The sequence below is a fragment of the Malaclemys terrapin genome, chromosome 3 (assembly GCF_027887155.1).
Source record: "Malaclemys terrapin pileata isolate rMalTer1 chromosome 3, rMalTer1.hap1, whole genome shotgun sequence".
Classification (NCBI taxonomy): domain Eukaryota; kingdom Metazoa; phylum Chordata; order Testudines; family Emydidae; genus Malaclemys; species Malaclemys terrapin.
In genome coordinates, this window is record NC_071507.1 from 62467105 (window position 1) to 62682359 (window position 215255).

At 55.9% G+C, this 215255-nt stretch overlaps 6 protein-coding genes and 1 long non-coding RNA gene across 20 annotated transcripts; 3 read left to right on the forward strand and 4 right to left on the reverse strand.

Annotated features, from left to right (window-relative positions):
• The first annotated feature begins 1556 nt into the window (after window positions 1–1556).
• NFKBIE (NFKB inhibitor epsilon) lies at window positions 1557–19060 on the forward strand. Its single transcript, XM_054022411.1, has 6 exons — window positions 1557–2239; window positions 14782–14884; window positions 15436–15658; window positions 15861–15949; window positions 16374–16622; window positions 16996–19060. The coding sequence occupies exons 1-6, from the start codon at window positions 1884–1886 to the stop codon at window positions 17059–17061; spliced, it is 1086 nt and encodes a 361-aa protein (XP_053878386.1). The 5' UTR covers window positions 1557–1883; the 3' UTR covers window positions 17062–19060.
• Window positions 19061–22451: 3391 nt separating this feature from the next.
• SLC35B2 (solute carrier family 35 member B2) lies at window positions 22452–33917 on the forward strand. Of its 3 annotated transcripts, none has more exons than XM_054022832.1 (4): window positions 22452–22567; window positions 27938–28131; window positions 28701–28861; window positions 31664–33917. In XM_054022832.1, the coding sequence occupies exons 1-4, from the start codon at window positions 22506–22508 to the stop codon at window positions 32600–32602; spliced, it is 1356 nt and encodes a 451-aa protein (XP_053878807.1). In that variant the 5' UTR covers window positions 22452–22505; the 3' UTR covers window positions 32603–33917. The 3 variants fall into 3 exon arrangements, with proteins under 3 accessions (XP_053878807.1, XP_053878809.1, XP_053878808.1); XM_054022834.1 differs by lacking the exon at window positions 22452–22567 and adding an exon at window positions 22591–22751; XM_054022833.1 differs by lacking the exon at window positions 22452–22567 and adding an exon at window positions 23524–24592.
• Window positions 33918–37974: 4057 nt separating this feature from the next.
• On the reverse strand, window positions 37975–47084 carry HSP90AB1 (heat shock protein 90 alpha family class B member 1). The gene is made up of 12 exons (XM_054022831.1): window positions 46999–47084; window positions 46398–46544; window positions 45461–45667; window positions 44947–45106; window positions 44198–44331; window positions 43203–43520; window positions 42385–42550; window positions 41896–42086; window positions 41362–41509; window positions 40543–40811; window positions 39661–39994; window positions 37975–38566 (listed from the first exon to the last, which is right to left on the reverse strand). The coding sequence occupies exons 2-12, from the start codon at window positions 46542–46544 to the stop codon at window positions 38457–38459; spliced, it is 2184 nt and encodes a 727-aa protein (XP_053878806.1). The 5' UTR covers window positions 46999–47084; the 3' UTR covers window positions 37975–38456.
• An 11415-nt stretch (window positions 47085–58499) lies between these two features.
• On the reverse strand, window positions 58500–116291 carry SLC29A1 (solute carrier family 29 member 1 (Augustine blood group)). 9 transcript variants are annotated; one of them, XM_054022949.1, is made up of 16 exons: window positions 114743–114836; window positions 100572–100733; window positions 96907–97320; window positions 95166–95264; window positions 71121–71221; window positions 68607–68688; window positions 68240–68430; window positions 67847–67986; window positions 67286–67420; window positions 66783–66880; window positions 66443–66539; window positions 66085–66176; window positions 65860–65968; window positions 65309–65394; window positions 61633–61832; window positions 58500–59743 (listed from the first exon to the last, which is right to left on the reverse strand). In XM_054022949.1, the coding sequence occupies exons 5-16, from the start codon at window positions 71147–71149 to the stop codon at window positions 59632–59634; spliced, it is 1371 nt and encodes a 456-aa protein (XP_053878924.1). In that variant the 5' UTR covers window positions 71150–71221; window positions 95166–95264; window positions 96907–97320; window positions 100572–100733; window positions 114743–114836; the 3' UTR covers window positions 58500–59631. The 9 variants fall into 9 exon arrangements, with proteins under 9 accessions (XP_053878924.1, XP_053878928.1, XP_053878926.1 ...); XM_054022953.1 differs by lacking the exon at window positions 95166–95264; XM_054022951.1 differs by lacking the exons at window positions 95166–95264; window positions 96907–97320; window positions 114743–114836 and adding an exon at window positions 116198–116291.
• On the forward strand, window positions 96276–98004 carry LOC128834329 (uncharacterized). The gene is made up of 2 exons (XR_008444401.1): window positions 96276–96358; window positions 97742–98004. It is a non-coding gene; the product is annotated as an uncharacterized LOC128834329 (long non-coding RNA).
• Window positions 116292–119130: 2839 nt separating the features above from the next.
• LOC128834496 (uncharacterized) lies at window positions 119131–167308 on the reverse strand. Of its 3 annotated transcripts, XM_054023293.1 has the most exons (35): window positions 167203–167308; window positions 166560–166628; window positions 163490–164885; window positions 158902–159009; window positions 153261–153422; window positions 152097–152228; window positions 151657–151848; window positions 150992–151075; window positions 148911–149029; window positions 148637–148751; window positions 147657–147743; window positions 147051–147166; window positions 145910–146057; window positions 143913–144022; window positions 143426–143516; window positions 143128–143277; window positions 142621–142758; window positions 141708–141964; window positions 141166–141289; window positions 140442–140636; window positions 139863–140018; window positions 138558–138778; window positions 137431–137608; window positions 136793–136951; window positions 135640–136053; window positions 135021–135140; window positions 130936–132792; window positions 129551–129631; window positions 127680–127766; window positions 126348–126439; window positions 125892–125977; window positions 123109–123175; window positions 122454–122626; window positions 120820–120969; window positions 119131–119793 (listed from the first exon to the last, which is right to left on the reverse strand). In XM_054023293.1, exons 3-35 carry the CDS (start codon window positions 163910–163912, stop codon window positions 119576–119578), a joined length of 6810 nt encoding a protein of 2269 aa, XP_053879268.1. In that variant the 5' UTR covers window positions 163913–164885; window positions 166560–166628; window positions 167203–167308; the 3' UTR covers window positions 119131–119575. The 3 variants fall into 3 exon arrangements, with proteins under 3 accessions (XP_053879268.1, XP_053879270.1, XP_053879271.1); XM_054023295.1 differs by lacking the exon at window positions 158902–159009; XM_054023296.1 differs by lacking the exon at window positions 135021–135140.
• A 15386-nt stretch (window positions 167309–182694) lies between these two features.
• Window positions 182695–212312, reverse strand: CAPN11 (calpain 11). Of its 2 annotated transcripts, none has more exons than XM_054021862.1 (22): window positions 212126–212312; window positions 201598–201889; window positions 200825–200894; window positions 196734–196852; window positions 196365–196498; window positions 195997–196165; window positions 194379–194462; window positions 194210–194295; window positions 193885–193959; window positions 192763–192923; window positions 191730–191899; window positions 191518–191529; window positions 190270–190481; window positions 189699–189738; window positions 189276–189341; window positions 188370–188427; window positions 188222–188286; window positions 187015–187083; window positions 186830–186908; window positions 186140–186256; window positions 185508–185566; window positions 182695–184896 (listed from the first exon to the last, which is right to left on the reverse strand). In XM_054021862.1, exons 2-22 carry the CDS (start codon window positions 201841–201843, stop codon window positions 184870–184872), a joined length of 2118 nt encoding a protein of 705 aa, XP_053877837.1. In that variant the 5' UTR covers window positions 201844–201889; window positions 212126–212312; the 3' UTR covers window positions 182695–184869. The 2 variants fall into 2 exon arrangements, with proteins under 2 accessions (XP_053877837.1, XP_053877838.1); XM_054021863.1 differs by lacking the exon at window positions 212126–212312 and adding an exon at window positions 211938–212083.
• Between the last annotated feature and the right edge of the window lie 2943 nt (window positions 212313–215255).

Sequence of the window (215255 nt, forward strand, 5' to 3'; positions counted from 1 at the left end):
CAGGATCTGGGCCCAAGTGCTTCCCAGGTAAATTAGACTGGCATAAAGATCTCCCTACTGGATTTCCTGTGTCATCAGTTTTCCCCCCTTCTGTGGTAGGACACGTCTTCCTCTTGGAATTAACTACCTCTGGGCATCAGAGACGTGTAAACCCTCAGGAGGGAAAGAGATGCATTGTGGTCTCCAAGACAGAAGATCTAGAAGTTATGGATGCAACTGAGAAAAGCAAAACAGGCTGAACCTCCAACTCTCTTCCAAGGAAAGGGGTGGAAGCCCCATTGCTTGAAGCCCTGAAAATGTAACTGGACAAAGTCTGGGCAAATCCATGGTAGGGAACAATCCTGTAATGGCTGTGGTGAGGGGGATGGCCTAGTTTGGACCTTAGAGATTTCCTCCATACCTAAGCTGATGTGCAGCATTGAGAGACACTGTTATACAGTGGTTATAGCTCTGGTCTAGACAGTCACAAGTCTGGAAGCCAGGACTCCCAGTTCTATTTCCAGTGCTGTCACTAATGTGCGACTTTGGGTTAACCACTTCACCTCTCTGTGCTTTAGCCTCTGTATCTGTAGACTAGGATAATTTTATAGAGCTAGACAGAGATTACAGGCACCAACTATGTGTAATGTTGGCTGACACATCCCATTACATAGGCGGCCTAGATCCTATAGGGCTAAATTGGTTAAAACATGCATGTCTGTAAAGCAAATCTGGTTTGCTCCTACCAGTGTCATTGATAAACGGCTTTTTCAGTATAATTTCCTGCACACACTTTCGTATGCCAGCCTTGTCACCCACACAGCCTAGTCAGCTCCCTGCTCACGTCTACCGCAGACGGGTCTGTTATTTAAGGAGTCCGAAATCATCACCAGAGGGAGGAGACAGGCCCAGAACAGCTTAACAAATGCAACCCACAGCTGGGAATTGGCTGGGTAAACATCTCGGGCCCACAGAGCATCTCTTTCACACTCACACGGATTTTCTCTCACCCATAGCCGCACACACACAAACTTAGGCAGCCCTGGAGGGAGGACGCAAGACGAAGCTTTCTTTAAAAAAAAAACCCAACGAGGAGTCCTTGTGGCACCCTAGAGACTTTCTAAGTGTTGTTTGTTTTGCCCTTCCCATTAAGGGGCTGCGTGCTAAGCTGTGCTGCCTATGGAGCCAGCCATGTCCCAAGCCGGGGACGGAAACTGGCCCAGATTCACAAAGGATGCCCCCCTCCCAGTGTTAATCTTCGCATGGAAACAGCCCTTCAAGGTGGAGGGGGCGAAGGATATTAGCAGCTTGGCTCCTCGCAGTGGGGGTGGGGGCAGCGCAGGGAGATCTAAGGGGGGAGATCCCGCTGGCTCTGGGAGGGGGTGCCCAGCGCCGGGGCTGGCGTCAGCAGCCGGGAGGTGCTGGCAGGACAGGAGGGAGCGTGACAGGCTGCCAGGGGGCGTGCCGGTGGCGGGGGAATCCCGGCAGCTGCCGAGGCCAGCGAGGCGTGGCGCAAGCTGACAATGGCTCGAGAGGGAAGCGCCTTCCGGGTTAGGGGAGGCGGGGCTCTGGGCTCACACTGAGGTAGGTTTGCGCTCGGCAGGGCAGGCTCCATTCGGCTCCGGCTCGCTCGCCGGGCATGAGACCGCCGCGACCCCCGCTTGCCTTCCGGCCAAGGACCCTGCCCCGGCCAGGCCGCTAAGCGCCCCCTTCCTGGTCCCTCTTCCCCTTCAAGCCCGCTGCAGATTCCCCCCTTTGCACCCCCTGCCCAGCCCGGCTTCCCCCCGCTCCTGCTGAGATCCAGATCCCCCCCCCCCCGGCCTCCCTTTGACGCAGACTCTTGCCCCCTCCGCCGGGTGCTTGGGGGGTGAGTGACCCCACTGCGCGCCCGCTGTCCTCGCACCATGGCTGGGACGCGGGGCTCGGAGAGGAAGGAGAGCTCGGAGCTGGAAGAAGGGCAATGTGACTCGGGCATCTACTCGATCCCCTCCATCCGCTCCTTGCCCGGCCCGCCGGAGGAAGGGGAGCACCCCCCGGTCCTGGGGAACACGCTGCGGGAGAAGGACTCCGGCCCCCTGGGCAAAGAGGGAGCAGACGCCCTGGAAGCGGAGGAGAGGATCGATTCTACCTATGGCTCGGCCTCCCTAACCGAGCCCCTGGCCGCGCTGGGGCAACTCCCCGAGGAGGAAGCAGAAGCCCTGGAGGGGCTCAGCCAGCAGCAGCTGGAGGCACTCACCTACATCTCGGAGGATGGCGACACGTGAGTGACCTTGTGGCTAGTGCTGTTCGCCCCCAGGCCCGGGAGGGACACCACAGGGAGGGGAGACTAGTTTCTGTGGCCCTGTCTGTCCTTGGCCTCTGAGAGCAGGAGAGCCAGTTAGTCCTGCTTGTGGTGGTGGCTGTGATGTGGACACTTGTCCCTTGGGACCTGAGCAGCTCATCTCACACAGGGCCACCAAACAGCCATTAAATGCAAATGACTTCTAGGCACTGCTGTTCTACAGTCTCATTGACACCCGTGCCTCAGAGGTGAGCGGTTCTGCGTCCCATTCCCTACCCTGTCTCCCCTCACCGCTTGCAACTGCTTGAGTCTGACACCAACCACAAAGATAAAATCTAGGTCTCTAGAGATCACCAGTGCCCCCAAAACTTCAAAGTCAGATTGTAACTGGGGGACTGTCAGTAGAAGACTCCATGCCCCATCTCCCAGAGCTATCCTTTTCTTCTTTTTCAGAGTCACATGTAGGCTCTCCGCCCCAATGAAATGTGCTGGGTATTTAACAATTAATCTAAGACTGGGCCAGATGAAATGGAACAAGTGGAGAGAAAAAAGAAATTGCACAAATCCATTTACTGCTCAGGTCTGAGCTGTGGGACATGCAGACAGAGTTAGGGGTCTGGATGGGCTGTGTGGTCGGAATGACACAGAAATCCATGTGCCAGTGAGAAGCTGAGTTTCTTCTTGTTTTGTGGCTGCCAGGAAAATGGGAGGCAGGTTCCATGTACAAAAATCTGCTCTTTTCACCTGTGAAAACTCAAAAGCCCAAAACTCTGGCAGCAAGGGAGATGACTCACCTGCTTTAGGTTGTAGCCACATGACCAAATCCGCTATGTTGGAGAAGACCTGATTATGAAACACTTTAGTTCCCTCTATGCAGCTGGATTGAACTATGTTGGGGGTATATGGGTAAGCTGGCTACAGCATAACATGTGGCTCATATTCCTGGACCTAAAATGCCTTTGCAGATTCTGTGGCTGAAGCTGATTCAGTTCGTAAGGGATTTTTGTGCACTTAAAGAGGTAGTGGCCTAACCCTGTATCTCTTCTACTCCTCTGTTACAGCTTTAGGTGCTATTAGCCTCTCTAAGGCCTAGTTTACACTTACAAATCAGATTGACATGTCGTGCAGGGCTGTGAAAATTTCCATGCCCTGAGCACTGTAGTTAGTTTGACCTAATCTTGGGTGTAGACAGTGCTAGGTTGATGGAAGATTTCCTCATCTAGACAAGCCCTAAGTGCTGTGACTTTGGTGTGTGCCGGGGATCACTGTTTTCCATTCCCCACCGTGTCTAGGAGATGGAGTCCGTTGGAGAGGCTTCTGCTGATTTATCTGGTTCCATCTTGTAAGGTGCCTGAACCTGTTGCTTTTCATACTGGCATCAGACCCTATCATCAGCCTTCCGCTAACCGGAGAAGCCATTAACCAGTGGTGGCACTTTTCGCTCCCTCCCGACAGGAGGCAGCTTTCCAGAGTTCTGCAAATGGCTGCAGTTGCGCTAGTGCATGTGCTCTCGCTCTCTCCTTTACAGTGCAATTTAAAACAGGAAATCTTCAAAGAGTGAGAGGGGAAAATGTCTGCTACTTATGGAGAGGCCTTTGTGAGTTAGTGCTTAGAGAGGTGGAACAGAGTCTGAGCTCCTGGGATATATCCCTGGACCCTAACTCTGGGTGGGAGTGTGTTGTAGTGCTTAGAGCAGTGAGGCTGGACTCCTGCAGGCTATTCCTGACAGACCTGGGCCGAGATATTTTCAGACGCGCTGAGCACTCACAATTCCAGTTGAACTCAGTAGGGGTACAAGTACTCAGCACCTCCCTTGTGTTCTCAGTTTTTCTGTGTGTAAAATGAGGCTAATAATGAATGAAAGGGGCCAGAGGGGGCCCAGAGTTACTTTTTGTTGTTCTAGGGAGGCAGAGAAGATGACCCAATAGGCCTCTTCTATTTCTGGTTGTAGATTGCCCAGGAGCAGCAAGAGGAGAATTGCAGTTGTCCCATCACGTGCCTTGCTTGAATTCATCCTGTGAGGCAGAGCCTGGGCTAGCATTAGAACCTCCAGCTGATGATTTCTCAGAAGGTTCATTGAGCAATAGCACTTCCTTGTAACCATTCTAATTATGAACACAAAAGTCCAGGGCTTAGAGCTAGTAGTTCCTGTTTCTTCAGCTGTCTGTGTTGATTCAGTCCCTGATCCTGAGTGGGTGAACCATCCATGAGCTGGTGGGGGTAGAATGTGCTGTGGTGCCCCGTGTCTTTCCTGCGATGCACTTTCCTATGTGTCACCGGGAGCTCTGTCGTCAGTCTGACACTTGTGATGAAAGTTCATCAGTGGAGACAGAGATGAGCTTGTTGAAATCCTATCAGGAGCCTCTCATGGAAACGTGCTTCAAAGGAGTGGGTATAATTGATGTAGATTGGGGCAAAACTGTGCCTGCAGAACTGAACCAGCTCTGCTCTGAAAACAAGAAGGAGCTCTGATGAGGCAGGAGGGGTTAACGTATTAGCCAGTCTGCCCTAGAGAAATGGGTCTGATCACAAGTGAAATGAGTTAGGCCTCTGCCTAATCCTTGGTGAACATTTGATTGAGTTACAAAATCTACTGCATAATTGGTAGTTTCTGGTTTGGAGAAGCCAGGACTAGAATAGCAGGGGGGCTGCAGGTCACGATTGAGGTACATTGGCAGAGCTGGAATAGTAGGAATGCTGCAGGTCAGGAGTGAGGGATCAGCGAAGTTGTGGGGTGGGAGTATTCAGGGACTGGACTAGCAAGAAGTACTGCAGTCAGGAATGAGGAATGCCAAGGAGGATTGTGGGTCAGGATTGAGATGTGTCGGCAGAACTGGGTGGGTGAGATTGAGTCTAACCTCTGGAATAGCAGGGGGCTACAAGCCAGGACAGAGAGATGTTGGTTGAGCTCTAGCTGGGGGTTGTTTGACATGGCAGGAGACATGCTCAAATGGTGGGCTGCTCCCAGGCATGCCAGCATTATCCTCTGCCTGGTAATGTCCGGCTTTGCCTCTTGAACTGACAGTTTGTCTCTGCTAAATTGGATCCCAGGGGACTGACTCTCTGTGGAAGTTGGAGAGGGGTTTTCCAGCCTGGGAAAGGTCTGGCTGGCTCTGGGCAGGCCAGAAAGTAATGCTTTATTTGTGTCCTGGGCTCCTAATGAACTCACCCTCTCTTTAGGGAGTGACTTGGAAAAACTCCCTGCCTCTCGCCCTCACCAGGGAGCTGCAGAAAGGGAGTGGAGCAGGCTGCCTGTTGTTGCTTTTAATGGGAGATGGGATAGGATTTTCATTCACATTCCTGCTCTGGGCAACCCCTGCACCACCACTAATAAAGTGCTGCTGACTGCTTCCCCCACCCCGTAGAGATGAAGTGGATCCACTGGCATGGAGGTTATGCCTCAGTTTCCCCCATGTGTTCCAAGTCAAAAGTATTTCCTCTTCCTGTTCTCACCCTCTTGGGCTAATACTCCGGGGCAGCCAAAACATGGCCCCTGGAGTTCCACCAGGCCAAGGCCTATGCCTCCAACACCAATGGGTTTATTGGAAATCTCCAACTACATTTGGATGAGTAGACTACATGTCCCAGCCTGCAATGCTCCATCTTGCCCTGCATAACCAAGCCCTATTGCATGATGGGAGCCCTGGTTCTCACAGGGTTGACCTCCATATGCAAGAGCAGGTTGCAGCCACTGTCTTCAAAGTAGGGGTATGGTGTCTGCAGCCCCCTCATTTGGGCAAAGCTTGGGGGTCCCCAGCTCAGCCCGCTGCCTGGGAAACAGTCTCGGTGGTTCCTTCATATGGAAATGGGGCCAGAGCTATTTTGGTAGCACCGAGGTCTGTCTGTGGTGTCTCAGAGGAGGAGGGGAAGCCTCACTTCCTCCCCTGAAGTGCAGTTAGTGTCGTGCCTGCTGATGGGAAATCACGTGCTGGTGACTGAGGGTTGATAACAAGGGATCAAGGTGGGTTCACGAGTTAATCCAGGTCCCGGCCCCGGTCCCAGTCCCAGAGGCGATGCAGTTCTAGTCTTCTCTCTGAGTGGTGGTGGCTAAAGGTGATGGGCATTTTTCTTGCTTTGCCTGGGATGTTTGGCTCTGGGCTGCTTGCAACTGTTCAGTAATCACTGTGTGCCCTATGCCCCCCCGCTGAGTGTCTCAGAGATGCAGGCAAGGTCAGCAGCTCCCCACAGTGACTGAAGGCAAGAGACCAGCTGCCAGCACCTGACCTATTGTGCTGTCCTGAAGCAGTGTTCTTGCAGCAGCATGGCCGAGATTGTGCACGTTCAGAGTCACTGCTCCTACACTAATGCTCGCTCATCCCCTCTGGGAGGGCGTTCATAGTGCTGATTATGCCATTCAGTTTCACACCACAGTATGTGCAAAAGAGGGAAAAGAATCACTGGCCCTAGGAGAACCCTGGGCAAGCTAGTTGGAGTTCAAAGAAGGGCAAGTAAAGAAGGGTCAGGCAGTCTAAGTTATGGGGAAAGATTTAAAAAGCCTGGCTATGGGATGACTGGGGGAAGATGTGTGAATTTGCCATTCTCTGCAGGACATTGCTGCCCAGGAGGGGATGGGTTGGAATTAAGCAAATGGAGATTTAAGCTGAATCTCAGAAAAGCTTCCAGACACTGAAAGCTTTTCAGGCTGAGCTCGGTTCCCAAGGGACGGTTTAGAAGCCCCAGTAGCTCAAAGTCAAACTGTAATAAATGAATATTAGAGACCAATCCTTCCCTGGCCCCTGCAGGACTGGATGGTCAAACAGGGCTTTCCACCTCTACCGTCTATGCTTCTAACCACTGACTCTTCGGCTGGTCAGACAGAACACGGAATATCTCCTTCAGGTGGGGTTTGGCGTTGTGAACGTAACTTTCTCTCGTTTCGAGCAGTCTGGAACCAGAGGTGCCAGTGTCTTTATATGAGGCCGATCATATGTCCAACTAACTAACTCGTTCACCTAGGAAATCACTAGACTGCACATTCCACTGCTGTGTCATGTGTTCTGGGCTGCACGTGTAGGGGATTCAAGAGGCCAGCTGCCCTTGTTTAGAAGGGACACTCCCAGCTCTAGGCTTACCTAGGCTTAAAACCAAACAAAAGGTTAGTAAATCTGCAACAGGGAACAATCCTGGATGGGATCTAATGGGGCTTCCCTGGGCCAGATTCTGCCACCTTTATGTTGGGTAGTATCTCACGCTTGAGTCATCCTGTTGTTTTCACTGGGGCTGCCCACAGAGTAGGGTACCATTCAGTATGAGGAAGGTTAGCCCGGTCTGAACTTGTGGTGCTTGTACATCCATTTTTCACTCCTTTTCTCCTCCATTATTCTGGGGTGCTCCCTCCTCCCATTGATTGTAGTGGCCTTAAAAAGTCTGTCCCTCTGTGAGGTTTGGGATGGTAGAAGGGAGGGATCCTATTCCCCATAAGAAGGCCATAAAGAGGCCTCCTGCTTCCTTTTCCCTAGCTGACTCTCTTTCTCCTCCTTCCTGGAATGTACCAAGTTGGAGATGCTCTTCCCAACGGCAGGCCAAAAGGCTACAGGGGAGGGTGGCTTGGGGTACATGCTCACACAGCCCCAGGCCTGGAAAAATATGCCCTGGACTAAGCCTATGAGCCAGGCTGAAATACATTGGTGCCCTGAGCCATAGCTCCTCCTGCCTGATCTCCTAGTGGTCGGGTACCCCAACTATTTTGGGGACCAAAGATGCCGGTCTCTGGACTCTGCACCACCATCAAATCAGTCAAGCCATGCTAGGCCATCCTTCCAGAAAACAATTGCTGCCACCTCCCACTACACACACAATAGATGAGTTATTGGTTGTCTCACTAAATCGATTTATGCTGGCTCCAGAAACGGAGCCGTCTGCCGGGATGGCATGCGAGATGGGGGCTGAGTTTCCTGTTCTCCTGAATCAGATCGTTGCCTGCCTGAAAACAGTGAGCAGAGGACTCTGGAATGCGTGGCCTTTCTTACAGGACTCACTCATACACAAAGAGCCTTATGCTGTGATGGTTTGGCCTGCAGGTGCCAGCCAGGGTGGCAATGCCCCTTCCCCCAACACCGGCAGCAGCATTGGCGCTGTCTCTCTTCAGATGTTATTGCATCGGTCACATGTCACAGACGTAAAAGCTGGAGATGTGGGGTTTTTTTAGTGGTAGCTCAGACTGTGCAGAGATTGAAGCACTCGCCCAGGAGAGATTCCCACTTTCCTGGGTGAGTGGATTTTTCATGCCTGGCCCCTGCCTCTAGCAGGGAACTTTCCATTCGTCTTTATCCCATGCTTGTCTTCTCCCTCACCCCAAACCATCTCCTGCTGTTGAAACTGGAGGATAGTGATTGAAGGACATTGGCAGAAATGTGTGTGGGGAGCCCAGGGCTGGATTAGTGGGGAGGGCAGAGGCTGTGGGTCAGAAGTGAGGTGGGCCATCAGAGCTGTGGGTGGGGAGCCCAGGACTGCAATAGCAGCGATGCCGTAGATCAGGTGTGAGATGCATTGGCCCAGTTGTGTGGTAAAGGTTCCTACTGGGTAGTTTCAGTTCTCTGAGGAAGGGGTTAGCAGGGCAGGTTAAAAGGGAGAACAGGATAACTGGAATTCCCCGGCTGCTCTCCTCAGGAATGTGTGCTCTGTTTTCCAAATCTTCCTGCTGCTGGCTCTGTTTCCTCCCATGAACAATCAAGTGTTTACTGCAAACACTGATATTTGCATGATTTCCTATGCCTCTGCTGGGAGAGAGGGAGAAGAGTGTGAATTCTAACGTGTGGGCAGGAAGCGGGGGTGGGGATGGCAGTTATATAAAACAAATAATGTCAGCTGTTTGATCCCTTGTTCTGGATACTTGTAGGCTGAGTGGATGGATGGGACTGCAGGGCACTGCCACCTGACTAGGGATCTCAAAGCCCTTTACGAATGGGAATAAATTAAGATTCCCAGCCCCTCCCAGATCGGGATCTGTATTACCAACCCCATTTCTTGGGGGGGAGAGACTGAGGCACAAACCCTAAGTGTTTCCCCGAGGTCTGATAGCAAGTCAATGGCAGAAGTGGGAATAGAGCCCAGGATCCTAGTCCCTTACTCTAACCGCAATGAATCTGTGGGGATGCTAAAGCTTTTCTTGCCATGTGATTGGGATTGCCCCCCCAAGCGTAGAAGCCATAGTTTTCGAGTCATCCTCTCCTCTGCTTTTTCCCTCTTTCAGGTCCATGAGCTGCTTGGAGCAGGGCGTAGAACCCTCCAAAGCTCTGTGTAAAGTCAGGCTGTGTTGTAATTAATCCAGGACCATCCACGATGTCACAGCAGTGGCTGTGCTGTATGCTGAGCCCCCTGGAAGATTTTCAGGAATAGAACTCTGACCCTCCTGCTCCAACTGGGTCTCTCCCAGTTAAGCTAAAAAATAATCTCCATTACCTTCTCATGGGTTCAAATCCCCATGAGGGAGCAGTACAGATGCTATGACCCACAGCTGAGTGCTCTGGATTCCCTGCAGCAGAGGGTGGGGATGAATGTATGTTTGCATCTGCCTTCTCTCTTTGCCTGTCTGACTAGTTCATTACAATATTATTATTTCTGCTACAATAGAACCTAGAGGCCCCAGCTGAGATTGTGCTTAACACAAGTGGGCCCCAGGACAAACACGGAGCTGGCAATTTCAATAGACCAGGGAAACAAATGGTGTGAGAGGAAATGGAGGCTGAGGAAGGGGAAGGGTCCCCTTGCCCGAGATCACCTAGCAGACTGGTGGCAGGTCTGAATGACCTATCTACAGGGCCACACTACCATCGCCCTTTGCAGTTCCATCAGCCCCCTTAACTGCCCTCCTGCACACATCCCTTTCCCAACACAACAGCTTATTACATCAGTCGTCCACAACTGCTAGCGTTGGGGGGGAAATGAGCTGGTGGAAGGGTGAAAGAGGGGCAGAGTTAAGGATGCGGTGTGTGGTTGGTGGTGTATGGTAGCTGTGGGAAGGCACATGCCTGCAGGTGAAGGAGTAGAGGGTATATTTTGCTTGGTGGCTTGCCTGCCCATTTCCTTGCTTTTGGGGTTTGTGTTAAGTGTGGCGGGGGGGTGGCAACCTCAACTGCTTGGCAACAAAGTCATCTTTATGTTAATAATTATGGTGGTAGTCATGTCGGTCCCAGGGTATTAGAGAGACAAGGTGGGTGAGGAAATATCTTTATTGGAGCGAGACAATTTATTGTTAGGGAGCGAGACAAGCTTTCCAGCTACATCGAGTTCTTCCTCAGGTGTGAGTTTGGGTGTTGTCCTTTTGGCTGTGGGGTGAGGCAGCTGGCCAGGCCAGTGGTATTCTTGGAGCTGTACGGTCATCATTGGCAATATTGAGGTCTAGGAAAGAGTAAACAAGGCTGAGGCCTCTGTGCCTCATGCTTAGCAGGGCCAGGGGGTTTCCACTTTGGCACAAGATAATCCTGACCCCTCGCTTGCATCATCATGACGCCTCTTTCTGTAACAGGGCCGAGGCACCAACCTCTCATGCCACTGGCTCATCCCTCAGCTCTGGCTCTGCACGCGGAGGACTTGAGACAGTTGGGATCTCTATGCCTGTTTCAGGAAGTCAAGGACTGCCACGTGATGAAGGGGGGAAAAAAGGAAGAAATGAGACTCTGGGAGACAGAGTGCAGGGGGAGGAGAAATACTCCCAACTAGGCATGTCCTGGATGGCACCAACTTCCCGGTGAAAGTCCCAGGCACTGATTCAGCAAGACTAGCAACCCACTGCATGTCCCTAGTGCCTTTACATGGCAGACCTCAAAGAACTCTACAGGGCTTTAAAGGTGGGGCAGTCGTATTCCCTCCGTTTTACAGGCAGGGAAGGTGAGTCCCCTCATTTGGCCAGGGTCACGCAGCGCAGTCGCCTTAAACCCAAACCGTTCTACTGAGAGCTGGGGGTGGATCGACAGACTTGGGTTTTCAGCCTTAAGCGTGTGACTGGCCCACCTTTCCCCAGCTACCAGTTCTGGGTATGACGTGGTGCATGTGTTTTGGGGAGGTGGGGGATTCCTGTGGGTGGGGACTGGTTGGCAGGAATTGCAGAGGGTTCCATGTACTTTCACGCCAGGCCTGGCCTCAGTCCCCTGGGAGTTGTTTGGCTCCGAAAAGTGAAAGCAGCAGAAGTTTAAAGTTCAGTCAGAATTGCCCTGGAAAGTCCCATGTCCCGTCTGCTGAGACTTCTTATCTAGTGCCTAGGAGCTGAGGAGCAAGGCCACGCCTATAGCCCTGCTGCAGGCAGGGGGACTGGGAGGGACGCAGTGGGAGCTGGCTTATAGAAACAGGGGCTGTCCCTGATAAATGGAGAGGGAGGCCCAGCTGCAGGAGCCACCAAGGACCTTGTCTACACTGAGGTTGCCTGGTAGTCTCCCAGTGCCTTTTCCCTGGTGTTAGTAATGGTGCAGTTGCTAGGTAAATGGGGCCCAGATGCTTTCACTGCCATGCCTGCTGAGCTACACACAGCTCTGCAAATGCCCCTCTGTCCTGACCAGCAGCCCCCACAGCCCCCATTCCCCCAGTGCCATCCAGTGGAAATCTTGTTTCTCTCTTTTCTCCCCACCCCCCGGACAACCAGAAGCTGGTTCCAGAAGGTATTTTCCTTGCTGAATGCCCCACATGCACAGCTGTCAGTTGCTCTTCCCCCTACGCTGGGAGCTCTAGCTGTGCAGGGGGCCCCCTCCCCCATCCCCATTTGTTGCTCAAACAGTGGGTGGCCACTCCCTCCAGTGCAGCAGGGGAATTCCCCATGCCCATGTGATCTGGGGTTTCCCCCGGGGCAATGCAGTAAGGCACAGACGCTTGGCTTGGCTCTTCCTGCTGCTCCTTCTGCCTGAAGGGGACCAGCTTGGGGTCCCCTGGATCCTGGCTGCTGACAGACCCGAACTTCTGTCCCTGCTCAGCAATGAGGTCGGGATAAGCTTCCAGCAGTGCCCAGAAGAAGGCACCAAAGTTGCCCCCTGTAGAACTCCTCCAAACCAAATTAATCCCTCCCTCCATCCCTACCAGTCACGTCGGCCACCAGGCCCAGTGTGTCATCCAGGACACCAGTCCCTCCACCTTCCATGCGCTCCCCTGGGGGCGCCCCAGCACTCCAGCCTTTACCCTGCAGTAGTCCCCTTAGAGGAGCTGCTGAGACCAGACGGGTTGAGATGCCCCCAGTAAATGAGCAGCACCCCTTATCTTACTCGCGAACAGCAGCTTCTCCATGCCTGGCCCGTGGTGGCACCTGGACAGGGAGCAGCTGGTGAAAGCTGAGCCCAGGTGTGACGGAGCACTGCTGGCACCTCCTCTATAACTTCCCCCTGCGGCTTTGGGACTCCTCAGTGCTTTAGTGCCCCAGTGGCTTCCCCCTTGCTCCCATCTGCAACCAGCCAGAAGATTGTGTCCTTTCCAGTGAGACCCCCAAGCTGGCCACGCTGCCTCGCTCGTTCCCAGCTCCCGTTACTGCAACACACTGTGAAGCCACCTGCCCTGAGAGCAGTGTGCTAACGGGCCCCTAACAAAGCCACCATCCCCACCATTGCATCAGCCTGGTGCTCTGCTCTGCTGGGAATGCCGAGTCCAGTTCAAGGACCCTGTGGTGGTATGTGCAGAGCCTCCCGTGAGGTTGGACCTAGCTCTCCTGGCAATCAGCTTTCCCCGCACCACTGGGCCGTCCTGCACCATGTGGGAGCCAGAGCTCTGGCAGGAGCTGGCCTTAGGCTGGAACTGCCTCCCACAGGAGATCAGAGACCTCACTGTGATCAGAACGAAATGCAAAACTTGCCTCTGACTTAGCCTGTAGCACACATGCAACCACCCCCTCATTCTCACCCCTCCTGCGTTGTACATGCTAACCCAGCTCTCTGTCCCGCAGCCTGGGAGTGGGGCCTTGAAGCCAGAGTGGAGTTACTGTTTCTATCTTTAAATGCTTTGGAGGTGCTCAGAAGCCAGGGGGATGGGGGCCAGGTCTGGCTAGCGAGGGAGCTTGGGGGGGGTTCATGGTTCTGCTTGGGGGTGGCTTTTGGCGCTGAAGTAATGACAGGCCTTCTGTGCGGGGCTGGAAATTCCCTTCAAGTTTCTCACTCTTGTTCTGACTGCTCAGGGTGCGACAAGGACCGGTGTGAAACTCGCACAAGTGCGGCTCGTGGGACCTCACACGTGTCTCTTGGTGTCTGGCGCCCTGGGCTCCAGTCTTCTGCGCAGGTTTCTGTGGGGGCTGAGAGTTGGGCCCAGGTGGGGCTGCCGGCTTTAGCAGACAGTGGCGGGTGCTGAGTCCTGGTAGATATAGTTCCATCTGGTCAGCCGTGCCCCCTAACCCAGCACTGGTGCTCCGATTCGGGGTGGGGGGGCTGGGAATCCAGTTCTGGTTTTTCTCTCTCCTCCTGTGGACCCTGGCCCAGTTCATTCCCAGACCAGTCAGAGCTGGGGCAAATCACTCTGGCTCAGTGGATGAGGGTATTTGAAGAATCCAGCTCTGGCTGCTGTCCTAGCACTGGGACTCCAGAGAATGGCAGGTGGTCTTTGGCTAATCTCCTGGATCCCTCCCCGCGCTGTGTCCCACGCCCCTGCTGCCTGCCCTTGAGCCAGGAAAGCAGAAGTGTTGTGGCTGCAGGGAGGGGGAGGGAGTGGAATTCCCCTACCAGCTGCTGGCCAGCATTAGGTTGTGGTTCCGTTGCTGCAGTATCTCCCTGGGTCTGGGGGATGTATTCCAGGCTCCCTAAGCCCTTGGGTTTGTGTCCCAGCAGGAACGACTCTACCCTTCCTGCTTCCGAGAGTCTGTATGGGTTACTGGGTCTGGGTCTCAGACAGGAGCTGGAGGGCTAAGCTCTCATGGGCTCTGCAGGGGCATAAGGATCCCCTCACTCTGCTAATAGGACTTGGGATTCACTCTGGCCTCCTTAGCTACCTCTCTGTTGGCTGCTGAGCTGGCAAGGGGTGGGGGGACCTCTATTGTCTGTGAGGATCTTTGGACTCCTAGGATGAATGGGGTCCCTTCTGCCCACGATCTGTCCCAGGCTGCCTCTCTGTGGGCCCCAATCTGCTTGCCCATCTAGAGTATCCGCATGGGACACCCGGGCTGGCTGCAGTGGGGGCGACTGTCCTGAGCTCTGGTGGGGAATGCTTGGAAGCAGCAAAGAGTGAGTGTCACCTGGTAACACCCCTGCAAATAGGCCATAGAACCATCCCTCTCTGGATGTGGGCCCACCCTGCCTGTGCTGGGGAGAGTCTGTGTGGAGAGTGGGTGTAGGCCGGTGAACCCACCATCACTGAACCTGTTTCTCTAAGCGGCCCATGTTGGCAGGGAGCTGCTCCATTCCCTTCTGCCCGACACCAGGAATTGGGCAACTTGGGGATCCGCTCCCCTGGTTGGGTGGGTATGTCTGTGCCAGGCTGATGTGGCATGGGCATTGAGGGGTTCCTCTCCCAGCTCCAGAGCTGGGGGCATGGAAGTGTTTCTCTCTGTGGGGTAATAGTGTGGGAGTGACAGGCTGGCGCCATGTGGGAACCACAGCACTGACCCATCTCCTCCTCTGCAGGCTGCTGCACCTGGCAATCATCCATAGCTTCCCGGCACTGGCATTCTTCTGCATCACCCACCTGCCCACGGAGGTGCTCGAGATCCAGAACGACTTGTTCCAGGTGTGTGCGTGTGCTTCAATCCGGGTCATCCCCCGCCAGCCCTCAGGAATGGCCTGGCAGGTGGACCTGTCCAGATTAGCCATTCCCCACACCCCCCAGTGCCTAGGCCCCCCGGGTTCTGTGATGCTCTCACCCCCAGGGTCAGCACTGTAGGTATTTGGGGTGCCTTGGTTGAAGCAAGTCATGCAGAAAGCTGCCTTTGGCTGGTGTGTGGGGTACCCAGATAGGACCCTGCAAATGCAGACACTCAGGCTGGCACTGTATGCAGCCCCATAGTTCTCAGAGGCTCCAAGCCAACATGAGCACCCCTGCGGGTGGAGCTGCCCGGATCTCCCCCCAACCCTCCCTCAGAGTGAAGTCTGCAGTGTTCCCACTTCCCCCACCTAGGGGAGGCTGTGGGGTTGGTAGCTTCTACTATTCCCATGGGCCCTGCCGGGATTGGTCCACTGCATGATGGCCTTGCTGTCATCCCCTGCCAACTGCCCCAACCTGTGGGGTCCCTGTGTCCTCCCCATGCCGCCCCTGACCCCTTACTGTCTTGCTTCCCACAGACCCCACTTCACCTGGCCGTGTACCTTGAGCAGCCCAACGTGGTGAGGGCACTGATCCACAATGGGGTGAACCTGGCCCTGCAGGACCGCAACGGCAACACCCCTCTGCATGTGGCCTGTGAGCAGCAGAACCTACAGTGCGCCAAGCTGCTGCTGCAGGAGCCAGGGGAGAGCACAGAGCCTCGAAGGAGCCTGCAGGACCTGCAGCTCCAGAACTGGCAAGGTGAGGAGCAAGGCAGGGGTGCCAGAGGCAGTGCCCATCTCTGTAGCTGCAGGGTAGGCGTGTGATGGGTGCAGAAACCGTCTTTTTGTTCGGTGTTTGTGCTAGGCACTAGTTAATGGGGCCCTGGTCTGCAACTGGGGCTCCTCAGTGCTACAGGAATACAGTACAATAATAGCTGCCTCTGGGTCTCTCTCCTCCCCAGGCTTAGCCTGTCTGCACATCAGCACCTTGAAGGGGAACCTGCAGCTGATGAAACTGCTGCTGCGGAGTGGAGCTGACATTAACGTCCAGGTAGTACACAGGCTGGTGGGTGAGGGCAGCTGGCCTTGGCACTGCCAGCTATATTGCTCTGTGCACCTTCCCCAGATCAGTATCCTGAGGAGTCCCTCTAGCCTCCCAGTTTCTGGAAGCTGGTTCCCCAGGTGGCAGCAAGTTTGATGGGGCATGGGCCCTGGTGGGCACCAGACTCCCAAGTGGAGGTTCCCAGCTCCATGCCACTGCTCTCCTGAGCAGAGAGAAGTCTCCAGATCTGCCTGGTGGCAGGCAGGGGGCAGGGCCAGCAGGTCCCCTTCAGGCTGGTGGCAGGTGCCCATTGTGATGCAGCCTGTGTGCCCCATCGGGGTTCCATTCCCTCTCCCTGTGCCCTACGCTGGCGGCTGCGGGGGCGGGACAAAGCAGGGCCAATTCTAACGCCCTGGGCACTTGCTGGTTGCAGGACGGCACAAGTGGGAAGACGCCCCTGCACTTGGCAGTGGAGAGCCGTGACCGCGAGGCAGTTCAGTACCTGCTCAGCAAGGGGGCCCACGTGGATGCCCTGATGTACAACGGCTGCACCCCGCTACACCTGGCTGTGGGCAGGAAGGACGCCGCCATGGCAGCCATACTGTACCATTCGGGGGCTGACACCCTGTTGAGGAACATGGAAGACGAGACCGCCCAGGACCTGGCCGACGGCAATGACGACGTGAGTCTGTCCATGCGCTCTCCTGCGAGGAAACACGTGGTGGGGTGTCCAGGGAGGAGGCCGTGGCCCTGGGACAGGAGTGCTGGAGATGGTGGGCGCTCCAGTGCAGCAGGAGGCGCTGTAGGGCTCAGGGCAGGAGTGGCAGCTGTAGGGGAGCTTGCAGTTGCCCTGTCTGTCCCCACCCCGCTCAGAGCGGCATGGCGATGGGCTGTGTACTCTCATCAGCACTAACCCACCATTAGCTGTGCACTTCCCCTGGGGTGCCTGGGCTGTGTTGGCCCCGGCTTGAGATGCATTCAGTTCCCAGGGAGCATGCTCTCCCCTGGCTTCTCCAGCACTAACCCTGATCTCTCCATGCCCTTTGCCTTGACAGCTCCTCGCCCTCCTGCCTTTCGATGACCTGAAGATCTCGGGAAAGCTGGTGGTGTGCTCTGACTGAGCAACCAGACTCTGACTTAGGGGGCCGCCCCTGGTTCCCCACGCCCGATGGGACCCCACTCACCCAGCCATGGCACTACAGCTGGCAGGAGCAGAGCCGGCTCGGGAAATCTTTCTCCTTGTAGCAGCCTCCGTGGCCCCCGGCTCTCCACCCGAACCCCCTTCCCTGAGCAGTTGGAAGTTGGGGGAAGTTGCATGCGCTGCATGAGACCCTTGGATGGTGCCTTTGGGGTGGCTGCTGCTGCGCTTTCCCCTGCCTGCAATGGGAGCCGCCAGCAGGGGGCTCCGGTCTCAGACTGCATGGAGGAGCAGCTGGGAGGGGGTGTTCCCTGGTCCCAGACTGTGCAGTGGGGAGTGCTTTTCCCCCCACACCTCCTGACACTGCTGGAGCAGTTGCAGGGGCTCCCACCGCCCTTCCCCAGGAGACACAGACTCTCATAAACCCTTCTTCTCTACTGCTAAGATCTGGACCCCATGATTCCCTCAGTGACTACCAGGGGCTGCACGTTCTGACTTCTTGCCGCTTGAAGGCTTCAGCACCCCCATGAGCAGAATTGCCCTGTACCCCAGCCAGTCCCTCCCCAGCCAGGAGGGAGCTGGGCCAGACGGGACATGAAGATGAGCAGGAGGGATCCCTCCTCCTGTGGGCGGAGCTGGGTGGGGAGGTACAGGTCTCCTTCTGGGGCAGGGCACAGAACCTGGGGCAGGGGCCCATCTGCCTCTTCCCAAGGAAATCACATCCCCTGCTCCCTGAGATTCCCTGTCTGTTTCCCTATGTAAGCCCAGCTTAGCTAATGGTGCTCCCTGCTTGGGCAGTTCCATCCGGCCAACTTACACTCCCAACTGGAGTCGTAGCTGGACTCACAGAGGAAGGAGGGGCTGGGAGACCTGGTGTTTTATCCCCAGCTCTGCTACTGGGTTGCTGCATCACCCTGGACAAAGTGCCTGTCCCTTCCTTGTGCCTCAGTTTCTCCCTCTGAAAGGGTATAACACCACCAACCCACCCTGCAGGGCAGTGCACACATGCTTATGTGTGAGGAGCTTAGTCCATTGACAACAGTAAAGGACCTGGAGATTCTCCAGTGGAAGAGGCTGGAGAGGGGCTCAGGGTTCTTCCCTGATGATTAGTCAGTTCCCCTCTTGGGGCTGCCATGTGTCTCCCCACCCCACCCCTGGCATGGCTGCCTCTCTGTGGCAGGTGTGTAGCTAGTGAGTGTAGCATTTGAGAACCAGTGGGGGAAGCCATGGTGCCTGTGACCTCATCTGAACTGGCGACAGTCTCAGCTCGCTGCTTTGGAATGGCTGTTACTGGCTGGGGGCAAGTCCTGGATGGCGCAATCGCCTGGGATGCTCCAAAGAGCCTGCCCCTTTCTCCCCAATTCTTGGAAGGGCAGCTGCAATAGTGTTTTGCCACGAAAAGCTGCAAAACCTCTTAGCAAGCACTTTGTGAGCCTAGGTGCAGCCTCTGCGGCCCCTCTGGGCATCTCAAATCATTGGCTGCTTCTCTCCCTTCCCCTCCCCCCCGCATTTTAGCACTTACACCCTCCTGTGGTCACAAATAAGTTGAGTTTACTGGCCTCAGCTAAAATCTAGTGGCAATGGCTCTGGGGCTGCTCAAACTAGCTCCATCTTCATTTTGATGTGATTGGCGGGGTCTGCCCAGGACTAGACCAGTGTAGGGGGGGATGTGAGAGAAGAGCTAGAGGGAAATTATTTTTCAAAGGTGGAGCTTTTTAAAATAATCATCTCAGGAAAAAACACAATCTGTTCTGTGCTGCCCCCTTGTGGCTGTTGATGGCATTGCGGCACCTCCCCTACGTTGCTAGGTCTCAGTGCTGAGCCCCCGGCAAGGTGTGGCTTGTTGAATGCTCTGGTGCCTGTGCCTGGTGAGCTCCAGTGTCATGCTAGGGAAGCACTGATGGCCTGAGCTGTTGCCGGTGGTTAGGGAGGGGGCATTCAAAATGTTATTTAAAGAATAAAAGACTCAGTCCTCTAGCAAATGATCTCTGTGTTGATACCACTCTCCTCCCCCTCCCTCATGGCTCTGTGCAGAGGAAGCAGCGAGCCCATAGCGGCTGCCACTGCTCAGCCCCCAAAGGAAGCGCTCTGGGAGCTGGGGTGAAGTTGCACCATCCTGCTGCCAGTGTTGGAGCTGTGGTTCCGGAAGTACATGTGCCCAGAGGTGGTGGAGGCTGACCGCCAGTGTGCTGGGGCGGTGCCTAGAGAATTCTGGGTGCCAGGCTGGAGCGCTGCCCACTCGGTTCTTGTCCCAAAGGCAAACAAATAAACTGGGCCTTCGTTGGCTAAGCTGCACTTGGATTATCCCAAACAGCTCTCTGCAGCAGCCTGTGTGGCTCAGAGGACCGAAGTGGTGAGAGCAGGGGCCTGGCAGTCAACACTTCTGGGTTCTCTCAACTGCGCGGGGGCGGGGGGGAGTGTGGTCTGGTGTCTCACAAAACTGAGTGACTGGGCAACAAAACTGCAGATGAAATTCAGTGTTGCTAAATGCACCTTGGAAAACATAATTCCAACTATACATACAAAATGATGGGGTCTAAATGAGCTGCTACCACTTAAGAAAGAGATTGTAGAGTCACTGTGGATAGTTCTCTGAAAACATCTGCTCAATGTGCAGCAGCTATCAAAAAAGGTAACGATGTTAGGAACCATTTGGAAAGGGATAAATTAGAAAATATCATGCCACAAGGGTGGTATACCACCCTTGAATACTGTGTGCAGTTCTGGTTGTCCCATCTCAAATAGGATATATTAGAAATGGAAAAGGTACAGAGAAGGACAACAAAAATAATTAAGGGTATGGAACAGCTTCCATAGGAGGAGAGATTAAAAAGACTACAACTTTTCAGCTTAGAAAAGAGATGCCTAAGGGGGATATGATAAAGGTCTATAAAATCATTAATGGTGTGGAGAAAATGAATAAGGAAGTGTTATTTACCCAATGAAATGAATAGGCACCATGTTTAAAACAAAAGGATGTACTCACAATGCGCGCAGTCACCCTGTGGAACTTGTTGAGGGCATGTTGTGAAAGCTAATGCTATAATAAGATTTTTAAAAGAATTTGATAAGTTCATGGGAGGCTAGGTCCATCACTGGCTGTTAGCTAAGGTGGTCATGGACACAACCCCATGTTCTGGATGGCCCTAGCCTCGGCCTCTGACTGCCAGAAGCTGGGACTGGTTTTATCGCTTGATAGTTGCCTCCTTCTGTTCGTTCCCTTTGAAGCAGCTGGCACCAGCCACCATTGGAAGACCAGATACTCTGCTAGATGGACCATTACCCAGAATGGCCATTCTGGTGGCTAGAGGAGGAGACTGGCAGCCAGGGCTTCAGGCCTCTATCCCTCAGTTATCTCTGCAACCACTTTACTATGATCCTAGGTGAGTAAATTCCTCCTCGGTGCCTCAGCATCCTACTCTATACAATGGGGAGTGGGTAAAGCACCCTGAAATCCTGTGATTGGGCTAGGAAAGGGCAACGGCTCTTTCTTCTGTGGAGCATTTCATCTCTAGGCCACGGGTCTGAAGCCAGAGTAGGATCTGGTGCTGCTTTGGTGGCCTATGTGAAATTAGTTTGGGAAGGGCAGGGAGAGTCCTATTCCCTGAGGTTCCCATCCCCAGGGGCACTGATTGGCTCCCAGTTTGTCAGCAGTGAGGCCAGGAACTGAGTGGCTCATAAAGGCTGATTTCCCCTCTTTCCCATGGGGCAGGGCTTGGTGGGTAGGTGACACCAAGCTGCACTGGCTACAGCAGTGTGTGGATGTGGGACTCTGCCCTGGGAGGAGGAGGGAGCAAGTGATGGTTACAACCTCCTGGAAGCCCTGCTTTGTCTCCTAACAGACTGAGACTACCCTTCAGGGAGCATTCCCAGTGGGCTGTGGAGGGAGCCAAGTGCCTTTCTAAAGCAAATCCACATCAGCGTGTGCCCTTACCCCAGTTGAGCTGTTGGCCCTGGGCCACTGCCCCAGGCTGCTGGGCCAAGGTTGGGCGCAAGCTATGCTGTTCCTAGGGTGGGGTTCCATGTGCCTGCTGAGGCAGCCCCGGCTTGAGGAAGAGGGAGACAGCATTGCCTGCAGCCCAGCTCTCTGGCGAAAGGTGTGTGACTGAACTGAGAGGCGCTCCCTGCCCCAGGCATGATTCCTCATTGCAAGAGACCCCAGGTCTGCCTCCTCCTAGAGCCATAGTGAGCACTGAATCCCAGTGCAGGGTGGTGTAGGAGGCACTGGACTGAACTTTACCCCCATGTTGCCCGCATATCTCAGTACTGCCTGGAGGCAGTCTCTGCCCCTGAGGGGATCCCTCTGGCTGCAAGCGTGCTACAGCTAGTGAATGGTGGGGGTGGGCAATCTTTTGGCCTGACTGTGGCTGCTTCTGATTCATGAGCTTGTTGGCGCTGGCAAGCCCCAAGCAGCTCGTGCTAGGGGCCTGAAGGAGTCACTCCTGGAGCAGGGAGGCAGCAGGAGGCTGTTCCTGCTCCTGAAGCCTGTACCCAGCAACTGTGTAAGCTGTGTTATGCAGTGATGGATTAACGCATGGGACCACGTGGTCTGTGCCCAGGGGCCCTGGCCAATGGGGGGCCCTGGATGTGGGGGGCCAAAATATTTGGTGTCCAGGGCCCCAATAAAATTAAATCTGCTTCTACTCAGCACCCTGATACCTCACTTTGCTTCCCCCCCCCCCACTGATCATGCCCTCAAATCCCACCCACAGCCCCCTGCTGCCCTGCTCTGCACCCCCACACTCAACCCCCCCACAGTCCCCTGCTGCTCCACTCTACCCCCCCACATGCCCCACAACCCCCCCACAGTCCCCTGCTGCTCCACTCTACCCCCCCACGTGCCCCACAACCCCCCCCCCCACAGTCCCCCGCTGCTCCACTTTACCCCCCCACATGCCCCACAACCCCCCCACAGTCCCCTGCTGCTCCACTCTACCCCCCCACATGCCCCACAACCCCCCCACAGTCCCCTGCTGCTCCACTCTACCCCCCCACGTGCCCCACAACCCCCCCCCCACAGTCCCCTGCTGCTCCACTCTACCCCCCCACGTGCCCCACAACCCCCCCCACAGTCCCCTGCTGCTCCACTCTACCCCCCCACGTGCCCCACAACCCCCCCACAGTCCCCTGCTGCTCCACTCTACCCCCCCACGTGCCCCACAACCCCCCCACAGTCCCCTGCTGCTCCGCTCTACCCCCCCCACATGCCCCTCAACCCCACCCAGAGCCCGCTGCTGCCCCGCCGTTTCCCCTTCGCCGGGTCACGGGGTCGGTCGCTCCCCGCAGGCTCCTGCCCTCGGGGCCCCTCCCGGCCGCCGGGCGGCGCTGTGGGGAGCGGCGCGGCTGCGCTCTCGGCCGAGCTGCGCGGTTCCCGTCTCTGCCGCCGCCGCCGCCCGCCGAACTGGACGGAGCCGCCGCGGGGAGCTCATGGGCGCGCGGGGCGGCAGCGGAGCCGCGCGCACCGGCCCGGCCGGCAGCATGGGCCGCAGGTGGGGGCGAGGGCTCCGGGGGGAGTTGGATCCCGCCGGCCGTAGCGCTGGCTCCGTGCCCGGGCCCCTGTAGGGGAGCGGCCGGCCCGGCCCGAGCCCCACTTGCACAGCAGGTTTGGGAAGGGCTGTGGGGCAGCCGCCTCCTGCAGCGGGGCTCAGCCCGGGGTCGGGGGCAGGCTCCCCGGTGAGTGCCCCCGATCGGCTGCTGTGGGAGGCGGGATCGGGCTGGGCTCTGCTGCAGGGCTGTGCGGCTCCAGGGTGCTGGGCAGAGCCAAGCCCCTCCTGGAGCGGGGCGATCAGCCTGGATCTGGGTTCCCGGCTGTCACCCTCCCAGCACGTCCCAGTACAGCAGCCCCTGGGGTGGGAGCGGGAGCGGGACCGGGACCCTAGCGCTGCTTCCTGCCCCGGACACAAATAGGTGGTTGGGAAGCTGCCCGAGGCAGGGCTGGCATTTGCCTGGAGTGACCGGTGAATAGATTAGCCCATGCGGGCCCTTTCCCTGAGCCACGTCTTGGCCCAACCCTGAATTGGGGAAGTGGGCAGCACGGACTTGCTTGGGAACAGCGCAGGGCATCTGCCTCTGGCCTGCAGGGTCCTTGTGGCCGGGTGTGCCGAGGATGAGATCTTTATTAGAAACAATCCCTAAGCAGCGCCCTGGCTTTGAGGTAGAGCCCCCCAGAGGCAGGTGGCATTGAGCCAGTGAAGAGGTTTCTCACTGGAAGTTGCCTATGGTCACTGGTGTGTGTGGTGTAGGTACTATGCTTTCTAAGGGAGCTTGGTGTCTGCATGGCCTGCAGGGTCTGGGTCTCACTGGGCAAATTGGCTATGTTCATCCACCCAGTGGGAGTTCCCATCCCACCCAACGGACGAGCCATAGCCCCTGGATTTCTACAGCAGACTGACCTTGACAGAGCCTGATCTGCCAGCAGCATGGAGCCTGGAGGGGGACGCAATTGGGAGGCAGCGAGCAGGTTTCAGGGAGTCTGCCAAGCATGGCTGGTATTAGACTCATTAGGACCCACGGCAGAAAGCCCCACTGTGCAGGACTGCAGCGCCAGGGCCCCAAGCCCCACCACCCGGGGCTAACGCCGAAGCCTGAGCAACTTAGCTTCGCGATGCCCCCTGTGGCATGGGGCCCTGGGCAGTCGCCCTGCTTGCTATCCCCTAATGCTGGTCTTAGCAGAAAACCAGTTGTTGTGGCACAGGTGGGCCGTGGAGTTTGTATAGCATGTTGGGGGTCCTCAGAAAGGAAAAGGTTGAGAACCCCTGTGCTGAAGGAAGGAGTAATTCAAGGGATCCTCCTAAGAATGGCTCCTCTGGTGGTATATAACACCTAGATCAGGACTGGCTGGAGCTAGATTTCCCTGGGCTCAGCCGTCATTCAGACTTTAGTCTCCAAGCTTTTCCCTCCTCCTAGGGTATTCTCCAGGGTCCCCATGGCCTGGCTAGGACTCTCCCAGGCCTGATCACTGCAAAGGGGCAGCTTTTTTCAAAAGAGCTCAGCATGCTCATTTGTGGCCAGATGGTCAAGTGCTCAGCTCCCACTGAGGAACCAGAGTCCGGAGCATATTTTCTGTAGCACTCCATTCCCACTGTGATGCTTATGGCCTGATTTTCTATAAGGCACTGAGCCCTTTTGGAAAATCTGGCCCTAATAGACAAATAAAAAAAGACCGAATGCTGGTAACTTGGCACCACCTGTTAGTTCGGGGGTGGAGGAGCCTAACCCTCCCCACCCCCCAACCTTTGAAGCAAGAAATGTTCCCCACCAGATCAGAGTGCCCCCTCACATGCCAGAGAAGCCCAAGGCCTCCTGGAGCCAGGCCCTTCCCTTGTTGACTGAGTGATGTTGACACCCTCTGTTCCACCACCGCAGGAGTGTCCTGCTGGTAATACTCTGCACAGGGAGCTAGATAAAGTCTGCCAAGTTCACCGTGGCCCTGAAGGCTGCTGAGGGAGAGACTTGTTGCAGCCCATGCGTCCCCCTCCAGGCTCCATGCTGCTGGCAGATCAGGCTCTGTCAAGGTCAGTCTGCTGTAGAAATCCAGGGGCTATGGCTCGTCCGTTGGGTGGGATGGGAACTCCCACTGGGTGGATGAACATAGCCGGTCATGTGATCTCCCAGTCCCCCAAAGAATTGAAGAAAAGTTGCTGCAATGGCACTGACATCTGGTTTGGCCTCTTTAAATAGGCACCAACAGTGGTGTCAGGAGTGAGGGGCATGGGTGGAGCTGCATGTGGGGAGCCCAGCGTGAGGATAGCAGGAGGCTGTGGGTCAGGATTATGGGGCACTGGCTGAGCTGGGGGTGGGGGGAACCAGGGCTGGAACAGCAGGGTGGGGACTGCAGGTTGTGACCGAGGAACTGTGTGAGGAGCCCACGGGGCAGGGGATTTGTTTGTTCTAAGGGTTCCTCTCTCCCCTTCCCTGTAGTCTTAGAGTTGAGCTAGGTTAGGTGGGTTTTACTCTGCACAGAAGGGTCTTTCCCGACTCCTAGTCCAGGGCCCAAGTGCTGAGGTGCCTGAAAGGCTAAGTTAGAAACTCCAGGGGAAGGGGAGGGTCAGGGGCTCTGTCCCGCCCTGGCTTTGGGATTGTGCGTCAGAAAGCTGCCCCTTCTCTGGGAAGGGGAACAGTAGCTGGGTTTGTCCTCCCAATTTCCTGGCCGCTCTGTGGGCCTGAGCCTATGAAAGCTCCTTTCATGCCTGGTGAGTGCTGCCGAGCTCTGGCTCTGTGGTGCTACCTGTAACACTAGCCACCCTGTTGGAGAGGGGAGGGACCTGGTGCGTGGAACTGTCTGGCGGGACCTGCTAGCTAAAGGGATAGAGCGAGCCATTGTCCTGCTGCAACCTCCCCTTCACTTTGGGCCTGGGATACCAGAGCTGTTACTCCTCCCACGGGGGCTTGGAGGGGGCCAGGGAGGTATCATCAGACACCACCCAACTACCAAACCGTTTATCACTCACCCTCTCTGAAATCTTCCCAGCCCTAGGGATTATCAGTGGTGGAGGCTGGCCTTAGCTCTCTCCCTGGCTGACCCCTCCTGCTATCCTCAGCACAGGTGCTGGTCCAAGTATCAGGTGGGAGGGATATACCCTGTCTGCTAGCCCCGACCCCACTCCTGCAGTTCAATGTAGTTTAAATCTGACCTCAGTGAAGCAGGGGGCACTTCTCTGCTGGCCCCACCCCAGTGCCCAAGGTACCATGGCCACTGTGATCAATGAGGATTTAATTCAGAATGAGGACAATTCAGACAAGTTAGGTGTGGGGGGGTGTATGTAGTTTCACCCCAGATGCTTACGGTTGGGCCAAGGGGTTAACGTACAAGAACCCCGTGTGTGTGTCCCTTGCTGCAGGAGATGCTAATGAGGGGAGCAGAGGTGGGATTTCTGTGGGATGGTGCTAAGTCAGTGATGCCCTCAATGTCGCTAGCAAGAACCTAGCCTGCACAGAAATGTTCTCAGGCCCCTCTTCCTTAGGGACACCAGGGTTATCGAACTGTTTCCCTGCTATGTCAGCACCCAGCATGTGATAATGTGAACCAGACAGCCCCAGAGAGGAGCAGCAGTTTGAACTTCTCTGGGCTGAGAGTTTCTGTATTGTTAGTCACATGAGGGAGGGAATTTTCTGCTCAGATTGCGGTGTCTGTCTTGACAAGGTCCTTAGAGTTTGGGTGTCCCTTTCTCAAGGCTGTTTGGGGAAGGGAAATGCCCCCCAGGCCTTTCCCTGAGAGGGAAAGGAGAGGTTGTAGGTGGTGGGATGTCAAAGGCAACTTTCTTTCCTGTCTTTAAGGCCCTGTTACTGATATAGACTCTAGGCTGCTATGGGTTAAATTTATATCCATGATCCCCATAGCCCTGATACTGAGGGTCCTCAATGGAGGCTCCCTAGAGGACCCATCAATGCATCTTTGTTATAATGAACACTTTACTCTTCTCTGGCCACTTCCATGAGAGGACCCCGCAGCTCTTGACATTAATTCAGCCTCACAGCCCCTATCATCATTCCTGTTTTACAACCAGGGAAACGGAGGCGTAAGCCGGGGAAGGGACTTGCCCAAGGCCACAGATTAAATCAGTAGTTGCCAGGAATAGAACCCAGGAGTCCTGACCCCCCCAGTGCCCTGATCTAACTTAATAGGCGGCTCTGACCCAGTCTAATTGCTGTGGGCAGGTGTGTGTATAGGAAGTCATCATTTGGGGGATGCAGTGACTCCAGCATCCGCTGACCCAGATCTCCACCTTGCATGCAGGCCTTGTTCCTGTTCTTGTAATGTAACGCTGTCCCAGGAGATGAGGTGGAGGTGAGGGCGATGCTGGGCCTATCCCATGTGGGGGAGAACCCCAGTTGGTCCCTGTGGACCCCTACTGTGTTAATGGTGGCAGATTGGTGACTAAGCCGGTGTGGTGTGAATGCTGGATACTCCCAAGGAGGGTGGTATTAAAATCCCCACCTCATATGCCTATGGGAAAGTTCCTGAGCCCAGATGCTCTCTCTGGCATTGAGGATGAGCCTTGGAGATTGGAGAGCCTCTCAGCTCTAGCGAATGGCCTTGCACATTCTAAGCTCTGTGTGTCCCGTCAGCACCTTCCCCACCTCCCCCTGCTGCAGCAGGATGTGAGGGGGAGCTCCCAGCTGGGCCCTCCCCTGAGCCACTGCAGTTGTTTGCTTTACAGGAAGGTGCTGAAACAGGAGCTGCAGAGCGGGAGCTGCTGCTTCCATTTCGTGGCTCCCCCCTCCCCCCCCAGTAAAAGTGCAGCTGAAGGTGAAACACCTGCCAGTGATAGCCCCAAAGAGGAAAAGCATTTGGAGCTGGTGTGTGTGTAAAGCCGTGTCACTAGCACCATCCAAGACACTCCGAGAGCCTGAACATTCAGAGCTGCAAACGCCCTGGCTCCTAAAACCCGAGCAAACAACATTCCTTTCTCTTGTGCCCTTGACCTCCAAGCGCCCTGCACACTGGAGTTGCTTTACCCGCCCCCAAAACGTAGCCACCTCTGGGGGTGGACGCAACAACTGTTTGACAGTCTCACACCAACACCCGACGAGAAGGGAGGAAGACTCCTGTACCCAATTGAAACTGGGGAGGCGTTTAGGGAGGCTGAATGGAATTTAGCTGGGACGCACTTCAAACCACTGAGAAGTTTTCCCCTGTTCCCTGGTGACTTACACCAATGTTCCATTTGGGCTGAACTTTGATCACAGTGTCGCGTGTTGAAGGTGCACTTGGGTAACTCCCAAAGCAGGGGGAGGGGACCTTACACTCCCAGCTTGCCTCTGACTTGGTGACTGGGAAGGTGGAAGGAATCCTGGTATTGCTGGCTGGGCCACTGGCCCCCCTGCAGCTCACCGCCTGGATTGCCTTCTCTTGGCAGGTTGTGCCTGGCTGTCGTGCTGGCCGCTCTCCCCACCATGGCTGCCAATGAAGTGGTATCGGCCGCCTTACAGGACTCCTGGGGGGACTTCTGGCTCTTCCGTTTCTTCCTTAATGCTGCGGGCTATGCGAGCATCATGGTGCCAGGGTTTCTGCTCATCCAGTACTTCAAGAGAAAGAATTACCTGGAGACAGGTAAGAGGGGACCAATGCACCTCAATTCCAACTCCGTCTCCCTGGGCTCACCTCAGACCTCTGCCAATGCACCTCAGTTCCAACCCCCAGCTCCTCTACCTCTCTGCTGTTCCAGCCCCTTGCAGAGCTCTCTCGTTGCTTCAGTGACAGCTAGGAGCTACCCGGAGACAGCCAAATTCATCTAGCTCATCTCCACGGCTTTATCTCAACAGTGACCACTGTGGCTGTTTCCTGTTAGATATTCTGGAATCTGTTAGAGCAAACGGTATAGGGCACTGTGGGTAATGCGCAGAGCCCCTCAGATCTGCAAACGGGTGAGCTCTCAGCTCTGGGCGCCTGCCTACTGTCTGTTCTCAGCTGGGAAGGGCCCTGTTGGCAAAGAGGGATTGGAGGTGTGAGTGAGCCAATTGAAGGTGCTTTACAGATACAGGCCACAGAAGGCCCCAGACTCTACCTTGGCACAGCCCAGACAGGTTGGTGGGTGGGTTAGCACTGGCAGGGGGGTTTGGGAGGGAAGAAAGCTTCCCTCCTGAGTTAACGTGACCTCCCTGGTTCTCTCAACCCTCCAGGCCGTGGCATTTGCTTCCCCGTCATCAAGTCGTGTGTCTTTGGCAGCGAGGCCAAGTCCGCACACCCAGATGACATCTCCCTGGCGGCCCGGAATGAGACCATGGAGTCCTCGACGGCCCAGCAGATCCTCAAGCTGCTCTTCTGTGCTGCTGGCCTTCAGGTAGAGCCCTGACATGTTCATGGCCATCCTGCCGTGGGGCGGAGATGGAGCAATGACCTGGCACAAGTTGCCAGTTGGTGGCCTCAAGAGACTGAGTCCCAGCATCCAGTGTTCTCATGGAGTTTTGCTTGGCAGCATTGCATGGTGGGACACGTAGTCTCTGTGGGGCACTCCTTTTTTGTGTGCTCCAGGCTGCTTGCCAGGGTGGCCCTTTGAGGGTCTTGGAGAGCCATTCAGACAATGTCTGGTGGGCTGGAAGCTATTGTCTGTCTGCTCTGTGCTCTCCGCACACCTGAATGGGTGAGTTACTGCCATTTAGAACTGGTTTTTGAATTTCGTTCTGGCCCTCCCACAGTGTTTCATGCATCAGAGCACTATACAGTTTAACCCGTGTTCTCACCTCTGGGGCTGGAATGTCCTAAACTCAGGCTCTGCCCCAGGTAGATTTTATTAGGAAACTGAAAAAAATCTCTCCAGTGTTTGAGTTCAGCTGAGATGAATAGGAAACTGTGATCCTGCTTCTTTGAGTCATAGCTACAGGAAAAATGCCCGAAATGCTGCCTGAACAATGAGGGGAGGGACTGCCTCGTGATGGAGGCACTGGATGAGGACTCAGGAGATCAGCGTTCAGTTCCTGGTTCTGTCACAGACTCACTGTGTGATTTAGGGCAAGTCACTTTCTCTCTCTGTATGTCAGTTTCCCAGCAGTACAGTGGGAGGTAGGAGAATAACTCCATTTTGTCTGTGAGGAGCTCCAATACTGTGGCAGCAGGGCCATATAAGTACCTTGATGGACAGATGATAGTCCTCACAGAGGGCAGTTTCCTCTGCTGGGTTTGCAATTAGAATTGGTTTTGATTTAAGAAACGACCTAGGAAACCAAAGGCAAAAACCTGTGTTAATGCACCATCAAGGCTGCGGAGTTAAAGAGCAGGAACTGCAGTGTGAAGGTTCCACCGGAAGGATCGTGGGCACATCTTTGCCATGTTGTCTATTCCTGTTTTTCTGGTTGAACGGGCAGCTTAATACAGAACTGTTTATCTTGTGAAGTGTATCCCATAAAGTGTACTAGGGTGGAGTTAATGCGACTGCTGGGACACTTGCTTTGCCATTTCCTCATAGACTCATAGACTTTGAGGTCAGAAGGGACCATTATGATCATCTGGTCTGACCCCCTGCATGCTGCAGGCCATAAAACCGTCCCTACCCCTTCCCTGGACTCTGCTGTTGAAGTCCCCAATCCTGTTTTTAGTGACTTCAATCGGCAGAGACCCTCCTGCTAGAGATCCCTGCCCCATGCTGCGGAGGAAGGCGAAAAACCTCCAGAGGCTCAGCCAATCTGCCCTGGAGGAAAATTCCTTCCCGACCCCAAATATGGCGATCAGTAAGACCCCGAGCATGTAGGCAAGAGTCTCTAGCCTGACCCTTGTTGGCCATTATACTATTTACCTACCATTGCTTGGTTTTCCTTGGCTACTATGTTTTACCATTAAACCATTCCCTCCATAAACTTATCTAACTTAATCTTAAAACCAGACAGGTCCTTCGCCCCCACCGTTTCCCTCGGAAGGCCGTTCCAATATTTCACCCCTCTGACGGTCAGAAACCTACGTCTAATTTCAAGCCTGAACTTCCCCACGGCCAGTTTATATCCATTCGTTCTCGTGTCCACATTAGTACTAAGCTGGAATAATTCTTCTCCCTCCCTTGTATTAATCCCTCTAATATATTTAAAGATAGCAATCATATCCCCCCTCAGCCTTCGCTTTGTCAGACTAAACAACCCAAGCTCCTCTAGTCTCCTTTCATACGACAGGTTTTCCATTCCTCTGATCATCCTAGTGGCCCTTCTCTGCACCCGTTCCAGTTTGAGTTCATCCTTTTTAAACATGGGAGACCAGAACTGCACACAGTACTCCAAATGAGGTCTCACCAGCGCCTTGTACAACGGAAGCAGGACCTCCTTATCCCTACTAGATATACCTCGCCTAATGCATCCCAAGACAGCATTGGCTTTTTTCACCGCCACGTCACATTGTCGACTCATAGTCATCCTGCGGTCTACAAGGACCCCTAGGTCCTTCTCCTCTTCCGTTACTTCTAACCAATGCATCCCCATCTTGTATCTAAAATTGTTATTAGTCATCCCCAAATGCATCACCTTGCACTTTTCACTATTAAATTTCATCCTATTTCTGATACTCCAATTCACAAGCTCATTCAAGTCTCCCTGCAGGATATCCCTGTCCTCCTCCGAATTTACAATGCCTCCCACCTTCGTATCATCCGCAAACTTTATCAGCCCACTCCTGCAATCGGTTCCGAGGTCAGTTATAAATAGATTAAATAAAATGGGTCCCAAAACCTGTGTTGTTTGAGATTGTGGCTATGCACTCGAGAGCCGGAACAGGTTTTTCATTGGGTATTTACAGCCTTAACTGTAGGGGGAGCTGCCCTTGGGTGGAGAGTGCTCTCCAGATCTGTGCGTAATGAAATGCTGCCCATTGATCCCTCTGCACACAGCGGGGCAGGAGCCAGGCTGATTTCTCCCCTGGCTCTCTGGTGGGGGCAGTAGGAGTGAGGATGAAGTGGCTGGGCAGGCCGGTTCACTGCTCCCCAGCTGGATGTGGTGGTGGCAGGCACCATCTCTTTGCTGGGTGCATTGGGTATGCAGGAGTGGGGCCTGGTCCCTGCTGGGTGCAAATGGAGAGATGCTCAGACAGGACTGTTCCTCCTTGCGTGCGGTGGCTGCTGGCTGCCATCCCTACTCCTCACTCGCCCTCTGCTCTTTGTGCCTTGCAGGCTTCCTACCTGACGTGGGGCGTCCTCCAGGAGCGGGTCATGACCCGAACATATGGGGCCACCGAGACAGATCCTGGTGAGAAGTTCAAAGATTCCCAATTCCTCGTCTTCATGAACCGGATCCTGGCCTTCACCGTAGCCGGCCTGTACTGTGCCCTGACCAAGCAGCCGCGCCACGGCGCCCCCATGTACAAGTATTCCTTTGCCTCACTCTCCAACATCCTCAGCAGCTGGTGCCAATATGAGGCACTCAAGTACATCAGCTTCCCTACCCAGGTGCTGGCCAAGGCCTCCAAGGTGATCCCGGTCATGCTGATGGGCAAGCTGGTGTCGCGCAAGAGCTACGAGTACTGGGAGTACCTGACGGCGGTGCTTATCTCGGTGGGGGTCAGCATGTTCCTGCTCTCCAGCGCCCCCACCAAGCACCTCTCCACCGTCACCACCTTCTCAGGGGTGGTCCTCCTGGCCGGCTACATCGTCTTCGACAGCTTCACCTCCAACTGGCAGGACGCCCTCTTCACCTACAAGATGTCCCCGGTGCAGATGATGTTTGGGGTGAACGTCTTCTCCTGCCTCTTCACAATGGGCTCGCTTCTGGAGCAGGGCGCCCTGCTGGAGTCGGCCCGCTTCATGGCCCGCCACTCCGAGTTCGCGGCCCATGCCATGCTGCTGTCCATCTGCTCCGCCTTTGGCCAGCTCTTCATCTTCTACACCATCAATCAGTTTGGGGCGGCCGTCTTCACCATCATCATGACGCTGCGCCAGGCTTTTGCCATCCTGCTCTCCTGCCTCATCTACGGGCACGCCATCACCGTGGTGGGCGGGCTGGGTGTGGCCGTGGTCTTTATGGCTCTCTTCCTGCGCGTCTATGCCCGCAGCCGCATGAAGAAGCGTAGCAAGAAGCTGCCCGCCGGCGAGGTCCCAGTGCAGAAGGTTTAGGGGCCATGGGACAGACCATGCCCTCCTCCCCTCTCCCACTGCAGGGCACTTGCTTTATTTCTCTTCTCTTCGTGAACCTATTGAGGAGAGGAGGAGAAACAATGACTCCCTTTGCCAACTGCTTTTCCTGGACAAGGAGCTGGAGAGGGCTTGGAGGAAGCGAGGTGCTTTCTGGGCCTCCACCACACCTTTCTCCTGTTGCCTTAATAGGTCTGAGTATTTCACTTCCCTGAGATCACCCCAGGAACAGAGCAGGGGGCAGGTCTAGTTCCCAGGAGTGCAGCGGGGTTAACTCCTGCCCTAGCTCCATCTGGTACTCGGGGCTTCTCTTGAAGATTATTTATGAACAAGGGAGCTTTATTCCCTGGCACTTTCTTGTCTCCAGCTTCACTCCCCATTTCTTTCCTCACTACAGAGCCGATAGTAAGAGAACGGCAAGAAAACACTATCATTTTTCTTTACAAATACGTATGATTGAGAGAGAAGCTCCAGTCTCAGCCTGCCCCAGCAGCAGGTGGTGTAGGGAGCAGGGCAGGAGTGCTGGCTGGACCGGGGGGCAGCTCTCAGCTACATCAGTCCCTGCCTTTCCCAGCAGGAGGCGTTGTAGGGAACGGGGCAGGAGCATGGGGCCTCCCTAGCTACATTGCTACACAGCAGCTCTTTTACCAGCCCTGGTATGCAGTCTGGATTTGTGGCAGGTGCCTCTTGAAGAGTAGCCTTGTCCTTGCTGGCTTGGCAGGTCATGCACTACGCTGCCCCTGCTGGGAGCCTTCTCCATTTCTGTCTCCTGGCCTGGCCCTTCTGCTCCATTCTGTTCGCGTTTTGTGCTGCTTTTCCTTTCTTGTTTACGTTTACTCTTGTCATAGGTTTGAACTAGAACTCCCAGGATCCCCTAAGGGCGCTTTCTGCTCTCTGGCTTCGGGGATTTATAATTGGCTCCTGCCCTTCAGAAAAGCACAAAGATCCCCTTCCTGGGATATCCCTCCTCGTTTCTCCTTTTTCCTGCCAGCAGGAGGTGCCAGCACCAGCCCACTCAGCAGCCTAGCTAGGGCTTTGTGGTACGCAGCGGTCCCGGAGACAGGACAAAGCCCAGCCCAGCTCAGGTTCCTTTTCCCTGCACATGGCTGTTCTCAATCCTGGATGCAGGGAGCCACTTGCCCTGGCTCCACCTCGGGAACCTGGGTTTGACCCAGTAACGGTTTTGTTTCCAAACAGACCAGGCCCCCCCATCTGCTAGGGGAATGGTTTGGGTACTTTTAAAATGCAACTTGGTCTCTTTTTATTTTATTAAATTAAAAAGCTGCTGCAAACAGTGCCCCGGGGTGGACTGTTGGGGTCTGAATGCTCTTGGGGGCGGTGGGAAGGCACTGCTCCCGGGAGCTCTCTGGCTAGGGACTTTGATGCAGTTGTGGCTGAAGGGTGCACACTGACTTTCTCACCCCCCTCCCCCTGGGGAGGCAGGGTAGCATTATTAGCCCCAGCCTACAGATGGGGGAACAGGCCCAGGGTGTTGCCTGGATGGACCCTGGTATTGAACCCAGCTCTCCTGAGTTCTAGTCCAGGGCAGAGCCAGGTTCTGGGGGTTGGGCTCACACTGTGTCCCAACCTGAGCCCTCTGCACATGCCGGCTGCTCACTGTCCCTGTTTGTGTGGCTGGGAGGGCAGCTGTTAGCTCTCTGTGCCCTGAGTCTGGCTGCATAAATGTCTTGTTCTTGGGCAGTACGCTCTGGTCAGCCTGCCTGTAGGTTCAGCCATGGCCTCTTCTAGCTCTACCTTCCACTGGTGAGTAGGCGCCACTCTATGCCCTGCTGAGCGCCTGCCACCCAGCGTCTCCATTGCTGTAACAGGCCGTAAGGGAGTAAAGCCTTCATGGAGCTGTGTGCTGTGCCAAACCCCAGCTTCAGACCCTCCACCCTAGAGGAGGAAGGTGTGGGGAGCATGGTCCCTCCTCCCGCTGTGGGGAGCAGTTAGTCAAGAGTCAGCAGGATGGGAAGCTGTTTGAAGGAGAGCCAGGGACTAGCCTCCCTGCTAGGCTAACGCTGTTCCATAAAAGTGCTCAGATGACTGTTCACTTGTGGTCACCTGCTCTCAGAAAGGATTGAGCAGCGAGCGAGGGGGTCAGAGCTGGGTGACAAGAATACTCAGCAACTGGGAGAGCTGAAAAGCGAGGATATGAGTGGTCTATAAAAGGTAGGTTGGCCATTGCTCTTCAACCTTTGTCATAACATCAGAGCCAGGAGCTACTCTGACAGGTGCTAAATTCAAAATGGATGAAAGGAGACACTCAGGTAGTGACTGTTAGTCTGTGGAACTCACTGCCACAATATTCTACAGTGGCGAAGAGCATAGCAGAATTCAGAAAAGGAGCAGGCATTTGTATGGCTAATGAGAACTGCCCCATTCAGACTGCCGGTTAAAAATAGAAAGGAGATAAACCCCTCTGCTTCAGAGCATATGCCAGCCACTGCCTGGTGGTATGTAGGGAGAGACTGCCCCTGTGGGCATGTTATCCTTTCTGTGTGTTTTTGTTTTTTTTTAAATCTTTTCCACTGAAGCATCTGGCACTGCCCATTGTCAGAGACAAGAATCCAGTGTGAGAACACCTGTTTGCTAAGGTACAACTTCCACTGCTTTCTCCCTCAGCCACCTCTGCCATGGTGCAGTTGTGCAAACTAGAGCAGGTCCCTTGCAGTTGGTAGTAATAAATAGCCTGTCTGCCATACCATGCACTGCCAGGGCGAGAGCAGCTACTTTAGAAACGACACCTCTCAGAGGGGGACACTACCAACCTGTCCCCAGCTCAGTGCCCCTTCCTAGATGTTGGGAAACTGCAGGGCAGTAACAGAATGGTGGAGGGCAGCCTGGGATGGTGGGTTGCCCAGAACAAATGCTGTAGAACAGGGGAGGGATTAGGTATAGGGGTGGTTTTGCCCACCTTGGTTGACCCCCTCCACTTTGCCCCTGAAAAAAAAAAAAGGGGGGGGGGGAGGTGAGTGGGTACCAGTTCAAGTTTTGTTGAAAGGGGGAGGTGATTGTTTTTGGAATGGGTCCTTTTTTTTCACATGCAAAAATATTTTTTGTTTGAAGAACATTGGCCTGCTCGTCCACATGACTGCCGGGCCAGGGATGCTGTTCAGCACAAGCCCCAGAATGTCTGGATGTGCCCCACAGCTGCTAGCCTTTAATGTAATAGTGGGGGGACTACAACTCCCAGCATGCAAGGCAGCCCACAAGCCCCAGGGCCATACTCTGGGGCACAGCCCCTGTTGCATGCTGGGAGCTGTAGGCTCTGCCCCTTTGTGTTGAAGATGGAGATTGCTCCATTTTGTGCAAATATCACCCAGGCTGTGGCTCCTGCCAAGTAACCAACAAAGCACTTGGCTCAAGTGCCCTCTCTCCCAGCCTTGTGGACAGAGTTACTGGGGGCTGCAGCTGGGGTAGGTATAAGTGCACTGGGCACTAATGCCCTCTTAGGACAAAAACTTGCAAAACTCCTGTTAAGCCCCCACAAACCTGCAGGCAGCTGTGGCCAACCCCTCTCCCAACTATGCACCCAGCCTCCATATAACTTCCAGACCTGACAGAAGAACAGGAGTACTTTTTGCGGATACAGACTAACACAGCTGCTACTCTGAGACCTGACAGAGTTCTTCTCCCGCCTGTGACCTGGTCACTGCTCCCCCACTTCCATCCTGGTAGCTAGGAGCAGGAGACGGGTGTCTATAGCCCTGCTATATCCACAGCCCAGAAGCAAATGGTGGGAAGGACCTGCTGAGCAGAGGCAGGTTCTGGAGTTGCAGCATGTGGGGCCTGGTTGGGAAGCTGGGCCAGCTGTATGGTAGGATGTAGAGACCAACCAAGCACAGAAATGGGAGGGGAGGTAACCACCAGCCCCCTACTGCTAAAGCTCCTGCCCCTCCCATTGAGGGCAAGGCTGGACTTTTCCCACAACTTCTCCCTTTACACACCAAGCAACAATCAGATCAATTAGCCCATCACAGCTGCCCTCTGACCACCAGCAGCCCTGATGATTGTGAGGTAGTGCAACAGGGGAGGCCAGAGCCTAGCAAGGTCCAGCAGCTGCCAGCACCCTCCCATAAGCTGGCTCTGCTCCTGAAGGCACATCCATCTGAGTTGGGTCCTGGCTCATTCTATCCCCCAGGGAGGAAGGGGCAGCCTGAGAATGCTCTGGCAGCTGTGATTGTACAGCAAGCAAGGGCAGGGTTTACAGGGAGAGAATTGACCCGCAGGAGCTACATCTCTCCAGAGTGCACTGGCTCCAATACTGGGCCTTGGCAGGAGGAGGGTGCCAATCTGTGGCAAGGTTGGAGTCCTACACCTCTTCCACCCCCTTGGAGAGAAGCACAGGGACCCTCCCTGCCCAGGAGCAGCTCTCCAGGCTGCCAGGTGGCCATGGGCTCCATTAGGCCTCCTGCTGAAGACAGCAAGTCAAGTCAGATCTGGTGCTTCCTCTGCACATGTGTTCCAGGACCAAGATCACCAGAGCTGAGGGAGCCTAGGAGAACACAGAAGCTCTTCCACAGTGTAGTTTTTAGACTACCCAGGCAGGGAAAGCAGCTGCTAGCTCAGCCATCACCTCAGAGGGTCCAGGTCAGCCCAGAGCACAACAGGAAGAAAGCCCCTGAACTCCAGCTCCATTAAGGACATTGCTACTTGTGCACTGGATTAGGGGTGTGCAAATTGGAATGGGATCTAAGAAAGTTCCTGGGGAGAGTAGGCTGAGGGCACAGGTTGCTGCCCAAAGACTTAGGGTAGTGTAGACTAGCTCCATTGTTGAGACAAGACTTGCGCAAATCTCAGCAGAGGCAGGACTCCTGATTCTGCCTTGGCCTTCCATAGCATTTGCACATGTGCAGCTGCCCCCTACCCATTGCTGAAAAAGGCAGAGGTGAGCTTACCCAGCTCCTCAGGAAGCCACTGTCAAAGTGAGGTAGGTGCCCTCCACATGGGAAGCTGGAGGGTAAGCAAGAGAGCAGGACTCGAAGTGGCTAAGAGCAGCCAAGACAAAGGAAAGGAACTGCCTTCCCTTTCAAGGACATGCCCAGTTCCCTGCACTTGGCACACAGCCTGAAGTTTAGCAGGTGCTACTCTAGCAGCCAGATATACATGCCAAGCAGGGGCAACAGCATTGCACGCCCCAGCCTCAGCTCCTGCTCCAGGGCAGGGGCTATTAGTGCTTGAGGCTGCAACTGCTCTGAGCAGTTCTCTTTGAGAGAGAGCAGGGCCTTGAATGCAGCACTCAGCTGCCACCAAGCACTGCTCTCCCCAACTGGTCCCAGTCTCCCCCACACCTGCCATCACTCCCTTTGGGTGCTGCAGGGACTCCCAACATAACCCAGACAAGGCAGCCGCTGTGTAAACCGCATTCTCTATTTGATACTTTAATTAAATTTCAATAGAACAAAAAAACCAAACGGCCGACAAAATACAACATCCTACCCTAGGATGCAGGCAGCAACCAGGGGGTGGGGATTGGGCTCCCTGCTGTGCTTGGGGTGAGGGGGCAGGGACGCTCAAGCTCAGTGTTCACCCCAGCTGGGGCAGGGTGGGTGCTTAGTGCCCAGGAGCAGCACAAGACCCCCCATGGGGGAAAATCAGAACCCATCAGCACAACCCACCCCTCCAAGCAGCTGGTTCAACACAAGCAGAAAGACAGATGGACCAGACAGGGCTAGGACCCTGCAACCCCACCCACTACTGACAGTGGGAAACAAGTGGGGAAAAACACAACACTAGGGGAGCGAGGAGTCAGTAGCAGTTGCAGAGGCCAGGCCCTGCCCCTTCCAAGCAGAGATGATGCAGGGAGCTAAGATGGGAGGGGGAATGGCCCCCTTTAGTCCACCTCCTCCATGCGGGATGCATCTTCCTCCCCCTCTAGTGGGGGGATCTCATCAGGGACCGCAACACTGGGCTCCTCTGCAATCACCTCATCCTCATCGATACCTGGGGAGGAAGGGAGATGTGCAGGCCGGTTACTTTGAGGGCCACTCCCAGGATATATCACACACAGAGACATTGTGAGTGTGGCTAGGCCGAGGCCCTCTCCTGGAGGGCTGGGCAATGCATTTCCAGCCAATTTAGTCACAGCAGAAAAACAGCTTTCCATCAATGCTCTTTTGTGCATGCCAAAGCACGTCTGCTTTCCCTGGAAAATGCACACTGCCTGTCAACAAGCCATGGCCTGAAAACCACCTTTCAGTTCAGAAATGCTGCCTCCTGCCCCCATTCTCCTCCATGGGCCAAACTCACCAAGCGATTACATTCCCCATGATGCAGATGCACTACATGAGCTAATGGGAGAGTGGTGCATTGTGGGAGATTTAGTGAGGCCCACAGAGACAAATGGGAGCATGAGGCACAGAAACTACAAACCCCACAAGGCCTGGTGGCAGCATTGCTGAATCAGAAGTTACAATGGAACGTTTTGGGTTTTCAATTTCTCACTGAAGGTCAGTTTTCCACTAGGAAAAAAAAGACCATTTTCAAACTAGTTCTCCTCCCATTTGCTGCCAACACCTGCCACCAGCCTTCCACACGCTGGCTAATGCACAGGCTCTACTATGCAGATTAGGTTACACACCACTCTAGCTTGCACAGGATAAAGTACATTTTAAACCCTCCTGTCATGGCATAATAGGATCTGCTTCATGCCAGGAGACAGCCCCTCCCGCAGGCCCTTCCCTCCACTGCACTTCCTGCTGTGAGCTAGGTGAGGAAAGCTCGCCTTGGGACCACTCCTTCCATGAACTGAGGAAAGTATAAGCCAGGATTGAGGGGTCAGAGCTCCTTCTAGTGGCCAGCATGAGTGACCTTGGAGTGGGATGAATTATTACCATTCCTTCCCAAGGAGGCCTGCTCTGTGCTGAAGCCAAAGACCAGCTCAACTGGCTAACATGCCCGACTTCTAGATTTCAGGGGAAGCCACCATGACCAGGATCTCTGGATCCCTGACATCGAAGGGCTGGAAAAAGCTCCTTCCCCAGTGTCTACCATCAAATGCCAACTCTTTGCGGCTCCCCGTCACCTGGGGCACTTACCCAACCCGAGCTTGATCATCCTGTAGATGCGGTTGGAGTGGGTCTGGGGATCTTCCAGGGAGAAGCCAGAGGAGAGCAGGGCTGTCTCAAAGAGCAGCACCACCAGGTCCTTGACAGCCTTATCGTTCTTATCAGCCTCGGCCTTCTGGCGCAGGGTCTCCACGATGGGGTGGTCGGGGTTGATCTCCAGGTGCTTCTTGGCCATCATGTATCCCATGGTGGAGTTGTCCCGCAGCGCTTGGGCCTTCATGATACGCTCCATGTTGGCCGTCCAGCCATAGGTGCTGGTGACAATGCAGCACGGTGATGAGACCAACCGATTTGAGATGGTGACCTGTGGAGGCCAGGCAAAAACAGCAGGGTCTAGTGCCTCTGACTGGGTCTGGTCACAACAGAAGCAGGGACCCCAGCCCTTATGTCAGGCTCAGCCGTAGAGCCACAGGCAGTGGAGACCTGGCTGTAGGGAAGGGCACGGACGCCCTCAACAGCATCTCCCCTCTGGCTTGGCCACGTCACCACCACATCCCAAGGACAGACAGCCCTGAAGGAATCTCCCAGCCAGCTTCAGGAACACTGCCTGGGACAGCACCGGCAGCTCAGCCAACCCCTTGGTACCCAGGGCACATTCCCACAGCACTACCCCTACCATCGTTTGGGTCAGTGCCCCTCACCTGCAGCCCAGCTGCTTAGAGCAAGATGCTGCAGTGCATGCTGGGACCTGCAGTCTCCTTCAGCTGATCCTCTGCTGGAGACAAGAAAGACCAGAGGCCATGCACTGAGCCAGGGTCCAACCCTTGTCTGCATTCAGTGGGGCCCTGCTCTCCTTCCCCACCGAGCCAGGACTTGGCCCTGGGCTGGGATTCGCATCCCACCCCATCTTACCTTCTCAACCTTCTTATCCAGGATTTCTTTCATGAGCTTGCAGAGGTTCTCAAACTTCGCCTTGCTTTCCTCCATCTTCTTCTTCTCGTCCTCATCCTCTGGCAGCTCCAGCCCCTCCTTGGTGACTGACACCAGGCTCTTGCCATCAAACTCCTTGAGCTGCTGCACGCAGTACTCATCGATGGGCTCCGTCATGTACACAACCTCGAAGCCGCGCTTCCGCACACGCTCCACAAAGGCGGAGTTAGCCACTTGCTCCTTGCTCTCACCTGTGCTGGGGGAAACAAGAGGTCACCAGGGCTCGGAGCTGGCTACACTCTGGGGTTTCCAGCAGTCCCCTGGCAGGGACCGGCTAGAATTCAACACCACCCTCATTGGGGCCATGTTTCAGCCGAAGTCCTATTACAAGGGTCTACTGGCCTGGCCATTCCCTTAGAGAAATGAGGCCACAAAACTTGCATACCCACCTCCCAGACAAGGATTCCAAAGCACCTGATTAACAAGAGCCTCTCTCTAGGAAGTAGAAATTCTGGGGAGGAGGCTCATACAAGCCCACCTGCCGGGGGAACTCTGTCACACCAGCGACCAGAGGAGCCAAGCAGTAACTAGGCAGAAGAGTCCCATTCTGGGGTGACGGGAGGGGTCCCCACGGGAATCTAACTCTCTTGGTGTTGCATTAGCTACATCAAAACCCAGCATGCAGAGGAGATCCCCATTCTGAGGGACAGCCTATTCCCCCCAGCGGAGTGGGGGAGGCAGGCAACATGCCCAGGTGATGGGGTAGGAGGGAGGTTTGGCCCCCCGGCCAGCAGCCCGCACCTGTGATGTAGTAGATGCTTTTCTGAGTCTCCTTCATGCGGGACACATACTCAGAGAGCGAGGCCACCTCGTCACCCGACTGCGATGTGTGGTAGCGCAGCAGCTCCGACAGGCGCTTCCGGTTGGTTGAGTCCTCATGGATCCCAAGCTGGGGTCAGAGAAGGTTGATTTATACGCATGCTCCAGGAAGTGGCTCACTAATGCTCTCCTGCTCTCAAGAGCTGGGAAATCTAGCCCCTCCCTGCAAACACCCCACCCACACCCAAGGGCTGAGGTTGGGGGCAGATGCAGTGAGGGAGGCATTCCCATTCAAGCACCCTGGGGCACACTTGCTAAGATGACAGATTGTTTGGCCTCTCCGCTCCAGAGCTCTGCCAGGAAGAGCAGGTTTGAGCCATGAGCCTGGCCCAGAGAAGTCACCATCTTGGAACAGATCAGAGAACAATTCTGGCTCCTCAAGTGCCTGCCTGTGGAGCATGTCAAGGCACAGCAGCGTCCCCTTTGCCCCCAGGTGGTGGGCTGGCTGGCTCTCACCTTGAGGTTCTTGGAGAAGGCCTCATAGAATTTCTTGTAGCTCTCCTTGTCCTCGGTCAGCTCTGAGAAGAGCTCTAGGCACTTCTTGACGATGTTCTTGCGGATCACTTTGAGGATTTTGCTCTGCTGCAGCATCTCCCGGGAGATGTTCAAAGGCAGGTCCTCAGAGTCCACCACACCCCGGATGAAATCTGAGGGGAGGAAAGAAGCCAAGGCCCAAGGAGGGTGATCAGAACAGCCAGGCTAACTCCATACACCCATCCCCCATGCACGAGAGCAGAAGTGCCAAGCAGGAAGCCCAAGCTCCAGGCTGCATCAGGAGACCTGACCCTCTGCATCCCTCCCAGCAGTGCAAGGAGGCTGTATGATGTACGGGGGTGGTGCAATGGTGAGGGAGCAGCTAACATAGCTGGAAAATACCACAAGCCAGGGAGCGGTTTAGAGAGGGAGCTCTGCACAAGGGCAGAGTGTTACACAGGAGGCTCTTACTCAGGTACTCTGGGATGAGCTCGTCACAGCTGTCCATGATGAAGACACGCCTCACGTACAGCTTGATGTTGTTCTTCTTCTTCTTGTTCTCAAAGAGGTCAAAGGGGGCGCGACGTGGGATGAAGAGCAGAGCTCGGAACTCCAGCTGCCCCTCCACAGAAAAGTGCTGCAGGTTGCGGGAGACAGGGGTGAGATGAACAAAACTCCCATGACTTCGTTCCTTTAACCCTCCCCTGGGGAGAGCCCTTCCCTTTGGTCCAGCTGCAGGAGCACCCAAAGGGCCTTGAGTACGGGGACTGAATGGCTATCTTGGAGCAAACTGCACAATGCATCAGACAGGCAGGTGGGACAGCAAGCCTCCTAGTGCTCCCCTTCTTCCCCACTGTGCCAACATCTCCTCCTCCGGTGACTGCTGGGCAGGATCTAAGGCCCCCAAAGCAGCAGCTCCTACCCCCATTTGCTCATGCCAGAGTGGCAGCCAGGGCCTCAGAACCCTGCACACCTGGATGAAGCAGGTGATTGGGAGTGAGGGTCACTCGGATCAAAGGGCCAGCAAACCTGCACCACACCCAGGTGGGAGGCCCCATGCCCAGCAGGGATATGTCAAACAGGCTCAGCCGGGTGATTGGCTTCCCACGGTAGGAGAACTAGCTTTTGTTCATGGGCATCTCATTGGGTTTAAAGGAGTATTTTGGGGCCCCCTTTTCTATACTAGAGCCCACCCCTATGACAAAAAAATGTTGCCCTGTGCACTAATCCATCCTGCTTTGTGAGGTAAAGGGAACCTTGGCCTCTACCAGCCCAGCCCCTGCACCCACCTTGACAGCCAGGTGGTCCTCCCAGTCGTTGGTGAGGCTCTTGTAGAACTCTCCATATTCCTCCTGGGTGATGTCATCAGGATTGCGGGTCCAGATGGGCTTGGTCTTGTTCAGCTCCTCCTGGTCGATGTATTTCTCCTTGATCTTCTTGGTCTTCTTCTTCTTGCCCTTACCACCCTCCTCTTCCTCCTCATCTGAGCCCACGTCCTCGATCTTGGGCTTCTCCTCATCCTTGGGGGCTGTGTCCTCATCCTCCTTCTCCCCCTTCTCTTCCTCTGCCTCATCGTCACTGATTTCCTTTTCCCGCTCCTTCTCTAGCTGTAAGGAGAAGTGCAAGAGGATTATGGCCAAGGCACCTACCTTACTCAGGGCCTATGTGCATGGGAGCCAGACAGGCAAGCAGATCAGAGCAGTGACAGAGACTCCGTTGCCCCAAGGGAGATGGGAGTTTCAGTCTGATGGGAACCATGCAAAGGCTAAACATTGCAGTGATGCACTGCAGGTAAAGCACTGGTTCAAATTTCGCACATGGTGCCTTCCAGTGGCTGGGCTGACAAAGAGGATAAAAGATCTATAGCTACCACCAGCTGGTGAGACCTCCCATAGCTCATGCAATAGAGGCCCATGTAGGTGAAGTTCCAGCCCCAGTCCCTCGCCTGGTAGTTTAGGCAATGGCCCAAGGTGCCTGTCCAGATTTTAGGGATGCGAGTCTGACTATGCAGTACACCCTTTCGGTGATCTCCACCCCCTAGCAGCAGTGAACTAGTTCCCACCCTTGTACCATTCTGCTGGCCAACTCCTGAAGCAGCAGAATGAGTGCACAGCCCTTGCCTCCAGAGCCTGGTAAAGCCCATCACTGTCTCTTACATGCACACCCATGTGCAGATGGGAAGGCTCAAGGTGGAATGTACCATCCTTTCCCCATTCTCAGCTTGGGCCTCCCCCTATGCTCCATCTGGTCTTCCCATGGGTCCCACCATCTCTCACATACGTACATAAAGGGTGATGGGGTAGCCGATGAACTGGGAGTGCTTCTTCACCACCTCCTTGACCCGCCGCTCCTCAAGGTACTCTGTCTGATCCTCCTTCAAGTACAGGATCACCTTGGTGCCGCGCCCGATGGGCTCGCCTGTGACATCAGGAGAGAGGCAGTGGCATTACTGGCCACAGGCACTGGACAGAGCTCACTCTGCAGATCTCATGCCAATGCCAGGTACAGCCCACAGCTAAACTAAAGGGAGGATCATCACAGTGTTTCTAACGAGAACCAAGGTCAGAAAACGCATCCATGAGCAGGGAGGGCAGACCCACAGCTACCACTGGCCCAGCACCAGGCTTAGACCATGGCTTTGGGTAGCACTGAGGGGCACTTCCTCCCCCAGCTCCTACAGCTTAGGCCTGGGACCTAATCCAAGCTGACAAGTCACTTAAGCTCCACATATGATCCCATGAGCCTGGACCCTCTCCCCCTAGCTTCCCCATCAAGTGACAGCTACAGACTACAACACCTCATCCCTCCATACCATCTTGTCACCAGCCACCTCAAACCACTCTGGGGGCCCCATGACAGACCGGGTGGGAGGGACATGGCTGGTTCCCCACAGACCCCTCTCTGGGATTTGTGGCCGACAGGGTGGGAGGGGGATGACTAACTCTACACGGACCCCTCTCTCTGGGACCCCTTGGCAGACAGAGGGGAAAGGGATGGCTGATTCCCTGCAGACCCTATCGCCACAGTCCATACCATGATCGGATTTGACAGTGAAGGAGCCCCCTGCCGATGACTCCCAGGCATACTGCTCGTCGTCATTGTGTTTGGAAATGACTACAACCTTTTCGGCCACCAGGTAGGCGGAGTAGAAGCCCACACCAAACTGCCCAATCATAGAGATATCAGCGCCAGCCTGCAAGAGGAAGGAGAATGGGTGAGAAGAGCAAGAGACAGGTGATGTCTGTGATACAGCCAGGTGTGTCCCAATAGCAGAGAGCTGGGCCAAGCGCCAACACACAGAGATAAGGCCACAAATACAGACAGGGACAAGGCAGGGCAGCATCACCTCCTCTCTGTGCAGGAACACATGGACAAACCAAAAGCACTGCGGGCTGCTCCTGAGAGAACACAGGCCCAGAAAGGGGTCATCTCTTAGCCAACTACTGAGTGTTGAAGTCACAAGGCCCTGTGGAGGACATGAGCCCACTAGATGCCCAGGCCCACAAGGGGTCCAAGCGCTCTAGTGCACAGGCTGAAGGTCACTCACCTGCAGGGCTTCCATGAAGGCTTTAGTACCAGATTTGGCAATGGTGCCCAGGTTGTTGATGAGGTCAGCCTTTGTCATGCCGATACCTGTGTCCACCAAGGTAAGGGTGCGGTCCCGGGGGTTTGGGATGATGTCAATTTTTAGCTCCTTGCCACTGTCCAGCTTTGAGGGATCTGTCAGGCTCTCATAACGGATCTTGTCCAGGGCCTAGGGGAGGACAGAGACAGTTAGCAATGCTCACCCATCATTCAGCCGCTCCATGGATCCTGTACGCTCCCTGCTTTGGGCAGTGAAGCCCATGGACTTTCGCGATAGCATCATCATGGCACAGATCTGCCACAAAAGCTCTGGCTTCACTCAAACCCTTCCAGAGGGCAAAACAAGAGGCCCTACTTGAGAGACGCACCACGGCTACCCCCTCAGAACAGCATGCAGGGCAGAGAGAATGCCTAGAAACAAACAGGTGACACCAAATGCCAGCTCCTCCAAGGGCAGCAGAAACGAAACTAGGGGATAGGGGCCACTGCCAGCAGGGCTGCATCTTCTGCTCCTGCCAGGAGCTATGGGAATACTGATCTACTACTCCATTGAGAGCGTGCAGGGGGCAGGAGAGAAGAGAGGGATTATTTGGGGCTCTCCAACCCTTTCCTAAGGGCAGGTGACCACCAGCACATCTGGCATTAACAAGCCCCCTCGCTGGCAATCTTAGGACAAAGGCAGGGAGACAGAACCCCCCCTAAGGATGGGTCATCTAGGGCAGGGCCAAAGCACCATACAGGGCCCTTTCGTCACTAGCTGTGCATCATTAAGGGCCTCAGCAGGTAGGGGAAATCAATGGTTGCCCTAGTAACAGGAGCGGGCAGTGCCCGCTGTACCCAGCCGCAGCACTGCAGAGCCCCGCACTCCCGCTGGGGGCGGGCAGGCCCCCCATGCTCACATCAGAGGCGTTGGAGATGATCTCCCGCAGGAAGATCTCCTTGTTGGAGTAGAAGGTGTTGATGATCAGGGACATGAGCTGGGCGATCTCTGCCTGGAAGGCGAAGGTCTCCACTTCCTCCTCCCCATGCTGCACTCCTTCAGGCATCTGAAAAACAAGGCCGGGCTCAGAGCACCTGCCTGGCGCCCCATCCCCCTCGCTGGCCTGCTCCCCCCCGGGGCGGCAGTGGAGCCGCGGGGGCGCCGCCCGCCCGAGGCCCGCGCTGGGGACGGGGAGGCCGGGGCTGCGGCCTCCCACCGGGTTCAGTGGCGGGCCGGCACCTGCTGAGCGACCAGGGCCCCACTCCCCACCCCAGGCCGCGTCCCCGGATCCAAGGCCCGGCCCGGCGCAGGCTCCAGCCTTAGAGGCGGGGGCCGGGCGCTCCCGCAGCCGAACCCGCCGGGCCCCCGCCCCGAGGGGCCCCGCTCAACATGGCAGCGCCCAGCGGAGCCACGTGCGCCCCCCACCCCGGCGCCCCCCGTGCGGGCCGCAGCGCCCCCCACCCCTGCCGGGACCGAGCCCGAGCCCGCCCGCGCCGGGCCAGGCCCCCGGCCACCCTTACCGTGACGGGTAGCGGGAGATCGGGCAGGAGCGGGCTCGGTCCCTGGTGCGGGGACTGCGGCGCGGCCGGGAGAGAGAGAAAACGGGGCCGCCTCCGCCCGCCCTATATAGGGGCTGAGCCCGGCCCGGCCCCCGTCTCCCTCCGCCTTAAAAGGGCCGGGCTGGCTTTGCAGGGCCGGAGATTGCTGCGGCTCCTGGTATTTTGTCTCCCTGCAGCCCTTTCCCCACCAGGCACAGATGCCCCAGTTCTCCCTCTCACCCCAATACCCGGGAAGCTCCTTATATCCCCAGGTACCCTGACACCCCACTACTTGTAAGTTCCCATGCTAGTCCAACTCTTGACACCCCAATTCCACACTCACCCCACTATCCAGGAATTCCTGTGCCCTATCCCTGATGCCTCAAATCTCTCAAGGATTTTTCCTGGTACCCCACCCCGCCTCCTCAATTCTTGGGGGCCCCACTAGTAGCCAATTCCCTTGTAACTCAAAATCCTAGGGACTCCTTAACACCTCAGCAACTTTATTCCAAGTACCATCCCCTGTGTTTCCCTTCCACCATCTCTTCTCCTCATACCCCTGCATTCCCTCTTCTGCTTCCACCCCTGGTCCCAATCTCCCTTACCTGTAATTTTCAAGAAGACTTGAAAAAAGTTGATTGCCAACATTTAAGAAGGGTAAACTGAATGACCGGGGAAGCTATAAGCTGGTTAACCTGACAGCAATCTTAGGCAAAACATGGAAAGACTGATATGGGGTGCAGTCAGTAAAGACCTAAAAGATGGTCATGTAAGCAATGCCAAACAACATGGTTTTATGAAAAATAGATCTTGTCAAAGAAACTTGGTATAATTGGATAAGATCACACGTTTGGTTGACAAAGGTAACTGTGTTGAGATAACAGGTTTCTGCAAGGCATATTTAACTTAGGGCACGTCTTCACTACCAACGTTAAAGCGCTGCCATGGAAGCGCTTTAACATGGCTGTGTAGTCGTGGCACCAGCGCTGTAAAAAAAAACCCACCCCCATGAGGGGAGTGGCTCCCAGCACTGGTGCACTGTCTACCCTGCCTCTGTACAGCACTGAAACTTGCATTCCTTGGGGGAGTGTTTTTTCACACCCCTGAGCGAGCCAGTTTCAGCGCTGTACAGTAGCAGGGTAGACAAGGCCTCAGTCCCACGTGACATTTTGATTAAAAAAATGTAGCACTATACAAAAATCAACGTGACCCATATTAAATGGATTAAAAAAATGATTAACTAATGGCTTGCAAAGAGTAATTGTAAATGGAGAAGGATGTTTACAAATTGGAAAGCATTCAGTAGAAAGCAACAAGAATGATTCAAGGTCTTGAAAGCTTGCCTGATAGTGAGAGAACTTCATCACAGTCCACATTCAAGTACCTACATGGGAAGAGATTTCTGATAGTAGCTGCCTCTCTAATCTCGCAGGAAAAGTCATAACAAGATCCACTGGTTGGAGCTGAAGCTCAATGAAGTCAAATTCAGACTAGAAATAAGGTGCAGATTTTGAACAGTGAGGGTAATAAACCATTGGGAGGAAAAAATGTACCTAGGAATGTGGAGGATTGTCCATCACTTGCGGTCTTTACAGGTAGACTGTCTGTCTGTCTAGAAGATATATTCTAGCTCAACCAGAAGTGAGGGGCTTGCTGCAGGAATCAGTGGGTGAGGTTCTATGGCCTGTGTTACCAAGGAGGTCAGAAGAGGTGATCACAGTGGTCCTTTCTGGCCTTAAAATCTATGAAGCTTTGGAGGTGCCTACTGCGCTTGCTCCATGGTCTCCCACCTGGCACCTGGAAATCCTGGAGCAATTGTCCCCAAAGAGTTTGGATGGACCCCACTAGAAGAATGTCCCATGTTCTCTCCCTCCCCTGCCCTTTGCAGCTCTCAGGGTGAGTTTCACTACATAATGAGTTCCATGGGGCAGAGAAAGCCACAGAGTTACTCCACGGATCAAATTGCCCCATCATGTTTTGAAGTGGAAGCCGGCACTGTCCCTGCTTGTGTTGAGGGGTAGTATTTAGGTCTCTGTGCTGTTTTTTACACTTGCGGTAATTGTATTGATATAGAAACCAACAGAGTTAAATCAGTGCAACCCTGCTAGTGTGGACACGGTTATAACAGTAGAAGCAGCATAACAAGCCTTCTTGGGGTGCAAATGCCCTTGGCTGCTTCACTGAAGGGCCTTATGGTAGGTTTGCAAGCTCACAGTTGTGTGTGGAAAGCAGGTATTACCTTCTTGCTCCCTTGGCGAGAAACAGTTTAATTATCCAGCAGGGGCTGGGGCAGATTTCAAATGGGGGAAGCCCTGGGAAATGCCTATTGCTCTCAGCACCCCAGGTCCTAGACGCTGCCTTAGGGACGGTCTACACATGGGCTTTTTGCACCGGTGTAACTAACTACATCAATGTAGCTACACCAGGGCAAACCCCTCATGTAGAAGCTTTTAAACCACTGTAATTCATGCTCAAACTGGGGCCTGGTCTACACTAAAACGTGAGGTTGACCCATGTACATTGCTTAGGAGGGTGAAAAATCCATCTCCCTGAGCGACTTAGTTAAGCCGACCTAACCCCCAGTGTAGACAGGCCTAGAATTCTTCCGTCGCCCTAGCTACCGCCTCTTGGGGACATGGATTTCCCATACCGATGGGAGAACCCCGCTCTAGCGTTTCAAGGATAGATGAGCCCTGGTTCACTCTAATCTGATAATTTACCATGTCAGACAAAACTGGTTTAAATGCATCTACGTTAGGGGTTTGGATTGTAGTGACTAAATCATTTTTAGTTGAACTGTGGGCTGGTCTACTCTCTATTTTTGCACCAATTTAACTAAATCAGCAGAAAGATCTTTATACCAGTAAAACGTTTATATTGGAATAAATAGTATCTTCACAAGGGTATCTAGAGGGTTATAGCAATTTAACTACACTGGATTTTCTTCTGGAGGTGTCAGCTCAGATAGACGTTCGTGTGCTAACTTTGACCAGTCTAATGCTCTAACAATGGAAGCACAGCCCCAGTGGCACAGATGGTGGGACGAGGTAGCTGCCCCAAGTACAATCCTGTCCAGGATTCCTGGTACTTAACTCAGGGGGCTAACTCATCCCACTGCCCATGCCAGAGAGCAGTTCTGTTTTTAGCATGCTAGCTTCATCAAAGCTAGAGCACGTACGGCCCCGAGCTAGAAATTACACCCCCAGTTCAAAGTGTAGACGTACCCCTAGTTAAATTGGTATAAAAAATGAGTTTCAGTGGAGCCCTGGGACAAGTTTGCTAACAAAGGCAAGCCCCTAGCTTCACTCAGTAGGAGCGGATTACAGAAAGCCCAACAGTTGAGGGTTAGTTTATAAAACAGGAGCACCCACCATTTTACTAAAGCCTCAGAAATCCCACAAGCATCTGCAGTTCGCTTTGTGTGTTAATTTTATTTTAAATATACTTTTGGTTCTGGAACCAGTGTTTGGACTTAACAGGATTAACTTTTTTCTTGTTGGTGAACAATGATTTTCTGATGCTCTCTGCTTAATTCAACAATTTGTAGAATAGCCTCTGCTATTCCAGCCCTGTCCCCCTCCCCAAACTCTGTCAATGCCCCTCACCCCTGACCTGCACACCCCCTCCTGCTATCCCAGCCCTGGGCTCCCCACCCCACACACAGCTCTGCCAGGGCCCCTCACCCTTGACCAACAGCCTCCCTGCTATCCCAGCCTGGGGTTCCCCACTCCCAACTCTGCCGATACCCCTCACTCCTAACTCTCAGGCTGGGTCTACACTACCTGCCTGAATCGGCGGGTAAAAATTGACCTCTCGGGGATCGATTTATTGCGTCCCGTCAGGACGCGACAATCGATCCCCGAATTGACGCTCTTACTCCACCAGCGGAGGTGGGAGTAAGCGCCGTCGACGGGAAGCCGCAGAGGTCGATTTTGCCACCGTCCCTACAGCGGGGTAAGTCGGCTGCGATACATCGAATTCAGCTACGCTATTCGTGTAGCTGAATTTGCGTATCTTAAATCGACCCCCCCCCCCCATAGTGCAGATGTAGCCTCAGCTGCCATGATGTTCCAGTTCTGCTCCTCCTAAAACAAGACTACCAGTTAAATTCAAAATCATGTGGGCCAAGGGAAAAGCAGGTATAAAACCACCACCAGGCTAGAATGGGAGCATTTTACACCACTCTGAGACTGCCCCCGTGTAAATGAGGAGGAGGATGCAGAGTTAGGCCGTTCATTAGCATGATAAAGTATTTAGGGGCTGCTGAGGGGTAAACGAAGCACAGAACCCTGTAGTGTTGGTCAGGGATAAATACACCCACCAGCGTGGGGCTGTGCAATATGCTTGGCCTCAAATACACAGTTGGGGCTGGGTGCTCGGGGCTGGACCCCCGCGTCCATTTGTCACTCCTGTCCCATTCAGGTGGCAAGTTGCTTTGCAGCACAGCGCCATCTCTGCTGCCCCTGGGTGAGGGACAATCCCTCCCCCTTGCCTTCCTGCTGAATCCTGGGCGGGATATTTCCTGTTGGGGACAGATGCTCCCTGGGACTCCGACCTCATCCCCTACTGTAGCCCGCAGTGTGGGGCCCACACGTGTTTCTCACTTAATTCAAGAGGAAATGTGCAGACGCAGGCGGTGAAGGCCACTACCTGTATCTTTGCAGCCTCGGGCCTCCCGCTGGGGCTGCTCCCCAGAGGCGCGCGCCCGTTCGGGGGGGCCCCTAGGGCTGGCACCCGGGGGGACCAGAGATCCCTGATCCGGGAAATCTGATCCCCGCGAGCGGACGGTGCCCGGGACCCTTTCTCCGGGCGAGCCCCCGGGGGCTCCTCAGCCACCGCCCAGCGGCGCACATGGAACCCGGGGGCGGTAGCTGCAGGCGGGGGTGGGGAAATCGAGGCACGGAGCGGGGACCCCGCTTGCCAGGAACAGAACCCAGGCGTCCCGACTCTCCGCGCTCCCCCCCCCCTGCGGCTCGCTGGGCGCCCTTCCCGCTGCGGGCTGGGATTTGCACAGTCACCGCGCTGTGTGTCACCCGGGGGAGGAGCAGCCGCTCCGCGTGTCTGAGTGGAGGAGAGGGCGGGACTATTTCCTGAGCTGCTGTGAGAGGCGGCGGCGGCGGCGGAGGGATACCGGTGGCTTGGCTGGGCTGTGCTGCAACTTTCTTCCAGTAGTTTCCATGCTAGGCCTCCCCCTCCCGCTGCACCCCATCTCCCCGGGGAACCCGCAGCAGCCCAGTGCCCGCCACTGCAGCACCGCAAGGGGGAGCCCTGGCGCAGGGGGAGCCTAGCTGGGGAGGGGCCCCCCTTGCTGCCCACTCCTCTTCCCAGTTACCCCCAAGCCTCCAAAGCTGCTCTGCAGCCAGATGACCACGGGGGGGGGAGCTGTGGCTACTCTCTTAGCACCTATTGAGCCCCCCAACCTCCTGCCAGCTCGGGGGAGGGGATGCCCCCCAGGAGCTGGGACGCTGCAACGGGGGGGGGACAGATGGGGGGGGGAAATGCCCCCCAGATTTACCCCATGTCCTAGCTATACTGGCACTTTACAGACTCATAATGAGATCAGCTCCCTGCTGCGGGAAGCCAGGCAGGCCGAGGTCTCAGAAGGGAGGACAGTATGGTCTAGTGATTAGAGCCAAGGGACAGGACTCCTGGCTCTGTCACCCATTCACGGTGTGACCTGGGGGCACCTCCCCACCCCCGGAACTCAGAGTCCCGCTCTGTAAAATGTTCCTGCTTGTAAAGCACTGAAAGGCCTGGGCTGCACGGTTTTTGCACTGATTTAATTATCTCCATCTTGATGCAACACCCTGGAGTGGCCTTAAATTGGTTTAAGCGTGTCCCTGCTAGGGAGCTGCCCTGATTTAATGACCTTGGTTTAATCGGTGAAAAAAAACAAGCCCCTCCAACAGAACATGCTAGATAAGGACAAACTATTGGAATAGAACCCAGGAGTCCTGACTCCCAGCCACCCCTGCTCTAACCACTAGACATCACTCCATTTGTCCAGACCGCGGCTTGTTTCCACACTTGCCTGTCTCTTTCCCTCCCTCGCTCCCGCTTTGGGTTTGTTTGCAAACACTCATTAACGTTAAGCTCCTGTTTCCAAAACAAACAAGAGAAAGGAGGGGAACAAGAGGAGGGTGATGTCTGTCAGCTACCTGAGTCAGTAACTGCTGTCCTCCTTGGTGAACCAGTTTGGGCCTCAAAATGGGGTGGAAGGGGTTGTCTCTGGGTCATAACTTCCTCCCCACCCCCGAGGCTGGTAGTGCAGGGATCTCCCTCAGACACAGGATCTACCTATCCTTTGGCAACACCTGAATAGTTTGTCATGTCAATTAAGTCTCATTGAATGGAATTGCCTGCAGCTCTGGACCCCTCCCCATGGCACCACCTAGTGCCCAATCTCCAGTATGACAAGTATTTGCATTGCTGTGTTGCCAGCAGGGACCCGGCAGAAACACAACCGATGGGCCTGCAACAGGGAGGGACTGCGAACCTGGGACCCATGTAGTTGCCCTGGGGATCTCTGGGCTTCTCAGCCCCTCTTAACAGTGTGAATTGAGTAAAGGCGTCTCCACTGTGACTGGAGCACATTCCTCCCTGGTGGGGCCTGGCCACTGCAGATGGGGCGGGTGTAACCATGATCAATCCATCATGGCAGGGATTGATGCTGTGACCCAGTTTGGGTCCCATCCACACTGGCTGGGCCACATCAGGGGGGAGCCACTTCAGTCACAATGCAGCCTCCACTGTAACAAACCTGACTGAGCAGGGGTTGCTCTGTGGCACCCCTCAAACCCCGTGCTGGGAAGTGGGGACGGGACTTAGAGCCTTCTGCTCCGTAAGGTCCAACCACAAAGAGAATCTCTGTTGCCAGATATCAGAGGGGTAGCCGTGTTAGTCTGAATCTGTAAAAAGCAACAGAGGGTCCTGTGGCACCTTTGAGACTAACAGAAGTACTGGGAGCATAAGCTTTCGTGGGTAAGAACCTCACTTCTTCAGATGCAAGTGTTAGTCTCAAAGGTGCCACAGGACCCTCTGTTGCCAGAAGTATTGGGCCTCTGACCCTTGGGAGCAATTCCAACGCCATCCCATCGGGGGCAGCTCAGGGAAAGTGGGGACCAAGACTTATAGGAAGGGAAGGAAGTGCTTCCCGTTAGGGATGAGAGCACCCAGCAGACGTGACGAACTGGAGAGCCTCACCTCTGGATTGAGGCAAATGTCACCATTGGGGTGATGATGGCTTTTCCAGAAACCCAAAGGAGAGCTGAGAACAGGGGTCAGCTGAGGAGACCCCGTGCACCACACTTCCGGTCTCTCCCAATGGACTTCTCCTGCTTTTCTTGCAAGTTTCCAGTCTGCAGCTGGGCAGGTGCTACTCTGGAGAGACCCTGCTTCCCGAACAGGCAACAGGTAAGGGGGTACTGGAGCACCAGTCAGCTTCATTTGGACCAAACCCTTTGGAATCAGACAGCAAATGCCTATGAGGAGGCCAGAGTCCCCCACTGTTGGGGGTTTCCCCAGTTCCTCCCCCCCCCCGAGCATGTCCAGGGGGAGCCCTAGGCTGGAAGTGACCTTGTTAGTCTGGGATGGACACTCCTGGGGACCTAGGACAGGAGTATGTGTCCTCTGGCCTCCTCCTCACCGAGAGTGGAACTGATCTGAACCCTGCTGAGATGCCAGCACAACCCTGCCATGCCATCTCCACCCTGGATACATCCTGTCCTGTGGGAGGTTCCTCTGCCAGCTCAGCTGTCCCATCTCCAGACGTAATGCATGGTTACAGTGTCGGTAACCCTGGGACAGGTGGGTGGGGAGAGGTAGGAATGAGATGCCAGGGCAGGAAGGGAAACACAGGGGAATGGCTGGGACCTGGGGTTGGATGTCTGGTGTGTGTGTCCCCACCCTGGCTCCTCTCACACACAGGGCCCTTGTTTTCTGGCTTTAGGGAGACAGCAGCTCTTCTAGGGCTCAGGGCCATGGGTGGAATGACTGGATAACGTGACTGTTGTTACAAACCTGGCCTGACTTTCCGGAGGCCATGGGCATGAGCTCTGTGCTGAGCCAGATGCAAACTGGGATATGCAGACCTCCAGGGACCCAGCACTGGAATAGTGTGTGGGGAGGGGGGATGGACTATAGGTCAGAGGTGAGGGGCATGGGCAAAGCTGTGTGAGGGGAGCCCAGGGCTGGGATAGCAGAGGGGCTGCAGGTCAGGGGTGAGGGGCACTGGCAGAGCTGTGTGAGGGGAGCCCAGGGCTGGGATAGCCGGGGGGCTGCAGGTCAGGGATGAGGGGCACTGGCAGAGCTGTGTGAGGGGAACCCAGAGAGATATCAGGGGGGCTGCAGGTGAGGGGCACTGGCAGAGCTGTGTGAGGGGAGCCCAGGGCTGGGTTAGCAGGGGGGCTGCAGGTCAGGGGTGAGGGGAGCCCAGGGCTGGGATAGGAGGGGGGCTGCAGGTCAGGGGTGAGGGGCACTGGCAGAGCTATGTGAGGGGAGCCCAGGGCTGGGATAGCAGGGGGGCTGCAGGTCAGGGGTGAGGGGCACTGGCAGAGCTGTGTGTGGGGAGCCCAGGCTGGGATAGCAGGGGGGCTGCAGGTCAGGGGTGAGGGGCACTGGCAGAGCTGTGTGAGGGGAGCCCAGGGCTGGGATAGCAGGGGGGCTGCAGGCAGGGCCGGCTCCAGGCACCAGCCCACCAAGCTTGTGCTTGGGGCGGCACCTGGAGGGGGGTGGCGCGGTGCTCCGACTCCGGCCGCCGGGGAGAGCGGAGCCCCGGCTGGGCTCTCCGGCACCCCCCGGCGCTCTGGCCGCCACTCCGCCCTCCCCCCGGCACTCTGGCCACCGGGGAGAGCGGAGCCACGGCGGGCTCGCCGCCCTCCCTCCGGCACTCTGGCCGCCGGGGAGAGCGGAGCTGCGGCGGGCTCACCGCCCTCCTCCCGGCGCCCTGGCCTCCGGGGAGAGTGGAGCCGCGGCGGGCTCTCCGCCCTCCTCCCGGCGCTCTGGCCGCCACTCCGCCCTCCCCCCGGCGCTCTGGCCACCGGGGAGAGCGGAGCCGTGGCGGGCTCTCCGCCCCCCCCCCGGCACTCTGGCCGCCGGGGAGAGCGGAGCCGCGGCGGGCTCTCCGCCCTCCCTCCGGCACTCTGGCCGCCGGGGAGAGTGGAGCCGCGGCGGGCTCGCCGCCCTCTTCCCGGCGCTCTGGCCGCCGGGGAGAGTGGAGCCCCGGCCGGGCTCTCCGCCCTCCTCCCGGGGCTCCGGCCGCCAGCGGAGCCGCGGCAGGCTCGCCGCCCTCCCACCGGCACTCTGGCCGGTCGGGGAGAGCGGCCTGCGACCGGGCTCAGTGCCCTCCCCTGCCGTGCTGGGGGCGGGGGGCGGCGGGAGGCTTTTTTGCCTGGGGCGGCAAAAAAGCCAAAGCCGGCCCTGGCTGCAGGTCAGGGGTGAGGGGCCCGGGCAGAGCTGTGTGAGGGGAGCCCAGAGGGATAGCCGGGGGGGCTGCAGGTGAGGGGCACGGGCAGCGCTGTGTGGGAAGAATAGCAACTCAGGTCAGTGTTGAGTGTATGTCACTCCTATTGTTCAGCTGGTTGGTGACCCCTGTGAATCATGTGTTCAGGGTGTGTACAGCACTAGGCAGACAAAAGCAGCCTTCACAAACCCCTATTGTAATGAGCCTCTCCTCAGCCCACCTCCCCCCCCAACCCCCGCTCCCAACAGTAAGGCCAAGGAGTGTGCCACAAAGCCTGCGGTCCCTCCAGCACAGGGCTGATGTATGGTGGGGTGTGAGTGGGGGTGGTCTTCAGGGCTGATGAGATGAACTATTGGGCCTTCGCTAGCAGGCAGCTGGGGCAGAGGCGGTGTCACCAGGGCTTACTCATCTGAAGGGAGGAAAGATCAGTGGCATAACCATCCCATGGGCCATTCACCCCCTCCATGGCTGTGATGGGTGTTTTGGGGACAGACCCAGACGCCTGCAGTACAGGGTATGGGCTTATCTACACTCGATTTTTCACACCCAAGCAAGATAGCTGGGTCAACATTACTTCTGAGTGCAGACCTGGCCTGCGGCTACATTAGTGGTTGTGATCCTGCTTTAACTGGAGGTCATTGCTAATGAATGCACAGCACCGAACACAACTGTGTGTACTAAGCTAGACATTCCAGGAATGTTTTGTCCAAGACACAAACAATTGTGGTTCACCCTAGGCTGGGACGATGGCACTCAATTAACTTGAGGTAACACAAATTCCCAAGGCTACGTCTACACTGCAATAGGAGGTGTGACTGCAGCTCGGCATGTGCCCCAGCCAGTTTGAATTTAGCGTGGCTAAGAAGAGCAGGTAGCAGCAGCAGCCTGGGTTTCAGCACAGCCTGCACCTGGGATATAGTCCCATCCAGAGCCTGCATCTGTGCGGCTGTGACTTCACTGCTAGGTTTGGTTGTGCTAGCTCACGTGAGTATGCCTCCGCGAGCTGCAATCCCACCTTCATTGGCTATACACGTACCTCAGGGGAGAATCAAAGAGCAAACGCTGGGGGTTCTGCACAACTAGGTCTGGTGCCAGGGATAGTTGCTATCCTGGACATGGGTTACAGGCGGTGTAGATGGGGGGCATCAGTGGGCTATGCTAGTGTGAAGCTGGCATGTGTATGTGTGTGCCAGGGGCAGGTAGTCCTGGTGTTCAGAGGAACCATCGCTGTCCCTAGGAGCTGGGAGAATGTTTCTGGGGAAACTGCTTCCAGGAGAGGCAAAGGTGCAGGGATGCTGAGACAGGACAGAACGCTGCAGTTCACTATTGTGGTCACTAGGTGGCGCAACAGCTCAGCCAATGCACCTGCCCGGGCAAGTTTTGCAGAATGGATTAGCTTAGCACCCCCCCAGCACCTCTCAGGGCATCAGACCCCAGCACCCCCACTCTGCCAGTACCGGCCCAGACCGCCGCCCCCCTAGCCTGCTCTCAGCACTCAAAGTACTGGCCATGTGTTCACATGCTGGGGATATGGTTGGGCAGGGCTGGCTCCAGGGTTTTGGCTGCCCCAAGCAGCCAAAACAAAAAAACAAAACAAAAAAAAAGCCGCAATCGTGATCGCGATCTGCGGCGGCAATTCGGCGGGAGGTCCTTCACTCCCAGGTGGAGTGAGGGACCATCCACCGAATTGCCGCCGAATACCTGGACGTGCCGCCCCTCTCCGGAGCGGCCACCCCAAGCACCTGCTTGAGAAGCTGGTGCCTGGAGCCGGCCCTGTGGTTGGGACCCCCTACCCCCTTACTGCCCATGGAGCCCCCACCCCCAGATGGGAACCCAGAGTGGGAGTGAGCTGAGTAGGGGTTGAGGAAGGAGACACCAAGATGTCTCCACACCAGCCCCCGGCCACGCTCAGCCCTGGGGGCCCGGCTCTGCTGGGGCCGACGCCTGTGGCTGAGGCCTGCGTGGTGCTCGTGCTCCCCTCCCCCAGTGGCGGTGTGGGAGTCAGTGGCAGACACACGAGGAGGCATGTTCACTCTTTGTATAGAAAATGGCAACTGTACAGATACATTTACAGAGACAAATGGGCCGGGCCCCCGCCCGCACCAAGGGGCACTCAGCCAGGCAAGGCCTCGCGGAGCATGGGGTGGCTCATGGCAGTGCTGTCCTGCATTGGCCTTCTCACTCTCTGGGCGCCCCCCACTGCTAGCGTGCCTGCTCCACTCCTGTACCACCTCCTGCTGGGGAAGGCAGGGACTGCCGCAGGGGGCAGATCAAAGTCTGGGGCAGTGCAAGCAGCTGGGGTGAATGGCACCTGGAGGGAGGTCAGGAGCAGGGGAAAGGCCAGGGCAGGAAAAGAGGAAGGAGGTGCTGTAATTGAGGTATCTGACAGGCACTCCAGCCACCTGGGCTCTATCTCCAGCCCTGCCCCAGTTCCCCATCTGGAGTCTGGGGTTATGACATTCCCTAGCTCGCGGGAGGGAGTGGGAAGGAATAAAGCCACAAATGTCTGAGAGGATCAGCAGCTATAGGGATGGGCAGCACACACGTATATAGGGGGGAGGGGTGCAGTCTGCAAGGCTCCCCTTCCCTCAGCCAGGCCTGGGGGTTAGTTCATTTCCCTTGCTGGGGGCAGGGGGAGAGAAACTGGACAAGGGTGAACTCTCCAGGGACCCCTTGAGAGGAGGCCGGGATGGGGAGAGCAAGTCACAAGCAGCCCCCAAGGGAGCAGTGACCTCAGGCACTCTCTTCTCTTCTGAGCCAAAGACCCCACACTTGGCGGGTGTGATATGAATTCGAGACAGGATCCTGACATCTGTGTGTGGGGAGAAAGTCACACAACACTGGGCAGGGGGAGATCTGTGTGTGCATGGGATCCAGCGGTCACACACAGTACGGGGGCACATGATGGCACACAAGTCCTGGAGCCATCACACAAGCCGGGGGTAGGGCAAAGTGACCCAGCCCTAGGAGCCCCAAGCCATCCTCAGGGTAGGTGGAGGTCACCCCCCAGGTCACAGGACATAAGGTCTGCTAAGGCAGTGAGAGTTCATAGCAGTGCACAAGAGACGTCCCCCCCAGCACCGTAGCCTCTATGTGCTGGCCAGGGGATGAGAAGCTGAGCCAAGCACGGCCTCAGTGTCCATGCTGCTGCCCCACTAGATCACCACCCGGAAGAGGAAGGAGAACATGGCTCCCAGCGCCAGGCCCAGCGAGAGGAAAAAGGCCATGATGGCTCCGGCCGTCTCAGCTTCGTGGTTGAGCACCTTCCTGGGGGAGGAGAGAAGCGTCAGCCCAGCGGCACTATGCATCAGCCCCCACCCTTGGTGGCTCCTGTCCTAAGCCCTTCTGCAGGAATCGGTGCCCTGCAGCTTCCCCACATCTCCCCCTCCATTCTCAGGGCTGAGGGGAAAGGGAAGGAGGACCTGGAATGAACTAGGAGTTGTCCTTGGGGAATGATCCTGCGCTACCCCCGTCAGAAGGACTAGGAGGAACCTAAAGGGCTTCTCAATGCTCACTTCAGCAGAACAAGGTGGGAACTAGAGCAGGCAGGCTGCCCCCCCATCTCTTCCCACCCTGCCCCCTGCTGTCCCAGCTCTAGGCTCCCCACACAGATGGGGAGACCAAGGCACAGAGCAGTTAAGATATTTCTGCTGGATGCCCCACCCCTTGTAGCAGAGATGGGTTGAGAACCCAGGTCTCCTGCCTCCCAGATCCGTGCTTTAAACCCTGCTTGTAGGTCCGAGTGAGGGGTTGGGGGATCCTGGGGCACACATAGGCTCTTCTCCCCGCCCTGTGGCCAGGGGAGCCAGGGCCCTTTAGAGACCAATTGTTCTATCGTCAGAAAGAAGCCTCAGGTGCCAGACAGAGAACAGTTTAGTCCAGTTTGCAAGGCCCCCCCAGGGCTGGGGTACGGACACTGTAGGGAAGGAGGGGACAGGATGGCATGTAAGGGGGAGCAGCCTGCAAAGGGCCACCAATGGTGGCAGGCAGGAGGCCTGGGCTCCTTTCGCTCCACTGGGAATGCGCTCGGGGAGCGAGTTCATTGAACTGCCCAGCTGTTAGGTGTTGGAAAAGCACTGGCAGAGTGTATGTAGGCCTGGCCCAAGCAGTCGGTGGTGCTCTCATGCTCCCTCTGCTGGAACATGGCAGGAAGAGCAAAAGTCTGCGCTGAGGGTGGTGCTCAAACCAGGAGCACGTTCGTTTCAGGCTGCGTGAGGAATGGTGGGGCTGGGCTGGGGTGTCACACGGGATTGAAGCGGAGTCTGGGGTTGAGCTCGCGCTGTATGTGCAGCAGGGGGGCGGGGTTAGGAACCAGGCCAGCCAGGCTAGGAGCAGGGAGGAGCGCTGGAATGGCTGCCACTTGATAATCACACACACTGGTGATGGGGAGAGGGAAAGGGGGGCAGGAAGGGCACCTGCTTCTGGAAGGGAAGGGGGCCGAGGGGCTAGCCACAGTGAAGGGCAGGGAGGGTGCTGACTGCTTCCCGTCAGGGCTTCTCCACAGCAGTAATCCCATCCGCACACCCTGCTGGGATGAGTGCCCAGCTCTGAGTTATGGGCTCATAAAAAGAACGCGCCTGCGAAGTGTCAGGCAAAGCGCCACACTGCAGCTCCCGGCGCCAGCATCCCCCCTGCCTTGACAGACTACAGGCCACCCGGCTGAGCCCAGCAGCTCCCTGCGCTGGGGACGAGGCCGTGTCCCTGGCTGAGTGCTCTGCAGGGCCAGTCGCCTTTGGCTGCCTAGCTCTGGAAGCAGCTCTCCCCGCCCCCCACCCAGGGATCAGCCCTGGCCCCTGTCGCTTTTACTCCTCTCTTAGGAGGCACAAGTCTGAGCTCAGCTCTGGGCTGTGGAGGAAGGAGAAGACTTGTGGCTGAAGCACAGGACTGGGAGCCAGGACACCTGGGTGGCCTGGGGCGAATCCCCCCCCCCATTTCTCCCTCTGTAACATGGGGATAGTGATCCTAACCCACTGCACCAAGGCACTGGAGAAGCACCCATTAGATAGGGGAACCTCCAGTCCCTTCAGGCACGGCCTGGATAAGGGGCTGTGCCCAGAGGCAGAATTGCCACCAGCCAGTACCCAGTGCAGCAGCATGGGCTGTTGCGTGGTAAGAGGTCCCTTGGGTCCCTTCCCCCCGCCTCAGGTCACACTCACTTGGGCCCAAAGCACATGCAGAGGCTGGCCAGGTAGCCATTGGAGACGGAGAAGAGGATGATGAAGCTGATGTACCAGGCGTCATGGTGGAAGAAAACGGGCATGTGGCTGCGGGGCTGCACGTTGCACAGCATGAAGAGGGGGATGAAGACTATGCGGGCAGCCACCATGAAGGGCAGGAGCCGGCTGTCTTTCCCGGGCTGGGAGAGAGAGAGAGAGAAAAACCCAGACCTATGAGTGGGTAGTGTGCCACAGGGCACCAGGGAACCAGGCAGGCGAGGGGTGTCTCCCCATGGCACCCGCAGGGCACTAAGGTGCATCCGACAGCAAGAGGTGAGGGTGGAGGGGGGAGCCACACTGGTAAGGGCTAGGAAGGAGCCTGTTGAGGGAGCTTCCCATTGTCCTACTCAACTCTAGGCCCCCCCTTCTAACCCAGGCAGCTCAGTGCGGTGCCTACCCACTCAAAGGGGGTGCTGATGAGTGACACGGGCTCCCTCTCTCTGCCCTGCAATGCCCTTTGCACTGCCTGCACCCCCGATCGATGCGAATGTGGCTGGGGAGGACTGGAGTCACTGAGCTCCTGCGCTGGAGCTGCTGGCTTAGGCCCCAGGGAGAATAGCGGGGTCAGCAGGCAGGTCACTGGGACGCAGTCCCTGGCTCTTGCAACCCCTTCAGGCCCATTCCCTAGGACTGGGCTGGGACTCTTCCAGCCTGCTGACTCGTGCTGCTGGAGCGCTGGGCGGCGGCAGGAGCCAGAATGCTGAGCCAGGGTTCTGCAGAGTCAATAACTAACAGATGGAAAACAACAGGCTGATGGCAGCTGTGAAAGCCCTGCACGCATGCAGCCCCACGCCCTCTCCTGAGGGGACAGCCATCCATGGGAAATGCCCGTACTTCGGGTCAGCTTTCACCAGCTCCCTGAACTCCCCTGCCCCATGCTCTCTGACCCCTGCCCCAGCTAGTGGCGGAGGCACTGGCTTGGCCAGTTTCTGGTCAGTCTCCCTTCTCCTGCCTGCTGAGTATGCAGGGGTGAGCCCTCCCAAGGGAACACTTCGGTTCTGGCTGGTACCTGCCCTGCTCAGTTCCTTCCCTTTGGCAGGTTCAGCGTAGAGTGGGACGCCCATCTTTGTCTTTCTCCAGCTGGGTGTGACAACGTGCCCCATGGACATGATGCTGGGACATCCCAGCTGCTCCTCTCAGTTCCACCTAGGCCTCTCCAGAGTGGTTGCAATGGGGTCACCCTAAGGTCCCTGAGCCAGGTTTCGCTGCCTGCGTCTGACACGAGCCTTCATTGTCCCCTCAGCTCGGGACCCTGCAGGGCACATTGGGCTGGGCTGGCACGGCGGTGGGGCAGTCGTGGGCACAAAGTATGCTGCGGGATTGGGGCGGGCCAGTCGGCGGGTTTGTGGGCACAGCCAAAACCAGCGTCCTGTTGACTGAGCGGCCCCACCCCGGGAAAGGAGGGCCTCCGGCGGATCAGCCAGGCCAAACCACATGCAGCCACATCCGAGTTCCATAGAGCTGTTTTGGAACCATCTCCTGCCAGCCGGGATGTGGCCTGGCGAGGTAGCTCGGGGGCGAGGGCGAGGGCAGTCAGACGATCTGACCCCACTGCCGGGAGGGAGGTTCAGAGAGGCAGCTCCCAGCAGCAGGGGATCCTAGCTTGGCCAGGCCGGCTGGCTCAGACCGGACAGGCTCCCTGTTGTCTCATGCTGTCAAGAGTTTATTCAAACAAAACAGCCTGAACAGTAATGGGGGAAGCATTGTATGGGGCGTGGAGGAGGCAGGAAGGGCCAGAGAGACATACTGGCTACAGGGGGTGTTTAGCCCTGCTCCTGCATTCTCAGTTCCCTGCTGCTGGCCGTGCCTGGAGGATGGCAGGTGGCAATTCCAGGGCACAGTGGGTACAGGGCCAGACCCCAAAGCAAATGCCATAGAACTCCAGAGCTTCAATAGCACCATATGGGGCAGGCCCGAGGGGGCAAGAGAAAGAGACAGAGAGGGGCCAGGGAAGGGGCAGCCTTGGGCACTGCTGCCATGGAGGGGACTGTAGCCCATTTGGTGCCCTTTGTGAGCCCAGCCCTAGACTGCCTGCGAGCAGTGCAGCCCTCCCCGCTGCTCCTCCTCTGACCCAGCCAGCTGTTTGTGTAGCAGCAGTCTGGGTTTGTTTACAAGGAGGCTGCAATTGAGGAGATGGGTTTCCTCCAAGCCACACTGCCGGGAAAACAGCACCAAGGGAACGTCTAATTGGAACTGCACAGGATCCCGCCCCCGCTCCCATTCACCAGATCCCCTCTCGGACCTCCCCAGCACCTACCCATCTCTGAAGGGGAAACCTCCTTCCCAGCTGGAGACCCCTCAGCTCCATCCTCTCCCACCTCCTCCACACCCCAGCAGTGAACTGCTCTTCCCTTGGACCTAGCTCCCACTCAGACTTTAAGCCAGAAAGGACCAGCATGATCATCCAGTCTGACCTCCTGCACGTCGCCGGCCACAGAACCTCGCCCATCCACTCCTGTGACAGGCCCCTAACCGCTGGCTGAGCTATTGATGTCCTCCAATCCTCATTTAAAGATTTCAAGTTACAGAGAACCCACTATTGACTCTAGATCAAACCCACAAATGATCCGTGCCCCAAGCTGCTGAGGAAGGAGAAATTCCCCAGGGTCTCTGCCAATCTGACCTGGGGGAAAATTCCTTCCCGACCCCAAATATGATGATCAGTTAGACCTTGAGCATGTGGGTGGGACCCACCAGCCAGACACCTGGGAAAGAATTCTCTGTAGTAACTCAGAGCCCCAGCTAGTGTCCCATGTCTGCCACTGGAGATATTTGCCAGCTGCCATCCCCACCCCTCCTGCCCTGTCACACACACACCCAGAGCAGCCCATCTGCTTCTGCTCCCTGGGCTCCTCCCTCCCAAGTAGCTGCTGCCCTCTGCACTCTCCACAAGGCAGCTGATGGCTTTCTGCCAGTACCACCTATGGGTCCCTTCTATGCCCTTGGCACCCTGCACCTCGCTTTTCTCTGGGCTCTCCACTTCTCTCCCTGCAGTACTTTGCTGCCCCCAGCTGCTGGTGTCCCTCAGGGCACCATCCCCTTGCTTGCTAGCTCTCTCTGGGGTGCCCGTTACAGCCATTTCCCAGGGAGTTGGGAAAAGCGTGTCAGACTCAGCTGGGAAAACAGCCCAAATTCACAGTGCATTTAGCTTCCCCAGCCAAAAGAGACAGGACAGGATTCCAGGAGGACGGGCTCCCTACATCTCCATGACAGTCACCCCTGGCCCTTCCCTCGCATGTACACACAATTGTACTTGAGCCCCAGTCCACTGGGAGGTAGGGGTCAGCAGCAGGATCCCTATTGTACAGGTGGAGAAACTGAGGCAGGGCGCAGGGAAATGACTCACACAAGGGCATGGCATGAGGCGGTAAGAGCCAGGGACAGAAACCAGGAGTCTGGACTCCCAGCACCCTGCTGTAACCCAACAGTCCTCGCCAGGAGCAGAATTCAATGCAGAGCCCCTTGTGCTAATTTGCCAGCACCCACTTCCTTGTGTCCTGCATGGGGAGCTGGGCTGTCAGGACACAGGGCAGCCCCGAGAGGTGAACTCTGATTGGCTGACGGGTCAGGGCCCAGCTGCCAGGCCCTTGCCTCCTCCGCTCTGCCCCATACTTACCCACAAGCAGATGGCCGTGAGGCTCCGTCCCAGCCAGTCAAAGACATTAAACATCAGGAAACAGGAGACAGGGATGAAGTACATCTCTGGAGAGAGAGGAAGGGTGAGTGACAGGTGACAGGACACCCCACCCCCTCCTGTCTGCTGCGTGAGGTGGCCCCCACAGTGCAGAGGGGACAGGGGGAAATCAGGCCTTACCCAACAACATGGCCCCTCCCAGGGGCACAGGCTCGCACCCTCCCCCTTCCTCCAACACGACTCTCCACATCTCCTCCGGAGCCAGGACGGGGCCTGGGCCCAGCCCACACCGTTGCCCATGGATCCTGCCCAAGCCTGGGACGGAAAATTGGCACCCAGTCTGTCAGAGGGCACAGCGGGCCTGTCCAGCTCTCAGGTTGCCAACAGATGTCACTGGGGCCTCTCCCCTGTAGCTCCTTCCACACCCGAGCCCCACTTTCCTCCAGCACTGACCCTGGGGGTCTGCTCGCTTCTAGCCCGCCCCGTCCCTAGTCTCCCCAGCGATGAATGATAGGAAGTCTGCTGTCACTCACCCCACTTGCTGCTCCCAGCGATCGTGGACTTCACCTCAGCGGTGACGGCCGGGAAGACCCCAATGGTGACAGTGAAGACCAAGCAGACGGACAGAGCCATGACCCAGATCTGGAGGGTGAAAACAGAGCCAGGACCCGTTACCCAAATATGCAGGGAGGTAGAGATGTGGCCCAGGGACCCATAACCCAGGCACGAGGGGTAGGGGTTGTCACCGACTCATGTACCTTCTTAAAGATGCTGAAGACGGAGGGCTTCTGGCCGGGAACTTGGGGGGCCGTGTTGCTCGGGTAACTCTGTTCCACCCCATTGGGCTCATCTGTAGGGAGAGACAGGAAGGGTAAGGGGAGGTCCCAAGGTGGTGGGTGACCCCAGGTGTGGCCAGTAGCTCCATGCCGGAGCCCAGTCCCAGAGCCAGCACAGCTCACGCCTGCTGCTTCCCCCTCCCCTGGGATTCTGGGCCGGGCCGCATGCAGAGAGGCTGCAGGCTTCCCCAGAGCCAGTAGCCTTCCCAGGTCCAGCTCCAGTCCCCAGCTCCCCCTCCAGCCCACCTGTCAATATTCCGCTCCCCCTGGCGTGCCTCACCTTTCTTGATCAGGTCGATCTTGGTCTCCAGCTCAGCATGCCTCTCGTGGACCCGATACTCGGTCTTGTCCTTCATTGAGTGGTAACGGAAGAAATCCTGCAGAGAGACCACCCAGAGAGCTCACATGTGCGTGTGTGTGGGGTGGACCTCTCTGCCCCCAGGGATGTGGGCTGTCCACGGCCAGGACTGGAGTGTCACTGGGGAAACCTGCAGGCACAGGAATGAGGCTGGCTTCCCCTTGCACTATGGCTCCTGTGGAGCACAGCGCCCCCCTGCCACACTCCCCTCTGCTGGCTGGGTGGTCCCCACCCCCCCTCCCCAAGAAGGGCGAGTCCTTACCAGGCGGGGCAGCAGGATGTAGGAGCCGATGGCCAGCAGGACCACCACGCAGGCTGTGATGAAGTAGCCAAAGGCGCTGTCTGCCAGCAATGAGCCACCTGGGAGCACAGAGAGGAGAGAGGCCAGAGGTGAGGGAAGGGCAGAGGAGGTTGCTGGGGAAAAAAACAATAGGGGAGAGACTTGCCCCCCCCTCGATCTGCCAGAGGACACCCCTCTCCTAGGACAGGATGTTTGCAGAAGCCTGTGGAGACCCCCTGCAGTGATCACCTCCCCAAAAATTGGATTTTAGTGCCCCCCCAGAGTGACCCCCAAGTGTGCCCTTCCCTAGAGGTTCCCTGGCAGCTGGCTCTGAACTGTGGTGGATCAGGGGAAGGGCAACCTGCACCGCCTCTGTACCGAGCAGGCCCTCCTGCAGCTCCTGGGCACAGGCGGTTTTGCAGCAGATCCCACTGGAAGGTGGGCGACTGGAGGGCTGTAGATGGGTCCGCATGGGAGTTACTCACTGGCGATAGCGCAGATCATGGCCAGAGCTGCGAAGGTCCCTGCCATGCCCTGTCCGCTCATGATGGGGGCTGTGTAGCTGACAGGCAGCAGCCCAGCCAATCCAAAGAGGCTGCCTTGGAGGATGGCACCAAAGGCTGCAAGGACAAAGACAGGTAATAATGAGGATCGGCAAATAGGGGTGACACAGAACAGTGCCCTTCTCCCACCCGTGCTGCAAGACGAACTGCGGATCCACACTACACCATGGCCAGTGCCCCTGCCCGGCTCCCTACAGCACCTCCTGCTGGGGGAGGCTGGGTCCAGGATGGCTGGGAGCTTCCCCCACAGCCATGCCCCTGCCCTGCTCCCTACAGCGCCTCCTGCTGGGGGAGGTGTAGCCATACACTTCAGCGCCAGGAGATCAGACCCAGACACAAGACCCTGTAGCAGCAGAGTGGGTTGCCACTGCCAGGGGTAACAATGAAGGGAGAGGTGGAACGGGGCCCGTGCCTCTTTCCACCCCTCTGGGGCCAGCTTCCCCGATCCCAGTGGTATCCAGGATTGCCCAAGGCCCCACTCACAATTGATGAGGATGATCTTGACCATGGTGACAATGAAGAAGGAGAGCGGCTCCAGGGGGACCTTTACCAAGGCAGCTGTCATCATGAAGACCAGAAGGATGGCAACCAGGCTGCCCAGGATACGGACTTTCTGGGGGATCCTGCAGGGTGGCAAGAGAGAGCCCCTCAGTGAGAAGAGACCCCACCAGCAGGACCATGGGGGGCTGCGGGAGGCACCCACTTCGGCAGGCCTGCCTCAAAGGGGAATTGGGTCACAAAGGCCAGGCTGTGTTGAGTGGGGATTGGTCCAGCTGGGCTCTGGGGGTGAAGGGGACCCAGCGGGAGGCTGAGTTCCCCGCTTGGCCAGAGGGGATGGAGATGAGGGATTGGGCCAGGGCAGAGGCCCAGACTCACCTCTGGTGGAGGAAGGAGTTGAGGCAGGTGAAGATGAGCAGGGGTAGCATGGCGCAGAGCGTCATGAAGTTGTTGAACCTGGCCTGCAGGTAGGTGGGGGGAAGCTCCCGGCCCTCATACGTGCGGTTCAGCCCAGGGAGGCGTTCCAAGGAGGAAGTGTTCTGGGGATCCCCGAGGCGGTTGGTGAAATACTGAAACGGAGAGAGCGAAATGAACGCACCCGCCTCCGACACACCCAGACTGCACTACCCATGCCTCACGCACGTCCCTCCTGGTGCACACCAGTTCCCACGCCAACACGAGCATGGGCCGCACACGCCACACACACTTAATCCCTCCCAGACACACGGGGCACAGAGCTCCTTACCCTGGTGGCTGTCATGAAAAAATTCCATGGCAGCAGCGTCCCCAGGCCGAGGGTGAAGAAGATCAGCCAGACGGCTTTATACCTGTGCGAGAGATGGGCAGAGTCAGAGGGTCTCTGAGCAGGCTGCTGCTGGGACAGGACAGGCGGGAGGAGGATACGTGGATATTGCCCCCCATCTCCTGACCATCCCTGGCCCAGAACGGGGGAGAGAGGAAGGAGGCACCGAATCATGAATTAGCTTAGGTTCAGTGTTCATAAAGGGAGGGCAGAGGAGAGATTTTCTCGGAGAAGGCAGGGGCCTGGACTACCTGCCACTCCCACAGCTCTTCCCATCCCTATCGCTGCTGACCTGCAGCCCCCCTGCTATCCCAGCCCTGGGCTTCCCGCACACAGCTCTTCCCATCCCTATCACTGACCTGCAGCCCCCGGCTGTTCCAGCTCTAGGCTCCCTTAAGCAGACATTAATTATACTTCCTGGACCTTAGGACAGTGTAGGCTGGTGCTGCTCAATCTCCCTCACACAACACAACACAGACACACACACTAGCCTTTGGGGCACCCCTGCTGAATTCTGCAGCACCCTTACAAGCACTAATGTCACCTGCCAGTTCCCAGATTCAGAGATTCCCAGGACAGAAGGGACCATGGTGATCATCTAGTCTGACCCCCACATATAACACAAGCCAGAGAACTGCCCCAGAATAATTCCCAGAGCAGATCTTTTAGAAAAACATCCAATCTTGGTTTAAACACTGCCAGTGCTGGAGTATCCACCACGACCCTTGGTAAATTGATCCAGTGCTTAATTACCCTCCCTAGTAAAACTCTGTCTTATTTCCAGTCTGAACTTGCCTCGCTTTGACTTCCAGCCACTGGATTGTGTTGTACCTTTCTCTGGTAGCTCGAAGAGCCCATTATTAACTATTTGTTCCCCATATAGATACTTATAGACTGGAATCAAGTCACCCCTTAACCTTCTCTTTGTTAAGCTAAATTGATTGAGCGCCTTGAGTCTATCACTATAAGGCCTGTTTTCTAATTTTTTAATCATTCTTGTGGTTCTTCTCTGAACCTCTTCCCAATTTATCAACCTCCTTCTTGACTGGTCTGTGGGCACCAGAACTGGGCACAGTGTGCCAGCAGCAGTCACACCAGTGCCAAATAAACAGTAAATGAACCTCTCCACTCCTACTCGAGATTCCCCTGTTTATACATCCCTGGATCGCTTTAGCACTTTTGCCTCCAGCATAGCACTGAGAGCACATGGTCAGCTGATTAGCCACCAGGACACCCAAGCCTTTGTCAGAGGGTTCTCCATTCAGTGGGGTGCTGCGCCGTTGTGCCTGTTTTTACAGAGGTGCTCCCACTGGCTTCACCTGGAGTGGGGAGTGCTCAGCCCCTCTGAGAATCAGGCCCTAGACATCCAACATGGAACACTCAAAGCCAATAGCTGCTTTTGTGGACCTAGGCCTTAATGCAGTCAAATGAGCATGCGGAGTCCTGACTGCCCCCTAGTGGCAGCTCTAATCATAGTGCTGCTTAGTACAGCACCCGCCTGTTGGACCCAGAATCCCCTAATGGGAGGTTGGATGTGTTTGGAGAAATAAGGCCAAGTGGGTTGTTAGCTGCGAACACCAGGGGCTCCCACTTCCTTACCCGCTGCGTGTGCCTTCCCAGAGAAGAGACTGGGTGCCCCCAACGAGGTGTAACCGGGGGGGGGGGAGCTACCTCTGACACATCCATACGGCATTGATGCGAAGGCAGGAGAATGGATCTCTATTGTAGGAGAGGGGCAGTGGGGAGAAGGGGGTCTGCTTGGCCCAGGAGGGGTTGTGTGGAGCCCTGCGAGTGCTGAGAGAGTCCCCTCCTCCCACTGACCTTAAGCAAGAGTGCTACCCTGGGACCTGGGGATTTCCAAGCTGTTATGAAAGAGGGAGGGAGCGAGGGTGTTGGCTGCTCACAGGCCCGTGGCAGCCAGATGTGTGCTGGCAGATGTGGGAGGGGGCCAAGTCTCTTAGTATTCATCTTCCTCCTTGCAGTGCAGAATGTTTGCAGCCCATGAGCTATGGGAAAACTGACAAGGAGAGCCTCCAAGGGAGGAGAGTGCCACAGACCTGATTCTGCTGCTTTAGTCACGTCAGGTGCTACAGACTGGGCTCCACCATAGAGCTACATATAGCACAGCACTGGCTGCTGCTCCCCCAGCCCTCAGCTGCAGGGCCAGGGCAGAAGGCAGGGCAGCAGGGTTTCTGGGTTTGGGGACAACAATAGCTCCCCACCATTCCACCTCCAAGTTCCAGGGACATTGGATTTGCCAAGATCATGGCACCTGTGGACTCATCCTTGGGCTCTTCTGGAGATCCTGTCACTTGGTGAGCCTGCCAGGCTGCAGGGAGAGGATCCTGTAAACACCACTGCAGCTGTGGTTCTGTCAGGAGGGGCTGGTTGGGGACCAGCGCGGGAGGCGATGTTTCCAGGGGACGCGTGTGCATGCACACTGAGGCCTGGCCATACCTGTCTGAGGGACCACTGCTCGTCGTCATGGTGCCTGGTGGTGGTCAGCGATGTTTGGTAGCTCCCAGCAACTCTCACTCCTTCACTGTGCTGCTGGCCTCCTGCAAATCCAAACCAAACAGAGAGCGCTTAGTGGGGAGCTGGAATCCCGGGAGCAAGGGGCACTGTGCTGGTTTTAGTGCCGGGGGCATCCTGGGTGAGCTCCCAAAGGGCGGGGATCAGCAACACTCTGAAAGGGAATGGTACCCGCACAGATCTGCCTCTCCTATGCAGAGCCGCCACTCTGAGCTCGTTGAAACGGGAAGGTGACTTGCTCAGGACAGGCTGGGACACAGGGCAGTGGGGTTGGAGGCCTGAAGCCCCTTCCTCCTGCAGGGAAGCCAGGCCCTGACATTGGCCCTTTCTCCCCTGGGTGAGCTGAGCTGGCATTTTTCCCAGCTTCCCAGTCCCCTCTGCCTCAGCCAGGCATATCTGTTCCCCTTCAGTTACATATCCACCCAGGAGGCCTGGCTCCTCCATTCCAGGCTATGTGGAGTTGCCAGCCCAGCAGCGACTCCAGGAGGGGCAAATACCCCATCTCCAGAGAAGGGGAGTGTCCGGCTCTGGCATGCTCTAAGCTGGTGCATATCCCTCACCCCCTTTTCTCTGCCACGTACTCTGGAGCAAGTCCTCCTCCCAACCCCTTTGGTACCAAGTGACAAGAACTTTTAGGCACCTGCTCCAGCCACGTCTGTGTCCTGCAGAGACCCGGCCCTGCTTTATCCCCTTACACCAATGGCTCTTCAGCCCTGAGGACGGATCCATGAGTCTGGGGGAATCAAGGGCCAGCTGGAGGGTCTGAGCACAGGCCAATCCCCTCCTCCCACAGAGGCTGCAGGATTTGCTGCCCCATCAGCAGGAGCAGCCTTAGCCTGGCCCTTGCCAGTTTGGCCTGTTACTACATTGGGCACCTCCTCTCCACACGCAGTGGGCATGCTCTGTGCACCCTTGTCTAGCTCACTCCCCTCTGCAGATCGCACGACTCCCCCTCTGGACAGGGCAGAAGTGCGATCCCTTTTGTCGGTTATGGGGCACAGCGTAGTTACCCAGTACATCTCACCCACTTCCTCCTGCCAGGGGCCGCCTCCCAGACAGCCAGCGCCCAGCCACAGCTGGGACTGCTCCTCAAGGCTCCAGCATCAGTCTAAGGGAGCCCCAAAATAATGGAGAGCAAACGGGAAAGCCACTGTGTCTGGTGGGAAAAACCCCACTCCAGGCGAGTTCAGCTCAGGGGGCACGCGAGTGCGGGAAGGAACTTGGGAAGACCGCTACAAAGGTGGAAGCGGCTGCACCAGAAGAGACCAGTGGGCCCATGTGCCAAGCATCCTCTGTCCTCGCTGAGCTGGATCAGATCAATGGGCCCATCTAATCTGATGCCCCCCTCATGTCCCCTGCTGCACTGGCTGGTCCCACTTGATGGCGCAGAGAAAGTTTAAAAAAATCCCCATCATGCACCTGGCCAGGTGTGCAACCCTTTCCCTAGCCAGCTGACACTGTGAAGCGTGACCTCCAGTTGCCCTCAGGTCAGTGTGCAGAGAGCTGCAAGTGTTCCTGCTGCACATCCTGCTCCCCAGCCAGATCCATCCTGCCTCTGCCGGGAGGGGAGTCCACCCCCCCCCCCCCCGCACTGCACAAGGGGCCCAGGGCAACCGGATCCCTCCTGTCGGGACAGTTCCAATGGGGCTGAGCAGAACCTGGATCCCAATACGCTGCCTGATAAACTCCCTGACGGAGAGACACGCCCCTGCTCCCCCACCACACCAGAGAGGGGCTGATGGAGAGGCCGAGCCCATGCACACACCCGGGGCTGACAGAGCCAATGGAGGCTCTGGCAGCCCCGTGCCCACTGACTGGGAAGGCGTGTCTGAAGGCAGCCGGACGGTGTTTCGCCTCCCACGGGGGTGAGTGCTGAGCCCCTCCTGGTCACGGGGGCTGCGTTGGAGCAGATGAGTTGGTGTCAGCTGGCATCAGGTCAGGTCACACGGAGCCAAGGGAAGTGAGGAAATGGAGGATTTCGTGGAGGGGATAGCATGTGAGCAGTACCATAGGCTGCCATCTTCAGGATCCCAGAGGAACGATGGAGCAGGGCAGCACGGCCCAGGAGCTGGGGAGTTTGCTGGGGTGGGAACGGCTCTCCCTGACGGCAGTGCAGCTGCGGTGGGCCCGCTTGCAGCAGCCTCGGCAAGCCTATCTGTCCCACTCGCATCACACTCCTGGTTTAGTCCTGCTGCCCTAAGCTGGTGGGTCCCCACACACACCTCTCCCAGGACCCCTCTCTCTGCCCCAAGGGGGCCACTCATTCCTGTTTCCCTGCTGACCGTGAGCCCATGTCACTCTGGGAAGGATGAGGGGGCTTCCTAAGGGAAGGTGCCAGAGCTGCCTAATCCCATGATCTCATTTTGCTAAGTGCCTCCATTTCTTTCCACAGAGTGCCGGCTTATTGCCAACACTCACAGCCCAGTGCTCATTACTCCCAAATACCTGTAATGCAGCCAACCCTTACAAGGAACCCTACAATAACAAACCAGAGCGAGTGACTCAGCCTGTGCCGCCTTGGGCAACCCAGCAACAGTGCCCTACAACCAACCAGCGTATGTAGCCCGGCCTTCACAAGCAACCCTGCGAGAATGCACAGCTGGGCTAAGAACGCCTGCAAGAGACAGCTGCTGGGCCTGCACTCCCCCTCAGAGGATACATACGCCTTCATGGATCGTGAGATCCCCCGCACATCAGGGAGAGGAAAGATTTATTTCAAGGTCATGGCAGAACAGCTTTGTGACAGTGCTGCGGAGCTTAGAAATGAAATCTCCCTGCAGGGGAGGGATGTGGGAGCCCTTGTAACAAGCCATGCTGCTGCTCCCTCTTGTGAATCCACTGCAGGGCTACCTCTGACAAACTGCATGGCCCTTTCAGGGCTCCAGGACAAATGGGACGGCATGAGCATTCCACAGTCAGTACTTTGACCCCAGCACCCGCTGATAATGGCTGTCAAGGACATTATTCCCATAAAATGATCAGGACAGGACAGGCCTGGATGCCTTTCCTGCCCTTATCTACAGATATTCTTCAGAGAGTCAAAAGTCTTTCCCGATGTCCCAGTGCAGGGGCTGACTTGAAGGGACTCCATCTGAGTTCACGCCGCCCTTAGGGGAGTGCCCACGTACGCTTTTGATACGGATACGGTGTATATATGGCAGTTGTACATTGAACGCAAAATCTCACTGATGCTGCACTATGGTATATCTGAGATTTGACACTCCCACCTGGTTCCCATATGGACCCTAACCTGGCCGCTATTTAAGCTAACGGGCAATTGGGCACAAGAACATATGGGCATCAACTGACCATGAACACATTTAGGATGGCAATTAGAAGAAGGTTTCTAACCCTCAGACAGGTGGGGATCTGGAACAGCCCCCAATAGGAGTTGCAGGGGCAAACAACTATCTAGTTTTAAGAGCGAGCTGGACAAATGTATGCGTGTGATTGTATGATGGGGTTGCTTGTGATCGAAAGGTCAGGGCTCAGCAGCCTTGGGACTCCCTTCCTAAAAGCTCTTGTTTCAGGGTTCCAGCCGGCCACCCGCAGGGTCAGGAAGGGACTCCCCCCTTCCTACCAACGTATTCTGGGAGGGTTTTGTTTTTTAAAATCTTCTTCCTCTGAAGCATCAGGGATGGCCATGGCCAGAGATGGTTCATTGCGTGGGGAGGGTCAGAGCTCTGAGGTGGCACCAAGCGCTCTCGCTCTGGTACTTGCCCACATGCTCACGGTCTAACCAATCGCCATATGTGGGATTAGGAAGGAATTTCCCCCCCCCGCAGGGATTGGGGGAAACCCTTGGGTTTTTTTTTTTTTTTTTTGTGCCTTCCTCTGCAGCATGTGGGTCACTTGCAGGATGATCTGGGTATATTGCACTTAATAATTTCCCTGTCATTGCAGGGGAACTCGGGCACTGGTGCACCTCGGTCCCTCCTATCCTCTGCCTGTGGCACATAACAGTCTAGTTTCCTATGGGCTGTAATACTTCGGTCTCATTTCGGTTGCTGGGTGGTGCTCTTGGTCTGAGATATACAGGAGGTCAGACTATTATGACCTGGTGGTACCAGTTTGGCCTTCAACTCTAGAACTAATGAGGCTGTGGGCACACTAATTTGGAACCGTCTGGCCTGGTGAGGGTCAGGTCCCTCATAAATGCAGGTTTTTACAGTTAGCCTCTTGTATTTCTACACCGCAGGCAGAGGCTGTGTGCACAGAGAGCTGTATGTGTGTGCGCGCAGGGGCCTGCCTGCATACGTTTGCACCCAGGGGATGGTGTGTCTCATACTATTCCCAGAATTATGACAAACCCTTTGTTTCAACAGTCACCATCAGAGAGCTGATAAGGAAACAGCCACAGTTTCCAGTCATCATCTCCCCTCCTTCCTGAGTCCCGTTTTCAGACATCCTCTTCCACTGCTCACTCGAGCCCAGAACCCTGGGAACCCCACAGCCACTTCCCACAGGCTTCCAAGCCTGAGACTCTGACCCTCCCTGGGAAGAGACAGCAGGATCAGGGCAGTCTCTGAAGGGCCAGTGCCTAGAGTCTCTGCTCCATTGTTACAGAGGCTCTGTATGCTGGGGCCAATAAGAGAGCAGAGGCAGTTGGACACCAGGCTCCCCCATCCTGCTTGGGTGTCTCTAATGGGGGCAGTAATGCCTGCTCTCTCGCCCCGGCAAAGTTGCTGACAGTCCCACGACTCTCATTGCAGACACGTACCCCCTTCCTCCAGGTCAGGGACCTTGCAGCAGCTCCTAGCATTGTCCACAGCCATGACCCTGTCCTGTCCTGCTCCATTCTCACTCCCCCATCTCTTTGGCAGGGAGTGTGAAATCAGCCAGCCCTGAAGGGGAGTCATAATCCCAGCACTTGGAGTGAGAGGGTGACCCGAGCCCAGCCCCTCTCAGCCACCCCATCTGCAGAGCCTCAGGTGGGAACTCTGCAGCCAGTGGGAACTCCCCGAGGAACATCACTCTCTCTCTCTGTTTGTGTGTACATATAATTACACACACCTCTACCCGGATATAACGCGACTTGATATAACACTAATTCGGATATAATGCGGTAAAGCAGCGCTCGGGAGGGGGGAGGGTGGGGCTGCGCACTCTAGTGAATCAAAGCAAGTTCAATATAATGTGGTTTCACCTATAACACGGTAAGATTTTTTGGCTCCCGAGGACAGCGTTATATCGAGGTAGAGGTGTGTGTGTGTGTGTGTATATATATATATATATATATATACATACATACACACACACACCCTATCTCTCTATATAGAAATATAAACAAGGTGTTTTATATCTTTCTTTGCACCCAGCTCCTTATCTCAGCTGCCCAGAAGTCTGGAGGGGAGTGGGAAGGGAGTGTTTCAGGGCTGGGATATGCCTTGAGTTACATACTACAGCCCACTGCACCAGCCACTTCCAAAGCTAATGAGCGCAGCTCCTGACACTATGCGGGACCTGAGCTAACCTACCCGGTCAGTGCACTCCACACTACTTGAGGAGCCAAATGTAGCCAGCTCCCCAGGAATCTCTGACCCAGTTTGACTCACCCAGCCTGGACCTCACTGGAATCCCTCCTGATTTACACTCGTGTGAGAGGAGAAACAGACCTTCCAGGGAGAATCCAGAGTTGCAGTACCAATGATCACAAACAGCTGTAAGTGGGTGCCTGGAGTAAAGTCATGCTACTGACACTGATCTGGCAGCAGGCGAGTGTGGAGAAAGAGTGTAACACACATGCTGAGGGACTCGGTTGGTTGCAGCAACTAATGGATGGGCACAGAGTAAACTGAAGAGCTGCTTTATCTTAAACCCACCTGTTAGTTACTTCTCCTGCCACACACTCCCCACTTAGTGCACAAGACAAACTCCTTTCAACCCCCAACCCCAATGCCAGATCAGTCCCAGTCACACAGTTTTACCAGAGCATTCGCTCCCACCTGCTTCCCGACCATTCCACACAGTTCTGCTAGAAGTGGCCCTTGGGCTCAGAGTCTGATCTGAGTTGTACAGTAAATCCAGTATTGCTGCCTGGAGTGACTTCAGATGTACCCTGCTGTAGCTGACAGCACAATCAGACTGTGTGTTTACACCAGACTAAAGAGTTTTCCTGTGAAAAAGAGAGAGCTGGCCCATTGAGTTTGGGGTAAGTTTTCCCTGCAGATTGGACTTCTAGGATCCCTGCCTGCAACCCCTTACTAAGTGCCCCCATCCTGCCAGCCAGGTGCTCCCCATAGCTCCTTCATGCTCTCTGTGCCCTAGGCACTGAGCATGCACCCAGTTCCCCCAGAATTACACACATTTTGGAACAATTCCTAAGAGACTAACATATAAAAGAGACCATTAGAGAGACTCCCACAAACACAATTCCAGCCACTTAAATAACAGCAAAAACAATGCTGTGTTCTCACAACAGGGGGAGGACTCAGCCCCCATGCTCCCGGCTCCCTTCAGCTGCAGCAATCTCCCAACCCCCCTGCAGTATGTGACAGAATGGAAACTGACCTGTTGTCTAAACCCAGCTGCAGACCTTAGATCCTGCAGCTGGGAACAACTGGCTGGTTCGAGGTGAGGATCCCCCTTGCCCCAGCCGGTAAATCTCTCTTTGTTGTCAAGAGGGCAGGTGGGTCTCCGTCAGTCAGGTCGCTCCAGACCCTTCAGGCTGCACTGGGCAGAGACTCCATGGAGCAGCGGCTCAGGGAGGTGCCCTAAAGGCCCTGCGGCTGGTATCTGTCCCAAAGGGGGAGGGGCAGATAAAAAGAACTGACCCAGGGCCTCTTTCTGAGAAAAGATGAAGAACTCTCCCCTGACAACCTGCTATGTCAGAGGAGCGGAGATAGGCATGTGCTTGGCATCCACACTGAGAATAGCTTGTCTCCCCACTGAGACGTCACACAGGGACCCCAATTACTTATGCCGCTAGAGATTCCCAATCACTTCTGGTGATGCAGGGTGTTAGGTCCTGTGTCCTGGCCTCAGCCCAACTCTAGCAAGTCCATTCAGTTCCCCTCACTCTCCCTTGCCGTTTCAAAGAGATACTGAATTCCCACATCGCTTCCTGGCTTAAAAAATTGTGCCATGTCACTGTGCACTGTTAAAAGGCTGCCACGCTCCACCCCAACAGTGGCTGCACTGGAGCAATCGGAGAAACGATCTGTGTGTGTGAAGGAGAGTGTTGAACGGAGGTGAAGCTAGTGAATGGGGTGGGGGGCACTTTTTTTTACACAGGCAGTAAATCTGTGTGCATTCTGGGTGTCCAGAAGTCAAAGGTCTGGCCACTTGAGTGTAACGCAGTAGGGATACAGACAGGTTGGAGGGAGGGACCTGGGCCCCAGGGCCGGAGCAGAACTCTGGCTAACTATCTCCACAGAGTTAGCCACACACAGGTTGTCTCTGCTCTGCTCCAGACTCACTCAGGGAGTCAAAGGGCTGGGGTGTGCTAACTGCTAGCCTGCAGAAGGAAAGATCTACACACATTTGAACAAATTTGCTGACTGGACCAGTTTTCTCCCCTAGAACCTACTGTGATGGTTCTCGGGATACCCAGAACTTGGCACCCCCTGCCTCCAGAGCAAAGGAGTCTTGCCTGTGGTAGCTAGGTATTAGCTCCCTGATACCACCAGCCTTCCTAGTTAGTACAGTAGGTTTTCCCCTAAGTTCAGTCAGTTGCAGAGTGGGCTGACTTCAGAGGAACCAGGATCCAATCTTTTATGAAACACGCTCGCTTGACAAGATGTGTTCTCGGTGAAGGAATGCAGAGGATCTTTCTCCACGCTGTGATAGAATGAATCAGAATTTTGTTTTCATTCACAGACAGGGTGACCCCGTCTGTTGTATTCTTCCTTTTTACCTCCAAGTGGTTTCAGTGTTTATAGTTTGTCTTTGATGGTTTTCCAATGACTGTTCTCAGCTGCTGCAATCGTAGAAAATTGAGAAATATGTGACAATCAGCTAGGCAGAGAGCGGGAGGAATGCTCCCTTCCACTTCAATGGGCCATCACCAAGATGCATGATTTCCTGCGGACTCATTTTTACTCCAAGACCATAAGGCACAGCTTTCAATGTAGTTACATTATTCCTTAAACATTACCCGGACACACAATGGTTATAAGTATTAATAAATTACAAGCATTCAATAGAGACATCACATGCTACCCTTCATGGATAAACACCCAGAAAATGGTGTCTGAGGTGGAGTGAGTTTGTCAGGTATGAGACAGGAGTTGTTTGTAGAGAACAGTGAGCCCTGTGTCACAACAACCAATTCCTACCCAAACCCTAAGATCACCAGAACTAGAACCCTGGAAGGTGAGAATAGGCTTCGGAGAAATTAAAAGTGGTTACCACAGCAGTAACCAAGGAAGAGCCAAGAACAGCTGATTGTAAAATCCCCAGGAAGGGAGGGAAGGTGGTTGGCCCTGCTCAGAGAAGCAGATGCCACTGAAGTGTCCTAGGAGATGCAAGCCAGGTCACTGCGGGTTTACAGAAGGAGGCTCTGCCATGGAGTTAATACTGGTCTATTAAATATCCAGTGCCCGCCGAGCATCCAGAACTGTACCCAGTGCTTAAGTGTTCAGCCCTGTGTCCCATGGTCCTGCTTCCAAGACAGCACCATGCTAGGCAGCAGTCAGTCCCAGGCCTTACTTGGCATTCTCCAGAATCCTAACCAACCTCCTCCTGATGAGCTGTCACAGGCTGACACTGCCCCTTTGGGGCAGAGCGGGGCCAGTGCACCTGAGCCTCATCAGCTCATTCCAATTAAAAGGGTAGGGCAGCACTGGGTGCTATCAAAGATCCGGAAGAGACCCTGAGAGAAATATCTGGTGAGTCAGGGCTGCCTGGCAGCACCGACTAGAGGAACAAGGGAAGAGGCAAGTTAGCGCTACCAGAGCCTGTATGTTTGGAACCTGGGAGAGGGCTGAAGGCGGGAGAGCAGCAAGAGAAGGTTGCTGGCTGATGTCCCCAAGCCAAAGAGCCAGGGCTGGAGATGCAGCAGCAGCATCGGGAGCTGCCTGTTGGCTCCAGCTGGAGCTGGGGACAAGGGAGGCTGGAAGGCAGAGGAGCAATGGAGGGGCCTACCCACTGCCACCTCCAGGGCTCGAAAGCTCGTGCCAGAGGAACTGTGAGAGGGCCAGGGAGAGTGAGGGATGCTTCCCTGGCAAGGATGCTGCCAGCAGAGAGGCTGGGGGGTTCCTGCTGTGAAGAACAGGGGTTACACCACAGGAGGAAGGGCTGGGCTGGCTGTCCTGGCAGAGAGACAGGAGGAGTGACAGAATCTGGGTGTGGCGGGTGATGCCAGGATATGGTATGTGTTACATCCATGGCTGAAAGGATGTGTGATTTTCAGGACAGCTTGCACTAGGGTGATAAATGGACTATGGTTTGGGACTTTTGATAATAAACTTGCCCCAAGGAAGGGCATTATTGTAGCAAGAGAACCTGCATTGGAGCTCTTGGGTGACCTGAGAGGGGGATGCTAAGGGCAGGCCACACATGTCATACCATGGCTTGCCAGCCGGGGGTGCTGCAGACAGGGCTGCCTTCTGATACTGGCCATCAGTGGGAAGGGAAAGGTGGTACTGTATAGCGGAACCTCAGAGTTAGAAACACCAAAGTTATGAACTGACCGGTCAGCCATGCACCTCATTTGGATCTGGAAGTACGCAATCAGGCAGCAGCAGTGAGCATACACACAAATACTGTACAGCACTGTACTATGTTCAACATAAACTACTAAAGAAATAAAGGGAAAGTTTAAAAAAATAAAATAAAAGACTTGACAAGGCAAGGAAATGGTGATTGTTTCATTTAAATTAAGATGGTTAAAAGCAGCATTTGTCTTCTGCCTAGTAAAGCTTCAAAGCTGTATGAAGTCAGTGTTCAGTTGTAAACATTTGAAAGAACCACCATAACGTTTTGTTCAGAGTTACAAACTCACTCCACCCCAGCTGTCAGTATCTCGGAGGGTCTACTGGAAGTGCTGAACGGGGGAGCTGGAAAAACTTGTTCAGCAGTAGTGCTGGGAGAGCCTTCATCCATCATAGTGGTGGCAGAGGGGAATTCCACACTCCTGCTTCCATAATGCACCCTGATCTTCACCCCGTCACAGATCTTCTTCCTCTTTCCCCATGCCCCAAGAATCCCTGCGCGCACACATTCCTTGCTCTCCTCCCTGCCCTCCCACACCCTTGCTCTCCCCACTGACCCCTGCCCCAGGGCCTAGCTCTTTGCTGCCGGTGTGTTTCAAACTAGTGTTGACCCCCCCCCCCCCATTTCCACACACCCTTGCTCCTGCAGAGTCCTGAGTTGCTCACTATCCCCCAGTTCACCAGCCTGGGCAGTGATGGGGGGGGGGAGAGTAGTAAATTCCCCTTCCAGGGGCAGTGTGCATAGGAGGCGAGAGATCCCTGGGAGTGCTGGGAGGGAGTGGGATTGAGGGGGTGGATTCAAACCTTGTTGCTTCACTCTTGGCACCAGGGTCTAGGCTCAGGACAGAGTCAAATCAGGGAAAGAAACTAGGGGCAGATGGGAAGCTAGTGTGGATTGGCAGAGCAACCGAGAGGGTGCCTGGGGAGATTAGAACCTCCTGCTCCTTGGGAACTGGGCCTGTTCTGCATAGCTACTATTCAGTGGGTCGGGCCTCGCCTCTGCTGATGTTCAGAGCAGCCTGGGCCTTCTTTGCCTTCAAAGGACAGGGGTGGCTGGTTCCAACTTGACAATTTCTAAGCAGCCTGGTGCTAGCTTTCTTCAGGTGCCCATCTCCTGTGTTTGTGTGGCTGTTGCTGCGGCTCAGGGAGAGGTGGACTGCGATTGCTCTGGGGATTTCGGGGGGGCGGGCAGCGTTAAAGGTGCTTATATTCTCCCCAGGGGAAGTACCCGGGAGCTCTCAGAGCCAAACACACCCTGACAAGGAATCTTTCTGCCCCCCCGTGAATAAGTCACATTTCTATGGCTCCTTTCATAGAGACAGGAATCACTCACCCATCACTGAGACACACCGCTCCAGAGGTGGCTGCATTTATGGATTTGTTCCCTCTCGCTTAGAGTGGCCATGTTTGCTGGGCCCACTTCTCCCTGAGCATCATCCCCCGGTGGAACTACAGTGCTAGGGGCAGCCCGGTGGTGTTGGAACAGCCGGGAACAGCTGTGCTGAGCTGGCTGTAGGCTGGGAATTGCATCCCCCTCCCCCAGGTTAAGTTGCTAAGAGCTGCCCTGAGCTGGGCTCGGGCTAGCTGCTGCCATTCTGTGGCTCTTAAGATAACATTCAGAAGCCTAGGGCAGCCAGCAGCCTCTCCCTGGTGCTCCCCTTTTGTGCTCCCCAACTTTGGCCTGTTGCTGGTTTAGGCCTGTAATTCACTCCCAAGCCTTAGCTGCCCACAGCAGGTTCGAGCCCAGTTCCCTGGGGAAATACGGAGTCAGGGTTGCCCTGACGGCAAGGGGCCACTTGCAGAGCTGGGGGCTGCTGCACTTACACAGTTCCTCTCCCCCTCTTTGGTGAAGGTGTAGCTCCCACTGGGCTATTTCTACTCCCCAGCTGCTCCTCCTTAGCTATTTATAGGAGGCCGCTGGACGGGGGGCTCACGTGAGACTTGCAGCTGGTTCCAATTTAGTGGTGGAGGGGGAAATGCAGCCAAACCAGCACAAAATGTTCTGTGGGCTGACCATTACCATTTCCCCAAGTTGCAAAGATTTGGAGGGGGTGGGGCTGTGGGGCTCTTCCTAGGAGCTAGGCTCCCTGCTCAGCTCAACCAGCTGTTCCCAGCGGGGTGTCAGGTGGCAATGAGGCTGGGATTTTCTGCCCTTTCCACCAGTCACGGCCAGTTCTTAGCATGGGTGTGACAGAAATGCAGCAACTATTTTGGGCCCCAGCCCCCAGAGACCAACTGGCCCCTCCCTCTCTACCAGACAGGGACAGAGCCTGGTGCTCTGGGAGGGAAAGGGACATACCTGTGTTGTCCCCATATTGGGAAGCAGGGCAGGGAGAGAGGTAGCTAGCTCGGCTTCATCAGGTGGGCAGGGGCATGAGACTTCAGTGCCAGGGAAGGGATGGGTAGGTGCTACATGGACTAGCCCTCGAGCTCTGCTGGTGCCCCTCAAATCTGAACTGCGCTCTCCCACCATTCTACTTTCACTCCTGCTCTCCAGAGCGACTATTATGTCACTCTGACTAGTGAGAAGGGCAGGTGGATGGGGGAAGAATAGGCTGAGCACTGCAAAGTCATCTCACATGTGACCCGAGTCAGAAGTTAAATCCAGCTCTGCAGAGATGGAAGGCCAGTGTACTAACTCATCACCCCAACTTCCCAACCCTCTCCCCTCAGCTCTCCACCTTGCACCCTGACTTACATCCCCCAAACTCTGCGACAGGCTAATCAGGAGTTTCTCTGCACTGGACTTTGGGGTAACAGCCTGATGCTAAGGGGCCATTCGCTCCCCATTCTCTGGGACTGATCATAAGTCTACTGATCTGAGATGGCAGGAGAGGTGTGTGTCACATGACTGGAGCAGGGGTGTCCCTGGCACAGGCATGGTCCCAAGAAGCATATGGTGAGTGGGAGTGACCCTGTGGCCAGTCTCCTCACCCCAGCCACACAGCTGGAATTAGGAGGGGAGGCTTTCCTGATAACATGCCCTCCCCAAAACAGCGCCCGCCTTCCCCCACCAGCTGAGGGGGATCCCTGGCTTTGCAGGCCACATCCTCCCATGCTGCAGACACCTCACAATGATGGGGCAGAGCCCTGTCCCCAGCCACAAGGACTGGGTAGTCCCAGGAGATGCTGATCTTCAAACCCCATGGCAGAGAGAGCTCACATGCAATGCAGCCAAGTACCACTGCTATGGGGCACTGCCCACAGCCAGGGGGCTGGCTGGAATGCTAGCTCCACCCCTTCAACACAATCACACCCACGGCCAACTCCCAGGGGGTCTCCCCGCACCCTTAGGGGCATGGGGCGAGATGGGACAAGCACAAGGACCAGCAGGGTCACCGTGAGCAGTCAGAGGTGGTAGGGTGTGTCCCTGTGTTTAGCACAGTGAGGCCCTGACCATGAGTGGGGCCATGGATAGCTCTGCAATACAAATATTGAGATGCCTGTTGCTTGGCCAGGGCAAAGCAGGTAACCTGTCCCCCTGTAGCTAGATACCCTCATGCAGTCCCCCCTCCCCCCACTACTGGCTGTCAGTCAAGGACCAGCTGGGACAGCACATGTCCCTAAGTTCTGGGTTCCCAACCTGGGACAGCTGGGGATGGATCGTCCAGGGTGCTGTGCACCCACAGCTCCCAAGTGCTTTAACTGGAGCTGTAGGTGCTCAGCTCTTCTGAAAATCAGGCCCTAGCCCTTGTCTCAGGAGGGACACCCACAGCTCAGTGAGGACATCTGAATACCGTGGCACTATTTGCTTATAAGCTCTTTAGGGTGGGGACTCTGTCTCCTCCCGCATCTCCCACAGGAGGGAGGCACTACTAGCCAGACGCACAGCTGCAAGGCCATGAGCCCCTCCCTTCTGAGGAGGGGGCCTGAGCAGGCCAGTTCCTCCCTGGGCACAGGCTGACCCACCCGGAGATTGCTCAGAGTCTCACTAGAGCCTGTTCCAGAGTCTTTACTGTCTATACGTGTTGGAATGCTTGTGGACTGGGAAGACTGATAAAAGGCCCACTGGCAGAAACCTGCCTAATGAATAGCTTTCTGGCACACGCGCCCGTGGGAGTCACCAGGGGATTATTGTCTTTGTTTAGACAGCAAAGTGATTTAGTGGGGCTGGAGTTTATCTCTGTTGAAAGTTCCTTTCAGCCCCAGACACAGGGTTTACAGTGGAGAGTAACTGACAGGAGGGGATGGGGCCCAGCCTCCCCCAGCTCTGGGAGAATCAGAAATGGCTCAGCTCAGTCCCCACTTCAGGTCCGGCCTTTGCCCAAAGATCATTATTGCTCCAAAAGCCAGTGCGGAATCCTGCTGTCTACTGCATCAGGGCAGCCCTCCTGGTGTGACAAGAGGTGCCGGGAATAACAGAGGGTGGCCACGCCAATGAGATCATCATGCGTTTCAGCTGGCTGGCCCTGGAAGAGCGCCAAGAAATGATCCCCCTCCAGCATGCACCGAAGCCATGTTAGGGTGGGCTACACTTCCTACAAAGATCCCACAGGGGCCTTGACTCCAGCCTAGAAAGGAAACTGGCTCACACGGGTATTGGCCAGCGTCTGTCTAGATGGGGCTGGGGTGAGGAGATGCCTCAGTGGAGTGGCCTGGATTGTACTTTATGGGAGAAGAGAAGGAACAAAGACTGTACTAGAGCCACAGAGGGAGAAGGTGCCAGAGCCAGGCTAAAGGATCAGCAGCTCCTGGATCTACTTCCTGTGCTCTGCTCTCTCACAGTCTTAGAGCACTCCAATTCTTTGGAAGTCAGGTCCTGGAGGATGTACCCAACACAGGGAGTTGCAGGGCTTGCTTGGTGTCAGCAGCTCCTAGCGGAAGCTACATTCGGCACCAGGCTGCAGCTCCAGCTCCATCAGCATCAGAGGGACCCCATCCAATGGAATTGATAGTGAGGCCCTAGCACTGGGGTTGGCCATCCCCTCACAACCCAGACAGAGCCCCTCTCTGGGCTCGCAATTCAAAAAGGAGAAATCTCTCTCTGCCCTTCAGACCCAGCAGCCCCACAGAAAGGAGCGGGACGGTTGGCCAGAGAGCAGGGCGCTCAGTGGAAAGTCTGCATCAGTTGAGGCTGAGCAAGCCCAGAGGTAGGGCCTGGTGAAAGAGCAAGGGGGAGCAATCTGTGCCCTGCAGCCTCCCCTCCCTCTGCCCAGGAAGAGACACCAGCCCAACTAGCCACCACCCTGGGCAGGCTTCAGAGATACATCGCTCCCTCTACCCAGCTGGAATAACAGCGGCATCCATTCCCAACCAGCTTTGCCAGCAGTGCATCCAGCAACCACCTCCTTTCCTGCCACCACTGGGGACAGGGGGATCGGGCGGTGTTTAAGAACACACAGCACAACAGGCAGTGAAGGAGAGTCCCACTTACAACCAGAACTGGAAGGGAGACTTTCGAGAGACCAAGTCGAATTGCCTGAATTTCAGTCTGGGCAAAACAGCAGGGTTAATAATGCTCCTCTTCTTGACGGAAATGCCTTGAGATCTTTAATAAGCACAAATGGTCAGGGCCCTCGGCAGCATGGCACGCCCTAACGTACACTAGGGTATTGAGTTCCATACTTTGAGAAAGCCTGCCCCATACAGAGTCAGGCACATGAGTCCTCCTCCGCCTACAACGAGCACTCCTTAGCGTCGGAGAGCTGATGGGGTTGTGACTGTCAGAGAGAGAGCTGCAGACTTATTGCAGGCACCAAATAAGGGATGGGAGATCCCATAGCACTAGGCTCTCCAAAAAGAATAAAATCCCAGTGTAATGCACAGAGCAATACCATGGGAGTACCACAGCAGCTGGCTTCACAGTTTGATGAAATGGCATCAAACTCACATCTGGATTCTGATGCAAGACATTCTAGGGAGAAAAAGGCGTTGCCTTCACCCTGGCGCCAGAATCAGACGCAGCTAGTTGGAAATCAGAACTGGCAGCTCTCCTGTGCTCCCAGCTCGGCACAGACCAGGAAGAGAGGGCCAGGATGCGTCTCCATGGTCTAGAAAAATTCCCCTGGAGAATAGTTATAAGTGTCTCACAGGATGGAGTGTCTGTTGCTTCTCTAGGGAATCTCTACCACAGGCTGGTGGGGGAGATAGAGACATGCTGCAGCAAATCCAGAGGCCCCTGGGAGAATCTCCATCTCCTCTGGGTGGGGATCTCAGGGTGAGCTGTTTTGGAAGGCAGACTCATGGAACAGAAAGTTCCTGTTCCATCCAGTGGTAGGGACTAGACCGTCCCGCAGCAGCACTGCGTTATCTGGCTTCCAGGGTGGATGGAAACAGCTGGGCTCTGCCTGTAGCAGTTAAACAGGGTGAGCTATTGGCGCACACTCAGATCTCACTTCCAGCTGGAACAGTGCAAGCAGTCGGAGAAGCCAGGCAAGGTGGCACAGTTCAGATTCTGTGCCGGCCTGCGAGGTCTGTGGCAAAGGAGTTAACTCAATGCGGAGAAGGGTGAACTCCATTTTAATTCTGGGCTGGGGTATGAGGTTAGGACAATGCTCTCCCAGGGATGGTTTGCACAAAGATGAAGGGGAGCACATGCCCTTATGTACTAAGCAAGCTGTGTGATGATCAGCTGTTTGCCCAGCATCACTCAGTGGGAGAAGACATTCCCCTTTAGAGCCATGACTATTTCTGACTCATTTCTCTTTCTTTCCCCCCCACCCTCCTTTGTTTCTCTCCCTCTCCCCTGCCTGTGTGTTCTCCTCTCTTCCCTCTGCACATCCCTGTTTCCCCACCTTGTGAACTTCACTCCCAACTAGAGCTGGTCAGAAATGATCTGTGGGACTGGCTTTCCATCACAGAATGCTGATTTGTCAAAATCTAAGCTTTCTGGGAAGATGGTTCCATTTCACTGACGGTGCCACAGAAGACAGGTGGGGTTCTGGTTTGCTGCCCTCTGGCCCATCCAGCACCTGGCTCTTTGGAAAGCTGATGGGAACCTGAAAGCCCCAGCTCCCAACTCCTTGGCAGTCCATGGTCCGTAGCCCCGAAGGCTCCCCTTTCCGTCACAGCCAGTAGCTCCCTCCTCCTTGGGCAACCTAGGATGTGGGGCTAACTGCAGAAGGTGGAAGACTCTGGACTGCATGTAGGAGGCCCTGCTCCATGTGCTCTGGCTTCCAGGCAGTCACAGTAAGGCCAGGCCAGGCCAAGTCCTCAAGTGACCGAACAATAATGCTGATCCTCAAACGCTAGCAAATTCATTAATGTCCTCCACCCAGAAGATAATGAGGTACTAGCATTACTTCCTCATGGCAGGATTCCTCCTCTCATTAAATAGTTTGGGAAGGGGAGGAGGCCCAGGGACACCTTGCAAGACCCAAGCTACTCACTTCCTGTGCCTGGGATCCCAGCCCTGCTGAGTGGGTTGAAGCAGATTCCTTCTCACCCAACTCCTATTTCTGAAGGTTTGTCTTCCCTGCAGAGCTAACTTGAGTGATTTATGCTCAAGTTACCCCTCTCGAGTTGGCCTAGCTTGAGAGACAGCAGCCACACGATGACATAACATGCCAGCTGCTACATCTTCACTGGCTCTGCATTCACTCACCTACATTAGAAACCCTACAACAGCACAACTGCAGTCAGACCACTGTAATGTAGACACTACTACAGTGTTGGGAAGGGTTCTTCCATCACTGCAGTAAATCCACCCCTCTGAGAGGCGGATAGCTAGATGTACAGAAGAATTCTTCCATCGACCTAGCAGAGTCTACACCAGGGCTTAGGCCAACTTGAACACGTCTCGTAGGGGAGTGAATTTTTCACACCCTTGGAGTGACTTAGCTAGGTCATCCTAACTTTGTAGTGTAGACTAGCCCTATGATTGCTGGGGCTGTTTCCCATGGCTCCTTGTGCTGCAGTAAGCTGAGCCGCTCTTTGAATTCTTTCCCAGTGAATTGTGGGAATGCACTGGTGGATCTAGCCTGCATCCACATTACAGAGCCGTCACGTTAGCGACTGATGAGTTTTGCTCACTCAAGCTTTAGCCTATACCCCAACAGGTCACACTCCAGTCAGGGTCGTGGGTGTGTGGACAGATTCATAGATTCTAGGACTGGAAGAGACCTCGAGAGGTCATCGAGTCCAGTCCCCTGCCCTCATGGCAGGACCAAGTTAACTGAGTGAAGACAAGCCCTGAGAAACTCAAAGCTATTTAGGGCAGGAGCTGGCTGCTGCCACAGAGACGGGAGAGCAGCACAAGAGAGACCGGAGATGTCATGTTTTGGCATAGACCCTGGACAATGAGGGAGCTGGCTGGAAAAGGCAGCTCAAGGGAGGCAGCTTGCTGCTCGGGATGAAAAGGGAAGCACATCCCAGCTGTGACATTTGGATGACTTGCATGCCTCTAAGCTAAGGGAACCCACCAGCTGTGGGATTGGGGGTCGAGGCTCATTTACCCAGGACCTAAATGATGAGTCTCAGCGCCAGGCCCCAGAGCCTGGTCACCACCACCCCCAACTCACAGCTTGAAGGCGCCCCACTCAAAGGCAGACAGTGGGCAATGGCTGGTACAACTAAGATCTTAGTCAGCTGAACTGGCACTAGTGCCCAGCAAGGTTGGGATGCCCCTATCTGGCTTCAGTAAAGTCTACTAAAGAGCGGTGGACGCAGGGTCCAGTGTGACTGTCTCTGGTCTTGCTCCTATCAGACTCACTATTAATGCAGTTGTCACTCTCAGGAAAAAGAAAGAGATGTTCACTAAAATTTCCATTGTGTCCTGTCACCCCATTCAGAGCAATTCCTACCTTGGCCATCCTCCCTACAACCACTAACCAGGGGGAGTGCAGGAGACGAGGCAGCACGGCCAGATACAGGGAGCTACCCCAGCCCACCCTCCAGCTCCTCTTACACAAGAGCCTTCCAAACCCACTGGAATCAATGTAAGACAAAGGGGTTACAAAGAGAGCGCTGTAGCTCCCCGCAGCCAGCAGGATGCAGCAGCTTCCCTAGTCCCACACACCAAACCTCCTTCAGCGCTTCCTTCTTCCACCTCCCCTCCAGCACTGCCTGCTCCCTTATTGGGCTGGATCTGCCCACGCAGACTGTATATTCCTCGGGGCTGGGACCTTGCCTTAATCCCGCATGTTTGTAAAGTGCCGCACACACTGGCTGGTGCTACAGATGTAAGAGCTGTAACCTGAGCAGCCCCAAACAGTCGCCCCCATTGTGGGCACCAAAGTCATCCACCCTGCCCAATGCCAAGGCTGTACATGGTAAAGTCCCGCATCTGGGCCGGGCTGCATGGTGCAGGTGGGACACCACCACCGTCCCTCACCCACCGCCCCAGGAATAACCATTACAGGGACGTTCAGCTCCACCTCTGACAGGGAGCAGCGCCGCAGGGATTAATGACGCTTGCTCGGCTTTGGGGGAAAACACACTCCAAACACATTCTACCGACCTGCCCTGTTCCGGGGAACTGACAACTGGCACCTCTCCACTCATGCCCAGTTCACTGCGTGCCGCCAGATTCCTGTGCCCGGGACATTCATGCGTCCAAGCCACGGCACCGGTGGAGAAGTGGGACACACAGGGCCAGGAAAGTACCCGCTTCTGTTACTCCACAAACGCCTGGGGCGACCATCAGCAATGGGGCAGGCTGTGCCCCGCGCCGGCGGCCTGGGCTGTGCACCAGACAGCTGCGTACAGCGGCGGTAGCCTCTGCGGGAAGTAGATTTACACGTGGCTGGCATGAGAGAGACAGGGGAGCGGGTTGGCGGGGGGCGGGCACCGACCGCAACACCCGCTGTCCCATCGCCAGTGCCGGGGATCCACGTGCTGGGCAAGGAGCAGCTCGCCCCCCCCCCCCTATCCACGAACCAGGCAGGCGGATCAGACCCCCTCGCCCCCACCGGGATCCGGTGCCCTTCCTCTCCTACTAGCGGATGAGCCGGGGACTCGGCTTCCCCGTAGCGCGCAGTCCGCCCCTCGCCGGCTGAAGTCCCGCCTGTCCCGGTGCGGCAGCAGCAGCAGCGGCGGCGGTGCAGGAAGGGGGTCGGTGCCCCAGCATCACCCACCTGCTCCGGGACGGCTCCGCGTGGCCGCGCTCTCTGTCCGCTCCCGCGTTGCTGCTGAGCGCCGAAGTGGTGGTGGGAACCACATGTAGCCACCGGGCTGGCCCGGCCACGCCCATTGCCCGCCTTCCTCTCCTCCCCAGGATCAGCCCAGCGCCCTCCCTGTTCCCTCAGCTCCAGGCCGGTGCCCTCACTGCCCCCGGCACCTTCCTCCCCATCCTCTCCTTCCCCAGATATCCTCCCTCGACCCTCTCCTTCCTTGGCACCCCACCGCTGCTCCAGACTGGCACCTTCCTCTGTCCCCCTCCAACCCATCCCTTCTCCGCTTCATGGCTGGCATCCTCCCTAGCTGTTCAATCCCCCGCTCCTCCTCCCAACCAGCAGTCCTTCCTCTCTGGCGGGCACCACCCCCGCCCTTGTTCTCTGCTGCCCACCCATTAAAGGGTTCTTTGCTCTTCCCCTCTGCAGGGCACCAGGTGCAGTCTCCTCTGCTCAGGAGCCAGCCCAGGGCCCAAAGTGGGTCATGGATATTTCCAAAGCTAGGGGCTGGGGATGAATCTTAACAAGGCTCTTGAGTTGTCTGCCAGGCACCACAGCCCTTGGCAGAGGGCCCGTCTCCTCTTCAATAAACCCCCCTCCGTCCTGGGTGCCTATTAAACAGGCAGCAGGAGCCAGGAGATGCCAGGGTGTATTTATCATTCCAGAGACTCGTGAGCCACCGGCAACTCCTAGAAGTTCTGCTGGGAATCAAGCTGGCTTCCTCCTCTCCATTCATTGTGTGCTGCACAGGGACCTTGGCATGAAAACAGGCTCTTTGCCCCCTCACCTGCTACTCCTGGGCTTATTCCCCAGCTGAGCTCAGGATCCCGAGGGTCACAGCACTGCCACCTCCACTGCAGCCCCATGCAGAGGAGCAAGAAGCCTCCAAAGGGGCAAAGAGCTTATTTTCTCATCCTTGTCCCCAGCGTGCATCAGCCAGGGAGAGGAATGCACAGGACCAGGAGCAGAACTGTTTCTCAGAGTCGCTGCTACTCCAAACAGCTGTTCTAGCATCACTCGATAATGACTGCTCTGCCCATTTTTGGCCCCTTCCATGTGAGGATCCCAAAGCACTTTACAGACATCAGTGAATTTAGCTTTGCAGGCCCGCTGCGTGGTTTAGTATCCTGCTCCTCAGCTTGCAGATGGGGAAACTATAGCACACAGGGGGACAATGACGTGCGTGAAGTCACATAGTGAGTCAGGGGCAGAGGATTCCTGGCTCCCAATAAACCATCCTTCCTCTGCTTCAGAACGCTGTTCTTCAAAACCAAGTGGCATGGACTGACGGAGCCCAACCCTCTACGCACAACCTCCCCGGTGCGAGTCTCTGCCTACCTCATCAGACCAGTTCAGCTTTTGGCTGACGTCCCACATTGGCTGTCCCCAGGCTGGGTGCATGTTGCAATACATTTCCCAAAGCACTGAAACGCGTATGCTCACTCTGTCCCAGACTTTGTCTAGACAAAGAGCTAAGGTGTGACGTTAGCACACGTTGGAGGGCAGAGAGACTAAGGCTATGTCTACATTTAAAATGCTAGAGGAGCAATTGCACCAGCTGCACGCAGCATTCAGTGTAGACAAGACACTACCTCTGCCGACAGGAGAGGTTCTCCCGTCAACTTAGTTAATCCTCCCCCCTCCCCCTCCCCGAGAGGCAGTAGCTAGATCGACAGAAGAATTCTTCCATCAGCCTAGTGCTGTCTACACCTGCGTTTTTCACACCCCTAAGAGACATAGCTATACCTATGTAAGTTCCTAGTGTAAATTAGGCCTCGGCGTTAATTCAAGCAATTTTAATGTGTTAAAAGAAATGTGCCTTGGGCTAGTTAGACCTTGGTTACACACCAGAGCTATGTCTACGTTACAGCCTATGTCGGCAACATTTATGTTATTCTACCCCGCTGAGCGACACTGTATCGGTACAGCTGCGCCACTGCAGCACTGGATGTATAGACATACCCTAATTGTATCACTTTAACTATACTGGTACAGGTAGTGCAGTGCAACCTCCTAGTGTGACACAGCTATATGCGTATAAATATGCTTTAGACCAGTATAGTTATTCCCCTTCCTTATGAGAATAAGTTACATTGGTAAAAGGCACCTTTACTCCAACATAACTACATCCACAGGAGGAGTTGCACCAGTGTAACTATATTAGTAAAACGAAACACAGCCCTCGCCCAAATATGTGTACGTCAGACTTCAGCAAGCGAATATCACATCATAAACCTAGTCTAGGCAAAGGCCTTTCTGCTGAGGCTTGCCCCTTATTGTATGTCTGGACTAGAAGAAAAGGTGTATTCTTAAACTGAGTTAGCCATCCCCGTTAGAAATATCACTTAGCACCTAATCTAAATGCATTATAGAATCAGAGACATGTAGGGAAAGGGACCTCAAGAGATCATCCAGTCCAGCCCCCTGTGCTGAGACAGGACCAAGTATACCAGACCCGCCCTGACAGGTGTTTGTCTAACCTGTTCTTAAAAAACCTCCAGTGATGGGGATTCCACAGCCTCACTTGGAAACCTAATCCAGAGTTTAACCTACCATTATAGTCAGAAAGTTTTTCCTATTATCTAACCTAAAGTTCCCTTGCTGCAGATTAAGTCAAGTACTTCTTGTCCTACCTTTAGGTAGGTCATGGAGAACAATTGGTCACTGTCCTCTTTATAACAGCCCTTAACATATTTGAAGACTGTTACCAGCTCAGGTCCCTCCCTCAATCTTCTTTTATCAAGACTAAACATGCCCAAGTTTTTTAACTTTCCACATAAGTCAAGTTTTCCAAACCTCTGACCAATTTTTTTTTTTTTTTTGCTCTCCTCTGGACTCTCCAATTTGTCCACCTCTTTCTTTGCCATTGTACGGGTTGACCCTACAGGATGCACAATAGAAAGATACTTGTATTCAATCATCATTAGGGTTAACCCCTTACCCCATATCCATAGGTTAGTCATTACTCCTAGAGAGCTATTGTTTCAAGTTACCTGTCTGCAGACTTAGATGGCCTGCCACTGGGGTCAAAACACACCGTTATAATAAAAGCAACCTCTGCTCGTGCCCTGGAAACTGGCACACAAAAGTAATCATATGCTCTCAGTACACAGCACCCCTTCCTATGTGTAACTCAGCTAGACAATGAGGTCACAAGACCAACAGCAATGGCAGGAAACGGAAACTGCAACTGCAACTGCTTACCCCAAATCCCCGCTATTGCAGCTGTCTTACGTTATTAAGAAACATGCAAAAAAAAACCCATCCAACTTTTCGTCAGCTTCAGATGGTGATAGAAATTAGAGATGGAAAAACCTCCAGTAGATCCCAGCCTCTCCATCTCCTAGGGCAAGATTGCTCTCTGCAGTCAGACTTCTGCAGCTGTGAAATATGTTCCAGAATCCAACCCTGGCTGAAGAATCATGCTCCAGCACTGCGCTTTCATTTAAAAAAAAGAAAAGAACAGAAAATATGTTTGTAGCCTTTACAGTTGCAAAAAAGCCTTGAAAATATGATCCAAATGTAACCAAAGCAGTGATGCCTGGATATGCAAACAGCCTGAAACAATAGGTCGGAGAGGGGTGAACCACCCATTCACCTCAATGAGGCACTGACTCTGAGACCTAGTGATGATAAAATTAGAAATCAACATTGTTATCTAATTTACTGCTATAATTTTAGCAGAGGCACCAAGGAAATGTCCTTATCCCACAGTATCAAACCACCTCCACAGCTGCCCCTTGACTACTCCATTGATACAGTTATGTATTTTAATATAAAACTGTGTGGCAAATTAAAATTAAGTGGGGACAGCATAAAATAAACTGAATATCAAAATAAACAACACAGGGACTGCTGATCTGAGGATATTATTCATTTCAGATCCAAGTTATTAAAAGCCTTCTTTTCTCATGTAAATGAAGCTCTTAATGAATCTCACGTCTGCTACAGCAGAACGTTGCAGAATCAAGGGGTCACGCTGCAGAATTCAGGCCCATCTTGCCAGGAGTGTATGGAGCCTGTCCTATAGCCTACTTCTCAGAGCGTTCTCCCCTCTAGATTGACATGTCCTGAGTGATGGGAACTCTGTCAGGGAAAAATCTTACTGTGGGAATAAAGACAGACAGAACCTAAAAAAAAGACTCAGAAACCACCAGAAACAAACAAGATCAGACACAGACTTGCCCCTGCGCTTCAGCGAACCTAAGAGTTAATGATCTCTAACTTAATATGCCTTCTGTTTCAAGCGCAATGGGTCTGAGACGCACCAGTAGGTCCCACTGAAGTCTATGGGTGCTCAGCCCCTCTGAAGATCAGGCCCCGCATGTCCTCTTGAGACCTCTGCACTCAGGGCTCAGAACTGTAAACTGAAGCAAAAATCCAAGGTCACAATTTGCTGTAGATTCCACAAACACTCTGAGCAAGTCATCCACAAAGCTGTTATTTGTGCCCCTGTAATTTCAGGAAGCGAGTGCTCTCAGGGATGTGAACAGTCAGAATGCAAGGGGAAGGGAGACACCACTTCCATCTGGGAGGATGTTATAGGAAATTTCTACTTCAGGACCGGACGTCGATATCCTACCATGTTCCCCAAAGGGTTCACAATCAACATAGTATTTAGTGCTTTCAAGCTTCAAAGTGCTCGACAGACATAATCTAATTCATTCACAGACCTTTGCAAGAGACGCCAGAGCTTCCAAGCACAGGAATTAATTTCCCTTCAGTAGAGTCTCTAGGCTTAAAATTCATTAGTGCCAAATCGCACAGCAGCCACCAGTGGCCACTAGGAAACACAAGCCCAGCACAATGTAGGAAATGACAGAAAGACATAGCAGTTTTCATTTTCAAAGTGCTGTATGCACACAGAAGCCCTGATCCTGCAACTGGATCTGTTCAGGCAAACCCTTGGCCCCGTGGATCTGATTGCAGGAGCAGGGCCTTGGGTGAGGTAATATCTTCTACTGGACCAATTTCTGTTGGAGAGAGAGACAAGCTTTCGTGCTTCCACCTGAAGAAGAGCTCTGGGTGGCTCGAAAGCTTGTCTCTCTCCCCAACAGAAGTTGGTCTAATAAAAGATATTACCTCACCCACCTTGTCTCTCTGATATCCTGGGATCAACACGGCTACAACAGCACTGCAAGGCAGGTAGGCAAGTGTCATAACTATAAAGGGAAGGGTAACAGCTCTCCTGTGTACAGTACTATAAAATCCCTCCTGGCCAGAGACTCCAAAATCCTTTTCCCTGTAAAGGGTTAAGAAGCTCAGGTAACCTGGCTGACACCTGACCCAAAGGACCAATAAGGGGACAAGATACTTTCAAATCTGGGGGGGGGGGGGGGGGGGGAAGGCTTTTGTTTGTGTTCTTTGTTTGGGAGTGTGTTCGCTCTCGGGACTGAGAGGGACCAGACATCAATCCAGGTTCTCCACATCTTTCTAAACAAGTCTCTCCTATTTCAAACTTGTAAGTAAACAGCCAGGCAAGGCGTGTTAGTTTATCTTTGTTTTCTCAACTTGTAAATATACCTTTTGCTAGAGTGTTTATCTCTGTTTGCTGTACTTTGAGCCTAAGGCTAGAGGGGGGTCCTCTGAGCTCTTTTAGTTTGATTACCCTGTAAAGTTATTTTCCCATCCTGATTTTACAGAGATGATTTTTACCTTTTTCTTTAATTAAAAGCCTTCTTTTTAAGAACCTGATTGATTTTTCCTTGTTTTTAGATCCAAGGGGGTTGGATCTTGATCCACCAGGAGTTGGTGGGAGAAAGGAGGGGGATGGTTAATTTCTCCTTGTTTTAAGATCCAAGGGGTTTGGATCTGTATTCACCAGGGAATTGGTGAAGGTCTCTCAAGGCTACCCAGGGAAGGGAATTAGCTTTGGGATGGTGGCAGCGGACCAGATCTAAGCTGGTAGTTAAGCTTAGAAGTTTTCATGCAGGCCCCCACATTTGTACCCTAAAGTTCAGAGTGGGGAAGCAGCCTTGACAGCAAGTCAGTGTTGTTAGGAGAACTTACCCAAGAATGAAAACCCAAACAGCTGGGCTACTTCTTTAAACTCCACCCAGCCAACGACAACTTCTGGCAACTGCCAATGGCAGAACTGAAGCAGGCTTCACTCAGTTAGGTGAATTGAAAGTCATTTCAGGGCAGGATCCGCTCAATGATATTTACGAACATCGCTGCCTTTGTCGCGTAACTCCCATCACCACACGAGACAGGAGTGCATTTGAAGAAGGTGACGCTAATTCTGTTAAGTAGCCCTGGATCTGAAGCGTAATTAGTAACTCGCAGTTCATGTGGCAGGGTTTTCATTACAAGGCAGATGAATCACCCTGTATCCTGTGACTCCACCTAATCCACACGCAGCTAGGAGCCCCGGCTTGAGCAGCTACGGTCTTGCCAAATACCTTTCCAATAATATCTCAGTCACTGACCAAAACAAAAACAAAAACAAAAATGATTCACACGCCATCACAGCATTGCGTCTAAGCTATTTGGCAGGAACAAACACAGAAACCTAAAGTACCTTTGCTCAATCCTGGAGAAAACCAGGGCTTTGTGCAGGAATCAGCACTGAGAACTTTACAAATTATAGCTACCGCACATTGAGCTAAACTGTGCCCTGGATTACAACCACTGCCTTGGAGTCTAAGGGGAAGTAAGAGCCCCCCTTATATCCCTGCATAGCCTCCCTAGGGAAGACACACAGGCATAACTGGGGGCGGTGTGCCCACTATTCCTTCCTGACCTGATGGGCGGGGCAGGGCAGTGTGTTGGTTCCGGCCCCTGTAATGGTCTCATTAACACAGCTGAATCCTCATGGTGCCATCACAATTTGCTTCTGCTACAGGCCAGCAACAAATCTGGAGCACGGGGGAAGCAAAGAGGATGCTGTTCCACTCTAAAACCTCCCCCTGCACTGCTTCTAGGGTGGCACAGCTACATGCCAACCCCGCTTGCACCAGAGCCATGATCCAGCCCACTGGAGCTTCCGAAACCTTCTAAAGTGTGGAGCGTTGGACAGAAAACTCCTCACAAATGGGCCATTTGTTTCCTTCCCCTTCAGTTATTTTTTTTAACTCCATAAATAAATGTGCTACATGATCTTTTAGACATCCCATTTCCTGCAAAATGTTTAATGAAAGCTTCATTTGTTTTCAGCCATTCAGTGTCTTCTACTTAAATAACAAAATCCAAAGGGAAAAAACAAACACCTGTCTCTGAGGGCAGCAGCAGAAAACAGGATTTGCCCTAGGCATTGGGCAATACACCAGATCATCTCAGGATTTATTTTTCTCCCGTTGGCCAATATTTGATTTCTAGGGCCCTGGGAGCTGGTCAATGTTTGTATGAGCTCAGTGTGTTTAGAACCCTTTACACTTTGCACCCATATAGAAACTTTTGTCTGGAGATCTGAAACACTTTACAACCATTCATTAACTAACCCTCACAACCCCTCGATAACATGCAGAGTACGAGCACTACCCTGGGGCGACAGATGGAGAAACTGAGGCGCAGAGAGATGAAACGTCTTGCCCAATGTCACACAAATGAGTCAGTGGCGGAACTGGAAACAGAACCCAGGAGTTCTAAAGTATCAGTCTCCCACTCTAACAACATGACAATATTCCCCTACTGAGCCTGGAAAAGAACCAAGCATCCGGACTTCCAAACCTCTTTAGCTACTAGACTTTGCTTGCTAGTGAAGGCCTGCTTGCTCCCCAATGCACAGGCAAAATCTAGTATTGCTGTTGTAACACAGTCTGGGGCTGCTTCCCTCCCCTCTATAGACAAGAGCAGCAGAGACAGGGATCTATAGACACTTACAAATGGGGAACCACAAGCCTGTAACTCTTATGCATTCCCATGCCCTTTGCCAGTTGGCACCAAGAAGTCCTGGGGTCACCCCTCCATCATTTTGTTCCAAAACAGAGCTCAGTTTAGAAGGTACTGGAGAGCATAGGAGGCTGGGAGCAAGGAGCCATTATCCTCTAAGCTACTGCTGATTCCAGTTATAGCTCCGGTCAGCGGTGATTGAGTTGTCCCCTTCTGACAGATGTTCGAGGGCCTACATGTGAAGTGAGTTGGTGGGTTCTCAGCCCAGTTCCCGGTGAACATGTGTCCATGGCACAACATGGCACTTATTGGCCCACTTGCTGGCAGTTTCAGCAGAGGCCAAGGAACCACTAAGATGGAGCTCCTGTCTAGAGAGGGTCCCTGCAGAGCAGGGATGAGGAACACTACAGCAGCCTGGGCAAGTCCCCTACTCTGTGCATAGAGGCCATCCATCTGCAGAGTTCAACCTGGCACCTGTTGGCACCAAATCCATTCAGGGCTTCTCCAAGTGGATTTCCTGTTCTAAGCTCTCGGGGCCTGGCAGCTATCGGCAGGATGCCAAGGGGTCACTCTGCTGCAAAGGGCTCTGCGAGAACAAAGGCAGAAGCACAGGACTTGCGTCATTAGTGTCCCATTAACACGAAAACAAGACCATAAAACCAGCCAAGCAAGACACTCTGCCATGGTCTGCATCCTTGGGCCTGGGGAAACCCTCGCCGGCCGCAGGATCTCTTAGCACACCTGGGGCCAGTTTGCTGAGCTAATCCCTCACTGCCAGTCAGGAGTCCCAGAATCTAGTCTCCCAAGCACACCTGGTCTTAACACCACTAGTCGTGCACTGCAGAGCACGCCATGCTGCAGTGGGGAAGACAGTAGCGGGGACGCAGCTGCTGGATGGGCAAGAACGCTCACTTACCACATTCAGTGTAGGGCAGCTGCCTCCTTGAAGCCCCGCAGAGCTTTGGAGCCCCATAGTGGATCAAGCACTAGCCGGCAGCAGTGGCTCCTGCCCTGATCCTGAAACTGGAACATGCTAGCCTTGCCCTGGCTCTGGGGGAAATGGGTTGAGTGGTGTAACAGACATTTCCCACCTCAAAAATGGATGCAGCCGCTTAAATCACCAGCTGTGAATAGCACTGAGAATCAGGGGCTGCTGAGAAATCAACAGAGAGTTTGTTAAAAACAGAGAGGGGTGGTGGGTGGCAAGGAGCGGGGCTCAGGGCACAGCCATGACGAAAGGGCAGATCTGGAGCAGAATCACCCTCTGCGTGTCCCTACAGATGCCGGAAATGACGGCCTTTTCACTGCTGTTCTTATAAAAAAGGGGAAGGGGGGATGTGTATTTTAATCAGCTGTCCCAAGGAATACACAAGTGGCGCTGGAACTATTTCAATTGCCAGCCGATTACTGACCATGGGAAATAAACCCACAAGCAGGGGCCTAGGAATTGGGTGAAAAATGAGACTTTAACATCTGTTGATGATTCATTTGGAGACAAAAATAAACAATACGAGTGTCTCTATTAAAAAACACCAACCTAAGAAACAACAGCAGACGCCTGGTGTGTCCTTAGGTTCTGGGGAGGGGGAACAGAGCAGGGGTGATGCATTATTTTATTTTTACCTCCTCACTTTACCAGGCTGAGTCAGGGATCCAGGGGTATGGCAGATCCACCATCACATTTATTACCTGAAAGCTTAGAGGTTCTGTGTGAAAGAGCCGGGGGAGCTGGCTGGCTGGTTGAATATCTCCTTGACAGAGGATGACAGCTGAATGCAGAACTTGGCCCTTGTGTGTTTGAACAGAAAGTGAGGGAGAGGTGGCAGGGCAGTTGGGAAACTAACCTGGTTTTTTTATGCAGGCTGGTTTGTTTCCAGGGAAGAATATGTCAGAGTCTTCTCCCAAGCCCCGCCACAGCTTGGGTTCCATCCACTAGCATCACCACTCACAGTGCACTGTGCAGATCTTCAGTGTGATCTTCCCTCTCCTTTCTTGCATGATTCAACCTGAAGTGAAATAGTTAACAAGGCTGACGTTTACACTCTCCTCACCTTGCATCATAATTAACACTTCACTGAGAAGAATGGGGGCAGTTCACATGTCCTAGAGCACCTGTATCAGGCTCTCTGCAGACTCAGGCATTGCTGACATTTGTGTCGTGATTTTAAGTTTTTCCTTCACAATCTCAAGGGCTACAGATTTATTTTAGCTGAATGCTGAGAAGCTGCAGCACAAGCTGCTGACAGCAGGCGAGCATTCTGGTCTGCCCAGCTGCTATAAGCCAGCACAGTTCCACCCCTGCTTGTCTCTCCAATAGGCTTTTGCTAGAAGCAGCTGTCTAGAGCAGGCTGTGGATAAAAGTGAGGCTTCAAATCAGCAAAGAAATCAGAGATGGGAGATGCCTCAGTAGATTCCACCTAATCCCTCCCAAGGAAAGCAAGGCAGGATTAGGCCCTATAGCACATCCCCCAGGGCTCTGTCCAGCCTAGGGCCTTCTTCTCTGGACAGGCAATTCACAGCTAAGTGCCAGGAAGGTCCTCCAGACACAGCCTGCATGTTTCCCTTTCATACTTTTATCGCTGGCTCCCCCACACTGCACAGCTCCTAGCTAAGAGCCAAGCAGGGTAAGGTCCATGCTTTATTGTGGGGCCTATACCCAGCCCTGGCCCCAATAGAAGGGGTCAGAACTAACTATTTTCACAGGGCTCAGTGGCAATGCCAATGAATGTGATGACTGCCCTCTGCTGGGGAATGACAGAAAGCACCTGTATGTATGATTCCCTTCCTAAAAGCAGAGCAACTGTTGTGACTCCCTCCCTCCCCGCATGCAGACAGGGCTGCTCACTGTGCCCCAGATACCCTCTGGCGGATAAGAGCACTTTCTATGCCCCTCAGGAGCATAGCAAGGCAGCCTGCTTGTGCCTCTAAGCCCCTCATGATGCAGATGGAGATGCAATGGTTCACGCTGCCTATTGTGCCCAGAAGGCCACCCCAGGCAGTAAACCCAGTGACAGGTGCTCAGACAGACTAATGGATACCAACCCTGTGCTTCCCACACAGGCCTGAGCTCCTGGCCCCTTCCCTCTGGCACCCGTGCTCCCCTCTGGGTGAGGCCTTTTGGGACTCTAGCCATCCCTGGTGTCCTGGGAGGGGCAGCGGGGGTTTGGGCTCTGCCTTTCCGGCTCAGCGGGCACAAACAAACCCACATTGTCTGTGTGTCAGGCAGCAGCCCTGCCAGGGGCCCCCTCATAGAACATAAGAAAGGCCGTACCGGGTCAGACCAAAGGTCCATCTAGCCCAGTATCCTGTCTACCGACAGTGGCCAATGCCAGGTGCCCCAGAGGGAGTGAACCTAACAGGCAATGATCAAGTGATCTCTCTCCTGCCATCCATCTCCACCCTTTGACAAACAGAGGCTAGGGACACCATTCCTTACCCGTCCTGGCTAATAGCCATTAATGGAGTTAACCACCATGAATTTATCCAGTTCTCTTTTAAACTCTGTTATAGTCCTAGCCTTCACAACCTCCTCAGGTAAGGAGTTCCACAAGTTGACTGTGCGCTGCGTGAAGAAGAACTTCCTTTTATTTGTTTTAAACCTGCTGCCTATTAATTTAATTTGATGACCCGCTAGTTCTTGTATTATGGGAATAAGTAAATAACTTTTCCTTATCCACTTTCTCCACATCACTCATGATTTTATATACCTCTATCATATCCCCTCTTAGTCTCCTCTTTTCCAAGCTGAAGAGTCCTAGCCTCTTTAATCTCTCCTCATATGGGGCCCGTTCCAAACCCTTAATCATTTTAGTTGCCCTTTTCTGAATCTTTTCTAGTGCCAGTATATCTTTTTTGAGATGAGGAGACCACATCTGTACGCAGTATTCGAGATGAGGGCGTACCATCGATTTATATAAGGGCAATAATATATTCTCAGTCTTATTCTCTATCCCCTTTTTAATGATTCCTAACATTCTGTTTGCTTTTTTGACTGCCTCTGCACACTGCATGGACATTTTCAGAGAACTATCCACGATGACTCCAAGATCTTTTTCCTGACTTGTTGTAGCTAAATTAGCCCCCATCATATTGTATGTATAGTTGGGGTTATTTTTTCCCAATATGCATTACTTTACATTTATCCACATTAAATTTCATTTGCCATTTTGTTGCCCAATCACTTAGTTTTGTGAGATTTTTTTGAAGTTCTTCACAGTCTGCTTTGGACTTAACTATCTTGAGCAGTTTAGTATCATCTGCAAACTTTGCCACCTCACTGTTTACCCCTTTCTCTAGATCATTTATGAATAAGTTGAATAGGATCGGTCCGAGGACTGACCCTTGGGGAACACCACTAGTTACCCCTCTCCATTGTGAGAATTTACCATTAATTCCTACCCTTTGTTCCCTGTCTTTTAACCAGTTCTCAGTCCATGAAAGGACCTTCCCTTTTATCCCATGGCAGCTTAATTTACAAAAGAGCCTTTGGTGAGGGACCTTGTCAAAGGCTTTCTGGAAATCTAAGTACACTATGTCCACTGGATCCCCCTTGTCCACATGTTTGTTGACCCCTTCAAAGAATTCTAATAGATTAGTAAGACACGATTTCCCTTTACAGAAACCATACTGACTATTGCTCAACAGTTTATGTTTTTCTATGTGTCGGACAATTTTATTCTTAACTATTGTTTCGACTAATTTGCCCGATACCGATGTTAGACTTACCGGTCTGTAATTGCCGGGATCACCTCTAGAGTCCTTTTTAAATATTGGCGTTACATTAGCTAACTTCCAGTCATTGGGTACAGAAGCCGATTTAAAGGCAGCTCAGCTGCCTCCCCACAGCCGGGTCAGGCTCAGGAGTGTCCAGTGCCCCGTGGATTGGGGGAGGGGCTGGGTCTGTGGGACTGGCATGACATGAGGCTAAATCCAAACTGCAGCTCCAGGGAGCCCCTGGTCACTATAATCGCCAGAGCAGTCTGGCACAGCTGGGAAGGAGGGGGAGTTAAATGTTGATACTGTTGGGGTCACATGGTCATTGCTCCTGGCCAGACTCCTCCTCCCACACTCATTTAGACCGAAGGACACCCCTGTATAGATGCGAGGAGACGGCCACTCGCTCTCTCAGGAAGCAGGGCATGGGCTGATGGCCGGGGGCTCCGCTCCCCCAAAGCCTGTAGGGGGCTTTCCACTCCACCCAGTTCACAGGCCCATGGGGGAGCAACTGCCCCTCTGCCAAGAGTGCTGTCTATGGTGCCCTCACCTGGACAGGCCAGCTTTGGACGTGATCTTTTCCCACCTCCCTCCTCCACGCCAGCAGCCTCTCCTGTACCTCCCTCCCCAGCCCCGCTTCCCTCGCCCAGGGCAGCAGCCTCTCCTGTACCTCCCTTCCCAGCTCCCCTTCCCCACGCCAGCAGCCTCTCCTGTACCTCCCTCCCCAGTCCCCCTGCATCACCTCCCTCCTCCACGGCAGCAGCCTCCTGTACCTCCCTCCCCAGCCCCCCTTCCCCATGCCAGCAGCCTCTCCTGTACCTCCTTCCCCAACCCCCCTTCCCTCCCCCACAGCAGCAGCCTCCTGTACCTCCCTCCCCAGTCCCCCTTCCCCACCTCGTTCCTCCATGCCAGCAGCCTCCTGTACCTCCCTCCCCAGCCCCGCTTCCCTCGCCCAGAGCAGCAGCCTCTCCTGTACCTCCCTTCCCAGCTCCCCCTGCATCACCTCCCTCCTCCTCGACAGCAGCCTCCTGTACCTCCCTCCCCAGCCCCACTTCCTCACCTCCCTTCCCCACGCCAGCAGCCTCTCCTGTACCTCCCTCCCCAGTCCCCCTTCCCCACCTCGTTCCTCCATGCCAGCAGCCTTCTGTACCTCCCTCCCCAGCCCCGCTTCCCTCGCCCAGGGCAGCAGCCTCTCCTGTACCTCCCTTCCCAGCTCCCCCTGCATCACCTCCCTCCTCCTCGACAGCAGCCTCCTGAACCTCCCTCCCCAGCCCCACTTCCTCACCTCCCTTCCCCACGCCAGCAGCCTCTCCTGTACCTCCCTCCCAAGTCCCCCTTCCGCATGCCAGCAGCCTCTCCTGTACCTCCTTCCCCAACCCCCCTTCCCCACGCCAGCAGCCTCTCCTGTACCTCCTTCCCCAGCCCCCCTTCCCCACGCCAGCAGCCTCTCCTGTACCTCCCTCCCCAGCCCCCCTTCCCCATGCCAGCAGCCTCTCCTGTACCTCCTTCCCCAGCCCCCCTTCCCCATGCCAGCAGCCTCTCCTGTACCTCCCTCTCCAGCCCCCTTTCCCCATGCCAGCAGCCTCTCCTGTACCTCCTTCCCCAGCCCCCCTTCCCCATGCTAGCAGCCTCTCCTGTACCTCCCTCCCCAGCCCCCCTTCCCCACGCCAGCAGCCTCTCCTGTACCTCCCTCCCCAGCCCCCCTTCCCCATGCCAGCAGCCTCTCCTGTACCTCCTTCCCCAACCCCCCATCCCTCCCCCACAGCAGCAGCCTCCTGTACCTCCCTCCCCAATCCCCCTTCCCCACCTCGCTACTCCATGCCAGCAGCCTCCTGTACCTCCCTCCCCTTCCCCACCTCCCTCCTCCACGCCAGCAACCTCTTCTGTACCTCCCTCCCCAGCCCCTCTTCCCCAGTTCCCTCAGCCATGCCAGAAGCTTCTCCTGTACCTCCCTCCCCAGCCCCCCTTCCCCATGCCAGCACTCTCCTGTACCTGCCTCCCCAGCCACCACCACCCCAACACCCCCTTCTTTAGTCCCCCCCAGCACTCTTCACTCCCTTTGCCACTCCTCCACCTCTAACATTCCCTTCTTCCCAGCCTCTGCCCCCTGCCAGTGCAAGCCGCACCTTCACTCCCTCCTACTGCAATAATTAACGGCCTAATTGCTCCACTTCCCCAGGCGGGGGAAGCTAATTGCGGAGGGACAGCCCCGCTGCTGTGGTGCTGAGAGCAGAGTGTGCCCAGTGCCCACATGGCTGACTGCTCAGGCATTACATGCTCCCAGCAGGGTGCAGCGGGGAAGGAGATCCCGTATACATCACCTGGGACAGACAGAGCTGAGACCCCAGTATAACATGGGCTTGTGGTAGTAGAGTGGTTCCAGGAGTGACCCGTGTTCATATGGGGTCCATGGGAGATTAGATGGGGTTTCCCAGCTTCCCGCTGCCCTGGGGTAGGTGCAGAGGGAATGAACTGCTGGGGGCACAGCAACACCCAGAGCCAAGCTGCCCACCTCCCATCCATCACCCTCATGCCATTACCCAGGTCCTGCCCCCTCAGCCACAGGGAAGCCCTTCTCACCTTGCCCGTCAGGCCCCAAGTGAAGTCCATCGAACACCAGCGGTAACGTCACTGCCCCCCGCCCCAGGGCACTGGCAGAGCAGGGACCGGACAGACCAGTTCAGCAAGTACAACGTGCACATAAATGCCAGCTCCTTGGCTGCTGGAGCCAGAGCCGTGAGAAGGAGCAGAGCTCTTTGCTGAGAGTGGCTGCTGGAGGCCAGCCAGGCTCATCAAATACAATGAGGGAGAGATGGACGGCTGGGAAGGATCAAGTCCTCCGCATGGGGAGGGAGCTGTCACAGAGGCCCCTTAACTCCGAGACTGCAGGACAGCTCCCCTCACCTCCATTCCTGCCAGCCATGGCAGCTCTCCCCAGCCCAGGACTCCATGCCCACTCCCATTGACCCACAGGACGGCACATACAACCCTATTTTATGGCACCTGCCGCAGTGCACTCTCCGCCCTCATGCACCCATGTGCAGGTGGTGCCGCTGTAGCTGGCATGACAGTACTGTCTCCCTGCTTATGAGCTCCCCAGAAATGGGGGCTTCTTACAGATTTCTAAGAATGTGCCCATAACCACTGTGTTTTCATCACCTGCTTGTCCCAGCAGCTGAATGCCAACCCTAACAGCCAGAGGATGAGAAAGGGGCTGGGAGACACCCCCACCCTCTACCCACTCCAGGCTGCAATCAGATGCTTAGTCCTTGGCAGCACTAGAACAAACCAATGTCTGGGTTCAGAGCTAGCATGACCTTAGCTCACCCCAGACCAAGCTTTGCCACCAGGAATGCCAGACTGTAACACTGACAGCATGCCTGAGTTCTGGGCTTCCCATCCAATCATGTTACTGAGCCACCTGTGTTTGGGGATGGGCTGGGATTTGGAGCTACTGACTCCGACATCCCAGCTATCAGCCCTGCAGGTGCTGGGTCTGGCTAACCTGCTTCCCTGCCAGGATACCTGGCCCTCTCCAGCATCACACACACAGTGGATTCAAAAAGGCCTGCAGTAGTAAGCAGTGTTCCCACACCTTCTCCCCTTCACTGCTAAAACACAGAGCTCTACCTGCCCTAGCAACAGAGAAAGCTGGACCCACATAGGGTGACCAGACAGCAAATGTGAAACATCGGGACGGGGGTGGGGGGTAATAGGAGCCTATATAAGAAAAAGACCCAAAAATCGAGACTGTCCCTATAAAATTGGGACATCTGGTCACCCTATACCCACACTACCTGTAGATGCTGCCGCTATGGAGCTATCCCTCCCCACAGACTCAAGCTCCAGTCTCTTACTCTTCATTTTAAAGAGATAAAGTCTCTAGCTGCTACGGTTATGCACAAAATCTTTCAATGTAGCCCTAGTCGCCTGCCTGAGTCTGCACACAGCCTGAAACAAGAGCTCCAAAAGGTTAACAGATCTCCTGAGTATCTTTCCCCAGTATTTATCTTCTGTCTAAACAGAGGAAGCTGATGCTTAATCCATGTTTTGGGAAGGCAGATCTTATGTGTGATGCTTCAGAAAATGTTTTCTCTTTAGATCTAAGCAGTGGCTGAGCTGTTATTAAACATTCCCCAAATGGCTGGCGCGCTCCCCAGCCTTAGCAGCTCCTGACATTTTTACCATCATCTCAGTCATGTTAGCATGCTCCCAAGCAAGAACACTGCACAGAGGCCAATATGTACAGTGCCATGACAACACATCACAAACAGGGAGGAATTAATCTGCAACATCCAAAAGTAATTGATCAAATCTTACAGCAAAGGAGAAACAAGGGAAAGCACCTAGCCCTCCCCATATAGCACCCTGAGCAATTTCTCCCTCCTCCAAAGAAGACCCTTGCAGCGTAGCCTGAGGTCAGCAGACCTGGACTATTTTGGACTTGGTGGGGAAGAGAACTCCAAAGCCAAGAGGCCCGTACAGAGAATACCCTGCCCTCTGCCCCTTCTGTTTCATACCGAGCAGTGCCACTACCTCAACTGCAGCAATATGGCATGGGGAAGAGCAGGGCCGGTTCCAGGGTTTTTGCCGCCCCAAGCGGCACAAAAAAAAAAAAAAAAAGCCGCGATCACGATCTGCGGCGGCAATTCGGCGGGAGGTCCTTCGCTCCGAGCGGGAGTGAGGGACCATCCGCTGAATTGCCGCCGAATAGCTGGACGTGCCGCCCCTCTCCAGAGTGGCCGCCCCAAGCACCTGCTTGGCAAGCTGGTGCCTGGAGCCGGCCCTGGGGAAGAGGCAGTCTCTCAAATAGGCAGGTCCTGGGCCATCTGGGGCTTTCCTGGTCTTAAACTCCATCTAGCCATCCACAGCATGCATCCTGGAGCACTGTTGGCATGTGCTCCTGGTAAGATACACCACTGAGTAGGCAGCACAAGCTTCTGCCAGGATTTAAGATGCAGTGTGATGCAGCAATCCAATCCTGAGGTGGCAAAGGCATGAATCAAAGTAGCAAAGTCCCCATGGACAAGAAAAGAATGTGTCCTATCTCCTCCTAGCCAGATACAAACGAGAAAAGGTCTCCCAGACGATTAAACAGTAACTGGCAATCTACCCAGCGCCTGGGTTGGGCGCACTAGTAACACATGCCAGGCAAACATCCTCACCTTATCTTTTTGTTGCTATCCGCAACCCACCAACAATCTCTACCCTGGACTCAGCTACCTGGCTCTCAGCCAGGCTGAAGTCCAGTCAAGCACTGGAAAAGGGACTTGCCTGCACCAGCTGAATGGGAAGAGATAGGAACGGTTATAATTATTGGGCTTAAAAATTTACTTTATTTGTAAGCTTAAATGTAAAAAGTATGTAAAAGTTTATAAAATGTTACAATGATGGATAACTCTGTTTGCTTGCTTGGGAATTAACTACGGAAAATAGGTCAAGTTGTTTTTAATACTAAGTGCTATGAACGAATGCAAGAAAACCAGACACACAAACTAAATTAGTCTAAACAGAAAAAAGCCAACTAATATGATTTAAGGGCTGTTAAAATTAAATTAAATAAACAACAAAAAGACAGGACTCCTGAAATCAACAAACTAAAATTAGTGGGCGAATATGAGACCTAATTGGTGGACAAAACAATGAGAGATAAACTATGCCACCTGCTTCTTTTTCCTTTTGGGGTTTTTTAAAAAGAGACTTTAAAAGACCCAAACAGCTTATTTTGTTTTATTTTATTTTTCCCAGCCCCCAAGACAGAAGAAGCAGATCAGGCTGAAAGCTTTTTTCTTGCGCTTGTTTAAGGAACTTTGTTTTTTATTTGTGAGTTAAAGTTCAAACAGTGCAAAGGCTAATCAACACCTTTATCTCTTTTTGCCCTTAAAATCAATACAACAGACCACAGGCCCAGATTCAGAGAGGGGCTTAAGGCCATGCCTAACTTTAAGCACATTGACTTTAATGGGTCTACTCACAAAGTTAGACATGGCCACGAAGCTGGTCTGAAGACACTGCAGCCTGGCTCTGCAGGTGGTTATGAAAGCCTGCCAAGCCCTGAACAGAAGGGTCTGTCAGAGGAACAACCCTCTCCCTCCATGCCCCAGGAGAGTGCATGGCCTCCTACACGGAACAAAGGAAGTTGGCTCCCAATCCCATCAGTACGGGGAGTACTGGGCCCTGGTGGCATGATCCCATAGGGCTTGCTGCGGGAGAGAGTAAAGTCCTGGAGTGTTGTGTGCTGGGCACAGTTAACAGCAAAGTCTGCAGCAGCGACGAGACACAGAGTCTTAAGGCCCTGCTAGCAGCTCCTTCCATCCTGGGTTGGGAACAGCCTTATCTCAATCCCAGCTCTTATCACCGGTGGCTTTCTGGACTCTGCGGAGGGGCCAGCAAGAGGCCTGCAGGGAGGGGGCAGGATTCTCTCTCTCTAGCAGCGTTTCACTCATTCGCTCCCTGATTGCCAGCCCCTGGCTTGCTGACTTTAAGAACATAAGAACGTCCATTCTGGGTCAGACCAATGGTCCATCTAGTCCAGTATCCTTCCTGTCTGTGACAGTGGCTGGTGCCAGATGCTTCAGAGGGAATGAACAGAACAGGGCAATTTCAAGTGCTCCATCCCCTGTTATCCAGTCCCATCATTTAGAGGCTAGAGACACCCACAGAATGGGGTTGCATCCCTGACCATCCTGGCTAATAGCCATTGATGGACCTATCCTCTATGAGCTTATCCAATTCTTTTGAACCCAGTTAGAGTTTTGGCCTTCACAACATCCCTTGGCAACGAGTCCCACAGGCTGTGCATTGTGTGAAGAAATACTTCCTTTTGTTTGTTTTAAACCTGATGCCTATTAATTTCACCTCATGAAACTCTGCAGATCATGAGATGTGCTCATGACTCAGGAAGGCCCAGTCTCACAGCAGCCTCCCTCACTTCAACCACCTAGCAAATGGTGACAGCTCTGCCCGGTCAGAGAGAAATGCCCCAGCTAGTACCACTGGGCTGCACCATCCCTTTCACTTGGCCCATCCCCTGCCTGGGACCTCCATGGTGGCAGGGGTCCTCCAGAGTAGAGCCAGGGCACATTGTCCGGAGGAGTGGGGGTATGGTGTGTATCCCTGTCCACAGAGGTCTGCAGCTCCAGACCAGGAATTCCTGCATGTTTCACTGCCACCAAATTCACCATGGCAGCAAACAAGCCAGCTGACAGCAGCAGGACCAGGCACAGCCCAGCTCCTCCTGGTGAGTGGGTAGATACTTCTCATGAATTGCCACATGGCCTCTCTGAGCCCCGCTGGGCTCTCTTGGGAGCAGCCACTTCTGGGCTAAAGCACCTGCTGGGTGACAAAGTGTTAAAAGTGAAGTGGCCGGGGAAATCAAGCTCCCTTCCGTGAGGATCCTGGATGGCAGCACTAACCTGACTCATCCCAGTCATTGCTGAGCAAAGAGGAGGCATTAATGGCCTAATATCTGAACACTTACAGTGGCACCAAAACTAGAGGAAGAAAAGGTCTGTTGGTCTCCTGGGGGTCTCCTGAGTGTCTCAGACAGGAGACACTCAGATCTCCCCTTTGAGAAAGCTAGGGAGGGAAATCTTGTGACCCCATGCCATGTAGAGCGCAGGAGTTGTCCTGCACTGTTCCCTGACAGGGATCAGGGTAGCACATGAGGCACACGGGAAATGGATTAGGTGGTTTATAGACTTAAATTCCTCTGTGGCTTGATGTATGTAGGTAAGAGGACAAGAAAGTTAAACAGGAGGGTGAGTGAGCACAGTGCTAATCACCCATGGGATCAGGGAATGGAGGGAGACGGTGAGCAGCATCAGGGAAGGAAGCTGCCCCTTTGGGCCTCTGCTTCACACCATGTGCGAGTGGAGCAGCAAAGTGAACTGGACAAGATCTCCGCAGCACAAAACTACACACAGCAAGTGAAGAGATCCAGAGGTCTTGGCCACTTTGCTTTGCTGTTCTACTCACTCGCACAGCGGAGTATCGGGAAAAGGAGGCAGTACTGGGACTGGAGCAAGTGGGGAATTCGGGGATGGTGGGTGTCGCTGGTGAGGTTTAGAAGTAGCAGATTGGGCTGTATCTCCCTTGGCAGGAGGCAGTTTCAAGATGTAGGGCACTGCTGTAAGTTTTGAGGTCCAGCTGCATGGGGCCTGCATTGCACCAGGGAGGTGGCAGGGAGCTTTCTTAACGGTTGCTCCCCAACAGAAAAGCTGGGCCTGTAGTGAAAGCCCAGGACTGGGAGTCAGGACACTTGGGTTCTATTGCCAGGTCTGGAAGGAAGTGTTGTCTTAAGCTGTAGTGGTTAGAGCACGACTGGCAGTCAGGCAGGACTCCTGGGTTCTATTCCCAGGCTGTGTCACCTCGGGTGAGCCTCCTAACGTAATTCTAGTCTGAAAAGTGACTCTCTGCCCATTGCCTCTCTCCACTGCGCTCACAGAACCAGCCTGCGGTACCATCTGAGATAGACAGCCCCAGGAAAAGGACTGGGGCTCCAGCAGCCATCCTGGGAACTCACTGCATGTGGCTAAGCATCAGGGGGTAGCCGTGTTAGTCTGTATCTACAAAAACAACAAGGAGTCTGGTGGCACCTTAAAGACTAACAGATTTATTTGAGCATAAGCTTTCGTGGGTAAGAACCTCACTTCTTCAGATGCATGGGGCTGACTCACTCTTTCCGTTCTCAGCTGATTGTAACTCCGAGGCTGTCCCCAGGGCAGCATCACTTGAGCAGCTGACACAGCAACCCATTGAGCAACAGACTGCCCCTCTGGGCTTTGACCCTGGGAAACCAGGAGGAGTTTAACTTTAAAGCATCACACAAGGATGCATGTGGCTGAGTGTTGAGCATCAGGCCCATCCGGTTCCTTAGGAGAGGCAGCTTCAAATGGGGCTCAAGGCATACTCCTGTGCCCAGAACAGGAGTTGGCATCCTCACTGGGGAAGCCAGCTCGCTGTTCTGGTCCCAGAGTGGCCCCTTGGCAGGGTTTGGATTGGACTGTGTAGAAAGACAAGGACTGTTCCCACTGGCAGGGGTTGGATGGGCTTGCATTGGAACTGAGTCGGCAGAAGGGGGTTACTTGCTGTTTGTTACCGAACAATGCCCCTAGAACCTGGTTTATTCCACAGTGAGAGCCCCATCCTCACGATCCAACGTGGCTGGGAAGCAGCGCAGGGTCCCTCCAACAACCCATGCTGACAGCTGACGTGGAAGATTAATTACTCCGCAATGCAGAGGGCTGGTGCCCCGGCATTAATATTAGCACTACAGTCAATCCTGGCCCTGCATTTTATTCCTGTCAGTCACATGGGCAAGGTTTGCAGCCATCCCAGCACTACGCTACAGACCCACTTGCTTTGATCACTACCTCCCCTCCCCTGTTTGTTACGCCTACTTGTTATGGCAGGGATCAGATCTCCTGAATATCTGTGCAGCACAACCGAGTCCATACTACAAAGGGGCTGTGGCAATGATCATCCATTGCTTCCTACAGTACCTTCCGGATGAGGGTCTCAGCAAGCTTTGCAAACAATTAATTCAGCCTCACAATCCACCCTGCTGGAGGGCCCCAGGAATCTCGTTTTGCAGAGGGGGAAACCGAGGCACAGACATAGATAGTGACTTACCCCCAGTCACACAGCAAGTCTGAGACAGAACCCAGGAGTCCTGGTTCCCAGCCCGTGCTCTAACCACACTGACAAAACACATTCTTGTACTCCTGAAGGCAAACTCTTCACTGCTGGACAAGTGCCCAGCTCACCCTTTCTCCCTCCCAGTTAGCTCCCTGCTCCAGCTTCTCAGACTGCCTGACACCTTGACCTTGCTTTGCTGCCTCTCTTTCCCCAGAAGAACGCCTAACTCCTGGCACCGCCCCATCCCTGAATACAACCTGTCACAGACTGTGGACATGCTGCTCCCTCCTGGCCTGGAGGCAGCTCTGGATGGGCAGTAGGACAGGAGGGAGAGGGGACTGTAATGGAACCAGACACCGCACTGCAGGGACAGCTGCTGCATGAACTGCCAGCAAGCTGTGTGGCCCTTTAACAGGATTGCAGACTAAAGCTGTGACCTTGAGACCCCAGAGCATGGTGCGCACAGGCAGTACCTGCTCCTTCTTCCTGTCCCGGTCACACACACTGGCACCGTGCAGAGGGCCAGACTCAGCCATTCAGAGCTGAGCCTAGCTAACAGGCTCAGGATTTGCTGCTCATGCCCGACCCTATCCAGGAGCTCAGAGTGATAGAGAAAGTCCAGTGGTGCAGGGACACCCAACCCGAGCATTTACAAGCGTGTTGACGTATAAGCTAAATCTGAGCACGTGTGGGACATCAAAGGACAAGTGAACCATTACTTAGGGTCTGAAGGGGAGGCTGGCACGGGGAGGTCAGTCCATGCATAGCTGGGATCATGCACAAAGGTGGGAGAGAGAGGAAAAGGGGCCAGGACATAAGGAATGAGACTCGAGATGCAGGCGAGGGCAGAGCCACGTAAGGTGGCGGGGCAGCAGGGATGATGCAGTCTGAAGGCTGGCCCACAAATAGATTTTGTACTGCTAAACCAGTGCAATGCCCTAGTATGGATGCAGTTACCGCCCTATAAAGGTGCTTATCATAGTATTGTTCCTCTGTCTGACATCAGGCTCTTGGCACGGTGGCGAGGGGGCTGCACAGTTCTAACTATATGTTCTAAACCCAGAGTTATAATAGAATATAGCCGGTGTGTAGACAGACTGACCAGACAGCAAACGTGAAAAATCGGGATGGGGGGGGGGGGGGTAATAGGAGCCTATATAAGAAAAAGACCCAAAACTCGGGACTGTCCCTATAAAATCGGGACATCTGGTCACCCTATGTGTAGCTAAGCCACGCGTGGGGGGCAGGGCGGTGACTGTGAATGAACCGGAGGGGGCTACGCAGGAATCGGGGGGGCAGAGCGAAGGGGGCTGCGGTGACCGACGGGGCAGGAGGCCGGGCAGAGAACCCCGGAGAGCCGCCAAGCCCGGAGCAGCACCAGCCCAGGGAGGGAGACCGCCCGCCACACGTGGGGCTGGGAGCACAGTGGCCGCGCTCAGGATTACACGGAGCAACTTCCGACACGTGCGCAGACCCGCGACATGTCCCCGCAGCGAGGCGGGAAGCAGCGGCACCCCCGGGCGGGCAGGCGGGCGAGGAACTCCGCTCTGCGTTTGCAACCTGTAGCGTCCCCCTCCCCTTCCCCGGTGCCTGGGACTCCGCCCGGCGGGGGAGCCGGGCCGGGCCGCGCCAGCCCCGGGGCACAGTGGCGGCGGGTGCTTACACGTCTCCCGTGGCCGCAGGGGGGTGGCTGGTTCCTTCTCCCGCCGCCTCTCGCTGGCAACTCTCAGCGGCAGCTAGCGGTCCTCGCTCGCCGCTTCCCGGGCTGGGGAGCGGGGCTCCCCCCGGGTCCTAGTGCTCGTCTTCTCCAACAGGCTGAGAGTGCGGGGGTGCTGGGGCACCCTCCACAGGCCACTGCCCCTGGCCCCTGACCTGCACCCCTCCCCCGCTATCCCAGCCCTGGGCTCCCCTCACACAGCTCTGCCAGGGCCCCTCACCCCTGGCCTGCAGCAGAACAAAGTGGTTCTGGCCCTCGGTGGGTTAGACGGGTGAGGGGCCTGAGAAGTGTCTCCCCCCTTGTCCAGCCCTTTCCCCAGTCTGGACATCTACCTGACTGAACCCAGCCTTGACTCTTCAGCAAGTGTCTGCCCCTGGTTCTCTCCCTCCGCAGCCCCTCATCCCGGAGACGAGAACTAAGGCATCCCCCACGCCAGCACTCCCTGGCCATGAGGGGACATCCCAGCCACTCAGATCCCTTCCACGTTTGCCACCATTTCCTTGGTTCCCGAGGCCAGGGTGCCTAGGGCTGGACTCAGATCCTTCTCCAGGCAATGCTGTGGACTTCCCCCTGCAGGATCTCCCTCCTGGCATGAACTGAGGTGCTGCTTCTTAGAGCAGCAGTTCTCAAAGTTTTGTACTGGTGACCCCTTTCACATAGCAAACCTCTGAGTGTGACCCGCCCCCATATAAATTAAAAACACTTTCAAATATATTTAACAACATTATAAATGCTGGAGGCAAAGGGGGGTTTCAGGTGGAGGCTGACAGCTCACAACCCCCCATGTAATAACCTCACGACCCCCTGAGGGGTCCTGACCCCCAGTTTGAGAACCCCTGTCTTAGAGCTTCCTGGGGCAGGGCAGGCCAGCCCTGTGAGTGACAGACAGAGGCTCCCTACCCCAGAGCAGGGGGCAGTGGTGGGCATCCCTGTGGTGCAGCAGTTTGCCCTGAGAGACAGGGGACACCCTGGGACAAGGACCAGAAGAGCAGCTCCATGTAGCTGGTTCTGCTCGTGCCTCCTTCCCAGGGGCCCTTTCACTTCCTCATGTGGTGCAGGCCAGCCCAGCATATTAGCCTTTCTACAGACATTGGGGCAGGAGGCTTCAGAGCTTTGCTCAGCTCATGGTCCTGGCTCAGTGGGGGAAGGTGCAGACCCAGAGGGGAGAGGCCCGCCCTCCTGTGGAGCTGAGCTGGTGCCTCTGTCTCCAGGATCACCCCACACCAGAACAGCCAAGTTACCATCATGAGAGCACAATCTGTGTTCCCAGAGCTGGGCTCCCAGGCCCCCTTATCCCCCGTGCTCCAGCCCTGCAGGGTCAGGGCTCCCCTGTCACCCTCATTCCTCACCCCACGGCGTTGTGCATCTGGGTCCCACACCACACGCTCTCCAGCCTGTTACCTCAAGGATCCAGCTGTCGCTGGGGTTTACACTGCCATCTCCTCTTCTCTGCCGCTCTTGGCCGAGCAGTCCCGGTGCGTGCCTAGCACCCACAGGAATGAAGCGCTTCTTAACCCCAAAACTGAGGCACGCCCTTCCACTGACTGCACAGCAGGTGCAGATTTAAGAGCCATGCCACCGGCTGGGACTGGCTCAGCCCAGCCCCCACTGGCTCCGCTGGTGGATGCTGCCTGCAGCAGCGGTTTGCGAGAGGAAGTAGCTTCATCCATAGAAACTGCAGGGAAGGTTTGTCAGTAGAACGTGACCTGCCTGGGAGTCCAGGGCTAAGCACCAGAACCCGTGAGGAAGGGGGCTGGGGAGTTTCATGGGCTGCAAACAGGCAAGGCCTTGAGTTTAGGGTTCTTCCCAAAAAGGACCCCTCAAGCAACACAGTACCAGGTAGGAACATGGGCTTCAGTGCAGAGCCGGAGGGGAGAGCGCCCCCTACTGAGACACCTACAGTGCTGCCTGCAGCACTGCACCCCTTCACGGGCTGGGGCATTGGAGTCAGTATTGGCTGTGACTGGACAGCACCCCTGCTGTCACCCACACCTCTCTGCAGCACGCTGGCTTTTCCTGTTGGCTCTCGTACCAGTACAAGGCCTGACCCTGTCTGGTGCGCTGGCGATTTGGCAATGAGGACGCTTGTCCCACCAACGACTGGACTGAGACTCAACAGCCCCCCTCACACAAGCCCTGAGCAGCCATGGAATGACACTGGGCCATTGCTGACCAGCTGCTCTTGGAGTAGGTGGTGGCCAAGCCCTTGAGCCCATCATCTCAACCACCTTCTTCCAGCCCCTGCCAGGGCTTTCCCCTTTCCCAGTCCTGAGAGCACAAGGCTCCCTGCCACAGGTCAAGAGGCTGCCTCTCTTGCCTGCTCCCATCAAGGCAACATGGACGCTGTGTTTTCTTTGGCGAGAGTGAAAGCAGGTGATTGAGTTGGCCCAGCACCCAGGAGGTGGAGCCAATAGGAGGGGGGCAGGGAAGCTAAGAGGAAAAAATCTTTCCTGGGCTGGGAAGGAGGAAGTTATTGGGAACGTCACTGCAACATAGGCGCCAGGCTGACTGCCCTGAAGACTGACTCCCGCTGTGTGCACAGACGGTACAGCCTGGCCAGCAGCAGGATCAGCATCCCCACACGTGCCAGCCACTGTGCCACAGACCTTCCCCTGGGAGAGAGGGGAGCTCAGCCTCCATGGCTCCGCTGGCCCCTGACCTCGCGGCCGCGGCTCCCAACAAGGTAGCCAATCAGTGCCAGTTCTGCCTGTGATGTGCTATGGCCCTGGGAACTGGACCAAGACCTGCCCATCTCACTCCACAGATATCAGGTGGGACTGAGCAAAGATTGGAATGGAACTGGCTACCCGCATTCTGGTGCCAGGGGACCCCACCCTTACCTTATTTGCTCGGCCCAGGGGCCCTGTCAGCCCCCTCCCCCTGCCCCAGGGGCCACGCCTGCTCACACATTAGAAGTTGCAAGTCATTTAGATTTCAGAGTAGCAGCCGTGTTAGTTTGTATCCGCAAAAAGAACAGGAGTACTTGTGGCACCTTAGAGACTAACAAATTTATTAGAGCATAAGCCTTCGTGGACTACAGCCCACTTCTGTTATGCATCCGAAGAAGTGGGCTGTAGTCCACGAAAGCTTATGCTCTAATAAATTTGTTAGTCTCTAAGGTGCCACAAGTACTCCTGTTCTTTTTAAGTCATTTAGATGTTCCTTTCGGAACTGGGAAAAAAACCAGATGCTCCAGTCTGACAGGCACCGCCCCCAATCCTGCCAGGCTTTGCTGTAGTACCATGCACCAGTAGAGCCCAGCCCTGCAGTGAGAAAGGGGCTAGCTAATGGCCAGGGTGCTGCAGAGATGTGGGCAAAGAGAAGGATGGCAGCTCTCAAGCTGGCAGGAGCAGCCCCTTACCCTGAACTCGACACACTTGCTTGGTACCCACGGCCTTCCCTGTCATCCTAGAGTATCCCTGCCTTTTAAATCCAATCCTAGCACCTCAAATCCAGCAGGGAAGAGAGGCACGTGTGGGGGGGGGGAGAGAAGAGACAGCCGCGCTGGTGAGATATGGGCACCTTTCCCCTGGGGCTGAGCACACAGCCCCCTACTCTATCCAGAGCCTGATATCCTCCCACTCTGAATGGCAGCCCAAGAAGCTCACTGGCTCCCCTTGTGCCCATCCTTGGTGCCCTTGTGGTTGGTCAGGAGCAACCAGAGTCAAGTGCAGCCCAGTGCAGTTGCTGCAAAGCATCTGGGGTCTCAGTGACCAGAGTAACGAACCCACCCCCTACACCAACCATGTGAACTGGGGCATGGCCCTGTGAAAATCCCACCTGAGCAGTGGGTGAAGAACAGGCGTTACTTCTGGTCTGAGCTCCCCTGGGAGGGATGTCTGGGTCTGGCCTGACCCTCAGCTCCTTCCCCAGGCAGGGCTCGTTGGGGAGGGCGTGGCAGTTGCAGGCAGAGGAAAGCTCACCAGCTTAGCACTCAGTGGTGTGGAATCACCTCCAGGCTGTCCCCCCAGGGAGGGGGTGAGGTTCCCTGTAGACCCTGCTCTAGTTTGGTCAGCTGGGCAGCTTGGGGCTGGGCTATGATCTACCATGCACAAGGAACGCCTCAGGCCAAGGCTTCCCGGAGAGAAGGACCAGCTCCCCTGCAATTTCAGCGTTCCAAGGAGCCCCTCGCCAACCCAGAGCAACGCAGACTAGCTCCCTTCTCCTTTGAACCCAGCACAGCTCCCCCTAGCAAGGTTCCTAGAGCACACCTGGGGGATCTGAGGAAGGCCCCCTGGCATGGGACTCGGGAGAATCACAGCCCAAGGGAGCCTCCTCCTAACGCTGGCTCTGCTAGCAAGGAGAGGAAGAAACAGCAAGATAATTTGGTTTGTTTGGTTTTAATAACAATAATAATCCCTTTTCCCCCCCCTGACAGCCTGTGCCCCAGGGTGGCTGGGGAACCAGCTGCCCGACACCCCCCCACACAGGGCTCCATCAGCTCCACTGGCACACAAAGACTGGTCCCTGCAAGCTCAGCAAGAGGGTTCTGATAGATACAGCAATGCACCCCCTTCCTGCTCTCTGTCTGCCAGAGCAGCCTGGCCCCTGGCGGCTGCTCCCATTAGGGGTGGGTGGGTGAGGGGCAGCCCCCTGGGCTGGTACGGCCCAGCGCAGCAGTATCTCTCCCCCCAGTACTCCCATCAGCCCTGGGGAGGGAGGGAGCCCTGTGGACAGGTGCTGGGCAGAGAGGTCCTGCTAGGATGGCACACAAGTGGGAGCTAATAGACCAGCAGTCTCAAGCCCCCTTGCAACCTGCATCCCCCAAATCCAGTGGGCTCATTCTTTCTTCCCAAAGAACTTCTTAAAGACGGATTTGTTCTTGTGGCGAGAGGGGGCGCCTTCCCGTGGGCTCCCTGGCCTGGCCACGAAGGAGTGACAGCGAGCCCTGGGCATGGCCACTGCCTGCTCCCCGATGTACAACGTGATGGAGTAGCTGCTTCCAGCCTCCAGGGGCTCCTTGGGCACCGACACCGGCGTGATCTTCTGGTAAGTGGCTGAAAGAGATGAAGCATTGGGCAGGCTGCAGTTTCCCATGGAAACACCACCACCACTGAACTATCAGGGGACCTGGGATATGGGGCCTTTCCCTGCCAGGCCCCAGCTCCTGTCTGGCCCCTGATCAGAGGGATGGTCTGGCTTGCCGGGCGGGGGGTGTCATAACCCAATTCCCTCACAGGAGGTATGAGAGCTTTGATTAGCAGGGCACCAGCTCAATGTGGTCCCACATATGGGGGACTGTCTGGATAAGGGGCACTGGCTAATGGGATACAAATACAGGGACTTCCTATCCACTTTATTTTGGGGGCAACCTCCCCAGGTGCCCAGAGCAGAGACCTGTCTCTACTGTAGACATGTCACTGTGAGGAGAAGGGTGTTGTCGCCATCACATGGTGGCCTTTGGCAATTAAATTCAGACCTTGAAAAGGAAAGTCTGAACTTCCCGGGGAAAGACACCTTAGGGCTGGGTGGGCAAGTCTGGGGTTCAGCTGAAAGCCTGTGAAGCCGTGCTTAGTCCCACAAGCCCAGGCAGAGGCCAACCTGGGAAGCTCTTCACAGCTTGAATGGCTCTTCTAAAACCTGCATATAAGTCATACACTCTCTATCCCCATCCTCACCCCCGAGTGGGGTCAACCAAGCACGACTCACAACCCCAACCTTGAGGATGAAGCCCTTGCGGACCAGCTCTGTGATGGGAACACAAAGAGGCCTGGATCTCAGCCCCCTTCCCATCACCTCTGACTAGCAAACCACTTATACGCAGCAGCCTGTCACAGCCAGCCAATCAGGAGCCAGAAGCCTACTAAGACGGGTCAATCAGGATTCTATACCACCATTCATGCCAGGATCTCCAAGCTCTTTACAAGCACACCCCCATTGGAAGGGGGGTCAGGGTTACAGAGGGGGAGACTGAGGTGCAGAGTCTTCCCTGGACAAAGGGCCAGAGCTAGGAACAGAGCCCCGACCCATGGGCTCCCGGTCCCCTGCTCCTGCCACTAACCCAGTCTCCCTGTGCTGCATACCTGAGGTGAACGAGTGGGACCTCCTCTTGTGTGTCACCAGCGCGTCCTCCTCCTCCTGGTAACTGTTATCGTGGGATCTTGGAGACCCAGCAGGCAACCACTGGCACTGCCTGTGCCCTGTTGTGTGGCTGACAGCTTTGTGATTATCTCCTAATGCAGAAAGGGGAAACACAAGGAAAGGAGCTTATATATGTCAGACAGACAGAAAAGGGCTTCTAAGTGCAGGTTGCTCTAGCACAAACTCAAGGCGTTACAATGGTGCTGTTGTTACACTGGTGCAGCACGGTAAGATGTAAGGTCACAACAGGATGCCACCGTGCCAGCCCCAAAGAGCCCTGGGACACTTGTAGAGTCTGCAGGGGAGGATTAGCCCACCAAACCCAGGATGGTGATGGGAGTAGAAGATGGGACCTTTCGCCTCTGGAAATTGGTACCAATCCAGCCCTGGTCAGCAGTGACCCAGCCTCATTCCATGGCTGGATTGCGCAAGGGGAGCTGGTGGGTTTCAGTCTAGCTACTGGTGGGACAAGCATCCTCATCATAAAATCCCCAGCTCAATAGACAGGGTGAGGCCTGGCACTTGGCAGAGGGACCCCAGTTAAAACCAGGGATCTGCAAGGAGGGAGGGAGGTGACTCAGTAGGGGTGCTCTCTCCTCTTGAGTAGCAGTGACCCAGCAGGGAGTGGTGGAGGTGTCTCAACAGAGGGTCAGTACTGAGCCCAATGCTCTGAACGGGGGCTGTGCTGCAGGGAGGTGTTGTGTGTAGCTCAGCAGGGGGCACTCTTTCCTCTGACCTCAGTGCCCCAGCGCAGCGCTAGGAGCAGCAGTATTCCAAGTGGGGTCGTCTTCCAGATGAGGTGGCTTGGCCAGGGCAATGCACAGGAGCTGGGATGGGGGTGAGGTGTGGGGAGGTTAACCCAGGTGTCCTGCCCAAACTCCAGCGTGGGCGAGTCCCTGGTGCCTCTCCAGCTGGAGAGAGGATTCTGAGGACATTAGCATCTCCCACTCAGCTTGGCTCCCTCCCACCCAGGGCCAGTGCAAGGAAGTTTCGTGCCCTAGGCGAAACTTCCACCTTGCTCCCCGCCCCCCGTGGCAGCTCCCCACCCCAGCTCACCTCTGCTCTGCCTCCTCCCCGAGCATGCCACCCCCGCTCTAATTCTCCTCCCCTCCCAGGCTTGTGGCGCCAAACAGCTGATTGGCACCGCAAGCCTGGGAGGCGGGAGAAGTGGAGCAGCGACTGCGCGCTTGGGGAGGGGGGGGGCGTAGGAACGCTGTAAAAAAAAATTGGGGGCACCGCTTTTGGGCGCTCCCAAATCTTGGCGCCCTAGGCAACCGCCTAGTTTGCCTAAATGGTAGCACCGGCCCTGCTCCCACCACACAATGTCTGGTGTCACTCGTACGTGCTTCGTACCAGCCCTGAGACCGTGCAGGAAGGCCCTGCTGGCAGAAGGACTCAGGACATGATGTTGGAATCTGCAGCTCGGGCGGGGGTTATTATGGCACCACCTACCCAGGCGTGAGCAGAGTAGTGTGAGGAGCACTGCTCTGCTACAGGGAGCAAGGGAGACTGAGCCGGGCACCTGAGGAGAGGCCCCAACAGTCTGGAGCGCTGGGAAGTCACCACACCCACCCACCTGCTTGTGAGGCTGCTGAATCCAGTGTGTCCTCCCGAGTCCCATAAGGCAGCTGCAGCCTGGCACTTGACCTGGGCAGCAATGTGATCTCTTGGTTCTTGGCTGTAACAGGCTGATGATGTCCCAGCAGGTGGGAAGAGCTGGAGCTTCCAGGCCCAGAGATCTTGCTGGATCTGGGTATGAAAGGGAGTGGCAGAGATTCAGATTTACAGAGCCTGTCTCACCTGCAGAGAGGGCCTGCTCACCTCAGGCAATCTGACCCACAAACAATTCAAACTAGCTTGGGCAGGACCCCTACCTGGGGGCTCTGAGTGGGGGACGCATCTAATGCAGGCCGCAGCCTGGCTCACCTGAAGCTTCTTTAAGGCCCAGAAAGCTGGGTAACACAGCATGCTAATTGTTGGGGTTGGGAGGTGATACTAAACTGGGAGGAGCTGCAAACCCCAGTGAAGATGGGGCAATATCCAAAGGGATGTGGAGAGCTTAGAGACATGGGCAGGTAATGGAAGGAGTTTTGGCCTGGGCAGTGCAGCTAATTCATTGGGTCAGCACAGCCCCCTTCAGCTATGCTGCAGGGCCCTGGCATGAGTGGCTCTGAATGCCAAGTGTTAGCCACCACCTGCTCACTGATTGGACAGAGTTTCCCAGCACTCACCCCATAGCAGAGCTGGTCCCTTCAGCAGGTTGCGTGAGTGCCTGGAAATAATCCACTTCAGGGAAACCTGTGGGCAAACAAATATCTATTGATAACGTGGAAAAGAGCCACCAACCAGAGTCCTGAAATCCACAGACAGTAGGGCCTGTCTCACGCCACGCTGGGCTGAACCACCTGGGGCCAATGCCAGAGAGGTGCTGAGAGTCGCGGCTGCTCGGCATGGCTTAGGATTTGCCCTTCTGTGCTCAGTGTCAGGTCAACAGTAGAGGTTCCTGTCTAGGGGAATGGGTTACGGAGGCTGCCTTGGGCAGCCGCAGATGGCCTGGCATCTGGGATGGGTGAGGGCAGAGCCTGTCTGCGAGCTGTCACCTTATATTGAAATGTTTCCAGTTAATATGGAGTTATTAAAGATAAGGGTGCAATAAAACCCAACTTAGTTTTTGAGCCTCTAGGTCGGTTACGGAAAATGTATTTAGTAGAGAACCACTTAGAATGATGAAACTAAATTTTATTCAAAAGCAAAATGCGTCGCTAAGCAAACAGGGATGTGATTACTACTTACAGAGTACCACAATTCTACTTGCACACGAAGATGAAATAGCGTGTCAGCGAGCGATTGGACCACTAACAACAGAGAGACGTCCAACCTGATAATCCTGGAACCTAACGGGACCCTTTGGACGTTAAGTGGAGCTCCTCCCAAATTAACAAATTGACTCCTTTTATAATCTATTATCGTACCACCTAACATTACACTGCCCCTTACCATAATTATATTTCCTCCTCCTCCTTATTGGCTCTTTACATTACACATTATGTAAATGAACATCTGAACCAACATCCTTCCCATTCTATCAATACAGACAGAATTGGGGAAAAAAACATTCACAATTCTCAAAAATACTCATTAAAAACCCTGCTTGAAGCAGTTATAACCAAAACATAATGGCACCATAGCATGACTCATGTCCTCGATAACTGCAATATTCTTAGTGTCTCCAACTTATCTCTAACTTTCTCACACTAGCAACCTCCATTTCCCAGACTCCTCCACACTTTGGCTAACTTTAAGCCAAAGTCTAATTTGTACATAACATAGGGTACAGACGCCAAGCACTTTTTCTCACCGAGGGACAGTAATCGGTGTGGTGGGGGTCTGACAGATCTGGGTGTGAGGAGCAACCCAGCTGCATGTACGAAGGGCTTCTTGTTTACAAGGGGGAGTAATTCACTCTATGGGGTTATGATTTTGAAAGCACACTAATGTGCATTAATTGGTTCACATAGACCCTGCTGGTGTGCTTTAACACAGTGTTGTTTGAAACTGTACTATATTAAAGCCCTTTGCTGTACACCAGCAGGGTCTACACAGAGCAATTCATGCACAACACTTCGGTGTGCTTTAGAAATCACACCCCCTTACAGCGCATTCCCTCACAAAGCACTTCCCTGCCTCACATGGGGGCGTTTTGCAGCTATTTTTCTGTCCATGTTCACAACATCAAGGGGCACTAGAATGAAAATGAACTAGGGAAGCAGGTCCTGGCTCAGTGTTCACAAACTAACCAGCCCAAACCCTTCTCCACAGCTAAGCACTGGAACAATAATGTTTGGCTGTTTACATAGCTCCTCTCCTCCCGAGGAACCCAGCAAGATGCCCAAATTCCAGACACTCAGCACCATGGAAATGCAGCCACTTCTGGGGTGGAGGGCAGCACCAGGCACACAAACCACTCCACCACAGGGAGAGGCAGCAAAGAGAAAATTTGGCCAGCACATGGGCAAAATCCTGTGTGCCCAGGAATCCTGAGTGTCCCTGAAGAGCAGAAGGGAATGTAGGCTCTAAGGTCTGGTCTGAGAGATTCAGATACAGCAACCTGCATGGGACTCTCACTGCATAGAGAGCAGCACCTCAAGTTGGAGCCTCTGGCTCCAAGGAATCTGGGAAGTTCCCCTCCTGTTCTCACCCCTCAGCTACCCCCCGAGATTTAGTCTGGTGAGTTTGGGCATTGGGGAGGATCACACTCTCACTTGGAAACCTCCAGCAACAGTGGGAGGAAATGTACTGAATAAACATGTGCTTCAAATCCCCTGGTGCCCTGTAGAACAGAGCAGTATGGGACAGGCCAGGGACTCACGCTGGCCCACTGCAGGGATTGGCTTCTCTTGCCCTGGGGTCTCAATGATTCTCTCTCACACCTGGCTGGGATTTCATCACAATGCCTGAACCGCCTGCCTGGGCATAGACCTTGTTTAATGGTCATGCCCATAGGAGCACCTCAACCTCATGGGATCTCACCAGTTTTATGGCAGGGGGACTCAGCTGGCATCAGTGGAGTCATTCCTGATTTACACTGGAGCACGTGAGGTCACAAATCAAGCCTTGCCCTGCAACTTAGGAGAAGGGGAGAAATGTAGACCTCTGACTCCTCCTGCACCAGAAAATTCAGGAAGGACTATCCGCTTGTGGTGAGAGCGAAGCAATGAAAGCACAGAATGAAGCTTCCTGCACAGTTCATCCAACGCCCCTCAGTCCTGCTGCTGTTCCAGCCCTGGGCTCCCCACACACAGCTCTGCCACTGCCCCTCACCCCTGACCTGCAGCCCCCTCCCACTATCCTAGCCCTAGGCTCCCCTCACACAACTCTGCCACTGCCCCTCACCCTGACCTGCAGCCCCCCTGCTATCCCCAGCCCTGGGCTCCCCACACAGCTCTGCCCGTGCCCCTCACTGCTCCATCCCTCCATTGCCTCCTGCTCTGCCAGTGGCTGGAGTGTTCCTCACCTGAATTCTGCTGCAGTTTGGAGACCCACTGGTTCATGAGCAGCTGGGATGGAGCTTTCAAGAGGTACTCAGAGCCGTCCCGCAGCCTGGGAGGAAAATAGCAAGTCAGCAAAACGATGACATGAGGTGCAAATTCCTACCCCACCCCTCCCCAACCCCACCAGCCTAGGAGCCAAAGGGATAGAGGATGAAATTACACTAGAACTCCATATTAACTCCCTCTGGGCTACAGGCCCGAGGGCAAAGGAACCATGCCTCAGTGCTTAGGGCCTGGTCCCCAACGCTGAGGGGCTGGCACTTCATCGGAGCTGACTGCTTACCATTATCTGGCTATGCGTATGGTCAATTAAGGGCATTCATCACAGCACTATAAGGAGGCCAGCAGGAGGCGCTGTACTTATGGGACCGCCCACCCTTCCTGAAGCTCTGTGGAATTGACTGGTTGGGATTACTCACTGTAGCCTGAAGCAGTTGGTCTTTTTGGTATACTCTGTTTCCTGGGTGCACTGTGCTCCTGAGAGGTTCAGGGGTAGGGCCACCACGGAGCTCTGCAGCACAAGAGACAGCAAAGACGACAGTGAGGCCTCTGAGGCTTGGAGGGTCTTTTCCCCATGCCCAGCAGGATTCCCTTGTGCCTGTGACTCACAACTAACTGGTGTCCATCCTGCTCCATGGTCCCCACCACACCTAGGATGTGCCACAAGGGGTAACAGCCAGGACAAAGCTGTTCCCACCCAGCAAGCCGCGTGGGGTGGGGGTGTTCACGAAAGGCAATGCTGGTGAGCAGCAACGTTGTTCTACGGTCTAGAGACTGTGGGCATCAAGGGGGGTGGAAGTGCCCTGTAGGTGGGTGACACTGTGAGGAGCAGAGAGCTGGGGATGGGAGATATGCGGGCAGCTGGCAGCGCCATGCAGGTGTGAAAGGTGAGTGATTCCCTGTGTGTGCCATTCAGTGGGTCTCTGGCATAATCAGCTAAGGGAATGTTTTGTGCTTGTATTCCCTCCCCCTGGATGCAGTGCCAGTATCATCCAGAGACTGGGAAACTAAGGCCACCTCCCCGGCTCACAGCGACCCAGCACTTAGGAGGAGCACCCCAAGCACCAACCCCCAACCACCTAATGGCAAGAGGCTGGCGGCAGCAGAGGATCATGCAGGCTCCTGGGGTAGCGGAGACACCTGCATGGGTGGGAGTCTTGTCCTGCCCCTTCAAACACAACCGGGCTCCCTCCAGCCAAAGGCCCAGCACAGGGAGACAGGCTGGAGAGCAAGAGCCCACGGTTCTCCTCTCAGCTCCAGCCACCTTCCTAGAGATCCTTGCTCCCCCTGCTCGCCTCGCCAGCCCCACCACCTTAGACCTCAGCTGTATGTGCTGTCTGGGAGGTGAGGGGTACATTCTCCCAGCTGGCCCAGCCCTGCTATCTGCAGCCCCCTGCCACTGATGATGATTTGCTCCTCAAAGCACTTGCACGCATTCATCAATGAAGCTGTACAACCTCTGACAGCTGTTCCAGTGCTGGTCTGCAATCCGAGGAGGAAACTGAGGCATAAAGAAGGGACTTGCCCAAGGTCACGCAGTAAATAAGTGGCGAATCCAGGAGTTCTGAGTCCCCCCCTTCTTCAACCACTGCCACTTTCCTTCCCCCACCTAGAGCCAAGAACAGAACCCAGGAGTCCTGGCCCCCATTCTTCCTGCTCTCACCAGTGGACACTGCTCTATCCTCACTGTCAGTCTCACATCCCCGCCCCGCCCCGCCGCTCCCTGGGAGGGGCCCAGCTGCACACCGTACCTTGAGAGTGTCCTTCCTGTCCTGGTAGAAGCACAGTGTCTGCCTCATCAGCACTGCATGGAACAGGTTCCAGGTGCGACAGGTTGCCTAAGAGATCAGAAGCAGAGGCCAAAGGTGAAGTGGGCGAGGCCTGGCCCAGTCAGCATTGCAGCTCTACCCTGGTCCGGGGAGAGTGCCAGGCTGCTATGCTGCTCCTGCTCTGACGAGTTAGCAGGAACGTGGTGCATCTGGGTGCTTTCTAGTGACAGGGCCATTAAAAAGTAGTGGGGGCTCAAGGGATCTCTGTGGCACTGCCAAATAGGTCAGGAATCTGGAGAGGTACAAATGTGCCAGCTCCCGGGATTCCCCTTCCCCGCCAGCACCCTTCTCCTCCAGCTGCAGCACTGAAACACGCATGCCAGCTGATGCCCCAGGAGCTCCGAGTGCATACAACTAACACCGCAGACAGTGGGAGCAGCAGGATGGGGCCCCAGGCTGGCTAAGAGATGCAAACCTGGGTTACTTCATTTGGGAAAGACGCCGACACACAAGCAGGACAAATCACAGCTTGTCCTTGTCTGCAGTTAGCGGTTAGCGCAGGCACAGCTATACCGATTGCTCCCCCGCCAATGGCTGAATCAGGGTTGCTCTCAAGTGCAGACAAGGGGATAGAGACAGCGTAAACAGCAAGTGTGTGTCTAGGGCTGATTTCCTTTGACACAGAGTTTAAGTAAGTCCAGGGCTCATGTTTTGGGGAGTAAAAATCATTTATCATCCTCAAAAAGCCCTCAGGTCCCTGCAGGCCCAGTGTTCACAGGGCTGAGCCTGCAGGCAGCAGGGAGGAGACTCAGTGCCTGCCAGTCCCTACACAGCCACTTACAACGCTGCAGAAAACAGTCCTGGCTGAGCTCGCTTTGGTGCAGCTCCCTCCCGGAGATCCTGCAAACACACGTTTGGGTGCTGTTAACGCAGGAGACCTAGGCCCAGATTCACAGCTGGTGTAAATCAATGTAGAGTTTTGCTGACTTCAATGGAACTGTGCTGATTCACACCAGCTGAGGATCCGGCCCATTGACTTCAATGGAGCTGCATCCATTTACAAGAGCTGCAGATCTGGCCCTCAGTTTCCAAGCACTAATTCCTCCCTGTTTGTGGCATGTCACCAGGCGTGTTGCAGATTGACTCCAATGTGATCCCATCGCTTGGCAGGGCCTGAGTGGGGTTGTACAATCTTATAAATGACTGGTATCCTGAGGAATATCAAGCTGCTAGCTCCATGCTGCGGATGCTGACCAGGGTCGATTTCCAGCGTTTAGGGAATGTTTAATAACAGCTCAGCAACTGCTTAGATCCTATAATCAAAGCTATGCACTGAAGTGTTACAGAACTGCAGTCCCGATTAAGCACTGGCTTCCCCTGCTTAGAAAGAAAGTAAGTACGACTGGCAAGAAGTGCTCTGGACAGCTTGGGAGATCAAATCACCAGCTCCACAGCTTGGAAGCAGCTGGAGAAACGCTCAAGGAGCTGTTTAGATGGGCAGAATTTCCCCTTTGAGGTTTTATCCATTTTACCTTCAAAACAGGAACCAAGATTTTCAACAGTGGGGGACCTTCCATTAGGTCTCTGCGTGCACAGCTGGGCTGCTTTGCCAGGAGTGCCATGCACCCCACACCTCGCAGTGAAGACGATGGGCGTTGCTGGGTGACAGCACCTTTGAGAACCGGGCCACTGGCTTGCGTGTCTAGGTATGCACTTAGGAGCCCCACAGGCCCCATTTCTGGCAGTGTATCTAACATACTGTGTGTGTGATTAGAGACTGATAAAGTTAAAGAAGGAAAATGCAGTCGTGTAGCCCAGGGCCCACAGAGAAGGCCAGGCAGCTCCTACTGTACCTTTCTGCCTCCCGTCTGCAACACGTGTTTCCTTTCCAGAGTCCCTTCCATCATCTGAAACTCCACTTTACTGGGGGGCGTCTGCAAGGAGACAGGCAATGAGCAAAGCAGCCCCAGCACCACTGGGCTGTTGGGAGTGCAGTCCCCAGCAGCCAGGAATCCAGGGGGTCCCACACCCAGCCAGGAGCATAACTTGAAGCCTGCAATGGCAAATGGGTCATTTGGGGGTCAAAGTCTCTGTCAGAGGGATTATAATGGGGCCATGTGTGTCCTGATGGGGACATATGCTGCCCTTCCGGACCTAGAGGGAAGGCTCAATGCTGTGCAGATTCAGGGGTGACAGTGCAGTGCTGTGCAATGGGACCTTCTTGGGATCCTGTATCCCTGACCCATTAACTACATGGTTCTTCCCAGCCCCATCGATGGCCTCTGGGACCAGAAGACAGCAGTGAATTGCAGAGCAGGGAACTCCAGCACAGAGACCATCTTCCTCACATTGGCCTGGATTTGCAGTAAGCCCTGTGCATACATTTCTGTCCTGATAGGGTTATAAATCCACCTTGCTGCAGAAATCACCAGGACTAGAACCCAGCTCTTCAGTTCCAAAACACAGTCCTCTTTCACTCAAGCTACAGGAGAACTCCCATGACTGGCACTCATAGACCTTTCATCCTTCTGGTGCATCGAGTCATTACAGGACAAGACTGCGCCCTTGCACATGGTGTTAAATATATTAAAAAGTGTTTAATTTATGGGGGGGGGTCACACTCAGAGGCTTGCTGTGTGAAAGGGGTCACCAATACAAAAGGTTGAGAGCCATTGGTTTAGAGAGCATGGGATCACATCTCCCCCTAGTGGCCAGTCTCTGCACCTGACTCAGCCTGCTACTGACTTCCAACTAGCAGAATTACTGCTTCAGGTCCAGTGGCAGGAGGAGGTGATTTTGGTGCTGAAACGCTTGGGTTTGACCCTGCTGATGGCTGTGGGTAGGGTGACCAGATGTCCCGATTTTATAGGCACAGTCCCGATTTTTGGGTCTTTTTCTTATATAGGCTCCTATTACCCCCCACCCCCGTCCCGATTTTTCAAACTTGCTGTCCGGTCACCCTAGCTGTGGGTGAGGTTTGGCTTTGAGCCTTGGCACAGGCTGGAGATGGTGTTCGGACCTCCAGCTAAGCCCCACATGCTGTTCACGAGTGATCCTCTGTGGCCAGTGCAGGAGCAGGTTAGCCAGGGGAACTGTAGCTCGGAGGCCTGGGATAAAGCAGGGAATATCTAGGTATCTGGTCCCACCACTGCAGTGCCTGAGAGCGTGTGAACGAGACAGTACAGCTTCTGGGAGGTCTCCCCCAGCCCCTAAGGAACAGGACAGAAAGCCCACTCACCTTGCCAACGTCTCTGTCCTCTTCCTGATGCTTCTGCCGGTTCTGTGGGCAGGTACCCTCCACTGATCCAATGGATGCAGCCTCCTTTGCCCCACGGGGATCATCTTGACAGGGGAAGGATGCCCAGAACCCGCGTGGGCTGCCCTCACTACCGTGCCCATCACTGGTGCCTCTTTCCCCGTCTGGGCTCTGAAGGAGTTGGGTGGAGGTGGGAAGGGTGAACTTGGCCACCAGCACATTATTCGCTGATGTTAGGATCAGTCTCCCACTGGAAACCTCTGGGCTCTGTGCCTTGTCTGCCTTGTTCCCCGACGTGGGGTGGGCATCAGTGTCCGCACAGGGGCTCTGCTTGTTGCGCCCCTCCACGTTCCTCCAGATGGCCTGCAGCTCCTCCTCCTCTTCTTCAAACAGTTCGTGGTCGGGGTGGCAAACCTTGGCTGAGCCTGGGAGCTTTGCCCCTTTGGACAGCCCTGATCTGGCCGCCCTTCTGTCTGGAGCCAGGCCCTGGCAGTCTAACCCTGCTGACGCCAGGCCACGTGGCTGGGCACCGAGCTGGCACTCAGACACAGACAGCAGGGTCGGTAGGTTTGTACACCGTCCAGAGCGTGCCATCAGGCTTTCCTCCGTGGCCTCCTGGAAGGGGGCAGGCTCTAGACGATGCTCTGGGGTATCTTCCTTTAGCTTGCCATTCACTGCAGGATGCTCTGGTTTGCCTGTGCTGGGGGCCCCTCTGGCACCACTCGTGTGCTTAGTGGGAGAAGGCCTGAGCTCTGCCTTAGTTGCTTCTCCAAGTCTGGGTTTGCAGCCTGCTGGCTTCTCGGCCTTCGCGCTTCTGGACGTGCCCAGCGTGGCTGCCAGCTTGTCCCACTCGCGCCCAATCTGCTCGTGCAGCACGCTGATGCGGGAGAGCCGGTTCAGTCTGAAGTCCAGGAAATCATCACTGCCCTGGCTCCTGGGAGTCCATCGCTCCTCCCCACTGGGGTTGGCACCCACGCCGTGCGCCTTTGGCCTGCGGTAGCTTGGGTTGAAGCTCACCTCTTCGAACCAGGTGCCTCCCTCGCTTTTAGGAGCCTTCCTGAAAGCATCCCTTGGCCCGCTGGGCCTTTGGCATGTGGCCAGCGGCTGGTCCAGTGTCTCCTTCTGCGGGCTGGCCCCATTCGCCTCCCTCTCTGCCCCACTGGTGTCCCACGGAATCACCCCCCCGTCCTGCCTCGCCTCCTCCCTTCCTGGCATCTCCTTCTGCGCTACTTTAATGGTGTCCTGGACGTTACCCAGGAGACCAAGGTCCTTCGGCAGCTCCAAGCTCAATACAGACCCCAGGGAAAGGTGCCGGCAAGCACTCTTCGCCACGGCCGGCTGGGAACTGCTGGGCCCCCAGGCTTGGCTCAGGAATTCAGCTTTGGGGCCACCAGATGCCACCCTGACAATGCCACATTCTCCCTCAATGGCCCTCCCCAGCGGGATCTTCACAAGGTCCAACAGCTGCCCGAGCCTGGGGCTTGGAGGCCTCCCTGGCAACTTCTTCCCACTGCTGCACTTGGGAGGCCAAGTGTTGCTGGGATTGTGCTTCTCCTCCAGCAAAGGCTGCAGCCTGCTGGGACCTGCTCCCATGATGCCCTGCAGCGTGAACAGCTGAGCATCCTCTGCCTTTGCCTGACCCTTTCTCTTCAGGCTGCTGAGGAGGGAGCTGGAGCTGATCTTGGGCAGGGTGTGGAAGGCAGCCTCAGGCCCAGGGCTTGGAACCAGGGAAGCATGGGCTATTGTGGGCGCTCGCTTGGTTGGCCGTGGCATGGTCGAGCTCCTGCGGGTGGCGTCTCGATCCCCCTCTTTCTCTTTCACCTGCAGATAGGTGCTCACCTGGGAAACACAAGGGTGGGGAGAGACGTGAGACCCACCGTCCAACCGCTCCAAGTCACTAGTGCCCAAACCTGCCTGGGTGGGCACGGCCCTGGACCCACTCATGGGCTGGGTCCTTAATGGCATGCACTGGCACATAGCTCCTCCTGCCCAGCTGTCAGTCACACATCACAGTAAGCCTCATTCTCATCACACAGTGGCCAGCGGGGTCAGGCAGCCCAAGACACATTCCAGGATGTCACGGGCACTTGGCTTCATTGCGGGGGACCAGCTCCCACAGTCCTGTTCTAGTGCAAGGCTAACCCAATGCTGCCTTAATGGCGGCTGCACTGGACAACTCACCAGCTGGGCTGCTCTTAATTGTGCCCCCATCACCCGTCATGTGCCTGGAGGGACTACAGATCCCAGTATGCAATGCTTCCAGGGAGCTCAGTGGCTTGGCATGCTGGGAGATGTAGTGTAGTAGGCTGCCCCTTCATACGGTATTACAGAGGCTAGCAGTTGCAGGCTGTGGTGCAGTATCCCACACGCCCTCTGGCTGCCCCAGTATAGCAGAGACTGGCTGCATCGTTCAAACAGCACAGATCCCCTCCCTGTACCCTTTGCTGGCTGGAGCCCATCTAGCAAAGGAGACCCAGTCACTGCTGGTGCCCCGATGCTGGGATTTCGCTCCCTCCTGTTTGTGCCAAGTGGGAGGACACTGAACACTTGGGACTTGCTCTGTCCCTGCGTTCCCCACCACTCAGCAAAGGTGCCTGTTTCTTTCTCTAAGCCAGTGCTGCTCACGCTTATTACACAGGAGGGCCACAGAAACCTACCCACAACCTGGTGTGGGCTAAAAACATTCTGCGTATTTTAATAAAATTTCAAGTCACCTGTATTTATTTTATATTTTAAGATCAGCTTGTTTCGTACGTGTTTCTATGTACAGTATCGTCTATTTGCACACCCGTGTAAACTAAAATGATGTAAACGTGAAGACAAAATGCTAATGAATCAGCCATTAATATATTGCGTTCAAATCGGCCATGGGTCTTATGAAACGTTCGGGTTGACTGTGTACAGCCCGCGGGCCGTAAGTTGGGCAGCCCTGCTCTAAGACACCGCCCCTCTTCCATGCTCACAGAGCTTCCTGGCCCTTCCCCACTGGAACGGGCAGATTCTTTAGCAAGTCTGTGCAGCCTGAGGCTGGGAGAGGATGCTGGCAAAGACCTCTGTCCTTCTGTGGCAGGGGGAATGGATCAGCACTTCCCTGAATTCAAGGCTGGGTGCTGCCTGCTATCCCCAAGTCTTCTGGCTGGCTCCCTATTCCTCTGTCCTGTCCAAGTGAATGAACTATTCCTGTAGGGGCCCTGGTCAGGTCACAGCTCTGCTTCCAAGCTCCAGCCCAGCTCACGGAGCACCGAGCCCCAAGCCTGCCTCACACCTAAGAACCTGCCCTAAGCCTGTGACTGTCCAGAGATGCTGCCCACAGGGATCTGCTCAGCTTATCTGTGCTGGATTATTGCTGATTTCAAGAGCTCCTGGAAAACCCCCTCAGGATAGAAATACACAAGATAGGGAGCATTAAACAAACACAATTCTGTGTGAAAGCAGCACTGGTAAAAGTGTCTGCCTCACAGCTCTGAAGCCCTCTAGGTATTCCCAGGACAGGCCTGGCTCATGCAACACACCCTCCCTCCACCAGTCTGCCCCAGGTCTCCCTGGCACATTCAGGTCTTGGCCTCTCTGCTCAGGTTGGCGACAGGAACCGCCAGCTGGATTGTGGGTTTGGAGAGCTGCCCCCTGGCGACTGGACTGAGACCTTCTAGCTCATTTCACCTCCCAACAGCCAGCAGATGGAAACCACTTACCAAAAGGGGCCAGACAGCAACTGGTGTCCAAGAGGTGAGAGGCCCAGTAGCCCATTCCCTAGCCCCCAGGGCCAGCTGGTGCACTGATCTCATTCTGCGGAGTACTGTGACAGCAGGCAGCCCTTGGGAGGCCGTTTCTCGTGGCTGGGTTATCAGGATGACATGGTGCCCTCCCTGTTCACCCCCTCCATTGCTGCAGCCCTTCTAGCAGGGATATGAGCCTTAGCCTGGCCTCTCGGCCGGGAGCCAGGGCGGACCAGGAGCGGTGTCAGAGAAAGACACAGAGGGACTCGCGGGGATGGGATGGAGTGTTAGTATAGGGCAAGCTCATGCCATGCAGCCACTGTGCCCGGCATGCAGCCCCTGGGACGTTACCTCTTCCACGGGCCGGCGAGACAGCTTTTTCTTTCGCTTTAAACTACCCAAAGTGTTTCCTAAAAGCCCCTGGCAACGCTTCCAAAAGGTTTTACAGCCTGAGGGTTTAGTGCCAGGGAGCTGAGTGTGGGGAAAGAGAGACACAAAAAGAAAATTGAGGGAGGAGTGCGGGTGGCCTGTTACAGTGAGGAGGAGCAGGGGAGGAGAGGTGCCATGGTGCTAAAGGCCCGCCCCCTGCTTGAAATCCAAGGGAGATTGTTCTGTATCTGCCCTCCTGAGTGGCAGGGATGCCAGGGCTGGGGCTCCCTAGTCCAGAGAGTCATCCGAGAATCTCCTGAGCTCTCTGCTGCTCAATCACAGCCCCAGGGGTCTGGGTTCACCCGGAAACACCCCCACTCTGCCATGCCCTTCCAAGTGCACCTGGCAGTTTCCAAGCCCTACAAAGCCACAGCCCTGAATTCACCTGCAGTTGGACAAGCTCTGCCCTAGGGCACAGCTCCCCCAGGCAGCTCTATTGAGAAACGCGGTCTCTCCCGTCTCCCCTCGCACCAAGCCCCCTGTGCACAGCACAAGCTAGCAGCCCTGACAAAGCCAGTGTCCCCAGCGTGGCATCACCTACCCTGTGCAGGGACTCTTCCCCCGGCATCGCTCCAGGCTGTGCCAGCTGCAGTTTCTTCTCCCCCTTCTTGCCAATACTCAGGATCAAGTTGACTGTCCCGCCCAGGCTGCTGGGCCCAGGCTGCGGCACCAGCAGCACTGGGGTCTCTGAGGGATCCAGAACTAGAGTCTCCTTGGGGGTTTCCACCTCCAATGGGGTGGAGTCACCAGGATCTTCCCAACTCTGCTCCAGCCCTTGGAGGGGATCTGGGATAGATGGGGAGGAAGGAGAGGCCACTTCTCTCTCTCGCCTCTGGAGCTGTGTCCTGGGCCCCTGCGGTGGGGTGAGGGAGCACAATGTGGGCTGAGGCCCTTTAGAAGTGATAGGGCCCAGGATGCCATCTGCTTCGGGCACAGCTGCTTGGGCGCATGGGTCCTGGGAAGCAATAGAAGACGATGAAGAGGTGGGGTTGTGGGGATGGCCTGCCCCTTGGCCTGTGCACCTCCTTTCCCTCCCCTGTGCCACCATACCCCCCTACCCTACACCTGGTTCCTCCTCTCCCCAAACCCCCTCTGCTGTGCCCCCTTCTGCACCTCTCTGCACTATGGGTGTGCAGTGGGATTTGGTGGACTCCTCAGGCAGGAGCCCTGGGACTCTCATGCTCTGTACATGACAGCACTGGATGCCAAAGGCAGTAAAGATTCACGGATCTCCAAGTGCTTTACAGGCATTCATTAATTCAGCTTCACAGCCCCCGTCCCCACTCAGGGAGGTGGCTCAGGAGCATTATCCCTGCGTTGCAGGTGGGGTAACTGAGGCACAGAGCAGGGCGGGGAGTCACTCAAGGCTGCAGAGTGAGGAGCAGTGCCAGGGCTAGAACCCAAGAGTCCTGACTGCTGGTCCTCTGCCTTAACCGCTAGCCCATCCTTCCTCAATCAGGCCTGGGGTGTACGGCTTCCCCGAGATTCTCCAGACGGAAACAGCCACCCTGGTTTATGTGAGTCTCCCTGATTTTTGCCCTGTGGACACAATGCCTATGTATCTGCTCCTGCCCCATGCTGGCCTTGTGCAGAGGCCTTTCATTGTGCCGAGAGAGGCCCCTCAGCTGGGCTGAGCAAACAGCAGCCTGACCCATCCCTACTCGCAGACTGTCCCACAGCAGCTACAGACTCACTTGGCAGCTGGGGGACACACTCAGCACAGAGTCCAGGGGATCGTCTTGGCCCTGTTTGCCATCACTCTTGTTCCCAGCATCCCAGTGGTGTTTCTGTGCTCGCCAGCGCACCAGCACCCATCCCAGCATGCTCCGCAGCTCCTCCAGGCGTTCCTTTATCTATGGGGAGAACAAAGATGCCAAGGGCTCCCGTGAGAACTTCAGCTCCCCTCCTCTGCTCCCCAAACACAACTTCAGCCTGGGATCAGGGACAGAGAAGCCAATGGGGAGCTGAGAACCCTTCATCAGGGACTGGTGCTTTCTTCAGGAGCAACTTCATAATGGGCCCTTTGGGGCCAGGTCTGGGAAGAAAGCGGAGCCCCAGCAGGTCTGTGCTCAGTATCCATCACGTGGATGGTCTGATTGCCCCTTGCGGGGCGGGTGCTTGAGGCTGGCTCCTCCTGAGCACTGAATGGCTTGTTGGTAAGTCTGTCTCACTGGGCTCCCATACACTAACGGTTTGGCTGGGCACTGTGCCCATGACTCACCTCTCTGATGAGCCAGCAGCTCGCATCTGCCCTGTACCAGGCCGGAGGCTGAGCCCCAAGGGTTTTCAATGGGGAGCTCATGAAGCGTCCCCCAGTCCACCTCCCGCTTACCGTCTCACTCAGGTAGTGCTCGTCGGACACCAGCGTCTGCCCTGCCGCTGCCAGCTCCTCAAACTCCTTGAACTTGGCCTCAATTTTCCTCTCCAGCTCTTCCCACTGAGTCTCTGGGAGCCCATGAGCACTCACGCTCTCCGAAAAGATCTGAGCCCTTGTGTCCTCGGTCCAGGAGCTGCGGAAACAAGAGGGCAGGGCCATAAGGAGCCACTGGGACGACTGGTGGGAATACAGCTGCTGACCGCTCTCCTCCCCTCTCCCCACCCCTTCCTAGGAAGGCACAGGTGAGGAACTCCCTCCAGACCACAGGCTGAGCCGGATCTTCCACGCCAGGGTTTGATTCTCCACTAGGTCAAACTATCCGGAGAACGTCCCTTCAGCGAATGGCCCCCTGCTCCCTGGATTTGGTGAGCAAGGAAGGCAGAGGAAACAGCCGTGTTCTAACTCAGTCTCCGCAGGGAGTTGCCCCCTGGGCTGAGGCATGAACAGAGCTGCCACCTGGCAGGATGCTATTGCCACTGTTGTGGCACTTGGTGTGTTGTTAAAGCTTCCCAGGGACTCCTGCAGCTTTCCTGTGAATTTCTGCCACCGCCTCCCATTGCTCTTAGTGCGACTGAAACCACAGGCTGCCCACTGCCATTTCCCTACAGCGGTGCTAGTGGTGCTCTGGCTTCCCAAGTACAGACGGTCACCCATAGTTCTCACCGGGACTACAGCCAGGCTACCTTCGTGGACAATGGCCACCGTCAGGCTCTGCGGCGAGCCCAGGGAGGTGTGAAGGGGCAGAGAGAGGGAGAATGTAAGGGCTGGAGGCTGAGGGAAAATATGGGAGGAAGGGGAAGGCAAGGGCCAGGAGACGGTGGGAAAGCCTGGGGAGTGACAGGAGAGTAGCAAACATCCTGGGTTTCTGTGGACACCTGACTTTCCCCAGGGAGCTATTTCAGCTCCCCTTGCACCTCCCCAGCCTGCTCCCCACAGAGCAATGCCTGGCCGGACACTTGTGAACCCCAAACTGAGCACCAGCCCTCAGGCTGTCCTCCCTGGCTCCCAGCTTTCCAGATAGGGCTGGCTGGATCGCAAGGGCAGTTGGAAGGGAGGGTGCCCTGCAGGCTGCAGCCACTTACATCATGGCTAAGTAATCCCCGAAGAACTGCTGCAGCCGAGCGGCCCGTTGCACATGGCCCTTGTTCTCCAGCACCAGCTTCCGCAGCTCCTCCCAGGCCTGCAGCGTCCCCTGGATCTCCGGGCCCATGTCATGCATCCGAGCTGGGCAGAGATTTTCCAGGTGGATGACTGCCTTCTCCAGCTCCTCCACGTCCCCCTCCAGTGCCTCGGACATATTGAACTAGGGGACACAAGACAAAAGGACTCTGGACACTTACAAGAGACCCTTTCAGCAGGGGGCTTCCGGCTCCCTTCCCCATGGGGGAGTGTGTTTCTGCCCCTCTGCCTGAAGACAGGAGGGGTCTGAGGCAACCCTGCCTACTTGGCTTACCAAGGTGTTTCCTTCCCCTACCACTTGGGGCAAAAGATCAGGGCTGGGGATCAACATGGCAGGGCAAAGCACTGGGCTGACTCTCTCAGGCACTGGCACCTGGAGATGGGACCCAAACCCAGGCCCCCTGCATGGCAGGGGCAGACATTAGCCACTAGGCCACCAGGCTGAATCCCTTCAGCATCGCAGTGTAGAGAGTTAAGACCCACACCTGGTCCTCCTACATACAGCTCAGAGCACTGAGCCCCTGGCCATGGGAGCAGCCTCTGCTTCATCATCTCTCTTGTGTGACAGGAGATGGGAGTGCAGGGGGAGATATGCTCTGTGGGGAGCTGTGCTCTGTGGGGTGCAGGGGGTGGGGGATCAGGCTGTGGGGGAGCTGTGCTCTGTGGGGTGCAAGGGGTGAGGGTACGGGGGTGAGGGAGCAGGGGCTGGGGGAGCAGGGGCTGGGGAGAAGGCTGTGGGGGAGCTGTGCTCTGTGGGGTGCAGGGGGTGCGGGAGCAGGGAGTGAAGGGGGATCCAGGTTTCCCAGCAGACAGTTCCGCTCTGCTCTGCATGGAGCTGGTTCCCTCCATGGCGATGCAGAGTGGAAAGATGTGTGAGTTGTTGGCAGCCAGACCTTGGCACACAGGGGCTGACGCAATCCCTTCCCCTCTCCCTGCCTGGCCACAGTGGGAGTTGACAGGAGAGGCCTAGAGTCAGCTGGAAAATTCCAGTGAGCCCTCCGTAAAAGGCCAGGGCTTATGGCTCTTGGGCCTGAGGGCTAGAGTCTCCCTGAGGTGACCTCGTCTCTACTCCTGACACCCTTGGTAACCCCTAGCTCCAACATGCCTGGCAAAGGCAGGGCACTGCAAGGCTCCCAGGAAGCCAGTAGAGGCCGCCGGTGACTCCACTTACCATGGCAAGTCAGAGCGGCGCAGTCTGTGGGACTCACCTCCATCTCCCGCTGATGGCTCAGCAGCCCCTGCAGCCCCTGCAGGTCCAGCTCGCTCTTCACTGTGGCAAAGCCACTCTCCACCTGGGCGATATCACGGGCCAGAGCCTCCGCTCTGCATCGAACGGCCTCCACGCGTGGGGAGACTCGGGCCAGCTGGGAGAGAGAAAAGCGAGGTGAACCCCAGTGTCAGCTGAGCTCCCTTCAGAGATGCTCCTGGGCCTCTCATGGGGCTAGCTAGCTGCGGGGCGCAAAGGAGGAATAGGGATAACTGTGCAGCACTAGCATCGGCTGCCTCGGCCTTGGCTCCCAACCCCCCCTCCCCCCCCGCTCTAACCACTAGGACACACTCGCCTCCCAGGTTCAGGAACAGAACCCAGGAGTCCTGGCTCCCAGCCCCCCTGCTCTAACCACTAGACCCTGCTCTCTCAGGCTGGCACTATGCAAAGGAGCCCCCCATTCAGTCAGACTCTACTGTCCTGCCCTCACCTCTGACTGGGCCAGCTGTGCTCTGCATGGCCACTAGTGGTTTGTTACCCCGTCCCCCCCGTCAAAAGCTCCCCATGCCAGGTCCCTTACCAGGCGCTCCAGACTCTCAGTCTCAGCTGCTGCCTCCATGACTCGCTCCCGCTCCTTCACCACGTCATTCAGCATCTCCACGGCCTCCTGCAACTCACCCAGGGGGCTGCTCATGTCCTCACGGCTCAGCTGCTGCCCAGCCTGGGCCAAGGGGAAGTGCACAGGCTCCTGGGAGCCCAGCCTGCTGGTCCCTGGCTAAAGCAAACACACAGGGACACTGGGGCTTTAGAGAGAGACTGGGATACTTGGGGTGACTCCGCCTCCACCTGGCCTGTGAGGGGTCCCGTGGAGCCTCCTCACCATGCACTCAGGGTTGCTGGTCTCAGCCATTCCCCAGCCAGGATCGAGGTCAGTGGCCACTGCACCTCCCCCATCTCAGAGCAGACCCTGGCAGCTGCTGGGGGTGATGCTGGAAAGCGAGGGGTTCCAGTTATCCCCACCCCCACCCCTGACCTCACTCAGTCAGCAGTAGGGCCCCCCACCGAGTATATAATGCCTGCATCTGTAACTTTCACTCTATGCATCCGAAGAAGTGAGGTTTTTACCCACAAAAGCTTATGCCCAAATAAATCTGTTAGTCTTTAAGGTGCCACCAGACTCCTTGTTGTTTTTGTAGATACAGACTAACATGGCTCCCCCCTGATACTTGCCACCCAGACTGACCAGCAGGGATGGGATTCCCAATGGGGGCCCGAGTCCAGGCCCATCCCCACTCACTCCTCACCAGCGTGCCGTTCCTCTGGCTCAGCACCTCCTCCTGCTGCACGTTCTGCAGGAACTCAGACAGCACCAGGGAATCGCGCAGGTCCTCCGCCCGCCGCTGCAGAGCCACCCGCACGCACCCCAGCCTGGCACAGCAAACGCAGCAGTGGGATGGGGCACACGGAGAGGCAGCGCCACAGGGGGCTCCTATTCCGGTGCCAACCACTGCAGGGAAATCCCCTCCCAACCCCTCAGTGCTGCCATTCCCCAATGCCACTCCCCATGGGGCTCCCACCCCTCTGACACAGCCACCCCCTCCCATCCCCCAAGGTTATCCCATTGGAGGTCTCCCACCCCTCTGACACCACTGTCCCCTCCCATTCCCCAAGGGTGCCCTCAGGGGATCCCCTCTCACCTCTCTGATGCCACATCCTCCCCAGAGGGGGGAATCCCCTCACACCCCTCCATCGCCATCTCTTCCTCACATCCCCTGACACTACCTCCCACTCCTGTAGCCGGACGCTCCCCCTAGTCCGGTTCCCAGTCCTGTTTCCCAGGACTCACTTCTCCTCCACCATCTCCACCTTGCTCTGAATCTTCCCAGCCGTCACATGCTCTGCAGAGGGCTCTCTCCCCATCTCCTCCCGCAGGCCTTGGAGCTTGATGCCCCACAACAGGACCTGCTTCTCCAAGCAGCTGATCTCCTGGAGGTCCCTGCGGAGCTCCTCTGGGCTCCTCAAGGGGGCGGGCTCCGACAGTGAACCCGCCACCCCCTGCAGCCAGTGCTCAGCCCCATCCAGCTCTCCCACCAACCGCAGAACCTGCAGGAAGAGACTGGAGAGTGGAACAGGCAGGACCTCCCAGGCCAGACCCCCTGTGCCCCGGCCTCAGGGTGGGCGGAACGAAAGCTCCTGCGGGCGCCGTGGCATCGCGTCGCAGGGAAGACCAGTTGGGTGTGACCCAGCTCCTTGCTATCCCATCCAGGGCAACATGTTTCCATGGAGCATCGCAGGGCTCTCCATCCTGCAGCACACACAGCACCTGGTTGCCCACCTACAGGCATCTCAGACAGAGCAGGGGCAGTCCTGGCTGTGCAGCACTGAGGCCACTGCAGTGCCAGATCCAGCTGGAGGAGCAGAGACTTCCTGAGCTGGCTCCACAGGGCACCTGTCCTAGGTGGTGTGCGTGGCACTGGGCTGGCTGATCTTTGGGGGAGGCCGGCCAGGGCCATCACCCCCCACCCTGCTGACATTCCCCGGGGAGACTCCCTTGCAGGGGGCTGCAGCCGAGGCTCGAGTTGGCCCCTGCACCAGCACAGCCCAGAGAATTGCCACAGCGACAGTGGGGATGCCTTGTCCCACCTGTGCCTGCATTGGGTCTGTCCCTGTGTCCCAGGTTTACCCCCTTCCTGCCCTGCTCACGCCCCTCAGTGTCTGCTACGGGCTCGTGCCTGGCAGAGACAGATGGCACCACGCACCTTATTAATCTCCTTCAGCGCCGCACCGTTCTCCCGGTGCCTCCTCTGCAGCTCCTCCCACAGCCCTTCCAGCTCCTGGAGGACGCCTTCCACCTGAGGTCTCCCTCCATGGCTGCCACACAGCAGCTTCTGCCCTTCCTGCGGGACACAGACACACACTGTTAGGTGATGCACACCTGGGCGTCCTGCTCCACAATCCCTTAGAGGGGCCTGAGAATGAGGCACGTGCCGAGGACAGGGATCTGCCCTTCCCAGCCCCCCTCACCCTGGCCACACGGGGGCATGGATCTCACTGCCCACTCCCATCCCTCCCCAGAAAGCAGCGGAGAGGAAACTCCTCCTGGCGCCCCAGGTGCCTGGCGTGAGAACCCAGTATTATCCCCCAATCGCACAAAACACCTGCCGCTGGGGATGCCATCAGCATGGTGCCCCCTCTGCCTCCCCAGCAGCGAGTTGTATGGGGGACTCCCAGTCCCACACAGCACGTGCCCCACAGCTGGTGCTCACCAGGCGCAGGGCCTCAATGCTGGAGCTGTTGCCCAGGATCTCCTGCTGCAGCGCGGCCTGCTGGGTATGTGCGGCCTCCAGGCTCTCTGCGTCCTCCATCTGGCTCAGCCGGACGCTGAGACCCACGTTCTCCCTCAGCCAGGACACGGCCTGCCGCGCACCATGGGGAGAGACAGCGCATTACTGCCAGCTGAAGGGTGGGGGGCTGCGAGCAGAGGGGGAGACACACGGGGAAACACTCGATGCTGGGACCCAGGGACAGGGGCTGGGACGCGCTTTGGCTCATTGGAGACGTTACCGCATTAGCAGCCTGACAGAAGTCCTGCAGCTGGGCCTCCTGCTGGGATGGGCCCCGCACAGCGTCTGACTGTCCTGGGGGTTTCCTCCTCCTGCGGGAGAGAGGCAGAGTCATGGACAGTTTCTCTCCTACCACAGGGACCCCAGCAGGCTCCGCCAAAGGACCAGGGCACCCTCATACCACACAGAGCCCCAGAGCTACAGCTGCAGAGCAGGGGCTGGTATCCACACCATGGGGGCTCCACAGATTCAGGGCATGGGGGCAGCTGCCTGTGCCAGGGAAACCCCAGGTGCCCACGTCCTTCCCTGCCTGCTATGCCCCTTCTGGGGACTAGGTTCTGGAGCTGGGGATGGATTCTTACAGCTAAGGAACAGGCCCAGCCCAGCAAATGCTCTAAGTCCCCTCCCCACTCTCTCCTCCTAAGGAATACCTGGCCTATACCCCTCCCCTGGACCCCATTCTTGGGAGCGGCCTGCCAAGTCAGTACCTCTTACTGTTGCTGTGGCAGCCAGGGGTGGCCTGCTCTCCTGGCAAGCTCGGGCTTCCCTCCTCGCCTCTCACATGCTCCGTCACATTCCCTGCAAAGTCCTTCTGCACCTAGGACACAACAGGAGCCTCCCAGGATCCGATTCCTCCCCCAACTAGCATCGGGTGGAGGAATGGGGATCAACAGAGCCAGATCAGCCTCCCCCCGCGCCAGGCCTACCACCTACTCCTCTGCCGCCACACACAGGGCACTCCTGGGAGCAGGGCCATCCTGGCCATGGGCGGCAGGTTTGTAGAAATTTTGGTGGTGCCCAGAACCCGCCCCTGCCCAAGCTCCACCCCCCCAAAACTCTGCCCCCCACCTGCCCAAGGCTCTGGGAGGGAGTTTGGGTAGGGGAGGAGTCAGGGGTATAGGAGGGGTGCAGGGTGCAGGCTCTGGGAGGGAGTTTGGGGATGGGAGGGGTGTGGAGGGAGGAGGTGAAGGCTCTAGGAGGGAGTTTGGGGGAGGGAAGGGGTTCAGGGTTGGGGGTAGGTTTGGGGTGGGGTTGGGGATGAGAGGTTGGGGCAGACGATTAGGGTGCGGGGGGATGAGGGCTCTGGCTGGAGCGAGGACGACTCCCCCCAGCCCTTTCCCTGCCGGCAGCAGCAAGCTCCGGGGGAGGAGCCCCCCTTTCCTACCCCCACTGTCACTGCAGGTGCTCCTAGGGCCCCTCTCAGGTCCAGGAATCTCCCTCGCCTCCCACGTAGTGGGTGCCGGGGGTGCTGCGTGCACCTCCTCCCCTGCTGTTGCGCCTGACTGTAGCCTCACTGGGGGTGAGGGATGGGGCTGCCCCTTGCCCAGCATGGGGCAGGAGCAGTGACTGCGGGCGGGGGGCCCCCTATGCTGCTGGAGGGTCCCATTGGAAAATGAAAGGGTCTGAGGGGGAAGGGCAGGCTCAGAGTCAATCTGCCCTGGCAGTGGAGGTGTGGGGGCACTAGGATCCTGCGGCAGCAGTTGCTGTAGGGAGCCAACGGAAGAGGCAGGGACGCTCTGCTCCCTCCGGGGCCCAGGGACGTGCACGGGGGCAGCAAAGGGGGGCTGGGGGACACTCGGGGGAGGCACGGGGGGGCAGCAGGTGGGGCCGGAGGGGAGACCCGGCCCCAAACATTGGTGAAGCTGGGCCCCTGGGCTCCAAATATTGCTGGTGCCCGAGCACCACGAGCACCATGTGGGTGTATAACTCCCCGCCCATGATCCTGGCAGCAGCACAGGGTCCCAAGCAAAGCCTGGTGACAGGTCCCTGGGGCTGTGGGTGGGGCAGGTGCAGCTGTGCCGCCTCTCTAGAATTCCAGGTGCCAGGGCGACATCACAGACTGACACAGGTCAGAGCCCAGGGGGGGACAGAAACATGTGCTAAGCTGGCCTGGGCAAAGGTGTATTGAGAGGGGGGATCTGAGCCGGTGTGTGGGGTGCATGTAGGGGCAGGTGTATGCAGAGGTGAGGCACATACAGCACTCCCAGACCATCCCACAGGCCGGTGTTCAGAGCTACATGCAGGTCACCTGGGGCACTGCAAACAGGTTCCAGGTTTACGTGGCACGCTTGTCACTCAGTGTTCATAGAGGGGATCCCAAGGTTTGGAGAGGGGGTCACACAGGGCCGGCTCCAGCATTTCTGCTGCCCCAAGCAAAAAAAAAAAAAAAAACAGCCGTGATCGGCGGCGGCAGTTCAGCGGCAGGTCCTTCGCTCCTAGAGGGAGTGAGGGACCTGCCGCCCCCAAACTGCCGCAGGTGCCGCCCCTCTCCCTTGGCCGCCCCAAGCACCTGCTTGTTAAGCTGGTGCCTGGAGCCGGCCCTGGGGTCACAGGAGGGGTCACACAGCTGTCACTTAGGGTTCACGGGCTCAAGCTCTTTCCCCATGTGCTGGGTGTCTAAGGGAAGTGGCTCTGGTTTGGCTGCTCTTGTTGCAGGGAAGGGGAGGGCTGGGGGAGAGGGAGGGGCCCCAGCTACCATACTTACCACACTTAATGGGACCCTCCTCTGCTTGTCTGCAGCTTCCTTTCCCGTAACTCCCCCGCTGCCGGCTTCTGTCTGCTCGGGGCTCAGGGCATCGGTCTCTCCCATCGACAAACTGCTCACCAGGGCCAGCAATGGCGACGTCTCGTTCCTGGGAGATGGGGAGCACACACAGGACAATGGGAGGGGAGGGGAGTGAGAGGCAAGAGGAGAGCGAATGGGGAAGAGAGCCCTAAGCTGTTCTGGCCCCGTGAGTCCTCTGGGATTGAGTCAGGAGCAGAGTCTGGCTCACTGAAGCCATAGCTGATGTGGGTTCTGCCCCAAGGACCCCGCTCCAGCCAGGCGTGGGGACCCTCAATACCAGGGAATCCAGCAGATGATGGAGACGTGGGGCCAGATTTTCAAAAGCACTGTACACCCAGCCGCTCCCAACAGCCTGACCCTACCTGTGTAACGGGAGCTGAGCTCTTTGGAAAGTCCAGCTCTTGTTTCCCAGAGCTGAAACCCCAGCTCCAGCGCTCCACTGCCCAATGGTGGGCAGCTCAGATTTGAACGTATCCACAGAATGGGCCAAGCCAACACCTTTCCCACGCCACCAAGCTTTTGTGGGGATCAGCCGTGGCCACGGATTCAGATTCTGTAGCTCGGGGAAGAGCAACTTCAGCTACTCAGGAACCAACATGTGTGTAAACCCAAAGCCACCCTGCCTGTTTCTGGCTACGCTCTCTTATGATCGGCTGAGATACTCAAGCAGCCCACTCTCTAAGTCAATCAAATAATAGCTCAAAGGGCAGAGGTTACTCGGGGGCATCTCATAGGTCACTCTATCTGCCCTCAGAGCCTCCTCCCACCAATGCAGCCTGCACCCCTGTAACGAAGGGGTCTGGAGCATTCTCCCCAGTGTACAGAAGAGCACTGAGGCACACCTCCAGGGCCACACAATGAGTCCAGTGCAGAGCTGGGAATAGAACCCCTGGCTCCCTCATGCTTTAAGTCACACGCCCTTCTGCTCACCAGGTCTTGAGGCAGGAGTGGGCAACAAGTGACCCCTGTGAACGCACACGCGTTGCTAAATTCAGCCCTGGGCTTGCTCTGTGTTTAGGGGGGATGCTGGTGGGTGTGTTGCTATGAGGCTCTGCTGTACCTCAGTGCCTGCTGAAGCTGGGCCCAGCTCTCCTTGACGTCTCGGTGTTTGTGCAGGACTCGTACTGCCAGGCTGGGATGGAGGCTGATGAGCTGGGACACAGTCACATCCAACATCTGGAGGAGCGAGAGGGGCACAAAGTGAGCTAATGGGGCTGGCTGAGGGTGCCCCCCCGGAGAGCACAGAGGCTACCTCGGGAATGCTGGGTTAGCCCTCCAGGGGCAGGTGAACAGCAGGACACAGGGCCCCAGCTCCCTTCTAACAAGCCCTTCCACTGATCCCTCCTCTCCACACACCAAATCCTGCCCAAGATCCAGCCCCTCTGAGATGCCAGCCTGGCAGCTGAAGGCAGCCCTGGATGCAGCCACCCCCGTTACAGAGGATTCAGGGCATGACGTACGCCGAACCCCTTGATGCTGGTAGTTCGGCCAGATGAGGGTTTGACTCCAGGCCATTCTGCCCATGCCACACCCTGCTAGGGGCTGTAACGTCCATGTCCAAGCCAGGTGATGGGGGGAGACGTCCCGTCAGGGCACGCGCAGTACGCCTTGCCTCTCAGGTGAGACGTTTCGGGTGAGTTTGGGACAGCGCAATGCCAACACTTACCATGACCTGGCTAGCAATATCCCTGACGTCTCGGTCCCGGCCGGACTCGGGGTCCCCCTGCTTCCCCACGCCACAGAGGTTCCTCCACTGCAAGAAGCAGCAGCAATCATTGTACCCCTTAGGGGAAGGTGGGGACAAGGCCCTGCTCTCTGCAGTGCCTCTGAGCCATTTGGATCCCCTCTGGGTGATCCTAGTCCCCACCCCATGTCACACAGGAGTCCCCTCCTCCAATCCTGCTCCCCAATGACAGGGCCATCACCCCTTGCAGCACCAGCAATGATGTAACTCAGGGGTCTGGCTGAGAGGGGCGGCCACTCCATAGCAGGCAGGGGAGTTGGTGACTCAGCCCTAGAGCAGGGAGTCCCCAGAATGTCACCTTCCCAGAGGTGCTAGGGAATGTCCATCATTTCCTGGGAGTACAGACAGGCCCCAGGGAAGAAGAGGCCGAGTGTGATATTCCCTCATCAGGCCCCCCATGGCCCCCTTCTCACTTTGGGCTCTGCTCACACCCTGGGGCTGGGGAGAGGCCTCGCTTCAGCTCAGATCCAAGTGTCTGATAGGGATAGGACACAGGCAGTGGGATAGCTCACACTCTGACTGGCCAGGAGAGCCAAGCTCTTTTCCTCTACGCTGAGTTGGGGGTCCCCCTCTCCCTCCTTAACTCCCTTGATACCCTGCCTGCAGCTGCAGAGCTGGTGGCCAGGGAAGAGCAGAAACTGCTCATCAAGCCGCTTGGGGGCTAGCTGGGGCAGCTGTAGAGCAAAGCAAGGGGCTTTCTCCCCAGCCTCCTGGTGGGGAGAATACTCCTTCCACAACCTCCCCAGCCCTGTGCTAGCCCAGGTGTCAGGGGCTGAGAGAGGAGTGGGCTTTTCTCCAAACTGCCCGATAGCCTGGCATTAGAACTTCCCATCCTGGCACCCTGCGCCCCTCAAACCATTGATGGGGCCGGAGCTGATCCTGTTCTGAGCCCTCAGTGGTACCTTGGCGTGGATGGCTCTGAGGAGCGTGTCCGCTTGCTGGAGGAAGGCAGCTACCTCCAGGGCCAGCTGCAGGGTCTCATGATGTTCCTTCAGGGTCCCCTGAAGCCGCAGCCACCTGCGTGGAGAAAGCAGGAGGAGGTTATTGCAGATCGTGCTGCCCGGTGCAGCCTCCCCAACCATTCCCACAGTCACGTGACTCACAGGCCAAGACCTCCCTGTGCCCAGCCTGCCTGGCTCTGCAGCCCCCAGGCAACTGTGACTCCTCCCCACTCACATTTTATTGAGGTGCTTGCGCCGGGCGGAGATGCTCCTGCTCTCACTCTTGCCGTGCTTCTCCAGTTTCTGGGCCAGACTGTTCATCTCCTCATGCAGACCCTGGAACTGCTGCTCCTCCTGGGCTCAGACAGAGAAAGAGAGAAATCCCACCAACTCCCCTGGCCCAGCACAACGAGCCAGTCCCCATGAGAGAGATCAGCTCCTGGCTCCAGCTCCAGTTAAGCGCCAATGTGGACACAAGAACAAATGGATATAAATGGACCATCAACAAGCTTAGGCTTGAAATCAGGTGAAAGTTTCTACCCATCAGAGGAGTGAAGTTCTGGAACCGCCTTCCGAGGGGAGCAGTGGGGAGAAAAAAACCTAACTAGCTTCAAGGCTGAGCTTGATAAGATTATAGAGGGGATAGTATGATGGGACTGGCATGTAGCTGATCTGCGACTGCTAGCAGCAAATATCTCCAATTGTTGGTGATGGGACACTAGCTGGTAAGGGCTTGGAGTTACTACAGAGAATTATTTCCCAGGTGTCTGGCTGGGGGTCTAACCTACATGCTCAGGGTCTAACTGATCACCATTTTGGGGTCGGGAAGGAATTTTCCTCTGGGTCAGATTGGCAGAGACCCCGGGGGTTATTTTGCCTTCCTCTGCAGCATGGGGCACAGGTCACTTGAAGGTTTAAACTAGTCTAAATGGTGGGTTCTCTGTAACTTGAAGTATTTAAACCATGATTTGCGGGCTTCAGTAACTCAGCCAGAGATTATGAGTCTTTTATAGGAGTGGGTGGGAGAGGTTCTGTGGCCGGCAGGGTGCAGGAGTCAGGCTAGATGATCATGATGGTCCCTTCAAGCCTTAAAGTCTATGTGCTTCATTCCAGATGCTCCAGCACTGGCTGCTGAGACTTGGGCAGGAGCCACTGCCCAGCTGGGTCTGGGTCCTGCAGCACAATGGACTCGGTGGCTGATGGGCATGGCTTCAAAGAACGTTCTGACGCTTGTGGCACCAGGGGGCGCTAGGCTCAACAGTGTGAACATGCAGAGGCCTCCCCAACGGATAGCTGGGTGTTACCTAGGGTTACCATACGTCCGGATTTTCCCGGACATGTCCGGCTTTTTGGGCTCCAAATCCCCGTCCGGGGGGAAATCCCAAAAAGCCGGACATGTCCGGGAAAATCGGACATGCGGTCGGCGGCTCAGGTGCCGGGCCGGGGGCTCGGGGGCTCAGCCGGCGGTGCTCGGGGGGGCCGGGTGCCGGGCCGGGGGCTCGGGTGCCGGGCCGGGCCGGGGGCTCGGCCGGCGGTGCTCGGGGGGGCCCGGGGCCGGGCCGGGGGGCTCGGCCGGCGGCTCGGGTGCCGGGCCGGGTGCTGGGCCGGGGGCTCGGCCGGCGGTGCTTGGGGGGGCCGGGTGCCGGGGGCTCGGGTGCCGGGCCAGGCCGGGGGCTTGGCCGGCGGTGCTCGGGGGGGCCCGGGGCCGGGCCGGGGGGCTCGGCCGGCGGCTCGGGTGCCGGGTCGGGTGCCGGCGGTGCTCGGGGTGGCCGGGTGCCGGGCCGGGTGCTGGGCCGGGGGCTCGGCCGGCGGTGCTCGGGGGGGCCCGGTGCCGGGCCCGGCCGGGGACTCGGGTGCCGGGTCGGGCCGGGGGCTCGGGGGACGGGCTGGGGACCTGCGGTGCCGGGGGTGGGCCGCGCCTCCTCCCCCCCCACACACACACCCCCCCTTACCTGCTTCAGGCTTCCCGCGACTCAAATGTTCGCGGGAAGCAGGGGAGGGGGCGGAGACTTTGGGGAGGGGGCGGGGTTGGGGCGGGCGCAGGGGCGGGGCTGGGGCGGGGCTGGGGCCCCTTTAAAGTGTCCTCCTTTCGGAGGCACTAAATATGGTAACCCTAGTGTTACCGAGATGTTCCGGCTCACCCCGGGTCAATCAGTCATTGCTCTGGTTAGAACAGCGAGGAGCTGAGATGGAGCCCTGGCTAGGAAGTCCGAGGTGTTCCCTGGGGGCCGAGCAACAGCTGAGAAACGCAAGGCATCCCCTGGGAGAGGGGTGACAGGGACCAAGCCCGCGCCAGGCAAGGGGAGGGACTCTCACCTGTTTTAAGTCAAGGATGCGGCGGGTGAGCTGGATCTTGTCCATGCTCTCTTGCAGAAGGGCAGTCAGCACGGGCTTCTCTTCCTGGGACAGATGGGGTTAGAACACAGAGAGGGCAGAGGAAGCCAAGAGATCTACAGAGAAACGGCCCCAGACTGAACCTGAAGCAGGAGGTCTAGGGTGAGGGCAGGGCAACTGGGAGTCAGCACTCCTGGGTCCCACTCCCAGCTCAATGTGTGAATTTGGGCAAGTCCCTTCCCCTCCCGGCCTCAGTTTTGCCTTCTGTAATGGGGATAAATGCCCTGGAGTACCACCACCCTGTCCAGGGGTGTTCTCAGCCACTCTCTACGTTACGCAGGCAGCTAGCTCCTGGTTGCCATGGCAAATGCAATTTGCCTACAGGCTGAGAGTATGACGATACCATTTTTAAATCAAGTGGCATTTTCCCTGTTAGTGCCCTGGCCCCACCTCCCCCCACCCTACAGTCCCATCCTGGGCCCCAGGCTGCTGCCCTGCCCTTTCCAAGCAGCAAGGCTCAGAGACCCCACTGCAGGGGCGGGGCCCCCTGGACATTGCAGGGGGTAGGGCACATTCCTAATGCATCACCAGGCAATTGGGAGACAGCTGATGAGGTCCCATCCAGCCTGCTCTCCCACTCCCCATACCTTCTGCCTGATCCAAGCCTCCAGCCGCTCCGCTCTCCTGTTGAACTCCTGCAGGTTCCGCAGCCCGCCCAGCGCTTTGTTCTGATTCCCGGCTGTCTGCTTCAGCAGCTGCCACTGCTCCTTCAGGGCCAGCAGCTGCCTCCTGACAGTTTCCACACTGGGGCTGGGCTGGCCCATGAGCTGCTCACCCATCTGGGGAGAGGAAGGGAAGGGAAGCAGCTCAGAGAACCTAAGCCTTGAATCCACTGGCCTGTTGGGGTACTGACTGGGCATGGAGGAGCACAAAGACATGGGGCTAGCCAGGCACTGCCTGGGTGCAGGAGAGGACAGCATGGACCCAATCGGGTCAGTTTTAGCAGGATTCAGGGGGTTGGACACCAGGGGGTTGCTGTGGAAGAGGCTGGAATGGGAGTGGGTCTGTCCCAGAGCCCCCATCATACCTGGTTCAGTTTGATCAGTGTGTCCTCAAAATCCTTCATGTCTCTTTGCAGGGTCTGTGCCACCCGTTCCCAGTCCTGGATATTGCAGCCATCCTTCAGATCCCGCAGCTTCCCGCGCACCCAGCTCTCGGCCTGGAACACAGGGAGGAGCTCTGATCTGGGAATGCCACTGAAACAGGCCTGGGGACGGCACTGAGCCACTTCTTCCAGGAGTTGGCGTGACAGCTGGGTAAATGGGCCCATCCCAGACAGGGATACATGGGGCCATTGGTCTGACAACCTGGTATGACAGGGAGATGGTCCATTGGTCTGAGCTGGGGTAGCAGGCACCAGGGGATACTGGGCTAGATGTCCCGTCGGTCTCAGGTGGTGCAGGTGGGGATACTGGGGAGATGGGTCCATTGGGCTGACTTGGCGCAGGAGCTCCTGATTTGTCAGAACAAGAACAGTCTGCACTCATGAGTCCCCTGGAATGGGGCTCTGGGCACAGTCCCTGGGAGAAGGAGACTGAAATGCTAAAGCCCAGAATTTCTGGCTGCCTCTGGAGAGCCCTGCAGTCTGGCTGGGCCACGTCCCCCTCACCTGGCAGCCAAGGCCCTTTGCAGGCTGAGTGGAGAGGACATAGCCAGGCGGGCAGGCCTCACAGGCAATCTCTCTACCCGCCGTGTGAGGAGTCTGTTCTCCTTTCATTCTCTCTCCCCCTGCTGCCCCCCCATCCCCCTGCAGAGCAGACAGAGACACCCCTTCTTCGTGACCCCTTTTCCTGTGCTGGCTCTGCTGCTGGGGGTGGAGGGAGGAGGAAACTGGGCCCCTATGCAGGCTGACCCACGCTCCCTGGGGCAGACGGCCTGGAGAAAGGCAGCCAAATATGACGTTATGCCACAACAATGGCTTCGCTCGGGCTGAGCGTTCACTCCCCCTCACACTCCTGCTGCTCAGATGAAAGACTTCCGGCCATGGACACATCCCCGCTTCATTCCTCCACTGGAGCTGGAAGGAAGGAGCTCTCTCCTACCATCACTGCTCCCCCCAGGGGCCAAACCCACCACCCCCAATGTAGAGGCACACCGTGGTGGGGCAGCATCCTGGGCAATTGCTCCATTAACCAGACATTCACTGAGCTCCCTGCTCCCAGACCTTCCTCCAGGGATCCCCGGACTCTACCTGCATTATCTCTCGGTTGAACTGGACTATGAGAGGGCTCTGGTTAGGGACATTTGCCTGCCCTGCACTGCTTCGGATGTCAGTTTTCAGCCCAGCCAATCCACTTGGCTCCTTGTTCTTGACACTTTCCTTCCAGGGGGCTGCTGCATGGCATCCTGAAATCTAAGGGAGTCAAAGAATGGAAAGACTTAGTGCACTTACCTGGGGGTGGAAACCTGAGCCAACCCAAACACACACATGAAAGGGGATGGCAGCCTGGTTTGTTCCCACAAACATTAAATACTATCCATTGGCTTCAATAGCTCTGTGCCAAGACACTCCAGCTGAGGATCTGGCTCACTGATTTCAATGATTTACACCAGCTGAGTTTCTAGTTCTGTGTTTTTCTGAGACGGAAGTCACGTGTCGTTCACAGAATTTGTCGTGGCATCACAAACACACATGGATTTCTGCACTCGGCTAGTCCTAGGCACAATCCATGCTGCAAAAAGTTTGCAATCTAAATAGACAGACAATCTCCATCTCCATTTGCTTCCTCTTGGTTCAGTACATTTCCTCTCCCTTATGTTACACAGGAATTGCTTTACTGGATCTTCCCTCAGCTATATCCAGATAGGGTCTCTGACAGTTGCCAGTAGCCCATGCTTCAGAGGAAAGTGAAAGAAACCCTACAGTAGGGAGTTGTAAGAGAACCTGCTCCTGTGAAAAGTTTCCCCCTAACACCCATCAGTTAGAGGTTGGCTTACGTCTAGAAGCAGAAGATTTCACAACCCTTCCAAAACTTTCTCTCTCTTAAAAATCCTTATTATTGTATCTAAGGACATTCTCATTCTCCAGACAAATCTCCAGTCTTTGTTGAATCCTGCTAAGTTCTTGGTTTTTGACTTCAATGGTATCTAGTGGCAATGAGTTCCACAGCCCAATTGTGCACTGCATGAAGAGGGGTTTACTTTGGTTAGTTTCAAACATACCACCTTTCAAATTCCCTGGATGTGCCCTATTCTAGTGGTATGAAGAGAATGGCCTGATCTACTTTCTCTACACTTCATTAGCTTGTATCCTTTGATACATCTATTTATCTCCTCTCTAAAATAAACAATGCCAATTTTTTCAATCTCTCTTCACTCTGAAGTGTTTCCAGGTCTCTAATCAATCTTATGGCCCATCTCTATTTCGTCTAGTTTCTTTGTGAGACGGATGAGCAGAACGGGCATAATCCAGATTTGTACAATGACATTTTTATATGTTCTGTATCATTCTCCATCCCATTCCTCATGCATCTGAACATTGGTTCCCTTTTTGGACAGCAGCTCCCTACTGAGCAGTCTTTACTGAGCTGTCCTCAATGATGCTCAGGTCTTTTTCCTGAGCTGACCCAGTTAATTTAGAACCCCGTAAGAGGGGTTCTAGAACAATTGTATAGTGGGGGTGCTGACAGCCATCAAACCAAACTGTAAGCCTTGTATATGATGGAAATCGTTTCAAGCCAGGGGGTGCAGCAGCACCCCCCACACCCCTACTTCCAGCACCTATGCCCTGTAAGGTGTATGAGTAGTTCAAACTATTCCCTCCAATGTGCATTACTTTGTATTTGTCACCACTCACTCTCACCCATCATCGTGGTGCCTATTTACCTAGCTTGGTTAGATCCCTCTGAAGTTCCTCACACTCTTCTCTGGACTTGACTAACTTAAATAATTTTGTGCTAGCTACAGATGTTCCCACTTCCCGACTCACTCCCTTTTCCAGATGAACACATCTGTCAAACAGCGCTGGTCTCAGTCTGGAGCCTTGGCTCACCTCACTGCTAACCTTCGCCATGTTGAAAATCAACCAGTTATTCGGACTCTCTGTTTTCCGTCTCCGCCAGTCTGCGATCTGTGATGGTATTTTGCCTCTCGCCCCATGGCTACATAGTTTTCTTAATAGCCTCCTGTGCAGGACTTAATCAAAGGCTTTTTGGAAGTCCAAATAACTTATGTCAACCACTTTGCCTTTATCCACTATTTTATTGACATGTTCAAAGGAGTTTTGATAGATCGGATTCTCCTCGGCAGAAGCCACGCTGGTTAGTCCCCATGATTAGATATGTGGTTTATAATTCCTACTTTTAATCATCATATGATGGCAATAAGGTGGGCTGTAATTCCCAGCATCACCCTTCTTCCTATTTAGAGGCAGGGACAACATGTGCTGCTCTTCAGTCCTCTGGTAAGTAGCTGATTTTAGTGAAACTGAATATTTTTGTGAGGCGCTCAGACATTTGTTGCACTCTCTTGGCATCCCCATTCCCGCCCCCCCACGCCGCCCTGCCCCAGCTGCCTCCTCCTCCTTCTCAAGTCTGGCCCCAACCCCTAGCCCTCAAGCACAACATCAAAGCACAGAGTTATCTTGGAAGTTTCCCTCTACTCCTCCCACAGAGCACAGGGAGCCATCAGCATTGTGTCAATTGCACTCAGCCAGAAAATGGAGTGGAGCAGCCTGGGAGCCCACTGCCCTCTAACATGGCCATGGCAGGAATGGGGATCACCCCTGTCCCAAAGGATCTCTCTCCACATATTTAAGCTACTTTGCAATGTGACAGATGTTGTGTTTTCTGCTCAAGGAGTGGAAATAGCAGGGGGGCTGCAGGTCAGGAGTGAGGGGCGCTGGCAGAGCTGTGTGAGGGGAGCCCAGGGACAGGAATAGTGCGGGGTGGAGAGGAGGACCAGAAATGAAAGGCATTAGCAGACCTGCATCAGGAGGAAGTTTGCTTAGTACCATCTCTCTGAGTATTGCCTGGTTCTCTTACTTTCAGCCGCCTCCTGCTAAAAGGAATAAAATTCAGCCAATAGAGAAATGGTTCTGGAGCTCTGTCCTCCTGGGGAAGGGGCTGCAGTGCCCTGATCCCACACCCATGCCTGCCCCCACCAGACTCCGAGGGCCCTGGGGACAGGGTTTTCCTCGCCCGAACATCCAGTGCTCTTTAGTGATGAGCAGAGCTCCAAAGCAAGAGAGCAACTGAAAGAAAAGGGCGATTCGCCTGCCTGTCTCCCTCCCTCCCCACATGGTGCTTCTTCGTTCCCCAGGAGCTCAGCCTACAGCTCCTCCAGGGGCATCTGGAGAGTCTTATTTGAAGTAACTCATAAAGGGGGAGAAGCTCTGCATTTCCTTTGGGGTTTCGCTCTCGTGGTCCGCACTGACGGAATGTTCTGTCCGGGATCCAGCTCCGACGGGGGCGACGGCTAAGGTCAGCCAGAGACGGAACTGGCCTTCCTCCAAGCTCAGCCCAAGGTCCAGCTGCACAAACCCCTGCGGAGGGCCAGGGTTGTGAGGATCTCATGTCCTGCTGCATGGAGGGAGCTCAGTGCCAGCCTCTCCTGGGAGACGGAGCAGACCCAGAAGCCTGGCATTGTACCAGCTACGGACATGCCCCACAGATCTTACAGTCCGGGCACAGGAGGCACAAGGACAGGGATCAGGCAGTTGCCAGGCAGTAGAGTGTGATGTGCCATGGTTTTAATAGTGAGGGTTGTATGCGCACCCCGAGGAGGGAACATAGGGCCTAGTGGATCCGGTTGGAAAGGGGCAGATCAAGGCACAGCACTTGGCACGGAGTAGGGAGAGGTGGAAAAAGGCTGCACTGTGGGTGGTGAGTTGGGCAGCTTATCAATACAGCTGTATTCTTGCAGGACAATTCCCCCCACCCCCAGCGGGACTGCTTGCTGAGCCAGACCTCCTGAGCAGCCCTGCTGCAGAAGGCAAGAAAAATCTGGAGATTGGTTCATGTAAAGGCCATACACCCCCGGCCAAGGGGTCAAGGCCAAACCAGGACGCAGCCAGGTTACAGCAGCAGCCTCTCCTTAGAACACAGCAGCAGCCATGCAGCCTGTGGCACACACTGGCTGAAGAACTCTGGCCAGACTTCCATGTCCCGGGTCCCTTGGGCCCAGGACCTTATTGCTCTATGGCCAGTGCCAAGGGGCTCTCCTGTCCCTCTCTGTGCCTCATTTTGGGGTGCCCCATTCTGCTCCCAGGAAGCCTCCAACAGCCTCTGGGGGCTCAAATTCTGTTTGAATGGGGGACCAGACATCCTGGCCATCACCCCAGCGCTTTGGCGAGAGAAGGCAGGAGTGGTATGACAGCTGCACTGTCCACAGGAGACTCAAGCTCAGAGCTCCAGCAACAGGATCCGGGGAAAGAATAAAACAGCTGGAAAATGAGGCTTGATCCAAATTGGGTGGACAAACCCCTCCCCCATACAATCCCAAACCAAGCCAGCAGGCACTCTGCTCACTGCCTCCTTCAACAAACCTGCGACCCTCACCTAGCCCTCTTACCAAACCTGCCCTTACATCAGGGCTGGACTAAGGCAATCCAGGGCCCTAGACACGCCCCCTATGGGGGTCACCATGCCATGGGCATGCATGGCTCTGCACCTGGCCCCAACCCCACTTGGGTCACCTGTACCAGAGCCCTAGGCTGGGTTGGTGGGAAGCCCCACCCTCCCTGAATCACTGCTCCCTGTCTTCAGGTGGACTGGGATCCATCCCTGGGAAGGGAAGATTCTGCCCTCAGCCACTGTAGCAGAGGACTTGGGGGAGGGGGAATTTGCAACACCACCCTAGCAATGAGGGTCTCCCCAACACACAGAGTGTTCTGCTGGGATGGTGTCAGACAGTGGGGATGACCTGGAGCAGCGGAGTTACCAGATACAGATGGGGCAGCCGCAGCGTACCCCCATCAGAGCACTCGTTTCAGGCTCTTGGCAGATCTCACTGCGCTCTTTACACGTGGACCACATTTTTCCAGCTTTTCTGCACAACCACGAGGGCTAGAAAAATAGTTTTAAAAAAAACCCTGGAAAGAGATTCTGATGCTGTCATGCGACTCCAGGAGCCGGGGCTCTGGGCACAGTCCATGGTACCTTCATGCAGCCTTGCTTAAATAAGCAGCAGCAACACTTGTGCGCTGGGACGCTCAGCGACAGGGCTACAGCCAGCAGAGACTCTGCTAACACTGTTACTGTTTCCCCAGGAGACCAGAAGCAGGGCACAGAGAGGCCACTGAGGAATGGAAGCCTGAGGAGGGAGGGGTGGGATGCTGCTTCCTTTCAGGTAACCATCCCTGGACTCTCCAGCCCCCCTCACCTTCCTGTTTAAACACTCAGCCCGTTCCCTTTGCTGCTGCAGCCCTCCCCACACTAGGCCATTCAAATGGCTGGAAGCCCAGGATGTGTCTGCACCAGTTATGCACTTTTCAGAGCAGGATCTGAGGCACCCCCCTGCCCTGCCCTGGACGGAGGCGGCTCACTGCTGAGCCCGCTGGGCCTGCTTTACAGACATGACAAGCTCGCTCAGTTATAGGGATTGACCTTCGTACAAAACTCAGCCTCAAACTCCAGAGCTGGCAAGCATGTTGCCCCATTGGGTCAGGTTTGCCATGAAGCCCCTAAATGAGAGTCTTCGTTAGCCCCTGCTCCACTGGCTTTTCATCACAACCGCAGGCCTGGGAGGAGGGATCTCACTTTTCCCAGCTACCCTTGTGCTCAGGAAATGTCCCCTGCAGACCACATTCACACAGCACCAAACCAACCTAGAATATCCCACCCCAGTACAAGACCCACACAGGCCCTTATAAATCAAGAGAACCAGGGACATACCATATGGAAGGGAGGACCTTTGTCCACCGGAGAGCAGAAATCACCAGCAAGGGGGCTCCTGGCCTCCTGCTTTTCTTCCTCCACATCCACTTCCTTTCTGAGAAAGACCTAGAGGTGGAGAAGCAGCGGTCTGTAAGGGCTGAGTCTCACCCACCCACCAAGAGAGGTCTGGAGACCTCTTCGCCGAGCAGCCAAAGCCTGGGCTCCTTGGATAGGGGCTTTCAGGTGTAGACCCCCCCAAAGGTCACAGTGACATGCTGCCTGTGTTTGCCTGAACCCCCACCACCCTCCTGTTAGCGGCTGTTGATCGTGCTAGGAAAGGGTTAAGTGGGCTTGGCTGCCTCTCTGAGGCAGGTGGCTCAGCAGCCCACCTGTTTGGGAAGAGACGATCTAGGGTGTGGGCTGAGCTGGCCCATGTTGTTACCTCGTTACTGTTAATAGAGCCAGAAAGAGAGAGGGGTGGGATTGGTTGGACTCTGCAGTGTGTGGACTGTGTTTCAGAGCAGGCTGGGAAGTATACCCAGGACTTCTAGGATACTGGATGCTTGCAATCCTCCCATCTGGCAGAGAGACGGGTCATCTTTAACATCTGGAGTCACTTCTACTCTTATAGTACAGGGGAAAAACAGCTGGAAGAGAAGCCAGTAATAGGGGCTCGCTTACTGTGCAGAGAGAGTCCTTGGGGTATGTGCTAGTCACTCCCTATCTTTCATATCGTCCCTTTGGGAATCACAGCACCATAACACCGCCCACGTCCTGAGCTCCTGCCATCGGAGGGGCTCAAAGCACTCTGCAAACATTAGCTCCACCTCACACAGCCCCCTCGGAGGTGGGTCAATACCGTTAGCCCCATTTTACAAACAGGGAAGAGGAAAGACTTGTCCAAGGGTACACAACACGTTTGTGGCAGAGCGGGGAATAGAACCCAGGATTCCTGGTCACACCTGCTCTAACCAATAGACAATACTCCTTCCCTGCGAAAGCCATTCTAGGCCAAGTCTTGCTCACCACCTTCCATCACAGGAATAGGCTTCAATGGGGCTCCTGATGGGAGTGAGGCATGCAGGTCTGGACCCCATGGGTATGTCTATGCTTCAAAACAAACCCCGTGGCAGCGAGTCTCAGAGCCCGGGTCTAGAGACTCAGGCTCACAGAGCTAAAAACAGCTGTGTAGATGTTCCCACTCGGGCTCTGAACCCATTCCCTCCCCAGCCTTTAGTGCCACTGCTGCAGTCATCCTGGCTTGGCTCTGTTGGGATGGCTATATATAGAGCCCTGTGCGGATACAGAATCTGTATCTGCATCCGATCTGCAAACATGGTCCACGGAAATCTGCGTGAGCAGATTCGGATATCTGCAGATATCATGCGGCTATGCGCAGATTTGCAGGGCTCTAGCTATATGTGTAAGTGTCAGGCAGCAGCAAACGTCCTAGGAATCGTTGTAGCTGACACACCCTGGGAGTCCTCTCGCTACCATTTCCCTGGCACCTACGCTACACGCACACCCTGTATTGCCTCTGGCAGGCTCAAGCAGCCCTGCAGCAGCACTATCTACCTCATCTTCACTGGAGGAGGCAGCCCACCCTGAGCAGGAAAGGGGACATGAGGCGGCAATGGATGATCAGAGACAGCAGAAAAGGCTAACTGAGCTGAACACTCCCAGACAGAACCATCCTGGCAGCTGTGGGATGAGCAGATCTCAGAGGGAGCAGGGCTCTCCTTGCCCAGCCAGTACCCACAGGTCTGATCCCCCCCCCCAGAGGTGACGGATACATATGTACATTAGCGTCTATCCTGTTTGTGGAAAGGCAGGTGGTTAGAGACACTAAGCGGCTGCTGCTGTGCCAGGCACAGTATCCTGGGAACCACTCATGGGCAGTCCTGTCCCCACGCCCATTGTGGCCTGCTCAGCCCTTCCCCACCCAGCGCTCAGCAATGGGAGATAAGCCTGCAGGTGACACAGGCACGTTATACACACTGTGCCTCGCAGTTCACCAGCTTCAGGAAAACAGGGCTGTCAGCATGCGATGACCTCATCCTTCCTGCCGAACTGCTGCGCGCTTGCCCAGCCCCAGCCCCTCCAGCAGACAGCTCCGGAGTGCACGTGAAATGAAGAACTAAGTTAGGCCTCGCCTTGCTTTGGGGGCTGGAGGCGGCAAATGAGAGGCTGGTGCCCCAGACTGGCTGGGACTTTCAATGCCAGCCACTACCATGTAAACCAGAGCCACCCAGAGGAGGAACCAGCACAGACCCCATAGGGCTCAATGCCAGGGAGACAAGCGTGTGCACACGCACACACATGTTCTTGGCTGAGGATTCAGGGTCATCTTAGAGGACTCTTCCTTGGGGTCTAATGAGATAGTGCAGTGAGGTAATGTGTTAGTGGGTCACCACTGAGAACCTGGACATCAATCCTGATTTCACTCAAGTGAAATGAGCTTAGTGGCCTCAGTTTACCCTCCAGAAAATGCTTCTCTGCATCACAAACCACAATGTTAATTTGGCATATCCGTTTGCACACATGAGGGCTGGAACAGCGGGGAGAGATGGGAGGGACCAGGGGGCTACAATTCAGGATCAAAGGGCATTGAAAGAGCTGTGTGTCGGAAGTCCAGGATGGGAATAACAGCGGGGGCTGCAGGCCAGGAGTGAAGCGCATCAGCAGAACTGTGCGTGGGGAGCCAAGGACTGGAATAGCAGGGAGAGGGGACCGCAGGCCAGGAGTAAAGGGCACAGACAGAGCCCAGGGCTGGGATAGCAGTGGGGGCTGCAGGCCAAGAATAAGTGTGTACTAACATGTTGTTCTCTCTCTCTTCCAGCCCCACTCACTCTGTCTGGATATTATAGTTCCTTCTCTTCTAACCCAGCTTCCACTCCAGCACACTGTACTCCTCCTAACATGTCCTGACTCCCTGTCAGCCCTCTGTCCTTCCCTCTCTCACAAAGCCCTATTTCACAGGCCTCCCCTCCCTTTCCGCCCCCTTCTGTGGGGGCTGACCCACTCACTCAATCTCTCAAGTCCCCCAAATAACAGGGGGAAAAAAAGCAATTATTGCACGTCCCCTCCCCACCCAAAAAAGAGGAGGCAAAGGATCTATGAGAATCCCCCTTTCATTGCCCGAGCTGGGGACTCAGTCAAGCTGCCTAGCGGGAGTCCCCAGCTCGGGCAATGAAAGGAGGGGGGGGGAAAGTGGGAACAGGCTGAGTGGCTGTTGGGTTTCCAGAAATGCCGGGGGGGCCGCATCCTCCTGCAGGCCATCCAGAAACCGGAGCAGGAAACAAAAGTGGGGGGATGGGGAGGCCACCATGGACTTCGCCCTGAAGCTGGAGAAAACCGTCAACGAGGCACTGCTGGACCTGCACATGTGCGATTTCCTGGAGACCCAGTACCTGGATGAGGAGGTGAAGCTCCTCAAGAAGCTGGGCAACCACGTGACCAACCTGCGGCATGTGGGGGCCCAAGGCGGGGCTGGGCGAGTATGTCTTCGACCGGCTCACCCTGGGCGACAGCAGCTGAGCCCCGAGCTGCCTGCGGTGCCAGCCCTTTAAATCCTGCTTCCCAGCCGGAGACCCCCCTCCTCCTCCCCTCGCCTGCCGATCATGGGGGGACCTGCCCCCTCCAAAGTCCGTAACTGGCATTGAATAAAAGCTTGGCATTAGCAAAAAAAGATCTGCCTGTGTGCTGAGCACACCAGAGGCTTGCGTGAGGCTGTCTGGCCTTTACTGGCACTGAAGCTCAGAGGTTTGGCGATCACGTACTCTGCTCTCTTCCCAGTCTTGCCCCACTATGAAAGCAGCTGTTTTGGGGTTAAATCATGGGGAGTTTCTACTTGAGATCTCAGCTGCTTTCTCCCAACACCAGCCTTAGGCCACCAAGGGGGTCTTCTGAGCTCAAGCATCAAGCAATTAGACGAGGCGTGTGTTCGAGTGGTTAGAGCACAGGTGACTGGCTGTCAGGACTCCTAGGTTCTGTTCCTGACTCTGACATAATGTGTGATCCCTGGAAGAGACCTTCCCCTCTGAGCCTCAGCTTCCCTATCTGTAAAAGGGGAATAATGATACTGCCCCCCCCTGCTTAAAATTGCTGTGAGGTCCCCAAAGGAGAGGTGTGGGGATTACCACAGTGATTCAGAGAGAGGAGCCCTCAGGAGCGCTTGAATGCAGATGTATCCCCAAAGGCATGCTCATCTTCTTGTCTCCAAACTCCCCCTCGCCCTCACTGTGGGTTTCTTCTCCCTGGGGGTGGGGGTAATGTTGCCTCTACAGGCTCACGTGGTTGGTGCTCCTACTGGTCTTCAATAACAGGACAAACAGAGAAGCAACCGAGCTCCAGGGCCCTTTACAAGAAGGGACGTCCTTCCCCGAGAGAGACCCATGTTTGTCTCCCTCCACACATTGCCTGTGCTATCGCCTCTCACTGGGAAGGAAAGAGAGCAGCAGACATGGAGACTCCCATAGCTGAGGACTGGGGGGGCGGGGGACAGATCTAGCCCTGATGTAACAGAGAGGCAACTGCAGAGCAACAGAGCACAGCAAAGGACCGTATCTATACAGGGTCCTGGGGCCAGGGTACAAAGAGTCCTTACCTTGAACTGAGCCTTCCCTGGTCTGCTGTTGTTGTTGTTGTGATTCCTCTCACAGCTGGTCCGGACTGGGCCCTTAGACACCCCTTCCTTGCCTGGGCCAGGCTCCCCATGCCAGTTAGATAGCGTGATCTTCTTAATGGAGCGGGCTAGTGAGTTGCGGTTGAGCTGGTCCTCGTCGGTGATGCCCTCCTCAGTTGGGCTGGTGCTCCGGAACCCACCTCCAGTGGGCACAGGGCTGGACTGGGCCCGAGCCAAGTACAGGGGGACACACTCATTGAGGTTCTGGCGCAGGGCACGGTTATCCAGGCCAGCCATGGTGTCATCAGGACAGGAGTCCCCAGGGAAGTCCACCGTGCACTTGGGCAGGGAGAGCTTGGTGCTGATGGTGAAGGGCTGGATTTTCCTCGCCGTGCTGCCGGACATCCTCCCCCAAACATCAGCCTTGTGGAGTCCCCAGGAGATTGTGGGGGATATCACAACCCCAAACTCCCCACCCGCTGCTGCCAAAGGAGAGGTGAGGCAGAGAAGGATCCAGCCAGCAGCCTGCAAACCTCGAGGCAAGGAAACGACACAGGATTTCAGCTGAACTCCGCCTCCAGAAACAGAGATGGAGAAGCCCCAGTTGGTGCCGTCTAGTCCGTCCCCCAGGGCCCAGGGCCAGATCACTCCCCAGGCTTCTGTCCAGCCTCCTTTGAAATGGCCCAAAGCGTAGGGCTTCCAACCGTTCCGAAAGGCGAAAGTCACAAAATAACCATCTCAGGCCCCTTGGGGGAGCCAAGGGAAGGGATCCCCTTCCAGAGGGACTGTCAGAAAACAGGAGCTGAAGAGTGGTAGAGAAGAAGGGAGGTGAGGGGGGGGATGGATCCCATCTTCAGACCAAGATGATGAAAATGATCCTCCCAGGAAAAGGCTGGAAACGGGGCAGCTCTGCAGAGCTGAGATGGAGAGTGATGAGTCTGCTCCCAGGGGGCAGGCCTGTCTCCCGCAGGGTGTTGAGAGACCTTCCCCCACTCCCAGGCTGGCTGCTGGGGGTCTCTCCTCCCCCCTCGGTGGGCTCCGTGTTCTCCCCTGGGCTGGCCAGAGCAGGCGCAGGGTGCTCTCCTCTGCTGGCAGACTTCGCTCCCCCTCCCTGGCTGGGTGCACGGCGCTGTCCCCCCAGCACCGGGGGAGGCTCGAGGTCTCAGTCGTCCGCCTTCTTGCGCAGGTTGAGGATGCAGAGCAGGCAGGTGAGCACCGCCTCGCGGGACTCCCGAGAGCCCAAGCGGGCCCCCAGGCGCCGGAGCAGCGGCAGGAGGCGCTTGCGAGCCAGGAGCAGCAGGCGGGCGAGGAGGGTGCGCAGCAGCGGCAGCAGGAGCAGCGGAGCGGGCATGCTGCGCTCAGGGCGCCGGGCCGGGCTCTGCGGGGCAGACGCACAGTGGGGTCAGCAGCCCGGGCAGGCGGTGCATCCTGCCCGCCCGCAGCGGGGATCCAGCCCCGCGGGGCTCACGCCTCTCCAGCCCTGCCAGCCCCGCGGCGTCCGTCCCCCTCCCTCGTCCCGGCTCCCCCTCCCCCGCGCGGACCCAGCCCGTCCGGCAGGCAATTCCTGAGCATGAGGTCATGCGGCTCCCGAGCTCACTTCCAGCCCCGTTCCCCGGGGCTGTAGCGGGGGCCCGGGGCGCTGCCCGGCATTGCAGCCCGCCGCGCAGCAGGGGCCGTGATCACAACCGCCGCCCGCGCGCCGCCCTGCCCCGCGGCTCTCTGCTGCCCCCTGGCGCAGCGCGCGGACTGGGGCCGGGGAGGGAACATCATCTCCGAATGTGCCCGGCGTTGTCCAGGCAACCGAGCGCCGGAGGCGATGATGCAATTGAATTCCACCGGGATGGGCGGCGGAGCGGCCCTCGGCAAGGAAACTTCTCCGGGCGCCATGGCAACGGGGAACGGGGGGGCGCTGCTGGGCCAACCCTCCGGCTCCCGTCCGCTCTGCAGGGCCAGGACCACCACCTCTGCTGGCCCCTTGCCCCAGCCAGGCGCCTTCCCCCCGCGCCCCCCCGGGAACTGCCCGCGGCCCTCTCGCTGCCTGGCCCTGGCTCCTTGGCAGCACCCTAGCGGGGCTCAGCCTTACCTCTGCAGAGGTCTCAGCAAGGGGATACTCTGGTCAGGTGCCTGTGTTATATAATAGGGTAGCAAACTCCTGAGTGCCAGTGAGAGCCAGATCTAGGGGGTGGACTCAGAACTGTTCTGCTGTGAGTCATAGGCCCCATACTGCCAGCAGCTCATGGGAAATCGTTAGGTCTAGTAGTAGGTGCCTGGGCTCTTATAGCAAGAGTTCTATTCTTGCTGCCCCAGTGAAATTTCCCATGGCCACAGCATGCAGCATAGTGGCAGAGGTGACAATAGATTTTCTAATACAATGCATGGGGAAATCTGTCCATGGGGAACTAGGAAAAGCTACCTAGTAGGACTGGATCTTTGTCCAGCCATCTGATATATTTCTGTGGCCTCCATCACCATAGGTTTTGAGCACGTCACAATCTTTAGTGTATTGATCCTCACAACACCCTGTGGGGCAGAGCTATCATCCCCACATTATAAATGGGGAACAGAGAGACTAAAGTTGAAGAACACACAGGAAGTCTGTGGGAACTGAACCTATGTCTCCTTAGTCCTTGGCCAGTATCCCAGCTAGGGTGACCAGACCGCAAATGTGAAAAATCGGGACAGGGGTGGGAGGTAATAGGAGCCTATATAAGAAAAAGACCCAAAAATCGGGACTGTCCCTATAAAATCAGGACATCTGGTCACCCTAATCCCAGCCCCTGGACCATCCTTCCTGAGGCTGCCTTTAAAAGTGGTCACCTGTGACTGAAAGCTGCATATTGGAGGTGCGCAGCCTCAGGCAAATCTCACTATCTGTTATGAATAGCAGGGAACATGCCAGCTTAGTAAAGCACCCTCTATATTTATGAATTGGGATACATGGTAGTGCCTGCCCAAGAGAAGCTGGAGGATCCAACCCTACACCACCAGCAAGAGGAGCTCAGCTAACAGTAGCTCTGCCTTGGACTGTGTATTTTACACTCAGCCTTCTTACCACAAGCTCAGCAACAGTTTTCCCCTTGGGCAGCTCTCACGCTCGAGATGGCCTGTACCTGGGAAAAATCTAGGAAGACAAGAAAAATACTCATGGTAAAATAGTCCCCCTTTCATGCAGCCAAGGAGGCATGGGTAGATTTGTGGGCCTGCTCCAGCAAACACTTTGCTATCTTGAGTAGCCCTATCGCAGCCTGTGGAGTAACCCAAGGAAGGATTCAGTCCAAGGGTTGAATTTTATACAGAGCAATGGCTTCTTTAATAGCTCACTGCCAGCAGTCTTGATCTTGATCTTGTCTCCTGTCCCCATCTTCGTCCTCCGCCGCTCTGGCGCACACTGTCTGCTTGCATCCCTGTTCTCAGAGCAATGAAAATGCCCAGCTCCAAACAGCACCTCTTCATGATTAGACCAGGGTGAGGTTATTGTAGCAGAGAAATGTGACCCTGCCCCCCAAACAAACAGCCCTAGCCCGCAGCTTCTGAGTGTCCCATAGAGCAAGGGTGCCAAACGCTGCTGAGGGAGAAAGGTGCCCCCATGGATCAACCCTGTCTTGGGATGCACCCTTGAGCTCTGGGGCCCCAGCACAGATTCCAAATGGAAATCAGCCCTAAGAGAGGACCCATATAACCCGAATGGCTCTTACAGTTGTTGGGATCCTTCCTTCTCCGGGATTGCTCAGGGAACGTCCCTGGATCTTTCCCCAAAGAGGAGCCTTCACTGCCCCAGCTCCCCCTGACAACCTGACCTGTCTCCAGCACAAACAGAAATAATGTCCCCAGCAATGAGAAACAACAAAAATTCCCCTCCTCACCAGCTGCCCCTTTAAACTCTCGCTTCGGAGGGGGGGGGGAAGGCACATGCTCGGTGTAAGTGATAGTGCTCGACCCCATGACCCCATCTGTCGGGATGGTCGTGCTGGCTCCCGGCACATGCAAGGCGGTTAGCGCTGGGGGCAGAAGGAGGGGATTGCCTTAACAACATCTGTCCTGCACAATAACACAGTTTGGCGGCAGCAGCAGTGCAGGGTTCTGTTTCAGTACAAGGCCCTATTGAAACCCCAAACAGGCGGCTGAGTTAAAAATACAGCCAACCCCCCACAGCAACTGCTGCCCTGTCACCCACACCCTGCTCCTCACTGTCTGCTGCTTCCCCTGGGGAGAGTAATATATCCAAATAACACAGGCACTTGTGCTTCAGCCTAGGAGAAAGTGGGTATGGGGAGTGGGGGGACATAGTCACTGGCATTCAGGGCTGGTCCATAGCTCTCAGAAGGAATGGAGGACTCAGCAGCAGAAGTAATCTTTACGGGTGTTAGGAGCAAGTTGACCACAGCCCATAAGAGGCACTGTAATCTAGTGTCATTGGGGGCTCCAGAGGCTATGAGGCTGGCCCTCCGAGGGTGTAGTAACTATAGTTTCTAAGGCCACCTGGCAGCTGTTTGCGAGCTCTGCTGTAACCTAAGGGTGTCCTGCATGAAGACTCTGGGAACCTTAGCCAGTGCTACCTACTTTATTTTGGTTCCCGCTGGCTGTCCAATAGGGAAGATATTTATACTTTGGGAGAAAAGGGGCCTTGCTCGGTGTTCTCCCATTCTCCCTTTGTTATGCCCCTACCCCTCAAAAATCCAACCTTTCACTCTGGCCCAAGAGAGCTACAGCCCAACAACCCTGTTCCAAGCACTGTCCAGATCGGGTCTTTTTTAAGCATTTCAAGGTGCTCAGTCTCCATGCGGCCATCAACCAGGGGAGTGAAGGACCAAGCTGAGGATGAGAACCTGTATTCCAAATTTAGTTCCCCCTGCAGACCTGCCCATTCATGCAAAATGTGCCACAGGATCTGGGGTCCTGAGCAATTTCCATCCACTTGGATGCTAGCGATGGGTATTGGTGCCATGTAGATCGTAGTGGGGAGTGCTACTTTTGGGTATTGATGCCACTTACATTCTAGTGTCAGGTAAGAACACTATTGCACTCATGCAAATTGCTATGTGGAAACATGAGGCTTTTTCTTTCTTGCTGTCTCCAAAACATGAATAATCATTGGGAATCGTTTAAGAACACCTTACTAGATGCCCCAAAAGCCACAATATAATGAATATAAATCAGAAGTTAGAAATTGTATAAAATTGATAAGGGAAGCCAAGGGATACAAGGAGAAATCTATGGCCAGCAGACTTAAGGGCAAAAGAAGTTGTTTTTGAAATATATTAGGAACAAAAAGAAACCTGGCAAAGAATTGGTCCATTGCTAGATGGAAATGGTAAAATTATCAAAAATAATGCAGAAAAGGCACAGGTATTCAATAAATATTTCGGTTCTATGATTGGGGAAAAACAGGTGATGCAGTCTCATCATATGGTGATGATAACACTCTTCCCACTCCACTTGTATCTCTGGAGGATGTTAAACAGAAGCTATTAAAGTTATACATTTTTAAATCAGCTGGATAACTTGCATCCAAGATTTTCAAAGAACTGACCGAGGAGCTTGCTGGCCTGTTAACATTGATTTTCAATAGGTCTTGGAGCACTGGAGAAGACTGGAAGAAAGCTCATGTTGTGCCAATTTTTAAAAAGGGTACACAGGATGACCTGAGTAATTATAGACCTGTCAGCCTTACATTGACCCCAAGCAAGATAATGGAGTGGCTGATATGGGACTCTATTAATAACAACCTTAAGGAGGGTAATGTAATTAAAGCAAATCAACATGGGTTTATGGAAAATAGAGCTGGTCAAACTAAGTTGATACCTTTTTTTGCTGAGATTAAAAGTTTGGTTGATAAAAGTAATAGTGCTCACATAATAGACGTAGACTGCTGTAAAGTGTTTGACTTGGTGCCGCATGGCGTGTTGATTAAAAAACTATCATGATATAAAATTAGCATGGCACATATTAAATGGATTAAAAACTGGCGGGTCATCAAATGTAACTGTAAACAGGGAATCGTCATCAAGCAGTCTGTTTCCAGTCGAGTCCTGCAGGGATCAGTTCTTGGCCCTATGCTATTTAACGTCTTTATCGATTACCTGGAAGAAAACATAAAATCATCGCTGATAAAGTTTACAGATGACACAAAAACTGGGGCAGAGGTAATTAGTGCAGAGGACAGGTCACTGATACAGAGTAATCAAGATCACTTGATAAACTGAGCACAAGCAAGCAATATGCATTTTAATATGGTTAAATGTAAATGTATACATCTGGGAACAAAGAATATAGGACATTCTTACAGGATGGAGGACTCTATGCTCTATCCAGTGACTCTGAAAAAGATTGGGGGATCATGGTGGATAATCAGCTAAACAGGAGCTCCCAATGTGACACTGTGGCCAAAGAGCTAATGAGATCCTGGGATGTAGAAACAGGAATCTTGAATAGGTGTAGAGAGGTTATTTTACCTCTGTATTTGGCACTTGTGCAACTGCTGCTGGAATATTGTGTCCAGTTCTTGTGCCTACAGTTCAAGAAGGATGTTGATAAATTGGAGAGGGTTCAGAGAAGAGTCGTGAGAATGAGGAAAGGATTATAAAACATGCCTTATAATAGGGTTACCATATTTAAACATTAAAAAAAGAGGACACTCCACGGGGCCCTGGCCCCGCCCCTTCCCCGCCCCAACTCCGCCCCTTCCCCAAAGTCCCTGCCCCAACTCCGCCCCCTCCCCTGAGCGCCCCGCATTCCCCCTCCTCCCTCCCAGCCACATGAAACAGCTGCCCGAGCGCTACCGGCTTCACGGTTTGCCGGGCAGCCCCCAGACCTCCAGACCCTGCGCTCCCGGCTGGGCACTGCCCGGCAAACCGTGAAGCCAGTAGCGCTGGGGCAGCTCAGCTCTTCAGCTACACAGAGCTGAGGTGTCTGGGGGGAGCAGCAGCAGCCGCCACCGCCGCTGGGGAATCCGCCTGCAGCTCACAGCCTGCCGGAGCCGCTCTAAGGTAAGCAGGGGACTGGGGCAGGGATCCCGGACGGGGATTTGAGGACCAAAAAGCCGGACATGTCCGGGAAAATCAGGACATATGGTAACCCTACCTTATAGTGACAGACTCCACAAGCTTAATCTATTTAGCTTAGCAAAGAGAAGGTTAAGGAGTGACTCAATCACAATCTATAAGCATCTACATGTGGAACAAATAGTTAATGGGCTCTTCAATCTAGCAGAGAAAGGTACAACACAATCCAACGGCTGGATGCTGAAGCTAGACAAATTCAGATGTAAAATTTTGACACTGAGAGTAATTAGCCGCTGGAACAATGTACCAAAGGTCATGGTGGATTCTCCATCGCTGGCAATTTTTAAATCAAGATTGGATGTTTCTCTAAAGATCAGCTCTGGGAATTATTTTGGGGGTAGTTCTGTGTGTTGTACAGGAGGTCAGGCCAGATGATCACAATGGTCTCTTCTGGCCTTGGAATCATAGGTGCTGGAACTAGGTGTGCTGCTGCACCCCCTGGCTTCCAGCGTATACAGCGTTTACAGTTTGGTTCAATGGCTCTCAGCACCCCCACGATAAGAATTGCTCCCGCACCCCTGCTTGGAATCTATGAATCTAAGGGTCAGGTTCTAGCTAAACACCCATATAGGGACTGAGGGAGAAGCTCTGAGAAGTCCTAGCCCCATAGCGCTGAGCTTTCAGACCGACACATACATACAGATTTGCACATGGGCTGATGAGAACAATAAAGCAGGGGCCACAGAGCCTGGCGAAAAGAGCCCTGTGTCTCACTGGCATTCTCTCTGGCACTGAGATCCCCCAGTTCTAGCCCCTAACTAGCACCTGTTCAGTCCCACTCTTCACATTTACCAGAATCCCACCTTCCATTGCCCCACTCGGTCTTTCCTGTCCAAGATGCAGATTAAGCTGCTTCATACTCTTTCATACACCCCGTTCCAACTGCCTACCCTGCTAACTGGCCCAGTCTGCTCATTCCCCTTTGAGGAGGTGACTGCTGAGGTTCAGGTCACATCCCCTCCCCTGGGGGATGGTTCTCTCAATTGACTCACTCGATCCCTTTGAGAACTGTGCAAACCTCAAATCTCCCTGCAGAATCGTCTTCTCTCCAGGCAGAATCCCAAACCGCTGCCCCCCCAACCTTTCCTCCAAACCCTTCAGGGCCAGCATCAGCTTTGGTGCCCTCCTCTGCCCCTTCTCCAGAGTAATCCTCCCTGGTGAGGAAGGCCCAGCCCTCCCACAGCATTCCAGGTGGAGTCTCACTAGGGCCTTATTTACTCCCAGCACTCATTTCTCTGTCCCTCTGCCCATTGTGCCTAGGATCTCGTTTGCCTTCATCCCCGCAGCTGAGCCCTGCCATCTCCCCAACTCCTCCTCCCAGACAAGCCCACCCCCACTTGCCTCCACTGAAAAAATGCCCTGGCTCCAGCTGCCTCTCTGAGCCACACAGTGCCTGACCAGGTGCCCAGGGTGGGGCTAACATACTCAGAGCCTGGGAATGCACTGGACTAGGCATTGGACTGGGGAGTCACGAAGCGAGTGGGAATGGGCAGTGTAAAGATTGGAGCTTGTCACCTCATTTCAAAATTCTGCAGGGGGCCAGGGGCGCTGAGACCGAAAGCACGCCTCTCCTTTCTTTCCAGCCCGTTCTGAGGCGGCCCATCCATTGCCCAGACGGTCCCAGCGGAAAGCCACTGCAGTGAGCTCAGCAGCCATGACCTTTCCCAGCCCTGCAGCTTTCTCACGGGGAGCTAGAGATGAACACTGGGATGAGGGGGCTGGCCCAGCCCCAGCACGGAGACATTCTGCTCCTAAAGCAGAAACAGTCACTCAACAGCTCTGTCACAGGCATGAGAGCTGCAAGGGTCAGCAGTGACGTAACCCTCCTGGAACTTGCCTACTAGACGTTCCTGGGCCTGCCAGGCTTCCTGTGTCCTAGGCCTGGAATGAACTCGCTTGCTTTCTCTCTCTGTCTCACACACACACAGAGTGCACGCGCTGACATACAAAGGCACACAGCTGCCCTCTGGCATGCCATGTTGTACACCCCTAATGCCAGTATTTGCCCACCGCCAACCCTCCTCCCCACTAGTGTCAGCAGGGTTGCATGAGTGTAGTGGGAGCAACCTTCAGTCCAGAACATGCAGCAAATGAAGCCATTTAGGGTTTATACTCTCCCAGCTGGGAGATTTTCACCTTGTATGGGAGAGGCAGTGGTTACAGCACTTGACTGGGAGTCAGGACTCCTGGGTTCTATTACTGACTTACAGTGCTGACCTTGGACAAGTCACTGCCCCCTCTGTGCCTCAGTTTCCCCATCCGCACAATGTAAGAATATTCCCCTATTGTACAGAGGAGTTTTGCAGCTTCATCGATTAGCGTCAGACCAAGGTGGACTGGCTTACAGAAGGAGTAAAAGATTGTCGATGCCAATCCATGCAAGGTGTTGCGTGGATGGAAGCAGCCAGAGATCTTGCCAGACAGCCTGCATCTCCCTGTGCCAAAGCACACTGCAAGCCCTGCCTGAGCGGGAGTGAACTAACACCCTGCATGGCTGTGCTGAGGGTTTCCACGTCATGATGGGAGAATGAGAGACTCCAGCCAAGAGCAAAAATATTTCAGTACATTCCTAGTTGTATTGTGTATGCAGGTTACCCAACCTATAGAGATACACACAGAGCGGGGAGAGGCCCTGTGGAACAAAGGGTCTTTCGCGAATACAATTTGTAGAAATCTGTTTATTGTCAGGCTATGAGTGTCAAGCCCGAAAGGTAACAAGGGCAGGGACTAGCAGAAATAACTTGCTTGTACCTTGCTCCAGTGGAAGGCCCAGGTTGCTCAGAGACCCCCATGAAAGGGGCTTGCCAAATACCAGAGATCAGATGAAGTGGGGCAGGGTTTGTTTGCCAAGCTGCTGGGACTAGTAATAATGCTAATAATGCTTTGCCTGATTATAGCTGCTTTGCTCCAAGGATCTGGAGCAGTTAAACATTTACCAAACCACCCTCCGAGCCCCCTTCCCCTATCAGGGAGGTCAGGATCATTACCCTCATTTTACAAGGGGGCAAACAGCGAGGAAGGGCATTGCTCAAGGTCACCCAGTGAGCCACTGACAAAGCTGGGAACAGAACACAACTCCCTTGCCTCCTAGTCTCCTGCTTTTCCTCAGCCATGCTGGGAATGGAGTCCTGACTCCCAGCCTCCTGCTCTAACCCCCGCCCTAGTGGGCCTGTCATTTGACTCCGTACATCTATATTGCTCCCTCACCTCCTCCCCACGTCCAAATAGTTGCACTGCTTGATGACATCTCCCCTTCCTCACCTCTGGAGAATAGGGCCGTGCAGCCTAGAGAATGACCCCTTCTCTGTGCACAGACCAAAAAGCACAGGCTGCCCCAGATTGTCCCTGCTCTTCTGCTGGGGGAGGGTTTGGCACTGCCTTAGGTGTTGTGAGTGCCTCCTACTGGGGATGTGCTGTGCTCATTGCCACTCCATGGATCTATCTCTGCCCAGGGTTACATTGACCCTACCTATGCTGGGGTGAGGAGTGCAGGGGCCATAGGCTGCTCGAAAGACTGGGATCCTTGCCAGAGAGAGACAATGCTCTTTCTGCACCAGCCACTGCCTGTATTTCTTCCCCCTCCTTCTTTAGGACCAGGGGCTTTGGCATGAAAAAAGGCTGGAGTTTCACCAGCTGCCCCTGCAGTTAATTCCCCTTGAGCTCAGGATCCTCTCTGGGTCCCAGCACAGTTGTCCCCACTGCAGCAAGTCCGGGTGTCATGTGTGGAGGATTCTGAGTAGCAGGAATGTAGGTGTCCCCCATCTCCCTACACACACACTTTGGGGTGTATTTAGGGCCTGGGGCTCTTGTTGTTTCTCAGGGTTTGGTGTGGCAGTGTTCATACCTTTCCTATTCAGAGCGGTAAATTCACCCAAGTGCATACGGATGTGATGATGAAGGGAACATGAGCTAGAGGATGGAGCAGAGGCGTAGGAATCAGGACTCCAGGTTTCCCGTTCTGGTAGAGTTAGAGCAGAGGGGCTATAGGTTAGGATGCCTGTTCTGGGTTCTGTTCCCAGCTCTGTCACTGACTCACTGTGTGACCTTGAGCAAGTCACTGACCTCTCTGTGCCTTGGTTTCTCCATCTGTACCATAGGGAAAATGATACTTCCCTGCCTCCAGGAGAGTGGGAGGCAGAATTCACTCATATTTTCAAAGGGCCTTGAGAGCCTCAGATGGAAGGTGCTAGGACAGGGCAGGGAGGGCCCTGGTGTGAATCTGCAGCGCTTCAGCGAGAGATGGAAGTCTGAGCATCTCACTCCACATAACAGCACATGTTGTGGCCAATCTGATGGGAATGCCTGTGCAGTGACACATCGACAGGTCTGGAGAGAATGTCCCTTTGTCCATCAGAGCAGATGGCTGTCCCCAAAGCAATGTGCCCATTCCTATGCCTGCTGCTGGGAGCAGCTTCCTTTGGGAGTGAGAGTGGCTGGGGCAGGACAGATGTAACCCCAACTACAGGAAAGAATCCAAAATTCCAAGAGAACTGGACTGCCCACAGCCCAACCCCTCTTCCTGCCGGATAAGGGTGAGGTCACAGCCCACAAGCCATGTGCAGAAACAGCAGGCCCAAGGGACAGTGAGAAATGCTCCCCAGGGAGAAGGTTCCTGGCCTGTGGCCTCTAAGAAGGCACACTTAAAGGGCCAGTGCTGCAGAATTCAGCACATTGGAAAGGAACAGATCATAGCCTGAGCTGCTCTCATTGACTCCAGATACCAGACTGCCACTAACCCCCAAAGGAACCTCTCCGGCTGGGAGTGGACATAGCAGGCTAGACTCATGCAAGTAGAGTGAGTACAATCTGTACAGACAAAGCAGGAGCTGGACTCAGGGCTCAGGCAAGGAAGGTGTGGAGGAGGAGGCTGGCTAGTCCAAAACATTGACCTTTGCCCCTGATACCATTGCCTTTGCAGAAACAGTGGTGATAGACACAGAAAGCAGAAGGGAGATGGCATTAGTGGAGGGAACAACAAAGCGACAAGATGAATGATCTGCATCAGACCCCAATAGGAGGCACTTCAGGAGATTAGACACAAAGCAGATGGCAGGTAGTGTCACTGACCCTACAGGGCTGGGGGAAGCTGGCTTGAGGTGGGGAAGGAAGGCCAAGGTAGCGTGTGTACAGGGGAGTGAGAACCTGCTGGCTCTTCAGTGGCCCCAGACCATGCCTGTCAGAAATCATGTAGCAAGACTCTATACAGCTCTGCTCCCTGCACATGGGCAGGCGAGATGTGGGAGCGTGGCAAGCGGGGAATTCTGGGATTTGTGGCATGGGATGAGCAAGGGCCAGCTCCAGTCCTCAGTTCCTGTGGGCAATTGACTGGCCTGAGCAGAGTTCTTCTTGTTGTGCAGGGGAGACATCCAGCGGGATGAATCCCCACCAGCAAGCCCAACCTCCACTGGAGACTGGCACAGGGCTTGCTCAGCTCCATGCTGCCAGTCCCCCTAGCAGGGAAGCTTGGCAAGATTCCTCAGACCGTCTCAGGGGTTGTGTCTCCTGGCTCCTGGGAGGAGAGGGAGGCTTCTTTTTGAGATCCAAGCCTTTCTTGAGAGCTGATAGGGGGAATTCTCCTGGGCAGCAGCTGCTGGCAGACCTTAGCAGCGCTGTGCTGGAGGGGGTGGAGGGGGGGGAGAGGGGAAAGGCGGGGCAGTGACAACTGAGTCCACAGCCCCCTGAGCAGGAAGAATGTGAGATAGTCATTCTTGGGGAGTGGGTTTTCTGACTATAGTTTGGATAATGGAGTGTGTCGGGAGGCTTGGAGGGAGCCAGGCCCCACACGTTCCCCCTGCTTTGCTGGTACCGAGATGGCAGTTGTTTGGTGTGGGCAGGGTCTGACAGCTGTCCGCCATCCTGCACTCCAGACGCGGTCACCAAAGCAGGGCTCTTCTCTCCATCCCTACAGCCTGCAGCCTCCTCTGCTGCCTCCCAGAAATCCTGCCTCCCATCCATCCCCAGTGCTGCAGCCAGACTCCTTTTCTCCTGCCATCTGGACCACATCCCTCCCTCCAGACATCCCCCCAAAATGCTGTACTCAAACTCTCCCACCAGCCAGCCTCTCCCCACAGGGGGCCTGGGCCCATTGCTACCAACCTAGCCCGCAGAACACAAGCAGTGCCACTCTGAGCGGTGCGAGGGATGTGGCAGGCCCCCCGGGAGCTGCTGGTGTTTCCCGAGGGAATGGCGGGGGAGGGGGCGGGGCTGCTCTTGTATTTTCATTTAGCTGCTGTCCCAGTGATGGTTCTATCCCAATGTGATGAACCCATCCCCTGGCACAGGCTGGCGAGGCTCTGGGAACAGGAGGGGGGTGGAGAGGGGACCAGAAGGCTCAGGGGGTTGGGACACTGAGCCTTTCCCATATAGAGCACCAGGCCCAAGGCCACCCCCCAAGCTGGTAGCACATGATGGATATTTGGTAACCAGAAATCCCCATGCCAAAACCCACATTATTGTCATTTATGGGCAGCCCCTGCAAAGAGACCAAGGACCAGTTGGACCATAGACACTGAACCCCCATCTTCCCCTCCAGGGCAGGGCTGAGGCACGTTTGGAGGGTGGCAATGAAGCTTGTCCTGCTGCTGCCTAGGCTGTGCCTGCTCTGGGTATACAGAGGCTCCCAGGCTCCAGTCTGTCGTCCCCCCACCCCCCAAGCAGTTCTCCCCAGCCTGACTGTCCTGAGATGATTGCCAGAAGCAGCGGCTGAGCTCTGAGAAGCAGCAGCCAGCATCCAGGGTGCTTCCCCCCAACAAAGGCCCCTTTGTGCCAGCGGGTCTGGAATTCCTGCAGCCGTGGGCCTGGGAGGAGAGTGAAACCCACATCTGATGGGGAGAGCGGGCCAGAGAGCCTGCCTGCTATGGGCAGCAGCAGCTGGTAGGGCCAGGTGGGCATGGATTGCAAATCCCCCACGCCTTCCCCTCACTCAGAGGCACCCGATGGGCTGGGGGGGGGGGGGCAGGATAGACAGGAGCAGCTGGCACTGAAAACAAATGCTAGGGACCTGATGGGGCAGCCAGTCCCTAAGGGCAGGGCAGATTCTGAAGCACGGCCTGATCCCAGCCAGCAGGGCAAGCTGCTGGCTCCAAGAAAAAAGACCCTCAGGCAGCTCCTGGCCCAGGGCCCCGCCAGAGGAAGTGGCACAGCGACTGTGCAGGCTTAATGCTCACGGGACTGGGACTGGGAAGGCCTCGGCTGCCAGTGATGGGCCCAAAGCTGAGCTAGGCTCTGGGCCAAGCTGGGCCCAGGGAGGGAGTCACTCAAGGAGAGGCACTGATAGCCCCCACAGGGGACACAGGGGCAAGGGGGCTGGGAAGAGGGGACCGTAGGAGGGAATGGCTAAGAAACAGCCCCCTCCCCAGAGGAATCCTGATCTTAGGGAGGAGTCCCCTGTCGCCATCTGATCCCAGTGCAGACTGTTGGTGCATACAGGGTAGACAGGGGAATCCCAACCCATGGGTGCACCCCCTGCAACCTGGGGGAATCCTGGCCTCTAGGAGCACCACCCCGCCTCAGGCCACAGAAGGTAAGTTCCCCTTTTCTGCCATTTCCAAATCACAGCATCGTAGTTCTGGAAGGGATGTCATTCATGAGGTCTTCTAGTCCAGTCCCCTGCACTCATGGCAGGATTAAGGATTAGTAATGGCAGTAATTAGTAATTAGGGTTGCCAACTGTCTCATCCCACAAATCCAAACAATTTTGCCCCACCCTACCCCTTCCCTGAGGCCCCACCCCTGCCTCACCCCTTTCTGAGGTCCTGCCCCACTCATTCCATCCCCCCTCCTTCTGTCGCTTGCTCTCCCCCACCCTCCCTGACTTTCACCAGGCTGGAGCAGGGGTTTGGGAGGGGGTGTGGGCTGGGGCCAAGGGGTTCAAAGTGTGGGAGGGGGCTCTGGACTGAGCCTAGGGTGTTGGGATGCAGGAGGGGGTGTGGGGTGCAGGCTCTGGGAAGGAGTTTGGGTGTGGGAGGGGGCTCAAGGCTGGGGTAGGGGTTTGGGGTTTGGGAGGGGGTGAGGGGTGCAGGCTCTGGGAGGGAGTTTGGGTGCAGGAGGGGGCTCCCAGCTGGGGTGTGGGGTGCAGGCTCTTGGAGGGAGTTTGGGTGCAGGAGGGGGCTCCCGGCTGGGGTGTGGGAGGGGGTGTGGGGTGCAGGCTCTGGGAGGGAGTTTGGGTGCAGGAGGGGGCTCCCGGCTGGAGGGCAGGAGGTGGTGCAGGCTCTGGCTGGGAGGCACTTACCTCAGGCAGCTCCCAGTCAGCAGTGCAGCGGGGCTAAGGCAGGCTCCCTACCTACCCTGGCCCCGCACTACTCCCAGAAGCAGCTGGCACGGCCCTGGGGAGGGGCAGGGGGCTCTGCGTGCTGCCCCCCTAATGCTCCCTGCCCACTGACCGCCCCATGGCATCCCCTGCCAGCTACGCAGTTCTCACTGCCTGCTACTGCTGCAGTGCTCCCTACCTGCTGAGCAGCTCCAGACACTCCATCGCACTCTGCCCGCTCAGTGGCTCCAATCACCTCCTGCCACACCTTGCTCTCCTTGCCCGCTGAGCAGCTCTGACCGCCCAGATGCCCCACAGTGCCCCCTGCTGGCTGATCTCAGAGCAGGCTGGGCACAAGTTGTCTGCCCTACACCTGCACGTGGCAGTCCCCAAGGTGCAGGGGGAGGCAGGAGTGTGAATGCCACCTCTAGCTGGGAGTGACGGCTCTGTGTTAGCGATGGCTAAGGGAGCCCTGTGGGTTGAATCCATCAAGGGGTGGCTCACACCCTGGCCCCTATGCACTGGAAGTGCTATGGGGTGGGGTGGGGGGGTGCAGGGCCTAGCTGGGCCTCCCTGTTGCCCCCTTTGGAACATGAGCCTCTGGGCTAGTGAGACATCAGCTGCCCTCCCCAGGGACTGGCTAGCTGCAGCATGGGGAATGATCCACCAGTTGCTGCCCAGAAGGCCTGGTCAATGAGGCTAAGCCTGGGGCACCTGTCAGCCCAATGGCAGAGGGTGCCCCACAATTGGGCCCTTTGTGTCAGTGATGAGTCCCCACAGCTGGGAGAGCAACAAAAGCCACTTCTGCTTCTGATTTTCTCCTGCTTGTCAGCCAATCACTGTTGCTCAAACCCCAGTCCCCATTGTCCCCTCCCCCCCACCAAGGAGGCCCAGCTGAGAGGCCCCTTTGAGCCCTGTACAGAGACAGCATGGCCAGTGCCACACGGGGGGTCGGGGGGGGGGGGTCCAGGCCAGTGCTGCCCCTTACATGCACGCACAGGGGGCTCGGCCAGTCAGGTAGCTGCACTGCAGGCAAAGGGAACCTTCCCAGAGGTGCTCAGCTCCAAGCCGTGAGGAAAGCTGGGGTGGTGGGGAGGAAGCTGTGGACGGGACACTCGTTTCTCAGGCTGCACCTCCCAGCACAGTGCACAAGAGCCCGCGGCTCGCTCAGTGAACAAACCCCACCAAGCTGTGTGCACTAGTCCGGCACAACTTGAATATCGGGGGTGAGGAGCCCAAGGGAAAGCAGCCTCTGCAAGCGCTCTTAGCTCCTCCTTTCCCAAGCGCTAACCTCACCCACACCCAGTGAGGGTTGCTCCAAGGAGGGCTGGGCCAGGACTACCCCTCTGGCTACTAGCAGCCATTCCACCAGCAGAAGCCAAGCACGGACTCTGCTTTGAGCAATACAGGCTAAGGACCTCCTCCCCATCTCCTTCCTTCGTGCAGATTGTCTGGAAGCTCTTTGCATCAGCTGTGACCTGCACCATCTCAAAGGAAGCAGCAGCATTCTCTGGCCTCCCACAATCCTTACCCAGGGTCAAGTGCCATGCCTTGTGTGATCTCCTTTCCAGGGCCAGAGGCCCAGAGCTGCAGGCCAGTCTCCACAGCATACCTCCCCCTGCACGTTTAACCCCATCCTGCATGAGCATTCCCCTCTGCCTCCATAAGCACAATGGATGGAAATGCCAAGAGAAGCTGAAGGAACAGCCCCTCCTCACAAAACACATGGGCACCCTGTGATGTGCCTGGTAGCCCTGGGCTATATGAGGGCTTTTTCAGGTGGCCAGGCTGTTTGAAGCCAGAGAAGTTGTGCAATGTCTATTTAGTGGGGGACTAGAGCCAACCCTGACCCACATTAGCCCCCCAGGGATGTGTTATCCATCCCCCCCGAGCTCAGACTTGCATGTGGCAAGCACTGACTTTTTCTGTGCTGACGAATGCCAGGAATAAACAGTTGTTGTAGCTGTATTGGGCCCAGGATAGGAGCGAGACAAGGTGGGTGAGGTCATAGCTTTTAGTGGAACAACTTCTGGTGCTGAGAGAGACTCGCTTGTCTCTTCCACCAACAGACGTTGTTCCACTAAAAGATATGACCTCACCCACCTTGTCTCTCAGGAATAAACAGTGACCGCCACACTGACACACACAGAGCATGCAGAAATGGCCTGAAGCCCAGCCTCTTCCTAGTCCAGGGTGCCAGCTGCTTCAGGGGAAACGGTGAATCCTGCTTTATGTTCCCTTAGCCAGCCCTGTAGCCCCCTGCTATTCCAGCCTGGGGCTCCCCCCACCCCCAGGTCTGCCAACACCCCTCATCCCTGACCTGCAGCCCTCTCTGCTATTCCTGCTTGAGGTCTCTTTGGGGCGGACAATCCAACACGTGTTACCCAGACACTGACTGTCACTTCAGCTGCACAGGAGTCTTGCTCCCTGGAGGTGAATGGCTGTTACATTAGTGCTCTGCACCCAAGCGTCCAGGATGGGGTGGGACGTTGACCCAGACATCTATATGGAAACATACATGGAGCCTGGCTTTCAATTCATGGGCTGTTGGCCCAGTGGGCTTATCAGGGTAGGAAGCTTGGTTTGGTTCCCAATCCCCCCGAAGAAATGCTGCAGCGACTTGGCAGGCTCCCTAGGGCACTCGCTCAAGAGCTGCTCCTCAGCCCTGCGTTTCCCCTCCAGTGACTCCCGTGGGTGAGAAATGGCTGCACCGGATGGCGGCTGGGCTGGGCTCCCAGCACAGGAGGGTGGTGCTGCCCAGCCAGCCTGACTCGCCAAATGCTTCCCGGACTCCCAAACCCAGAGACCCGCTGCTGACTTCAACACGGGATCCTTCCAGGCCCGGAGCCAGCAGCACCACTCTACTGGAGCACGGCCCGCTGGCACTTGAGGACTTTGCCAGGCGGGCTGCGGAGAAGAGCTGTACTTCCCCCTAGTGATTGCCAGGCAGAAATGCCTCAGGAAATTATACCCAGGGCATAGGGCAAGCAGTGCTTTAGGGCAGGGACCTAGCTAATTACCCTTCTAATGCAACAGCAGGCCTGCAGCCTCACCCCATCTCACCCCCACCCAGAGCTGGGACAGCACCCCCAGCAGCACACACGGGACAGCAGGGCACAAAGCCGAAACCCAGTAGAGTCACTTCACCCCCAGAAATGCCATCTGTGGCCCTAGTCCCCACCAACAGAGCCCTCTAGGGCAGATGCTGGGTTTCCCCTCAGTAGCTGTGGCCAGAGCTTGGGAATTCCTTCCAGCCCAGCCCTGGCTGTTGGTCCACAGAACCTCCCAGGGGGAACACGGCTGCCCCTCCAATTTGGGGGCAGGGGGAGAGAAGGCTAATGGCTCCTTAGGCCCCAGCTCCCTCCTGGCACTCCCCCAGACAGCACTGCCCCTCTGCGTGTGCCCAAGAGGAGGTAGCTGTACCTTCCCACGCACCCTGGAAAGCAGGATCCCCTTGCAACTTGGGCTCCATTCAGCCTCTCCTTGACACAGCTGCGTGTCTCTTCCCTGTGGCAGCTGGGCCCTGGCACAGACTAGCCGCCTCATTCAGAACACTGCACCAATTGCCCAGTCCCCTGCCCCAGCCTCCACCGCAATTCAGCAGAGATGGGGGGAGGGGCGCTTTCTGACAGCATGCACTATGCTGTAGCACACTGGGCAGGGAGGGAGCAGTGCCTCCACCCTACTGCTCAAGGGCTAATTCCCAGGCCCTATCCCCAGACACTGTTGGGGAGGGACAGACCCTTTGCTCTGCTCTAGTGCAGACGGGGGCTACTCCCCTACTTGGCCCAGCAGCCCAGGTTGTGCACAGGGGCTGGCTTTAAATCCATGCCCCTGCGAGAGGTTTATGCCCCCAATCACTCACTGCAGAGGCTGTGTTTGTACAGATCTCTATTTATTATCCAGGCTACACGGTGAGCAGGGGCTGGGGAGGCAGCTCTGCCAGCCGAGCAGAAGTGGTTATTTCCACAGCCATATCCTCCAGAAATGCATAGGCAAGGGGTGGTGTGGAGGGCCAAGTGCTAGTGCTGCTGCCCACACCCCTGCCTGAGGGCAGGGGCTTTGGACAGAGCCCCAGCTAGGGCCACCCCACTGCAGCAGCAGCACAGGGGCCATGAAGTGAGGGGGCAAGAAAGGAACTCACCCCTGGGGGAAAGAATCACAGCCCTGTTCGTGTCAAGACACCAGGGGGTGGTACAGGGGAGAGAAAACCCTAAACTTCTCTCTCGGGCAGATAGAGGGTGTGCTGCCCCTTCCACAACAGCAGGGGGCAGAAGAGTAACATTCACCACAAACTTCTTGCACTCAGCAACCCTGGGGTGAAGAGACTGCGGGCTCGTCTACACGACCACTTTTGTCGGTGTAATTTATGTCACTCAGGAGTGTGAAGACCCCCCCCCCCCCCGCACGATATAAGTTACACCAGCAGAAGTGCTGGTGGGCACAGTGCTATATAGGCAAGAGAGCAATATTCTCCTGCGGCCACAGCTACCACCATTCGTGGGGGTGGTTTTATGATGCTGACAGGAGACCTCTCTCCTGTCGGCACAGAGCGGCTACACGAGAGATCTTACAGCGGTGCTGCTGTAAGCTCTCTAGTGTAGACATGGACTAAGGCTCAGAGCGGCCGAAGAGACTTGCCCAAGGCCACACGAGTCAGTGACAGGTGGGGCTAGGACCCAAGACTCCTGCCCCACGAGGGGACTTTATACTTTGGTCATGGCCATGTTTAGAAGGTGCTCAGGCATTATGGTGATGAACGTGTAAATGCTCAGAACAGCTCAGCAGCCAGGAGTCCTGACTCCCAGCTCCTTCCTCCAACTCCTAAATCAAACTCCACTCCCAGAGCCAGGAACAGGACACAGGAGTCCCCCTGCCTGGTTCTGAACCACTAGATCTTTCTCCTCCTCTCAAATGCCTCTGCTTGGTTTTAACCAGAGGCAACCCCCAGCCTGGCTGCAGCTCAGCCCCAGAGCTCACTGCCCAGCCCCTAGCAAAGATGCTGGGTCGTGATTCCCAGTGCTGAGTCCTGGTGGGATTCACTCACAAAATCAAACTGGCACCAATGGCCAGCATGGGCCAGAGCAGTCCCCCAGAAAGTGACACAGATCCCACCCCCTCCCGGTGGGGGCCAGGTCCTCTGCACCCTGCAGTCAAGTTCCATCCCTTACTGGCGCCCCGCTACATGCAGCTAGAGTTGCTGGTCTGAAGACCATGTGCATTGACTTGACATGCAGCATACTCTCATGTGCCCTCCCCAACCTCCTCCTATTGCGGGGTACAAGCCATGCCCACAATCGGGAATGAGCTAGAGAGGCTTGGCCATTGGGACTGTTACAAGCTGGGTGAAACCTTTGTTACGGGTTGAGTTAAAACTTCTAACTGATGTGTGAATAAGTCCCTCGTTTAAGTCCATCATAAGAGACAGCTAAGAGGTCACACCTGAAATAAAACCTAATAGTCTGCCCAGAAACTAGCACCTGGTGGGCAGAAGGTACGACTGAGTATGGTCATCAGGGATGCGTGTGTGCGTATGGGGAAATAACACAAACTGTGTGGCAGACTGAATGAGAGAGACGGGCAGAAGGAAAAGCATGGTGGCTGACCCCGGAAGAAACCTGGCAGAGGTTTTTGGGTCGGGGTGCAAGTGAAAAGACAAATCTTGGTGCTGTGAACCAAAGAAACTGGTTCCTGCTATTTGTTGCCCTCTGCCTTCACAGACACAGGACTTTGTACATTCTTTGCAAATAAACAAAACTGCATCAAAGAGAGATTGGTCTATCGCTAACTTCTCCTCCCAGCTGGAACACCCACAGGGCCCCAAACTGACTAGCCACTTGGGTTGAAAAGGGGCAACATGACGCTGGAGTGTGTCCTGCTGGGAGGTGGGGTGAAGGGCCATGGGCTCAGTGTGGGATGGGGAGGGAGAGGGACAGAGAGGCAAGGAGTGGGGGTGATGATGGACATTTCATGTCTGTAAATCCGAGGGGGAGGCACTGTGGGGTGTCCCAGCCCATCGGGGTGTTTCAGCTGGCACAGGTCCGTCTCTGCTCCTAGCCACACATCGTCAGCAGCAACCACTGTGGGGAGAGGAAAGAGTGAACAGGCTGGTGGGGAAAGGGAGCCACAAACCGCTGCCCCACCAGGCTGCAACACAGGGGGGTCCAAAGTCTGGGCTTCCACCTGGACTGAGCCACCAGTAGGAGGACAGGGAACTAACACTGGGGCTAGGATTGGAGGGGCAGGGGTTACAGTAATGGTCCTCCCCCAGCCCACTAGCTTGGTCCACAAGTCAGTCGGAGTTAAAGCCTTGGCTGTTCTGTTTCAGGGGATCAGATGGGCACCAGGGCTGGGCACATCCCCAGATGCAGGGGATGGGGGTGGTGAGGAAACCAGGCCCTAGGCAGGATCTGTTCCTATTGGGGATTTCACTGAGCTAGGAATGCTGCCCAGCAGCCAGCACAGTTGCAGAGAGCTGGCTGAGGGAGGATGTGGAGGGGAGGGGTCCGCCATCCCCCTCCCCACCATTTTTTGGATTAGGATTTCCTTTCCCTCCCCTACCCCAGGAGTCTGGAGGGCTCCCCCTTCTCTAATTCAGATCCCCCTACACCCCAGGATCCACCCAGCTTCTGCAGCTCCACTGGAGAGCTCCCTTTGTCCTCGCCTCTGGCCACCCAGGGCTCGCTCTCACCTCGGTCAGGTTCATCACAGCTGTGCCGGTGCCTTCAGCGTCCATGCTGCGGAAGAATCCTGTGGGGGGCAGAAGGTGCAAGAACTGCTCACGGGGCAGTTGACACAAGCTTTTCTTTTTCCCTCTCAGCCATGAATCCTCCCCTGAATGCCCAGCCCCTGGGTTAGCAGCTGTGCAGCTACGTCATGTGGTGTAGGAACCACTGATTATGGGCAATTGCAATATGTCACAGCTGCACTTCAATATGGAGAGCCAGCCCACACTTGGTACCAGCCCAGCTCTGCAAGACTGAATCAGGAATTGGATGGGAGACCTCCCTGAAAACCCAGGGTGCACCTTGTGACAAAGTGGGAATATTTTTATGAGTCCTGTTTATGCCTCAGTTTCCCCTTTATGCTGCACTGTAACCTAGTGGGTGGAAAAGGACTCTCAGAGCAGGCTAAGGGCAGGTCTACACTTAAAACGCTGCATCGGCACAGATGAAGCTTAAAATCAAGGTTTTCCTCCAGGCTCCAGTAGGAACAGAGGTGTTAACCCACTCCCAGCCCAGGCAATGCCACTTGGCTTCCCTGACCTCCTGCCAGTTTCGGTTGCAGGCGAGATTTCCTCTGCACCCCACAGATGGCACTTACTGAACATGGCCTCCAGCTTGACTAGGCAGCAGACGAAGTTATCGAAGTCCACGCCCAGATCTGCATCGGCATAGCGCGCCACCACCACCTGGTGCAGCTTGTTATTCAGCTTGAAGCCTGGAGGGCAGAGATGGGGGAAGCCGTTAGTCCCCAGGGGAGCATGGGATGGGCTATAGAAAGAGGGGGTCATACTCATTGGGTTTCAGTGACAGCTGGGAGGTGGAAACAGAGTCCAGCCCATCCTGGAATAAGAGGCTGATGGGCTGGAGAATACTAGCCCTCTGCTTACAGCTCGCTCCTCCAATCCGTAGCCAGGACACGTAGCCCGCTTGGTCCCCTGGATTCCCCTCTGACAGGAAGCCAGCCCCACAACGGAGTGGCTGCAGGTCAGGCCTGCCCTGCCTGGATCCCAGACTCATCTAGGTCTCAAGGCCCTCAGACTAGCACTGCTGTGACCACAGGATTACAGACAGTACGGACAGTGCAGAGCAGTCAGCAGACCTCGGGCACTGGGTGCAGGGAAATCAGGACAGATCTCAGGTGTGACCCTAATGCCATGGCTGGTGGACTCTGAGCTGATGGCACCAGGAGGGTATCAGGCTTGATCCAGCTGCCAGGGACTTTCATGCAGGGTCCAAGCTCAACATATCTCCCTATCCCAGCCCAGTCCCCCATCCCCTCCTGATTTACCAGCTGATTCCAGAGCCATGCGCATCTCATAGGCGCTCATGGTGCCTGACGAATCCAGGTCATGGTTGCGGAAGATTGTCTGCAATGACACCATGGGGAGTGAAGACCAGGCTGGCGCTTCCTTCCCCCCACCCCAGCACGGAGGAGTGTGGAGCACTGGAGCGAGACACAAGTCACCCCCTTACCAGCCAGCTCCGGATCTTGTTCCACAGGATCTGGAATTCCACAAGGCCAAGGCGGGCGCTGCCATCTTTCTGGGGAGCAGAGTCAAGGAGAAAGTGACCACTCCCTGAGTGCAGGGAGAGGCAGGAAGAGGTTGGGAAGGGAGAGGCCCTGGCCACTTGTGTTCATTCAAGATCCCAGGGTACTTGTGGCAAAAACAGGGGTTTTAGCCAGGCCAAATTCTAACCGGCTCAGTTCCATTTGGCCCCTCTCCCTCCCCTGCTGCATGAAATGGGCACAGGATCCCCTCACGCTGCTGTGCTGTGCAGCAGTTAAATAGCTGTTGGCCCCACCCCAGAGGTGGCTGCATTTCTGTGGCACTGTGTACACACAATTTGTGAAGCGCTCTGGGATCAGAGTGGCTGTAAGAGCTGGGCTGGCACGTGCTCCCATCCATCTCGGTGTGCAGTGGAAGGGGGCTGTGGTGGTGTTTAATTCTTGCTCCCCAGTGATCGTGACTCCCTGGCACTGCCCTAGTGGCTCTCAGTGTGAGCCGGGAGCACAGACCAGTGGCTGTCGATTCCCCACTCCATCCCCAGCAGTCAGACAGAACAATGAGGGAGGGGAAGGGGGGATGCTGCTCCACTGAAGGAGTTTGGGTGTATACCCTCACTCAGTCCCACTTGGGGCCAGGGGTCTCCGTGTGTCTGCCCCCGGCCCAGAGATGGAGCAGGTCACTGCTGGGCAGCAAAGGGTCCCAGGCCTGGTGCGTGAGAGTGTACTAATAGAGGGAACTGAGCGGCGGAGTGCTTCCTCTCGCAAAGTGGGAGGCAGAAGAGAAACTAAGGGTGTGGGCAGGCTCTGGGCTGGAGCAGGCACAGCTCCCTGGGCAGCGGGCATGGAGAGGAAGTGAAAGCTTGTTCCAGAAAGCCTGCTGCTCCAGCCTGCACCGTGGCCAATGGGCCAGGTCAGAGGCATTGGAGCAGGGGCCCAGGGTGCTGCTACAGCCGGGATCTAACCTCCCCCCAAGAAATGAGCCTGGGTGAGGGGTACAGAGTAGACATCTGGGTTGCCATGCTGGGCTGGGCCTCTATTGAAACTACCTGGGTTGGGAGTGTCAGCCCCAAACCAAACCCAGCCCACACCCCCACCTCGGGAAAGGGGGTCTCTGCCAGAAGGGTGGGTCCCCACGGGAGAAGCTCCCCTTCCCCCCAGCACAGAGCAGGATACGTCCATCAGGTTGATCATGTTGCGGCAGGACTCCATGCTGAACCCGTCCGTCTTCAGGTCTTTGTCTGGGGGTGGGGGAAGGAGATGCTGTTATTGGGAGAATGAGTCACAGAGCAGGGGAGTGAGCGAGCGAGGGGGCAGCACTTACGTCTGGTGACGACTCTGTTCAGAATAGTCCTGAGCTCGAAGACACTGATTTCCATGTCCTGGCGAGAGGGCAGAGGATTAGCGACGCCCCATCCACTCCACTCAACTGGGCAACTCCCCCAGACTCGCTCACAAGACACCAGGGTGGTGGGTTTCCCTGGTGCCAGGCGTGGGTCAGGCAGCGCCTGGACCCCTTTCTGACCCCGTCAAATCACCCCCCAAGCAGGGATTTTCTCCCTCCCCTCAAGTGCTGCGTGATGGCCCATGTCTGCTCTCTGCTGTTGGTGAAGGAGACCTGCTGGTTTGCAGCACCTCATTGCCAGCCAAGGAAACCCGGTTATAGGCCAGAGCCAGTCTTGCAGCCAGGACCCCCCACCCCAGCTCCACTGAGGTAGCAGGAGGTATGAAGCGGAAGCAGGAAAAGACTTAGGAGCATTGGTGAAGCAGGACTTCCCCACCCGCAGCCTGCGGGGTCTCCATGGGAAGCTGCAGTGGCAGGGGGCAGGGTCTTGCCCTCTAATGAAGTGGGGCATAAACGCTCAGGCCCAGTACTTATGGAGCCGGGTTGTGCCCGACACCCAGAGGGGAGGAGGGGCAGAGCCATTGAGTGACGTGGCCTCCAGCTGGGTACAGAGCATCCCAGCCTTGCCGCAGTGAGGGTTGTCCCCCTTACACGTCTGAGACTGATGTCCACACCCCTGCTGCGGAGCCTGGGTGCTGTTCAGGGCAGGGAGCGTCTCAACCATGCGTGCTCAGTACCCAGCACAACAGGGCCTGATCCTGACAGGGATACAGACAACAACGGCCCCTCCCCCATTTCTGATTCACAGAATGCTCCCAGCCTGCTGCTGGCGCGAAGGGCCCTGGGGCGGGGGGCATTAACACAGCCCAGAGCAGCAGCACCCACCTCTCCTGCAAGCTGCTGGAACATGTTCCTGAAGGCGCTGTCCACGTCGTCCTCCGAGAGCTCTTCCTGGGGTGACACAAACCAGGGGCAGGTTATTAAACAAGCTCTGGACTTTCCCCTCCCACTAAAGCTGAGCTGCCATCACACCTAGGCTCCTACTGAAAAGAGCCAGCAGGGGGAGCTCTCTGCACCCCTCCTCCAGCTGCCCTTCAGCTCCCCACCTGTTCGCTACTGTCACCTGCCCTCCTCCCTCAATTATGCCCTCTTCTCCGCCCCTCAGCCCAATCTGTTCTCTGGCCGAGGGGCCATTTCAAACCAGCATTGGGCACATGAACGCAGCCAGCCCCCAGCTGGAGCTCTTTCCCCCCATACCCCACTGTGCTGCCCTGCACCCCCACTGGCTTGGGTTTGGTGGCCTCTTACCTCATCCGGCAGATCCGCGGTGATCTCCTCATCTAGCTCCCTGGGGACACAAGAGGGAGACACAGTGAGTGAGGGGGCAGCATGCCAGCTGGGAGGGGAGCGGGGTCCTGATAGGCGTGGCGGGCTGTGGGGGCGGTGAGCATGGCTTACCCCCTAGTGTGGCTAGATCAGACAGGCCAGGAGGTTTGGGGAGAGAAACCCTAGCTCTGAGACCCCTGGGGAGAGGGGCCCAAGGAATATGACCTGGGAACCCTGTCCTACCTCGGATCTGGGGGGGAACCAGACACCCAGGGGATACAAAGCACTGAGACACATGGCAACACAGACATGGAGTGATGGGCAGGGAAGGGTCAAGGCCTCTCCCCTGCAGCTGTGTGGGGCTCCGATCCCAATGCCCAAACCTGAGGAGGGGACTGCCCTCCCCCACCCCCATGTCAGTATGTTCTGGAGAAGCTTCCCACTCAGCCAGATCTGCCCAGGGACCACCTGAGCCACGCCAGGCCTGAGCTAGGCTATCGTGTCCCCAGAGCCTGAGCTGAGACCCGGCCGCTTATCTCACATGTGGACTCACTCTGTGTCCGACTGCTTCTCAGTGAAGACGCGCAGGACAAAGTCGGCCTCCTTGTGCGGCTCAAAGGTGGAGGGCACGATGAGGTACTCGCCTGGGGGCAGCCGGATCTTGTTGCTCACCTCCCGGAGGTTGATGAAGGTCTCTGAGCGTGCCCGGGACTGGTTCCGCAGGAAGAACTCCTTCTTCAGATGCACATTCTGGCAGCCCTGGGCCTGGGGACCAGACACACCCATGGGTAACAGCCCAGCCACGGGCAGGGAGGGAGCTGCCCAGGGCCCTGGGCACTGAATACCAACACAGCTGCAGACTCACGGCTCTGGGGTGGAGGGCACCCATCAAACCTACCCACCCCAGACAGACCATCTCCAGGTAGTTGTTAGACTAGCCTGGCCCAGCTAATCTGATGTCTGGTCTCTCAACACAGACCAATGCTGCAGCTTCTGGAGGCAAGGAGATAGCCCCCGCCCCATGTGCGCACGCACACACTGCAGTGAGTGATTACTCCAGGGCAGGGGTGGCCAACGAGAGCCTGAGAAGGAGCCAGAATTTATCAATGTATGTTGCCAAAGAGCCACAGTAATATGTCAGCAACCCCCCAACAGCTTTCCCCACCTGCTCCCAGCATCTCCCACCCACCAGCAGCCCTGGCAATCAGCGCCTCCCTCTCCCCTCATACCTCCCGATCAGCTGTTTTGTGGCATGCAGGAGGCTCTGGGGGGGGAGGGGAGAGGTGCAAGGGCACAGCAGGCTCAGGGGAGGGGCGGGAAGGGGTGGAGTTGGGGCAGGGCTTGTGGCAGAGCCAGGGGTTGAGCAGTGAGCAGCCCCCTGGCACATTGGAAAGTTGGCGCCTGTAGCTCCAGCCCCAGAGTCGGTGCCTATCTTAACTTCTGAAGAGCCGCATGTGTCTCTGGAGCCACAGGTTGGCCACCCCTGCTCCAGGGGGTGGGGATCCTCCTGCCCCCAACCTGAGCGTGCTGAGCCCCTGTGACACTAGCCAGGCCGAGCATCAACCAGCTCCTCCTGGCATTCCCTTGCCAAGCACACTTTGGCATGCTTTCTCCTGCCAGCCCAGGGAAGGCTTGGCCAGGGGTTGCCCTAGCAGGCTGACAGAACTGATGAAAGGCTGAGTGAGACAGGAAATCCCCAGGGCTGATGGACCTCAGGCTCTGAATTAACCCCTTTCTGCCAGCCCTAGCACTCCTCTTCTCACACACTCCAAGCGGTGGGGATTGGCAGCTCAGGACATACCTCCTCCGGGACCTGTGGAAAGGAGAAAGGAGAGATCAGGACCTGTGTGTGGGGAGTGGAGCCCCTGCCCGCTGCCTCTTGAGCTCAGTGCTGTATAGAGGACGAGTGGGGAAAGTCACCCCACTAACAGGGCTTGTGGGATCCCTCTGGAGCTCAGCAGTGCTGCCCCCATGTGGGTTGGGATAGGGGACTCTCCACCCCTAGGGGGTTACCTCGTAGACGGCAAAGCCGATGGTGTGCATGTCTCCCCCCACCTTCCGCTCCTTCCGCCGGTGCTTCTGCATCAAGGCCACCAGGAAGCTGCAGGCCACCTCGTTGTCCTCGGGGTCGTCGTCCTCCTCCAGGAGCTTGATCTTGAACTGGGGGTTAATCCAGAACGTGGCTGCAGGAAAGAGGAGGCGGGATAATGGATCGGGTGAGCAGGCCTCACAGCCTCCTCCCCCATAGTGAATGCTATGCAAGGGGTAGGCTCCTGCATCCCCCCGGTGTCTCTGATCACCAGCCACTCCCTCCTTGTTGCAGGGCTCAGATGTGCTGGGCTACAGTTTGTTCCTCACCCAGGGGTTCTCCTCTGCCAGAGCAGGGACAGGCCCCACAACCCCCACCCCATGGCAGACCTGCTCACAGAGCATCACCGTGCTCCCTGATCACACACACATGAAAACTGGAGTCTTTGGGTATGTCTACACTGCAATGTAAGCCCAGGGTTAGTAGAACTTGAGTTTCTGAACCTAGGGCTTGGGTATGTCTACACTCATTTGTAACCCCAGGTTAGGAACTGTTGAACCCTGGGTCCCAATCTGGGTCTCCAGCGTCTACAATGCATTAGGCAGGTGCAAGTCCAGCTATCCATATCCCAGACTTCCTAGTGCCCTCCCAAAAACGTGGCTGCTTTAGCCTTTTATTCATGGTGCAGTGTGGGAAAACCTGACTGCCCACCAAACCTGGCTGTCCAGAGGACAAAGGAAGTTGGCCCGTGGAATACTTTTGGCAGACTCCCAGAGCATGAGTCCAGTGGGGCTGCGTCTACACTGCAGAGCAACAGGGCTTGAACCCTGGTTCCCGGATTGACTCAGGCTTGGATCCCCCACCCCTCTGGGGTCCTGGGACCCTGGGTTCGAGCCCTGGGTTAGTGCGATTTGTGTGTGGATGGAAAGGGGATTAGGCCTGAGTCTGAATTTGAACCCTAGGCTTACACTGCAGGGTAGACATACCCTTACGGAACAGGCCGGTGGTGGGTGGTACCTGCGTGGTTCCTGCAGCCCCCTGCTGTGCTGCCTCTGCGCCAGGAACCCTCGAACAGAGTCGTGTGCCACTTGCTCACGCTGTCCTTGTCCAGGGCATCAGGGGACAGATTACAGATCTCTAACCTAGAGAACTCCCTCATGAAGTCCTTGAAAGCCATCCTGAACATGGGGGAGGGGAGGCAGAGAAAAGACTAAGACTCCGCAAAGCTTGGATCTCTCCACTAGGGGGTTTCTTCAACGGTGCTGGGGAGGCGGGGGTGCTGGGGAGGCTCCTGGTCTCCCATCCAAGGGGCCCTCGCCTTCCTGGCTTTAAGCCCTTCCCTGTGCCCCACTGCTCAGCTCTCAGACAAGGGAAGGTACAGGGGGCACACTCAGGGGGTCCCATCCAGCCCACCCCCCACTGCTGTCTGAGCCAACAATGCTTGGGGCAGAAAAGGCTATTCTCTCACATTCCTGTCCCAGCCCTATTTGCAATCGCCACCCCATCAAGGCTGAGTGCAGAGGGGGCTCATCTGGGTTCACTGGCAGCAGCCTGGAATAAGTGTCCCTCCTGCTGGCCTAAGCCCCACGCAGCCCAGCTGGGGTCCTTCATATCATCAGCCTAGCTGCGTCCCACCCTGAGGATAGGTTCCCTTAGCAGAGCTGCACGCAGTGAAGCCCTCTGCCAATCCCCCAGCTCTATTTCCATCTTTAAGGCAACAAACCCCACCGGACTTCCTTGCCCTAACTCTGGGCCAAGAAGCAGGCGCTCTCAATGGCGCGCTGGGGAAGGTGAGAGGCACAGCAGGACCACCACGGCAACAGCCTGCAACTGGGACGGGGGCAACAGGATGTGGCGTGCGGACGTGCTACGACAGGTCCCGCTTGCACGCCTGGAGGGCTGGCCAGCTCCGTAGTGTCTGGCTGGGTGGAAGGACTGCAGAAGAGCAGAGTTATTAACTGGGGAGACGGAGACACTTTCCTAGGCTCCTGATTTGGTAGGAATTCAGCCAATTAGGACAAAACATGTGATCCCCCGAGGATCAGAATCTTATGGCCCCGCCCCCCATCTGGAACAGGTGCAGGCTGCCCTGCCTCTCAGGTGCTGAGAGTGGCATCATCTGTCTCTGCTGATACTCACCAGAACTCACCATCCTCCATTTTCAGCTGCAGCTCTTCCCTCTGGGTGGGGTCCACGTTGTCCCACTCAGAGGAGCTGGGATGGCAGGAGAGAGGCAGTGAGATAGGGGACACTAATACTGAACTGTGCCACCCTCCCTGACACGCTCCAGTGCCAGACACTTCAGAGCCCACCCTGGAGCTGCACCTTTATCTGCCGCAGGGGCATCATGCGCTGCGAGCTCTCTCTTAGCAGTGCCATGCAAACAGCACCCGGACCGCACACGACAAGACTTCCCTCCCAGCAGGACCACACAATGCTGGCATGGCACCCGTTTCTCACCCACCCGTCACACCAGGCTCCAGTCCACTCCACCTGACCCCAGGGGTTCCTGATGCGGATGAGCTGTTCCTGGCGACCCCGGTAATCCACCTGGCAAAATTCAGAGGTCAAAGGTTAAACTGATGTCACTGGCTGAACCATGTAATTTCTCTTGGTCCCAGGCAGCCACTCACCTCAGTGAAGCCTGTGACAGAGTAGGCATGCCCCTTTACCAGCTTCTTGAAGGTCACTGCTTCCATATCAAAGGCACTTGTGATCTGAGGGGAGAGGACAAGGAATTGGTGCATTTCCCTCGGCCCAGAGCCAGCACCTCCTCCTCTAGCTAAGGAGACACTGACACGTGCTGCCTGCCCACAGAGAGCCCCCATCCCAAGCTGCTCCAGCCCCGGGGAGGGGCAGGGCACTGTCAACCAATGGATCAGAGCTGGTGATGTGGGCCAATCTATTCAACTCCCCACGACACCCAGCCCCTGCTTGTGCCCCGAGTGCCTGCCTGGTAAACACCTGAACTCAGTGCTATGTAAAAGCATTTCAAGGCACCCAAAACAAAGCCCTGAGCGCCCTCACTTGTCTGGAGATGCTGTCCATGGAGACTACAAGCCCCAGCATGCCTTGTTCCAGCAGCCCTGCCATTCACCTCAAGGTAGAGCGCACTGCATGCTGGGAGCTATAGTCTCCACATGAAAAGAGCAAGTTGCAGTCACTCTCACTATGTTGGGATTGGCCTTCGGGCTCCTGCCAAGCTGCCAAATGTGGCACTGGCCTGGACAGAGATTGCTCCCCCTCACTGCAGCAGCTGCAACGAGGGCTCTGCTGGAGTGATAGCTGCAATGCGACGCCTTGGGGGCGGGGGAGATGAATGGAAACTGCCCACTTTGTAGATGCCTGTACAAGACGGATCGCTCAGTGGTTTGAGCATTGGCCTGCTAAACTCAGTGTTGTGAGTTCAATCCTTAAGGGGGCCACTTAGGGATCTGGGGCAAAATCAGTACTTGGTCCTGCTAGTGAAGGCAGGGGGCTGGACTCAATGACCTTTCGGGGTTCCTTCCAGCTCTATGAGATAGATAGATAGATGTATAGCTCCATGTCTATCTATCTATCTATATATAGACAGACACACCTAGAGCAGAGGTTGTGGAAGGAGGAAAGAATCCCTCTATTGCACAGTACATCCCCTGGGACCCTTCAGGCTGGGGGCTAATGCTGAAGCCTCCACCCTCTTGCTCCTCTCCTCAGAGGGTTGGATTTACCTGCCCCCGCAGTTGTTTGGGAGATTTTGGTTTTATGGCCCCGACATGCCCCCTTGGAAATGGCAGATCAGTGGGTGCTGATTCAAACTTTCACCACAAGGGGGCACATGCCTGCTCCAAAACCCGATAGAGGGGCATGAATGATCTCTCTGCACCCACAGGCCTTCCCCACCAGCAAGACTGGCCCCATCCAGATCCCCTGCCTGAGATGCCTACAGGGACTGTGAACCAGCTCTGCTCCCCAGCCCCCGCTGCTGGGGCTCAGCAGGGGGCCACGCTGTCCTTATGTGGGGGAGATCTGGGTGGGGCACCCCTCAAGCTACGGCCAGCCCTGCTGGGGTGCTGGGGGGACACCAGCTGGGGGTTACCCTCTCTATCAAGGAGCATGTGACACAGCTAAGGAGGATTTTACACCTTCCCCCTTGGCAACTGGGCATGGAGGGGGATGCAGGGAGCAATCTGGCCTCAGAGCCTGAGGTGGAAGGTGGAGAAGGGGCCCCAACCTCCCCACAGCCCCTTAGGGCAGAGGGGCACCCCTTACGTCAATGGAGCAGCCAAGCAGGGATCCTCTATCGAGCGCCTTGCGGATGATCCTAGATAGGTTGCTGGGCGGCCGCTTGAGGTCATACATTTCCGACACGCCCCCAGTGAAGTCCTCAAAGCCCTCTGTGGTACTGCCCCCTGACAGGGCCTCATAGGAGCCGTTCAGCCTGCACACCAGACAGAGCCAGCGGATGAGCGGGATGCCAGGGCAGACAGCACTGGGACTCACCGGCTGCTCCCCAAATCAGAGGCACGAGCCCATTGGAGGAGACACCCCTAGGACGGGATCCCCAGAGATGTGCTCCCCGCTCAGCCCCTCGCCCTCTCTGACCCCACTGTCCCCAGGCCCAGCAGGTTGGCACTCACTTGGCATAGGCCTTCTCCAGCAGGGCACTCCAGAACTCGGAGCACTCTGCCGAGTGCACGAACACCAGCTCCCCATCCTTGGTCGGTAACCGGTCGTCAATCACCACGTCCACCCACTCGCCAAACTGCCAGATCTGGGGAGGGAGGAGAGCCTGGGGTGAGTGGGGCAAGACCAGGCTTCCCTGGACAGGGACAGCTGCAGAGCTTGAGGCAGAGAGGGGCCATGACAGAGCCCAGGAGTTACTCAGTGTAGACGGTCTCAGGCCAGGATTCCACTCCGAGGCCTGGGCCCTCAGCAGGCTGGACCTATCTCGAGGGGCTCTGCAGCACCTGCAGTCGGGTGGGGAGCTGCCCTGCCCTGGGCCTTACCTGGAAGTGGAAGATTCCAGCATAGTCCTCCTGGAAGCTCTGTCCATGGGGCACCACGCGGTGCAGGAGATTCTCGTTGAGGGTGAGGGAGCCAATGGCAGCCAACAGCCAGCAGTCACCTGGAGAGCAGGAAGCTGGGATCAGCCGCCAGACCTGCCCCCAGCCTCTCCCTCTCTACAGCTTCCCTGCTGAGTCACTGGGACCAGAGATTGTGTCCCTCCCTACTCTATCGCACCCCCCCTCCCTCCCTGCACAGCGCCACATGGGATCCTCCAGCCTGCTGTCCATTATGATACAAGAGCCAGTTGCATCCCCAGGGCCCACAGAACCCAGGCACCGAAGGAGTTAACAGGGGTGAGGTGGGGGAGTCCCAGCAACTTCCTCCCAGGGATGCTGGGCAGGGGGGGACCCAGGATGCTCCACCCCCACAAAACCCCTGGTTAGCCCTGTGGAAGCAGAAGGATGTGCCCCCCCAGCACCCTCCATCCTCCCACGTGCTCTGCAGGAAGGACCAGGGCCTGGTGAGGTGGCACTGACTGAGGGGGATGGAAACACAGACCCACCCAGACCCCAGGCTTTGGGCACTGTGCCCAGGGGTTCACACTCCTCCCCAGAGCATCCGGGAATAATGGGGGAGGGCAGGAACTTCTGGGAGGCCAGCCAGCTTGTGCCTCACCCCCAGGTGCTCCTGTCAGTCAGAAGGGAACAAGCCAGGCTGCCCTGCTGCAGGCAGGAACCATGCAGTGAGTGACAAGCGGCTGAGGGCGGAGACGCCTGGGCGCTAAGGGAGACAGATAGGATTACCACCTCTGAAATGCCAAAAAACTGGCATCCCCTCCCACACGAGGCAAGCCCAACCCCCAACCACAAGGCAATTCTGCAACCCCCCCACCACCTCCAACAGCCCCTTATAGTATCTAGAGCAGGGGTCGGCAACCTTTCAGAAGTGGTGTGCCGAGTCTTCATTTATTCACTCTAATTTAAGATTTTGCGTGCCAATAATACATTTTAACGTTTTTAGAAGGTCTCTTTCTATAAGTCTATAACATATAACTAAACAATTGTTGTCTGTAAAGTAAATAAGTTTTTTAAAATGTTTAAGAAGCTTCACTTTAAATTAAATTAAAATGCAGAGCCCCCCAGACCCGTGGCCAGGACCTCGGCAGTATGAGTGCCCACTCTCGCGTGACTCAAACCCTCTCTCACACACGCGTGCAGTGCACTTGCGTGGTGGTGGGCAGACAGCTGCTGTATTTTTAACCGTTTTCATTGGTTATTGCTTAAACTGCAGAAGTGGGAACACTGCAGCATCTTTAGCTGGACACAGACACTTTTAACAGTAGATATCCCAGTGTGTTGGGAGAATAATGCAAAACTTTAGACCCATGTAAATAAAAAAAAATACCCTGGCAGATTAAATTATTTTTCTGGTAACTGGCAAATCCAGCAGGGAAATGGCACAGGCTGGCAGCGGTGGGGGAGCAACAGAGAGTGGGCACAGGCTGGCAGGGGTGGGGATGCAGAGGGAGCGCCCAAGAGACAGAACAGGGAAGCTCCCAGCAGGAGAAGAACCAGGACCAGACTCGGGGGGCGCCCTGGACTGGACTCGGGGGTGGTGGGGAGAGGGTGTGCCCTGGACTGGAGTCGGGGGCAGGGCCTGGTTTTGATATCTCCTTGGGAATTCTAAATATAGCCACGGCACCAACTCACACACCATCACCACAGCAACCCTCAAGCCACAGGCTGCCCTCCCCTTGTGACTCAGCTCCCTAGGAACTTCCTGCCCGGGCGTGGCCAGGCCCAGAACACCCGCTCCACTCACGCCTGTCCTGGAGGTACAGTGATGCCATGGGGACACCAGAGAGTGGCTCAGCCTTACCCCCGCTGTGCCAGTGCCCCCCAATCCTGGCCACTAACTCCCCCTGCTCTTCCAGTCTTGGGGCCCCACCCCCAGCTCCACCAGTGCCCCTCATTTCTGACCCACAGCCCTCCCCATTGGACCATTCCAGTCTTGGCCCATCCACCCAGCTCTGCCTATGCCTCTTGATCCTGACCTGCAGCCTCCCCCCTCTACTCTGGCCATGGCTCTCTCCTGGACAGACTCTCATGAACTAACTGCCATTTGGGGCTCAGTTTTGGCTGCTGTAAGGGAGTTAGGGATCCTGCCTCTCTCTTCCCAAGACTGTGCCCAGCCTGGCTCTGTGGCTCCCCATGCAGGTTCATGCTGCTGTGCCCATGGCAGTTCCGACATTCCCAGAGCTCCCAAGGGGTTCTACAAACTAGACACAGTAATCACTTCCCCAGACATTGAAATGCAGCCATCTCTGGGGTGGAACATAGCAGCTGTTTAACACACATCAGCACACAGTATTTTAGGAGACCCTGCTCTCGAGATCCACATGTTCAAACCATATCTAAATCCTGCCACTTCTTCCTACGCAGCATCTTAAAAATCTGGCTACACTACCAAAATCATCATCATCTCTGCTCCTTGACGAATGCTTGGAAGTGTCCAGGTTCACAGGGGTGTTGTAGGGCTGGGGTGTATTTACAGGAGTGTTATATGAAAGACACAGGAGGTAACTGCCCAGCTCTGCTTGGGTACCGGTGAGTTTCAAGCTGGAGTACTGCATCCAATTCTGGGTGCCACACTTTAGGAAAGAGGTCGATAAATTGGAGAGAGGCCAGAGGACAGCAACAAACATGATGAGTGGTCTAGCAAATATGATATATGAGGAAAGGTTAAAAAAATTGGGGGGGGGTGTGAGGGGTTTAATCTTGAGAAAAGAAGATTGAGTGGGGCTCTGAGAACAGTCTTCAAATATGTGAAGGGCTGTTGTAAAGCAGACAGTGACCAATTGTTCTCCATGTTTTCTCAGGGTAGAACAAGAAGTAATTGGCTTAATCTGCAACCAGGGAGATCTGGGTTAGCTATCAGTAAAGCTTTCGAATTGTAAGGATAGCTCAGCACTGGAATAGATTACCTAGGGAGTCTGTGGAATCATTGGAGGTTTTTAAAAACAGGTTAGATTAACACCTGTCAGGGACAGGCTAGGTTTCCTTGGTCCTGCCTCAGCACAGGGGGCTGGACTAGATGAACTCTCAGGGTCCCTTCCAGTCCTACATGTCTATGATTCCATATCATCTTGCTCCCCTTGAGCCCATTCAAAATGCTGCTGCTAAGATTACCTTGCCAGCGAAGCTCACTCTGTGTCACCTTCCTCTTTGGGTCCCTCCACTGCCCTGCCCCCTTCTTCTCCAAGACATCAAACACAAGCTACTGGTTTTTATCACAGCTCAGCCCCACCTACCTAACAACTGTAATATATTATCCAGACATCTACCCCTGCGAGCCTTTGCTGACCACTGGCCACCTTTGTGCTTTCTCCCTTGCCCCCCTCATGCCTGGAAGGCACTCCCTGTGAAAATCAGCAGAGCCACTGCACAGTCCTTCCAATTCACCTCCACCACGCTGCCCACAAAACACTACGCAAGTGAGCAGCCACCACCGCCGATCACAGTCAGAGCACTGCTACTTTGCCCTGTCCCACGTTCGTTGACTGTTGTCTCTCATCACGTGCCAAGGTTGAAAGCTCTCGAGCAGGAACTGGCTTATTACGGACATGTATGCACAGTGCCTGGCACAATGGAGCCTGGATTCCTGACTGGGATGTCCAGGGACTACTGTAACCAACAGTCAGTCACACACAGTAGTGGTGAAGGGTTGTGAGCCCCTGCCCTTTCCATAGTGCTAAACAGGAGGGAAGTCCTGCTTAGATCCTGGCAAGATGTGAAGGAGATCCCAGGATGGAACCAGAGCTGCAGAGCTTGGTGGGATTATGGTGGAAGAACAGAAGTAATAGCAGAGTTGATTCAGCGGGGGCACTGGGGTCAATCCCCCAACTCCTGGAGAGAATGCTGGGAAACTGACCCTTACAAAACCCTAGCCCCTGCCACCAGGATCCCCTCTTTGCACTTGAGAGGGCCCCCCAATTTCAATCCATTCAAACACTCCTCACACAAACACCTCCTCCCAGCCCTGTACTGAACACCAGGTGCTGCTGTGCAGGGATTGGATGGACTGTACTTACCCAAAGCCCCCTGGCAGATATCTGTCCTTGTGGCGCCTCCAACAATAAACTGAGGGTCCCCCACGATTTCCTGCAGAGGAGCAGAAAGACTCAAATACTGGTGCAAGCTCTCAGCAGGATCAGCACTCTGATCTCTGGTTCAGGGGGCAGGGGTGACCACGTGGCAGTGTCTGACAGCACCCTCAGGGGAGAGGGGTGCCAACTGCCACCAGCAGTGGGTAAGGGCCTTGACTGTAACCACTCCAAAGGGGTCAGTGGGGAAACATTTTGAGACCTTCTGCTGCAGAGCCACAGGCCCCAAACCTCATTAGTGGCAATGGTATGAGGGCTTACACTGAGGGCCTCCAGTCACTGAAGGCAACGTGCTCACACCCCTGTGCAGGTCCAATTCCATCCAGAAAGGGCAGGGGTGATACAGAGACCAACCCTCACATTTCAATGCCCAGATCTAACCAAGGGAAAAAGAACTCACTACAGAAGGCAACCGGTTCAGAGGGTGCAAGAGACAGAACTCCCTTGGTACCCCTGGCTCCGGGCACCTGTGGGGAAGGAGGGTGTCTGAAGGAGATGGGGCCTGGGGCAGGCAGAGGGGTTTGGAGTGCTTGGAAGATTGGGGACCAGGGTTCAGGGCAGGCAAAGGGATCCAGTGTGTAAGGGACAGGGCCACAGCCTGGGTCACCATGGCAGAGCAGCTCTCACAGTCCAGGGCCTCCTGGCCGAGTGGATCCAGATGGACATTGTAGGCCTCACAGAGGAGAGAGCCAAGCACTTACCGATGGGCGCTTCCAGCGCACCCCCTGGGTCTTGCCAGAGTTTGGCCCCAGCTCCTTGAAGCCAAGGGCAGAGGGGACAGGTGGGAACTGGGGGTCCTCGAAGAGCGTGCCACTCTCCAGGCACGCCTGCTTCAGGGTGTCGTAGTCCTGGTTCAGGTACTTGACGGCATTGCTGTGCTCACCCACCCCTTCCGCTCGCAGTCGGTCTCTCTGCAGCCGGGAGGCAATTCCCCCGAAGGGCATCATAGTGCAGCTAGCCAGGAACAGGCAGCGCTAGCTTCAGCACCTCCCCCTGTGATGAAAAAGGCACCAGGAGATGAGACGTGGCACAGTAGTGTGTGAGGCTGAGGGTGGGGGGGAAGAGTAGATTCAGGGATGGCTGGAGACAGGACTCCCCCATGGGAATAGAGTTTGCAAGAAGAATCTGGGCTAGGCAGAGAAGAGACAGGTTGGGGGTCAGGGGCCCTGGCAGAACTGTGTGTGGGGAGCCCAGGGCTGGGATAGCAGGGGGGCTGCAGGTCAGGGGTGAGGGGCCCTGACAGAGCTGTGTGTGGGGAGCCCAGGGCTGGTCCAGTTTGAGATGCAATGGTGAAGCCTTTTGGAGAAGCTTGTACAGCACCTGACTGCTGTATGCTGGACTCTGACTATTACTTTCAGCCATTACGTTAACAGGCTGGAAAGTTAGTCCCACCCAGTAACCATCTTCCTTTTGACAGACTGTTGTGAGGAAGCCCAGAAACCAAATGACCACGCACGGCAGGCCAGTTGGCAGCGCAGAAAGGACCCCTGGGGTGGCCTCCCACAGTCAGGGGCCATTCCCACACCCCATTCCATAGCATAGACACTGTCGCTTCTGTGTAGAACTGGGCCGTGGCATCCAGCCTGACAGGCCACTTTTCCATCCACAATGGTGTTCAGCCGAACAAACAGAGCTGCCCTGGACCCCAGCTGGGAGCAGATTGGGGAGGGGGCGGCTCCGCTGCTGAAACTCTGCACAGAGCTACAAACAGCGATTTGGGACTTGCCTGGAAAGGGGCCAAGCACGCAGGAATCCTGGCTGCCTCAGCCCCCGTCTCCCCCACCAAAGGCAATGTGCCCACTGTTCATCACTGCCCACCAGCACTTCAGAGCAATGAACTTTTCACTCCAGCGCTCTGTTCTTGCTGCTTACAGCGCCTCCTGTGGAATCAGGCTGCGATTGGAATAGATGGGAGACCTGCCAGACCCAGCACCCCTGCCCCACTCCCCATAGTGCCTCCTGGGGGTGTCTGGGACTGGAATGGCTGGGAGCTGCCCCCACCACCAGCATTCTCCTTACGGTGCCTCCTACTGTGGGAGGCTGGGACTGGAGATGCTGGGACTCTCCTAGACCACTGTTTTTCAAAGTTTGGGTCACGACCCTGTACTGGGTCGTGGAACGCAAGGCACTGGGTTGCCTTGCTCAGCACCCAGGGACCCTGTCCCTGGCAGCCGGTCAGTAAAAACTAGTAGTAAAACTAGAAGTCCCTACCCGGAAGCAGCCAGCAGCAGGTCCGGCTTGTAGGCAGGGGGGCCTTGGGGCTCCACGCGCGGCCCTCGCTCCGAGCACCAACTCCACACTCCCATTGGCTGGGGAGCTGGGGGTGGTGTTGCCCAGGCGCCTCTGCCTAGGAGCCGGACCTGCTGGCTGCTTCTGGGGTGTAGCGTGGTCCACGGTGCCAGGACAGGCAGGAAGCCTGCCTCTGCACCCCAGCTGCACTGCTGACCGGGAGCCACTGGAGGTAAGCCCGTGCCCCAGTCCCCTGCCTCAGCCCTGAGCCCCTCTGAAACCCGGAGCCCCTTCCTGCATTCCAACCCCCTCATCCCCAGCCCCACCCCAGAGCCCTGACCCCCTCCTGCATCCCAGCCCTGAGCCCCCCAAACCGGGAGCCCTCTCCTGCACCCCAAACTCCTCATCCCCAGACCCACCCCAGAGCCTGCACCCCAAGCCCAGACCCCCTCCTCCACCCCAACCCCAGCCCAGAGCCCCCTCCCATACCCTGAACCCCTCATCCCTGGCTCCACCCCACAGGCCTCACCCCACACGCCAACCATCAGTCCCAGCCCTGAGCCCCCTCCCATACCCCAAACCCCTCATCCCCAGCTCCGTTGGGTCGCGGGCATCAACAATCTTCTTCAACTGAGTCGCCAGAAAAAACAAGTTTGAAAACCACTGTCCTAGACCCACTTCTAGCTATTCCTGCTGGTTGGTGGTGGTGGGGGTGGGGGGAGGTATGGGTGATATTGTTCTCAGAGACAAACCACGGGGGCTGGGGGGGGGAAATTGGCCACAGTGGGAAGGTGGGAACGCCTCAGGGGGAAAGGGAGGGGGTTGGAAGTGGGTGCTCCTCTGGCTCCTCCCTCCCAGGGATGGGCCCTGCAGCACTGCAGATTTTGCCTGCACCAGTCCCTTCCTTCTGGAGATGTCCTTGGCTGAGCGTGCACTGAGTCAGCACATTCAGAGGGCCCATAAGCAAGTGGCAAGATCTCTGCAAGGCTGCAGACCAGAGCCAGCAATGCTCAGTGGGCTAGAGCAGTGGTTCTCTCTCAACCAACCCCCAGGGGGGTTGCAGGACAGGTTTAAGGGGGTAGCAAGTGCAGGGCAGGCGTTAGGGGGTGGCAAGCAGGGCAACTGCCCAGGGTCCCACACCACAGGGGGCCCAGTGAAGCTAAATTATATGCTTCATCCCTGGGTGGCGGGACTCAGACTTCAGACTCCTGGAGGGGTTACAGTAGTCTGGACTGGAAAGGTTGAGAAGGGGGAGGAGACGGGGCAGCCCTCCTCCAGCAGGAGAGAGTGACTCAAACCCAGCCCAGAGCCGACAGGATGCATGATTCTGGGAAACAGAGATGACCCGTACCTGCTGATAGTGGGGGAAGGGAGGCACAACCCCAGAACTGCTTGAGTCATGCCCCTCAGGCAGCCCCTTCGCCCTGAAAAGCAATGTCCCCCCTTCCTGGAAAGCAGTGGCCCCTTTCTGCAGCTCCCAGCTATTCCTCCTGCCTCTGCCTCTCCCTGCCTTGTGCAGCTCACGGGCTGAGCTGCCTTGCATGGAGGGGGCCTGTCCGCACCATGTGACCGAGCAATTGGGAGGGGGGGGGCATGTGACCCTGCATGCCCCCCCATGCATTGCCTCTGCTGGGAAAGTACCATCTGCTCCAGGAGAGCCTCTCCCACTAAGGAGTGCTACTCAGAAACCAACTGACCAAGCGGGGACCAGTTGGCTGTGCAGAAAGGACCCCTGGGGTGGCCTCCCACAGTCGGGGGCCATTCCCACACCCCATTCCATAGCACAGACACTGTCGCTTCTGTGTAGAACTGGGCCATGGCATCCAGCCTGACAGGCCACATTTCTATCCACAATGGTGTTCAGGAGGGAGAGGCGTATACGTGTGCAGGGGGACTCCAGAGCGCTCAGCCATCAGTCCGTGCTGGAGACTGGATGTCAGACCAGCAGGACCACAGCTGCGTCCTGCTCGGGGTGTGTGCAACTAACCAACTCCCACTAGTGCTGGGGACACAGCTGGCCCTCCCCACACCAGTCACCAGCTCCCCATCCCAGAATATGGGGATGGGTCCCACAGCCAACCAAGCCTGGATCAACTGGGCCAAACCCCAGCCTCCCTTGCTGTGACTGCGACCCATCGCCCTCTTGGGTGAAAGACTGATGGGCGGAGGTGGGGAGCCCACCACAAACAGGGTAAAGGCCTGCAAAGTCCCTGCCTCCGAAGGATTTAATCAGCACCTGGGGCCTGTGGGTTTATGGGACTGGGCTCCCCAGAGCACCAGGGCCCAGTGCGCTGTACCACCCCATCCAGCAAAGTCAGCTCTGACCCACCTCACTGCTGCTCCAGAGCCCAGACATGGGGGCACTACTGAGCATGAGGCAGCTGGCACAACCAAGGCCTCGCTCTGAGGACTGGCACTAGTGCCCATGGAGGCAGCAAGTAAAACATCATCCCGAGGGCCTGTTGGAATCCCTGCGCTGCCCCCTCAGAAATACTGGCTCCTCTTCATCTGACAGGGACCGACACTCAGCAGGGCTAGTGCTGGAAACACACAAGAAGTCTCTTTGCACACGGAAGCAGAGGGCCCCTCCCCCCTTCTGCTCTCTCTCCCCCAGCTCAGACTATCACCCCAAGCTACCCCCAAGACATCTCACCGCAACAGCCAAGCTAGGCTCCATTTTCTGCTGCCAGAAATCCTGCCCTGGGGCCCAGAACACCTTCCCCACAGTCTCCCTGCTGCCAGCCACGATCCTCCACATTCCAGGGGGCACCCATGCCAGAGCCCCCCAGAATGGCAGGGGAACGGACACCTAGCAGCCCAGCACTGAGGGACACCACAACAACCCTCAGCACAGGACAGCATGGATGGAGCCGGGCCACGAGGAGGTCTCCCCTGATCCTGGGGGTGCCTGCTGGTACCAGGAGGGAGTGGATGGCATTGGCTGGGACGGCGCTTGGCAGATCCCATGCTATACTTTTGCTGGCTTCCTTGGGATGGGCAAGAAACTGGGCACTGAACACAAGGTGCCCTATGGTGGCACCAGCTGTATCTGCTCCAATGCTCATTGAGGTGGGGAGGGAGAGAATATACCCTCCCCCCGCAGCTCCAATCACCCTTCATGCCTCTGGCAGTGCGAACTCCCCACCGCATGTCCAGTACCCCTTTTCCCAGGCAGTACCAACTCTGCTCCTCTCCCCATCCCCGTGCCCCTCCCTACCACAGTATGAATCCCCCTTTTCATCCCTGCACCTGGTGCCACCCTCACCCAGTTTTCAGTGCCAACTCCCCACCCAGGGTCCACAGCACTAGTACCTCTGTGTGTCCCAGAACCTCATAGCGACACCATCTCGGTGTACCAGTCAAGTACCTTCCCATGCAGGAAGCCCCTGGGCTAGCTCCTCCTGTCTCTGACTGGCAGGGCAGGGTGAGGAACAACACTAGGCATAGTCATCTGTGCTGCCTTTGTTTCCTGGCTTGCGGTTTCCCCTGCCTCCAGCCTCCTTCTGCTCTGCTGGGCCCTTTCCTACCTCCCTGGCAGGCCTGTGCAGGGCTGATATGGGTGTGAGCATACTCACACCCATGTCACTGTCACTCCAGGGAAAGGGCCTTCCCCAACAGCAGCGCCAGCCCTTCGCCCACTGCACTGAGAGCGCTACATGTCCTCTCCCTACTGCACATCCTCACGCCAGCAAGGGCTTGCCCAAGTGACTCAGACTCCCCAGGGACTGACTGTTGCCCTGCAAAACAATGGTGCCCAGGCTAAGCATTGTGTGAAATGCCCCTCTCTGCTCCTGGGGTTTAGTTCCCCGTGGGTGGAGCTTTCTGATCCTCCCCTCTGGCTGACTGGCTCCAGGAACCAGATGGGAAAAAATAATTGGGGGTCATCTCTTAAGTGCCACCCACTTGTGGCACCAAAATGAGCTGCCATTCCCAGTCACGCTACATAGATCTTTATAGACCAGTGGTCCCCAACCTTTTTCCTCTGGCGGGCACCAGACGACGAGCCACGGAGGACCGTGGCGGTGGACGAGCATCCGCCGAAATGCCGCCTAGAAGCGGCAACGTCAATAGGCGTCGCCTCCGAAATACCGGCGACAAACAGCAGCATCCAGAGGCGTCGCCGCAGAAATGCCGCTGAAAATCGGCGGCATTTTGGCGGCGATGCCTCTGGATGCTGCTGCTTCTCGGCGGCATTTCGGTGGATGCTCGTCCGCCGGCCAGTACACGGGTGCACTTAGACGCCCCGTGGGCACCGCGTTGGGGACCCCTGTTATAGACCAACCCTCCCTCTCCATCCCTGCATGCGGTGATCAGCAGTAGAGTGGTTAATGCTGGCATTTCCATCATCAACTGAGTGAACAGTCGTCCTCACAGAGCGATGGTTTCAGGCTGTCTGCAGACTCAGGCAGACTTCCCTGCGCTAGTGACACACTGGGCACGTTTACACGCTTTTCTTCATCCCTGGGGGGCTAGAAACTAGCAGCCTCTTTTGTAGGGTTCCTGTACCCCTGCTTCCTCTTCAAAGATTTATAGCTCCTCCCAGCTCTGCAGCAGCCCCCGTGCTGGGCAAGCCGCCTGTGGATAAGCTGAGCCTTGCCCAGCAGGCACAGCCATCCATAGCGCACAGCATAGGTTATTATTAGCCATGTTATTCAGTGTATTTGGGAAGGCCTTGACGGCTGCTGTGCTCACAAAGGAGGGGAACCAGCAGCTGATGCTGGAGGCCTCCTGAGTGCAGAGGGAGTGAAGAGCATTTCAGACACATGGGGGAACCGGTCTGGATGCGAGCTGAGCAGGAGCAGACAGAGGTCTCCCTGCAGGCTGGTGCTGATGGAGCCAATGGGTCCCCTGGGTGGGCATATAGGGTGCACATTTGTGGATGGTGCTTCAGAGAGGCACAAGCCAACTGTCGTCCAGGGAGTGCCCAAGGCCATCTCTGTGCCTGGCAGGCCCCCTCCAGCAGCATCCATCTTTTTGATGCCAGGGGGCAAGTCTGGCTCCACAGACTCCTGGGAAACAGGCCCCCAGAAACACACTGCTACCAACAGGGCCCTGAAATACTGGTTCAGCCACAAAGTTTGCTCCCCAGCACAGCTGCAGCATGGGGCCTGAGGTCCATCCAGACGCTTTGGAGAAACTCCTGGTGGGAAACCCCCTTCTGGGCAGGGTGCTCCAATACCATGGTGATGGGCACAGCACAAGAACTGGAATAGAACCGAACAAAATAGGGCTGCCACTAATTCTGGGCTGCTCTGTTGGGGGGTCAATCCTGCACTGTGACAACAGTTAAATCACAGCCCCCTCCATGGGCTTCTCCTGGGGGATGTGGGGAGAGCTCTGGTATCGGGGATAGTGTGCTCCGTCCTGGGCATCTCCTCACAAAGAGGGCAGCCAGCTGGAAGGAGCTCAGTGAAGGGCCCCAGGAAGGGTGGGGGCTGAGGGGAGGGTCAGAAGAGCTAGGTGTGCCTAGCTTGGCTAAGAGGTGGCTGGGAGTGGAGTATGCAGTCCCTGGGGCTGTAAACCCCAAGGGTGGGGGGGAGGGGAAGAGAGTGTAACGAGGAGGGATGGGGTGTGATTAAGGGAGTGGGAATTAAAGTTGAATCTCAGGAAAGTCTTCCCAACACAGATGGATGCGGCTGGGGAATTGCCACCCCAGAGAAGTCGGGGGAGCCCCATGGCCAGGCCGCGTAGAACAGAGCCAGGAAGGCACAAGAAAGGATTTCTGCGCTGCACTGACCTCCCGGAGCTGGATGGGATGGGACCCAATAGGTTTCCCCATCTCTCCATGCAGTGCCTTTTCCTCAGTGTAACAAGTCAGTGACACCAGGGCTGACTCTGGCCCTGGGAGTCCCTGAGCTCCCTTTTAAAATCCTCCCTTGGCTTCACTCCCTTCTCCAAGCCCTGCACAGTGCCAAGCATCCGAGCAGCCGGGAACTCCGGAGCAACGTGTGGCTAGGACAGCTTGCTCCCCCCCTCAGAACTGGCGACCTCAGCCGTTCCAGCGTACGCTGGCAGCACAGCGAGGTTTTCAGGGGGTGGGAGGGGGAGGCGAGACAGCTGCCCTGTTCCTTCTGACCCAATCCAACTGGCCCTTCCACTCCCCAAAGGCCTCTCTCCAGTAGCCAAACAAAGCCTACACCAGCAGTGGAGGATTAGCCACTGGGCCAACAGGGCCTGTGCCCAGGGGCTTTGGAGAAATGGGTGGCCCCGGTGCTCCTGCCAGGGAGCGGGGTCAGGGCACGAGGGCTTGCTGGAGCACTGGGCGGGCAGAGCAGGGCAAGCCCCCGTGCCACAACCCCATTCCATGGCAGGAGCGTGGGGGAACTGCAGGCGGAAGGGGTGGGGAGGGGCCCCCATTTGCCCCTCCCCAAAACCCTAATCTGCCCCTATACACCAGTTCTGTCTTCACTCAGCCCCCAGCAACGTCATGCCCAGATTGAGCCCTATTCGCTGATGGCTGCAACCATTATTGATCAGGGAAGGAGCACTGGACTCCTGGGTTCAAATCCCAGTTCTGCCACTGACTCACTGTGCACCCACAGGCAGGCCATTGTGCCGTTCTGTGCCTCAGTTTCCCCAGCTGCACAATAGGGTTTGTCTCACCAATTCCCCCTCCAGCTTTGTGCCAGGACTTGGCTTCTCCAATCTCCCTGCACCGGGGAGACTGGCCTCCAGCTAGACCTTGGATCACCAACAATTCCTACCAGCCAGGTTGGTCACCATCCCAGCCACCACTCCGGGGACAACTCTTTCAGATTTGCCGATCCCCCCCCCAAAGTGGGAACAGAACTCAAAGCTTTGCAGAACAGTGCACTGGGATCCCCAGTGTGACGCTGACACCCAACAGCAGGGTGACCCAGCGGGCAGACCCTCATTCAAGTGTACAGGAGTTCAACTCTGTACAGAACCCAGGTGGCCGTTCTGGAGGGAAGTCCAGGTCCCTTTGGGGGCGCCCCTGTGATCACAGGCCAGAAGCAAACACACAGTTGAAGGTCCAGTTGTTCCCACCACTGCTGGTCCCCAGGCATTTGAGGGAGGCTCCTTGCGGAGCTGGCCAGGTCACCCAGGAGTGAAGCCGTTGGGCTTGCAGGGTGCTGCCCACCAGGTGCGGAGTGGCTGCAGGCCTCATTTCCTGCAGCAGCCTCCCACAGCTGGCCGGAGGTGGGTAGCACTTGATGCAGTAGAGTGTATACAAAGCATCTAGGACAGGCCTGGCTCCATGCCAACCCACGAGATTTGCATCAAGAGCCTGTTGCAACATGACAAGCACCCTGCTTACCATCCCTGCCTGAGCTGGGAGGGCACCGTGCCTCTGCAGTAATGACATCACAGCACAGGCCTGCATCACCCAATGGAGAAGGGGGTAACCCCCCCCCGCCAGGACTAGAAAGTTAAAGGAAACAGGACAAGCAGCCCCAGGGCTGGACTTACTGCTGTGTGTGGCTGAGCCCTCCTCACTCCATGAGGAGCCCAGCACCCAGGGATGGCTGCTCAGACCGCATAGAAGAGCCTAGGAACTGTGTCTAGTTCAAACCAGGCCTGGACCCACCTGGCCACCACACCCAGCAAAACAAAGAGTTACCAAGGCTTGCATAGCACTTTCTCTCCAATCAGCCCAAGGAATGCCACACCCCAATCCCAAACTACATACAATACACATGGACACCCAGCACCGAAGTGCAGCCACTTCTGGGGTGGAACACACCAGATAACAACACTACACACAGGAGCTCAAGACAGGCACCCACATGAAACAGCAGGACTAGTGGAAGGCACAGTGCAGTTACCCAGGCTGGGATCTGGCCAGGCCAAAGGAGTTCACCATGGAAACACGCCCTGGGATCTTTAGAAATCACAGAGCCGCCAGGGCCAGTCTTACACCTCAGCTGAGCAAATGGAAAGGCGCTGTCTTCAGAGGTGCTCGAGCAGGGGGAGATTGTTCCAAAGGGTACTGGGCCCAGTACAGAGCTTTGGAGCAGAAAAGCTATTTCCTGTAAACAGCCGGGAATGGGAGCCAAGAAACAGCCAAACCGCACAGCCGCCCTCACGCACAGCCTCCCCCGGCTCTCACATAGCCCCCAGCCCTGATCAACTGTAGATCCCAAGCCCCACAGGGACAGCGGGCTGCAGCCTCCTCTATCGAGGCACTAACAGGGTCCCCACTGCTGCAGCACATCTGCTGCCAGAGCCAGGGACCTCATTTCTCAGCAACCTCTCCGTTCAGAATGGCAGGATCCTCCCCAGGCCCAGCTGTCCCGCCCCCACCAGACAGGGTGCGTTGGGGAAGTGCAGTACTGCCAGTTAGGAAGCATGGGTGAGGGGTGGAAGAAAGGTCCCCCTGGGATTTCCCCTAGGCTGGCACCCCCAGCAGGGCAGCCCCGCAATGCACAGGGTGGGCGCTCCCAGGGCATCACTGAGCAGTGCCAGGGGGCCCAACTCAAGAGCAGGAACAACAATCCAGTTAACAACCCACCCCCAGCCCAGGACCCAAGGCAGGTCTCAGGTTGAACACCCACATCCTCTGCCATCCCTGCGTGGCTCACAGCAGCTGGCTTCAGCCCAGAGCTGCTTCCCCTTGCACATGCCCTAGACACTAGCAGGGCGGGGGGCAAAGAGAAAATGCCACTTCTGCCCTCCCAGGTGCAAAGGGGAGGGGTCCCCTTCTTCCCACTCAGGCTAAGGGAGGAGACCCCCAGGCCTGGAGCACAGACTTCTAGCCAGAGCCCTGCGAGCCCCTGCAACAGCTTCAGAGATTTGGGGGGGGGGGGGGGAGAGTCCTGTGCCATGTGCCGGTGCCACCGCGCTAACTCACCTGATCATTTCCCTGAGACACAGAAGCAGCTGCCACTGCCAAGAAGAGCGAGTGCCCAGCCAGGGAGGGTCCCTGCCACCAACCCCTCCCTCCCTACCAGGCAGGCCCTGAAATTAGCAGCCTTTAGTAGCTGAGCTGTTAATCGGATCCCAGTGTGGCCGGAGGGGCTGAGAAGTGCAGAGACTTACTGTGTGGGCTGCTCCCAGAGGGGCCCTTCCCTTCCCTCTCCTCTCTTCTCCTTTCCTGGCTCCGCGCTGGTGCTGGGAGCCTCCCTCGCCCCGGCTCACTAGCTCTGCCGCTGGCTCTGCACAGAGGAAAGGTGGGGTTTGGCCTGGTGGCAGGATGTGCCGAGCATGCAGCTCAGATTGAGTATGAGAGGGAGGGCGGTATGAGCAGAGAAATTAAAGGCACAGCAGCTGCTGTCTGACTCCCTGCCCTGGAGCTACTCCCTGGAGAAGCCCAGGCCTCCCCTTCCCCGCCCCACTTCAGGATTTCCTCCCTGACTGGGGTTCACCCAGCCCCATGTGTCAGGCTGCAGATCCTGCACCACCCTTCAGCTGCGTCAGGGCATGTTACAAGGGGTGAGGAGGCTGCACTAATAGCCTCAGCTCTCCAAGATGCCCACCAAAGGGATCCTTGCTCCAAAAGCAAGGCGGCTGCACAGTGATGGATCCAGAAGGGCTGGCCCTGGGGTCAGCAGAAGGCTCAGAGCCTGGCTCCCACCATGGGCTGAGGCAGAGGCTCAGGCCTGCCGGATTCCAAAAGTGGAGGATCTAACCACGGAGTGAAGGAGAACCTCCATTAATAGTATAGGGTCTATGACACACACTTGAGTAGTTCTGATTCCATCCAGCAGAGGGCACACAAAACACTACTCAGCCTTCCTAGCCTGCATGCCAACCACACAGCACTTTGCAGACATTAATTAACCTCACACCCTCCCCACATTAGAGCGCTCAGGATCATCCTCCCATGTTCCAGACGGGGATCCCTACTTCAGACAGCAGCTCACCCACAGCGCTTAATGCCCCGCAACGGGACCAGATCCCCTGCAGCGCAGACTAGGAGTTAATGCACTGAGATGAAATACCTGATAGCGTTCTCCCTCAAGACACCTCTGAAGGGATGGACAAGGCACTGTGTCGTTTCCCCTCACCCCTCCGGTAATACCCATTGTCACAGCCTGTGGGAGGGAAGGATGTGCTGCACACAGGGGCCTGGATGTGTGTGTGTCATTGCACGCATGTGAGGGTCTGTACAGTGAGTTTGGCTATACAGGTGTATGCTGCACGTATAGCTTTATAGGACTGTATGGGTATACAGGTGAGCGCAAGGGACTGCACACGGTATTGTGCCCTGAGCAGGCACACGTGCACTGGGGGCAGGGTCGGTTACACACTCAGGCAAGAATGCTGAGTGAGCGTGCAGGACACGGTGCATGGCACTGAATGCGCAGGGCAAATGCATGGGCGGGGGCAGGGCACCTGCGCCGCGCTGGGCAAACACACAAGGGGGTGTTGTGCCTGCTGCGCTGGGTGACCGTGTAGTGAATGTGGCTGGGCGAGTCCTGGCAAAAGAAGCTCTGGCTCAGTGTTTGCTTTAAGCTCACCTGAGCCTCTAATTTGTTTATTTTCCCTAGGCACAGGAGAGGCAGGAGCCTGGGGGGTGGAGGGGGGCTGGGACAGGTTTGCCCTGGAGGACAGGTTTGCCTTGGTGGTATGACCAGGGCATATCATGTTGCTGACAGGCTAAAGCAGGCAATGATGGCCAGGTACTAATTAGAACTAGCTGCAGGAAGGAAAATGCCCCAGGGACTGAGAGAGAGAGAGGAACGGGAAGATACAGCCCTGCTGTAAAGGGGTCCCAACCCCAGTGACGTTGCATACTTAGAGCAGGTTAGATTTGGCTGAGGATCTTTGCTTTCACCCCTTCCAGCCTCAGCCTTCTTCCACTGAGGTCAGTGGGAGATTTTGCCATTAGCTCCAAGGGAGCAGGATTGGGGTCAGAGCCTGGCAGTCCCTGCCCCTCAGAATCCCCAGCCAGATGGCTACATTAATAGAACACCCAGCTGGGACCCCTCCTGTTCTAGGTGTCACCCACTGGTCCAGGGCTAGCTCCAAAATACCCAGCAGCCTTTTGTGGGATGCACAAGAAGCCGGGAACCAGAGAACAGGGTCCTTTGCCCCGTGGACTGGGTCAAACAGACGAAGCTAGGAAAGAATAGGCCAAGCCCAATGGAGCTGCAGAGCCACTCCCGGTTCTGCTGGAGGCACTGCTGCCAAGTCCGAGAGAAGATCCACCCTGGCTGAGGGAAAGAGCTAACGGCACATCCTTTCAGCCTTGTTTACCAGCCAGGGGACAGACATGGGGTAGCTCAGCTGTAGAGACAGCGGGCATAGCACAGGTGGGCGCAAGATGGATTACTGAGCCCTTGGAGGAGAGAGGCAGGGACAGAAAGGCCCCTGTGCCTTTAAGAGCCCATCCCTCTCCTCTTCTTATTCTAGTGACAGTCAGCTGCGTTTTTCTCTGGAGCCACAGCTCTCTGCGTGAGTCAGGCCTCAGCTATGCCTGGCGCCACACCCAGAGCAGGGCCTGGATCCGCTCGTGCCCAGGAGGGACATTCGCCAGGAGTGTCTGAGTCCTGCCCACGCTGCCTGGCTAGAGCAAAGCAGCCCCCAGCAAAGGGGGGCCAGGCCCCTGCCATCGACATAGCTAGAGCAAGCCACTCAATGCTTGCTCCGTGAGCGCCCTCTGCTGCCAGGAGCTGGCATTGCTGAACCCAGCCCTCCTTGGGGCCTGCTCGGGAGCCTCGTGTGACTACCCCTGCCCCAGGAGCCCAGAGCTGCCCAAGCATATTCACAGCATGGGCCATATATCGATAGAAAAATGTTTTGTGGGCCCCTCCACCCCATTTGCGCTCATGCCCTGCCAGTCACCATCACCCAGGAGGCAGCTCCCCTCCAACCTCTGCATTGCATCCCTGGAGTCACTAAGCTCCCTGGGATACGTGCCATCAGGAAGGGGCTGCTGCTCTTTAACAGTTTATCATACAGTTGAGGTTCCGAAAACAAACCTTACCCTGCTTCTCTTTGCTCTTCATTCCCCCCACACACACCTGTGCTGGCCCCCCTCTCCCTGGCACGTGCCTGCCTAGGACTTGACTCCCTTCTCTGCTACTCACCTGAAAGGGCTGACCAGCCAGACTCCTCTGCTCCAGGCCATGCTGCCCAGCTGCATAACTCTCTTCACCCCTGCACAGTGCTCTCCTCCTGGTGGCTCTGGTCCCTGGGAGTGGCACCTCTTTCCTGCGTAGCAGCA

Bases quoted from the DNA above. Each gene is read 5' to 3' on its own strand.
- SLC29A1 (XM_054022951.1), bottom strand. From the start codon at position 71,149: ATGACGACGAGCAGTGGTCCCTCAGACAG. The intron at 68,431-68,606 runs GTAAGGAGCTCT...TCTCCGTTTCAG, and splicing joins TTTTCATGACAGCCACCAGG to TATTTCACCAACCGCCTCGG. The intron at 67,421-67,846 runs GTGAGTGGGGCC...TTGTCCTTGCAG, and splicing joins CAAGATCATCCTCATCAATT to CCTTTGGTGCCATCCTCCAA.
- CAPN11 (XM_054021862.1), bottom strand. From the start codon at position 201,843: ATGATGCCCTTCGGGGGAATTGCCTCCCGGCTGCAGAGAGACCGACTG. The intron at 187,084-188,221 runs GTATCCTGCTCT...TCTGCTCCCCAG, and splicing joins ACATGATCAACCTGATGGAC to AAAGATGGCAGCGCCCGCCT. The intron at 184,897-185,507 runs GTGAGAGCGAGC...CTCTCCCCACAG, and splicing joins CTGTGATGAACCTGACCGAG to TGGTTGCTGCTGACGATGTG.
- LOC128834496 (XM_054023293.1), bottom strand. From the start codon at position 163,912: ATGTCCGGCAGCACGGCGAGGAAAATCCAGCCCTTCACCATCAGCACC. The intron at 151,849-152,096 runs GTATGATGGGGG...TCCTCTCCCCAG, and splicing joins CACTGATCAAACTGAACCAG to ATGGGTGAGCAGCTCATGGG. The intron at 141,290-141,707 runs GTGAGTCCTGGG...TTGCTGTGCCAG, and splicing joins GTGGAGATGGTGGAGGAGAA to GCTGGGGTGCGTGCGGGTGG.
- HSP90AB1 (XM_054022831.1), bottom strand. From the start codon at position 46,544: ATGCCTGAAGGAGTGCAGCATGGGGAGGAGGAAGTGGAGACCTTCGCC. The intron at 43,521-44,197 runs GTACGTATGTGA...TTCTCCTTACAG, and splicing joins GCTACCCCATCACCCTTTAT to CTAGAGAAGGAGCGGGAAAA. The intron at 41,510-41,895 runs GTGAGAGCCAGC...CTCTGACCCCAG, and splicing joins CCTTCTCCAAGAACCTCAAG to CTTGGGATCCATGAGGACTC.
- NFKBIE (XM_054022411.1), top strand. From the start codon at position 1,884: ATGGCTGGGACGCGGGGCTCGGAGAGGAAGGAGAGCTCGGAGCTGGAA. The intron at 14,885-15,435 runs GTGTGTGCGTGT...TGCTTCCCACAG, and splicing joins TCCAGAACGACTTGTTCCAG to ACCCCACTTCACCTGGCCGT. The intron at 16,623-16,995 runs GTGAGTCTGTCC...TTGCCTTGACAG, and splicing joins TGGCCGACGGCAATGACGAC to CTCCTCGCCCTCCTGCCTTT.
- SLC35B2 (XM_054022832.1), top strand. From the start codon at position 22,506: ATGGGCGCGCGGGGCGGCAGCGGAGCCGCGCGCACCGGCCCGGCCGGC. The intron at 22,568-27,937 runs GTGGGGGCGAGG...TTCTCTTGGCAG, and splicing joins GCCGGCAGCATGGGCCGCAG to GTTGTGCCTGGCTGTCGTGC. The intron at 28,862-31,663 runs GTAGAGCCCTGA...TGTGCCTTGCAG, and splicing joins TCTGTGCTGCTGGCCTTCAG to GCTTCCTACCTGACGTGGGG.